The sequence below is a fragment of the Paroedura picta genome, chromosome 13 (assembly GCF_049243985.1).
Source record: "Paroedura picta isolate Pp20150507F chromosome 13, Ppicta_v3.0, whole genome shotgun sequence".
NCBI classification, from domain to species: Eukaryota; Metazoa; Chordata; class Lepidosauria; order Squamata; family Gekkonidae; genus Paroedura; species Paroedura picta.
In genome coordinates, this window is record NC_135381.1 from 25,248,829 (window position 1) to 25,537,186 (window position 288,358).

The 288,358-nt window shown below is 43.0% G+C and overlaps 4 protein-coding genes across 21 annotated transcripts in view; 3 read left to right on the forward strand and 1 right to left on the reverse strand.

Moving 5' to 3' along the window:
• Positions 1-49,631: 49,631 nt before the first annotated feature.
• Positions 49,632-151,418, forward strand: MAMLD1 (mastermind like domain containing 1). Of its 2 annotated transcripts, none has more exons than XM_077307670.1 (5): positions 49,632-49,951; positions 112,638-114,326; positions 145,126-145,278; positions 148,255-148,336; positions 149,452-151,418. In XM_077307670.1, exons 1-5 carry the CDS (start codon positions 49,898-49,900, stop codon positions 150,486-150,488), a joined length of 3,015 nt encoding a protein of 1,004 aa, XP_077163785.1. In that variant the 5' UTR covers positions 49,632-49,897; the 3' UTR covers positions 150,489-151,418. The 2 variants fall into 2 exon arrangements, with proteins under 2 accessions (XP_077163785.1, XP_077163786.1); XM_077307671.1 differs by lacking the exon at positions 49,632-49,951 and adding an exon at positions 50,219-50,369.
• A 7,375-nt stretch (positions 151,419-158,793) lies between these two features.
• MTM1 (myotubularin 1) lies at positions 158,794-198,424 on the forward strand. 8 transcript variants are annotated; one of them, XM_077307722.1, is made up of 15 exons: positions 158,794-158,907; positions 167,736-167,817; positions 168,068-168,140; positions 171,038-171,132; positions 172,992-173,102; positions 173,958-174,059; positions 179,702-179,785; positions 182,049-182,198; positions 183,653-183,841; positions 185,741-185,926; positions 186,083-186,289; positions 188,184-188,276; positions 189,620-189,733; positions 191,597-191,773; positions 196,241-198,424. In XM_077307722.1, exons 2-15 carry the CDS (start codon positions 167,755-167,757, stop codon positions 196,403-196,405), a joined length of 1,809 nt encoding a protein of 602 aa, XP_077163837.1. In that variant the 5' UTR covers positions 158,794-158,907; positions 167,736-167,754; the 3' UTR covers positions 196,406-198,424. The 8 variants fall into 8 exon arrangements, with proteins under 8 accessions (XP_077163837.1, XP_077163839.1, XP_077163836.1 ...); XM_077307724.1 differs by having other exon boundaries at positions 158,873-158,907; positions 167,733-167,817; positions 179,705-179,785; XM_077307721.1 differs by having other exon boundaries at positions 158,877-158,907; positions 167,733-167,817.
• Positions 198,425-204,320: 5,896 nt separating this feature from the next.
• Positions 204,321-256,227, forward strand: MTMR1 (myotubularin related protein 1). 9 transcript variants are annotated; one of them, XR_013226170.1, is made up of 19 exons: positions 204,321-204,658; positions 207,825-207,845; positions 208,343-208,448; positions 212,294-212,317; positions 216,045-216,095; positions 222,197-222,272; positions 226,469-226,563; positions 226,725-226,832; positions 227,353-227,451; positions 228,075-228,158; positions 229,543-229,692; positions 230,635-230,823; positions 232,395-232,580; positions 233,484-233,690; positions 233,938-234,030; positions 237,456-237,569; positions 239,584-239,760; positions 253,691-255,657; positions 255,785-256,227. XR_013226170.1 is itself a non-coding variant. In XM_077307713.1 (18 exons), exons 1-18 carry the CDS (start codon positions 204,465-204,467, stop codon positions 253,847-253,849), a joined length of 2,133 nt encoding a protein of 710 aa, XP_077163828.1. In that variant the 5' UTR covers positions 204,321-204,464; the 3' UTR covers positions 253,850-256,227. The 9 variants fall into 9 exon arrangements, 8 of the variants coding, with proteins under 8 accessions (XP_077163828.1, XP_077163832.1, XP_077163830.1 ...); XM_077307713.1 differs by having other exon boundaries at positions 253,691-256,227; XM_077307717.1 differs by lacking the exon at positions 216,045-216,095 and having other exon boundaries at positions 253,691-256,227.
• CD99L2 (CD99 molecule like 2) overlaps positions 256,024-288,358 on the reverse strand; it is a 59,911-nt gene continuing 27,576 nt past the window's right edge. Inside the window, exons 2-13 of one of the 2 annotated variants that reach the window (XR_013226173.1) lie at positions 285,109-285,165; positions 282,916-282,957; positions 281,554-281,646; positions 279,932-280,012; positions 277,934-278,026; positions 274,735-274,770; positions 272,122-272,187; positions 266,664-266,705; positions 266,028-266,147; positions 264,041-264,106; positions 260,550-263,169; positions 256,024-260,432 (exon numbers count right to left, since the gene is read on the reverse strand). Coding sequence is in view for 1 of the 2 variants with exons in the window: in XM_077307731.1 (XP_077163846.1) it covers positions 263,102-263,169; positions 264,041-264,106; positions 266,028-266,147; positions 266,664-266,705; positions 272,122-272,187; positions 274,735-274,770; positions 277,934-278,026; positions 279,932-280,012; positions 281,554-281,646; positions 282,916-282,957; positions 285,109-285,165 (764 nt within the window). In the remaining variant the exon portion in view is untranslated. Of the gene's footprint in view, positions 263,170-264,040; positions 264,107-266,027; positions 266,148-266,663; positions 266,706-272,121; positions 272,188-274,734; positions 274,771-277,933; positions 278,027-279,931; positions 280,013-281,553; positions 281,647-282,915; positions 282,958-285,108; positions 285,166-288,358 lie in introns of both variants that reach the window. The other variant, XM_077307731.1, reaches the window with a different exon arrangement.

Here is a 288,358-nt window from a genome sequence, read left to right on the forward strand (position 1 = left end):
ATTGAATCATTAGGACAGTATTATCTCCTACACCAGGGGTAGTCAAACTGCGGCCCTCTAGATGTCCATGGACTACAATTCCCAGGAGCCCCTGCCAGCGAATGCTGGCAGGGGCTCCTGGGAATTGTAGTCCATGGACATCTGGAGGGCCGCAGTTTGACTACCCCTGTCCTACACTCTTGTGGGAGCAACATATTGGACAGCTGATTTTACTTATGCTTTTCCTTAGAAATACCAGCAGCTTCAAAAAGGTGACAAGTGGTCTCCCACCCAGGTGTTCATTATTTGTCACCTTGTAACTGTCACATTTTTATCCTACCCTTCTTCCAAGGAGATTAGAGTAGTTTACATATTCTCCCCCTCTACATTCACAAAAATCCCTTAAGAAATATTAGTGCTTCAATTATACATCCCTGGGAATGACATGGGACTTACTTCTGAGTAGATCTGGGTGTAAACTGCACAGAGCTTTTATTCCAATCCCAGGTCGATTCAGTCCCTGCCGTCTACACAGAATGCGATTTCCGTTTTGATTTTGGGTGATTTAAATTTTCCTTCTGCAGCAAGAAGGATTGATCCGGAGTGACCCTACCTTTATTGTGCGATATCTTAGAGTGCTTTTAAACCTCAATATTTTAAGATTCGGATTGAGAAAGCAGGCTGTTTTGAATCAGGGCTCTCTTCCGTGGTAGAGAAGCACTTATTGGCAAAAGGTGGCCATGTGACAAGCTTGCCTTAAAGGAGAAGCCCCTAATTTCTCTCAACTTCTGTCGATCTTGGATTTTTTTCTCCCTCCTCTGCCTTCTTCGATCCTCCCCCCCTCCAAGAAAAGAAAGAAAGCGGCTTGGCTCCTCTCCCCCACCCTTCTGAATTACCCTACCCACGTGCAGAACACTTTCTGTTTCAATGGGGAGGGGGGGAGAGGAAGACCCGAGTTCAAATCGATCTGAATTCAACAGGATCCACAATGGAATAAACAAAGTAAGTGCAGACTCTGCCCTGTTTAGGGTTGCTCCTCAGGTGAGCCTGTATCCAACAGGTTATTTCATGGCTTGGTGGAAATTTTATCACAGAACTTCCAAGCCCTATCCTAGCATAGACTTCATTTGGTTCACCTTCAACAGTGTTGTATCTTGAAGGGTTCCCCAGCTTAAAAGGCTTCCCGGTGAAGAGAGAGCAAGACCTGCCTCCTATACAGGTTGGCCCAAGCTCCTGTCATAGTGAAGAGTTTTAAAAGTTATACTTCATTTCCCTGGGGCTGCCTGATTTACACAAGTCCTTCCTAAATGCACATCAAGTGTTTCCAACTTCAGTTTGGGAAAATCCTAAAGGACTTGGAGTAACATCTGGGGGAGGGTGTGGCTTGGAAAGGGAAAGACATCAGTGGGGCATAATGCCATAGAGCCCACCCTTCGAAGCATCCATTTCCTTCAGAGAAATTGATCAGGGTAGTCAATCTGTGGTCCTCCAGATGTTCATGGACTACAATTCCCATGAATTGGGAATTATAGTTCGTGGACATCTGGAGGACCACAGGTTGACTACCCCTGCTCTAGAGATCAGCTGTAATTCCAGATCTCCAGACACTAGTCATTTCACTATGGACAATAATTAATAACAAACAGTAAAGACATGAAATTCCTGTGGAAAGTCTTTTATGTCCAGTTGGTTTCAGTTGTCTACAGCAGTGGTTCCCAACCTTTTTATCACTGGGGACCACTCAACACTTGACAATTTTACTGAGGCCCGGGGGGGGGGGTAGTTTACTCCTCTACTGTCAACCACTGCCCAAACGCTCTCTGACTCTGGTCGCTATGGTAATGTTTAAACATCCCTTCAAAATAAGATACAGACACGCCACAACAATGAACATAAGGAACATTTTATTTTCATGGAAATTTTAACTCATGACAACGACAAATCAATGGGAACCCTGAGCTTGTTTCTCTGCAACGAGATAGTCCCATCTGGGAGTGATGGGAGACAATGACACCCGAAGTGTGTTGTAAAGGGCCGGGGGGGGGGGGGGGAGAAGGCATCCTTCGCGGCCCACCTCCAATTAGTTTACGGACCACATGTGGTCCGCAGCCCACAGGTTGGGGATCGCTAGTCTACAGGACTGTGTTTTGAATGGGTATGTTAGGAATGTAACACCGGGCTGATAAAGAGTTCAGAGAGCCATAGGAGAAAGTCAAATTTTTGTGGTGGTGGTTGATCTAGTGTTTTAAATGCTAGGTACTATTGGAGTGCCCTTACCTGGAGGGCCGAGACTAGCCCAATCTTAACAGATCTCAGCAGGTAAGCAGGGTCTGCTCTGGTTGGAATTTGGATGGGAGACCACTAAAGAAGTCTATGGTCACTTAGGAAGGCAGTGACAAACTACCACTGAATGTCTTTTTCCTTGAAATTGGTACGGAGTCACCATAAGTCAGTTGTGACCTGATAGCACTTACACAAAGAGACTCTCTCTCTCTCTGTAGATCAGTGCCTAGTACTGAGTAGGGTTCATGTGTGTGTGTAAGTGCTTAAATAGCAAAGTGATTTTTCTTACAGCCTAGGAATTAATAACTACAGCTCTCTTTCAGAAACAGAACAGTATCGTTCATACTGAAAAATATGCTTTTCCCTCCCACAGGGGATGCCTGCGTAGGTGTGGAGCTGTAGTCTGGGAAATTAAAAAATGCAAATTTAAAAATGCAAATTTAAAAGCAAAGCAAAACTGCTTGCCTTGGTGCTCGAAGGGTTTTCTTGAATAGCAGCAAATTAAAGAAATGCTATGTAATCAAAGTTTATATCTAGCCTTAAGACAGAAAAGCACCACTATCGCTAAATATAGTGGTAGTACTGTCTGCCTGCTTTTGACACTGTGTGCCAATTACTAGTGAATTACCAATACCATGCCTCATAGTTTTAACAAGAAAATGCCTCTCTCACATTACTTTAGCTGGTTTAATTAACTAATGACAATTAGTAGGGATATTTAATTTGTAGACTGTAGTCAGAAACAACTTTTCTTGGAAAAATTCCATTAATGCATCATACTTTCTGTAGTATAATTAAATAGGAGTCACCAATACTAAACCCCTTTAACTGTCCTGAGCTCAGCTAAGGGTTTAATGGATTCTCCCTCATTACATTGATGTAGAGCAATGGCTTCCTACACCAAGCCCATCTATGACAGCCCCCATCCACTTCCCTCCCTTTTGATATGGTTCCCCATGATATTCTTGCTGACAAGTTGGTAAAATGTGGCATGGATCCTACTACTGTTAGGCGGATTGATAACTGGCCATCGGATTGCACCCAAAGGGTACTTCTTAATGGTTTGTCAGTTGGAAGTTGGAAACCCTTGATATGCATTTAGGGGAGGAGTGACAAGTGAAGTCTCTCAGGGATCTGTCCTGGGCCCTGTGTTGTTCAATATTTTTATAAATTATTTGAATTTGGCTGAAGGAATAGAGGAGGTGCTTATTAAATTTGCATACGATGCTAAACGGGGAGGGGTAGCAAACACAGCGGAAGACAGAATCAGGGTGATCTTGACATGCTGTAAAACTGGCCTCAAATGCAGTTTTGAGAGCCAGCTTGGTGCAGTGGCAGAGAGTACTGACTTCTAATTTGGCAAGCTGGGTTTGATTTCCCTTTCCTCCACATGCAACGGCTGGGTGAACAGCACTGATAAAGCTGTTCTGACCAAGCAGTAATATCAGGGCTCTCTCAGCCTCACCTACCTCACAGGGTGGGGAGAGGAAAGGGAAGACAATTCTAAGCCACGTTGAGACTCCTTCGGGTCAAGGAAAGCAGCATATAAGCAAATCAACTCTTCTTCATACAATGAATTTCAATAGTGATAAATGTAAAGTTCTGCCTTTAGGGAGGAAAAATCAAATGCATTTTTATAGAATGGGGGAGATCTGTTTTGGCAGTAGTATGTGCAAAAAGGATCTAGGAGTCTTAGTAGACCATACACTGAACTTAAGTCAGCAGTGTGATTTGGTCACTAAAAGGCAAATGGGATTTTGGACTGTATCAAAGAAGTATAGTGTCCAGATCACACAAGGTGATGGTTCTGCTTTACTCTGTTCTGCTTAGACCTCACTTAGGATACTGTGTTCAATTTTGGGTTCCACAACTGAAGAAAGATGTAGATTAACTGGAGCGTGTCCAGAGGAGGGCAATGAAAATGGTGAGGGGTTTGGAGACCAAGATGTATGACCAAAGATTGAGTAAGCTTGGTCTGTTTAGCCTGGAGAAAAGATGACTAAGAGGTCATACAATAGTCATCTTTAACTACCCGAAAAGATGTTATATAGAGGATGGAGAAGAGTTGTTTTCTTTTGCCACAGAGCTTTGGACCAGAACCAACGAGTTGAAATTAATTCAAAATAATGTTCAGTTGCACATTGGGAAGAAGTTTCTGACAGAGTGGTTCCTCAGTTGAACAGGCTTCCTTGGGAGGTGGTAGGTTCTCTTTCTTCAGAAGTTCTTAAGCAGAGACCAGATAGCCATCTCACAGAAACCTAGGCAGATTATGAGTAGATGGGCAGAAGGGATTACCACCATTGGATATTGGTAATGGGGTTCCAATTGGAGACTGGAACCAATATCAATACTTGTGTAAAAAGAAAATTAAGACGCATCTCCATGCTGCTTATTTAAATGAATATTTGAACTGTAATAGGATTCCACGTGGGTTAAATGAATATTTGAACTGTAATAGGATTCCTCTGCTTCTTGGAAATCCTCCCTGTACTTCTGGAAGTTCTCAGCACGTGTTGCTGGAGCCTAGCTTGTAGGATTTTGAGCATAACTTTGCTAGCATGAGAAATGAGTGCAATGGTGCGGTAGTTTGAACATTCTTTGGCATTGCCCAACTTTGGGATTGGAATGTAAACTGACCTTTTCCAATCCTGTGGCCACTGTTGAGTTTTCCAAATTTGCTGGCATATTGAGTGTAGCGCTGTTACTGCATCATCTTTTAAGATTTGGAATAGTTCAACTGGAATGCTGTCACCTCCGCTAGCTTTATTTTTTGCTTAGACTTTCTAAGGCCCATTTGACTTCACATTCCAGGATGTCTGGGTCCAGGTCAGTGACTACCCCCTCGTGGTTATCAGGGATGTTAAGCTTGCTCTTGTATAATTTTGCCACTTTTTAAAAATCTCTTCTGCTTCTGTTAGGTCCCTACCATTTTGGTCCTTTGTCATACCCATCTTTGCATGAAACCTCTTCATATCTCTGGTCCTCCCTATTCTATTGTTTTCTTCTATTTGCACTGTTCATTTAAGAAGGCATTTTTATCCCTTCTAGCTGGAATTCTGCATTCAATTGGGTGTATCTTTTTCTCCCTTGCCTTTCACTTCCCTTCTCTCCTCGGCTATTTGTAAAGCTTCCTCAGACAGCCATTTTGCTTTCTTGCATTTCTTTTTCTTTGGGATGGTTTTAGTTGCTACCTCTTGTACAATATCATGAACCTCTGTCCATAGTTCTTCAGGCACTCTATCACCTTAAATGTATTTATTACCACTTCTGTACATTCATCAGAGATATAGGGCTTTTCCCTACTTTCTTCCATTTAAGCCTAAATTTTGCAACAAGATTACAATCCTTACTTCATTTTAAATAATCAGACAAAGTTTAATCATCATCAAAGGCACAAGTCTTGCAGACAGATTTTTAAAAGATGGACAACCAAATATACAACTAATAAAACAGCATTAATAAAGTTCTCCAAATACCTATACAAGTGAACTATGCTAATGATCATTGTCAAAAACAGTTATTAATATGTATAAATAGCAAATATGTCCCTCTGTCCCTCTGAGAAATGTATGTGCAACAGACTGCACTTCTAAAAGCTTAGAGCTAGATAAACAAAGAAGTGTGAAGGGTTAATTCTTCACAGAGCCATAGAGCATTGAGTGACAGGCTGTTCCAAGAGATCTGATAGATTAGCATCATCTGAGCAGAGATACACTCCAGAGCTGCATGCTGAGGAGACAGTAAGAAATCTGCATTGACAGACTTGAATACTGACAGTCTGATTTCAGCCCTAGTTGAGAAGAGTCAAGTACAGACCATTTTGGAATTCAGTCTTGACAGAGAAAATTTAAACACAGACAGGAGAACTGGGGAAAGTTGGCAAGGACAAGTGGGTAGTTAGGAGACTCCCATTTGTGAATAGATCCAGATAGAGAAGAAGATTCCCTACCCAGTCAAATGGAGTTAGCTCTGAAGAGTGCAGAGATCCCTGGTTTACTGTGGTTGGAATTGCCTCTGATGACCTTAAGAGACAGTTAAAAACTCAAGACAGGTACTGGTGTTTCAAGCTAAGAGGTTTGGGTATTAGGAAGAGGGTACCAGCCTTTTGGAAAATACTAGAGTTGGAGAAAGTATAGTGTTTGGGAAAATACTATAACCAAAACCTCTCAAAATAAAGATCTAAGTAACTGTGAATAGCTTAAGAAACTCTCATTAATCTGAAAAATAAGAACTAAAGTCTGTGCATGTACTGATTTTTCCTCAGATTGTTTAACCTGTCTCATATATATTAAATAAAATATTTTGTTATTTTTGAATTTCAAAACACTTTGAGTGCCATTTATGTTTAAGTTAAAGCAGGCTCTTGATCCTTCCCTCAGGTTCTTGTGCTGAGCTGAGAGCCAAAATTTTGTCCTGTGATAGGATGGGACAGCCAGAGTTCTTCAGCAAAAAAGAAAACACATTACCAGAGTGGTTGAATCAGTAAAGGAAAAGAGAAACTGAGAGAAAATCTTGCCTCTGAGGGCGGGAAGTAAACAGGGCCATCATAGCATGTATGAGACCAATTTACCACATAGCTGTCCCTTTGGATGGCTTTGTGCTCTATTGATTGTGACAACTATCTCTGAAGAGATATCAGTTGGGGCAAATGATTTTTCTTAAAATAATCCTATTTCTTCCAGTCACTTCTGCCAAGAGATCTTAAAGCTGTCTCAGATAATTAATAAGGTCAGCCACATTTATACGGAGAGTGCTTCAGAGTGTTCAAAGCATTTTATGCAGATTAGCTCTGTAGGATTTACAAGAATACTATAAATTAAGATCAGAGATTATTCCCATGCTATAGATATATGGAGTGATCCTGAAAGATGGTGAGTTGCCTAACTCCATATGGCAGAAGTGAGATTTGAAATGGGGATTTCTTGGTTGATATCTAGGATGCAGAAGGAAGACTACTAAAAGGTGGGTCAAGAGATGATGGCAGCCATAATGGTGCAGTGCATTGAGTTGAAAACATGTAGAAGATGGGCAAGACATCCAAAACTGATTCTCACCTGCATGTAACTGTACTGATTATCATCTTGGAAATTCTTGGAGATTTGGGGATGGTACAAAGGAAGGGTAGAGTTTGGGTAAGGCAAAGGAATTCATTGGGGACATGATGCTTTCAAGTCAGCTCTCTTCTGTAGTCTGAAGTTTGGGTGCAATTCCAGTAGCACGCCAAGCCCACCTTGAGGTCGGTAACTCTACTTTTGCATGCCCATGCTCTTTCCCCTTTCTCTTGGCTTCAGGTGCATGAGGTCAAAGGAGATTGCTTGTCAATGGCTGCCAAGCAACTTCGATCTGCTATTGAGAACTCGTGTGTGTGGGGGAGGGGGAGCCAGGGTATCACTGTGCATTAATAAAACTAGATTTAAAAAAGCAAGAAGGGTTCTAGCCTAACATTTCCTAGACATGCCAGTTTTCTACCCATTGGGAAGTTATTTGTACAGAGGAACAGGAACTCGTATGAGCTTCAAATGGTACAGTCAGAAATAGATTATCACCTCTTTGTGTTCAAATTCTACATTTCTTATCTGTGGGATTGCTTTTTTCCAAACAAAAGTGAAAATCTGACTGGGCAGCTCCCTCTCTTTTCCTCTGCAGATGAAAAGGCAATTTGGGTGCTTTTTATTTGAAGGGGTGAAGGTTTAGCTGCCTCTTTCTACCTGCTTTTCTCTGCTTAGACTTGTAGCTGATTTTGGTTATATAAAATCTCTCTCTCTCTAATAGAGTTTGAGCCAGGGATTTAAGCTTACTTCAGTTTGGGCAGATTAACAGTGCTATCCTAAACAGAGTTAACTTCCTTTGAAGTTAGTGGCTTTTGAAGGATGTATCTCTATTTGGGATTGCACTATGAAATTATTTCCTCGCCTTGGGGGAGGCTTTAGAAAATGTGAGGACCCCTACCTTTTGATTCAAAGAGCCCTTCAAGCATCACATTCAGTATTCTAGACACTTCTTGTCCTCCTACTTATGTAAAACTCTGGTCTAAGTCTCCTTTGACATTTTAATAACTAAATGGAGAAGGACACTAGTGTTTTTATGATAGCTCAGTATCTCCCCCTCCCTCTCCCTTCTTCCCTCCCCCCTCCTTCCCCCCACTTCTCTCTGATGTACACTCTGCAGACTTGAAACAGGTCCAAATTGTCTACCCTTAAAAAGCTTGCTACGCGATTCCATTATTCTTAACTTCAAATGCTGTCATAAAAAGAAATTGTAGCCACTTACAAACCCACCACCATCATCTACAAAAAAAAAATACCCTTTAGGTTACTTAGACACTGTCTTGGCCTGTGATTTCTAAATCCAGTGTCAGTTTTCAGTTCATCTTAAAAACCAGGGAAGGGAGGGAGGAAAGCAGATTGGGTGTCTTGGTAATTTTATTAATTGAATGCCTCTCCCCTGAAGGCTATATTACAGTACAGAAACATACTGCAAAAGGAAGTTATCACAGCCTTCCCAGGGAAAAAGCGTAACTTTCCCCCACCTTTATAATGCTAATTATGACAGTGATTCAAATGTTGCAAAATATGCCTTTCTTGTTGCCTCCCTCTCAGCTAAGAAGAAGAAGAAGAAGAGTTGGTTCTTATATGCCGCTTTTCCCTACCCGATGGAGGCTCAGAGCGGCTTACAGTCACCTTCCCTTTCCTCTCCCCACAACAGACACCCTGTGGAGTGGGTGAGGCTGAGAGAGCCCTGATATCACTGCTTGGTCAGAACAATTTTATCAGTGCCGTGGTGAGCCCAAGGTCACCCAGCTGGCTGCATGTGGGGGAGCGCAGAATCAAACCCGGCATGCCAGATTAGAAATCCACACTCCTAACCACTAGAAAGCTGGGTTGTCTGCTTTTAATTTTTCACAGTATAATAGGAATGCCCCTTCAGTTGAATGTGCATTTGAGACTTTAGGAAAGAAAAAACATCTTTTTAGATGTTGGCAAACTACTCTGAGTAATGTGGGGATGGCCAGCCAGTCAGCACTGTGCCCTGCCTGTTCCAGTAACAACTAGGAGGCTTTCACTTCCCTCTAAAGCACTGGCCGGATGTATCCCTCTGGGGAACAGGTAGTTTGGGTGCGCATTTAAATTTGTTACGCATGGAGTGTGAGGACCGTTTTCCCCCTTAAAATAAGGTGCCCAGATTGTCCCACTTTTGGAGGGACATCTTGGGGGTTCCTGGCAAATTATACTTACATTGAAATTAAAATATATATATATTACAATACTATTTTTGTGTTCTATGAAACTTTTTGTTGCTCCATATAGACCAAAGTTTTACTCAAGAACACCCCCCCCCCCGGTCAATGATATCCCTCTTTACCAATGTTAAAATCTGGTCGCCTTACCTTAAAAGAAGAAAGGGGACAGGTTATAAATTCAAAGAAACAAATTAAATCTGCTTTTCATTGGTTGAAGGAAACAGCTATTTTTTTTTCTTTTTTGGTATTAATAGCAGCCTTCAAAATTCTTTAAGCAGTAACCAGCTAGAACTGTTTTTAGTGTGTGGTTGTGGAGTAATTTGTATAATGTATGTCAGGGGTAGTCAACCTGTGGTCCTCCAGATGTTCATGGACTACAATTCCCATGATCCCCTGCCAGCGTTTGCTGGCAGGGGATCATGGGAATTGTAGTCCATGAACATCTGGAGGACCACAGGTCGACTACCCCTGATGTATGTGATGAAACAGCACCGTCATTAAGTAAACCCTATTAATTTGATTCTTGTTCCAACTTGGGACTCTACATATAGTTTTCCAGTTACTCGGGCAATAGTTCCTGCTGACGCTGCTTGTCTGCCTGAGTTCTAAAGATGTGCTTCTCAATTAATAACAGTGGTAGGCATTGTGCAGTGGGATCCGTGTGAATGTAGTGCTTAGCCACCCTGGTGGTCTTGATTGGGTAGAAAGGGAGCATGCAGATTTTGTAAATAACATTTTAAAGACCAGTTCGGGATTACCTATATGCTAATGAAAACAGTGATCTGATCAGTAGCAGAGTGATGTGGTGGAAAATAGGCTATGGCATTATACCTTCCCTTCCCCACTGCACTACTTTCCCCAGGCTCTATCCCCAAATCCCCAGGAATTCCCCAACCAGGAGCTGGCAACCAAAGGAGGAGGAGGAGGAGCTGGTTCTTATATGAGAGATTTTCTCTATGAGAAGGTTTACAATCGTCTTCCTTTCCCTCTCTCCACAACAGATACTCTGTGAAGTAGGTAAGGCTGAGAAAGAGGGAATATGGCAAGAACAGGCATCTGTCTCCTCTTTCTCAAACACTATTTCCTGGGAGAAGCTGAGTGGGGTGATTCAGCCAGTGGTGCTTGGACCAGAGGATCTGTATGGGGCTGCAATGGTCCTGGAAGGTATTTTTTGGTGCTTTCTGGCAATCTAAGTAACTGCCTGCTTTCTGGCAGTCTAGGCATCCCCTGCTTTCTGGCAGTCTAGGCAACTGCCTGTCCTGCCTCTGATTCACATGGAAGTTAAACTGTTGGCTCACTTGGGAGCATATCAGTATGCTCCAATCAAGGTACTGTTTTTGACTTTTCAGGTCCTATGTGATCGTTAGCCCAGCTAATAAGTTGTGCAAATCTTGCTCTGCGCGCTTTGAAACTGTCATCAGTGAAGACTGGAATCAGGGACTGTTTTAGAACTCATGCTTTGTTGAACACCTTTCTTTCTACATATATATATATATATATATCTTTTGGGGAGATTTTAGAAAACTAGTGTAAATTGGAGGTCATGGGATTTGCCATCTTACAAATAAGTTAGGGCTTTATGTCTTTTCTGATTGGCTTTTTTCTTCTTTATTTTGTGTTAGGCTTTCAAACATCACAGAGAAAGCAAAAATACTGGACTCAAGATCTCCAAGAGTAGTATAAGTTTCCCTTACCGCTCCCAAAGGACATTGTACAAGTCCCCCCCGTGGGCTTTGATACTAGTCAATAAATAAATTTGCTGGAGAATCCATGGCATGCATCAGAATTATGACTGCATAAGACTGCATGCCTAAGTACACTTCCTGGGAGTAAACCCCTTTGAATAGAACGGTTCCTCCCCCTTTAACTAGACCTGCTACTAGCAGAAGCCAAGGACATCCATCACTTCGAAAAGCTGTACCCCATAATAGTCAAATAAGGCAGGGAGGGAAGATAATAAGTGAATCTCAAAAGGAGAAGGAACGAAGGCTTTTGCCAATTATAAAATAATCAGACAATCGCAAGAAGAGCTAAGATGACAGTGTATAACCTTCTTCAAATGTGAATTGAAATCTTTCCAAATATCAATTAATCCTTAATCTAACATGCATTTCTTAGTTGCTTCCTGTGCATTATTAATGGGCTGGTCACCCTGAGACAAAGGTAGGGAGTGAAAAGCAATTAAATCCCTCTACCACCCCTGCAGATATGACTGACCTAGAGAATTCAACTAAAAGAGGGAAAATGATAAAAGGACACAAAATTAATAAACATAGCTCTCACACACTATGGCTGTTGAAAAAGAGATAGCAAATCTATGCTTCTTTGGATCGTAACACTGTTGCCTTTAGATGTGCAACTGATAAAGGAAAATCCAGATGTAATTCCCCCCCCCCTTTAAGTAAGAGTTCCCTGGAGCAAAACTAAAGGCAGTGGCTTTAGTTTTGCCAAAGTGGCAGGAAGTATTCTGCTATCTCTTGGGAGGCCTGAGCCCCTTCACAAACTCAGGTATCATTTTATCCTGATGTCAGTTACCAGATTGTACTTGGTTTCCGGAATGCTCTGCAGGACCCAATGCCTCCTGACATCTCGTTGGCGGCTCTGACAGGAGGACTGACAGTTCTGCCTGACAGCTGCTATTGAAGAGATTGCTCCTAGATGCCCTCTCTGACCTCGACTCAAACAGGTGTCCTGGTACACCATGGCACTCCGGGAGAAGAAGAAGGAAGTGAGATAGCCAGAGCGAGTGTGGCAGACGTTTTGCAACGAAGCTACAAGAACATCTTATAGTACGCTTATGAGGGTGTATGAGATGGCAGTGAAAGTGGCAAAAAGAGGCTTTTTTTCCTGCGGAAATTGCATCCGCAAGCTCTCGCCCAGCCCAATTGTTCAGGGTAGTTCGGTCTCTCACTGCCCTCGAGGAAGGGCGTCAAAACATTATACAATTGGAACTTGGCTGTGAGGCATTAGCGAGCTATTTTGTGGATAAGGTCTTGTCATTCCGCCATGACCTTCCCACTACAATTGATACACTAAAGGAACTGGAGGCCTGTTGGCCACCATTGGGGGTGACGTTTGATGGCTTCAGGCAGGTCTCTTTACCCAAAGTGGACAGTTTGCTAGGGAAGATGAGAGCTACCACTTGCCCTCTTGATCTTTGTCCATCCGGCTCCTTAAAGGAGGTGGTGAACGGATAAGTGATCAGCTCAGGGATATTATCAACTGCTCCCTGCAGACCAGGGAGTTCCCTGGCAATAAATTAAATAATAATAATAATAATAATAATAATAATAATAATAATAATAATAATAATAATAATAATAATAATAATCCAAAAATGTTTTAAAGGACTTTCTAAAGTACATGTAAACCACGTTTCTTTATTTCACCTTGTACAGAAACCATTTTGTAATATTTACAACAAAAGCCCCCCCAAAGAACCAAACTGGAATAAAAGGTAAAGGTAAAGGTATCCCCTGTGCAAGCACCGAGTCATGTCTGACCCTTGGGGTGACGCCCTCTAGCGTTTTCATGGCAGACTCAATACGGGGTGGTTTGCCAGTGCCTTCCCCAGTCATTACCGCTTACCCCCCAGCAAGCTGGGTACTCATTTTACCGACCTCGGAAGGATGGAAGGCTGAGTCGACCTTGAGCCGGCTGCTGGGATCGAACTCCCAACCTCATGGGCAGACAGTTCCAGACAGCATATCGCTGCCTTACCACTCTGCGCCACAAGAGGCTCATACTGGAATATTAAACCCTTATAGTGTAACTACAGTACACAGCTAATTATGGCTTGACTATAACATTTTTAAAAATCTCAAAACTTAGTTTATAAGAGAAGTACTGACACAGCCTTAACTATTCCCTTGTGAATGGAGCCACTGTGATACTGCTTGGAAATACTCCTCTAAAAGGGAATCTTTTATGAAAAAGAGGTGCCAGCTGCTCCCTTTGGTAACATTTATTTCACTGGCTTACAGTAAACTGGCTGTGTAAGAAATTCAACAACCCTTTCAGCTTATTAAAATCTGAAATCACCACACAGGCTAAGACATGTGAGAAGTTCAAGAAAGGTTTATGATTGTGGGATTTGAATTCTGCTATACTTAGAGTTTAGCAGAATTCATACAGTGTTTTTTTTAAAAAGGGGAGTTAACATTGATAATAACTATCTAAAAGCACAGTGAGACGAAATGTGAGTGATTTGAGATGGGATTTTTTTTTTACATTTGGTTTAATTATTAAAAAGCAACTGCTGTATCTCCCACATCCCTTACCTTAATCATTCCTGCAAGCAGAAAAAGTATATAGCATGTAGATTATTTGGAAGAAAAGTTCTCTCTAAGAAGTGCTACTCTTTTCCCTTAGAGGAACATTTTAAAGAGGGAGCATTACAAGATATCGCCAGAAGTGGTACAGCCTATTCTACCTCTTCACTGTTGCTATAGATCAGGCGCCAGTCTACAGGCAGGTCTCCTAGAAGTCTTGCATGCACCATTCTGAGAATTCCTGGATTATATTCAAGTACACCATTTTCACTGGCCTATCACTCAGTGTCTATATCTAATTTCCTTACTATCTATGTTGCATTTAGGCTCAGCCCTCCCCCAGTTGCTACATTGGCCGGTTTTGCTTAATTATATTGAATCTATAATCTCTGTCTTTTGCCTTGGCATTGAACTTTCATTGCCTCTGGATTCATTAGCGATCATTGTTTTGGTGGGGAAAAATTAAATCTTACACTGCACATTATGGGATGACCCGAGGCCATTCTGTAACTGAATGTTCCCTTATGGGTATTCTGTCTATCAACCTGCTGAGAAAATATCCTTTGTCCTAGGTCATGTAAGCAACGTGGCTGTTAAATGTTTTAAAAGCAGTTATATAACTGGCATTTAAAATGTTTTATTGAAAAACCTTAATGTTGCTATAACTGAAGTGACCTTAAAACCTGTAAAAGGTATCCTACTTTAAAATAGAACTTGATGAAAAAAAATATCATACTAGGATATTATGTTCCTTTTCTCTGCTTGCACCCACCATTGTCAGGGCTGGATCAACAGAGGATTGGAGCTCTTCAACTCAGTGCTGGAATTCACTTTGTCTGTAAAATTTCTAGGATGCCAGGCTATGTTGAAATTAATAGACTTGGCATGGCTTTCTCTGTTGTGGCTCCTCATTTGCCCACAGTGGGGATGGATTTGTCAGAAACACATGGTCCTAGACTCAATGGGGCCTGTTGGAACTGAGAACAATTCTCTATGAGAGCAATTAGTTACCCTCAATTCCTTTTCAGCTCTTCTACACTGGAAAGTGGTCCATGGTGATGTTTTACATCAACAAACAAGGAGGCACTACTGCAAATCACACCTTCCCTTGAGCCAGCCGCCGCTCCCTTTGGACCGCAAAGCAGCGCTGCCACGGGAGGCTCCCTTTGGCCCAGCAAACACTCTTGACAGGGCTAAAGGGAAGCTCCCCCCACGCCGATGGCAACAGGGCTTTGCAGCCTGCAGGGAGGCTGCAAACTCCCCCCCCCTCCCTGCTCCCTCCCAGCAGGAGCGTACCTGTGTACTTGGATGGGCAGGGTCCTGGACTGTCTCCTCCCAGGAGGCTGTTTCCCAAATATATAAGGGAGCGAAATAGTGTTAAGGATTACTTTATATTCCTACCGAGCTATTGACCTGATTATTCAGTCTCTAGGCCACTTTTAATGTTCTAAATCTTGATTGTGCTCTCCCAGGTACTGGCACACACTGTTTTTAAAATACTAGTGTATATCTCCATACCAGCTGTTCAGTATTGCATCAGAATTGCTTTAGAACTGGGAAATTATGGGAAACAATAACTAAATATGTGGCATGCTGTAATGTTTGGAGCAGTTTTTGAGGCTCCTTTGGTTTCGCAATCCAGTTAGATTTGTCATAAAGTTAATTTCAGAGGGATAACAGTGTTTGCTGCAGCAAAATAAAGCAGAAGTCCAGTTGCCCCTTCAAGACTAACAAAATTTATTTCTGAATAAGCTTTTGTGAGCATGGGAGTTATATATTCTTACAGCATACATTTGTAGTCCATGGACATCTGTGGCAAGCGACAAAGGTGAGAGTAGAGAGATGTTGCAAAGAGGACCCAGGTAGAAACAAATTTCACAGTGAGGAACTCCAGCTGGTTATATTGTTTTAGACTCTGGTTCCCAGTTGAGCTTGGGTATCTCTTTGATAATGGATTCAGCTGGATGCAGATCCAATCCTTTACTGGAGGTGTAAGTATCTTGTAGCTTTCATTGTTACAGAACTGACACCGCTGGTGTGGGGCTAGACATTGCCACTTTCACATGCTCCAATTTACCATAGCAACCCTTTGCCTCGCATTTAATGCAAGCATAGACTTCTTTACCCATGCCTGTTTAAAGAATTATAACTAAGTGGTTTTGCTGTATTTTGAATGCCAAGATGTCTGAAGAAAGATTGATGGAAGAGCGCACAGTTGTACTCTCGGGGAGTGCCGGGAATCTACCTCATTATATGAGCCAATTAGCAAGCCAGCTCTTTAAACTTGACAATCCGTTATGGCGGCCGTCAGTCAAGCCAGTAGTTTCTTAGCATATGCTTCTTGTGTTCTCCTAGGCATGCTTATTTTTTTTAAGTGTAAATTATTCGTGGAGATATACTTTGGCTTTTCAGATAGATACGTACAGTCAGGCAGTGCCTCTTGGTATTTAACTTTCTGTGGCATGTAACATGTTTCCATCTAGAGCAGGGGTAGTCAACCTGTGGTCCTCCAGATGTCCATGGACCTCAGTTCCCATGAGCCCCTGCCAGCAAATGCTGGCAGGGGCTCATGGGAATTGTAGTCCATGGACATCTGGAGGACCACAGGTTGACTATCCCCCTGATCTAGAGGATTTCATGGGTGGCTTGGGATTCTCAGGCAGGATCAGAGTCAGTTCCTTGGCTGTGGCTTTTAATTTCCAAATCTAGACCTTGAGAAGTGCACTCCCAGTCTAGCATTCCGGAGATCAATTGCTAGGAGCTGGGATGAAATGGGTGGAAAGAACTGCAGCAGACAGAATGAAGAAACCAGGTTCTTAAACTTGTCTGTCTGTCTGTCATCTACATATGGCATATGTGTGTTGTAGCCAGGAGATTCAAGAATTATCTGGCAGCCAAGCAAGAGTTGTTCAGAAGTCGTTTGCTGTTTGCCTGCTTCCACGCCATCACCCTAGTGATCCTTGAAGGTCTCCATCCAAATACTAGCCAGGGTCAGTCTGAGGGTTCTCATTAAGACCGTTTACGCACTGGAGGTTTCATGCCAGGCTGCAGGCTGGAGTTTTAGTCATGGCAGGTTGTCCCACCTCTTCCTGCACCCACGTGGGGGAGCATTTGACCTGGTGCACCTCATCCGCCCCCAATCTGTGCTCCTGACAGGGGGGTGGGGCAGTGAAGTTCCCAGTGCGTAAACGGTCTAAGACTTATGTCATACATCCCAATTCCCTTCTGTGCCTGAAGAGGGCAATGAAATCTGAGCACACTGACTCAGATTAGCTCTTAAACTTCGGGCCATATTACCCCTTTTTCAGCCCCCAAAGTCTCCCATAAATTACTCAATGCAAGTCCATTTTCTCCCCAACAGATTTGCACATGTCCATTCAGTTTTGTGGGTAGTTAAGCACAAGTGAGCCTCTTAAGAGCCTCTTGTGGCGCAGAGTGGTAAGGCAGCCGTCTGAAAGCTTTGCCCATGAGTCTGGGAGTTCAATCCCAGCAGCCGGCTCAAGGTTGACTCAGCCTTCCATCCTTCCGAGGTCGGTAAAATGAGTACCCAGCTTGCTGGGGGGTAAACGGTAATGACTGGGGAAGGCACTGGCAAACCACCCCGTATTGAGTCTGCCATGAAAACGCTAGAGGGCGTCACCCCAAGGGTCAGAAATGACTCGGTGCTTGCACAGGGGAAACCTTTACCTTTACTAAGCACAAGTGAAGATGGAAGCATATCTAGTCCTTGCTGCACACAATAGTCTGTCCCACTTTGTTGCATGTGTTTGTTTTGGCTAGGCTAGATTACAGCGGTGGAGTATTTATCTAAGCACTATACCAGCTGCCCAGATCCCAGTGCCAGATGCCCTTCATATAGACTTATTCAAAGCTGAAACTCTCAATTCCCCAAAACAAATTCAGAAAACGTTGTTCTCTTTTAGCACCACAAGAATTCCTTCATTATTGCTTGCACAGAAAGTGGAGCTTAGGCACAAAGGACTTTTCCCAACTTGTTTCTTTTTTAAGCAATACTAGTTCCCCCTTCCTGCCAAAACTTTCTGCAAGCGCATCCAGGAAAAGAACAGAAATGGCTCAAAAGGGTGCTGTAGCAGACACTTCACAGCCTGACCTGGTAAATAGGACTGATCTTTTTTAAAATTATTCTTTTGTTGGATTTGTTAAACAGAGAAAAGCTAGATAAAGTATAAAATACACAGTGAACCTCCCTTGCGGGGGGTTGAAAATTTCTTTTTTCCCTGGACATCAGGTGACCTGGAATTAAATGGCTATCAATTGGTTAAAGTGAAGGGCACCCCAGGCAAGGGACCAGCCAGACTAAAAGGGGTGCTGGGAATTCTTAGAGCTACCCACTTGAATGGTGAATGCATAGAAACCCAGTCTAGGTCACTCTGCCATGACAATGGTTCTCTGCTGGGACGGGTAAATTACTTATCATAAATGCCTATCCTCCTCCTCACCATAGTAATGTATTGACTAACAGATATTGGCCTGAGCTTGAGAACTATATTATTTCCCTTGCCACAAAATATCCCTATGCCAGGATTTTGTTAATTGTGGATCTAAATGCCTGAAAGGGCCCCAATAATAGTACTCTGGGGGCAAAATACAACAGTCTCCCTAAGGACTTTGATAGGGTTACAGGTAGTTCTTCCCTGCACAGGGTTTTCAAAGACCAGCGTTGCATCCTAGCAGGCTCTTGTTTAGTCAAACTGGCCTATACACATGGTTTGAATATTCTAAATGGCCCCAATACTTGGGAATCACCCGGGGGAATGCACCGTTATGTCTGGCAACAGATCTAGTACAATAGATGATGATGATGATGATGATGATGATGATGATTAAATTTGTTACCCGCCACTCCCGAGAGTCTCGTGGCAGGTTACAGAAAGTCCAGCTAAAACCCCATTAAAACCCATTAAAATGGACAGTCAACAATACAATAACAGCATAGCAACAACTACATGGCAAAACTCCCAACCCCTCCCCCACCCTACTTCAAGAGGGAAGAGGAAGGAGAGACAAGAATCACAGATGGCATTTAACATCAGGGGGACCCCGTTGATTTTTGTATTAGGGGGTTTTAAGTTGTATTGTATATTGTATACTATGTTGTGACCGCCTCGAGCCTCTGGGGAGGGGTGGGATATAAATAAAATAAATAAATAAAATTTTAAAAAATAAATATATAGAAACCAGTTGCAGGTACTACTCGCTACTGCCATATCTTCCCTCTGTTTAAATTTTATTTGCTTTTCAGAGTAATCTAACAGATCTTTATATTTCAGGTAGTCCTTTGAGTGCCATTTTTCTCTACCATATAATGCCTCATGGGGTGACACCCAGTATGGGATTTTTGGCCACAATTGGTTCTTATATTTAGACCAAGCTAAATATAAAAATCATTATACAATGATTTTTAAATGTTTGGTGTATATCTGCTTTCCCAAACCAAAGATATGCATGCCAACCAAATTTTAAGCCTTCTAACTTCAAAATATAATTATTTCTTAACGTTAACCAGCCCTTGATCCAAACAAAACTTGCAGCATAATAATTCAAGTCTAAATTTGGCAAATTCAACCCCCCCCCCCTCTTTCTTTACTGTCAAACAAATTTTTTTAACTTTATCCTTGGTTTCCTTCCCTGCCAAATAAAATTTGATAGTTCATTTTGCCAATCTCTAAATGGTTTCTCGGAGGATATTATGGGAATTAACTGAAATAAAAATAACATCCTGGGAGAAATATTCATTTTGATAGCTGCAATTATAACTAACAGAGACAGTGGTAAATTCCTCTATTTATCCAAATCTTGTTTTATATCACACCAAGTTTTCCTATAATTATCAAACAATGTATTATTTTTGCCAATGTATTATTTACATCAAACAATACATTATTTACGCCTAAATACCTAATTTTCTTCTCTATTTTAAAACTTTTCACCTCATTTGATACTTCTTTTGCATATTAAGTGCCAAAATTTTAAATTTTAAGCACTGATACTAAGCTAAGCTTCTGAAATAATGACAAAACTTTTTGAGAAGATGATATTGGATCTTCTAATAACAAAACTATGTCATCTGCAAAAGCCCAAATTTTAAATTCTTCTCCTTTAATTTTTATCCACTTGACCTCATTATGTTCTCTTATTTTATTCATTAATATTTCCAAAACCAAAATAAATAAAAATGGTGAAAGAGGGCATCCCTGACGTGTACCTTTCTGTATGTGACACATCTGTGAAAACTGTCTATTAATCTTAATATTCGTTACTTGTTCTGAGTATATCACTCTTATACCTGTCAGAAATTTCTTTCCTAATCCCATCTTTTCTAAACATTTTTGCATGAATTTCCAATTAACGTTGTCAAATGCTTTTTCTATATTTAAGAAAATTAAGGCTGCTGGTTTGTCTACATGTAAATTCAAGTATTCTATCACGTTTATTACAATTCTTATATTATCTTTGATTTGACTTTTAGGAGGAAAACCTGATTGTTCTTTCTTAATATAGTCTTTTAAAACATTTTTCAACCTTTGTGCCAATATATATGTGAAAATTTTATAAACATTATTTAACAAAGCAATAGATCTATAGCTTTTAACATCTAATACATCCTGTTCCTCTTTGGGAATTAGGGTTATATATAACTGTTTCCATGATCCAGGGACTTCCATTCCTTCCACTACATCATTCATAGTTATCTGCAGGGGCAGTAGTAACTCATCTATATATGTTTTTAAAAATATTTGAGACTCCATCAGGTCCAGGAACTTTATTCAAATTACTTCTTCTTACATTCTCTGTAATCTCATTTATCATAATAGGTCCATTTAAAAGTCTTCTTTGATCATCTGTAATGGGCATTACATTGTGTTGACTTAAATAACCTTCAATTATTTTTTCATCTATTTTCTGATCCCTATATAAATATGAAAAAAATGTATAAATCTTTCTTGAATATTTTTCTCTCTTGTTAATACTGTCTGTCCATCTTTTTAGAGAGAAAATGGTTAAAATACTGGCTGAATTTATTAATATAACGGAAGAAGCTTTGGAAGTGGAAACAGACAGAGTTTTTAGAGTGAACTCGAGATACTCTAAAATGAAAAATATTGCGAGATATTTTGGTGTTCTTTCTTTGGAAGAATACTAGAAATGACATGCTAAAATTACGTTTTACAAAAAGACTTGTTTATGAAGGAAAGGAAAATACCTATTATGTAAGAAATCCCTCTTAGTATTTTAAAAAAGGAGAGCATATGGCTTCATAATAGATGTTTCGAAAAAGAATGGAATAACTTTCAAATGAGAAGAAATAGAAGGAGTCACTTTCAAATGGATAGATTCAAATGGGTAGCCATGTTGGTCTGAAGTAGCACATTAAAATCAGACTCCAGTAGCACCTTTAAGACCAACAAAGATTTATTCAAGGCGTGAGCTTTCGAGTGCAGGCACTTCCTCAGACTTCAAATGGAAAAAATATATATAGATTGACAATGTTACAACAGGCAAGAGAATATTGGCAGAAATTTGAAAAATACTTTTCAATTATTTATTTATTTGTGTATGTATTAAATTTATTCCTTGCCTCTCCACGGAGGTCCGAGGTGAGTTACAGACATATAAAACCCCAATAAAAACATACAATAAAACATATAAAACATATCATACATAATCTCCAGATAATAGAACAAGATGTGGTAAAAATTCAGTTCATATCTACTCTACCCTGGTAACCTACTATCGAGGGGGAGGGAGGACAGAGAGTGCCAGATGGAATACGCTACTGCTACTGTAGGGGGGGCAGATCTTCCATGCGGCCTGCCTCACCCCACGACCTGGTGGAAGAGCTTCATTTTTTAGGCCCTGCGGAACACTGAGAGCCCCCACAAGGAGAATGAAGAAAAGACAGAAGAGGAAAATCAAGAATCAAGAGAATAAGACTCAAAACGTGTACTTTTGTCATCTTAAATATTGGATGATGAGTTATAAAATTTGGTCTTGGAACATTAATGGTTTAAATATACCACAGAAAAGGAAGAATGTTTTTCATTATTTAAGGAATCTACCAAAGGTAGATGTAGCTTGTTCATTAGAGACACATATTAGGAAAAATAATAATAACTTGTTAATTAATAAATGGCTGGGTAATGAATTTATAGCTTCAAATAGTGTTAAAAAGAATGGCATTGTGATATATATTAATCCATTATCTCCACAAGAAATTATCGAGGATGACAAAGGAAGATATTTAGGGGTGGAAATTAGCTGGCTAGGCAAAAAGACTATGATGATCTTTAAACCCCATGCCCTTTTACCTCTAATTTTAGGTGGCAGCTTTCAATCTAGTTGGTCACTCACTGTAAAATCGAACATCTTGGGTTCTCTCTTCATGGTTTACTTTCTTTAGGCCTGGATTCAGCAAAATAAAAAAAAAATCAAACAAAGGATCAAAGATATTGAATGGCAAGTAGACCTCACCAGTTCTCCAACTTTTAGGTCATCACCTAGCAAAATATATATTCTTTCTCCTGCCTCATATCTCTTCACTCTGGAAAGTAATAGCCATAAAAGAGATATTCAGGTGGGTAGCCATGTTTGTCTGAATTAGCAGAACAAATTTAGAATCCAGTGACACCTTTAAGACCAACATTTTTTAAACTATGAGCTTTCATGTGTAACCGCACTTCCTCAGATACAATTTCATAGAATGGAGGTAATTAGTTCATACTTATAGGCAAAGTGTGAGAATAAATTAACATACAGCAGAATGAAAATGGCTAACAGATTCCAGAGATAAACAGGGACAAATAGTGATTTGGAATTGTTTGTATTCATTTGAAATTGAATCGCATGGGAAACATCTTGAGTTCAATAAATATGGCCACATTAAGAGAATAATGGGTGAGTAGATAATCAATTGGTGACAGCAGCTAGCCGAGACCTTACCCTACTGCCATAAAGGAGCTTTTACTTTGGCAAGGTATATGGGCTTTACCCTCTGCCAAGGAAGAATAAACAGATACCCTTTCATGAAAGATTATGTCCTTGTAATTCAGGACAATTAGAAGATTTAGAGCATGTCCTTTTGAGTTGCCCCTTCTATGTTAAGGCCCATGCCAAGTTTATACTTCCTTTGGTGACACTAATGCCAGGCCCAATAGCTGCAAACAACACAGACATAATTAACAAGTTATTGTCAGATGAATCATCAGGAGTTACTAAATCAGTAGCCAGTTTCTGTCTTACAGTTTTTAGAATTCGTGGAACTAGCTGGGTGCGCCTGTGGACTAAGAATCTATTTTTATCGATTTTAAGATTTATTAAATTGGGCAACATTAATTTTTAGATATTTTCCAAATTTAGATTTCTGTTTTAACTAGCCTTCCTGTGCTAAACTATTAATCAATTTTTAAACAATATCTTTTTCCATTGTATTATGTGGTAAGTCATACCAGGTATTTGTTGTATCCTACTTCTCCTATACTACTTTGGTGTGAACAGGTATATTTTGTATACCAGCCTGGTATAGTGGTTAAGAACATGGACTTCTGATCTGGCAAGCCAGGTTTGATTCCCCACTCGCTCACATGCAGCCAGCTGGGTGACCACAGCACTGAGAAAGCTGTTCTGACCGAGCAGTGATATCAGGGCTCTCTCAGCCTCACCTTCCTCACAGGGTGTCTGTTGTGGGGAGAGGAAAGGGAAGGCAATTGTGAGCCGCTTTTAGACTCCTGGTAGAGAAAAGCAGCATATAAGAACCAACTCTTCTTGTTCTCCTCTATTTTTGTTCTCCTCTATTTTTATTGCTCTGGTGTAATTCTGCAATAAACTTACTCCTACTACCAGTGTCAAATGCCACAGTGAATGTTTCAAAAAGTGTAACTTGCACTTTTTTTTTGATATAGCTGAAACTTTCCAGATAAAAATATATTCATATTGTTGTGCATGAGAGGTAGACAGCTGCCTTGTAAAATGAGTTCTAAAACATGCTTTAATTATTTTAAATATCCTACTTTTCCCTTGATCAATGGAACATGGATTTTAAGGTGAACAGATTTTAACATTGGTAAATGTTGGGGGGGGGGATGTCCTGATTAAAAATTTGGTCTATATGGAGCAACAAAAAGTTTCATAGAACGCAAAAATAGTCTTTTTATATATATATATATTTAATTTCAATGTAAGTACAATTTGTCAGGTGCCCCCAGATGTCCCTCCAAAAGTGGGACAAATCTGGTCACCTTATTTTAAAAGGAAGCTGAGGATCTTAGGGTGCCTCATTGGATATTGGATTCAATATGGTTGCTTGTGGCAGGTACCTGACAACAGCCCACCTTGCAGGGTAGGACATATCCTAGGCTCAGCTGCAAGGCTCACCAGTGGTGCTGAGAACAGCCTCAGCAACAGGGATGAATTGTAATTCTGGGGTTCTCATTGGCCTTTGGAGATCTGATCAGGATGTGCAGATTTTTAAAACATTTCTTTGACAGCAGCTGCAACCACAGTACAAATGTCTTCACTGCATGACTGCAAATAAGCTGTGTATATGCAAAGGAAACCCCAAACTTTATAAATAGTATGCTCCTTTAGAAAGAGCTTCTGCCTGGAATGTTGAAGACTTAGTAGTAGATTTATGCATACATTTACTCCCTGACATTATGTGGTTTACTCTGGTTTGCCTCTTCTATGGTTAGGAGTGCAGACTTCTAATCCGGTGAGCCAGGTTTGGTTCCTGTCCCCCCACATGCAACCCGATAAGTGACTTTGGGCTCTCCACGGTACTGATAAAGCTGTTCTGACCAAGCAGTGATATCAGAGCTCTCTCACCTACCTCATGGGGTGCCTGTTGTGGGGAGAGGAAAGGGAAGGCGATTGTAGGCTGCTTTGAGACTCCTTCGGGGAGAGAAAAGCGGCATATAAGAACCAACTCTTCTTCTTCTTTTATTCAGCAGTTTATTGATGATAAGGTGAAAACAAGGTCAGTGAAAAATACTGGAAGTTGAAACGGGATGCTACAGTTAGAAACAAATGGACTGAGATATGAATGGTATGGCCTTGTGCAAATGCCTGTTACGATGCGTATAATCAGAGTGACTAAAGGGGGAAGGGCTGGATGAATCATTTTCAAAATAATTCCATAGAAATTTTGATATACAGCAATCCAAACAGAAAACCCAGACTTGCAATGAGATAAGAAGTTCTTGAGAGCACATCTGGCTCTCTGACTTCTTTCTTTTTGGGTCTCTTTCTTCCCCTTTTCCCTAGATGCTCCCAGATTCCCCTGGGATGGCATGAAAAACAACACCATGTGCAAAGCTTCCTTACGGGAAGGAGGAGGGGCAGATTTTTTTAGTAAACAGGGAAACTTGAAGTGCTGTTTGAAGGGATGAAAAAAATAAACTGCATTCATATCACCAGAAAACAAACACCAAAACAGAGGAGGCTAATAAGAGAGTATGGTTTTAATACTGAAGCCAAAATATTTATTTATTACTACATTTAGACCTGTTTTTCTCCCCAATGGGAACCTAACGTGGCTTACAACATTCTCCCCCTCTCTATTTGGTGGCAGTGCGATGGCGGTAGCAGAAGCAGTGGTGGCAGTGGCAGGTGGGCTCTCCCTCCTCCCTCCCTGACTGTCCTCAAGGCGGCGGCGGCTCGGAAAGAGCTGCCCGAGCAGGCGGCAGCAGAGCCAGACGGGAAGCCCTGCCCCGGAGCCCAGGCGCCTGCGTGGGGGCCTCCTGAGCCCGGGGTCCTGCGTGGGGGCCTCCTGAGCCTGGGCTGCCGTGCGGTGCGCGTCCAAATTTTTTTTTTAATTTAAAAATTGGAGAACACTGCGGGACAATTAGAAAACGCCACAGGACGTGGGGAAAATGCCCCAAATGCGGGACAGCCCCACCAAAGGTGGAACATCTGGCCACCTTAACTTATGTTGAAATTAAAATATATATATTACAATACTATTTTTGCGTTCTATGTATTCTATGAAACTTTTTGTTGCTCCATATAGACCAAATTTTTAATCAAGACCTCCCCCCCCGGTCAATGGTGTCCCGCTTTACCAATGTTAAAATCTGGTCACCTTATATGCAAATATCACTTGTTGCAAAGTTCTGAATTCTTGCAATCAATGCCTGGAAGAGGTTTTTAAAAAAAACATCTGGGACTTTAACCAAACAGTGAGCTTATTCTGCCATCTTTCCTGATTAGACCCTGAGGTTTAACCTGCTCTCTGATATGTTCCTATAAAGTGACCAAGTCTATGGCAATTCAGAGCAATGGTAGCTGCTTTGTTACTTTTAACAATACTTCACTCAATAAAACAGTTTGATACTGCAGGTGAAGGTTTCTGGAACATTTTAATTAACTTGCAATAGTGCCACTTGCTTTTTTATCTTCCTGGAGGTGGTAGAAACCCCCAGAAGCTTATTTCTTGACTAAAAGCCGCTAAAATACCTGAAACGTTTATACTTACAGAAGACATACATCTACAGCAGAATGTCCATAAGGGTTAATGTAGCTTCTTGTGTCTGCGGAATCTAATATTTCTCATCCTGAAAGCAGGAAAAAAGCAGTTTAGGACTCAGCTGTGCAAATGCTGTTAAAGGCCTTGGGCTGTATTCCCTCCACTTATGCTTCGGGATTAATTAATTGGGGCAAAGATCCCCTATGTTGTTCATCTGGGCAGAATTCCTATTGTGTCTGTGACATCAGGATTCTGAATCTAGGGTGGAAAGCAATCAGAAGATGAAGGGGTGAGACAGTGGAGGAGGAGACCCTAATGAAAGCAGTTTCAGTTAACCTTTTTAAAAAGTTATATAAGAGCTTGCATTTCAATAGGCCTTTGCACAGATGCAATAAGGGGTCTGAGTCATCAAAGAACCTTCATACAATGAAATAATTACCCAACTATTCTTGGCCTGTTTATTTTACTCAGCACAATGCCCTTAAAAACAAGATCTCTGCAAGATCTTTTTGGGCTGAAGGACAGGTAGAACAAGCAGAACTCCAGAAATCTCAAGGGAAAGAACAGGGTGGGGCAATGGGGAGGGGGGGTGGGACAGGCATTAATGACTGGGTAATTTCTCCAGGTTCAAATCAGGCTCATGCTTTTTGAGCCAGTGGCAGCAGTCTTGTGGGGGGGGGGGTAGACCATTTTTTTCCTGGACATTCTACAATCATTTGTAAACTGCTGAGCTTTCTCTGTGAGCTCTATTTTACTTTTGACAGCAATAGCTCCTCCTTGAGGAAGGAGGGACAGCCATTCTGCTTATCTCATTTCCTTTCCTTCTCCCAGGGCTTTGAGGTCCATAACAGTGAGGAAGCAAAGGAAAAGTAATCTTGGTATGTTGTCCTCATTTCTGGTACCACAAATGCTGCAGAGACAGTATTCAAAGCACCATGGAGACAAGGGAATGTAGTTTTCCTACAGGGGACCGGATGTACAGGACCTTCCACATAACTAGGTGGATCCGTCCCAATATAGGGATGGATCCCGAAACGTAAGAGCAAAAGCATAGACAGACGGTGTATTTCCACTTGTACAAGATTTTCTGAATCACCTACTGCTTTCTTTCTTGAATCCTGTTGTGTCCAGAGATCATTGTTATGTACAAGGAGAAAAAAAGAAGTGTGGGGACAAAATATGTATAACTTAGCACAAGCAGCTAACGTGATCTGTCTTTTATGTCTCTGCTTACACAAGAGCACACAGGGAAATCTTCCATTGAACCCAAGACATAAGTTGCTAGGTCAGTAGCATCCATGTGAAGTCGGAGAAGGTACTAAAGTGTACTTTGGCTTAGATATCAGCAATTAATAGGCCAGATTTGACCACTTTTCTTCCCACCCGCATTGTCAACAGAAGAGGCAAAATGAGACTGTGCTTAGGCAACATCTTTTGTCATGAGATTGGGCTTGGATCCACCACTAGTCTATCCATTGTCCAAGTGACTTCCTAGCAAAGTTACACTGCCATCCAATGAACATGTTCCTGGGAGAAGGCCCTATTGCATAGACTACTCTGGCTTTTGAGGAGACTGAATTTCTGGAGACTTTCTGGAGGCCCTATTGCATAGACTACTCTGGCTTTTGAGGAGACTAAATTTCTGACTTGGGCAATGCTTCCTATCATGTGCTGCTTACCTTTGGCAACAGAAAACTAATGTCTGTCTCAAGCCGAAGGAAGACCCATTTTGATTATTTCTAACTAAAAACTAAGAGCCTCTTGTCGTGCAGAGTGGTAAGGCAGCAGACATGCAGTCTGAAAGCTCTGCCCATGAGGCTGGGAGTTCAATCCCAGCAGCCGGCTCAAGGTTGACTCAGCCTTCCGTCCTTCCGAGGTCGGTAAAATGAGTACCCAGCTTGCTGGGGGGTAAACGGTAATGACTGGGGAAGGCACTGGCAAACCACCCCGTATTGAGTCTGCCATGAAAACGCTAGAGGGAGTCACCCCAAGGGTCAGACATGACTCGGTGCTTGCACAGGGGATACCTTTACCTTTAACTAAAAACTATTCAACAAAATTTTAGTCCAGTGGTACCTTTAAGACCAACAAAGTTTTATTCAAGATATATATGAGATTTCATGCGTACGCACATTTCCTCAGATACAGTGTACAAAACTACTCAGATTGTTTAGTCCATCAGTAAGCTCACCACCTCCAATAACATGTCAGTGAGTTTTAGAGATCATTCAGTGTTTAATGGAGAACAAAAAAGGATTTCTTCTCCGTCTGCATGAAACCATGACAAATTTATTCACAGGGCCAACAGAGATTTGCATCATGGACAGCACAGTGGGCCCTTTCTTGGGTCTGTTCTGAATAGTAGCAAATCCTCCCTTCCACTGCTCTTCCTCTGATTCCTGCTATAGCCTTTAAATGACCATTCCAACTAATGCATTTAGCAGATATTTCCGTTCTGGGAGGAGCTGTAATGGATTTCCCTTCCTATCCAACCACCCTTCCTTATTCCCCTGCTGTGCCACACCCAGGGGAGGTCTTGGGTATGGAACCAGTTCTACCAGCTTTTTGTGATCAAAAAATGCCTTTCTGCCAGGGTTTTATTGGGGTGGGGGCAGCATTGCTTATAAGATACAGCATAGCCTCAGTTACCTTCTCCATGCTGGGACTTGGTGGGGGGGGTGTAAAATAAAGCAGCTAGAATGCCATAGGGTATTTAGTAGTGTGGATCCAGGTAACAGCCTTTGACATAGGGAATATGTTCAGCTTTAACCAGTTAAACAACCTAACTTAAGAAAAAACAACTGCAAAACAGCACTTTTCTTAAATGAACACAGGCACCAAGATAACAAGTAAAGGGGGAGGGGAATGCACAAGTCCATGCTTAGAAGGGATTGCGTCAAAAATGAGATCATGTTGAAATATTTTGGTATCAAACTTCAGATTATCTCATGGATCTTCAAAGATGCTATATTGGATCTTCATTTGCACCCAGAGAACTCTGAAATCAATCAGTCTATTCATGCCTCAACATCTGCTTAGCTTGCAGATGAATAAAACTTTGTGTTCTGCTTTGGCAAACAAATTCTCTCTCTCTTTCTCTTTCTCTTTCTCTCTCCCTCCCTCCCTCTCTCTCCCCCCCCTCTCCGCCCCATTATAGGAACAAACACACACACGCGCACACACAGGGACCATGGAGGGGCAGACTGCTGTAGCAGAAGTAGATTAATGCAGTGGAGATAGTTTACCTGCTGCCAATAAAAAAATTGTTATAATTTGTGGGAGATAGAGGAAGAGCTGGTCAGGTAATAGGAACAAAGCCTTAAGGCTGAACACAGAGTTCTGGCTGCTCAGGTGCCTGGCGCTAGTGTTCTTTGGTCTAGTTCCCACTTCTCTGATCTAGTTCCCATAGAGGTGATTGAATGATCAGCTTACCTGAAGACTTGGCAAAGCCCTCCAACATATTAGTCGTAGAGGACATCCTGCATTGACGAAGAAAAACCTGTTTCTGACCTGTACCGCTTCAGACTTCAGCCAGGCAACAACCCTAGTGGTCATGTCAGGGGAAATACCACCATATAGTTTTCTGCATGGCAGAAATTTGTTTTTCTTGGAGGTCATTCCATAGTATTAGATTTCATGTCCAACCCAAAGCAGTTTGTCCTAGATGCTGATTTACCACCTCTGTTTTAGTCCTCTAACAATCACCTCTCTGCTGGTGCTCTCCAGCAGCCGCGATGGCTAGGGCTCCCCCTCGGCATGGCACTGCGCAGCTGCTGCTGGCAGTGCCTCCCAGCGGGCGGCAGGAAGTCAGGGGTGCCAGCTGGAAAGCAAGTGGAGCAGGGGCTGAGGTAGCAACGGCACCATCCCTCGGCAAAAGACTACCCCCCCCCCCAGACCTCAGTAAAATTGTCAGGCGTTGACCGATCCTTGGTGATAAAAAGGTTGGGGACCACTCCTGCTAAATTTCCATTTTCCTCATATGCATCTGGTCTCCCCATTTAGAGATATGGTGCATGGCACTGAACCCAAAGGTACGTTTCCTGCACTTCTCCCAGGAGGGGTTTAAGGTTTTGTGGGGCCCGTAGCACCAGAGCCAGTTTAAGGGTTTGTGGGCCCCTAGCAATCACAGCAGGAGCACTCAGACTGTGGGCAGAGGGGGGACCCCACAGTGGAAAGGGATGTCACTCCAAAGGTCCTTAAGGAGGGAAAAGGAGGGAGGAGACAAGCTAAAGCCTTGACCCATGATGGGGGGGGGGGCACACACACTGTGCAGAGCCCATAGCACGGCCTACGTGGGTGAACTAGCCCTGACCTCTCCTCTCTTTTTTGAAGCCTCCCATTTCCCTTGCCAACTGCAAATTTGATTGTACACAAGTTTAGCTCTGTTCACTTTTAATTCCTGCTGCAATTTTTCTTTAGTTTCCTTGTGCAAATCTTAGTCCAGCCACCACTTGAGCAAAAGCAAAGTGGAGCATGTATCTTGTACTATAGCTCTCTGACAGAATGCAAGATGGGAGGGGAGGGGGTGTCTCTTTAGATTTTATTACTTTTTTGCCTTGTGATGACTGGCTCTGAGCCCATACATTTCTTGAATACACAACAGGGAGTTGGGAAAGACTGCAGAAATAAATTTTATTAACATGCATTCACTGCAGCGGCAGCAGAAGACGGAATAATCTCCTTTAGTCTCCTCTGGCTAGCAGACTCCTCCTCATACTGGGTCAAGTCAATTAGCAGTATAAAGTACGACAGGTTTTGTTTAAAAGGGGCTTTAATTAAAGTTTTGATACAATGCTCATGCAAACCAACAATCTGTCTTTGAGGGATCTGTATTATCTAGAAATTGATTTTAACTTAAGCACTAATTTATAGGCTGTCCCCTTCAATGAGCATGATTCCTCAGGAGATATTAAAATCCCTGTTGCCCTAGATAATTTAGACCCTGTATCAGGATTTGGGAACATGCTCAGCATATAGCAAGTCAGAATTCAGATATTCATTAAGCAGAGAGTTTCAAAGCAGTAACCCAATCCAATGATCATCCTTCATATATGGCCAGAACAGCTGACTCATACACACAGGATCCCTCTGTGAGCAGAAAGAAGAAGAGTTGGGTTTTATACCCTGCTATTCACTACCCAAAAAACAGTCAAAGCAGATTACCATCACATTCCCTTTCTCTCCCCACAACAGACACCCTGTGAGGTAGGTGGGGCTGAGAGAGCTCTGGAAGAACTGTGACTAGCCCAAGATCCCCCATGTGGGTGCATGTGGAGGAAGAGCGGGGAATCAAACCTGATTATCCATATTAGAGGATGCCACTCTTAACCACAAAACCATGCTGGCTCCCAGCAAATCCATTATTCTAGACCAGGGGTAGTTGAACTGCGGCCCTCCAGATGTCCATGGACTACAATTCCCAGGAGCCCCTGCCAGCATTCACTTGCAGGGTTCCTGGGAATTGTAGTCCATGGACATCTGGAGGGCCACAGTTTGACTACCCCTGTTCTAGACAGTACTCTATGGTGGATCCTGTGCAAAAGTCCCATGTTAAATGTTTTTCTGAAACTGATCTTTGGCATAACAGTTCTATTAATAGCAGTTTGTTTCCCTCCTTTTCAGATTGTCAATGACCAAAGAGTTCCATTTCCATCTTTTCCCACCCAAACACACAAAAGTTTATTGTAATTAAATATATTTATTTAAAAGCTCCTGCACATCTCTGACTTTTTTGGCAAAGCCTTCATATGTGTTCACAAATATTTGCACACAAAAAAACCCCCAAATAAACCCCACATATCTTTCTCACAGTTCAGTTGTTGCTCAGGAAAAAAAATAATAAAAGGTCAGTTCAGTAGGGTTTAATGCAGAGCTCTTGGGGTGGGGGACCTGAAGAGTAATTCTGGAAAGCACTTCTGGAAATTGTTTTGTGTGAGTTAAAAAGATAATTCAACTGGTCAGAAGCCTTCAGCTCCCTGAGATTAGCCCAGTTCTAATAAACAGCAATCACTACACATTAAAAATGAGAGCTTGGCACTAGCAGCATCTTTATAAAGGCCAAACAAGCCAGTACTTTCTTCTAAAAACCACAGCACACAACATGATTTGTGGTTCCAGTGGAGGAACCACAAAGCTCAGGTGAATAGCTGAAGGCATAGCCAGCAGTAGCAACTGAGGCGACAGGACAGGGCAGGAGAGTGACTTGGGCAATTAAATATTTTTATGGATTGTAATTCTAAGTAGGAATCCAAGAGGCAGGGTTTTCTCTCCCATCCGCACGCTTGACATTTTAACAAGTACAAAGCATAAATCTATGTATGACCGTGTTGGGAAACTGAATAGGAACATAGCTTGGGAAGTCTGTAGTGACATTTGTGTACATGTAAAGGGAAACACAAATTGCAAGCATTATAGCTGTTTTGTTATGTTTTGTTTTTTCTTTCCTGCAGGGTTTGTGTGTACTCTGGCCACGAAGTCCTTTGACATGTGTAATTAAGAAATAGTGGCATTTGGACCATAATCCAATCTATGCTTAAGTATGTTTAAGTGTCATTAATTTCAATCTGGTCCAGTCCATAAGGTAGTGGAAAAACAGTCATACAAACTAATCTTGCCCAGAACAGACATTATTTTGTTTAAGAGCTGGGTCCAGGGAATGCCTTTCTTCCCTCTGACATACTAATTGTGAGGAACATCAATTTAAAAATAAAGGAGAGTCCAGCTTGGCTCAGAATGCCACTGTGACAGGGAAGGGGCTCCTTCCTCCCCTCTGCAGTTTCCCTGCACTGAGACAACTCTTTCAGTTGCTTTTTGTTGGAATGCAGTGGCAAAGATGGGGAAAGGTTCCCCTTCCTCAATGTCTTCCTCAAGGCCCATTATGCACGGCCGCCGAAACGGCGATTTCGGGTCACATGGAAAACGCGGAGGGGGAAGACGCGACGCACACTGGTTATGCACGGGGTTGGGCGCGACGGCGGCAAAACCCAGAGTAACCGATTATGCACGCGGCGATCCAGGCGCCGCTTCTGGTTGCGCCCCGGTCACCCGGAAGCTGTGCTTTCTTCCGCGTTTCGCGAACGCGACTTTTTCGGCAGCATGCACCGAAGCTGCGGCCGGTTGCAGCCGGCACCGTGCGTTATCGGTGATTTTAGTCGCCGCCATTCCACCCCGAATGTGCGCTAAAACCCCCGTGCATAATGGGTCCAAGACAGCAAAGGGGAAGGGGGGAGGCAGGGACCAGGTGGAAGAGAATCTCATGTAAATTACATTTCTGTCTTTCATCTTTACCAGCAGCACTTGTGGAGGGGGAGAAGCGCAAAATGGCAGCAGGGAAGAGCGAGACAGCAAAAAAGGTTAGGAGGGGCCCGAAAGCGTAATTATATGTAGTGTTATACCACTCATCTGGCGTGACACTATTTTTACCCATATGCAGAAATGCCCAATGATTTCTAGATTCTTTTAATCTGTTTCTGAGAGTTGCTAATTTTCTGCCTGCACATTTTGAAGCTTATTTCTGTAAACATGAGGACCGGTAACTTTTCTTTTCAAATGAAAACTGGGTTCTAAGGAAACTACCAAGAGTCCGTGGACCTCAGAAATGCTGTGTAACTCATAGGTATAGTTTGTGTTTCTCTGGATTAACCCTTTAAGTGTCTTTCTCCCCCCCCCCAAAAAAAAACATTCCCACTCCTTCTTTTGATAAAATGGAAATGGGGCATAAAAATTGGAGTGTTCAGGGGTAGTTGCTTCTATCAATGTAGGATCCTTAGAGCTTTTTGCCAGATGCTTTCAGATGCTCTTTGCTCAGCCAAAGCAATCATGTGGTATTAAAAAAAAAACATTATTGCTGAAGCAAGTGGGGGGAGGGCGCAATAATGATTGCTATGAGAATTGAAATGTTTGTAAATGAATTAAGCTAGTGTCTATCATTCTTTATTAGACTGATCTTTCATGGAATGAAAAATAAGGTCAACTCACAAGATTTCCCCTGCTTCCTTGAATTCTTGCATTTTTTCACTGATAGCATTGTGGGGCGGGGGGGCATGGAGTGTGTGTGAAAACACATGAATACTGGCTGAGAGCTCCCTCCCCCATGCAGTCCTGGGAGAATGCCTAAAGCATGAGCTCAGATGTTCAGGCAGCTCTGTGCATGGTGTCATACATTTCCACAAGCAAATTCACAGTGACATTAAGAATATAAGATCTGGAGCATAATCCATCAGAAAGTGCTTCTGTGTAATTCCCCATCGAAGCACTTGGGAGGTACATAAGAGCTCATCTTAGTAGTGATTTTGCACATCTGTCCATGCATTTTCGTGGAACACACACAGGAAAACCTCCTAGTAGAGACAGCAACCCTAGGGCCCTGTTCTTAAACTATCCAGAATGCTTGGGAGGAAAATTCCTGAAGAAAGGTGGTTTTCCTTATCAGATTACCTAATTGACAGCCCAGGCATATTTATTCAGAAGTCATTTCCACTGAGTTCAGTGGGTCTTATTCCCAAGTAAGTGTACATGGAATTGCAGGCTGATAGGAGAGAGGCTGGTGTTAAACATTTTTTGTACACACATACACAAATTGTTGTCATAAACGGTTTTAGTCACCTGCAAAGCATCTGCACACCCTATACACAAAAAGCAACCAGGGTCAGGGGTAGGAAGGAAGGCCACACTTGTGTGTCTCTCAATTAATCCCCCTTTTTTGTGGTTAAAAAATAAAGGGTGAGCTTAGTCAGAAGACGTGAGCACAAAAGATTGTGCCACTGTGGTATGTATTTCTTAGGAAAAGATCTCAGTGATTTGCATATGGCCACCTAAATATTTAATGTCTGTGCTGTAGAGAAAGACAGGTTTGGAACTTAGCTGCACCCGCAAGTGACAGCCTCCTTTGCTGGCAGAAATTTTGCTGAATGTGGAAGTCCGTCCTAACACTCCATTTGGAACTGAGGGTTTTTGGCCTCTCAGTTTGGATTTTTTTTTTTACCAGCACAGTGACATACTAAGGAGTTTGTTGGGGAGAAAATGGGTCAGCCACCCTGGTGGCAGGAGGAAGATACTTTGGCTGCAAAACCGTTTCCAGTCCTTGGGCTGTGGTGCATTCTAAATTCTCCCCCTCCAAATAGCTGTCCAGTAGTTATTATTTAATAAGGATGCATGGTAGTTTGACATCTGTGCCTGGAGCTATATAACAGGCGCTTGCCCAGGAGAGCAAATCTGTAGCCTGCAGGCCAGATGCAGTCCCAAGACCTACGAGGCCAAGTAGAGCCCAGTTGGTTTGCTTTAAAGGTCCTTCTGATCCAGCATCCTCTTTCTCATCGTGGCCAACCAAGAAGCCTTCATTCCCTGCTTATGGTCAACAGCAAATGTCTTCAAAGCACTTGTATATATACATAATGCTACATCCGAGTGAAAAGAGACTTTGAAATCTGCATCACTATAATGCCAAGTTTAATAATGCCCACTTCCAGTCTTTAAAACACCTAGCAGTGAAGTGAAATTAGAAGAGGTGGCATATTTCCAAAAACGAAAGCAAATAGTTTGTAGGTCTGTACAGGTGTTTGTAGCACACCTGCAGAAAATAAACTTGCTGTTTATTTAAGAAATTCATGTAACTAAAGGCAGATACTACAATTTAAAGTGTTTTCCTCATTTAAAAGAAGGAAAAAGATGCATCGTGCCGGTTTCTTTTGGAAATATTTACCAGAAGAGGGTCAGATCCAGCTGGCTTTCCCAATGGTCAAAAAGGGAGGAGGGTCCTGCTTTGACAAAAGGAATGTGAGATGAGGGCAGCAAGCCCTATCTCCTGATGGGTAGCCACCTCAACTCCCCAATCAACTCCTCAATCCAGCTCCTCAACTCCTCAATCCAACATTTGCTGGATGTTTGGAAGCAGAGAAGGTCTGGCTCAAGGAAAGCCATCAGAAACCAAACCCCTCCAAGATGGAGGTCCTGGGGCTGGGTAGAAAGGGACAGGCTCAGGAAGCATAGGGGCTTCTGTAGGCTATGTCCACAGTCCTCATGCACCATTTTTTGAAATTATGACCCTATGGACTAGGTGATAATTACAGGTTTACTCTTTGAAAGGAATTTATTTACAGACATATTGAAAAATTGCTTCATAGAATATTAAGCCATTGAGGAAGAAACCTTATTCCGAAAACAAAATGTCACTGGCACTCGTTTTGACTAATAAGACTGCTTTTGAAGTCAGCTTGTTCGTCCTTCTTTTGCTCCCTTTCCATGGAGGCACAGGTCACCAGAGTAGCTCAGCTGGCATTCTACCATCTATGGCAGGTAAAGCTATTGCCGCTACACCTATCAACTGGAGAGGCTAGTCACAGTGATCCAAGTGATGGTTATCTCCAGGCTAGACTTCTGTAACTTGTTCTACATTGGCCTGCCCTTGTCTTTGACTCAGAAATTGCAACTAGTGCAGAATGCAGTCGCTATAGTTCTCACTAGAACTCCTTGAAGAGCCCATATCCAGACTGTGCTGAAGCAGCTCCATTGGCTGCCAGGTGAATTCTGGATCCAATTCAAGGTTCTGGTTTTGATCTTTAAGGCCATTCATGGTCTGGGCCTCGCATATCTGAGAGATTGCCTAACTCCTTATGCCCCTCACAGAGCCTTGCACTCTGCGAGTTCTAACAAGCTGATGACCCCTGGCCTGTGAGAAGTACACCTGGCCCTAGCCCCTGCCTGGTGGAATGAGTTCTTGGGATAGCTAAGGGCCCTGATTGAATTTACAGAGTTCCACAGGGCCTGCAAGACGGAGCTCTTCTTCCAGGCATTTGGTTGAGATCAACCCTCTTGTAACAACTTCTGGCACCACCCCAGAAACACATTTATGGAAGGGGTTTTGTGGTGGGTGGGGATTGGTTTTAAGTGTTTTAGATTGCTGTGTTTTAATTTTGTTGTTAATTGCTGCAAGATAGCTGGTTCAGGAGTAAAAAGGTAAAGGTATCCCCTGTGCAAGCACTGGGTCATGTCTGACCCTTGGGGTGATGCCCTCTAGCGTTTTCTTGGCAGACTCAATACGGGGTGGTTTGCCAGTGCCTTCCCCAGTCATTACCCCCCCACCCCGCAAGCTGGGTACTCATTTTACTGACCTCGGAAGGATGGAAGGCTGAGTCAACCTTGTGCCGGCTGCTGGGATCGAACTCCCAACCTCATTGGCAGAGCTTTCAGACTGCATGTCTGCTGCCTTACCACTCTGTGCCACAAGAGGCTCTGGTTCAGGAGTGGTACCCATAAATATGACTATTAATAATAATTTAAACATCTCCAGGACTCTTATTCAGCACTGGGTACACCTCTCTCTCCCTCCCTCTTTCCTCCTCTTAGTAGCACTCAAAATCCTCTACCCAAAGTGGCCACCTCACTTTTTCTGATCACTTCATGATTTAATACTGGTTCTGTGAACCAACCTGTTGCTGTGAGCCACTTTGAGCTTTCTTTGGAAGAACTGGGTACACATGTTTTAAATAATGATGTAGAACTTGTTGTCCAGTAATGATCCGGGGTCAAGAATGCAAGCTGCCTAGCATGGGCACTCATCTGTACACTAAACTGGTTACAATGAATACAGAAGGTTGCTTCTCATTCCTTGTTGCACATTTTCTGCTGTGTACATTTAAAATAATTGATCCCTTTAAGTGGCGATTACATTCCGCCATTGGAGCTCAAATGCTTTTTCAGTGTCTTCTATCAGCTATGGAAAATTGTGACTCTTGTGCTGATGGGATTAGAGATGGTTCCTATTTTCACAGAATTTATTGCAGGGCAGACAAAAGAAATCAGGAGGTAAGCGTCTAGGGAAGTCACGACAACCTTGCTGAGAACAGGAGGTGCCCTGTGAAATAGTTCTGGCCGGCTTGGAGTTCTCTGAAAACTGTGAATGCAACATTCTTGGCGTCTTCTTGTTTTAACAACTAATCATCATGACTTGACAATTATCCTGTAGCTCATCATAGCCATGTTTTGTTAGGAATGGCATTAGAGACTAACAGATATGTTGCAGTTGCCTCTGAAATGCATGACAAACAAAATGTGAACTGAGTCTGAAAGATCTTTAAGTTAAGTATTGACTTTAAAAAAAAGTGTTGGAATCAAAAAGGTTTCCATAAAACATCAAGCAGGTTCCACACGTGGCCTGCTTTGAAATCCTTGTTGCTCAAAACTCAGACTCCGAAAATCATAATTAAACAGTATATTTGCAAACTTATGACAATTATAAAAAGGCACAAAAAATGTCGTTCTCTGTGGAATGTTTGTGCATCTTAATGGTGGCGACAAAGAATTTAGTGGTACATGGGCCAAACTCCACTGAGCCTTCTACAGTTAAACAGCCAAACTTGGGTCAGGTCTGCATGGGGTTTTTTATCCACTCCCAGTGATACACAAGGCAGTTCAGGGGTTCACATCACTTAAAAGTTTGTCTTTTCTTTTGCTGTCAGACCTCAGTACCTCTCTAATATAATTTGTATTGATTTATCATGAACTATATTAAAATGCTCCCTAGTTTTGACCTGATTTCTGAGGCAGGGGCTGAGTAAACCTCTCATAACCAGCCCCTTCCTTCTTCCCATCTTCTCATCACCCATAGATTGCCAACCTCTATGATGTGCCTTCTCATTGAGACTCCTGAAATTTGATTTGCCAAAGCTTTCCTGGCTCATACCTCTTAGATGTCACTAGAGTTCCCAGTCTCCAGATAGGACCAGGATATCTCCCAGAATAACAATGTATATCCAAACTACAGAGGTTAGTTCCTAGGACAATATGGTTGGTTTGGAGGGTAGACTCTGTCATTACACCTGCTTCCTTTGTCTCCCCAAACCCTGCCCTCCCCAGGCTCCACCCTTAAATCTCCAGGAATTTCTAAACCCACAGCTGGTAATCATAGAGAGCCAGTTTGGTGTACTGGTTAGGAGTGCAAATTTCTAATCTGGCAAGCTGGGTTCGATTCTGTACTCCCCCTCATGCAGCCATCTGGGTGACCTTGGGTTTGCCACGGCACTGATAAAACTATTCTGACCAAGCAATTATATCAGGGCTCTCTCAGCCTCACCCACCTCACAGGGTGTCTGTTGTGGGGAGAGGAATGGGAACACGACTGTAAGCCACTTTGAGACTCCTTCAGGTAGAGAAAAGCGGCATATAAGAACCAACTCTTCTTCTTCTTCCATACAGTTAACGGAAAGAGCCTTATATTAGCTGAAGGGTATGCATGTATGAGCCATCAAGTTGCAACTGACTCATTGCAATCCCAGTGAGAAGCAGGAGTGTTTGCCATTGCCTTCCTCTGCAAAGTATTTTTTAGCATACTGCTGTCCAAATATTGTCCCTTCTTAGCTTCCGAGATCTGATGAGACCGGGCTACATCATGCCACCTTCCCTCCCAAAAGGCAGGTAGATCTTTGCAAAAAGTCAGCCCCTAATTGTATTTGATTTCTCACAGATTCTGTGTACCTGCCAGGGAACAAGGGCTGCATATAAAAAAGGTTCAAGCTACTCTGTGTGGGAAGGAAAGTGACATGAAAGCACACATGAGAGTGGAAAGTGCCATCAAGTCACATCTGGATCTAGGGTTTTCAAGGCCAGAGACATTCAGGGGTGGTTTGCTATTGCCTGTCTCCATATCATGACTCTGTTGTTCCTTGGATTCCTGCCATCCAAATACTGACCAGGGGCCCAGGGCTGACTCTTCTTAGCCTCCAAGATGTGACGAGAGTGTGCATGAATCCTGATGTGAGGCAGCTGTGCGGAAGGCGTTGGCATGGAAAAGAGGGGCATTTTGCTCAAGCACTTGCAGCTACACCACCCAACTTCCTTACAGAACGGAGCATTAAATTTCACTGTATGCATCATTAGAGTGGAAATTTGGCAGCTGCAATGGCTAATGCTTTGCTGATTGCTCTTCTCACTGGCTTCTCGCTAATGCAGGAGATAGGAGCTACCCTGTTCTCATGACGTGGGTTGGATTGACAGATGTCCCTGCTTTTAAGAGAATGTCCCTTATTTTGAGTGCCAACATTTTAACAATGAGTCAAATTTCTGCAATTTTTGGATCTGGAAGCCTTTGAGGTTACTCCCACCGACGTATATTTTGCAAAATGCTCTATTCAGCTGACATCTTGAGTCAATTGTTCAGTGATTAAAATGTGGAATTCGCTGCCAGATGATGTAATGATGGCCACAGGAATAAACAGCTTTAAAAGAGGATTAGATAGATTAATGGATAAGTCTATCAGTGGCTGTTAGCCATGGTGACTGAGGGGAACCTCCACATTCAGAGGCACTAATCCTCTGAAGCCCAGAGCCAGGAGGCAACCTCAGGGGAAATCCTTGGACTCCAGGCCTTATTGCAGGCCTTCCAGGGAAACTAGATGGCCACAGTATGAGACAGGATACTGGACTAGATGATCAAACAGAGCACTTCTTAAATAACTGAGTGTAACCTGCTTCAGTTTAGCCAGTATCACAGTGGAAAGACAAAAAGTATGCAGAGATATGCATTTCTTCCTCATGGGCAGGCAAAAGCTTGTAACCCACATTACCCTAGAAATTCTGAGTGTGTTTACGGGTTTAAAATTTTTAAATCCAAAAATAAGTTACCCTAAACATAAATAACTCCCTCCCACACGTATCAACCTACAAACACCTGCCCAAATGGAAAAGTTTCTAATTTCCATAATGTGTCCAGTCTTGCGAATTTAGAGGCAGAGACCAGTTTTCTAGGACGGCCGTTCAGACCTCTCACATTTTTGCCCCAGGCCATCTCTGTAGAGCAGCTTTCTGCTGACCCAATAGAAACAAAGCAAGTGCCTAGGAATTCAGAGTAGGTATAACCTATGATGTCATCAGTTTATAATAGAAGCAACTGGCTTTACCACTTACTTTTGGCTCCTAGAAAGCCGAGCAAAGAGGTTAATTCAACAGCAGACTGTAGCACTCAGACCCTGATTGAGCAGTAGGCTTTCACTTCTTTGGTAACTGATCCATATCTGACAAATCTACATTTTCCAAATGTTTCCTTTGACATGTTGCCGCATATTCTCAAAATGGTTTTGCACCAGATTAAAGAATTTGCCAGGAGACTTACTGAGGTGGCACAGCAGGTTGCATTTACCACACACTTTGGTTTGCTTCACATGTGGATTAACATTGAACTTCACAGTAATTTGCAAAATAGAAGTAATTAGGGCAGCGTGGTTGGGTTTTCCCTGTGAGCAAGTAAGCTCATTCTGAACAGGCTCAGCTTTGCCTCGTACAGCTTTCATAAATCCAGATAGTCTCCCAGTTGCCCTTGTCTGGAGCCAGGGATAGAAAGAAGGCTTCCACCCAGGTTTTTGACAGCTTCCAGAAAGCCAGCTTGGTGTAGTGGTTAGGAGTGGGGCGAGCCGGGTTTGATTCCTCACTCCCCCGCATGCAACCAGCTGGGTGACCTTGGGGTCACCACAGCACTGATAAAGCTGTTCTGACCGAGCAGTGATATCAGCGCTCTCTCAGCCTCACTCACCTCACAGGGTGTCTGTTGTGGGGGGAAGGTGAATGTAAGCCACTTCAGGTAGAGAAAAGCAGCATATAAGAACCACCTCTTCTTCCTTAAATTGTCCTGGAAATAAGACACCTTTTGAGGCCCTTGTAGTGCCTGCTAGAAGCAGCTTGGAAAGTGGGGTATGGCTTTATGTGAAAACATTTGTCCGTCTCACCCAGAGAAGCCTATGCAGCGAAACTTGCAACCAATAGATATGAGATGGGCACATCAGAAAATCAAAAGTTAAGTCATATGTGAATGGTACGTTTTCTCAGACTGACATTGCTAATATCAGTATACTTAAAACATTACATTACCACTCAGAGGTACTGTTTCTGTTGTTTCTGTTGGCTGCAGAGGAGAGGACACGCAGTAATGGGTTTAAACTACAAGTACAACGATATAGGCTAGATATCAGGAAAAAATGTTCACAGTCAGAGTAGTTCAGCAGTGGAATAGGCTGCCTAAGGAGGTGGTAAGCTCCCCCTCACTGGCAGTCTTCAAGCAAAGGTTGGATACACACTTTTCTTGGATGCTTTAGGATGCTTAGGGCTGATCCTGCGTAGAGCAGGGGGTTGGACTAGATGGCCTGTATGGCCCCTTCCAACTCTATGATTCTATGATTCTACTGCCTTTTAAAAATGGAAAAATTTTATTAGCAGCAAAACATGAGGATAACCATCTCCTGTTCCACACATGTTGATTAATGCACTTTCAATGTGCCTTTGCGGGTGGATTTTCCTGTGTGAAACAAGAAAATCTCCAGACAAGGGCAACTGAAAGTACATTATCCAATGAGTGTGGAATATCTCCTTTAGAAACAATGGCCCATTATGCACGGCCACCGAAACGGCGATTTCGGGTCACATGGAAAACGCGGAGGGGGAAGAAGCGAAGCAAACCGCTTATGCACGGGACAGGACGCAAGAGCGGCAAACCCCAGAGTAACCGATTATGCACGCGGCGACCCCGGTCACCCGGAAGCTGCGCTTTCTTCCGCATTTTGCTAACACGGCTTTTTCGGCGGCATGCACCGAAGCTGGGGCCGGTTGAAGCCGGCACCGTGCGTTATCGGTGATTTTAGTCGCTGCCATTCCACCCCGAATGTGAGCTATCCCCCCCCCCCCGTGCATAATGGGCCAATGTGATAATTGTGCAAAGGTGAAAAATGTGAAAAGGCTGCTGTCCATTCTTTCCCTATAACAGTTTGCATTTGAAGAGGACATGCAAAGAATTTAATATTCTTCATAGCACTGTAGCCCATACCATTGATGTAGCCAACTTCAGCCTACGACTTTTTCAAATGATTCAAGAAATGGATAAAGAATGGAGGGGGGAAACCTTAGATTTTATCTTCTTAGGCAAAAAGGGTGAAGACTGGAATGTTCCTGGACTGCCCATTTATACCAGTTAGTGACTGCCAGAGTCCATGATGGGTGGGGATATGATTATTGTTGTCTGTTTACAAATAAGTGAGTGATTTAAGGCAGCGGTAGTCAACCTGTGGTCCTCCAGATGTTCATGGACTACAATTCCCATGAGCTCCTGCCAGCATTTGGAGGCCCACGGGCTGACTACCCCTGATTTAAGGTAATAAATAAGGGTTTAGTTCAAAAGCTGGTGGAAAAGAAAGGAAGAGTCCCCTTGACTACTAAAGAACGCTATGCCAGGGTCCATGTTACTTGCATGTACAAAATCCATGTGGGTCAGGGATTATAATGTATGTGTGTGTGTGGGGGGGGGAATTCAGTTAAAGTCAATAAAAATCACTGCCTAGGACCAACCCATATAGACCTGGAGACAAAAAATTAATATTTTCAAACACTTGAAATTTGACATACACAAAAAAAACCCAAACCCTCTACTTTTGTCATCAAATTCTTAACAAGCAATTTTTAATTTCAAATTTAGATTTGGAATGTGACCTTTTATCCCAATATTTGAGTTATAGGAGGTTTAGCCTTGTTTTGAAATTTGTGCTGAGTTTGGCAGGCATCAAATGGGAACTCTCAAAAACTGTGAAGTGCAGCCAAATACATTGCAGCCCCACTATCAAATCCAGACACATGTCAGCTGCCAAATATTAAAATTGGATCTGAAATGCAGTTCATAAATATTTAGTTAGCACTGGAATATTCTGAGAATATCTGGTGCATAGAGAATTCTGAGGATCATTTTGGGGAGCAAAGTATTACTCACTCTGAATAGAACACAGTTTTCAAAGGAGCAAGACTTCTGACTTTCCTTCCAGTGGGATGGATTCTTGTTGCAACTCTGGCCATCTTGCTGCTTATAGGATACCTGAACTGAAAAAGTAATATTTAGAGATTGATGCATTTTTAATGGCATAAGCTTTCATGAGCCAAAGCCTACTTTATCTGATCTATGATGTGCTATAGTAGAGTGAGATATACCCAGAGCTACACACAGCAGGAGAGTGGGGGTAGATCTAATTCAAAACAGAGACCTGAAGGCCCAGTTTTCTAAATCAGAATGTGTTACATGTGGTGGCAATGTGGTGCTATGGCTAGAGAGACTAGGCTCTGGAAGGCTTTGTTGGATCCCACAAAGATTTCTGTAGTTAGAAGACACTATGATATTTGCCAATGATCCCCTTTTGCTGTAGATCTTCATCCCCCCCCCCCAATGCTATTCCTGAGGGTTCCTTGACCCCAGGAAAAGGATTTCAGAAGGCATTTGGGGCCACTGCAAGAGAAGGAAATCAGAAAGTCACATTCAACTAACAGGAATACCTTCCATCTACAGAAGTCCTCATGGGAACCAACCCTTGGGTTCGAGGCCCTCCTCTGACATGATGTTTGTTGGGTGACACTGAGCTCACTCTCAGCCTTGCTTACCTCATAAGGCTGCTGTGCTGCTCTTATCATTGTGAATTCAAAGAGATGCAGGGAGAGAGAAGTGCAAGCAACAAACTCAGGGTTTCCCAACTACAGTACCAAGATGGGATGGGTTTCAAAATGGCGGCTGGAGTGAGCCATTTCACCCGGGGGGGGGGGGGAGAGAGAGTCAACATATTTTTTAAAATTCTACCCTTATTTGAGCAGACTGATCCATCCCCTCCCAAAGTGGCCAACAATGGACCTGGAGGGGGGTGGGAAGGGGAGCAGCCCTGGCCATTTAAACCTTTGCTGTCCAAGACCAGTTTGGTGTAGTGGTTAGGAGTGTGGACTTCTAATCTGGTGATCTAGGTTCAGTTCTGCACTCCCCCACATGCAGCCATCTGAGTGACCTTGGGCTCGCCACGGCACTGATAAAGCTGTTCTGACTGAGCAATGATAGCAGGGCTCTCTAAGCCTCACCTCCCTCACAGGGTGTCTGTTGTGGGGAGAGGAAAAGGAGGGAGATTGTAAGCCACTTGAGACTCCTTCGGGTAGACAAAAGCAGCATATAAGAACCAACTCTTCTTCTTCTTCTGGGAGGTATAGCAGGAAAGCAAGTCCAGCTGAAATCAATTCCTGGCACTTCAACGCCTGAAAAATATTTCAGCAGTACCTGCATGGTCAAAAGGATGAAAAAGGCTACCCTAGACACTAAATGAGTAGACAAGACACCCTAGAAAAAACAATAACACTAGGTTAAAGTTGAAGTCAGTACGAAAAGAGGAAGGCTCAGCTGGAGATGGACTGACTCAGTAAAGGAAGCCACAGTTTTTTAGTTTGCAAGAGTAAAGCTCTTAATAGGACATTCTGGAGGACTTTATCAATGTGTGTGTAAACTGCCAACAAGTTAACAATGACTTATGGTGAACGCATAGGATTTTCAAGGCAAGAGACTAATAGAGATGATTTGCTGTTGCCTGTCTTGGCATGTGACCCAGAAATTCCTTGGTAGTGTCCCATCCAAATACTAACCAGGGCTGATTCCTAGGGATGTGCGGTTCGGATTCGGAAACGGCCGAATTGGGGCTGATTCGGAAGTTTCCAAATCAAAAACAGTCGAATGGGACCATCACTACTTTTAAAATGGCCAAATCAAATATATTCGGCCAAATTGCCAAGCTGTTGGCAACCTCGTGGCTGCTGCAGCCTCCTGGCTGCTTCTGTTTTGTGTGTGTGTGTGTGTGTTTTTTTTTTGTTCTTTTCCACCTTTCCTGGGGGCTGGGGGGAGGGGGTCTATGTTGCATGCCTTAAACTTCTTGGGGAGCTCAGGGAGGGTCTTCCCTGACTCTCCTGCAAGTTTCAAGAAAATTGGACCAAGGGGTCCAATCCCAGGGGCTCCCAAAGAGGGACCCCTATCTTCTCCATTGGATATAATGGAGAGTTATATTCTTTGGTTTTAACTTGATTCCCCATAGACTTCTATGGGGAATAGTCTTGGAGAGCCCATAGTATGGGACCCCCTAGTGAAATCTTCCTGAAACTTGCAGGGGACTCAGGGAAGACCCTGAGCTCCCCTGCAAGTTTCAAGAAGATTGGGCCAAGGGATCCCATCCTTGTTGTTGTTAGTTGTGAAGTCATGTCCAACCCATCGCGACCCCATGGACAATGATCCTCCAGGCCTTCCTGTCCTCTACCATTCCCCAGAGTCCATTTAAGTTTGCACCTACTGCTTCAGTGACTCCATCCAACCACCTCATTCTCTGTCGTCCCCTTCTTCTTTTGCCCTCGATCACTCCCAGCATTAGGCTCTTCTCCAGGGAGTCCTTCCTTCTCATGAGGTGGCCAAAGTATTTGAGTTTCATCTTCAGGATCTGGCCTTCTAAAGAGCAGTCATGGCTGAACTCCTCTAGGACTGACCGGGTCCCATCCTAGGGGCTCCAAAAGAGGGGATTGTGGGGCCCTCTTTGGGAGCAGGACCCCCTGTTGCAATTTTCCTGAAACTTGTAGGGGACTCAGGGAAGACCCTCCCTGAGCTCCCCAACAAGTTTCAAGAAAATTGGACCAAGGGGTCCCTTCTTAGGGGCTCCAAAAGAGGGTGACACCATTTCCCATAGGCTTTAATGGTGGAAAAAAATAATTTCAGCAGGTTAATCGCCAATTTCCTGGTTAAGTAACTTGCTGAAATTATTTTTCCCACCATTAAAGTCTATGGGAAATGGTGTCACCCTCTTTGGGAGCAGGACCCCCTGGTCCAATCTTCTTGAAACTGGTCATCACTGGAAAAGACTTCATCTGGTTTGATTTGAGGTACTCTGAATCTAATTTGAGGAGAAACTTTTCAAAAGTTGTCTTCTTTTCTTTTACTGTTAGGGGTTGATGGGTAGGTGGGGGGGGGGCTTGGCCAAGGGCCTCATGTCTTCTTTGGTTTACCCCATGCTCTGGTTTGTTTCAGTTCTGGTTATTTCTTATTTATTTATTTTGTTTGGGCCTGCTGCTTGTATGCTTGTTTGTGTGAGGGTGGGGGTGGGAGATTGGTAAAACAGCAGGCCTCAGGCCTCCTTTTTTCCTTTTTTGGCCCTGTTTTATTCAGGGTATCTTCACTTAGGTTCTTTCATCTGATGTTTGTGGCTATCCTTGTGTTCTGTTCTGGGTCACTGCACTCAGGGGTAGTCAACCTATGGTCCTTCAGATGTTCATGGACTACAATTCCCATGAGCCCCTGCCATCAAACTCTGGCAGGGGCTCATGGGAATTGTGGTCCATGAACATCTGGAGGACCACAAGTTGACTACCCCTGACTGCACTGGTGCCACATGGCAATGCTATGTTCTGCTGCTGGCCTAGGTGGCCTAGCACCCTCCTGCTTGTTTGCAGCCCTGTGTTGAGTTGGCATTCACTAAAAAGACAAAAATAATGACCATTGCAAAGAACAGACATGTTACAATAACAATTGACGGTGAAGAGAGCAAATTCATTTTTCTTGGATCACAAATTGATGTGAGTGATGATTGCAGTATGGAAATAAAATGTCAAATTGCTATGGATCACTCAGCAATGATGAGCTTGACCAAATATGGAAAAGCAAGGACATAAGCCTCACTCCCAAATGTAGATGAGTTAGGTCGATCATATTTCCCATAGCCACTTATGGCTGTGAAAGTTGGATGGTGAAAAAAATAGAAGAATCGATTCATTTGAACTCTGGTGTTGAAGAAGGCTTCTGCGGATTCCATGGCCTGCAAAAGTCACAAACCAGGAAATACTACAGTACATAAAGCCTGATTGATCACTGATAGGCAAAGTCACGAAACTCCGGGTCACTTACTTTGGCCAGATCATGAGAGCCAACTCAATAGAAAGAGCAATTCTGCTAGGATTGTTTAGCCAATAAGTCGCAAAAGGGCATTAACATGATTTATTTAAATTATGATTCTTTATAATTTAAACAAGTCGGCTTGGGTGTTGCCCTAAATGTGTCTAGTATAGTCCCCTAGGCTTTCACCTGAAGATACAGGGTATTTCTGAGTCAGAAAGCACTATGGGTGAAAACAAAGCTAGACAGCTCATTGGCTCCTTGTAAGATTCTTGCTTTTGACCAGGAGCAAAACAGGTCAACTTTCATCTGATGCAGCTTTCCTCAGAATTCAGGGCTAATGCTGGTAAGAGCAATACCTGTTGATTTGGTGCCATTTTATGCAACTATTCTAAGGCAGGGGTAGTCAACCTGTGGTCCTCCAGATGTCCATGGACTACAATTCCCATGAGCCCCTGCCAGCAAATGCAACACATTCAGCTGTCGCTGCTCTCCCCCTTTGCAGACGCCAGCCTGCGATTCAGGGGAAAGTTGTGCCTGTTCTAGGGGGTGATTTGAATATCCAGCCCAGTCCCTCCCTCTTCTGCTTCAGCGGCTGCTCCGTCGAGCCTACCATTGAGAAATCACACTCGGTTACAAGCATGCCTTGCTGCCATAACAAGCACCCGGCGGTTTTTTGGCAGCTGCCTGGGTAAATATCCATGCACCGTGGGAGGCAAAAGGAACAGTGTGCCACCCTGGCTTTTTAGTAGCTTAGATTGCCCTAGGCGGGGGGGGGGGGGGGAGACAAATGAAGTTGGATCTGGGATAAGGTGACCAGATTTTAACATTGGTAAAGCGGGACAGCATTGACGGGGAAGCGGGGGGGGGGGGGGGCTTGATTAAAAATTTGGCCTATATGGAGCAACAAAAATGTTCATAGAACGCAAAAATAGTATCGTATATTAATTTCAACATAAGTGCAATTTGCCAGGTACCCCCAGATGTCCCTCCAAAAGTGGGACAATCCGGTCATCTTAGTCTGGTATGTGTTGCATACCGGAGACGCGTGCTAATCGGACTTTCCCAGTTTGGGGGTGGGGGGGGGGGGGCAACGTGGCCCCGTCAGAATGAATGAACTCGCTAGCGGCTGACTGTCGTCAGAATGAATGAACTCGCTAGCGGCTGACTGTCTGCCCATTGGGGGTGGGGCCGATCCCTCCTTCTTTGCGTTTTTAGAAGTGATTTCTGTCCCCGGGTGGCTCGCTGCTGTTCTCCACTCCGCGATGCCAGCGGGACGCTTGCTGCCTTCTTTTGTTCCGTTGCATTTCCCTGCTCGTGAGTCTTGAACAAGTGTTGCAAAAAAAAAAAAAAAAAAAAAGCCCAAGTGAAACTTTCTCGGCATGGGAAAAAAAAAATTGTTTTTAATGCCCGAGGGCGTTGAAAGCACACGAGCAATGTATTTATTTAATTTATTTATTTTAAAGGAAAGCGTTGATCCGAGTTGAAGCTCAGCGTTCTACCCCCGCTACGCGCAACCGTGTCAAAGCCGCCCTTCCCACGTTACAATGACAGCGCGGCGGGGCTCGTTCCGGGTGGCGCTCCTTCCCCTTTAAGGCTGGAGTTTGACCGCGAGTCCGAGGGAGCGAGCGTGTCTCCTCCTCTCCGAGTGACACAGCACTTAGATATGCCCTATCAGTAACTTAAAGCCCACAAACTCCACCTTCGCGCAGAGGAAACCGTGGGCTGAGCGAAACGCAGGGAGCGAATCCAGACAGACAGTGAATCATTCGCAAGCGGCAACGCCAGGATGAACTCGTCGGGGACCTAAAGGGGAAGGGAGGAGGGGGGGAAATACAAACACGCGTAGCAGAGTCCTCCTCTTCTTTCCGTGTCGCCCTTGCTTCGCGTTGGGTTTTGTCCGCGGCGGCGCTCAAACTGGATGTAAAAAGCTGGTGGGTCGCCAGTCCAAGATGCTTCTGGTTTCTCCGCGGGTAGAAGCACCACGCATGGAGCCGCACATTCCGGTCAGTCCGAGTCGCTTCGGGGGGGGGGGATGGACGGGCTGCGAGGGGAAGCGTGAGCCTGGCCCCAGATCAGATTGGGGGCGAGTGCCGCCCGAGGGGTGTTCGCTGGGTTGGGGGGGCCAAGATCCCGCCGACTGGCCCGATCCTCCTCCTCCTCCTCCTCGTTCCCCCTCCCTGGCGCCGTTCCTCCCTGAGTTTAATGGTGCATTTCAAAGATCGGGGGAAGAGAGTGGAGAGAGAGACGGAAGGGTCTTTTGGAGGGGGGGGGGCTTCGTCAAAGGGCTCCCGTTGGCCTCGCCGTGTGTGCGGCGGCTTGTTGTCGGTCGCCGAGCGGCCGGTTTCCTCTCGTTTGGCGGCGTGCGTTTAAAATGGTGGTAGATCAAGGTGATTTCTTGCCGTCGTGGGGCTCGTTAGAAAGGTGTGTCTCCGTGTGTGCGCGGAGGGGACGGACGACAACCGGCGTGCTTGTGGGAACAAGATCCGTTTCGAGGAAGGCAGACAAAAGTGTAGTGTCCCCTCCCCTCCTCCCCCTTTCATTTTGGCTGGGCGTCTGGCTGAGAGGCAGCTGGCGGGGAGGGGGGGGAGAGGAGACTGGCATGGGCTTCGCAAACAACAACCCCCCTTTTCTGTGTGTGTGCTCGCCTGCCACAAACCGAGGCTGCCTCTCGCGTCCCGGAATAGTTTTGTTCCTCCGGCAAGCACACAACTCGACTTGCACATCTCCGCCGTCGCCGACCGCCCTGGCAAGGCCGGCCGTTCGCCCATGAAGACGCTCCCCCCGCGCTTTGCCGCCGCCGCCAAGATCGCCCCTGGCTTACTGGCACAAAGCCGCGATGATACATATAAAATGATGCGGAGGGTAGGGGGAGGATACGCATTACGGTCGCCGTTCCGGCATCGTTAAAAAAATGTGTCTTGAAATCAGGTCTGGAAAGGAAGTCGCTGGTGTCTGATTAAAAAAAAAAAAACCCTAGATAAAATGCTGACTGTACAGAACTGAATAGGATTAGAGCCAGTATGCTCAGTCCTAGGCGCTGTTGTGGTACCCCTGGGTAAGCAGAGGTGTGCAAGAAGGCTTGTTTTAGTTTAATTACTAGTGTGTGTGTGTGTGTGGGGAGGGGGGTTGCCTTTCTTCAAACTTAGACCAGATAGACAGGCATGAAGGGGAGAGTGGATGGTTCTTAAAGGTATCTCCTGGAGAGTGCTGCTAAAGAAACTGCTGATCCGTGGGGAACCTAGAAGGAGTTTGTTCATTCACTGTTCCCCATTTTTTTTTTGTGTGGTGTCAGTTTGTAAAGTGTAAAAAAAACCCTGTGGGGGGGTCACTGTAGGCCCCCATTGTCTGTTCCCCTCCTCCCTCTGTTGCTTTCCTTCCCGAGATTCAGACTGTAAGCTCTTTGGGGCACAGACCTTAGAAAAACTCACATTAATTTCCAATGTGATATCTTGGATGAAAAAGATGGCAAAATGGGGTTCGATTTTGGGAGGAGGATATGTCATAAACCTGTAGCCTGCTGAAGACTTCTGTATGACCCAAAATATTTTTTCCCCCGACCATTTAAATATGAATTGATTCAAAAACACTTGTGAGTGACTTTCTTGTCTGCTGGCAAGGGCCTTTTCTGTTTTTTTAAAAAAATCCAACCATGCTGACTCACTTAAAAAAAAGTATTATGATTTCTCACCCTATGATTAAGAGGTGAGGTGAAGCAGCCACTTTGCGGGGTAAACAAGCAGCTTGTTGTTGACTGGGCTCCTACAGCTGTCTCCCTTGTTAACCCGGAGGAGGAGATGGTGGTGGCAGTGACTGCCACCACTGCTGCGTTTGGTTGATGAATTATTAGGATCTCTCTTCCTTCTCCTTTGGCTGTCGGTTGACCTCTTCTAAATTAACTAAGCACCCCAGTTGCTAGGACCCCCTTCCTTGGAGCCTGCCGGAGTGGGGGGTGGGGAGATGGGAGGTGGATTTGTTTGGGTGGCCTCTGACTGCCACTTACTGTTATATTCCCAGGTTGTGCAGCATGCTTTTGTTATGGGTTTACTAAAGGGGGATGAGATATGAGGGCGGGGGGGGGGGAGAGATTCTGTAACCAGGGAGATTAGGGAAGGGTATTCCTGCTCCAAAGGGTAGAGGAGGCTGGCAGCTCCCCTGCCTCCCCCCCCCCCCAAGAAATTGCCTTGTGCTTTCTTTTCAAACTGCTTCACCTTTTTCCTGGAATAATAAATTTAAAAGCCCCCCCCCCCTCTCTGTGTGTGTTATTCTCCCCCAGCCTGCTGAAGCCAGGAAGGGAGATGGGGAGGAGAGATGGTACAGCATCTGCAAGAGATCCTGGCGTTTGTAACAGGAGATTAATAGGTTGCAGGGGAGTCTCTGTTGCCATCTAGCATCATCTGCTCTCTCTGTGTTTCCTATATCTGCAATTTGCAAAGGCTCTCCCCCCCCCCTTCTCTGCCAGTATAAAGCAAGAGTCTTTTCATTTTTTCAAACTGTGCTGCAGAGGAACCTCCCTTCTAGCAGGAGGGTTTGAGTATGACCTTTGAACTGAGCCCCTCTGTTTTTGGAGTTTAATGCCTCCCTCCCTTGGCATGTTTGTCCGATGTGCTGAGTGTGTGGTGCTGTAGGATAGGTGGATGGGATGGTGCACTTATGCTTGCCCAGCTGGAGTTCCTGGCATAATTGGGTTTAGGCTCATCTCCCTTTTTGTTCCTCCCTTCCTAAATGCCAAGACACTTGTGTATTCCCCAAGAAGTGCCCGGGTTTAGAGCCTACTTGAAAGTCTTTCTTAAAACGGCAGCTCAGAGACACATGGTGCATGACCAAAAGACAAGGCCAAAGGAAATAGACCGAGCTCTGTCCTAGAGGCCTTAACAGCTGAAACTGAAAGCTCAGCCTACTTTTGCTTAGGAGGCTACACTTCAGATGTGAGGTGGCTGGTGGGGCTTACTCTTTGTGGAACAACAGAACTTTGACTGCACTGACTAAAGCCAGTGTCTTTGGTCTACTAGGTTTCTGGAAATCGAGACCTGAGTTGGGAAATGGGCTTGAGCTTTTGGAAGGTGGTTTTTGCTCAAGACACATGCTCAAAGTTTTCTGGAAGGTGGTTTTCATGCTTCATATTGTCCCTCCCAAGATGGACAAAGGTTTTGGTGCTCCAGTTATTTCTCTGCAGAGATGTGTGAGTGGGCAGGAAAGGAACAACTTTTCCTTCCTGCTGGCTCTGTTCGTGGACGCGTGTGTGTCTTGGACAGCAGAATACACTCTGGCCTGAGATTGTCAGCCACATCCCTGTTGAGTAAAACCTTTGCCTGGGAGGAAACTCACCCACAATCATCCTCAAAGTTACTGTTTCGTTCTACGCAGTTCCTTGGCACTGGCTTATTTTCCTATCAAACAGGCTATTCCTCCCCCAGCCCAAAGACTGTGAAAACTGTTCTCAGGAGATCTGTTATGTGCAGAGAGGGTATGTGTGTGTATGGGAGCAATGTTGACAGTTCTCCTCTGCCCCACAAGTAATGAACATTCTTGTGTGTGGGAATAGAAACTACCCAAATTACTTAATCAGACTGTTCCTTTGGAAACCTGGAACATTCAACTAGCAAAGAGTTAAGTAGAGCAACTAGTTGAGAGAAAATACATAATTTACTTATTACATAATTCTCTTCTGTTTCTATATTTAGTCCCTTAATCTCTGGTTAATTCCTAAAGCATTTCAGTTTTGGAGGTCTTATGCTTGCGCATAATTTGACCAATAAAACCCTAAGGGGACTTTGGATGGGAGTGTCTTGATGACTGAGGAAAATTTATGGACCTGGGGTTGTGCATGTGTGCATGGAATGATCTATAATTTACTTGAGCTCTTATAATAAGTATCCAATGTTATCAAATAATGTGTGGGGGCAGCGTATAGTCAAAGGTTCTCTAGAAGTACAGGCAAAGATGTAGAATTTGAACTTGGCTACAGGATTCAGCATCATGGGCACATTACACACACAACCACACACACTCAAATATTTAAAATCCCTTTTTCTTAAAACAACAACAATAACAGTTTTCTAGCTCTGCGGAGGTAGGCCTCAAACTGTGCAGACAATACCTGGTAAAAGGAGGCCATCCTGATGGGGTGCCATGGAAGGGATGCCAGCAAGAAAAGGAACGATTTGAGCAAAAGAAACAATTAATGATGGTCTAGCATTCAGGCATTTTGTCCACTAATTTGTTTATTAAAATGTTTATACCCTGCCTTTCCTCTTGGCTCAATGAAGCTGCAGAGAGGCCACTGTAAGATGACTCCTCTTGAATTGGTGACACTTCCTCCAGGGTGCCTATGGCATGAGTTAGTATGGCAGCTTACCACTTCCTCGAAACTGGATTGAACCAGGTTGGTGTGGTGACAGGGAATGTCCAACTGGATTCTTTACAAATGTCACAGGTATGCTGCAGAGTTTGCAGTAGTTGCTTCATTTAGTAGCCTCGCCATAAGAAATAGTCATGTGTCATGGCAGCCATGTGGAAACCATTGAAAATCACTCCACATGGTGGTGGCTTGCCCTATGATGAGCAATTTGGGTGTAGTATGTTTTGTGGGTCAGGAAGTCTTATTTCAGTTGCTGCAGGTAGCCTTAAGGAAAAGCCTGCAGTGGTATGCAGTTCCCTTACTTGGTCTAGTAGCCTGCCAGACACAAAAGGATTCTTCATACAGCAGCTGACACTTCACCAGTTGCTGCCATGCTTTGCATGTGGTCCCTCAGGCCTGTGGTCCTCAGGTCACAAGATCAATCTACCCATAATAAGGAACTATGCTACAAAACAAAAATGTCCCTGTCCAATTTTCTTCATCTCAGGTTTTTGAAGACATAGACTTTCAGGCAACCGGGAAGGCTGGATAAATAGGAGTATGGCTTTATAGGTGTGGTTCATCTATACAGAACATTTTTATCCCACCCTTCCCCTGAGAATCTCAAGAGTGTACATGGCTCTTCTGTGTTTATTTTATCCCCTCAACAACCCAGCGAGGCTGCTTACACACACAGACTTGCTCCTAAGGTCACCCGAAAGCTTAATGTCAGAGCTGGGGATTTGAACCTGACTCTCCTTGATTCTAGTCCAATACTCTTAACTATACTGGCTCTGCACATAGAGCTGCATTGTTGGCTATCACTTAATGATGATCAAAGGGCACTGAGAGCCCAAAGAGTTGGTAGCTTTCTTAAAGTAGCCCCAAGGAACTCCTGGCTTGTCCAAACTGCTCTAAAGATCTCCAATTTGGTTCAGGGGTGGGGGATGACGCCCATACACGAGTTATGCCTTTTATTATAATGTTCTATTAATAGTACTGAAGGCAGTTCATCACACAAGAAAAGGGGGGATACAAATTCTTAAATATTGAGAGCTTCACAGTGCTCATAGATCTGCAAACTAAAGGCTTCACTTAACCTTCTTATAACTAGTGGGATTTCCAGCGTGTGTCTTCCACAAAGTGCCACTGAGCATAATGTGTGCAAATAACAAATCAAGTGTGGGAAATGAGCTCCCTCCTTTCTCTTCTCCCTCTCTTTGTGCTTCCCTTCTGGAGCAAGATTATTGGAAGCTAAAGCTGCTGATGTGAGAGATGGAACATATGGTGCCTCCCTAAGAGAGAGCTGAAATGGCCTTGAACCTGCCGGACTGACCAGCTGTTTATTGCCAGGAAGAGTAGCTAATCAGCTCTTCCCTTAAAGCAGGGGTAGTCAAACTGCGGCCCTCCAGATGTCCATGGACTACAATTCCCATGAGCCCCTGCCAGCATTTGCTGGCAGGGGCTCATGGGAATTGTAGTCCATGGACATCTGGAGGGCCACAGTTTGACTACCCCTGCCTTCAAGAAACGGCTCTCTTTTCTTCCCTGGGATGCTTCATACTTTGCATGACAAACCACATGTTCACAATAGGAGTAAAAAGTCATGGTGTGGGATATGACTTTGCCGGTGATACATGCCTTTTTCTTGAACATACACGTAGGCTCAGCAGGCACGTGGACATCCTTAAGATTGGCAAATCTTGTGTTATAGGTGGGTCTTGAGGAGCTGGCTACAAGGGTGTCCTAGTGTACAGACTAGCCTTAGATTATATTGTTGTTAGATATTCAGTGCTACCTAGCATAGCCCAGAGGTATGTTGTGCTGACATCTAGGGCATGTGGAAGGCAAGAGGAGGGGGGGGGGAAAGTGACACGGAAATTCCATGTTAGGAAAGCATTAGCAAAGGGTAACTTCTAATGTTTTCCTGCCACTGACGTTGATGGTGACACAGTTGTGTGGGCTGAAATGGGAACGTCACCAAGCTCTTAAACTCAACCAGGAAGTAGTCTGTTGCTCAGGGATGAAAAACAAATATAAAGCAGTATATCTTCTGCTAGCTGAAGTTGACAGCTTCTCTTCAGTGAGGGAAGGTTGTTTCATATGCAGCACAGAGACAATTTTGGTTTTCCTCAACACTCCCCCCCCCCTTCCCCCAGCATGCAGGCTTTAAAAAACGAAACCTTCCCAGTGATGATTTCAGTTTGAAAAGGAAAAGAAACTCCTCGGCATAAGCCGAAGAAAGTACCACATGTCTAGCAAAAACACCCTGATTCTCCTGTAGTTGCAGAAAGAGGAAATGCTGTTATGTGGCCCTTGAGAAATGTAATTGATTTCATTGTAGCAGGAGCTTCCGTAAGCTGCAGCCTATTTTACCAAGTGCAAAAAATCCTTGGAACCTGAGCCTGGCTTATCCAACTGTCTATTTGTTTTTAAAGAAAAAGTGAAGAAATGTGTTGAGAATGGAGTGTATAAGAATGAAGTAATGTAAGAAAGGATGGGGCCCATGTTCACCACCTTTGTCCTGTTGCCCTCCCATTTCGGCCTACTGAGGTGCTCTGGTGATATTGGTCTTACAGACTTTTTAAATCACCCACACCTATTGTTCAAAATTGGTTCTGGTTACAGCTGGCTAAACCAAATCCCCATCTGTACCAGATTGTTTAGTATCGTTCTGGTTGGCATGTTATGTTATGTTATGATTGTTACACTTGTTATAGTTGTCGCAATGTTTTATGTAGTTACCTCATAATGTTATATGTCAACTGTCCAGAGCCGTATGGAAGGGCGGTATAAAAATCTAAATAAATAAACTGGCTTGAGGTGGATAGTTATGTACTGTGCTGACACTTGCCAGGTTCTCCAGTTCAAATTCTTCCTCCACCCCTCATTTTTGCTATGTGAAGGTCACATTTAGTCACTGGCAACTTAAGGGACATCGGTCATGTCCACAGAGTTCAGGTCCTGGTATTTTTCTGAGGTCTGCTTCATGGATGACTGTTCCTCTGTGCTGGAGCCTTGCTGTTGCCAAGATGAAAACACCCACTTGAATTGTACTTCCTGTCTTACAGGATGGAGCTTTCTGAGCTCATCTGAAGGAGAAGGTATTCTAAGATGCAGCCCTAAGTTGAGATGTGGTTGTGTAATTTTCTCAGAAACAGCTCCATTCCAAGACAAAATGAGGCAAACTATTTGGGTAGATAGTGTGGATCAGGGGTAGTCAACCTGTGGTCCTCCAGATGTCCCTGGACTATAATTCCCATGAGCCCCTGCCAGCAAACACTGACAAGGGCTCATAGGAATTGTAGTCCATGGACATCTGGAGGGCCGCAGTTCGACTACCCCTGGTGTAGATGGCTGAGTGGGAGGTAGGTTCTTTTGACCCATGAAATAAGATCTGGTAGGAGTCAAGGGGAGGGTCTGTAAAGGAACTTGCATGTAACCCCCATTCATATGTGGAGAGATGAGTCAGGCTTGATCTGGCTCCAGTCACCATTGAAACAACCCAGGTAATTACTGGGAGTGCTATGGGAGAGTAGACAACACGCATAGCTTGCATCTTCCACTGCCTCTAGGCCTACCTGGCTCCAGTAGGAAGTCTACAGCCCATTCATCTAGGGCATTGTGACTGGGGACAGGTCACATGCTTCCCTTCCATGCCATTGGCATTCTTGTACTACACTTCACTAGGCATCACCTTTTTTGTTCAAGAATCACTGTGGTGCAGCAATAATCAGTTCAATGCACCAAACAGAACTGGTGTGTCTTGTTTATCAGCTCTGTAGAAGAACATTAGGAAATGGCAGTGCTATGGAGAGATGGCTTTTTGGAAGGACCGCTTCTGCAGGTGCTTGAATGGGTCTTGAGTATGTGCTTAGTAATTACTGTTTGCAGAAAGCAATTATAGCCTTGGAAAAGAAAGTTTCTTATATGGGTTGGCTTGAGCCAGAGTTTAAGTTTGTGAACATCTCTTGTGAAATCTACCAAATATAGATTCTGAAACAGAAATATGCAGTTAACTTTAAAGTTCACAAACTGCGTAAAAAATACCAATTTGAAAATTACATGAAACCAGCTCAATGGAATGCTGAAAATGAATCAAGGTTTCCAAAGCCAGTTTTTGTGTCTGAAACCATCAGTGAACTTTGGTTACGAAAACAAGCAGAAATGATCAAAATCCTTCCCTGGACACTAGATATTTATCGGATTTTCACTAGTGTCTACTGATACAGTAATAGATACATATAATGCATACAGTCTGGTTTGAAGCCGATTCTTTCATAGGGAGTTATGAAACAAAGGCTAACAGAGGTCCTGAATAAGAAGGAAAATTAAATTATTGCTCCAGTTTCTTCTCTTGGCCTTTTCAGAGTTGCCAGGAGTGCAAAAGTATGCAGGGCAAGGTGCTTGTAAGTTACAATATATTGCCAAACGGTTTGGTCTCCAAATAGAGAGTTAAATCTGTTCAAATGAGAGGGTGGCATCCTTCCAAGGACTTTGCTTTATACCTGACAGATTTGCCACTCGCTTATTTAAGGAATGATTAATAATGTATGTAGCTAATTTCTTCCTTTGTGCCCCCCCTTTCCCAGTACGACCCACTACTTTGGGGAAAATGTATTTCAAACTGAAGGATTTGTGTGTCCAAGGCTGTGCATCAAACTATTTTATATCAATATTGATTTTTTTAAAGGGGGGTTTATGTTATAAAGAGGGAGCTTTTATCCCCCTGAGCTCTTGGGCAATTATCTCAGTGCCATAAATGTTGATACGCACATAATGGATGTAACTAAAAAATCTCCTTATCCAAGCAGAAAAGCCTGGCTGTTTGTTGAAGCAGACAGAATCCTGAGAGTGTGAATAGACAAACCCATATGTTGTTGGTGAAAGAGATAAATGATGGGCGAACAGAAGCTGGTTACTATGGATCAGCACAATGCAACCAATTCCCATCATACTCCTCTCTTAATAATATACCCGCTCCGGTGCCATTGATGAGTAACCTAGGCAGCACCAGTCAACTGTGAGGCTTTCTAAAAATCTGTTCTTTAAGAAGGGACAGGCTACTGGAAAGTTCTCCTGCAGAACCCCTGTTTGGGCCCGTGTTCAACTTCATTTCCACTAGGCTTATACAGGTAAACGTCCCAAGAATTGTGAAATTGAGCCCAAAAGGCAGGCATCATCGTTCTGCTTGCTGGTAAATTTTGATAGAGGCCTGTTTATAGCGTCTTTGAAAACCATTTGAGAGTATGGAGGAACCTGTCGCAGTAATAGGATGGAGAACTATGTCTTAGTTACCTTTCAGCAAGGAATCTAGCTTGTCTTCAAATAAAACCGCTCAACCCAAAATGTATTTTGATTTTCAGAGGGGGTTAAGAATAATGGGATGATTAAGTAGGAGTTCTAATAACATTGTGTTTGCAAACTGCTGATACGGTGATAAGGGAGGAAACTCTAAAAAGCATTAAGCCTCACATGTGGTTTGAGGACTAGTTCCTTTTTTTTTTAATTCAGGGAAGAACAACAGACTTGGGTTAAGTGCTTTTAAGTGCCAACCAGAGCGAAATTCTTCTAGGCCCCATTGATTTCTGTCTCAGATTTCAAACATCTGTAGTAAAAACTACATAGAATTTATGCGACTTCTAGTTTGTCAATGTAGTTTGTCAATGTAGCTTGGGGAATGTTATGAGATTTATTACTTATATATATATGACACCTTTCTCAAGATATTCCAAGAGGTTTATAATTTAGAATATGGAATGGCAAAATAGTAAATAACAAAAACTGCCTCAGGTCATTGGTTTTCTTTTGGGGAGCTGAAATTAATTCCTCAGCCTGAGTGTCTCTTGACTTCTCAGGGGATGCAGGTCTTTTGCCCTTAAAGAGGCTGCTGCATTACCTGGTTTCTTGAAGCCCGTAGTGGACCCTTTGACAGTTGCAGGATGCTTTCTCCCTCTTTAAAACACCTGTTAATGCAAATGGACTTCATTACATGCAGCCTCACATGAGGGAAGTGGTAAAACCCACCCCAACCCCCAAGCCTTTGCCTTCCCTAATGTAGACGACAAATGCTCTGATTCAAGAACTGGTTGCTGCTGTGTTGGAAATTGTTCCTTATTTGATCTAGAAAGGCCCCTGAGGTTAGAGGAGAAAAGGGAGCTGTGAGTGATTTGGGAAGTCCCGGCTGGCCAAAGTGATGCATCAGCTGGTCCTTCATGCAACAGGGGTTACAAAGGACTCCCCATCTAGTCTGCTGCTTGCCTTCAAGGTATGATAGCATCAAGTGAGGCTACTATCACCCTACCTGTCCCCAGACTATTTGGCCACTGTGATCCATGCAATGGTCACTTCCAAATTAGACTTCTGTAACTCGCGATTGAGGGCAAAAGAAGAAGGGGATGACAGGGAATGAGGTGGCTGGATGGAGTCACTGAAGCAGTAGGTGCAAACTTAAATGGACTCTGGGGAATGGTAGAGGACAGGAAAGCCTGGAGGATCATTGTCCATGGGGTCGCGATGGGTCGGACACGACTTCGCACCTAACAACAACAACAACAACTCGCTCTACGCCAGCCTGCCCTTATCTCTGACCTGGAAATTGCAACTGGTCCAAAATGCAGCTGCTAGGATCCTCACAAGGTCATCCTGAAGGGCCCATATTCAGCCTGGGCTGAGGCAGCTGCACTGGTTACTGGATAGCTTCCGTATCAGTTTAAGGTTTTGGTTCTTACCTTGAAGGCCATCTGTGGCTTAGGTCTGACTTATCTGAGGAACCACTTGTCTCCTCCCTGCAGAGCTCTCTGAGGGTTTGAATCTGTCGGTAGTTCCCGGTCCCCAGGAAGTACGCCTGTCCTTGACGAGGGCCAGGGCCTTTCCAGGCCTGGCCCCAACTTGATAGAATGAGCTCCTGGAAGAGCTGAGGGCCCTGATGGGGCTATCACAGTTCCGCAGGGCCTGCAAGATGGAGCTCTTCCACCAGGCATTTGCTTGAGGCCAGTTCAGCAAGATTGGGTCCCTCCCTGAACAGGCCGTCTGTGCTAAACATGTAGACCGGAGTATCACCTTGGGGTAATGGCTGGGACGGGGGTAGCGGTTGTGCCCAAGTATGGATGGGGGGAGGATGTGAAGGGGATCTTGCTGCTAGTATTATATAGTATTTTTATTGTATTCTGTTGGGTTTTTATAACTGAATGTAAACTGCCCTGAGTTGGTTGACCTGGAACAGGCGATTAATAAAAACTAGTATTAAATAAATAAACTCTGTAGGTCTGCAAAGGTGGTACAGATGTTGATCTATGAAAGCCAGCTTGGCTGAGGGGGCAGTGCATCATTTCTGTAAACAAGCTAAGTTCTTTTTTTATTGGTGTTACCTGTTTTCCTATATATCAAAGGATTTGATTGTCCTTGCTGAACATTATTCCCCCTTTTTCTCCTTGCAAGTTTCACTGCAGTTAGAAATGGCTCGCTGGCCATTTGCCTTGGACAAACTACTGATGTGGCTGTTGTGTGTGAGAATTTTAATTTTTTCCCCAACACTAATGAAGAAGTGAGCCACCTATAAAGCTCAGGGGTCTTCACAGCATTGGCGAAATATGTAGGCCACAACTCTTGCACTGTGTGCAGTGTGACATCTGACAACCAGGAATCCTCTGCTGCATTGGTGTGCATCTCTGAACAGGTGCAGTTGGTTAGGATGGCAAAATGTCATGGATGTAGTAAGGCAGCTGACATGCTGCTGAAGCTCTGCCCATGAGGCTGGGAGTTCAATCCCAGCAGCCGGCTCAAGGTTGAGTCAGCCTTCCATCCTTCCGAGGTCGGTAAAATGAGTACCCAGCTTGCTGCTGGGGGGTAAACGGTAATGACTGGGGAAGGCACTGGCAAACCACCCCGTATTGAGTCTGCCATGAAAACGCTGGAGGGCGTCACCCCAAGGGTCAGACATGACCCGGTGCTTGCACAGGGGATACCTTTACCTTTATCCCAGCTCATTTTCTGATTAAGAAGAGGCTGAAATAAATGTTGCTTAGAATTTGGATGTCTGGCACTTGCATAATAGAACAATATCTAACCAGGGTGCTCTTCCCGCTCTTTCTTTCAAAAAACATTATCTGGCAACAAAACTGCCTTGTCTCAATGGAGCTCTGTACAGCCCTGGAATAATAGGGAGAAATCTTTTCAGGTGAAGTGAGGTCATGAAAGCTTTGCTTGGAGCACTTTATCACAGTGATTGAACTCTTCCAGCTTGTGCACAGCAAACAATGAAAACATGGAGCAGCAAATTAACTAGCTATGTGGCAACGAGATCTAAAAACGCAGCTTCTGACAGAAGTTCAGGATCCTCCATACTGAAAAAATGGATTGCCTGAGTGAGAGATAACTTGCCCAAAGTCCCCCAATGCCCTTCATTACAGAGGGAAATGTACGGGCAGGTTGAATCTACATCTCCAGTTTTTCAGCTCCATCTGCCCACCCAAAGCACAGCCCTGCTGAGGCTATTGGAAAGCTGGGCTATGAATGGTGTTCTTTCCCAATACTCTGGTGTAACTTCTACAGTGATCTCCCAGTAACCTATAGAGATGATTGCTAATCTACACTTCCCCCATATTAAGCCATAGCAGTGACTGATTTTATTTTTAAGGGCACTTGAGATGGTGAACAGGTGCTTCTTAAACAGATTGTCTTGTTCTTCTCCAGTTTCATCGACAAATAGACTTTCTGACACCAATCAATGATTAATCTTGTGAGGGAAGTAGCGCTCAATATGGCAAAAATGTAGCACAACAGAGGGGATGGGAATGGTGGCCTAGGATCACTGTGAGGGCAGACTATAAACACCTAGTTTCTTTAAATGAAACAAAGTCTTCTGGGCCAGAGGAATTGCATCCAAGGATACTAAAATAACTAGCAAATGTCATCTCTGAACCTCTATCCATTCTTTTTGACAGTTCTTGGAGAACAGGTGAGGTGCCAGATGATTAGAGGCAGGCAAATATTGTCCCCATCTTCAAGAAAGGGAAAAAGGAGGGTCTGGGTAACTATCAACCTTGCTGGCAAAATTTTGGAACAAACCATCAAACACTCGGTCCTTGAGCAGCTGGAATTGAGAGCTGTGATTTCTAAGACTCAGCATGGGTTTCGCAAGAACAAGTCATGCCAGGCCAAACTTATCTCTTTTTTTCAAGAAAGTGACTACCTCGCTGGATCAGGGGAATGCTGTGGACATAGTTTATCTGGATTTCAGTAAAGCGTTTGATAAGGCTCCACATGATATTCTTGTTGACAAGCTAGTAAAACGTGGTATAGATCCTAATTCTGTCAGGTGGTTTAATAACTGGTTGCTGATCATACCCAAAGGGTTCTTGTTAATGGTTCAGCATCCACTTGGAAAAGAGTGACAAGTAGAGTGCCGCAGGGATCTGTCCTGGGGCCTGTGTTGTTCAACATATTTATAAATGATATGGATGAGGGATTAGAGGGGATACTCATTAAATTTGCAGATGTTACTAAACTGTGGGAGGGGTAGGAAACACAACCAAAGACAGAATCAGAATACAGAATGATCTTGATAGCCTTGAAAACTGATCTAAACTGAATAAAATGAAATTCAATAGGGACAAATGTAAAGATCTGCATTTAGGTAGGAAAAACTGTATACACCAATATAGGATGGGGGAGACTTGTCTTGGTAGTAGTTTGTGCGAAAAGGATCTAGGAGTCTTAGTAGACCATATATTGAACATGAGTCAGCAGTGTGACTCAGTGGCTAAAAAGGCAAATAGAATTTTGGGCTGTATAAACAGAGTATAATGTCCAGATCACGGGAGGTGATGTACCACTTTGCTTTGTTCTGGTTCGGCCTCAGTTTTGGGCACCAGAATTGAAGAGGGATGTAGACAAACTGGAGCGTGTTCAGAGGAGGGCAACAAAGATGGTGAGGGGTTTGGAGACCAAGACGAAATTAATTCAAAAGAAATTCCATCTAAACATCCCGAGGAAATTCCTGACAATCAGAGTGGTTTCTCAGTGGAAAAGGCTTCCTCGGGGGTGGGGGGGAGGGGTCTCCATCTTTGGAAATTTTCAAACAGAGGTTGGATTGCCATCTGATGAAGATGCTGATTCTGTGAAGATTCAAGGGGGTGGCAGGTTACAGTGGATGAGCAATAGGGTTGTGATTGTCCTTCACAGTGCAGAGGGTTGAACTGGATCGCCCAGGAGGTCCCTCCCAACTCTATGATTCTATGATCTGGGTACTTCTGAGGGTTCCTTGGCTGCTCTAACAGCCAGTACCATTTTAAAAATGCGTCAGCTTTCATTATTAAAGCAATATTTATCCAAATTAATCCTTTCCGTTTATCCTGGAGCATTTAATGATACTTCCGCACTGTGCAGAACCATAAAGGCATGCTGCAATGTCAGACGGAGCTTGTGTTGTACTTGAGTCTACTGAGCCTCATTCTCCTTGATTTATTTTTCTGAAAATCCATTTGCTGATCTCAGCTCTGCTGTCCCTCAAGCTCTTCAGGGTGAGAAGAGACAGCTGGAGGTTCAGTCTGTTGTAGGCATGAGAGAGGATTACCTCCACAGGGGAGGGTGCTTGCCTGTTGTGGGGGCGAACCACAAAGGGGGCAGCTTTTAGCACAGCTAAAGTCTTGGTTGCAGTCTTCCTTACCTTCAGAGGTGATATTCATAGCAAATGAGATGGAAGGAACAGGAGCACTTTTGCCTTCTGTTTTCGTTTTCAACTTCTCAGGGCTTCTGTTGTTCTCTAAGGACTAAATGCTTAACTGTGGGCTGTTCTTACTAATTAGGGTTGAGCGTTGTAGCTAAAACCTAAACCCTTTATCTCTCCTCCTGTACCCTCTCTGCTTTGCAAAATGACAGGCAGATCGTGCCCTTAGTTCCTTAGAGACATGCTAAACCTTGATTCTCTGTATATTTGGGGGCTTAATCAGAGTTGAGGCTTATGTAGGGTTAAGCATTATGTCTGTGCTAGGCCTCCCTTTGAGATCATAACTTCACTTTAATTAGCAGAACAGGGTGTGATGTACTAGTGGTTGTCTGGGCAGCAAAGCATACATTCCCGATATTGGTGTCAGGGTTCTGTTCTATTTTTCTGTGTTTTCTCTTTTCCTCCCCTTGCATGCAAGTGCGCATGTAAACATCGTGTATGAGTAAGTTCTCTTATACCAAGTTAGTCCACTTGCCCATCTCTAAGTTCATTTGCTCATGCGTATCATGGCTCTCCGAAGTCTCCTTTTATCCCTGTGAACTTTCAAAATATAATAAATAAAAAAAAGAGAAACAAGGGATCAAACCTGGGGCTCCATGCACTACTGTTAAGGTGTGATACCCTTTGCTTTTTGGAATCCAGTGGCCTCCTGCTCCTTGCCATGATGAACCAAGCCAGGTGGGCTTCTTTAGGGCCAGGGACCATTAGCTGGTTGGTGGTGGCAGAGCGTAGAGCTCTTTGAGGGGCATAGGTAGGGAGGCGGCCCCTCAGGTACACTGGGCCTTGACCGTGTATGGCTTTGAAGGTAATTACCAGAACCTTTAGCCTCATCCAGAATTCAAATGGGAACCACTGCAGTTAGTGGAGAATGGGCCGGATGTGGGACCTCCATGGTGTTGTTGTGAGGATCCTGGCTGCTGTGGGTCAGCACTAAGGGCAGGCCTGTGTAGAGTGAGTTACAGAAGTCCAGTCTAGAGGTGACCATCACATGGATCACTGTGGCTAGGTGTTCCAGGGCCAGGTAGGGTGCTAGTAGCTTGGCTTGGTGGAGATGGTAAAATGCCAGCCGCGCTACCTTTGCAACCTGGGCTTCCATTGTGAGGGAAGCATCCAGAATCACACCCAGATTCCTGGCGGAGTGAGTCATAGAGAGCTGCACGCCATCCAGGGTGGGCAGACTCATTATCAACAGCAAAACTGTTGTGTGGAAGCTGACTGCTATTATTTCTTCAAGTAGGCCAATAAGCCTCTGTGGGACTCCATAGCATGGTTTGAAAATTAGGGCTTCTAGAGTGATCATTCCTATCTATACTAACAGTGAATTTCAGGATGTTTCAATCTCATTGGTCATTCACATGTTACTGGAAGTTCCTTTGAAACCTACACATCAGGGATTATCAACCTGGTTACAGAGTTGATGCGATCCTGTAGCCCAGGGTGGATCAGAGTTGTGTTGAGATCTTGATTCTCAGCAAAGTCTTTTGACTCTTCCCACTCATCTCAACCTCCATGTCACCTTTTAAACACATGCACAGACTAGAGATTGAAGTGAGTTCAAGCATCATTAACCCCAGATAACTGATTGTGTAGATAGGCCCCTTGTGGCTGTAAGTGTTTATGCAACTTTCGTAGCTTAGTGGGCTGCATAAGAAAACAAGTAAGTGCACTGCTCATCTGCATGTTTAGATGCAGTTAATTGCTGTCACTCTTGTACTGTTATTAAAACTACATGCATTCTGCTGCTTCTGCATTCTGGTTCTGAAACTTCACCTGTCTGTCCTTCCATCTGTAAAATGAAATGAAAATGTGCCTCCTTGATAAATTTTGGTGAAGTGAGACACTAGGAACCCTGTTAATTTTCCTTCTTTGAATTTGCATCCTGGCTTCCATTCCCTAATCAGTACTTGTCATTCTTGTTCCCATTTTATTTCTGTATTGCTAGGAGTATCTTTAAAACAAACAATTGCTGGGCCCCTTGGTAGGCTACCAAGTCATCCCTGCCCAAGGCTGAACCAAAATAACCCAGAAAGGCTGCATATAATTTCTGCCAATGCCATCCTCTGTAGAGTTACACTTTTGTAAGCTCATTTAACTCAATGGATTTTAAAGGCTGTAACTCTGCTTAGAAAGGCACTGCAAGACTCCACCCTCTGCCGTAGCACTGGTTGAAGAACTGACAGGAGTTATTGATCCTGAACAACTTTCTGGGCCTCATGATGGTTGTGCTGTGCTGCAGCTTGAATCGTTAAGGAAGTTTAGATGTTGGTATTGGATGGTTGAAGCCCCCCCCCCCCCCGCTTATATCTTGCCTCTTTTGTGTTAAGATTGGCAAAGTGCATTACAATTGCAGAGGGCTTTTTATCTAATTCTGGAAGACTGGTGAGCTTTGTGCAATGTTTTGTGAAGAGGTCCTGGATTTACTAAGCTGTTTGTCTGTCGGGGATTAATTTAACCTCTAATTACTATGTTTTCTTCACAGTTTGCTACACATGAGCATGTTATAACAAAAGCACAATGAGGGGTGCAGTCTGATTTAGCTGTGGCTCTGGAATTTAATTTAGGGGATACAAAGTCAAATCTGAGATACTTGGTGTTGCTTAACATATTTGCACTGATATTAGAATTCAAGGATATAATCTTGTTTTCTAATGATACACCTTTAGTATAGAGTAAATAAAGCTGTTAGCTGTATCCACAGGCTTGGCATTTTTATCTTGTATTTGTTTGATTTGGCCTGGTTTCAGATTTGATGGAAAAATAGTTTATGAGATGGCATGAGATCTGGTCCCCCCCCCCCCGAGTTCAGATGCAGCATTAGAGTTGCTAACGGCCACTCTGGGTCTTGACCATCAATCACTGGATAACATCTGGACTAATTGCCAGAGGGCCGAAGCATGGGAGGAGTTTTATCTTGTATGGTTTACCTCCATTTTTATGCTGGAGTATTTTGTGGATGTTAATATTGGGGTGTTTTTATGTGAGATCTGTGTTTTATATTATTTTGTGAACTGCCGCGAGCCAGGATGCTGGGAGCAGCGGTCTATAAATCAAATAAATAATTTTAGTTTCTTCTGGTTAACGGTTTAGAACAGTCTTTTTCAACCTTCTTACTGCTGAGAAACCCCTGAAAAATTCTTTAGGCTTTGAGAAACCCCATGAGTGATCTCAGTAGGCCACACCTTCCTGCCATGCCCCCAGAAGTCAAATGTCACCAGAAGTGACATCACCCAGACACTCCTGCTGGATGTGACATCACCAGGCCACTCCCACAGTGTAAGAAGTAACGGTACAGAAATATTTTCAGAAGATTTGTGAACAGAACCATCCCTGAATCCTGAATTGGCTACCAGTTTCACCAAAGGGCTTTCTGTTCTCTGACCTCCCTCTTCAGGAAGCTCTTACCAGGCTTCCAAATGGGTGTGCCAAATGGAACACCATTTGGAAGTCTGGTAAAAAGAAATAGCTGCCTGAACTTGATGGAGTTAATAGAGCTGAGAAATGGAAACATCTTGATTTAATTTTTGCAGGGGACTTTAGGGGGGGTGGTTGTTTAAGTCATTTGCCCCAAGACTGAACTTCAGGGGACTGAGTCGTAATTCCAACTAATTATTTGATTGGGTTTATCATATAAAATTGCTAGCTAAAACTTTGTCAATAATTATTTTAAAATAATTATTTAAAAAAAATTAAAACCTACACAGTCCAGCTGCCTCCATTTGTTGAGTGGAATCTACAGATGTGGAAGATCTGTATAGTCTTAAAAGACTAGTTGGAATACTTAGGATGTATAATTCAAACATAGCCCAAGTATCTGCATCCATATCTGCAGAACATTATAATCTTGTAGGCATTGACAGAGCTGCATCTTGCATGGTGAAGGAAACAGCCTCTACTCATATAGAGAGGGAGAACTAGGAAATGGGCCTGTTTTGAGGCCTGCATTTTAATTCTTGACCTTCAGGTCTAAATTTGCTGCAGGTGACCAAGCTAAGTGAGCCTCCAGTTCCATATCATTCCACTCAACCCCTAAAAGCAATCTCCCAATACTGTTAGATAATTGTTTCCAAAGAGCTATCAGGTACTCATCTGGTACAGTCAGCAGAAGACCACAGAATAGATAGAGGATTTAATTCAATTTTGTTCTTTCCAGCTGCTTTTGCGTTTACTGGAGTGTTCTGAACAGTGTTCTCATATGAAAGCAATTGCTGCATTCTTTTAGGGTTTTTTAAAAAAATGTAACCCAGTAGATCATGATATCCTGAATTATTTATTTTTAAAATTTTCTGCCCCCTCTCTAACTTGTTCCTTTAGGAATCCTTGTATTTTCCTAATTAACTCGGATCTTGAAAAAAAAAGTCACGCGGGCTGCAAAAACAACTTTGTACAATGCCGCAGTCAGAAATGCAGGCCAAAGGGATTGATCCCGGGCTGCCAAGCCATGACTCATTAGAATGGAATTTCTGTTCCTCCCTTGTCAAAAACTGCAACTTACTCCAAAAGAAGCAAGTCTCTCTCTTTGATGCTGCAACTCTGAAATGCCTTGCATTGTTTGGCGTCTCTAACAATATTTAAAGCCACAGGCTGCTGTGCCAAGATCTTGCTTTGCATAAGGAGACAATTTACAAGGTTCTTGTTTGTTTAGCTGAAGTGCACTGAAAGGGGCGAAGCAACAATGCTTGTTGCTTGAAGTGCTAGGGCAAAATCTACCTTCCAGGGAGGCCTTATGGAACTGAAGGGAAGAAGCAGGGGAGGAGGCTGTGGGTCTGGGGCAGAGCACCTGCTTGACATGCAGAATGTCCCAGGTTCAAGCCTCAGTATTTGCCTTTAAAGATCTAGCAGTAGGTGATGTGAAAACCTTTGCCTGAGACCCTAGACTGCCAGTCTGATGGACCTTTGATGGACTTTGATGGACCAAGGATTCAAAATAAGGCAGTTTTGTATGTTTGTGTACCCTCAGACATCTCACCAGTGAAGGTGAGTGCTTTAGTGCTTCTGCCTACCCCTGCCATACTCCCATCACTATTGTGGGTTGCTTAAGGCTCTCTTCTGCATACTGTCAATTTCTATTAATTAACACTGCAGAAGGCAATGCTGTATTAGTTTCTCTAACACAGGGGTAGTCAACCTGTGGTCCTCCAGATGTCCATGAACTACAATTCCTATGAGCCTCTGCCAGCAAACGCTGGCCGGGGCTCATGGGAATTGTAGTCCATGAACATCTGGAGGGCCACAGGTTGACTACCCCTGCTCTAGCAGACGTGTTTCCTTTAAACATGAACCCCGTGTATATTTGAGCATAAGCTGACCCAAATTCTAGCTGAGGCACCTAAGTTTACCACAATATCAACAATAACACATAAGTGGGGGGGATCCTCCCTCCAGTATAAGCCTGGGGGGGCTTTTTCAGCATTAAAAATGTGCTGAAAAGGTAGGTTTATACTCGAGTATATACAGTATCTCTCTTGGCCCTCTTGGAGTTTCAGAAACTTGGTGCCAGTGTGGATTTTCTGGTTGTATTTGTTATGCAATAGCAGCAACTTTATAATACAAAAGTGGAGGAAAATATATTATAGAGCAGGGGTAGTCAAACTGCGGCCCTCCAGATGTCCATGGACTACAATTCCCATGAGCCCCTGCCAGTGTTCGCTGGCAGGGGCTTCAGGGAATTGTAGTCCACGGACATCTGGAGGGCCGCAGTTTGACTACCCCTGTTATAGAGTGATGCAAGAGTGAAGGAAGGAAAGTGCGACATGCCCTACTTTTTTTCTTTTTCATTAAGCAGTCATGCCTCGTCTCTCCCTCCAAGGCAAAATCAAGCAAGTGTAGCAGGAAGTCCTGGGTTCAGATGTTGCTTCTTCCATTTATTTACTTCTGGAATGCTTTTATCCACCATTCTTCCAAGGAACTCACAGTGGTTTTTATATTTCTTGATCTTAATGGATGTAAACCAGTCTAAGACCAGCACTCTATCCACTTTACTACAGGTGCTCTTTGTGCATTTAGTTCAAGAAACTGGGCATGGAAGAAGCATTTGGGTTTTTCTTAAAATTGCCCCTTAGCCCCTTCTTTCCAAAGTGTATTTGTTACTTGAGGGACCATTTTAATGGCTGGGGATCAGCAACAGTTTATTTCAGCAGTATATCTTTTAAGAAGTATGTTTATAATAGATGACTTTCTAAGCACATTGTTTTGTAACTTAGTCACAATGCTTTTTGCAGTTTTGAAGTCTGCTGCCCACCCTGAACCATTGTGACTGAGATGGATTGTAAAGCTGAAGTAAGCAAAACAGATGCATCTTGGTCAACCTTGCAAGCAATTCTGCTAAAGTCACCAGCCCTCTATTATAAGTTAGCATAAAAGAGCGAGGAAATCCAACCATCTGCAAAGCTTTACTACCAAGTTGCCTGGAGGCAATTCTTACTCTCTGCAGGCAGCTGAGCAAGGGCCCATTCACAGTCATCTCTCTTTCTCCTTTTCTTTTTAAGTGTTCTTCCAAGAGTGAACTCTTAGGATGTTTTTTTCCCCCCACAACCCAAGTGAGATCTGATAGGCTTAGTTGTAGCCCTCCCCCTCCCTAAAGTTGGCAGAGTAAATAAGTCATTGAAGTGCACACGCTGAATTAAGAATAGGAAAAAGGATTTATTAAAGAATTACCATGCTTGATAGTGCAGAGGAGATACAGAGACAGAGCCTGACTACATGCCCAGCTGAGAGAGAGAGAGACTGGAAGATGTGCCTTCCAAGAAGGAGGAAATTGCCCCTAAAAGTAGCAATCTGGAGACAAAGAGTGACACTTAACAGGAGAGAAGCTCCTGACCTCACTATCCTATCTAGCACTCTTCTTGCTGCCCCCTGCACGATCTTCTTCTCGTCTTTGTACACCAGACATTGTCTATTCCAACACCCCTTCTCAAGGTCTAGAGCAGGGGTAGTCAACCTGTGGTCCTCCAGATGTCCATGGACTACAATTCCCATGAGCTCCTGCCAGCGCTGGCAGGTACTCATGGGAATTGTAGTCCATGGACATCTGGAGGACCACAGGTTGACTACCCCTGGTCTAGTGTACAAAGTCCACAAGGTTCATCTTCTTACGTAGACTTTGAAACTTTTGTCTGGAGGGTGGCTTGGTGAGCGCATCTGCAATCATTTCGTTTGTAGGACAGTAGTCAAGCTCAACAAGCCCATCTTCCTTAATGTTCCTTACAAGGTGATGCTTCACATCAATGTGTTTAGTTCTTGAGTTGCTCCTCTCTGTTAGTGCAAGCTTTATGCACTAACCCTTGGTTATCTTCAGAAAGTTGCACTGGTTTGGGTTCCTCTAGCCCAAAGTCTTGCAGTAGTTGCAATATCCATTTCAGTTGTCTGCATGCTTCTGCTGTGGATACATATTCAGTTTCAGTTGTGGATACAGCTACACTTTCTTGCTTTCTGCTGCTCCAGCTGATCACTCTGGATGTAGTGAATAATCGTGCAGAAACTGATGCTCGGTTACCAGGTTTGGTGGTGTCAGTCGGCTTGGCTGAGGAGAAGCAGCCTGTTGATGCCGCTCCAAATGCCAGGCATTGTTTCTTGAAAGTGAAATGCCACCCAGGGCACACAATCAAAAGGCACATGCCTTTTATGCCATGGTGCGACAAGTGTGGTATGTCCATCATTCCTGGCATTTGCCTGTCATCCACCACCTGCATGTAGTCATTAGGCAGATGAGATTAATTAAGTGCACATTTGTCACAGTATTATAAGAGTGCTCTGGGTGATTAACACTCTAAGCTATTCTGGGGTAACATTTTAACACTCATGAACAGGAACATTTCTACCAGCTGCCAGGCCTAAGGTTGCTTTTCAGGCAGGTATATATAACGATTGCTGGGAATTCAGCAGTCCAAAGTAAAGCTTCAGTTAGTGCCTGAATTTCTATGTACTCTGTTGTGACAGACTGTGACTCTTTCCGCATGAGCAAAATGTAGCTGGACAGTTTCCGAAAGCTGGTGATATATTCAGCCTCTCCGCATGATGTGGTCTACATCCAGAGGCTTCCCAGCAGCTGGCTCGCCATTTCATCATTTTTAAGTCGCGATGCAGTAAATACAAAAAAGTGGATTTTCCACCCTAAAACACGCCAACTACGAGGGGAAAGAACGTATGCAAGGGGAAAGGCGCAATAATCTCAGCAGCTTTGTTTCTCCCTCGCTCCACCCTCCTCCTCCATTTTGTGCCCAGTGACAGAGGCAGATTCCCACCCCCATGTCAGTTCAACCTCCATTAAATCTCTCTCTAGATGCATCTGAGACGCTTGCTCTACCTTTGAGCTGTGGCCTTTGCTTTCTAGTCCTGTGTCGGCTGGCTGGCTTGCTGGAACATCCTATAGTCCCAAATTGCTGTTTTTCATTGGTTACAGCAGCTTAAGCTTGTCCTTGAAATGGAAAGAGAATGAATGAAAGCTTTCCAGAAACTGTTCTTGATCCCAGAAGGTAGATCAGGGGTAGTCAAACTGTGGCCCTCCAGATGTCCATGGACTACAACTCCCACTAGCCCCTGCCAGCATTTGCTGGCAGGGTCTCATGGGAGTTGTAGTCCATGGACATCTGGAGGGCCGCAGTTTGACTACCCCTGAGGTAGATCAACCATCATTTCAACTGAAAGTTGTATGTCCTTAGATGAATGAATAAACTTTATTGCACTAGGCCATAGGCCATTACAATTTTAAAAGATGTTGTATGTTCTTAGATCAGGGGTAGTTGACCTGTGGTCCTCCAGATGTTCATGGACTACAATTCCCATAAGCCCCTGCCAGCACATTCTGGCAGGGGCTCATGGGAATTGTAGTCCATGCACATCTGGAGGACCACAGGTTGACTATCCCTGCTTAGATAACGTCTCCTATCAATTAAAGTTTAGTGTTTCTACATTTTGTGGAAGGTACTGAAGAGTACAGCAAAATGTAGGTAGTTTTGCCTATTGTTCTCCATCTCCCTGTTTGCCTCTTTCCCTCCAGGTCATCTAAAGCCTTTTGACTTTAGTGGGGTTGTTTAATTACTCCGTAGTGTGAAACTAAGAGGATAAATCTGACTGCCTACAGAGTAGCAAATCAACCCAACAATTTGAAAACAAGTCAGCTAACGAATGGGCATCCTTTCTTCATGAAGAAAGAGTCTGTGAGTGGCTGTGCTTCCCCCCCCCCCCTGGCTTGCCATAATCTGCTTTATCCTTTGGTGTAACTGGAGCAGAATGTGAGAGCTTTTAATGAAAAATAGCAGCCCCAGCTCTAGGGGCCAATCCTTTGTTATGGATTTCTGGCACTTGCCATTTTGTCCCCAAGTGTGGATATTCATTTGTTTGCATCAGGGTTTATTTCATCTACCATTAATGTTATCCATATCCTGTCTGGCTTGCTGGAACACACCTTCCCTGGCCTCTTACTAGTAAGAAGCCTCTTGGCTGATTCCTCAGGGCTGGATGATGGGGATGTGATGATAGGGTCTTATCCTACTTTTAAAGTCTGGGTTCATGGCAGGATGGTGTCATCCAATGGCTTTTTAAACTGGATCTTTTGTAGATGGAGGGAGGGGACTTGAAAGCTTCTAGAGCTGACTCTATGACACTTTTTCTTCAGAATTCCTGGTTTTAAGCATCTCCCACCAGTTCTTTCTAGTATCAATTGTGTTTTCCCCTCCTTTTCCCCATGCCACCTAGATGTACAACATTTGAATGAGTCTCCATAGAGATCGACTGAAATCAAAATTAGGCCACCTTAAATGGTTCTTGATGCCTGCATGCTTCAACTTGCGGGCAGACCAAAGTATTGTAAGGCTGGAAACTGTTCCAAGTGGCAATGAAAAGACAATTCAAGTGGGTGTATAAGGAAAAACCTGCATTTCGTGTCTGAATGGAACTGATTTTGGATTATGAGACTTTCTGGAGCTCTGGCAGGATCAAATGACCTGGATTCTTGAGCAAGCCAGTGATTTGAATCTTATAGATAATCTAAGAAATGACACACAGGAGCAAATGGCACTGTTAACCCTTTAAAACAGGGGTAGTCAATCTGTGGTCCTCCAGATGTTAATGGACTACAAATCCCATGAGCTCCTGCCATCGGTTGCTGGCAGGGACTCCTGGGAATTGTAGTCCATGAACATCTGGAGGACCACAGGTTGACTACCCCTGCTTCAAAATACAGGCTTTTATGAACATGATGAATGGTTACTGATGTATGATTTAAGTATTAAACGTGTCTTAGTTTAATCTGCCCCAAATAATCATACTTTGCTGTTGAGTAGTCCACCCTTTGGTCCACCTCCTTTCGCAATGCAGAACTTTGGCCATAAATACCCTAGAATTTTCCTTAGTAAAAGAGCACTGCTTACTGAAAGCCAAGATAGACATGATGAATATCGAGCATCTTTATCTGCCTAGAAGATATAAATTGTACATGTCTGCAGCAGTGACTTAGATTGAGGTCGCACAAGATAGGCTTTAACCCTTCAACCTTTACTTCATTTCACTGTCTGAACCAGCCTGCCAGTCCGGTTAACACTTCAATGAAAAAATACACGTTTTTAAGGGCATGCTTTTTTTTTTCTTTTACATAGATGGCAATAATATTTCAAGTAGTGAAAGCAAGCAGGGAAGGGATAGCTTTAACCCTTCATTGAGGCCTCATTGTGAATTGCTGCCACACTCAAGCACTGTAGACTTTTTTCAGACCTGTGTAGTTGAAGAACAGCAAAAAGTAGCAAAGTTATCCCTTTGGTCATTCATATGAATAATTTTTTTAAAGTTAATTTCAGTCTTAAGAAATGGAAAAACCAAAGAGTAATTTTATCTTGTATCTTGCTATTCAGGGGCAGGATGTACAACTTCCTGACATTTTCTGTTATCTAAACTGTCACATGTGAATACAGTTTGGAATATGGTTATGAGAAGTTGTAAACAAACCTGAAGAGTTCTGTACTGTTTGGGGAAAATAGCAAGAGATAGATACAAGTTGAAAGAACTTCAAAAAAGCTATTTTACCATACACAAAAGCCTTACCTCGTGGCCAAGAAGTTCTCCTTCTACATCATTGGTGCCGTCGTGAAAGGTTTGGATTCATGCTGTCATGATGAGGCTCTTCTTTTGGAAGATGGTTTGCACCTCACATGGATAGAAGAAGAAGAAGAGTTGGTTCTTATATGCCGCTTTTCCCTACCCGAAGGAAGCTCAAAGCGGCTTACAGTCGCCTTCCCATTCCTCTCCCCACAACAGACACCCTGTGGGGTGGGTGAGGCTGAGAGAGCCCTGATATCACTGCTTGGTCAGAACAGTTTTATCAGTGCCGTGGCTAGCCCAAGGTCACCCAGCTGGCTGCATGTGGGGGAGTGCAGAATCGAACCTGGCATGGCAGATAAGAAGTCTGCACTCCTAACCACTACACCAAACTGGAAAAATTGTGTTTGTGAAGAGCCTTGAAGACTTTGTGAGAAGAGCTTTAAACCAAATTCAATAAGGGAGCAAGACATAAATTCAAATTCTAGTTTGAGAATAACTGTAGATGGAAACCATGCAGATTTACAAGGAATGGCACGTATGCAGAGAAACATTAATTTAGAGGTAAATTCAAAAACTAAATCCCTGGAACACACAAATGAAGGATTACGATGTCTCTACACTAATGCACAGAGTATGGGGAACAAGCAGGAAAAACTGGAAGTCCTAACCGAGGAAGGGAACCATGATCTAATAGGCATTACAGAAACCTGGTGGGATAACACTCACAACTAGAATATTAGGACTGAAGGTACAGCTTATTTAAAAGGGACAGACAAATAAAGGAGGGAGGGATAGTAGGATGTGTTAAGAATATGTACACTTGTGTGGAGATGCATGTATCTGAGCATGGAAGTTCAGTTGAGTCTTTGGGTAAAAATAAAAGGAGTAAGAAATAACAATGGTATTATTGTAGGAAGTCTGCTATAGACCACCAAGCCAGGCAGAGGACTTGAATGAGATGCTTCTAGACCAGATTATACAGTTCTCAAAGAGGCGGGACTCAGTGGTTGGAAAACCACCTCTGCTAAAAATGAAAAATCCAATAAATTATTGATCTGTCTTGCTGACAACTTGTCAGGCTAACCTTATCCCTTTTTTTGAGAAAGTGACTACCTTGCTGCATCAGGGGAATGCTGTGGACATAGTTATCTGGATATCAGTAAAGCTTTTGATAAGGTTCCACATGATATTCTTGTTGACAAGTTGGTAAAATGTGGTATGGATCCTATTATTGTTAGGTGGATTGGATAACTGGTTGACAGATCACACCCAAAGGGTGCTTGTTAATGGTTTGTCATCCTCATCGAGGGGAGTGACAGGTGGAGTGCCTCAGGGATCTGTCCTGGGCCCTGTATTGCTTAACATATTTATAAATGGTTTCAGTGAAGGAATAGAGGGGTGCTTATTAAATGTACAGATGATACTAAACTGGGAGGGGTAGCAAACACAGCAGAAGATAGAATCAGATGATCTTGACAGGCTGGAAAATGAGCTAAAATGAATAAAATGAATTTCAGTAGTGATAAATGTAAAGTTCTACCCTTAGATAGGAAAAATCGAGTGCATCATTATAGGATGGGGAAAACCTGGATTGCCAGTAGTATGTGTGAAAAGGGTCTAGAGGTCTTAGTAGACCATACACTGAACATGAGTCAGCAGTATGACTCGGTGACTAAAAAGGCAAATGAGATTTTTGGCTGTATTACAAGATGTATAGTATCCAGATCACACGAGGTGATTACAACTTTATTTTGCTCTGGTTAGGCCTCACTTAGAGTCTTGTGTTCAGTTTTGGGCACCACAGTCGAAGAAGGATGTAGACCAGGGGTAGTCAAACTGCGGCCCTCCAGATGTCCATGGACTACAATTTCCAGGAGCCCTTGCCAGCATTCGCTGGCGAATGCTGGCAAGGGCTCCTGGGAATTGTAGTCCATGGACATCTGGAGGGCCGCAGTTTGACTACCCCTGATGTAGACAAACTGGAATGCATCCAGAGGAGGACAATGAAAATGGTGAGGGGTTTGGAGACCAAGATGTATGAGGAAAGGTTGAGGGAGTTTGCCCTGTAGGGAAGATGACTAAGAAGTGATATGATAGCTTGAGGGGCTGTCACATAAAGCAGTGGTCCGCAACCTTTTTCAGGCTGCGGACCTGCGGCGGCGGGGAGGATGATCATCTCGGCATGTGATTGGGGTCACTATGGGAGGGCAGGTAGGTGCGAATGTCCTGTAATTCTGCATGCTGTTGAACTGGATGACCCTATAAGTCCATTCCAACTCTATGCTTCATATCTAGAGGATTGAGCTATGATGGTGGTTGATCTCTTTTTTTCTTTGTAATTTTCAGAGATGCCTTTTAATCGTGTCACTTTTCAGGTGTAAAACCCTAGCAGGTTTCTTGGCTGAGCTCAGGGTAGGTCCCATTGGGGGCTGATGGGAAGGAAGCTGAATCCATTCCTTGGCTTTAAATAAATAAATGAAGTTTGCTTTGGAAGGCTTGGGCTTGATCAAATTCTGAATTGAGGGGAAATGTCCCCAACTGTCCCCAACTTAGAATTCATATACATTATTAGCACTGTGGACTCCTTTCATCCTATCATATAACCACAGTCTCTAGATTAGCTGCCTTAATTTTCCTTTCTTTCTGTTAAGGTGACACCCTTTGCAGTATGTTTCCCTTTATTATTGTTCCATTGCTGACCTATATGTAGTCTGGCGGCATAGATTACACCCTCCTTGAGAAATTTGGTAGGACTCCCCAAATAAAAGCAATTATGTGGCATGTAACTGATTTAGTTACCGGAGCTAGTCTTTAAAATGTCTTTCTCTTTCTCATCCTTTCGTTAGGGGCATTGTTCCGTGCTTCTGCTGGTAGGGTTGCGCTACAAATATTCAAAACTTTGCAAAAGTCTGCCACTCTAAAAACAGCTCTTAAATGATTCTTTGAGAAGGACTGTAGATAATAGGAACAAAAATAATGGCTTTGTAATAGCATTATTAATAGGGAAAGAATTTAGAGGCGATTAAGGAAGAGCAATTTTTTTATTGTGTGAAGTGGATCTAGAAGAATAGACTGATTACCTTCTGCTCTAGGCTGTATGAGCAATCAATTGTCCTTTCTCATCTTCTGTTGCGAGCTAATTGCATTGATTTTTATCAAATATGTGTACAAATCAATTCTGTAAGTCCTGTTAAAAGCTTCCTTCCTTCCTTACAGGCATAGGTGATATAATCATCCTAATCATAATCATTCTCTTTTTCCAGTTTAATTGTTACTATAACTGGCCAGTTGTTAAGCTTGCGACCTTATGGGGGTCTGATCTGTGTTGAATCACACCTTTGTTGGAGATAGGGTTTTATCAACCAGAGTCTAGCTGGAATTGCCAATGTCAAAATGGAAGGGCCAGCTTTTGTTGATAAACAATACCAGCAAGGAGAAGTTAAAAAGGTAAAGGTATCCCCTGGGCAAGCATTGGGTCATGTCTGACCCTTGGGGTGATGCCCTCCAGCATTTTCTTGGCAGACTCAATATGGGGTGGTTTGCCAGTGCTTTCCCCAGTCATTACCGTTTACCCTCCAGCAAGCTGGGTACTCATTTTACTGACCTCAGAAGGTTGGAAGGCTGAGTCAACCTTGAGCTGGCTGCTGGGATTGAACTCCCCGCCTCATGGGCAGAGCTTTCAGACTGCATGTCTGCTGCCTTACCACTCTGTGCCATAAGGAGAAGTTAGCAGGATGCAAAAAGTATGGTACTGTCATTTGCTGGAATGAGTAAAACTCCAGCACTCTGCTCTGAAAGAAGATAATTGTACACATTAACCTCCATGGATTAATGCCCTATAATCCACACTAGGAGAAAATCTATGTGAGCAGAAAGAGCACATTGTAACCTTGAGATTGTGCTACTTCCGGAACCAGGTAGAGGAACAGAATGTTTAAATTCCACCCCCACCCCCATCACAGACTGTCAGGTCCCGGCATGCTGACACATTGGGATAAAACTTATTTTCTTAGACAAGGTAGCTTTCCATTAGCCTGATATGTGGGAGCATTCACATACATGGTTTTTCCAAAACTACTTCTGACATGGCTTGTTTCTTGGGGATGGTATACCATTTGATTTTTCCGAATGTCCTGAAGGGCAGACTGAAAACAGCAAGCAAGCATGCAGAAGCTCCTGAAGTGAACCAAACCTTAAATGTTTCTCTGAGAGATTACCTGTTCTTCCCGGCATGACAGAGACCTTCCCTCCAAAACAGAAACCAGATGTCTTCAATGACACATTTTATTGGGACAGAACAGAGAATTGTACTCCTTGAATTGCAAAAAAGGTTGATTTAAGGGGTAGTCAAACCGTGGCCCTCCAGAGGTCCATGGACTACAATTCTCATGAGATCCTGCCAGCGAACGCTGGCAGGGGCTCTTGGGATTTGTAGTCCATGGACCTCTGGAGGGCTGCAGTTTGACTACCCCTGATAAACATTCCCACTCCCTCCCCTCCCCACCAAGATGGAAAATATCAAGCATGCACCTTCTTCTTTCAGCATCTCATTTTGGAATGTCCATTATGTCAGTATAATTTTAATAAGGAAATGGCGTTCACTTCCTTCAAAATCCACTTTTTCCATTCAGCATCTCTGCCTGCTGGAATTCGTGGGATTTCATTTGTGTGTATTCATGTTTGTCTCTCATACGACATTTATCATGTTCTCATCCCACTGCCGAGCCTCTTGTGGCGCAGAGTGGTAAGGCAGCCGTCTGAAAGCTTTGCCCATGAGGCGGGGAGTTCAATCCCAGCAGCCGGCTCAAGGTTGACTCAGCCTTCCATCCCTCCGAGGTCGGTAAAATGAGTACCCAGCTTGCTGGGGGCTAAACGGTAATGACTGGGGAAGGCACTGGCAAACCACCCTGTATTGAGTCTGCCATGAAAACACTAGAGGGCGTCACCCCAAGGGTCAGACATGACTCGGTGCTTGCACAGGGGATACCTTTACCTTTACCATCCCACTGCCAAAGTGATCTCCAGTGTGGTAGCTGTGGCTGTTATGGAACTCCTGAGCACCATGTCTGCCTTGGGTTTTCCTGCTACTCATTTGCTGCTTTAACAAAACAAGGAAAGCACCAGTCCTGGTTTTCCGCCAGCTTTCTAAGGAAGATGATACTTCACAAAAGCCCTGGAGGCAACACTTGTGTGTCTGCAGAGAGCTACTATTCTGAAACAGCTGCCCTCCATCATACCAGGGTGTTTTGTTTGTAACTTCCCAACTAGTTGTGATTAGCCCCAGCTATGTGCTTCAGTGGCACTGCATTACTGCATAAACCCTTGAATGCCTCTTATGGCTAAATATATATGTAAATTAAGTTGCAGGATATATCCTCTCTCAAACAATGCTAGTGAATTTATATGGGTAGCTTTCCTTTTTCAAAGAATTCAACTGATCAAGCCTTTAAACCGCGGTTGCCGTCTCTGTGTCCGGAAAATCTACAGAGTGTAAAGCAAAAACCAAACAGCTTTATCCATTTGGGTTTGTTTATGCCCATGGCAGTTTAAATTGTTCATGTCAAATGTACCTCTTTTCCAAGGTACACATTCTTTTAAGTGTAAGCTTACCCACCTTTTGTGCTTGGGAAACTGTCTAGATACTGTTCGGTAATTGAAACCGAGAAGCAGATTTCTGAAGCTGACAGCAAGACTTCCTGTTTTTCAGATCAATCTGCCTGGTAATATTTCTTATAGTTTGAACTTTAACAGTAGTACTCACAAATAGGCTTGCTATTACTTCCTTAAAAATGAAATTTTGTGCTATTTTGACACTTGTCCTTTTTGCAAAATAAATCTGAAGCAGAAGAGGAAACATGCTTAAAATTGAAGACATTTCATACAATGATATCAAAGGAGTAAATGCTGGATTTTTTAAAAAAAAGATGTTATTGCTGCTAATTGCCCTTAAACCATTTCAGCAAGAGCTGACCTGGTAGGAAGCTCTCAAGCCTCTCATAATCTTGTGTACAGATCCAGTTCCAATCTGGATTGTTTTATAATTATTTTATCTAAGAAGTGAATAGTTTCCAAAACGCCACCTTCATAAACAATAGCATCAGGTAATTTAGCATGATGAGACTTTGCTATAACTCAGCACTTACCGTACCATCTTACCAACACAACTCTCTGCTTTTCTGCTAAACATCTTAGTTCCGACCAGGGGTAGTCACACTGCGGCCCTCCAGATGTCCAAGGACTACAATTCCCATGAGCCCCTGCCAGCAAATGCTGGCAGGGGCTCATGGGAATTGTAGTCCATGGACATCTGGAGGGCCGCAGTTTGACTACCCGTGGTGTAGGGCATTGCACTCATGTGGAATTTGTGTGCTGCTTTGATGGTGCTGGCTCAGCCTGGAATGGACTGTTCCATCTAAGATAAATAGTGACTCTTTGCTAGATTTGGTTGAGTCAATGGGGTCTAGTATTTAGTATGGGAAACCATAGACCACAACTGCTTTAAAGTCTAGCTCAGGTATGATCAGTGTCATGAGTTCTATTTTGCAGAGCATCATTATGCATAGCTCTGCATAAGCAAAAGACATACACTAGCCAAAGGTGATTTATACCTCACTTCCTCCCCAGTAGGGACCCAAATTGGCTTACCTTGTTTTCAAACATGAAAAAACATTAAGGTTTGCATGTGCTCCAGTGTCTTTCGTATGTTGTAGTCCTACTATTTCACAATAAATCAGCTCATGCCTTTGTGAAGTGGCATTCCATTGCTTTTTAAAAAAATGACCTTGTGCTCTCTGAATTTTACCCTACTTAGAGCATAAATGGAATTATCTTTTTTGGAAGGGGGTGGGTTTCCTCTGGAAATCAGTTTAAAAGTTTTTGCGTGTCCGTATGCTCATGCACTCAGGCATTCCTTTTAAAATCTGATTACGAGATTGTCATTATTTATTTTCTGGGCATGGGCAAAGCTGAATGATGTCGCTTACTTTTGTGGACTCCCCCAAGAACAGGCATATTCTCTTTGATCAGTGAAATATCTGTAGAAGCTGGCATTCCTCTCCCCTTCCCCCCTCACACTGGTGCTCTGGGAGAAAAGAGCCACTGCACGTCATGCAGGCCTGGTTTTGCATAATCTCAGTACATCGTTACTGTGTGTCTTGTATAGCACTCCCAAACCAGATAAGCTTTTTTTTTGGGGGGGGGGGGTGTTACAATAACACAGAGAAGATAAATGTACCGACTGTGCTGGAGGCTGTCCTCGGGCTGTTTGTTATGTGTCTCCAACACTGTTGCTACATCACACACTTCCTCGATCTCCCGATTACCCTATAAGCTTGTCTAATGGGATCCTCTGTTGCCGATTCCGGCTCCCTCTGACCTACTTCTCTTCTTATGTCCCAGCAAGCTGTCAAGAACTATCAGAGCATTGGGAACTGAAATAAAAACTCACAGAGGGGAAAAGCATGCCATTCTCTAGTGAATTTAACTAGCTGTGTGCTAACTGGTTGTTTGTTTGCTCAGAAAATGGCATCCTTTTAATCTGTTCAAATGTTAACGTTTTACAAAAAAAAATAGCAATTAAAATTAACTGAAATAAATGATAAAGGGTCTTAACCTGAGATTTATGTATTAAACCCTGAATATTTTACACCAGGGTCTTGGCATCTTCATTGTGAGTTTTCCTTTTGGATTTGTGAATTCATTCATGCTAGTGATTCATAACATACAATGTACCTGGTATTGCACCACTGCTAAATAAGTTCAGAATTATAAACAACTCCCCTCGTTCAAGGTTGCCTAATGGCTGATAACCTGCTATTGTAATAGCATGCGGTATGCAGTTTGGCATATTTCCATATTTCCTGTCCAACATTCCATTTTAATACAATAGGCATCATAGTGGAAATGAAAGACTCTGACCCTCCAATCCTTGCTCCTAATAACCCATGTGAGAGTGCTGTTTGTGACTACTTGGATGATGGAAGATGAGCTTTCTGTGATGCCAAAAGACAAATTCATCTTATGATGATTATTAAGCATCTCCTGTGGAATAGTAGGGGCCATATTATTAAGCGGGTTGCCGAATTCTGTGGGCATGTGCTTAGCACACGGGAAAGACAACTTAAGCTTAAATAAAGATTTTTAGAGGAATTTTTCTAAGCATTTTTATAATGTACCCATCAATTATACAATTTTATATATTTTAAATTTTGTACCGGCTCCCCGATTATGCAATTTTCTGCTGTGAAATGTTTTTTTCTTTCTTGCTATCTGTTTTATCTGGCCGCAGTGCTGTATTAAAATAAATTTGAAATTTGATTATTAAGCATATTCAAGGGGTGCAGCTTAACTTTGAAAACTTGCCCTGTGCCTATGGAGTCTGGCTAGTTCATGGTTTGGTTTAGCATTCTGTTGACCTTTTCTCATCAATGAATTCTCATCATTATATGGCTAATCCAATCTCATCAGATCTTGGAATTTAAACAGAATGAATCCTGATTAGTATTTGGATGGGAGACCCTCAAGGAAGTTGAGGATTGCTAAGCAAAAGCAGGCAATGGTAAATCACCTCTGCATATTTCTGGCCTTGGAAATCCCATGCAGCTGCCATAATACAGAAAATAAATAAGGCAACACCTTCCTATTCTGCCAGATTTTTGTAGGTAAAAGAAAGGCATGAAAGGCATTTGGATGTCCCCTTGGATTGATTCGTTGCTCAGGGACACTGCTTGGTTAGTGCAATAAGACTTACATGCTAAAATAAATATGCATTTATGTTAGTTGCTGCTTAGTGCTGATTCTGGCTGCCCAAGGCTGTCAGTCTGTAAGATTCTAGTCCTCATGATTATCAAGAAAAGCTTGTTAACGTGCAGGAATGCTATCTGACATATCAGAGGCCAAAGACTCTCTTTAATAGAATTTCTAGGGCCTAGAGAGAGGCAGGCCATCTAGTCCAAACCTCTGCTCAGTGCAGGATCAGCCTAAATCAGGCCCTGCAGTTCTCTCGACTTACACCCATGCCCTCTGCTGTCTGCTTTTGCAGAACTCAGCATGGCATATATATTTTCAGTGCATTCATTCTGTACAACATGGACTTTTCCCTGGCATAAATGTGGGATGTGTCTGGCATCAGGGCATTCCCAGTCCTATTGATAATAGAATTTGGCTGGCCTTATTTTGTTAACCTGTTTACTTAGAGGGTACAAGGGTGGAATAGTCATGGAAGCTCTCAGCATTTCACATAAATCAATCACCTCCTACCCATTATTGATACATTTTGAGAACCAATGAGGCATGTTTAATTGCACATGTGCGCAGATGGCAGCAGGCTCTCTCTCTCTCGTTGTTTGTGTGTGTATGAATGTTGTAAGAATACCTTGGATGCTGTGAGAGGTCGCATTAGCTTTAATGTGAGCAAGTTTGCCATTTCTAAAATTTAAGTGGAAGGGTTTTCACTTCTAGGTCAAGCAAATTTAATTGGATGCTTTGGCATTAGAGGGACACCAGACTGATCTCTCTCTCTCTCCCTCCCCCCCCCCTCCCCGCTTGAAATGAGAGCCAGAAGGAAGACTTGCTGTGTGCTAAATGGGTGAATTTTATTTGCAAAGCAGGTAAAATGGGATCCTGACATGTAAAGTGTGTGTGTGTGTGTGTCTAATTAACATTTTATTGTTGGTTTCTATTTCTTGGAAGCTGTAAGTCAAAAGCTTTTATTACCTTCTTACACCTGATGAAGCAGAGTGCGATTTATTAAATCATATTCATATTTCATTCCCCCACCCTCTTCTTTTCACTGATCGTGTTCTTCAAGTGCAGTTCTGCCCCTTTCCCTTTGCATGTCCGTTTCATTGCTGGAATCTTGCTACTGTATGGAACACCCTAGAATTGCATTGTGTCTGTGTGTGGGGGGTGTATGTGCATGTGCATGTGCGTGCGCAAAACTGCAATATTAAATTCTGCTTACCATTTGTTTGGGTGTTTTTTAATTACAAAGTAAAAAGGGAATGGCTCTGATTTTTAAGATTTCCCTATTTTTTTTATTTTGTATTAGAAGATGGTCATTCTGCTGTTATACTTTCTGTGTGTAAGGGGTGTGGGGAGCTTTGCAATGGACTTCTCCACGTGTTTTCCTGGAGGCAAGCTGTGCTGAATAGACCTGAATAGATCTTAGTCTTTGTCTTTTGATACAGTATGAAGCAGGGGTAGTCAAACTGCGGCCCTCCAGATGTCCATGAACTACAATTCCCAGAAGCCCCTGCCAGCGAATGCTGGCAGGGGCTTCTGAGAATTGTAGTCCATGGACATCTGGAGGGCCGCAGTTTGACTACCCCTGGTATGAAGGCTTCCACAACAAAAGTCAACAAGAAAAACAGTCTGTGTTTTTATAGGGCAGTGGTTCTCAACTGGCGGCAGCAGGGGCAGTGTGCGCAGGTGAGTGGGCGTGCAGGCACAGAACAATTCTGGAGGTCACGTGGAGGAGGCCAGTGCCATGGTTCCTCTACTGCCACCCTCCCCCGCTGTCTGGCACTGCTGCCAGCCACCGCTGGCCACCTGCCACCACCACCATCTGCTACCACCGCCAGCTGCCACCTGCCATGGCGGCGGTCACCAACCTGGCGACCCCACTTGGGGTTGAGAACCACTGTTATAGGGGAAAGGTTAAGAGATCTGCCTTTAACCACCCCACCCTCCATCCCACTTTGTGTTCCAGTAAGGAAACTGAAGTAACTAGAGGGAAATACATGTGAAGCAGTATGCTTGTCATTATATGACCAGACCACCTAACAAATAACTATTGTTCATAGCATTTCTAAAGTACTACTTGAGTATCCCCAGACATCTTTAAACTTTGCCAGGTGAGTCAGTATTGCAGTCTTGGTATTGCAAATGAGACAAAAACAGCCTGCTTTCTCAATTCGATTTTTAAAATATTGAGGTTTAAAAGCACTCTAAGATATTGCACAATAAAGGTAGGGTCACTCCGGATCAATCCTTCTTGTTGCAGAAGGAAAATGTAAATCGCCCATAACCAAAACGAAAATCGCATTCTGTGTCGAGGGCAGGGACTGAATCGACCTGGGGTTGGAATAAAAGCTCTGTGCGGTTTACACCTAGGTCTCTCCTTTAGGTCAAAATGCAGGTCTTGGTTCCCAGCAAAGCTATAAACTGGTCTCTTTCCTCCACATTTTCTCCCTCCCCACTCTGATAGTTTTCTCTCCATAGTGTTGTATTCAAACTGAGCGGAGCATATGCACGAGTCACTTGCACATCTATTTTTAGCTACCCTCTAATCATTTTCACTTCTAATTCTCATCCCTTAAGCTCAGTACATGAGCAGTAAACACTGAAAAAGAAATGATATTTTTTCTTAATTGTATGTGTTGTTTTTTTGGTTTGGGGTTTAGATTTTGGCAATAATGTCCACAGTTGGACATGGACCAAAAAGTAAAATAGTGCTTGTATCTTATCTCCTCACTATATAATACCAATCTTTGACTGTAGTGTTGTTCAAACATTGATATAGCACCGCATTTATAGAAGAAAAGTAAAATAAACAGCAAAACTTCCACATGGAAAGCTGAGATTCCTTTTCATTATTGACTCTCTGTGTTTACTTAAGTACTAAGAGTTACCTTGCTCTTTCAACTCCATTTAATGCAGCCCTCTTGTCTCCCCCAAAGCCTGATGCTTCCAGATGCTGTGCCTTCATTCTGCGAGCAGAGGCCACACACCTCTGAGCTTCGGATACTGGGAAGTTTCATTCATTTTTCATAAGAGTTTAAAGCCTTGTTGAGTAGATCTGTCCTGCATTCATTCAAATGAATAGCCATGTTGGTCTGAAGTAGCACAATAGAATCAGAGTCCAGTAGCACCTTTAAGACCAACAAAGATGTATTCAAGGCGTGAGCTTTCGAGTGCAAGCACTCTTCATTAGACTAAGAACTGACTATCATAACAGTAGGAATATATAAGCAAAAGTTAATTCTGTTACATAAGTAAACCGTGTCACACATCCAAATACAGCCAATGATAATTCTTTGCCAAAACAGGCAATCAATCCCGTTGAAATTCTATTGTTATTCACACAAACATGGGAGAAATAAAACTGTTTGGGAGAAAACTTTGATCACTTTCACAGACAGTTTTATTTTTCCCATGTTTGTGTGAATAAGAACTGAATTTCGAGGGGATTGATTGGCTGTTTTGGCAAAGAATTATCATTCAGTTCTCTTGTTTCAATGGTCATCAACATGGTCACAAGGTGGAGTGAGAGAAAATGAGAATGAATGTAGTCAGGTGGTCCTCAGTGTCTGAAATACCAAACCAAAATATTTCTGTTATCTTATGTGATCAGTGGAATGGGCTCTGCCTGCCAGCAACTCACACCAAATGCTGGCTTCACTCACTCTTAAAATTGTTACTTTTCCTCCTCTCAGTTTTTTACACTAATATCTGGCATGAGAAAGAATTCTGTTGACCTCAAAAGCTTGCATACTGTTATGAGTTAATGGGTTATAATGATTATTATATGTGTTTTATTCTTGACTTCTGTGTTTTCCTTTCGATACCACATGGCTGTCAAGAATGTAAATGTATATGTTACCAAGCTATAAATAACTATAGCACAAACATAACTGCTTGGTAAGCAAGTCTTATGCATCCTTCCTCCTGCCAAGGAGTGAAAAGAATTTTGCCAGTTCTCTGGATTCACATACTATTGATTCCTGCTCCCGATTGTATAGGGCAGGGGTAGTCAAACTGCGGCCCTCCAGATGCCCATGGACTACAATTCCCAGGAGCCCCCTGCCAGCATTTGCTGGCAGGGGGCTCCTGGGAATTGTAGTCCATGGACATCTGGAGGGCCGCAGTTTGACTACCCCTGGTATAGGGTACTTAAGGACCCAGGTGAAGAATTCTTTGCTCCCTGATAGTCATGCTTGAAAAATCAGCTTTTGAGACAAATAATAGGATACCGTGAAAGCCCTTAAACAGATCAGATGTTCAGTTTAGAGCACAACTTCATAAAAGACCTCATTGTACGTCATGGAGCCTCCTTGTAGCAAGGAGCCTCAGAGTGTTCTTTAGGAATTGTAATATAAAGGACACACTTTAAAGCATATACCATTGATCAAGTTGGGTTCTTTGGGCTAGGATTTCATACAACTGGGGTTGCCAGTTGGTAGGGGGGTGGGGTGGGCTGGAGGTCTCCTGAAATTACAACTCCCCTCCAGACAACGGAGGTTAGATCCTCTGGAAGAAATGGCAGCTGATGATGGCAAACTCGCTGACAATTTACGCACTGGAGGTTTCATGCAGGGCTGCAGACTGGAGTTTTAGTTGTGGCAGGTTGCTCCACCTCTTCCTGCACCCACATGGAAGAGTATTTGGCCCAGTGCACCTCATCCTTCCCCGATCTGTGTTCCTGCACGGGAGATGGGGCAGTAAAGTTCCCAGTGCATAAACGGTTTATGACAGTAGTCCCAACCATTTTGGCACAGTGGCCCACTTAACAAAGGATTCCCAAACTAGTAAAACTGTAGAGGAAGAGGAAGAAGGAAGAAGAAGAGTTGGTTCTTATATGCCGCTTTTCTCTACCCGAAGGAGGCTCAGAGTGGCTTACAGTCGCCTTCCCTTTCCTCTCCCCACAACAGACACCCTGTGAGGTGGGTGAGGCTGAGAGAGCCCTGATATCACTGCTCGGTCAGAACAATTTTATCAGTGCTGTGGCGAGCCCAAGGTCACCCAGTTGGCTGCATGTGGGGGAGCAAGGAATCAAACCCAGATTAGAAGTCCGCACTCCTAACCACTACACCAAACTGGCCCAAAGAAGCTTTGGGACCCTTGTGGACAAGCTTTGCAACCCACTTTTGGATCAGGCACCATGGACTGGGAAATGCTGCTTGAAGGCATCATAACTTTTCCAAACTCCCTCCAGGAATCCTCCAGCCTGGAGGTGGCAACACAGAGGGGCACTTGTATTCCAAAACAAAATGTTTTGTTGACTAGATGTAGAACACTGGGGAAGGGTGGGGGGGGGTTGATCTAAAGACTTTACTAAATCTCATCCTTCAAGTGTTGGGAGAGAGAGGCTAAGAAAACAAATTGGTACATAGGAAAACAATAGCTGGGGAAAACACTAAAAAAGAAAGTCAAAACACTGCATGGAATTATTTCTATTCAAATAGGCTGTAGTGTTTATTGACTGTGCAGGTCATTGGTGAAAGGCTGACATCTCTGCTATGTCAGCAAACAAAGACAGAAAAAGACCCCTTTAAAGTTACATTGCAGCAGAATTCAGTTGTGCTAAAGAAGGTACATTTGTGTTCTTTATTTGCTTGAAATGGGGAGGGGCCTGAGTCATTAAATCTGCACATTTACAATCCTTGCCTACTGAGGATCTTAACTGATCACAAATATGTTCCATTCTTCCAGCTTTTTTTCTTTCCTTTAATAAGATCTTTTTAGAGCTTAAGTATTTAATCACTGACGATTACTTACCAGCCTTTTTGTTTCTGCAGAGTGATTTGGCCATTTATTATAAATTATTAAATTTTGGACATTAGTGTGATCTGCCCTATTTATCAGCATCCCTCCCCCCCACACACACACAAACATACTTCATTTCTTTCATAATACTCTTTAAGGAACACTATGAAGTTACACAAAATGTTCTTATTTACTATAAGCACTGAGCCCCTAGCCTAGATGCAGCAGAACTGGCATGGTTGAATGCTGTTCTTCTTCTTCCTCTTCTTCTTCTTCTTCTTCTTCCTCCTCTCTTTTTTCATTGTGCTTTTGGGTCCCAGGAGGAAAGGTTTTTCTGTGGAGGCACTTAGAACCTTTGCTAAGTAAGACCAATTTTGGCACATGCTTAAAGTAGAAATGTAAGCTTTAATTAATTAGTTTCCTGAATGGGAAGCTAATTTGCTCTTTACTTGAACTGTCATGGAACAACCAAGTTAATCTAATGTCAGAAATCATCCTGAGGCTGACGTCCTTTTGGATTCCATTTCCTGTATGCTGCTCTACCCCTGTTAGCACCAGCAGTGAACATCATCTGCTGATAGGGAGTCCCCTACCCCAGGGGTAGTCAACCTGTGGTCCTCCAGATCTTTCTCTTCAGTTCCTGCTTTGTCCCTCTGCCTTCCTCTCATACTGTCCTGTGAAGAGCTTCATCTATTGTCAGTGACCTTCAGTCTTGTCATGTTTGAAGAGTAAGGAAGAGGAGGGGGAGAGAGTTAGTCTAGGAATTATTTACTGGTTTGTCCAGCTTCCCTCACCCCACCCCACCATTTCCTCCGTCATTTGAGTGCTTTATAAAAGCCCTTCTCTGCTCTTTGCTTGTAGTGTAGCAAATCAAGAGAGAGTTCAAACTGTGCACAGTCAGCAGCTGAATGATGGAAAGAGAATTTTAAAACGGATACCTCTAGCAAATACCATCTTAGAGCGGTATAACTGAGGATTTTTTTAAGTAGAGGCAGTCTCATCTTCAGTGTTTACATACTGCTCATTTGCAAGTGATACCCACCTACTCCATGGCTGTGGAAAAGGGACTTAACCTGAAAATTGCTGGGGTAACATAGGGTCCCATTTGCAAGATCATTATGGGAGAAAACTGTTTTGTGGCAAGCTATTTTGTCTGAGGTGGGTTAAAAGATTCTGCAGTGCTTCCCACTCCAAACAGATGAATACCAAGCCATTGTTCTTAACAAGAGGCTCATGTCTTGCTGTGTTATGCCGCGAAGGAGTGGCTTGCTTGACTCCAGAATTAATAGAGCAGAGAGGAAACAGCTCTTAAAGAGATGTGTGCCGGTTTCCTTCCTGTTCAGAGAATTGGAAAGCCTAGGGCAGTGAGGTAATGTCATTTCACATAACTTAGAATGCTGTTCTTATAAAGGACACTTGCAGTAAATGAAGTGAGCCTGGGATTTTTCTCTTAAGAACTGAATAAATAGAAAAGGTCTTTTAAAAACAGCAAAAAAATTGAAAACATCTTCCAGCTCACATGGTGCTATTGAGAAAATAAATGTCCAATAAGCAGTCTATTGAATTCAGGGGTAATTTAGCAAAGGTGGGAAGATTCCAGGCACCCTCCAAAATTTGAGGAGCATGCTTAAGAAATGCAGCAAGTCTAGCCCTTCTCCCACAATGTGAGAGGTATGAGAGAACTGGGAATGGGCCACAGTCACCCAGCAGGCCTCAGGTGTCTCAAAGCAGTTTCCAGTCACCTTCCATTCCTCTCTCCATAGTAGACTTCCCGTGAGGGAGGTGGGTTGGAGAACCTCACTTGGAAGATGGCAACCCTAAGAGGCGGTTTCTCTGTGCACAGTAGTCTTGACCTTAGTCAGGTTTATGCACACCTAGGTAGTGTGGAATTCCAGAACATACTTACAGCAATCTGGCAACCCTACCTCCTCTCTGCAATGTTTTCTTGACCTGAAATAGGTCAGGGGGTGCTAGGTGGCCCCACTTCCAGACTTCAAGGAATATAGAATCATAGAATCACAGAATCATAGGGTTGGAAGGGGCCATACAGGTCATCTAGTCCAACCCCTTGCTCAACGCAGGATCAGCCCTAAGCATCCTAAAGAAAAGTGTGTATCCAACCTTTGAAGGGAGGGAGCGCACTCACCAGCCATCTGTGCGGTCCTTCAGTCGTCTGAGGCAAAGTGAGGGAAGTTGTTGCATATGACAGTTAGGAAAGCCCTGGGGTGAAAAGGCTGGCGTGGACTTCATGCCTTCCAATTGGTCCAAAGATCAGACTGGCCCCACCCAGTCTCCGCCCACCTAGGCCTTAGCTTTTTAATATACAGCGACGCTGTTCCAGATCTGAACTGTTCCACTCGGTGGGGGGGGGGCTTAGATGAAACAGTGGTGGAGCCCTACAATATTTGTAAAATATGTTAACAACCCCTCCTGCCCTGTTGCATTATATATTGAATTGCCCTGTTTTTCAGCAGGTACAAGAGATTTAAATTTATTTTCTCCCCTGTTTTCAAATCCTACCTCCAGGGCTGTCCTAAGCATAGTTATGCCCTTCTAAACCCATTTTAGTTGGTGAAGATTGTGCTGCTTGTGTAGGGACACTGATTGGCGAGTTGTACTGTAATCTGCACTGGTATGTTTGTCATTCCTTTTGTCTGGCTTGTTAAAAAGTCCCAGAACTGCCCACTCAGGCAGAACTAAAAAGATTAATACATATTCAAAGGTCTCTCCAACCCCCACCCATTCTACTTAATACTCAAGCACCTGGTCCTGAGCTGTCCAGTGCTTACTATACAACTTAGAACTGCTCGGCTGTGAAAACAGAATGTTGCTAGGTCTTCGTGTATCATAATCTTGAGATCACATCATATTGGGCTCATTGTTCAGCACCCTGACTCATCAGCATTGTGGTTTCTAGTTCCCTAAACTGGCACCAATAAGGATGGAAGTATATGAAAACAAAGAGCAGGAATGGGGGGGGAGATCCTCAGTGTCCCTCATGGGGTCCCTTCCATCAACTCCTGCCTCTTCTGCTGAATGGCAGGAGCTCCTTCTGAAGAGCAGCGTCTTTGGATGGGCGCACATTAAGCTGAATCCATGTAGTATTTTTTGTGTGTGTGTTTGTTTTGTGAGTCATCCATTCGGGCAAACCATTAATAAAATACTTCTCTATCAGTGAAATGCAAGAGCAATTTTTTCCTGAACAGGAGTGTGACGGTGTACTTTACATATTGAACAATAGCGCAATGCTTTACAGAAAATGTGTTCTTGATATAAAGATTATGCCACCCCCGCCTCCCACATTTATTATCTGATTCATCATAGCACAATCACAGGCCTACAAGGGCTGTTTTCCAGCATTCATTCATCCGCATGATCTGTAATGACGGTTGTAATCCGGTGAAAAGAGGAAGTTTAAATTTTGAGCAGTTGTGCATCTCTCTGCAGTTAACGAGGCATCTAATTTCAGGGCAAATTCAATCCAGCCTCCCCTTCATCCTGGATCCTGCAGATGTTGCCTTTTTCAAATGATTTTTTCCATATCCTTTGCCACTGATTTGTATGCCTGTGCCAAGATCAGTCTATTTCTTTCTTTCTATGAAGACTAAAGACCTGTGGTGGCCTCTGGATGGCTCTGTAAGAACTGCAAAGGACTTTCCAGCTCTTCTCACTTCCCAGTTTTAAAATTGCTTGTGTGTTTATAAAGGAAGACATTTAATGCAGTTCAGTCTATGGCTTCAGCTGTATCTCAGCATGGCCTTTTAAATCTAGTGATTAAGAATACGAATTATGTCCCTTCCAGTTAACACTTTCCAGCAGTTTAGGAGAGCAAAGGCCTTTTTATGGCCTTTTGTGGGAGGTCAATAACCCAGTTTTCCAGCTAATGGTATGGTGCATTAGAAGTGCACCAAACCATTAGCTCGTCTGGTAAGTAGAATGTGTCGTGTGTTGGTGGTGTATGTCCCTTTAAGAAGAGGAGTGAGGGGGTTCCCACACATGGAAAATATGTGGCAGGAAAATGTCTCTATAAGGCTGAAGCAGGGGGTTCACTTTTGCTAGTTACTAGTTGCTATCGGTCTGAGTTGGTTGAATAAAGGTGTTAAAGAACATCAGAGTAATCTCCATTTTTTATGGATAGATTCAAATGAGTAGCCGTGTTGGTCTGAAGTAGCACCTTTAAGACCAACATAGATTTATTCAAGGCGTGAGCTTTCGAGTGCTTGCACTTGAAAGCTCACACCTTGAATAAATCTTTGTTGGTCTTAAAGGTGCTACTCAACTCTGATTTTATTGTCCATTTTTTAATATACCATACTGGCAATGAAGATTAGATGGCAACTTAGGGTCACGTGGAGCGGTTTGACCTATCCAGTCCCAGCAAGTGGGAGAACTGCATGGCGTGCTTTGAGTTCTGTACAACCACAAATGGAATTGCTGATCCAGGTTGGGAAAAGGCGGCATCGTTGAGTATTTGCGAGGCACAAACATTTGATCTGGCACAGGCACCGCTAGTCCCAGCACAGTTGTCTACGTTGCCCATTGTAGACATTTTGGTGAACCTGTTGAACCACTTAACACCGGAGCTGTTGGAGATCGCAAGGCAGCATGCTTTTTACATGCGGAGCTGGGGACAAGGAAAGAGTGTTGCCACATTTGTTGGAGAGCTACGACAATTGGCACAACACTGCAGCTTTCCTAACCTGGAAGACATGCTGCAAGAAACTGTGGGTGAGGCAGCAACTTACCTTCAAGGTTGCACTGGAAAAGGCATTGGTGGCAGAAGTTGAGGTACACGCAAGCAGTGCACACAAGCAGTGCAGCATCTGCGGAGCCTGCAAAGCACAATGACAAATGGCCCAGAATTGTGAGGGGATAAGGTAGAAGGCACATCCAGCTGACCCCTAGAGAAGTGGTTCTGGGTTGTGCAAGTTATGGGGGGGGGGTCAACATGCGAGGCAAACCTGCCATTTCAAGGAGGTGCAGTGCAGAGGCTGCATGAGATGAGGGCACACTGAGTGTGTGCATTTAACTATATGCGCACTGTAAATAAGGTGCCCCAACAGCACACTTTTCTTGTTTGGGTCATTAGCTATCTGTTGGCTTTCCTGCCTGGTGGACAGGTGTTCGGCAAACTTGACGTAGTGTGTGCTTATCAGTAACTTGCGGTAGATGCAGTGTTGGCTGAAGCACAGACCATAATGACCCATCACGGGGCATTTTAAGTTGAAGCGCTTGCAGTTTGGAGTGAGCATCATGCCTGGCATTTTTCAAAGTTTAATAGAGGACATTTGAAAGGGCATCCCCAGGGTGGTGCCTATTTTGATGACATGTTGGTGATGAGGGAGTAACCTCAGCTCATGTTGAGAACATCAGAGATCCTGCACTGTTGTGACGCAGCTGACCTGAACTAAAAAAAAAAAAAAAAAGGAAAAGTCTGATTTTGGAGTTTCCCAGGCGAGTTCCTGAGATTCATAATAGACACTGCAGGTATTCAGCCATAGTTTTCTTGGAACAGAAATATGGCAGTTGGGTTGCCGATTCCAAGTTGAGAAATCCCTGGAGATTTGGAGGCAGAGTATGGATATGGAGGAGTTTGAGTAGAGAAGGAAATTCAGCAAGAATGTGTTGCCATATGGTTCACTCTGTGAAGATGCCAATTTCTCCAGGGAAACTGATATATGTAGTCTGGAAATCAGCTGTAATGCTTTGAGAACTCCAGGCCTCACTACCTATGTGGTAGTGAAAATATTTAAGTATAACATGGGGGCCTTTTTTATGTTCTTAAGGATTACTTTGATTGTCCATGACAAGGCTCTGCCTTAGAAGGAAAAGATCAAAAAGAGTTTTCTTATCTTAAAAACCCTTTTTATAGTGCATGCTAGGCTAAAATCTCCCAAAGTGAGCTGCAAAACTGAAAGTGATAACCTTAGCAATAGAAATAAAAACAGCACAATAAAATCAACATCTTACGGACCACAGTCAAGCAGTATTGTAACACTGTAACACTCATAGCCCTGTTTTTTTTTAAAAGGCTTTAATACAGCCATTTCCAGAATCCAGCATCATAAATGAAGGCAAGTGTCCTTGTGGTGTAATTGCAATAAGAAAATAATCAGCCACAGCCTACCTCCAGCGACTTCCAAATCGGGGCAAATATCTGTGGGAAAGAGTAGTCCAGAGGCAAGATATCCAAACTAAAAAGGCCCAGCTCTCACATCTGAAGAGTATTACCTAGGCTTCAGATGAGAAACATCCCAAATCCTACTGTGCATATGCTTTAGCAGGGCCTCTAAGGCAGAGGTGGTCAACCTGTGGTCCTCCAGATGTCCATGGACTACAATTCCCCTGAGTCCATGCTGGCAAGGGCTCATGGGAATTGTAGTCCATGGACATCTGGAGGACCACAGGTTGACTACCCCTGATCTAAGGAAATCAGGTACATGTGAGGACACACCACTTATCCCCGGCCCCTTGAAACTTTAAAGGCAAGCACCAGTATACGAAATTCTCCCTGGAAACAAGACAGACAACCAGTGGAACTCTTTCAGTGCTGCCAGAGTGACTTCCTTACTATCTGCATCAACCCCTTCTGCTGGCAACCCCTTTTGCTGCCAGCATTTGGCATTTGGCATTTTATGTGGGCCTTACGTTTTACTGTTTTTACTGTAAAACTGCCACAAACCAGCAGGGATTGGGAGTGGCGGTCAACAAATGTAAAAGGAGGAAAGAAAGAGCGAGCGAGCGAGCGAGCTGTGGGGTGTCATGTCCTTCTCATACTTTTCTCCAGTAAAAGCTATTGCTTTTGTTATGGAAATGAGGTCTATGATGCATGCCAATCTTGAAAATCTTGGAGCAGTGCTGTTGTTTACATTTCTAGATGTAACTATGCTGGGTAGAGAAAAGGCAGCATTTTGAAGTGATGGAGTTTGGAACTGTCATATATTATGCTGAAATTGGATAGAGAGGAGTGGGGGAGTTTATTTTCCTTCCTTCCTTCCTCCCTCCCTCCCTCCCTCCCTTCCCTCTGTTTTGTCCTCCCAACAACCCTGTGAGGTAAGTTAAGCTGATACTGCATGATTAGGCTAAGGTCACCCAGCAAGCTTCTGTGGGAGAGTGGGGATCTGAACCTAGTTGTCCCAGGCCCCAGCCTGACACTCTAACCACTACGAATAAGATGGGAGTTTGTGATATCATGGGGGGCATGATCTGTTATTTGATCTGTGCGTGCAATCCTTGGACATGCCCATTTATTTTAGTCATTATTTGTATAGTACTGTGTCAGCAGCAGATGTTTCAGAATAACTCTCTAGGTCCTCACCTACCTTTGTTGGGGTGGAGGTTATGTTTTTGTTTTAAATAGTGATCGTTAGTACACTCTGAGGGAACATTAAAAGAAATCTTAAGTGCACTTTAAAATTTTCTGCCCCACTTTCCGTTTGAGTTTGATCTAGATTAGATATATCTTATTGAAAAATGAATAAGGAAGCTGCATGGAAGTGGCTTGACACTTCCCATTGAATTGCTTTCCCACTGCACAATGGTTTTGCAACAATGAAACAATATGAATTACTGAAAAGGAAACTTCCTTCAACCTGGTCTTCTGTGATGTCATCATAGTTCCTCCCCAACACAGACACACATTCACACACAAACACACTTTCTTGCTAGAACCAAAGGCTGTTGCAGAAAAATTTCAGAGGATGAGCAAGGGAACGTCAGGAGTTGGAAAGAAACAACTAGATTTTGGGTGGAGCTGCTGTGTCCGTTTTGTAGCGGTGGTATTTCAAGCCTGCTGCTGATCAGGGAGAGAACATCTGCTTTGCATCCCAGCAGGGTCCCAGTTTCAATTCCAGCATCTGCAGTTAACAAAAGCAAGTGAAAGATCCCAAGTGGAGGCCATGGGACAGCTGCTGCCCATCAGACAATACTAACCAGGACTGTGGTCTGACTTGTAAAGGCCGTTTCATGTGTTCAGCAAGGTGTCTGATTGATCCCAACACTCCTGTTGGAGGACAGCCCAAAACTTCAAGTTCTGTGGCTGAGGTTAAATTGGTGAGTTACAGTGGACTACATTTCATCAGGCATCAGCTGTCTTTAGCAGCAGACAGAAAGAGAGGTGAAATTTGCTGCTCACTACCCCTGGCTGGCAATGTCGAGCTTCTGGATTAACCTAGTCTGGTGCAAATGGTGGGGGTTTGGCTGTCTGTCCTTGACCAATCAGAACACCTTTGCATTGCTGCATTAAGGCCTCAGTTTCCATTCCAGATTGCCTGCTGCCCTTGATGTCAAGGGCTTGTATTGAGTGCAGTTGGCCTTGGTTGTAGTCTGGCCCTGCAACCAGGCTATGCAACTTCATAGAGATTAGAGAATGGAGCCAAAAGTAATTTTGTCTCAGGATTCCCAGCTGCATTGAAGTCTTTGCACCTGCAATCCTACTGTGGGCCAATTGGTGCTAAACAGCATGTCCAAACATGAGTAGAGAGCAGACACTTGGCAAGTAAGTCCAAGTGAGCTATCCCCCAGCAGCAGTATCCCTCAATATATTTTGAACTGGAGAAGGGGAGAGCTCGGTCTTGTCTCTTCCACATTCCAGTTATCTGTTTGGCAGACAAAAATACTGCAGTTCTGTGTGCACAGAGTACAAACACTGGAGCCCTTCCACTGCTGCTGTCAGACTACCCCTGATCTTCTTCTGGAGACCTGGTCTACCTGTCCACTTGAGGCCTTAGCATAAAGGATAGGTTTCCAGCTGTATCCTTAGGGCAGGGGTAGTCAAACTGCGGCCCTCCAGATGTCCATGGACCACAATTCCCAGAAGCCCCTGCCAGCGAATGCTGGCAGGGGCTTCTGGGAATTGTGGTCCATGGACATCTGGAGGGCCGCAGTTTGACTACCCCTGCCTTAGGGTGTCTGGGGAGAAGGAAAGACTTTTTCCATTGCTTGCATTGCTCAGCAGTTGATAACTTCCAGGACCTCAGAACTCTCTATCTCTCATATGCACCCTCCCTAGTCAAGTTTGTGTAGAGAAAAAGACTTCTTGATTCTCTGACTGAGAAGCAAAAAAAGAATTGAGAACGTGTGTGTTTACTGCATGCCTCTGACCAGCTTTGATGTCGGGGCCTATCCCTGGCGATAGAAGCAGTGGCAATTGCCGGGGTAGGAAAGGTGAACCCAGAAGGAGCTTGCTGCCAGCACATTTATAGGGAACTGTTAGAAGGGAGGATTGGGTGAGCCATAGTCAGTAGCGGAGATTCAGCAAGTCCCCTTAACAGCCATTTCTCTGTTTACCTCTCTCCCCTGGGTTGACAAAACTACTAGGTCAGCTGTTCCTTGGGCAGTGGGTTAGTTTTGGGCCTTGTAGTTTCCAGCCCCTGTCCCTTACTCTCATGTAACTTAGGGTTTCTCAGACTGTAGTATTGTAGACTACAAAAAAGAAAGAGCCACCACCATGACAAAATCAGCTGCTTTTTCACCACTTTAATGCTTTAACACATGCAATTGAGCATTCAGCTCACTTTTCACTTGCAGTCATGGGGAGAATTGAATTGGTGCTATAAATGCATTATGCACAAATAGAGAGATGTAAATAGGAGCTATTACATTTCATATTCTTGCATGTTGTGTATGTACGCTTCCACACTGTGGCATGGCACTCAGGAAATCCCCCTTTTTGAATGGGTCTCTTAATTTTTGCCGCCCACCCAAAGGATCTAAGGCAGGGGTAGTCAAACTGCGGCCCTCCAGATGTCTATGGACTACAATTCCCATGAGTCCCTGCCAGCGTTTGTTGGCAGGGGCTCCTGGGAATTGTAGTCCATGGACATCTGGAGGGCTGCAGTTTGACTACCCCTGATCTAAGGCACATTTCCTCCCCCCTCAGCACCTTTTGATGGTAGCATGCCTTTCTGCCTTCCTTGATATATCTGCAGCCTGGTTGTTAGCTGTGAAAAGTTAATGTACATATGGAAAACTGTATTAAAGAGAGTCACTTTCATTGTTTTGTACCTCTTAAGCATGATGTTTGGCTTCCTAAATGTGTCCAAGGGATACAAAGGCATTCCTGTGGGGGAAAAGAAGAAATGTCATAACTAAGAGTCGACAGCAGTTCTGTCATCCTAAACTAAGTATGTGGAGCTTAAATAGCCTGACCTTTTCGTAGTGTGTTTGCTTAGCTCCAGGCATAATCTCTGCATTAGAAATGGAAGGGTAACTTCCTAGTCTTGCACATGAAGATTCAGAAAACACGTCTGAAGTCAACAATGGCAGGGAAAAATGGCTTGTAAAGTTTGCAGAATAAAAATGCTATTTGGAAACCTGATGAGAGTGGTTTGGGTTTCTTCAGATGTTCTTGCTTGATTTTGTCTGTTGGGGAGAATTTTGGGTGGCTGCTTTTATTACTTTACCTGCAACAAAGTTCTGCATAAGCTTTTGTTGGTTTTCAGTGGGACTAGAGTTTCACAGTAATAAACAGTCAGAAGGCTGCAAAATAATCCACCATAAGACCATGCAGCATTGACTTTCCAAGAGCAATCAAGGTTATAGCTATTTTCTTTTCCATAGACCAGTGTGTCTATTCCAGGCCAAGATCCAAGAATGCTTTGTTCTCTACATTTTGGTGCCAGAACTCTGGGCTGGAAGCACCAAGGACTGGCAGAAATCTTGGGAGTAACTGTTTCCAGGATATTAAGTTCTCAGCCCCCAGAGACCTGGTACTGTGCGCTGAGTTAAATGGTCTGGTGTGCTGACTGATTGGCACACATGCCAGGGTCACTCACCCTTCTAACTTCTTTATTCATGTTACTTGTGGACTTAAAGCCGTAATGATGGCCACTGACTTACTTTGTTTACAAGAGGGTCAAATTCATGGTGGATAGGTCTATCTGTAAGACTAAGTCTTCAGCTGTGATTTGTCAGCGTGTTTTCACGCATTGGATTCTCGATGTATACACCGAATTTGCACCTGGCATTCTGTATCAGTGGTTTTCTCCCATTACTAGTCAGAAATTTAATCATGGCATGTGTTTTGCATTTTTGTAGGGAGAGCAGGTGGTCCCACCTCCCATCATGCCTATTTTTTTTGGGGGGGGGGGGGAGCCGAGCATGCGCAATAATACACCCGCCCTGTAATGCAATAAAAGTAAAGAAAACTTACACACCCTATCTGTTAATACCTGTAGCACTCAAATCACCCAAGCAAGAGGGAAGAGGGTTCTTGTATTGACGTGTGCGAAATCAGCATGTATACATGAAGACAAAGCATGTTGTCTGCCATTGCACAACTGCTTATCTGCACGAAAGCTACAAAGTGACCCATTGCACCTTATATCATGAAAGTAAAGCACGTTTAGATGCTGGAGGGGGAAATGAAGGAGGTGGGAGGTGGAGCCCTTGTTTGTTGACTTTTAACTTTCGGGAGCATTCCCAGAAAGTGGGCCCAGTCGTTATTGCAAATCACATGGTAATTCAATCATGTTCAAAATGTAAAAAAAAAACATAGAGAGGAGAGGATAGCAGGGCAAGAGGAGATGCAGATAGTAGGTGGAATTGATGTATTATCATTTGAGGCAGAAATGGAAGAGGAAGCAGACTTGAATCCCGAGTTTCCTCATTGAGTAACTGCTAATTGCCTTCTAAGGAAAGAGGGAGAAATTGCATGTTCTGAGGATTCGCCACAAGCAGGGATTGATTTGGATCTTTTCCTTAAGAGCCTGATTTTTGTGTAAAAGGTTTGTTCTTCCACAGGACTTTGGGTTTTTTTTTTGGGGGGGGGGGGCAGCTGTGGAAACAGCCTGTCAGCCAAAACAGCTATAGAGGGAGTTCCCACATTTAGAAGTAGCTGACAGCCAAAAAGATCATCATGCCTACTGATGATACCTAGCTGGCCACTGTGGGAAGAAGGATCTTTAATGGACCAGGCAGATTTTTGACGTGATCTAGGGAGTCATTCTTAAATTTTAAAACTTTGATAGGTAATGTGATATGGTGGGATGTTTGAGTCATGTAGCAACTACGCAGTCAAGCCACACTGGAAGATCAAGCCCTACCCTTTGTTGAGAACTTCTCATGCTCCCAGATCACTAAAGGAAAATAAATTAGTATTTGATTCCATAAATTATATGTATTTTTGAGTATTGAAAGCCAGCATGGTGTAGTGATGGGACAAGGACCAGTATGAACTTGGTTCATACCCCAGTCTCATGGAATAGACATTGACCAGCTGTTATTTCTCTTTAACCTACCACACACAAGATTGTTAGTGTGTACAAAATGAGAGCAGAGATAGGTACTATCTTGAGTTCTTTCGAAGAAAGGATGGGATAATAAAAATATAATAAATGTGGAAGATGAAACATGTTCTGTGCATTGCGAATGCAAGTCTACCCTGTGCTCTCTTCAGAAGCCCCAGTAGCATTCCCCTGTGACTGTAGTATCAAGTCAGCAGAATTACTAAAAGGAAAGAGCATAATCTAGAAATCCCACTTGATCTCTTAAAAAACAACCCACACTGCAAAAATCTATCCTTTCTTTTTATTTCTCAACGGAGGAGGTTCAATATTCACCATCCTTGTGACATCACAAGAAATTAATGTAGTCTGAGAAACTACTGTAAAGGGATTCAGAGGACTTTGAAATTAATGGGCTATAAAAGAAAGGGACATAAAATGATACTGTGAACATTAGAAGTGGGGATAGATTCAAATGGGTAGCCATGTTGGTCTGAAGTAGCACAATAAAATCAGAGTCCAGTAGCACAGTTCTCTTTCTCAAGCACTGGGGGGTAAACCTTTTCTTTCACACAGGCAGCCCCCCCCCCCAAACTTAAACAACTTCTCACCCGCAACAATGCAGCATCGAATGTGAACATGGACACTGGTACTAGAGCTTGCAACAAACCCAGATGCAAACTTTGCTGCCACATAAACTCCAATGACACGATTATTGGACCTAACAACGTCACCTACACTAGCGATCCCCAACCTGTGGGCCGCGGACCACATGTGGTCCTTCGACTAATTGGAGGTGGGCCCCGAAGGACCTCCCCCCGGCCCTTTACTTCATTCCCCCCCCCCAGCCCTTTACAACACACTTCATTGTTGTGGTGTGTCTGTATCTTATTTTGAAGGGATGTTTAAACATTACCACAGCGATCAGAGAGCGCTAAGGCAGTGGTTGAGAGTAGAGGAGTAAACTACCCCCCCCCACTGGGCCTCAGTAAAAGGCATTGAGTGGTCCCCGGCGTTGAGTGGTCCCCGGTGATAAAAAGGTTGGGGACCACTGACCTACACCACCAAAGGCTTATACAATTGCTCATCTTCTAACATTGTACTCTAACATCAAGTGCCAACAATGCCCCTCTGTTCTCTACATGGGGCAAACAGGTCACACCCTCCACCTCCACCAAAGGATTAATGGACACAGGTCTGACATCAAAAACCACAGAACTGAAAAACCTGTTGGGGAACGCTTCAACCTTCCAGGACATTCTGTAAGGGACCTGAGGGGACCTGTTTTATTGCAAGGGAACTTCAAGAACAGGCTAGAAAGGGAGATTGCAGAAATGCAAGTTATTACAACACTCAAAACTATGATATGCCCTGGACTCAACAAGGACTTAATTTTTTTATTTCAATATGCACGCTAACCTTGTTTAACTCATGTATCCACATTCCTCACAATTTATTTTATTTGGGACAATGTGACAGTAAGGTGAGGTTAGGGATATGTAGTGGAATTTTGAGTTTAACTCCCTGGTCTCGGGATGAGAGAGTTGCCAGTGCAGCAATTCACTTGCAGGGATCTTTCACACCTTTATGGAGACAGATGGGGCCAGCAGCAAATGGTGGGGTAGGAGCCATTGATCACTGACAGACAGTTTTATTTCTCCTATGTTTTTGTGAACTACAACTGAATTTGAGGGAACCGATTGGTTGTTCTGGCAAAGAATTATCATATGGCTCTATTTGGATGTGTGACACAGTTTACTAATTTAACATAATTAACTTTTGCTTTATATTCCCACTGTCATGATGGAAGTTCAGAGTCTGACGAAGAGTGCTTGCACTCGAAAGCTCCTACCTTGAATAAATCTTTGTTGGTCTTAAAGGTGCTCCTGGACTCTGAGGCAGTAGTAATGGAGAAGCATCGAGTAGGAGATTGATCTTGATTTATAGCCAGAAATGAAAGAATTGTGCTGTGCAGCGACAGAAAATGGGAGATGCAAAAAACCAAAAAAAGCCCTGTTTCTTTCTTCAGCTGTCAAGTTAATAACACTTGTCAGTAAATGAAATGTGAAAGTTACAGCCAAACAATATGCCCAGTGTGACTGTTGTTAAATCTTTAGATGACTTTGGATGAGAGCCAGTTTGGTTATAGTGGTTAGGAGTGCGGACTGCAGCCAGCTGGATGACCTTGGGTTCGCCACGGTGCTGATAAAGCTGTTCTAACCGAGCAGTGATATCAGGGCTCTCTCAGCCTCACTCACTTCATAGCGTGTGTGTTGTGGGGAGAGGAAAGGGAAGGTGACTGTAAGCCGCTTTGTGACTCCTTTGGGTAGAGAAAAGTGGTATCATCATCAGCTTCATCTTCATCATCTTCATCTTCTGCTAGGGTGATCATAGGGAGGAAACACTATTGTGTGGTTCTTTGTAACTGCATTGATCAAATCCTGGGTCTTTTTTTTTGGGGGGGGGCAGAGTTGCTATGCAAGATTCTGTTTAATAACCATGACCTAAGGCCTGGTTATTGTACATGTGAGAACTGAATACAGTCAGTGATTCAGTCTTGACTACAAGCAGATCTTCTTTATAGTTCCCCCCTTCATTTCAATAATTTTCTAAAGCCCCTCCCCCCCCCACACACACACTCCCACTAATTTATTGAAGTACCAGGTTTTTATATTTGCGAATGCTGGCAGGGGCTCCTGGGAATTGTAGTCCATGGACATCTGGAGGGCCGCAGTTTGACTACCCCTGGCCTAAAGTGTGCAAGCCAGTCAACGTTGAGTGTTGTTTCTGAGGTTTACAGTTTTGAAACTGGAAGCAGTAAAGTATTTAATTTGATGTCACTTTGCTGGTTTTGTATTCCTTCCAAATACATAGGTTTGGTTAGGAGTTCTGTTGGCAGCCTATTTTTAAGGAACATAAGGATACACATGCATTCAATATCGGTAGGGCCCCCTTTCCTATGCTTCCCTGTCTATTCTGCAATGACTCTCCTCTCCTCTGTACATGGGTCATTTAGCTTGGAGGCTTTCCCAGCCAGCATTGCATACCATGTTGCTGTCCTCTCCTCTCTCTTTTTTCATTTTGTAGAAGTTAACGCAAAGCAGGATATGAATTAGACCGGAGGAAGTGACACGACCTGAGGTCATAATTTTAGAAGGCATCTATCATTAACAGTTTTGAAAGATGAGCTTCAAAAACTATGCAGCAGCACATGTCAGGAGAGAGGTGGTGATCATCCTGTCAGATACTGAGGAGGGAATGTTTTCAGCACAGTCAACCTGCCTGCCATGGGTTTTCCAAGTACAGACTTCATCTTGCTGTCATGTCAGCCCAAATTGAAGTAATGCTGACAGGCAGGTCTGATTAAGCATTCCTTGTTAAGTGAGGGGTGTGGGGGAGTTGTCTTCGTTTTATTGTAGTACAAACATAAAAACAACAAAAACGGTGGCAATACTATAGCGTCTCATAAGAGCTGAGAGAGGGAGACAGAGTAGATAGCAGTGTCTGTGTATTTTTTCAGATTTCTGCCTAGTTAGACAAAAATTGAACTGTGAGCCTGTGTGTGGAAGCGTTAATAAAATGTCAAGCATTAAAAAGGCCAGGATTGGGATTGGACCTGGAGATTTCGGGAGGGTGTGACTGAAGAGGGCAGAGTTTGGGGAGGTGAGGGACTTCAGTGGGCTATAATGCCCTAGATTTCACCTTCAAAACAGTCATTTTCTCCATGTGCATTAATCTATGTTGCCTGGAGATTAGTTACAAGGGTTCAGCACATGATTATGAAAATGCCTGTGAATTTGGGCCAGTTGCTGTTTCCTGTCCTGGCTATCTCACAGGGCTGGTGGAATAACATTGAGGAGGGGGGGGATAAAACCATGTATGTTGTTCTGAGCAACCAGAGACCTGTGAGAAATTCCCATGAGTGAAGGTGATGCGGCAGAGATTGAAAGATTAATTCCCCCTTCTTCCTCTACATGCCTTGAAGAACACTTCTTCCCAGTTCCGGTTCTGGACAGAACCCTTAAGTCGTCGAATGCAATTTTGAAAGTACAGATCTGTCTCTGATTCATATCCATTTTTGGAAGTAATTGTACTCAGTCATAAAAGAAAAAAATAACATGACTCCAGAGGAATTTTACTTGTTTTACTCCTGGTATGGCTTCAGGAGTGAATAGTTAGCTAAAATGACCAGAAATTTGAAAACTGTTACTGAGTTACTGCCCACTCCTGATTTAGGATTGTGCTTTATTTCGTTTACAAGTTAAAGGATGATTTTTTGACATCTGTGCAGGGGTAAAAATTGCTGGTTAGCTACGTTTTCTTGTGATGGTAGAAAATGGTCACACTTGTTCTTTGAACAAGCAGCAGTTGTTCAGTTTAGCAACAGCCTCAGCAGTGAAGTGCTGTACTTCTCATCTGGACCATCTACGTAATCAGTGCCCTGGGAGATAAACGCCCCTTGTTTGCTTTTCATCTTCCCTGTGCAGATGAAACATTATGATTGATATTGGTAGACTTGCTGCTGTTTGAGAGAGCGAAAAGAAAGAGGCAGACACAAATAGACAACTAAAACAAATCTGGGCCAGTACAGCTCTGTCAAGCTGACTCTGACAGATCGGAGGTTGTGAGTCATGGTCCAAAGGACCAAGACCTCCTCTCTCTGGTGCCTCTGCCCCCCCCCAGGTTAAATAGGAGAGACAGGAGACTTTTTGCAGGCTTTCTTGACAGTCCAAATCATATCTGCTATGCCACTAGGGATTCTTCATGCAGCTGGCTGTGTAGTTACACTGATTGTTTACAAGCAAATGTGAACTACCCTCAAAAGATTGGTGCCTTCCCACAATAATAACAAGGATGCTGTCCTGGGAAACTGTTGTTCCGCATTTATAGCACATGGTTGTCTGGTAGCTGGCACGGGCAAATGAGGAACTTCTTTTTTAAATAAAAGTTTTATTTATTTTGATTCATAGAAAAGAAGAAATCAGAAGCAGTAATCTTATGGTCTCCAGACTATAAATCTACAAGTCTCAAGAAAAAGCCCTAGCGCTCATGATATTCTTCAGGTGATCTTCTGTTGGTGAGACTCACCATTATGGTGTATTCTCTTAGCTTGTCTGACCATCCGTCCAAATCTGCCCATTCTTGTTGCTTCCATCTCGAGGAGTCTAGCTGTTCCATCCACTCCAACAGATTGGTGATCCCTAGCCCTAAAGATGTTCGCCTAGCCTCAACAAGAGCCAGGGCCTTTTCAACCGTAGCCCCAGCCTGGTGGAATAGCTCCCCAATGAGATCAAGGCCCTATCGAAGGTTATGTAGTTCCACAGGGCCTCCAAAATGGAATTCTTCCACTAGGAGTTTGGTTGGCCAGCGATAGGAGGCCTTCCTGCAGCCTGGACCCATCCCTGCTAGGCAATTCTGCTGTTCCATACGTCCCCAAGCTCATGGTCTTCTCCTCTCGTAATTGTTGCAATTAAAATGTACAATGCTCCTGAATTATGATTGACATTGACTGTTTTTATAACTGTTCTGATTAGTTCACACTGTTAAAAATATTTTCAATGTACGCTCTTGTTTCTACTGAGACGTCATAGTGGGAAGCGATATACAAAATGAATGAATGAAGAACTGCCTAGCAAACATAGGCATATTCACACGAAAAATACCTAGTAACATACATTCTGGTTCTAATGGAAACTGGATTTTAAGTGTTCTCTACAATTTCTCTTGAATTTTTATCCAGAATGTTTTAACTTTCCAACAAGACCACCATGTATAGAAAAAGAGCCTATAGCATCATAACATCCCATCAAATTGGTTAGACATTTTGCTTATATCTTTGGGTGACAAATACCACCTGTTAAAACATTTTATACCAATTATCCCTCAATAGTTGGCATTTAGTTAGTTTAATATCCCTAGACCAAAGCTCTTGCCACACATCAAAGGATATCTCTTCTGCAAAATTTTGCATCCACTTAATCATGCAAGTCTTAAACTGCTCTGTTTCCATATCTAGTTTTAGCAAATGTTTGTAAACTCTTCCCAACAGGTAGGATTTATTCAAGATAACTTCTTATTCAAACTCAGATCTCTTAAGTTCCCATCACAGATGTTTAAGTGTTCTTTCATCCTTGAAACTAATTGTGTATTGCTGAACCAATCTACAATCTTGCCTTCTTGCTTTACATCTTCCCAGTCTTTTATAGAACCAGATATGTCAGCCAAATCTTGGTATTTTTAAAAAAATCTATTTTCTTTTGTAACATCCTATCAAAATACGCTTCAGTTGGGGACTTTAAAGGAGGAACGTTAGCCCTAAATTTTGTCCATATCTTTAAAAGACTGCTTCTCAGCATATGGAGGTCCTGCTGTGCTTGCACCTTATCACTTGACCAAAGTAGATTATACAACCCAGTCCCAAGACCTCCCTTTTCTGTCTTTTATCAATCTCCCTAGTGGTTCTTTCATCCAACCAGAAATCCTAACAAGTTCCGCTGCATGATAATACAGCTTGATGTTAGGGACATTTAAGCCCCCCCCCCTTCTTTGATTGTCCTGCAGTATCTTAAATCCAATCCTGGATATTTTATAATTCCAGATAAACTTGTTTGGTTGCTATTGCCATTCTTGCAAGTCTTTGTCCCTTAGTTCAATTGGAAACATTTGAAAAGTTCTGTTTGGACAACACATTCATTTTAATTATTGCTGCCCTGGCTGACCAAGACAAATTCACATTAGTCCATCTTTGAAGGTCTTTCTAGATCTTCTGCCATAAAATTTTTTACTTATTTTGATACAGTTGTTTTAGAGCTTTGTCTATGTTAACTCCCAATCTTCTCAGGATTCACTTCATAACCAGTCAAGTAAGCCAGTGCAACAATCTCCAAGGGATCCACTCCTTCAATAAAGATTTTAGTCTTTTTCTTATTTATTTTATTGCTGGTCTCTTGTCCAAATTAGTTTAAACAATTCATCAATTTTGGAATTGACATTCCTGGTTCTTTTATAGTGAGGATCACACCATCTGCATAGATTCTGATCTTATATTCTTCTTCGCCGTTGTTTTATACCAGGTAAGTCATTATTTTGGCTTACTCTAATCACCCATGCTTCTAGGATCACGTTAACCAGTAGGGTGAGAGTGGACATCCTTGTCTTGTTCCTTTACCTCTTTCAGTCCTATGTTCAGCAATCATACCATTCACCAAAACGTTGGCTTCCTGCTTACAATAGATCTGCTGAACCCATCTTAGATAATTTTTTCCATAGTCCATTACTTGCAACATATTCATGAGGAAACACCAAGAAACGTTGTCGAAGGCTTTCTCCTTATCTAAAAATATAAATGCTGTTTTCCTCCCAAATGTCTTTGCAAATTCATGGAACCATTTTGTAAGCTGTATTATAACAGAACAGAAATCTGGAGAAGCTTTGAGTGCTATGGCAGAAAAGTGGCATAGAAATATTTTAAGTAAAGCAAGAGAACAATAAAATGTATTTGTGAGTTAACAAGCAGCCAGAGAATCCCTTTCCTCTTCTGCTTCCCCAGTTCTCTTATCTGGGATTCAAGAGCAGTGACATTGTCTTCACTGCTTTGCAAGATAATACATCTTCCCATATAGCTGCTCTGAATACATGGCAAAGTCACCATTTGGCCAAATAAATCTTGAGCACCCATGTTGCCAATGGTTGGCAAATTCAGCTTGGGGAGTTCACTTAGCTGACTAGATAGTTACCTGCAGGCTGTGGCATGTTAAAATGGCAGGGTGCATTCATCTTATGATGTGGCAGAATGTGAGATCTCTACCGGAGAAAAAAATGAATGGAGATAGCACCTAGCATTCTGACTTCTTCAATGCCCCAGGCTGAGTAAAATGGATACATCTAACTTTGCAGCTGCTTGTAGGAGAGGATTAACTTTTTACCCATTAATGAGTTTCTTTTTGATATGTGCAATTAGAAGAGGTCCATTTGTGTGTAAGAGCCAGGTTTGCTGAAAGTGAAACTTGACTTTGAAGAGGTGAATAAACAACAAGCAGTAACAGAAGAGGCTAAATTCTCCCTACTATTTGTTCCTGGTAACCCAGAGAAAATGATCGGCATTTTCTCCTCTTTATAAACTGATTGTACATTTGGAAATTATCTCATTCTTGGTAAATAAGAGGAGAGTTTTAATGCATTTAGCTCGAGGCATCAGAATTAATGACTGCTTAATCCTGTTGGCACCTCATTCTGGTTATTAAAATGAGGGCCACAGATAATTGCCTTTTGAAAAGACTGGCAAGCCATCTCAAGGGGCCATGGGAGAGCCATTGTCTGCTGCTCAGAATCTTTAGAGAGCGTAGAAAATGCAACTTCTCTTTTTCTTTTTTGGATGTGATTTCTAGTTTCTAAATGAATTTTATTAGAGAGGATTGTCTTTATTTGGGAGAGTTATTGCAGTCTAACAACGCCTTTTCTTTCTTTCTTTTTCTTTTATTTACAAGCCCCCTTTATGAACAACAGGTTGACTGACATGGATTACAAAGGATTGCAACATATTAAGACTTAGCCTGTCAGCTGCTGCTTTTGCTCTGTCTGAGACATCTTTGGTTTAGGTAGCTGGGAAGATTATAGTCTGTTCAGATAGTCAAGATTTTTTTTTGTTTTGCTTCATTTAGAAAGTATGCAGATCATTTCAAATGCTCTGCCTGAAAGGAATGTAAAATAATGGAGCTGTCTCTGTATGAGCTTTAATGCCTCTTGTTGGGTGACTGTGGCCAGCCTTCATTTGCAGTTCCATCCAAACTTACTATTGTTCAGAGGAAAAATCATCTCTATAGAATAAATTTTGGCATGTTTACCAGGAGTTCAGAGTACAATGCCATAATTGAAATATCATTCTGCTCTTTTTTTAGGGTAGGAATGGAATCTGTTGTTCATGTTGGAAATTTCAGGTATTTGGAAAGATTCTTATATGTAGAATAAGGCCAACATCAGGATTTGGTACTGTTGGATATTTGCTCTTATCCTTTTGTAGAGGACCCAATTTCTATCAAAGATGGCCAGAGACCCACCTTCTCATCTCAGAAATAGAAGTACCACTCCCTCTAGTACTCCTTCCAACAGGAAATGGGAACTCTCCCTACAACCTGCAGGTGCCTCTGGAGTAATCTCCAACTTTGTGTACTGGGGAGTGAAACACAACTCTTGCAGGCTCTCAATTCCACCAGTAGCCAAGAAAGCATAAGACAATAGTACTCTGGTACCCACACATGAAGCTATCATAAACTCTTAGCCTTGCCCAAAGTGCTTAAAAGGATATGAGAATTGTACAGTACTCTCTCATCCAGAAGGTTGCATATGTACAAAGGAACAGCATAGTTAGTTGGGTGGGCACTTGAAGGCATCAACACCTCAAACTGATCTGTACAAAGCCATCAGTTTATATTGCTCTATAACAGAAGCAACAGAGATGGGGCTCTTCCTCCAAAGACTTCATAGCCTCTAAAGTGAGATGGAGGAAGGTGGAAGAGAATGAGAGTGAGAGAAGCATATGGGATGAATCCAAGTGTGGTTCCACATGAAGAACTGGGTGCTGGAGTGAGTTCAGTTTAGTTCAGTTCTAGGCCAATGTCCATAATATGCAACGCAAAAATCATAGATCTTGGACAATAAACAAAAAATACCATCTTACATAGACTTGAACCTTTGTAACTACACAAACAGAATAGAGCTGACAGTAGATTTTGTGGAGGCATTTTATCCATTTTAAATGCAGCTTTGCTACAGTGCCGTCAATAAATTCAAAATAAGGTTTGTTTGGGGTTTTTTGCTTAATGTATTCATTAATTTGCTTTGTATGTTTAGAGATTCCAGTAAGATTAATATTGTTTTCTTTGCAGTTACAGGGATCCATTAAGAGAAAGCTGGAAGATGACAGTTCCCCAGCCTCCCAAACCATGCCTGATGTCATTTTCCCAAGCGACAACAAAAGACTCTGCCTTGATGATGTCACTCTTTCAATGGGACAAGTAGCCAATTCTGTTTCCTGTCCAGATATGCAGCACTCGCCCTTCTCTACCAACCATGGTACATCTTCTATAGGTCATGCCATGCTGCTGGAGAATAGTCATATGAATGGTAGCAGTTTAGGGTCACCATTTTCAGTACCACCTAACACTGAAGTAGGACAAAAGGGGTCCATCGATAGCCAAAACAGTATGGGGCATTATGATGAGAAAGGCAGCAACATACAGTCTGTTGACCAGGAACTGCAAGACTTGTTAGAAGAACTGACTAAAATGCCTGAACCTTCTCCCAATGAATTAGACCTTGAGAAGATCTTGGGAAGCAAACCTGAAGAATCTCTTGGAAATCTTGGCCACACACAGCCAAGCATCAACAACAATCCAAAGTCTTCTCCACAGACACCGCACTTGGAGAACCATGTGTCCAGCAAAGATTTTTCTCCAGGGTGTAACCCTACAAGTATAGGGTCACCCCAAATGAGACCCTCCTCAGCGGGAGCAATCTATCCCGCGCCACATCAAAACAAACCTGTTGCATCACCCATTCCATCAACTGCACCAAGTAAGAACCAGGCTCAGTCTATGCTCTCAGTGCATGTCTCCAACATGACTGGCTCTAATTGGCATGCACAGCAGCTAAAACAACTGGCAGCAAGCAAACAGGTCCCTACTACCAAGCATCAAGCTCCTAACTGGTCTAATATATCTTCCCAAGGTCTATCTCCTCCTTATCGGCAGGGATCTTCCCCTCACCATCAGCCATTCAGTCCCCAAAATGTCATGGTGTCTAGCATGAGTTCTAACGGTCTGCCAGGAAGCAATGTCCAAAGTCCCCAGAGTTCCTTGCTTTCAAGCATGACACCCAACAGCAACCCATCCAGTGGTCCATCTCCTCCTTTTGGTTCTGAGAAGCTTTCCAGCCCGGTTCTCAACCAGCAACCCTTCAGCCCTCCAAATCCTATCCTTTCCAACATCTCTACGACCAGCATTCCGGCCAACAGCATTAAAAGCCCACAAAACAACTTGGTGTCTACAAATACTGGGCCCTCCCCACCATACAGGCCCGAGAAGCTTTCAAGCCCTGCTCTGCACCAGCCCCCATTTAGCCCTCAGAGCTCTTTGATCCCAAACATAACTCCTGCCAGTAATCCAACCAGCATGCAGAGTTCTCTCTTCAAGCCCATGTCAACAGTCCAGTCTAAAAACATGAACCTCCTCATGCAGCAGTCCTCTGGTGGCTTGCAGCCAGGCTTGGGGACTGAAGGGCCCGTTGGGCAAGACCAGTTTTCCTTCAATAATACAAAGCCGCTGTCCCATTTCACTTCGGAATCTACCGATCCTCAGAAGATGTCACCCATGACTCCAGCACCCGGGCAGCAGTCACTTATTCACTATCTCCAGCAGCAGCAGCAGCAGCAGCAGCAGCAGCAGCAGCAGCAGCAAGTGGCCCCTTCACAGCAGTCCCAGCAGGTCAACAACAGCCAGTTTATTCAGCAGCAGTTGCGACAGCTGATGCAGCCTACGCGGATGCAGCGACACGTGCAACCATCGCAAAACCGGCAGGTAAAAATAACTTTTCTTCCGCCATATAGGTGCTTCGGGTTCTTTGGTCATGCACCCTCTGTCCATAGCTACACGTGATACTCTTGATCAAACAAACCTCTTTCTAACCAGCATGATCTAGCATTGGATGTGGAGGCAGGAGATCCAGGTTCAAAGTCTTCACTCTGCCATGGAAGCTCACTGGGTAACGTCTGACAAGAGACCTGAGCTTCTGGGTGGAAGGGTGGGATAAACATGTACCAAATAAATATATGAAAAGTGAGAGGGGATCAGACTGGAACCAAGTAATGCTGAGTGTCAAAATGTTTAAGGGGATTGTTTGGTGCCAGGTGGATCGGACGCTTGCGGTTTTCATTCAGATTTTTTTTTTAATTGAAATCGGGCAGTTGTCTTTCGATGATATGTCTTGGTGACAAACAAGAACAAAAACCTGAAGACAACGGCAACGTCAAGATTGTAGCTCAAAAATAATAGTTCTTCCCTCTTTTTAAAGATAATACTGGGGGGAGGGGGGAGACTTTCATGGTCTTTTCAAAATATGGCAGGCATCTTCATTTAGCATTCCTTGGGGAAAGCACTTTCACTGATCTGACCTGGGCCTAAACGATCCCAAGCTCTAATTTCTTGAGAAGAAAGGACTGCCACTCTAAATACATCCTTCATAGAGCTCTTCAATCGAGCAGTGCCAATCTGCTAAGGATCTCTGACCCTAAGGAAATACGGTTGCCCTTGACCAGAGTCAGGGCCTTTTTGTCCCTGTCTGGTGGAATAAGCACTTGTGCTCTGCCCAAACTTTCTGAGTTCTGCAAGGCCTGTAACTTTCTGAGTTCCGCTGGACCCATGGATAAGGCCAATTATATCTAAATCTCAGGCTTTCCCCCATCTCTTCTGCTCTCCCTTCCTCTTCCAACACCTTCTAGTACCTAACAATCAGCAGGTTATAAATAATCAATCCAGTAATCCTGGCTGGTGCTATTGTGTCCAATTGTGGTTCAAAATGTTTAATCTGTTATAAAACACACACACACTGGTTTTACTGAGTTTTAGATTCTGCAAACTGTTTCACACAGTATGTCTGAGAGGGGCAGTATACAAGTCCCTAATTTAAATCAAATCAAATTATGGATGGATGCATGGATGGACAGCTCTAGGTCTTTCCTGGATTGTAGCCCTATGGTTTGGCATGAGAGAACCTCTGTGTGTATGAAAGAAACTGTGTGCATTTGGAACATGGGTTTATGGAAAGAGGAATTCAGCACTGGATATTTATTACTTTCCCTGAATTTTCTATGGTAGAATTCACGCTAGAGTTGCCAACCTCCAGGTGAGGCTTGGTGATCTTCCATTCTTACAACTGATTTCCAAATGTCAAGCAGTAATTTCCCATGGAGAAAATAGAAGTTTCAGAGGGTGGATTCTATGGCCTTATACCTTGCTGGAGTCTCTCCCCTCCCTAAACCGTGCCCCCCTCAGACTCCACCCCCAAAATCTCCAAGTATTTTTCAACTCAGTGTTGGCAATCCGGTCAAACCCTGATTTCACATTGAGCGGCCTTAACATCAGCATAAGCTGTGAAGAGAATCCAAGTTGTTGAAAATAGTTTGTGTTGCAACAAGCAGATCTTGAAATACTTGAAACACCTCTCCCAGAATGACTTGCTTTTGACAAGCAGCAATCTGGTTACAAAACAGTAACCAGGTAGGTTAGCTTCAGGGAGTCTCAGACCAAGGAGCTCTCTTGTGCCCAGGTGACGAGGGAGTTCTTCAGAGCTGGCATCTGTTCTAAACTTCTTGTGACAAAGAAATGGACATCTTGTGAGAGATACGCTGGTATTTTGTTTGGGGAGCAAACCAGTTTTAACTACAGACATTTCCAAAATCAGCTCCTGCTAGCAGAACTGTAAAATCTGTTTCCAGGTCCAAGGGACAGTAGTGGGGCTACCAAACAGGTCTAGTAGAGACATAAGCTCTGATGTTGGCTATATATTGAGCACACCTGCAACTAGAGAAATGGTTAATTAAATATGTATAGAGGAAATGCTTTCTGTTTCATAGCCACATGGGGAATGCTCTGAGACAGGGCCAGCATCAGTGTAGGCTGCGGTGGGGCATCTGCCAGGGCCCACTGCTATCAACCCCTGCCTGTGACCCTTCCTCTTCCCACTGGCTTGCTTGTAAGCATTATCTCTCCTGTGCCCCTGGCTGCCCAGCAATACCAGGGAAGAGTGTGCTGCATTTCTGATAGTCACAGCGATAGCATCCCCATCCACACATAATACCCAGTGCTCTTGAGGAAAGGGCATACAGGTGAATGTGGGCTGGTAGCAGGCATGCGAAGGGATCACAGGCAGGTGGGAGCAGGAGGGGAGGTGTGAGTGGGGGTCCTGGTGGTGGGCAGAGGGGGGGGGGCACTGAACACTCTGTCCAGAACCCCACAAAACCTGGAACTAGCTGTGCTATGAGATGGTGGAGGGGTTTCCTCTGGCAAAGTCATTCGATCTCTGAGCTATCAGGCATCTACATGTATCTGGCTGTGCCCTTCTTCTACACAGGAAGCAGTGGCTGGGCTCAGTTCACAGACAATAAGGTGCAATGCTCTTGTGTGAAAAACCTGAATTCATATTGCTCACCAAGGCTAAGCCCTGCAACATATGTTAATTGGCAAGGCTGACATTTGGGACAAAGAAGGCAGTTTTAAGAAGAAAGCACTTTTCAGTGTGACTTTCTTGTACCTATAAACAACCTTCATACATACTGCCGGGAGGGGCATGCTGGCGTACTTGACTTCCTACCAGTTGGATTTCAGAAATAAAGCATCTATTTGGTTCCGGTCTGTCTTATTTTCCTCCTTGGGCTCCTTTCCTGTTTCTAAGAATGTGTCTGAAATTACCCACCTGGGACTACATGGGAATCTCCTGTACTGATGAGCCGTAAGAATTCACTTCTGTTGTGACAATAACTGTGAGCAAAGAAAATTTCACATTTTCAGATTGGTTAGGTAAGCTCATGATGCCTGACCGGTTTTACTAGGAAGAGACTTAGAACATTAATTATGTACTAAACGACAGCTCTGTTCTGGATTTTATATAGCTTGTTAAGCTGCTTCTGAATAACAAGTGAGTAGAGGATCAGGGCATTTCTTTTTATGAGCTTAATGGCTTTTATCACAAACCGTGGATTCTGACTGCAAACCTACGAACAGCCTGTAGAGACTTAAATGGATTATTGCTATTCTAGTATTGCTCATCAAGGTTTTTCTTTTCTTTTTTTTTTCATTGTGGTATTTCTGTTTCTATTAAGCTGAGGATGGAAGTGTCAATTGATTATTCTGTACTGTTAATCAACTAATTAATCACATTGATGTGCATTTCTAATAGCGTTTTAAGAAGAATCCGAAATGCAGTTGTGCACAGAGTGGGTGACATTTACAGAAAACCGTTAGATTCTGACAATGGGGCTTGGGTGAATAGGTTTCAAAACAATAAATGATTTTTCTATCTTGTTTAGTCCAAGAAAGTGGGTGTCTTAATTAAATGTCTATTTACATTGATTATAACAATCCAGTTCACAATAATAGCAAGGACAAGGATTCTTGTTTCTTAGATGAAATATCTTCATATCTTGTCCTCAGGCCAAAACAAAACTGTTTTAGGTGCATATGTGAATTTAACAACCTGTCTGATCCAGGAATCTGACCTGTCTACAGATGTGGAAATACTGGCTAGAATGATAAATTCAACTATTTGATTTTAGTTATAAATGGTTATTCCTCTATCTGTCCCTTTTTAAATTTTAAGGCAAATTTCAAAAGGAAGTCTGTGATTTTTAAAAAGTTATAACACAGCCAGTGATACGTCAGCCATGCTGAAGTTAAGAAGATCTCGGTGTCCGTTCAGTGACAGGATATTAGGAGATCTTCTGGAAACTCTGCTTTAAGATCTGTAGTAGAAGAAAAGTAGGGGAAATAATAAATCTATACGTGGGATATAAGATCTTATTTTAGAAATGTAAATGCCTTCAATTCAATTTTCACAGACATTCATGAAACACGTTTTCCAAAAGGAATCACTAAATGACATCCGATCTGCTTCTTTTTTGTGTATTTTTAAGCCATTTTAAATCAAAACAAGTTTTATTTTAAAATAATTCAAAGCAGGAAAGCAACAGTTTCTAGGCCTTGTCTTTCCTGCCCCATCCCCCCCCCCCCCCTTTGAGCAAAATGGTTGAGCCACTCAATCCCTAGAGTTGTTTGTCACAGGCCTCCATTGTATTAGCTTGGGCAACATAAAAATAGGAAGTTTTGTGCTTGTCACAGAATCTTCAGAAGATTGTTGGCTGGACATGCAGTTGACAAATCTGAGCCTGAGTAAAATGTAAAATTATGTGTGATTGTTATTGGAAGTCTGTGGGCTCCTGGCTTGAAAACATGGGTTATTCCACCCCGTTCTCCCAGGAGGGTGAGGTAGGACATCAAGATACTGGTTCCACTGCTCTGCAGAAATTTGTTTGACCATATGTAATTTCCATATCATCACTTTGGGTAGATGGGAATGGATTCCATCATCCTCTAAGCCAGGCTTTCTTAACCAGGGTTTTGTGAAACCCTAGGGTTTCTTGACAGCCCTGGAAGGGTTTCTCAAATGGGTTACAATTCCTTTTGAAAATCTAGGGTCCGCGCATGGGCATTTGCGCAGGGCTGCTATGCATGCGTGGGGCCCCGGGTCACCCTCTCCCTCCACCCCTTGGCAGCAGTCCGCAACCTGAAAAAGGTTGCAGACCGCTGCTGTAAGGGACCCAAGTGAAGCTCCTCCCTCATCCATACTACACCTTGGGCAAGCAGGCAGCACTCAGAGCTGTGGGTCCTCCAGGCACAGAATAAATCAGACCTTTTGTAAAGTAGATATTTTAAATATTCAATGGCAAAAAAACACAAATTCTGGAAAACCCAAAAGAACAGCAAAACTCTGCTAAGAGATTCTAAGGAGAAATTACAGGACTTTGCTTTCCCCCTCTTTATGTTGTTGTAATGTTCTGCTTCAGAAAAATATTTCCAGAATATGTTTGGTTTTCTAGTGTAATACTTCAAAATGACTTATTTAGTAAAATTAAGTTTCTTTTGCTTTGTATCCTCCCCTTTTTTGGGTCAGGGCATTTTGGAAAAATTTCAGCATGTGTCTGTGAACAGGAACTGGCATTGTCTCTCTTTCTGAATGAGGAGGGAAGACTGAACTAGTTTCATTTGGTTCTTTCGCACATCTGCAACTCTACGAACAGAGAGATGATTCACAGTTTGTCCACTGACAGGAGAGCAAGCCAAAGGCCTTGAATTCATGGCCATTCAGGGTTTGTGTCAAAAATTTGCTGCGAGGAATGAAATCAACATTCTTTGCAAATTGTTTTAAATAATAGCAATAAAAAGAGCATGAAATGCAAATTAAGGATACCTTCAAACCTAAGTTTGCAAGCACAATATATTTGTAAGCAGTTTTCTGCCTGTAAAGAAATATATCAACCAGTGGTGTGGATCTCAGCCTTAATTTGGTTCCTCGGACAACTATTCTGTCTCTGTAATGGACTTTGAAGAGCCTCTTGTGGCACAGAGTGGTACGGCAGCGACATGCTGTCTGAATCTCTGCCCATGAGGCTGGGAGTTCGATCCCAGCAGCCAGCTCAAGGTTGACTCAGCCTTTCATCCTTCCGAGGTCGGTAAAATGAGTACCCAGCTTGCTGGGGGGTAAACGATAATGACTGGGGAAGGGAATGGCAAACCACCCCGTATTGAGTCTGCCATGAAAACACTGGAGGGCGTCACCCCAAGGGTCAGACATGACTCGGTGCTTGCACAGGGGATACCTTTACCTTTAATGGATTTTGTAGCCCTGTATTATGTTGCTTCAAAACTAATTATGGCTTAACAAGCTGCTAAAATAGAATATTGCTCTTTTGATAATGCTTGGGTGTTCTTAAATCTTTTTTGTTGCGCGATTTCTAAAATCTGTGGATATATTTTGGTGCGATTTTTCAGTATGACAATGTATTAACAGACTAATGGTCTAAGGAGTCTGAGCTACATTTTTCTTTCTCATTGCACTCCCAAGAGATGCCCTGTGACTTCCTCTATTAGTCCATTAATCACTGCAACTCAGAAATAATTCTGATCAAAGAAGCAGAATGAGGTTGAAGAGGTACAGAGTCTGGCAATTGACTTGGCTGTTTGGATTCCCTGCTGAGCTCATTTATATCTGGAATTAAGCTGTTCCTGCAGTATTTTTCCTCTCTGGCTCACTGGCAGCCGTTCTGTAGCCAGCATCTTCCTCACCTTGGAGGGTAGGAAGGGAAAGCTACCGTTGAACTAAACTCTGCTGATTTACCTGCTCATCCTCTCAGAGCTGATAGGAGGTATAAAAACACGTCTTGCTCCAGTTTAAAAGGAGAACAAAAATCTGCATGTGATTGGTCCCATTGGATTGGTCCCGTTGCCCCCTTTAAATCTTATTTTGCTACACTAGGAAATTGGGAGAGTGAATAGTGTTTCAGATGCTCAGAAATCAAAAGTGTGTCAAATACCATTGTACTTAACAGAGCAATCTTATGAACACTTTCCTGGGGAGTAAGCCTCATTATATACACCAGAGATAGACCAAAGGAAGCTACTGTGTTTAGGAATGTTCTTAGTGGTCCCCAACCTTTTTATCACTGGTCAACGCTTGACAATTTTACTGAGGCCCGGGAGGGGGGGTAGCCTTTTGCTGAGGGACGTTGCTGCTGCAGCCTGAGCCCCTGCTCCACTTGCTTTCCCACCGGCGCCCCTGACTTCCCGCTGCCCGCTGGGTGGCACTGCCAACAGCAGCTGCTCAGTGCCATGCTGAGGGGGCGCCCCAGCCATGGCGGCCGCCAGAGAGCACCAAAGGTGAGCCGGCACAGTGGCAGGGCAGCCCCCGAGGCAGCAGCCGGAGAGGAGGATGAGGAAGAACTGTGGCCCGGTACCGACTGATCCACAGACCGGTCCCGGTCCCTGAACCGGGGGGGTTGGGACCACTGCTCTAAAGGGCTTATTTGAGATGAAAATCATAGGTTTCCTCCTCCAAGATACATTCAAGTGGGTAGCCATGTTGGTCTGAAGTAGTGCAACCAAAGTCCAGTGGCGCTTTCAAGACCGACAAAGATTTATTCAAGGCGTGAACTTTCGTGTGCATGCACATTCCCTCAGACAATGGAACAGGGATCATAAGAGTTTTGTTCTAATGAATTTTGTTCCATTGTCTGAGGAAGGGTGCAGGCACACGAAAGCTCACGTCTTGAATAAATCTTTGTTGGTCTTAAAGGTTCTTCCTCCAAGATTTGTGATACTTGGTGAAAAGCATGAAAATATTAAGAAGGAAAAATAATTTTAGCTTCTGGGGGTGGGGGAGAGTCTTTGAAGTCTTGAGGAGAATCTGAAAGGTTTTTATGCTGAGTAGATTGACTTGGTTGAAGAATTTAGTTGGCTTTTATTACCTGTTTCTTTTTGAAATTATTACAGCCTGATCCCATTACAAAGAGAGCAAGGTGCACCTAAAACCTGTTGATTTCATGAGGTTTAGGCATGCCTGACTTTGTATAGGTTTGTGATGTTAAAAGCTATTTAACACCTTGAATATATTTTGGATTTGCCGGTGAAGAACTTGGCAAGAACTAGTACAGCATGTTCTCCAAAAGCTGGCCTTTAAAAACCAAGTTGCTGTTGTTTGTTTACTGTTTCTCATTAGCAGTGCTTAAGTCAGAGGTAGTCAAACTGCGGCCCTCCAGATGTCCATGCACTACAATTCCCATGAGAGTCATGGGAATTGTAGTCCATGGATGCCTGGAGGGCCGCAGTTTGACTACCCCTGAATGGTTAAAACAAAAAAGAGGATCTGAGACTAGGCTGGTGGGGGTAGCCACATCCTCTGACTGGAAGTCTAGCTACCTAATCCCAGCATATGAAAATGATATGTACTGAGTCAGGCAGCTGGACTGTTTGGCTCAGCTGTGTTACTGGCCATAGTTCTGCAAAGCCCCTAGCAAAGAGAAAGCTTGTCCAGACCCAATGTCACTACCAACTGGAGCCATAAGGAACTGGACCTGGGATGCTATGCACTGAAACTATGCATGCTCAGTTTGACCGTTTATGCACTGGAGGTTTCATGCCAGGCTGCAGGCTGGAGTTTTAGTCGTGGCAGGTTGCCCCACCTCTTCCCACATGGGGAAGCATTTGGTCCGGTGTGCCTCATCCACCCCCGATTCGTGGTCCTGCACAAGAGCTGGGGCAGTGAAGTTCTCAGTGCATAAACGGTCTTTGTGAGCAAACAGCTCCCCATCCATATGAACAGAGGGACGGCTTTTCCTTAGTCCTCAGAAATGGGAAAGAACTTTGCACGTGGCAATCACCACTTTTTTCTTCAAAAAGGAGTTGGGTTGTTGTGCCTGCAACCACAAACCATCTAACTTCCTTAATTCTATTATGTGGCTGGAGTCCTCTGTTTAGAACCTCTCTCAAAAATAAAGTTTTGCACATGTTGATTCATTTTAAGGTGTGTTTCATTTTAGAAGTTCCTGTATAGTATTAGGAGCTGAACTATCAAATGAAAATAAACCCCCAAATCCAGCAGGGTGATAAATGCACCCAGCCTGATTAAATGGTATTTTAAATTGCTAGCCACTGAGACTGGATGAGATGGAAGGGAGAAGCAAGTGTTCCCATCTTATCCCTCTCCAATTAGGGGTGTGCACTCGGATCGACCCAAACAGAAAATATACCTGGAAAATAACTTATCTGCATTTTTCTGGTGTATTTTGGCTTACTGAATGTATGTGAGTTTCACAAGAAAACCGGGGGGAGGGGGATCCCCCAAGAAAATCCCAGATACATGTGGGAATTACTGCTAGATCAGAAAACAGTAGAGAGGCAGGAGTGAATCGCTGAGTAGACTTCTGCTTCAGTCCCTTTAAAGTTTACAGTTTAAAGGGACTGCAGAAGACAACCCAAGGATCAGTTGTGCTGGGGGGGAGCAGATTCTTCCTGCTGGCTTGACTTGGGGCTGCCTTCTTGTACAGCCCAATTTAAACCAGGCTGTAGGAGAAGCCAGCCCCAAAAGCTGCTGTACTGCAGGGAACAATCTGCTTGCCATGGCAGAACAGATCTGCTGCACAGCTTAAACCTCTCTGCGGGAGAAGCCAAGCCAGCCCCAGGATCTATCTTTCTTTCTTTCTTTCTTTCTTTCTTTCTTTCTTTCTTTCTTTCTTTCTTTCTTTCTTTCTTTCTTTCTTTCTTTCTTTCTTTCTTTCTTCCTTCCTTCCTTCCTTCCTTCCTTCCTTCCTTCCTTCCTTCCTTCCTTCCTTCCTTCCTTCCTTCCTTCCTTCCTTCCTTCCTTCCTTCCTTCTTGGGTCTATTGTACCCTGAAAAATCCATAATTAAAAAAAAAAGAATCCCGAATCCAAATGCCATGCCAGAATTTTTGGAAATATAGAGGGCCATTCTGCACAGCGCTAATGTTGCTGAAGTCTAACTGTTGTGTAACACTATTTTTTTAACATTATGCACGACATCGTACACAATCCACAACACTCCTGCAACACTCTCGCAAAAATCCCTTAGATGTAGCGCTTTTCAAAGAATCGTAAAAAGTGGATTCCCCCTAAACGTTTTTTTTAATGGAAACGCGTGTTAACGAATACACACGAACACGGCATGTTTTGTCCTATAAAGGAATGTTTTGGGAAGAGAAACCCAAAGACGGCCCTCTATGGAGCAATGAGTAAATATATATTCGTTGCCACTTGTATTTTCGAGTTTAAAAATATTTTTTTAAGGGAAAAGGGTTTTTTGGTGACACTAGGATATTGATTTCATTGGCTCTTCAGTTTGATTGATGGCCAGAGGCTGGCAGAAACGCCACAAATTTGTAGCGATTCAGGCAAGACCGGAAACTTATGAGTAACGAAAACAGTGCTAGTAGGAGAGCCTTTTTTCCGCTAGAAACGGCTGTGTGCATTATCAAGACCTGCCGCTATCAATAGTAGCACTTTACAATAGCACTTACATTTGGCTACATTGGTGGTTGTGCGGAATGGCCCAGAATTCTTTTAGTCTAATAGCCCTGAACCACCCCCCCAAAAAAAGGTTTTTAAAAAATTGCACACCCTTGTCGGCAAGCTTGTTCACAAAACTGTACTGCTGCCTCGAAGCTCAAATACCAACTGATTCAATATGATGTGCATTGGGAGCTGTTAGAGATGTTGTTTTCCTTTTAGATACATTTAGTTGTAAGGGCAGAGAGATTTGTGGTTCTTTCTTCTACCCAACCCCCCAAGCCCTAGAAAGACAATCTGCCAAGTTTTCCTTTTCCTTTTTGAATGCCAGAGTGGGGAAGGCTTCCTCTGTCTTGGGAGACAAAGTGGGCAGTCAGACAGCCCTTTTCCTGAAATCCCAGTCAGGCACCAGACGGCTAAAGGAAGAGAGGCACCAGGCTGAATTAGATTGACTGCTTTGGACAGTGAAGAGTTGGGCTTAATTGGCTCACAGCTTTGTTCTCTGACTCTCTCACACACACTTCCCCCCCTATTTTCTTTTTTACTCTTTAAACCTTTATCTGGTTGCACCCTCTTCTCCAACCAACTGGGTTCCAGCCAAAGGAAACCTGCAAAGTCACAGATTTTCTTAATTTAAAGTCCTTTATGCCTTTCTCTCAAGAGTGACAGCAATGAAGAAGAAACATATATAAAATCATCAAGGTTAAAACAAATATTTTACAGGTTGCCAATGTTTTGTATTATGTTTTCTGTATTTATAAATACAAATGTTTTGCCCTATACTTCTGATTCTGTAGTGCACAATCTCAGGAGGATTCATAGCTTTCCAAGATCTTTTTCTGTTTTAAAGCTAGATTCAAATGAGTAGCCGTGTTAGAAACACGACATGTCATGTAAGAAGATCATAGTCTAACGAAGAGTGCTTGCACTCGAAAGCTCACGCCCTGAATAAATCCTTGTTGGTCTTAAAGGTGCTACTGGACTCTGGTTTTATTGTTTGAAAGCTAGTGATTTCAATTTAAAAGTTGCACATATAATACTGGCTTTCCCTGCTGTCCTTGGATTCCTTCTCCTCTACTCAAGCATGAGTCTGCTGCTGCTGCTGCACTTAGAGCTAGGATCCCAGTTCATGTTTTTTCATTGTATTGTTGCATATTCCTCATTTTCCTGAGGATGAGGGAGTTCCTGAAGATGGGGAAGGTCTTATAGGATTGGTTTCTTTGTGAGAAGTTGGTAGTTTTCTGTTTTTCCTTTTAAAAAAAGAGTCAGGGACAGTCTTCCAAGCAGTGGCTTCTTCTGCAGGTAGAAGTGGCAAAACTGAAGCTATGTTTGTGATGTTCTTAGAGAAAAATAATTGTGATCATGGTTTCTGAACCTAATTAATTTCCTAGGGGATACTTCAGCTGCTGTCCTGTAAAGAGAAACTTCTGTGTAGCTGAAATGGCTTTCTAGGCCAGGCAACAGGTTACATGTACTAAAAAAAAAATCTGAGGAAGAAACAGAAATTATGAGTCAACCTAAAATTTGGTGATGGAGCCCCAGTGCCAGATGGTGGGGTTCTATGCTTGCTGATCATTGTACATTACACTAGCAGTGAATTTCTAAAAAACAGTCATGCGTTTCTAAGTCCATTGACTGTAACGGACTTAGAAAGGGGTAACTCGGCTCAGGATAACACTGTTAGTCCTGCCCATGGTTTGCCATTTGCAGATGCTCCCCATCCCTCTTACTGAAGAAAACTTAAATGCGCTTTTGAGCTAGGGCAGCAGGTCACAGAAAAATGTGATATGCCCCTTCTCAAATGGCCAGCCCTCCCACTCTTTCTGTTGACTCAACCCTACAAGAGCTCCCTGCTGAACCCACAGAGTTGTGACACTGGGCTGAGTGTGAGGCTCAGGACTGGACTATCTTTGAAGCACAGTCACTCACAGAATCACTCTCGTTGTGCCAGCTTATCCACCTCTCTCTGATCCACACAACGGCATTGTAAAATAGATCACCAGTGTCCCATCGGAACCCAAAGCAATAGCGGCTCTCCATTCAAGTTATAGCGGCTCTTATATGAAATGCTGAGGGGTTTCAAAGAAAAGAGGCAAATGAAGGGAGGTAGAAATATCCATGTATTTTATCCGTTATCAAAGTGAAAGCTGGAAGGAGGGGATTCTAGGCGGCGGCTGGATCCAGTCATGATAAAGAAAGGGTACTTGACTGCTCCATGGTTGCCCTCTAATAGCCTGTAGGTCTAGTATCACCGCTCAGTGATAAGTATAACTCCAGAGAGGAGGATTGAGATTAGTGAGGAAGTTGTTTTTCCACTGTATCATCTTCTTTTTTGATTAATGAATTGTGGGGTTTTTTATGTCTGGAGTTTTAATGGGGAGTTTTATTCAGACATATATGTAACCCACTATGAGCCATCTGGGAATGGCAGGTAATAAATTGAATTAACAATAGCAATAACCATAACAATAACAAGTCAGCTTCCCTCCATATTCGTTCATGTGCCCATACCTTCATTTCCTCCTTTCCGATTCTTTGGCTTTTCAGTTTTATTCCTTGGATACTTGGGACACCTGTGTATTGTTTGGAGGAGGAAAGAAAAATCCCAAGTTTTCAGAGGCCTGTTTTCAAAGGAAAATTAGTCTTTGTGGGTATGCTAATCTGCTTGTGCAAAAAAGAACTGGCTGGATGTTTATTTGCAGAATGGCTGTGCCAGTGCAAATCAGATCTTGGTGAAGCACAAATGGATGCAATTCAAATTGATGTGTGGGCTTTAATAGATCTTGATTGCAGTTGTGCATGTGGTCCAGTGACCTCACCTAGTGTTCTGGCAAATTTCTGGACATGTCACAGAGTAAAGACACAGTTTATTTTGGGAGGAGTGGCTGTCAGAACATTGCTATGCTGGTTCTTTTTGCCCTCCAGCTTCATGACCAGGATTCTGTTAGAGTCATCCTGGTTCTGGGCTTCCTAGAATAATCTGGGAGGGCACTGTATGAATAGACTACTCTACTGGACTTGATAGGCTTTTGGTCTGATGCAGCCTGGCTTTTCTTCTTTGCAGAGGGTGCTACAGGCTGCATAACTGGGCTTGTTGGTCCCTGTGTGAATGTACTTACCTTTGGGCATACTGCAGAAGTGTTCTTTGGCTTCTGTGAAGTCAGCAAGTGCAGGTAGGGCCACTGGTTTTTCATTTCAAGAATCCCCCCGTGGGCAGTTCTCAGAGGAACCGGCGAAGACCGGATGGAATCTGTTTAGGTCAGGGTGGAACGTGCTTGGGAGTCTGATGTTTTTCAGATCTCAGCACTGAGGACCTGAAAGAGTATGGATTTCTTGATCAAATGAATAACGTATTGTCCAGCTGGTAGCACTAATTGTCTATGGTCAGAGTACACTACACTGCAGCCTGTGAAAAAGTTATGTGTTGGTGAGAGCATGAAGGGCTGTGAGAAATATCTTTGAGGCCAGAAAAGGATACTTTAAAGCAGTGGTTCTCAGCCTAGGGGTCGGGACCCCTTTGGGGGTTGAACAATCCTTTCACAGGGGTCGTGGCAGGGCGAGCAGCTTAGCCAGGGTAGATTGAGATAGAGCATTCGTCTGTCTGGAGCAGCGGCATGGTGGGACGAGAGGCCGAACTGAACTGAGAAACCCCAGGAAAAAAAACCCAATTTATATACAATCATGAACAATGGATCTTCACGCCATTGGTCAGTTTTGGTTTAATCTCTGTGAAAGAACTCTTGCACAATTTTATGGTCAGGGGTCACCACAACATGAGGGGCTGTATTAAAGGGTCACAGCAATAGGAAGGTGGAGAACCATTGATTTAAAGCCTTCACTACCGCCAAAGGTTTATACACATCACCCGTTTTATTAGTCATTGTCAGACACATGGCTCACTTAGTACATGCTTGCCCAAATTCTGAAGGCTACTGGTTTTTGAATTCTACCAGTTCTAATTTCAGTTTTTATAAGCAGCCAAGCCCTTAAAGCTGAGGGCAAGTAGCAGTGTTTTCTAATAAGCTTTTACTTCCTTAATTTTAAATTGTCTAACCCATGTAACCAAAAAAGCTTGCCAATAATTACTGGCTTTTATCTGACAACCTTGTTAAAATTGGTTCTTCTGTGACACACTCTGTACTTGGCATGCTCTCTAAGCCTTATAACAGCCCTTCTACCAGTTGAGGAGAGAGAAAGGTTCTATTTTGTCCTAAAATGATTGTGAATTTCTAGTTGAAAGATAATCCTGTAATTAAAACAAGAAGTCAAACTATTGAAGTTTGGCACTGTGATATTACATCTTGGCTGTATTAGCTCGCTCCTGTAACATTCTGAAAATAAGCACTGTTAAAAAACAAAACGATTTTCTGTTCCAGCAAAATAAAATCTATAGCTTTAATTCTTACAGATCTTGGTGATGAGGAGGGCCTTTCTAAGGTCTTTAGTAGGTCTGGTAGGCAGGTAGGGGTAAATGACGAGATGAGGAAAGGTGTAGAATTAGAAGGTCCAGTTACTATTCTTTCACAAATGCAATAATTTTAGGAGAAATGAGTAAGAGAACTTCTGGAATGATGCTCAGCTTCGGGGGTGGGGGTGTTAGCTAGAGACTCTAGGGTTGCCAGCCTTCAGGAGAGGGCTGGAGTTCTCCTGAAATTGTAACTAATCTTCAGACTTCAGGGATTCGTTCCCCTGGAGAAAAAGGCAGCTTCAAGGGGTGGGGTATATGGAAAACCACCCCTGCTGAGGTTCCTCCCCTGTCCAGGCTCCACCCTCCCCAGCCTTCACCCCAGATCTCCAGAAATTTCCCCAACCTGGGGTTGGTAACTATAGTCAGAGTTAAAAGACCAGCAAATGTTCCACTAGACCTCCAGTAGTATCATATTATCCTCTTTTTGAACAAAATATTCAAAATTATATACCTTGCCTATTGCAGGTTAAGGAGGGCTACTGAGTATGTCTTATCCAAGAGTCCTTCAGATCCTGGAATCTGCACTGCCTGGGAAGCAAGCCACAAGTTGCCCAAACAACTTTTGCATTAGAAGTTGTTGGAATGTTGTCCAATAACAGCCATCCCATGTTGGGCCGATTGCCTTCTTTTGCATTGCTACAAAAGACATCTGTCACTGAGAGCAGCTCAGCAGCAACTAAAAGTGGCCAGGCATATCAGTTTGTCAAAATGTATACTACAGACCTGCGCATCTGACCTCAAGGCTTTCAGACAGCCTAAGTCCAAACTATGTATGAAAGGGAGAAGGTAGCTCAAAGAAATTTCCACAACCAGTGTTCCATCATCAGGGGCATTCCAGATGGTCATCTCTTGTGAGAGGTATGTAACCAAGAGGCCAACAGAGATGGCAGAGAACTAGACACTGGGTTGGATTCAAACAGCTTTTCCACTCATTCTTGCCCAGTTCTCTTCCTTAATATTACCCCAATTCCATATAGTTTTTCAATGCAAGACCTATAATCTCCAGCATAGACATTCTGAGTAGTCATAGGGGTTCTCTCTCCCTTCTCCAACAGTAGCTGGTTGGATCAGCATGAAAATCGGAGAAAATCAGCATGCTGTCAAAGCCTAGTCAGGTGTTTTTGCTTCTGGCTGTATTAAGGTGTTTGCAATTACTACATTTTAGTTGCAGGGGGTTGGATTTTCTGATTGCCAGTAATTTCTTTCAGTACAGTAATCTTACACTAGCAAAAAATAAATGCACACTAATTGATTCATGAACGGAGAAAACACAGTACAAAAGTCCAGTATGTAATTGTTTAATGAAAGCAAACAAGAATGCTGGTGCCATTAGTTAATATTGGTTTGTGTTTATTATTCTGGAACCTGGCTGTCTGGCTTAGTTCAAGAAAGTCAGAGGGAGGGGGAGAAGGCAGGGGTAATTACATTTTCTTTGGGCTAAAGTGATCTTTCACAGATGACAATTGTGCTGATAGGTCTTTGTGTTTACCAGCCATCAGCGATTCAGAGAGATGAGCAATTGGTCCTGTTTGCAGCTCTGTGCTTGGAACTCATATTTGGACAAAGTTATTTTTTCCCCCCATGCTCCCTTGTCCCTAAGGTTAATCTGCCCCATTGGATAGAGAGGTCAGGGTGGTGGCTTTTCCAACTGCTGCTCCAATGACTTGTGCCCACAAAACCTGCCCTGCAGAAGCTGTGAGGTCCCTGAGGTTGGCTGCAGTGTTCTTGTGGTAGAGCTGCTAAATTCTTTCATTTGCTGCTTCAAGGAACAGGATGCTGTGCTCCTCCTCCCCACCCCTACCCCAGCTGTAATTAACTGCTTGTGGGGGTGGCGAAGCACTGATGTAAAGGGTTCCAGCAAGACTATCTCCTTGTCCACGGTGCCTTATTGAACTGGGGTTTCTGGGTCGGTCTTTTGGAGATCTATTCTCTCAGATGGACCAAGCATTTTTATCAGGAAAAGTATGGATAGCCAGAGAAGAACATTGAAACAGATTCGTAGCCTGCTGAACCCTTCTGTGGCTGTTAAAACTCAAGCCCCCCCCTTTCCGTGGCTGCCGAACTGCAAGCCTCTCATTCTGCCGTAGTAACTCTGCCTGCTAAAAGCCTACCCCTGCCCCCTCAAACTCTGCCTGTTTACTTGGGTTGCCAAAATCTGCCTCCGCTCACTGTTAAAGTGAGAGGTTTAATTGCCTATCATATTGGAGCCCTTCCCACCCCCTCTCTTTTAAAATTCAGCGGGGATGATCCCTTGGGTGACTGATACAGGCCCTGAAAATTTCCCCTCAGTTGGATGAAAAACAAAAGTTAAATATAACCGTGTTTCCTGTTGATACGTTTCCCTTTTTAAAATCAGTTGAAAACTGAATAGTGTCAACAAGAAATAAAACGAGAATGAATAAACATAGAGAAATGAAAACACATTTTTGTGCACTTGTCGTTAAATCTGCTTCTAAAACTCAGTGTGGCTGTTTCTGCTTCCAAATACTTGCAAACTGTTTTTTTTTTTCCCTGCCCGTGTTTCAGATTAGTCACAGGGGTGAAACCAAGTGACTTTGTCCCTTTTAAGGACTAAGCAGATCGATTCTGGTTTATTTATTCATTTAGCAACAGGCCAGAGTTCGGAAATGATTCTCAGTCTTTCTCTGCTCTTTGTTTCCCTATCTGTAGGGGTGTCTTTTTTCTTGCTTCCTATATGTCCCTCCTTCATCAGTAAGTGCAGTGTTTGCTTGCTGCCATTTGTGTCTGCACATGTGTATGTGGTTGGGAACTATCAAAAGAATGGAATGGATTTAATGATTTGTTAGCTGCAGTGCCCGGTATGATTTAAGTCAATAAAGCTGCAAACAGTGCAGTCGCTGGAGACGTAACATTGTTTAATACAACCTTGCTTCCTCCTTGTCCACTGCATCACCATGCCTTGCATAAAGAAAACCTTGACCAGGCTTTAACCCATTAAATAATTCATAAAGAGAGAGCAGACATCAGCCCCCTTGCAAAGCGGATTGGTAGCCCTGGGGTCAGCAGTAAACTTCGCCGCCGCCCCCCCATCATCTCCAGAGTGCTTAAACCACAGGGGTGTCTCTGAACAGACATGCTAACCTTAATTTGTTTTGTTCAGGGAGACAGAGAAGTTAACTGTTGACATGCTGAGTCTCTGTAGAATCAACAGTTTTCACAACGGATAGGACTAAAAATGTTTCCCTTCCTGCTGCAATTGTCCCTTAGCTGTGAGTGTACTATCAGAGTGGAAGAAAGAGGTATCAAGCACTTTTTACACAATTGTCTTCCTCTTTGCTTGGGTGGCAAGGATGAAAAATGGTGTTAGGCTATGCATGATGTCCCTTCCATCTAAAGCAGGGGTAGTCAACTTGTGAACCTCCAAATGTCCATGGACTACAATTCCCATGAGCCCCTGCCAGCATTTGCTGGCAGGGCTCATGGGAATTGTAGTCCATGGACATCTGGAGGACCACAGGTTGACTACCCCTGATCTAAAGAACAGAAGAGATGTCACTGCAATGCAGAGATATCAATTCATTTGTCATCCAATGCTATTTTCCCTTCTTCTGCTGCTCATTCAAGCGGTGATGTGGAACTTGGGAACAAATGGCAGAAGCCTTCTCCCTTGAAGCAGATCAGTGGAATCTCTAACCAAAATGCCCCAAACCAGCACTGTGGGCAGCAATGCTACGCAAGAGCAGTAACGGCCATTGACAACTCTTACCAACTGGTGGTCTGGGATGTGGCCGTTAGTCAGCTGACTGCTGACCAAGTGACCCCTGAGTCACTTACAGACTTTCTGGGGCTTGGGAGGAAGATGGGAAATGAATTTGACACTGAAAACTCAAGAGCCCAGACCTTTAAGTCACAGTTCAGATCCAAGCTGTCATAATTACCATGCAACTAAGCTACAGAAGCAAACACAGTTTACAGTGGGATTGATCAGGGTTTTGCTGTGATCCAGCAAACTCAGGTCTTCAAGTAGGTATGAAACCACCTTTGAAAATGAAACTTGCCAGAACATAGGCAAAATGAGGCAATTTCTTTTCAAAAGCAGGAAGAGCATAGGCTAACTTCATCAACTAGTGTGCTAATTTGTAAATCGAGTGCCAGGACATGCTAGTGTGCGGCAAGAGCACTGCCAGTGTGTAGCAAGAAATCAATAAACTGAATTAAAGACTATTGTGAGCTGGAAGTATACGCCCAGAGAGGAAGAAGTTACAAAAACTAGTCATGTGGAACCAAAAGGGCATGGGCTCCAGACCCTACAATGTAGAATATGGGTGTGATTCTTGGCACTGAATACTTTAAATACAATAAATATCTTCATAAAAGAAAGAAAAGTGTCCTTTTTTGTAGTTTTCCTTATTTCTTTATTCTGCACGTCAAAACGTAATCCAAGTAATATCCATTTTCAGTGAGATTCTTTCATCAGTGACAAGTCCTGAACATTAAATAAGAATTATTATTACAATATCAAAAGAAATTATTACAATAAATCCAATAAGTAAAGAGAGCTCCCAGCCTTGTGGGGTAGGACACTTTTCTTTCTTTTATGAAGATATTTATTGTATTGCCAGTGGATAGGTCTGTTTCTCTCTGTTTGGTTTAATTATTAGACCGTCCTTCTTATACTCTTGTATGATACTGAATGCTTTAAAAGCAGGCCCTCTTAAGATGAAATAGTGAAGTGTGATTCCAATTTTTATTTAGAGAAGAAAAATTTCTGCTGCCTGAGATGTTGAGAATGCTGATGCAGTGTTCCATGTCCAGCAAAAACAAAGTGGTGGCAAACATGAAGAACTGTGAATTTTGTACAACCAAGCGGTACATGTATAGCAGCTAATTTATGAGCCATTACTGCTATTGTAGAAGTTATAAGCAGTTCTCTAGGATTTGTGGCCTACAGTTTTGGAAATGCTTCACTTAACTTCAAATAAACACTGTTAATTGCTTTATAGAGTGTCTTATCATGCAATGGTTAAATAATGAGTTTCTTGCTAATGTATTTGTGTCAAGTGTCTGTAGGCTCTTTTTAATTTGAAAGAATATATCAGTGGTTTTCAGTCTGGGGGTCGGGACCCCTTTGGGGGTCGAATGACCCTTTCACATGGGTTGCAACAGGGCAAGCAGCTTGGCCAGGGGGGCACCATCCACACAACAGCCTTGCAGGGTAGATCGAGATAGAGCGTTCGTCTGTCTGGAGCAACAGAAAAGACCGAGATCAACATGGTGGGACAAGAGGTAGAACTGAACTGAGAAACCCCAGGGAAAAAACCAGTTTATATACAATTCTCAACAATGGATTTTCACACCATTGGACAGTTTGTTTAATTTCTGTGAAAGAGCACTTCCATAATTTTATGGTTGGGGGTCACCACAACATGGGGAACTGTATTAAAGGGTCGCGCCATTAGGAAGGTTGAGAACCACAGACAGACAGACAGATGCACACAGTAATGTATGTGTGGGGTGGAAGGATATTTACAGTAAGGCATAAAGAACTGCCAGTGGTGGAAAGCAGCTTTTTTTTTAATGTTCTTGTTCCAGATGACATTGCTACAAGGACAAATCGGAGCTTGATGAAATGAAGCTGCAGATGGCTAGTGATCTCAACTCTGTAATAATGAAATGACACAAGGAAAAAAAAATGAGCCGGCTACAGTTTGTAAATACAATTTCCATGGAGGAAGAGGGGAGGGAGCTGCTTTCTCTTTTTTTAGCAGCCCCTTACCCTTCCTGTTGGTGCTAATAGTGCCTGCCTTGACTCAGCAATGGCATTTCCCTTTTTAGAGGGCAGTCCATTTTCCCTGCTGTCTTTGGAAGTGGTCTTTGCATAAAAAAAAAGTATGTACATAAACTATCAGCTCAAATCCCCTCCTCCACTCTGCAGGGGATTTGAGCTGATAATTTACTGGCAAATGGCAGACCCAATGGAACGTACTTGGGACTCTTGGAAAGCAGTAAGCAGTATTTGTTTGGGTCAGGCATAATTTTAGGGTACTGACATGGTAGAAGAGAACGGAGAAGGAAATTAGTCATTTTTTGCACTGAGGATACTGTCGCGATTTCCTGTTTGTGAGCAATTTCTGTGTGCGCAGATTTAGACAAGAGGTATTGGGATGTTTGCCCTTTTGTGCAAAGCACTTCTGACCTCTGGGATTCGTTGCTTCAGTTTGAGGGTATTGTGAAAAAAATATGAGATTTTGTTACAGCAGTTTGAATTTACATCCACTGATTAATTCCCACGTTTTTATTTTATTTTTATTTTGTTTCTTACATTTTTGCACCACCCTTCCTTGCAGCTCAGGGCGGTTTACGGGGAACATGAACTCCGATATGATAGAAGAAGAAGAAGAGTTGGTTCTTATATGCCGCTTTTCCCTACCCGAAGGAGGCTCAAAGCAGCTTACAGCCGCCTTCCCATTCCTCTCCCCACAACAGACACCCTGTGGGGTGGGTGAGGTTGAGAGAGCACTGATATCACTGCTCGGTCAGAACAGTTTTATCAGTGCCGTGGCAAGCCCAAGGTCACCCAGCTGGCTGCATGTGGAGGAGCGCAGAATCGAACCTGGCATGCCAGATTAGAAGTCCGCACTCCTAACCACTACACCAAACTGGCTCTCTGATACATACTGATAGGTATGTATTAACTAAGTAACTGCATCAGTATCAATAACAACAACAATGAAACATTTAATTATTCTACTAAATTATTCTACATACTAAAAAAAGAGATCTGCCATTGTGCTGTTTATCTGCATTTAAGTTAGGCCCTATGGCACATCAAAAGGTAGCCCGTTTCTTGCCGCATACGCTTCTCTAAACCTGGGCCTCTTTCAGCAGATTCATTAGATACCATATATGAAGATGATATATATACCATACATGGGAGGGAAAACCAACTGAGGCTAACCAGATTCACTTCATAGAACTTTATGGAGCCATAAACGTTAGATCCAGCCAACCATATCTCAATGGAGGCTTAGAAGACTATAAGTTACATTGATGTGGGATAGACCCAATTGATGCTATGCCTTAGCAGTTTTACATGTGCTAATTTATATTGGTCTGTAGCCTTATACTGCAGGTGTTTTTAAAAGGCTGAATATCCATTGAAGTCAGATCAATGGACACGGGGGTAGTCAACCTGTGGTCCTCCAGATGTCCATGGACTACAATTCCCATGAGCCCCTGCCAGCATTGTGCTTTTGCTGACAGGGGCTCATGGGAATTGTAGTCCATGGACATCTGGAGGACCACAAGTTGACTACCCCTGAATGGACACATTGACAGGGATCTCCACGGGGTACAATGCCATAGAGTCCAATCTCCAGGAGATGAGCTGGAATTCTGCAGGCTGGCCTCTATTTCCCTAAATAACAGCCTTGCTGGATCTAACCAGCTTTCTTTGCAAGCATTTCAGCACCTGGCAGGCCCTGGGTGTTCCACCAGCGGACTGCTGTCTGTTTTGTGCACACCCTGATTTATGTCAACTAGTGGTCTCAAGTCTCAAGCCTTTGTTGGAAGAGGCTTCAAGTGAAGAAACAGATGGCTGTAACTATCACTGTAAGTGATGGCTTGCCCAGAGGATAATTCAGTGCCCTCCTCTATGTGTGGTGATACTGTGGGTTTCAGCAGGTTGAAGAGCAAGAAGCATTCTTTGAACAGATCCTAAGGCAAGACTGTTTGGAGTTTGGAAGGACATTTCCCAAAAGGGCAAATTTGGCCAAGGGCTCATGCGTTTTATGTGGCTGTGTTTCTGTTAACTGCCTTGTCTTCTTGAAGTGATTGGTGGAGTTCATTTGTTTGAGCTTTCTGGAGTGGTCAGCTCTGCTTTCCCCTATTCTACAGCTATTCTTAGGGTAATGAGGACTGATAATGTAGATATTTGTTTTACTTGGTGTGGAAAACTGATGATGATGTCATCCGTTCAGTCGTGTCCGACCTTCAGTGATTCTATAGGGAAGTTTCTGCCACACATCTCTGTCTCTGACTGCTTTTTTTAGTTGGTTCATGGTCATCCCTGTATCGGCTTTAATTGTGTCGAGCCAGAGGATACTTTGGTGACCATGTTTCCTTTTGCTGCTGATCGTGCCGAGCATTAATGATTTTTCTAACGAATTTGATCTCATGATGTGTCCAAAGTAAGTGAGCTTTAGCCGTAATATCTTCCCTTCTAATGACATAGTTGGTTTGCTCCTCTCTAAAACTGTCTTGTTGGTAACTTTGGCTGTACATGTTATTCGCAGCATTCATCTCCAACACCATAATTCAAAAGCACTATTCTCCACCTGTCTAATTTTGGTGATAAGATATACCCTTGTCTCACTCCTTGGATGACTTTGAACCAGCCAATGTCTCCATATATTGTTCGTACTTTGGCCTCCTGGTTGGTGTACAATGAACTGATGCGGTGGGTTAAGTGGGATGACACTCCCAATTCATGTAAGGCATCCCATAGCTTCTTGTGATCAACACAATCAAACACATTAGAATAATCAGTAAAGCATAGATAGATGACCTTTTGATATTCATGGGGTTTTTCAAGGTTCCAGCACAAATTTGCAATGTGGTCTCAGGTGTCGCGACCATGTCGAAAACCAGCCTGGACATCTGGTAGCTGAGCATCAATGGCTGATTTGAGATGGTTCTGAATGATCTTCAATAAGATTTCACTTGTATGGGAGATCAGGGCTATAGTTCAATGATTTGAGCAGATACGAGCATCACCTTTCTTTAGTAAAGGGATAGAAATGGACCTTTCCCAGCCTATTGGCCATGTGACAGCTTCCCAGACTTTTTGGCATAATGCTATGATTGCTGCTGGTGGAACAGACCTGAGTAGTTCCACTGGAATGGTATCTATGTCAGGAGCCTTATTATTTAGGTGCTGTTTCGGGGCCCCATAACTTCTTCGAGTATAGATGGTTCCAATTTGTGTCAGGTGTTTTTGGCTTGTGACTGAGGCACCTTGGTGTTTTCATATAATTCTTCTGCATACTGTCTCCATCGATCCTTGATGTTGGCTTGGTCGGTCAAGTCTTTTCTATCCTTGTCTTTGATGGTCACTTTACGAAAAACTAGATGAGATTTATTTTGTAGTTCCTTCCAACTATATGAATCTGTAGAAATTATTATCCATATATAATCCAGCAAGATCATTCGCCCCACAAGCTAGTTCAGTCTTGTGGATGAAGAATTAACCACAGAGAGTGTCATGACCTCTGGCCCTTTGCTGTGCTAGCAGATTACCGGAACATTTATGACAATTCTACTAGAAATTTGAGACCAGGTCGGTCCTGGACACACAGAAAAGAGTGATAACTTTTTACTGACAGTGTGAAATGTAAGAACTTCTAATAGACTTGATACTTCCTGGGGGGATTATTGGGCCCCAGCTCTCTCATTTTGATTGGTTTGGGAGCAGAGTTCAATTTCAAATGCTGTGGTTAGACAGCTTCCTAAATGGGTACACCAAGTGGGTCAGTGTGGGTGGCTGGCAGCTTGTGCATCATTTACATAGATGTTTCATATTCTGAGCAGGAGAGGTGCAAGATAATGAATAAAACAAACTAGTCAGCATGTTTTTGGTCATCCTTGTCATCAGTTGGGCTAGAGACTGAGCTCTATGCCCATCCTATTCAGTTGATTATTTGTTTGTTTGTTTGTTTGTTTATTTGCTTTAGCAGAATGGAGACAGAGACTTGCTGCTTAGTCTGTAAACTGCAATACAGCCAAGATGCCTTTACCATAAAATCTACCCAGCCCATTAGAAACTTAGATAACTTTGAAGATACCACTGTACTAGATTTTTCTCTAGCTGTCTTTTGAATGGGACAGAATATAATGGTAGTTTTATGGCGATTAGTGTCTCTTTATTTAAAAAGAGGGTGAAGTGAAACAGCCCTTGATACAGATGCCAACCAGGTGTTGTGCTCCTGTTGCTGTTTCCATCAAAGAAGGCAGTTAGCTTTGTGTGAGGCACATCAGACCAGTGCTTGTAAGGAGGTAAGAAAGGAGAACTTGAAAGCACTCCCTTCTAACAAAACTGTCTGCCCCGTCAGATCGCTTGCAGACTTCAAACAAAGCCTTCCCTTGACTGGCAGCCTCAGAGATAAGCTCAGAATACCTGAGCCTGACAGTATTTCACCTGGTTATATATCATGTAAATGGGTGGGAGACGTGGGGGCCCCTGCTGAGCTTACACAGTTTTTATCAATACTAGTGTTTAAAACACACACAAAGCACCAAGAGAAGCTTCAAGAGATATCAGAACAAAGAAGACTCAGTTTTGTCTTTAAAAATGTTTCTGAACTGGAGGTGAAGGCAAATAAAGAAGGAAATCTCTAGCAAACAAGGCGGCCAGTCACCTTTCTCCGTGTTTTAAAGGTCCTGCAATGCACTTTTTAAAAAAAAGTCAAACTTCTCCATTGCTATGACTAATCCCAAATCTCCTGATGATTTCTCCCTGTGGCTTTACATAGATGTTGAAAATCATGAGAGACAAAACAGAACCTTGGGAAAACTGGGAGGCTAAGGGGGCAAACAGCAGACCTCCAGCGCCACACTCTAAAACCTACTCTCGAGACAGGACCAGAAACATTGCAGAATGGTGCCTCCGAGTCCCGAAAGTCAATCCAGAAGGAGACCATGATCCATTACATCAAAAACTGTGAAGAAGTGCAAGAGAATTAACAGAGTCGCATTCCGCTGTCCATCTTGGGGTGCATGCCAGCCTCCACTCGTGTGCTCACTAATGTTTGCTCTTAGCTTAACAACTCCTTTAATCTGATATTTTTGAATTGAATTATGGAAGGGGATAGATGTTGTACTATGGAAGGGACTGATGGGAAAAGGGAAGAAAAAGCCCACAGCTTTTTTGCATGATCTGCATTCATCCTATGTTTACCTGTCACTCCATTTCCAGGATTTTAGGGTTCTTCACTTTGGGTTGGGAAATTTGTGGAGATTTGGGGTCAATGATTGGGGAAGGGCAGAGAGTGGGCAGGGATGAAGGAGCTCAGCAGATACGTAATGCTGTAGAGCAGGGGTAGTCAACCTGTGATCCTCCAGATGTTCATGGACTACAATTCCCATGAGCCCCTGCCAGCGTTTGAATCATAGAGTTGGAAGGGGCCACACAGGCCATCTAGTCCAACCCCCTGCTCTACGCAGGATCAGCCCAAAGCATCCTAAAGCATCCAAGAAAAGTGTATATCCAACCTTTGCTTGAAGACTGCCAGTGCGGGGGAGCTCACCACCTCCTTAGGCAGCCTATTCCACTGCTGAACTACTCTTGCTGGCAGGGGCTCATGAGAATTGTAGTCCATGAACATCTGGAGGTCCACAGGTTGACTACCCCTGCTGTAGAGTCAAAACTCTTATCATTCAAGTTATCTTCCTATGACTGCAGTGTGGGATGGTTCAGATCGTGGCTGCAAGCTTGACTGATCAAATGGATTTAGATGATGGAGACATATTATATTAAAAGAGGAAATTGAAATCAGAACTTAAGAAGCAAGTGACAGAAGACTTGTTAATGGCAAATTATTTGACTCTCAGTATAGGTATTATGATTTGGCTTGTGTGGCTTGGATGTTGAGTGAGAAGGCAAACAAATTTTCTTGGGAGTGATAAAAAGGGAGAAAATCAGGTTCATTAACCTTTGATGCAGATAGCAATGTCTCTTTGGTCATGTGTAAGAGCTATTCTTAGTCCTCTCACTTTCATGCCTTTTTTCCCCTTCCCTGGAAAGGAGTACTATAGTTCCCACTAGTGGTGAAATAAATAACTTTTTATTGTTCGTTTATCCTGAATGGAATTTTGCAGAATGCAAATGGCCAAATTTCATCTCCTCCTATGTTTTTTTGTTCACATTTCTCCCACAAGATTAAAAAAAACAAAACCAACTCAAAGAAACCTCCTAGGTTTGGGGAGCTAATTCAATCCCTGTATCAAACTTCACTTTGAACCATTGCTAGTTATCCCACATACTTGCAAGCAAATGAATCCAATTGCCTTTATTGCAGGGGAGTAAGTACAAGAACACCTTACATAATTAAAGCCATTGTATTACTGCAATTAGCATTGGGCTTTACACTTTCTTCCCTCTAATAATACAGTCAGGTAGGGGGAAAATTAGTATTGTCTTTCCAATGAAGTTGGACAAGATTGCAGCGGAAAAGGGGCACGCATGCTATCAGTGAGGAGATAACTTCATGATGGGATTCATTAATGTCATTGCCCTGAGCAAGAAAATCCCAGAGATTGTGGTAGTGATAAACCTGTTTGCTTCAGTGAGTACACAGCCAGGCAGGTTGGGGGGGAATCGGCAGGAACGCTTTGGAGGCTTTCAAGTGTAGGATAAGCAAATTGACTCCCTGCTTCTTTTGCAGATCGTTTTCCCCCTGAAGGGAACCCAGCATAGAGCTCTGTGGCCGCACTGTAACATTTGACAAGTGAAATGGGCAGAAGTTTTAAGGGAACGTTTTGCTTATTAAAGTATTCCCTGTTTGCTTCTGGCTCCACCATTCACAAATGCCTTAAAGAAAGCATGCTCAGCAGGCCTATTAACCTCTAGGAGACCGGAGTGTACTCTTTTGATGGAGTCACTGCTGCTGGGCAGTGGTCCCTCTGCTGAGCTTGGGGCCATGGCAAATGCCTGGCCTTCCCACCCTCTGGAGCAGCCAGGTTTTAGCATACGTGAGAGAGTGGAGAGTGAAGAAAAAGGAGCCAGAGAAGCAGGGATGAATGGTGTCATGAATAAAGCTGGTGCTAATAATATATCGGCACTTGAGAGCACCTGCAAACAAAGATGAGAATGGGACACAGTGTGAAGTACAGGTTCACATCTTCTGGTAAACTGTCTTGTGAGCATTTGTGTTCCAGCCATCATAGTTTTGTGGAAAGATAAGTGCTGTGTCCAAGAGTAAGGCACCATAACAGTGAGTGATTTCAGTGGCCTTCTTTTGGCTGTGGCTTCTATAAAGAAAGAGGAAAAAATTCCCCCAAGTGATGCAGTGATTTTTCTTCCCGTGATGCAGCCTGCCTCCTCTTCTGAATCTCTTCCACCCGCACCCCACCTCTTCCACCCGGCTTTGCTCTCCATAAACACAGTACAAAGTTTCCTTGCTGGCTTCCTGTTTTCTTCATTATGGCATGGTCCTAATTGTCAGATGTCAAAAGGTACCTACCCTTTTCTTGGTTGCTTATCTTCTGATAACACTGACACTTGAACAAAGGATATGGGCTTCCATTTGGCAAACAAAGGAAGCGTAGCCCAGTTTTTGAGTGTGCCAACTGTATAATGTGCAGGGCCCTCTCTGCCAATAATAACAAAGTGCCATCAATAATGTAAAACTGTACTAGAAGCTGAAGTGGTTTATGAGGCAGATGGTAGCAGACAATACAATTTTTTCCTCCCTTGTTCAACTGTTCCCTGTTTTGTCACTTTAGTTACCTAACAGTTCCCCTCCCCAATAGAAATGGTTTTAAGGATCCATCCTTTTGTGCTCTTGAACTCTGGCCCTTGTTTATTTGTTTAAATGTACCTTGTTCTTCTCTCCAACTGGAGACCTGAAACGGATAATTATAACATTCTCTCCTCCTCCATTTTGTCCTAACAGGAACAACCGTGTGAGGTAGTTAGGCTGAGAGTAGGCTACCCAACAACTTCCATGGTGGATTTGGGATTTGAACCTGGGTCTCCCTGATCCTGATCCACACTTTAACTACTACAGTACAATATCTCTTCAGGCCAGGTCCCGGATTTTGGAGTACCCTCAAACACAAGAACCTCAGTCCTCTCCAGGTGGTATCTGGAGATTACAACTGATCTCCAGGTGACAGATCCATTCACCTGGAGCAAATGGCTGCCTTGGAAGGTGTTATACAATGGCATTATACTCCCCCTCCCCAAACCCTGCCTTCCTCAGGCTCCACCCCAAAAATTTCCAGGTAACTCTAGCCCTCTACATGCTGCAATTCTTACAGACTATCTGAGAATTCTCTCATACTGCCTCTGAATATTTTAGTGTTCTTTTGTAATTAAGAATAATGGTTCTGTTTGGTCAGTGAGCCTTTGCAAAGAATGAAGCCCTAGCAAACACCTGAGCATGGCACCCTCTGGCCAGCCTTGTAGTAATTCTCAGCTACATTACCTGCTAACCTAATCTAACCTTCCCAGTTACCAACTGCCATCAGCAAGACCAGGCATCCTTCTGTTGTGCCTAGTTCATGTTGTAGCTGAGCTCTCCCCTCCATATCTGAGTACCAAGCCAGAGAGAGAGAGAGAGAGAGAGAGAGAGAGAGAGAGAGAGATAAAAACTTCATTAAGAAACCGACTCCACGGATCTTTTCATTATACTTTAATAGATATTTTATTGCTTTTAATTTTTGGACACTGCTTGAGGAGTAAACTTTTGGCAGAAAACCATGTTAAAAATATCATAAATTCAATACAACTATGTTGCTTGCTGCAGATGAAATAATTAAAAGGGTCCATTGAGCTTCCCATGGCCTCCCCTTTCTCCACCCTCTGTAAGATTCAGGGATGCTTCTTCCTCTGTATGAATTAGTTGGAGGATGACACCGACATGCTATGTAAGCTGTGATGCTAAATTCTTGTGTTAATAAATAATCCTTATGAACTGGCTACACGGGCATCGTCCCAAAGAAATGGCTATAGTTTGTATACTCCTTACCAGCGGTCTTTTAGTCTATTGAAGTACAGAGGATATTAGCTGACTTAAGTGATTACAAATCACATTCTTTTTTTGCTGGTGTTTGGAAGGAGACAGATATAATCAGTTATAAGGGTAAAGGTAAAGGTATCCCCTGTGCAAGCACCGAGTCATATCTGACCCTTGGGGTGACGCCCTCTAGCGTTTTCATGGCAGACTCAATACGGGGTGGTTTGCCAGTGCCTTCCCCAGTCATTACCGTTTACCCCCCAGCAAGCTGGGTACTCATTTTACCGACCTCGGAAGGATGGAAGGCTGAGTCAACCTTGAGCCGGCTGCTGGGATAGAACTCCCAGCCTCATGGACAGACAGCTTCAGACAGCATTTCTGCCGCTTACCACTCTGCGCCACAAGAGGCTCTAATTATATGATATACTAGCTGCAAAGCCCGTTCCTAAGAATGGGCTTTGAAAGCCCCCCCCCCAGCCCCCTATGGCTGCTTCCCTGGGGGCTGCAAAGTGCTGTTTCTTCCTCTACAAGGAGGCGAGAGTGATTTGTAGGCCAGGGAAAGAAGGAGGATGAGAGATGGAGAGGGAGGGCCAATCAAGGTGCTTCGCTGGCCGCACCCTGATTGGCCCTATTCCACCTCGGACTGCCAGGACAGTCTCCATCCCCAGGCCTGTTTCACAAATATATAAAGAGAAACAATGGATAAGGATAGGTATAAAAGATATAAATGATACAGACAGTCTTGAACTTTAACAGGGGAGACACAGTGAGCATTAAATCCCCTAAGGATAGAATGAGAGTACAGTATTTTATGCCCAGCTCCTAAAGGATCAAAGAGAAGGGATTTTGGAGCAAGGATTTCTTTGAATACCTCCCCACAGGTGATACTGAATAAAAGCATTAAGCTGCCTAGGATCTTATTAATATTTCCTGTTTGGATTGGGCATATTTGAATCTATTGGAAGGGCATGTTTATTTTTTGGCAGTCCTGATGCATATATGAATGTTTGTAGGGGATTTTAGAGACCTGGATTTTAATCCCTATTTTTGCCAAAACTTACTGACTGACATAAAGCTTGCTGGCTCAGAAATAAAATGAAAGCAAAACCAGCTTTCTAAACCATGGCATGCTTGTAAATTCAGAAATTCAAAGCATGGTATCCATTCTAAATTCCACTTAATGCATGCCATGGTTTGAAGAGAGAAGAAGAGCTGGAGTTTTGCACCTTTTTTTTACTACCCGAAGGCATCTCAAAGTGGCTCACAATCACCTACCCTTCCTTTCCCTACAACAGACACTCCATGAGGTAGGTGAGGCTGAGAGGGCTCTGAGAGGACTGTGACTGGCCCAAGGTCACCCAGCTGGCTGCATGTGGAGGAGAAGTGGGGAATCCAACCTGGTTCTCCAGACTTGAGGCTACTAAACCACATTACTACACCATGCTGGCTCGAAGGGGTGGAGGTCTGAGCTATTTTGTTGGCCATGGCTCTGGTTAGAAATGTTGAGGGCAGGTGCATCAGATGTCTCAGGAGTGTTTGTGGCAGTCAGATTCCAATTAATTTGTTTCTCTTTTTTTAAACGACAGGACCAGAACCCTGGGATTGTCGCTTCACTCCAGGAGCCAACAGCTGTCCCAAATGCTGGCCCGGGGCCTACACTGGCTCGGCCAATGGTGAATGGCTATACCATGAGGAACCACTTATTAAAGCAGCAGATAATAAGACGCCAGCAGCTGCAGGTTGGTCTTGGCCTTTCCCTGAAAATCTATGTGATGGCTTATGGGGCTGCTCTTCAAGTGTTGGGGTCTTTCAGATACTGGTAGCATTGTAGCCCACCTTTCTCAAGGCAGCATGCATGGGTCTTGCCTCCTCATTTCTCCCCTTGCAGCAACCTTGTGAGGTAAGGTCAGGCTGAAAGAGTGCGAACAGCCCAAGCCCTCCCAGTAAGCATCACAGCTGAATAGGGATTTAGTCGTGTGTCACTGTTAAGCACTCCAACTACAATACCGCTCTATAGAACTTATTTACCTTTAAGTCCTCCTTTTCTCTTGCAGGGGCCCAATGTGGCTTACAATAAAAAAGAAAGAAAATACAACATAAATCAGACAAACAAACAAAGCAATATATTCCAGGATATTTAGAATTCAATACATGGTACCTCCAAGAGCACAGGCTGCAAACTGTGAGCCTTTTGCCTCCTGTATTTCAGCTTGTGCCTCTGGCCATGTCCACACTTCATACCTGCAGGGAAGGAAAGACAAACTTGGCCCAGGTGGAATTGGGCAAGGTCTTCCTCTCTCTCTTACACACACCCCATTACCACATAGAGCAATGTATCTGGAACTGTAAGTAGATATTCCTGGACTCATTCCAGCTGTTGTCCGGTAGTATTTGATTAAACCTTAAAGTGGAATTCATCCTTCCCCCCCACTTGACCTACAATCCTTCCTTTGCTGCCCCTACCCCATGGGCAATCCTGATTCTGTAAAGTCTTATTTCAAGTAGTCAGTTATAGTGGAATACAGAAGGAAATGACAGCAGCAGTCTAAGGCAGGGGCAAGAGGATGTTATATGGGCCCAGATAATGTATGTAATAAGGAAAACACTTGTTGGGTGTATATACATTGCATATGCTTCTGAAATTGGAGATTCATGCTGATTGATTGTATGTCTTGATATTTTTATGTCTTGATACATTTATGCCTCATCATTTCGGTCAGCTTGGTCTTCAAGGCTGCTTAAAAAACATGAAATCACACAATAAAAGCACAACAGCAATAAATAATCAAGCATACCTAGTCAACAGAAGTGTTATAGTATCCATCCTGCTATAAATAAACTTACCTAAATTCACAAGCCCTCCAGAACAGTATGCCTTATACCTTCTTCTAATAGTCATCAATGAAGAAGCCATTCAGCCCTCATACAGTACAGTATTCAATAACTTTAGTGACACCACTGAAGAGGCCTCACCTCCAGTACAAGGAGGCAAAATCAGAGGGAGGCCTTGGGCAGTGGGCCCTATTTATTAGTGTACCAGAGTAACTGGTTGGCCACCAAGTGAAATAGGGATCTGGACTAGATGACCCACTGGTCCAATTCAGTAGAGCATCTTACATTCTTATTAGCACATTGTTAAAAGCTAGATCCTTATTTTCTTTTATGTTCAACCCATGTGCTACCTTGATTGAGGCCAGCAACTCCTTCTTTCTGTGCTGTCCAGGCATTGATCATGTATTGGCATAGAAAAAAAACAGCATTTTTAGTTGGTGCTTCTGCCCTGTGGATTGGGTTTCCAGAATTAACCCAGAAGGGCCTGCCCCTCCCAGATGTTCAGGTCTATTAGCTTGTTTACGAAAACTGTGAAAATAACATACAATTTGCTGCACATTTTTGTCTGATATCATTCATGTATAGGTATGGTAGTTTGCTGCACAAACATTTTAATTATTCTATTGTAATCATCCCTCGAGCCTCTTGTGGTGCAGAGTGGTAAGGCAGTTGTCTGAAAGCTTTGCCCATGAGGCTGGGAGTTCAATCCCAGCAGCCGGCTCAAGGTTGACTCAGCCTTCCATCCTTCCGAGGTCGGTAAAATGAGTACCCAGCTTGCTGGGGGGTAAACGGTAATGACTGGGGAAGGCACTGGCAAACCACCCCCTATTGAGTCTGCCATGAAAACGCTAGAGGGCGTCACCCCAAGGGTCAGACATGACTCGGTGCTTGCACAGGGGATACCTTTACCTTTACCTTTAATCATCCCTCAGCGTCATGGAAACATGGGGTATGAAAGTCTGAAAATGTACTTCTGGCCCAGTACAATTTTTCTGAGGCCTAATAAAGCCAGTCCTATAGGCAAATGTATAGTATGGGTGATTGTTTTATACCATGAGCATTTTGCTCCAAAGCTTGCTCTCGAGTTGGCTACAATTAATTAGGGGCATTAGAGTGGACCCTTAGACATAGTAATAAATTTTAATGCCACTCTCGAAATCTCTGTGCTTCCCCTTGTTCAAATATATGAACCAAGGGTGATAAGCAAGGAAGCATTCTTCCATTGTTTGTAGGGTTTCCAGCTACATGTTGGCTAACCTGGAGATTCTGGAAGAGGGCTACAAGGAAGATAGGTTTTGGCAAGGAAATGGACTTCAGTGGAGTGTAAAACCATAAATTCCACCTTCTAAAGTTGCCATTTACTCCAGGTGGACTGATCTCTGTTGGTTGGAGATCAGTTGTAATCACAAGAGATCTCCAGCGGCAGCATGGAAGTTTGCATTCTCAATTATTTGGATGTAAGGTGGGGTTATGGTAGCTATAGGACTGCCAAGACTGGCTCAGAAAATTTCAGATCTTGCGGTGGTACCTGGAGGAAGAGTGAATTTGTGGGTTGGGAGCTCAGTGGGATGTGATATCACTGAAGTACTTCAGTGTCTTCTAGACTTTATGGTAAACCATATCATCTGTCCTTTAAAGTTACCATTTCCTCGAGGAGAACCTGAACTATCTCCATAGTCTGGAGACCTGTTTTAATTCTGGGCAAAATCTCAATATCACCTTGAATTTGACAACTGCAATTAGCTAAAGGGAGAATGTGTGGCTTTTTACAACCACTCTTCATCACATACACAGTATGCTCTGCTCTGCCCAGTGATTTGACCATGCTTAGTAGTGACACATTCCATTGATGTGACCTTCCCCCCTCTGTTTTTGTTTCCTAGGAAAAACAAAGACATGGCATGATGGGAGTGACGTCTGAGCAGAGGAGTGCTTTTGTGAGCCAGCAGATGAATCAGTTTCCTGGTAAGAAGTGAGAGAGCATACTCTCAGAAGTTTGAACATTTCTGTCCCATGTCGTCAACCTGTGGTCCTCCAGATGCATTTGCTGGCAGGGGCTCATGGGAATGGTAGTCCATGAACATCTGGAGGACCACAGGTTGACTACCCCTTTCCTATGTAATTCATGGATTCCCAGGAAACAGAGAAATAAAGAAGTACCGTCTTGCAATGAGTTGTAGCATGTCAAAAGGGCTTGCTAAGTCTTACCCTGACAAGCTTGATTTTTTGTCATATGGGGAAGGGTTCAACCACTGATTTTTCCAACCAGAAGTGGTACACTGTCAGGGAGCAGCAAGTGGTACAGTGGAAGAGCATCTGCTTTTCATCCAGATTCAGTTTGCAGCATCTCTAGCTTTTAACAAGGATCAAGTAGTAGGTGATGTGAAAACCAAATGTCTAAGATCCTGGAAGCTGCTGCCAGTCAGAGTAGGCAATACTGACTTTGATAGGTGACTGGACTGACTGACTGAGTATAAGGCAGCTTCATGAGTACTCCAGCAAGAGTTGATTTGGCTGATCATTTAACTTGGCTGCAAAGCAATTCTACACTGCTAGGCTAAGAGCATATTGGCATTGTTCTGCCTTTAGCAGGGTGGTAAAGTAGCTTAGACCAGCTCTAGAAAGAGCATATAGTGCATGTTTATTTTATATAATAATAATGCAGCCTTTCTCAACTTTTTTACCATTGAGAACCCCCTGAAATATTCTTCAGGCTTTGAGAAACCCCAGAAGTGGTGCAATCATGCAACATATGGTTGGGAAGCAGAGCTGTGTACATGTCCACCTGGGGCCTCTCCCCTTCCCACCCCCTCCAGGCCATTTGGGGGGTCGACATGACCATATGTGGTCATATTATCCAATAAATACTTAACAGATTTTTAAAATATATAAAAAATTAACTCCCACCCATTCAGTATACCCTTCCAGGACCATGAATAAACCCCAGCATTTCACAAAACTCTGGTTGGGAAAATCTGATATAATGTATTATGCTTAGAAAATGTAAATGGGTGGGAACATTATCCCCGAGTCACTCAGAAGTCTGTATGCTTGCTAACTTGCTCCTCCTTTCTACACAGCTGTCTCCCAGCCCATGCCAACTGATTGCAGCCAATCCATGCAGTCTCCTCCTCCAAACCACCGCATCATGCCCTCTGCTCAGGGGATCTTGCAGAATGCCTTGGGCTCTGGGATGTCTCCTGCCGTTATGAACCAAAACAGTAGAGCAATGGTGGTGATGCCTCATAACCCCAGCAAACAGCCAGGAATTTTCCCACCCAGTTCTGATTTCAATCTCGCTCTTCGGCCAAGCCAGAACTCTCTAGGCATGAATTCAGGATGCCAAACGGTTCACAGCCATCCTGTGGCTCGGCCAGACCTGGCATTGTCTGGCTTCAGTGCTGGCTCCTTAGGGAGTCCTCCTCCTGCCCAACAGCACTTGAGACAACCATCTATGCCAAGAATCCCTACTGTCTATTCCAACTCATCCACACAGATGTGGACGCCAACAGGGGTACCGAGGGCGCCAAGTCAAAGCCAAATGGATGCCAGCATGCAGCAATTCACCGGCAGCCCTCTCTTCTCAAAACAGAACACGAGGCCAAACATCCCAGGGCAACCATTCTCCCATCAGGCCGTGGTACCACCCAATCAGATTGCCCCTGGAGTCCAGGCCAGGCAAATGCAAAAGATCAATATTGGACAGTCTGGCCCCAACATGGCCATCTTGAACAATCAGAACTTGAGGCATAACTTAACCAGAGGACCTTTGCCAACGGCAATGAATGTTATGAAATCAATGCCACAAGGTGTATCTGGTTTTAATCAGCTGAGTCCTGCTCAAGCAGTTGGCTCATCAAGCTATCCTGGTTCCGCTGGCCAGCCAACGGGAACATTCAGCCGACTGAGTACCGCCTCCGAGCTGCCACCACAGTATGACTTTGTGGCCCAGCCAAACAATTCCATTTTGCCTGGAAATTGCAGCGAGGCAGACTTCATTGACTCTCTGATGAAGAACAGCAGCGGCGGCAACAGCTCTGATGAAGACTGGTTAAATAACTTGACAATGATAGAGGACATTTTGGGACAACATGTTCAAAGCTCTGGCCATGTGTAGCTTTTTGGGGAAGTGGAAGGCAATGTAAATAGTTTGTGCAGGAACTTTCAACGGAAAGTAACATTAAAAGAAATGCTCTCCCCACCCCATCATTCATGGATGGAAGAATAAACTTGGCCAACTAACTCTTCACCTGCTTCCCAGGTTTTTCAGATAACTGTACATATATTTGAATATTTTGTAAATTATGTTTTCCTAAACATTAAATATGGAAGTATTTATACTTCTCTGCTGGATTCTTTGTAAATACCCTAAATACTCTTCTTTGTTATATTATATGGAATGAATTACACTTTGTTCTAAATATGCAAATATTATTGTTAGTTTCAGTAATACTGTGTATTACAGCATCAAATATTTTATGTTTTTGACATAACACATGAACTAGGAGTGTCGTGGCAAACTGAATTGCACAGAAAGCAAGCATGGTAAGATTCCATATTTCACTTTTCCCTTAGCACAGATTGATGTGACTGGTCAACTGAATGACAAATCCTTTTGATCATGCAAATGAGGATTGATCCCCTCTGTTCCCAGAAACTTACCCACACAAATGAGTTAATAAATTGTCTTGTTGTGGCAAGCTACTATCTATGCCCAGTGGAAGGCTCTTGTTGCAATTGGCCTACGACTGGTTCACACCTGCACGTCCGGGACAATGGAAGCCATGGCGTGCAAGTGCGACTGAGTCATTGAATTCCAAGTACAACTGATGGAATATGAGAATGGCAGGTTTGTTTTCCAAGAAGTGTCCATGCTCATACATTGATCTACAAGTTGATAGATGTGTCTGCCAGAAATGGCCCCCTGGGTCATAAGGCTGGTGAGCTGGGAGAGCAAAACAAAGAAGTTCAATTGTGCAAAATCCTTAACATCTGAAGAGCACAAACGTCTGCCTAGACCAGGGGTAGTCAAACTGCAGCCCTCCAGATGTCCATGGACTACAATTCCCAGAAGCCCCTGCCAGCGAATGCTGGCAGGGGCTTCTGGGAATTGTAGTCCATGGACATCTGGAGGGCCACAGTTTGACTACCCCTGGCCTAGACAACTCTTATCATTCAGTGGATGGCCGTTCCTGGGTTGCCTTCCTCAACAATGTATATTTGTAGTGTACAGGTGATTTGTTCCTGGTTTTAAACAATTTTCGTATTTTCTTCTCTGTTTTTAATAGGAGGCTCTTCTTTTCTCCGCCCACAGAACAGAAAGCCTATAAATGCAAACAGCTTAACTTTGGATGTTTTTTCTGTCAGATGTATATTTAAGAGTCTGTTTATAAAAGAAATCCGTTGTACTGTAAACTTCTTCGGAAACATTCATACTTTGTGTAATCATATTTTAACAGCCACGTCATACTCCATTTGTAAAATAATGTCCACTTCAAGCACACCAAACTGTTTTTTTTTTCCTTCATATAATAAACTGCCAGGGAAAAATTGCTCTCATTACATGTGTACATTTGTTTTGGTAGATGCAGCGTTCGTAAAAAATAGAATGCCTGCAGCGTTGACTGGAATGAATGTAAGGAACTTTACAGGCATCTGCTATTTTTGAATGAGAGCTGGATCACATACTCTTGGCAACTATTTGGGGGAAATCAAATCCTTGTTGCTAGAAAAATACAAAAGAGCAATCCCATTGTAACATCTTTATTTGCATTTGTGCATTTATTTTGAGAAGGTATTGTGAGCACATGTGCTCAAGGGACTTCCATCAGAATATCTGCAGAATTCCCGCCCCCTCCCCAAGGAGCAAGAATTTTGGGCTACAAGGTTTCCTTCCATTGCAAGTCTCCACATTCTTGGTTCTAAGTTTCCAGTTTTTCAGAGAACCTCTTTGGTTGTACTTAAGGTCAGCTTCAGCCATGGACACTAATATTTCTAATTATCTTCACATTATAGTAAAACTGTGGTCCTTCAGATGTCCATGGACTACAATCCCCATGGGAATTGTAGTCCATGGACATCTGGAGGGCCGCAGTTTGATTACCCCTGCATTATAGAAAGCATTGCCTGCTGATTTCCTTTCAGATTTTAATAAAGGTACAGGAGCAGGTCATGGCAGTCTCCCTCTGCCGCTGATCAGTTGGTACCTCTTTGCTTTTGCATTAAGAGAGCCAGTTTGGCAGTTTGGTTAGGAGTGCGGACTTCTAATCTGGCATGCCGGGTTCGATTCTGCGCTCCCCCACATGCAACCAGCTGGGTGACCTTGGGCTCGCCACGGCACTGATAAAACTGTTCTGACCGGGCAGTGATATCAACGCTCTCTCAGCCTCACCCACCTCACAGGGTGTCTGTTGTGGGGAGAGGAATGGGAAGGCGACTGTAAGCCGCTTTGAGCCTCCTTCGGGTAGGGAAAAGCGGCATATAAGAACCAACTCTTCTTCTTCTTCTTCTTCTTCTTAAGGCTAATGAGACTTGATTTGTACATTAGCATGCACTTAACAGTATTTAAGTTTTTACAATGGCTCAGGTTCCCCCCCCCCACCCCCGCCATGTGGATCTGAAGCATTTTACAGCATTTCTGAGAGTGTCTGTGGCAAAATACGAATTTGGACAGTAATACTCTACCCAATATCCCTTGCTGCCATAAGTGTGATATGCACTAAAAGTTTGAGGAGAACTGTCAAAGTGTTTTCCACTTCCCTGTTCCTCAGACAGAGCTGCCGCAGCCTGTCCCTTCAGAAATCCTTGCTAGGGAAGTGAGCATAGGATAAATCATTGCCCTTCCAGTGCCAGTTTTCTGGCCCTGGTCAGGAATGAGGAGGCAGCTGAAGGATTTGCCAGCTAAGGTGCCAGTAAGGAGAAGGTGGACTCCTTTATATGAGTGCTGTGGCAGGAAGAGGGGTTTTAAATGAGTTAAAACTCATTTAAGTTAGTGCTTTGTCCCTTTTCTTTGGCGACTGTGGGTACCTACAGGTTCTCTCTTGGTTCTGCCTGTGCTCCCTTTCACTGCAATAGTCTTGTCAGCTGCAGTGATCTCATGGTTACCTCCCAGGATGAGCATCAGACCTTCAAAAAGCCAGTGTGGAATTAGCCCTGCAATCTGAGCAACAGGGATGCCTATGACTGGCATGCATTATAGCTACGCTGCAAAGTCCCATTGTGTAGGAGCAGCAACCATGTGATTGTGGTAACAGACTGAATGAGCTCTGTTCCTCCACCCATAAATATTATTTTAGATCTATGACTGTCCTGCTTCTCTCCCTTTTAGGGACTCAAAGTGGTTTCAGCATCATTCCCCACAACAACAACCACCCTATAAAGATATGCTAGGCTGAGAGGGTGACCAGCCCAAGTCAGCCAATGAGCTTCTGGGGCAGAGAGGGTCTCCCTAACCAGAAACTCCCAACTATTTCAACATGTTTGCTGACTGGTGAGTGGCAGGGAAAGGCTGTAGGACTAAGGACCCGGAAGGAGCGGTTTTATATAGGGTAGTGAAATTAATTCCTCTGGAAGTTTTGCTTGGGTTTGGATTTTGCCAGCAGCAAGTCTGCATATTCCCCTCTGCCAAGTTTTTCTCCATAGCCCTTTATGGCTAGAAATGTGCTTCCGTTCAAAATTAAAGCTGGTTCTTAAGAGGCAGATGGTCCTGTGATATGGTTCCATGTTTGCATCGTCAGTCATCTCTGCCCATTCCACAATGTGAACTTTTCTTACTCTTCTGTTGCTCTTGGTGTCAATGGTAGCTGGCGGTAAGATAGTTCTGGGAAGATTATCATAAGTATTCTGGTTTCCTGAACCCCAAAGAGAGGTCACTTTGGGATAATAAACTGCATTAAAATATAAATGAAGTGAAATCATGTCATTTTTTTTTTCCTAGCAAGAATTATCCCGTAAAGAGCTCCAGGGAAGAAAAAAATGGGTATAAGTACAGTAAAAATGGATAATTCTCAGAGGTGACTGCCCAGAGCTTTGCTAATTGATGGGAGAATCCTATTTTGTGAGGCTGGGGGGGATACATCAGGCTTCTGAAAAGACCCATTGATCTTGGGGATTAGTGCAGTTGAAAGGGCTGTCCAATAGAACGAGCATTCTGTGTTTTATCCCACTGCACGACATGCTTGGGAGAGTAAATTTCAAAGCCAGTATTTTGTTTTAGTTAACATTTGTGATTCTGTTTGTTTCTTCTAATAGAAGAAAACTTGTAAGTACACTGTATTGGACCACTTGAGTGTTCTCAGGTACCTGTGAGACCAGAAAACAAACAGAGCAAACGGCTGCAAATGTTTGCCAGAGCAAACGTTAATGGCTGGGTGTTAAAATGCAGCTCCTTCTGCATGACACTGCAGTTCTACTAAATGCACAGGATAAAAGGGGGGAATTGCCAGGCGGTGGGGTAGGGCTTAAGTTGGCTTATGCTTTGAGCCATGAAGTGTCTGCCTTCTTGTTATTTTCCTGCATTTGTACCTTGCCTTTTCCCCTAGTCAGGGACCTAAAGCATTCTCTCCTCCATTTTATCCTCACAACACCCCTGTGGAGAACGTTAGGAATGTGACCAGCCCATAGTTACTCAGCGAGCTCCATGGCACTGTGGGGCATTTGAACCTAGGCCTTCCACATCTCAGCCTGATGCTCTAACCCAGGGGTAGTCAAACTGCGGCCCTCCAGATGTCCATGGACTACAATTCCCAGGAGCCATGGACATTGTAGTCCATGGACATCTGGAGGGCCGCAGTTTGATTACCCCTGCTCTAACCACTACACGATGGTAGTGTAACAAATGACACTCATCTGTTTCCCTATGTTACAGCACAGAAGTTCTGGTCTAATTAAAAAATGTTACAATCCGTTTCCCAGATCACACAGGAGAGGGTGGAGATCCTGCTGAGAGCCAGGGAGCTGGAAACCTGGCATACAAATATACAGATAATTAAAAAAAAACTCCTCTGCGGATGATTTGGCCCTAATATAGCAAAGAACAAGAGTAGTTTTTTTATACCCTACTTTACACGACTCAAGGGAGCCCCAAAGAGGCTTACAATCACTGTCCCTTCCTCTCCCCACAACAGACAACTCAGTAAGGTAGGTGGGCTGAAAGGGCTGGCAGAACAGCCCTAAGAGGAAAGGGAAGGCGACTGTAAGCCGCTTTGAGCCTCCTTCGGGTAGGGAAAAGCGGCATATAAGAACCAACTCTTCTTCTTCTTCTTCTAAGAGAACTGTAACTGGCCCAAGGTTACTCAGCTGGCTGCATGTTAGGGGAGTGGAGAATCAAACCTGTCTCACCAGATTAGAGACTACTGCTCTTAACCAGCTGGCTCTCCACCGTTGTGTGTGTTTTAAGCTCCATCAAATGACTTCTGGCTCATGGCAACCCAATGAATTAATAACCTCCAACATGTTCTATCTTTAACAGCCTCGCTCAGGTCTTGCAAAGTGAGGGCCATGGCTTCCTTGGCTGAGTCAATCCATCTCATATTGGGTCTTCTCTTTTCCTGCTGCTTTCAAATTTTTCTAGACTTACTATCTTTTCCAGAGATGGAAAAGATTGGCTTCTTTTGGCTTCTCGTGGACCGTTCATGCACTGGAAGTTTCATGCTGGGCTGCAGGCTGGATTTTTAGTCAAGCCGTGTTAGCGAGATGCGGAAGAAAGTGGAGCTTCCCGGGACCAGGGCGCAACCAGAAGCGGCTCCAGAGTAGCCGCGTGCATAATTGAATACTCTGGGTTTTGCCGCTGTTGTGTTCCGTCCCATGCGTAAGCGGTTTGCTTCGCATCTTCCTCCTCCGCGTTCTCGATGCTGCCGTTTCAGCAGCCGTGCATAATAGGTCTCAGTTCTGCCTCCAACAGGAGCTAAACAGCAGCTGCTGGGAAACCAGGCAGGGAGATCTATGCAGGTTGCTTGTTCCAGTCAATTTCCTTGTTGGGCTGTTGTAGCAAAACAAAATAGAAGTCTAGCAGCACTTTAAAATTGAATAGTATTAATTCCAGCTGGGCTTTGTCAGAGATCCACTAGCACTTTAAAGAGGGTTTTGTTTGCTTGACTCTGATGCCAGCAATTTGAGGTACTTTGTGTCTCCCAGCCCAGGGAACTTTCCTGTCATGCCAAAGCTGTTGGCAGATCTATCTCATGTGAATCCTTGAAACACCAGCCACAAGCCTCCCACATCTCCTGAATATTGAATTTGTATCGTCTGTATTTTCGACCAGTTGGAAAATGTCACTATGTTTACAGTGCAGCTGAGGCCAATCAGATGCAAGCAAACTATTGCTTCGAGTTATCATTCGTCTTCCTTGCCCGTGTGTAGATTTCTGGCATTTTTGCTTGTTTTGGCTGAGCCTCGACCAGGGGCTCATTTAACTGCAGGGCAATGCTGCCTTCAGCTATGCAGCTTTGAATTCGGCCTGTTCTGCAAAGGGGCAAGAAGGGGAAGTGGACTTTAAATAGGACAAAGCCAGCAGCTGAGGAATTGAGGTCAGCACATCCTGGAACTTCAGAAAGAGAGAAGAACAGCAGTAGAAGGAAAGAGCATGCCCCACTTGGCTCCCCAAATGTTGCTTTGCAAATGCCCCTCAGGCAGTCCTGGTTTATCCATGCAGCACTTTTAGTATGTTTTACGGGCCCCACTGATCAAGGGGCCCCTCCCCTGCTTTGCCGGCAAGGCCCTTGAATTGAGTGCAGGTGTGGCGGGCGAGTCAGCGGGCCAGATCGAGGGCAGTTTTTTGATTCCATGCCCTTAAACACTTTGAAGGGATTTGTTCATTGCACTGTTGTGGATGGGCTTCGCAGGCTTCCTTTTGCAAGAAGTCCACCCCCACCCCTATCCTTAGGTGCTCCCCTTTTGCCTCAGGCCCACAGAAAAGCCTGGTTTCAGCTAAGATCCCAGAAGAATGCCAGAGGGGGGGCACTTTTGTAAGGGGGGCAATAAATCTATGTATTCACGGAAGCTGCAGAGCACAGCTTCTTTATTACAACCCATAGGAACTGAAAGCTGAGGGAAAAGAATGAGTTTGGATGCAAAACCCTGAAGATCCATGAGTATTGGTGCTTGGGAACCATGTTTTTGCTCTGCAGCATGGCCATGAAGGCATGGAACTGTGATTTTTTGTGGTGTATCCATAGGCAATCTTAAGATGAGGTTGAGCTGCTAGATGCAAAATCCCTGAGGATCTGTGAGGATCTGTGTTTTGGAGCTGTTTTTGTTCCAGGGCAACGAACGTAACGAAGGCGTGAATCTGATTTTTGTGGTGCGTGCTGTGGCTATCAATAGAATAAGTGATGTCATGGTGTGTGTGGGATGATCTAGTGCAGGGGTAGTCAACCTGTGGTCCTCCAGATGTTCATGGAGTACAATTCCCATGAGCCCCTGCCAGCAAATGATCTTTGCAAATGCTGGCAGGGGCTCATGGGAATTGTAGTCTATGGACATCTGGAGGACCACAGGTTGGCTACCCCTGATCTAGTGCAAAAATCATGAGGGCCCATGAAGATCCCTATTTTTCAACCACATTTTTGCCCCATTATGGGGCCATGACACCGTGGATGCATATTTTTTGGGTTGCTACCTATGAAACTGAAAGGTGATTCAGTTTCAAAGTAAAAAATCTTATGAATTAATGCGGATCTGATCCTTGGATCCGCGTTTTGTGGCTCCTGTAGTGGCTGCAAATTTTGTATTCTTTTGTATTCTTTTTTTTGGGGTGGTCCAGTATAGAGTCCTGTCTTCCACATGCAATTCGATACTACAAAGAATTGGTTCTTATATGCCGTTTCTCTTTACCGGAAGGAGTCTCAAAGCGACTTACATTCGCCTCCTCTTTCCTCTCCCCACAACAGACACCCTGCGAGGTGGGTGAGGCTGAGAGAGCCCCGATATGACTGCTTGGTCAGAACAGCTCAATCTGTACTGTCCCGAGCCCAAGGTCACCCAGATGGCTGCATGTGGGGCAGTGCGGAATCAAACCCGGCTCCCCAGATTAGACGTCTGCGTTCCTAACCAGTATACCAAGCTGGCTACATTTGTTAAGAGTTCAGTTTCTAAAAGTGGATGATCCTTGTAGATCGGGCTTTTCCTTTCTTCCCTGTTACTGCATTTAAGGACAGCATCTCGCAATGGTTGTAACCTGTGTGTGATCCGTCATTTTCACGCATACTGGGCAACTCAGCCTCCCTGCAAACTGCTTTCCCAAAATTCCTCGCCGGCCCTATTAATTTCTTCTCCTCCGCCACTGACGTCAGCAAAAAATCCCAGAAAAGACAGACTACGACTCCCAAGTAACATCGCGGTGCTGTGAGCCATAAATTCCGTCCTGAGGCTACGTGGACTACATCCCCCAGCATGCACTGCTTCCCGATACTTCTGACCGCTGCTCTCTTCCCATCCGCTTTCTCCATAAGAAAAAAAAAAAAACAAGCCTCTGCGGCTGAACGGCGAAAGCGGCGGCTGTTTCCTGTCAGCTGCCGTCACGTGACAAGAAGGCTGAGGTAAGGGGCGGGGGAGGGAGCAAAAAGGTTCGGAGGCCGGGAGGGGAGGAGGGCGAAGAAGAAAAAGAAAGCAGCGGCAAGGCGGCAGCGACCACGACCAGCGGCGGGTGAGTGCGGGGTGGTCGGCTGGCCGCTCCAGGGCCCGTGTCCTGAGAGGGGAGGTTGGGCTGGGGCAAAGATAGGTGGTCGACTTGAATTGGGTTGCTTTAAAGAGGGGAGGAGGATCGACGTAACTCCTTTCCCCCCGCTAGTTTATTTTTTTAATTTCCCTGCATGTAGAAAGCTAGTTGATCAGGGTTACAGGTGGCTCTCGACCATGTTCCTTTACCTTTGGCCCCTCCCCAGAGAGGTATGCATCTGTGCTGTCAGTAGGGTTGTTAATCCTAAATACAGAAATCCCGTTTACTTAAACTTTGTATAAATGCTTTAAAGCAGGGGTAGTCAAACGGCAGCCCTCCAGATGTCCATGGACTACAATTCCCATGAGCCCCTGACAGCCAACGCTGGCAGGGGCTCATGGGAATTGTAGTCCATGGACATCTGGAAGGCCGCAGTTTGACTACCCCTGCTTTAAATGGTATTTATCCTCCCCATTCCTCAGCTGGAGAAAGCGTAGTTCATTTTCAGATTTCAGGTACATGTACTGAGGAAGCCGAGGATCGTGTGTCAGTGAGCTCCTGAGGAGTTGGGTTTGGGGTATACTAAAATGAGTGGTAAGAATGCTCGCTGGAAGCAAGGACAGATGCTTGAAGGCTTATTGGAAAATATGAAAGCCAAGAATGCCAATTGACTTGCATGGGCTCCATTGGAGTACATTTTGCAACAAAAATGAAACAGGGGTGAGACTTCAAGTGGACCTGGAATGACAGTTCCCAAAGTGGAAGAATGGGACCAGGTAGTGTACTCTTGCTGAAAGGATGGCCCCCAGAGTGGAATGATGGTCCCTGGGATTGGAATGATTTCTCTCAGAATGGAATGAACCACCTCAGCAAACAGAAGTCATATGTTGTTCCAGTTTCAGATTGCTCCTTCTGCGCCTAGGGACTGTCATTCTAGTCGGAAGGCTTTTATTGTAGTCCTGGGACCGTTTATCTGGGCCCAGGCTTGTCATTCTAGTTGCAGAGCACTGATCAGCCATGGGGACCATCATTCCACTCTATGATCTGTCATTCCTATTCCAGAGCACTGAGTCTAGTTAGAGGGGCTGTTATTCCACTATGAGGTTTTCATTCTATCCTCAGTGCAGTTTATTTTGTTCCATGGATCAGTTTTCCCACCCTACGGCTTGTTAGACCAGTTACCGAACATTTTTTTTCCTTCCAGGAACTGGCATTGCATTATCAACAACAACAAGCCTTTAATAGCATATAAAAGTACAATATAAGAAGGGAAAGTGCAAAAGGATCCACTGCTAGTGAGAACATAGGCAAAGATCATGCTTTAGGGTAGGACAATGCATTCACGATTTCTCATGGCAAGATATAAAAACTTTGCAACTGGTTCAATTATATCAGGGTTCTGGGATGTCAAAAGAAACTGAGTCTTACGTTCATCCGAATACAGTTCTCTTTTACACAGCAGTGAGTTAAGAAATTTAGCTCGGATCGAGGAATAAAATGGACAATGGAAGAAGAAGTCATTGCATTATAGGGGATGACACTGCAGTCTTAGAAACCAACAACCATCATACCACTCTGTGGGTGGTCCTTCCTGTCCTAAAACAATGTTATTGCACTCCTGGGAACCATCATTTGATTCAGGGGACTTTTGTTCTAGGCTCTGAGCAGCCTAGAGACCATCATTCCACTGTGCAGGCAGTCACTCTAGGCCTTGAAAATCCATACAACATCTTTGTTGCAACTTTTGTGTGTGGTTTAGTGGAACCCATGCAAAGCAATTGACATTCATGGCTTCCAGTATATCCAGTGGGCTCTCAGACATCTCCCAGTGTTTCCAGTGGGCATTCTTGTCATTTGTTTTATTACATTCCTGTGCCCATACCCAACTCTGTCATGCATATCTGCACATATTCCATTGGCTAAGAATAGCAACCCTAGACACCCCCCCCTTGTTCAGTTCTGTGTCATGCCAATTTTGCCCACAGAACATGTCAGCATCTTCTAGTACCTAAAATGTAGCTTTCCCTGAATGCCTGTGCCACCTATCTAATATGGACACAACATGATTCCCCCATATACGTTTTTTGAACCTTAAGATGTTCTTTTCACCCATCCCAAGCCTCTGTGTGTGTGTATGCAGGGTTTTGTGTGTAGGGCCTTAGTATGAGGTGGGGAATGGGTGTACTTTACTGGGGCCCAGTCCAAGCTATAAGTATATTTGTTACCTTGATAGTAGTTTATTTCTATCATTTTAGAAATACCTAGATTTCTTAGGGGTAGTCAACCTGTGGTCCTCCAGATGTCCATGGACTACAATTCCCATGAGCCCCTGCTTGCAAATGCTGCCAGCAAACCATTTACCCATTCCTTATGGAAACTGTGGACCCGCTTACTTTCTCTCCAGGATTCAGTTGTATAGCAACTGTCTTAATGTCGCTCTCAAAGGCAGATCATTGGCTTGTTCTTGCAGCTAAAATGTTTGTAGAAATGAAGGCTTTGTTATTATTAGTGGAAGAACAGCAGGTATTGACAGTGATTCCTAAATGGTGGCTTGGAAGTCAGCTGTAGTTGAAGAGGAATTGCACCTGTGTCGCTGTTGCCTTGAGAAGAACAGTGTAGCTTGGTGGACTGGAGGCTTTTCAACTGAATCTGGGCTATGGACAGAACCAAAGCAGTTCAGAGGGTTCCAGTGGAAACAAACAAGCACAGAACCCCATTTTTGAGCTAGATTTTCCAGTCCAGGATGAAGAACTCCCCAGGACTGCTGTGACATTGCCATCTGGTCTGAGCCAGCTAGTCTGAGCAGGCATTTTCTTAGAAATGTTAAGAGACGTAGTGACTCTTCTGAAGAATAGATTCAAGTGGGTGGCCGTGTTGGTCTGAAGCAGCACAACAACACAAAATCAGAGCCCAGTGGAACATTTACGACCAACAAAGATTTATTCAAGGTGTGACCTTTCAAGTGCAAGCACTCTTGCTCAGACTGTCATGATGGTAGTTCATAGTCTGAGGAAGAGTGCTTACACCCAAAAACTCAAGCCTTTAATAAATCTTTGTGGGTCTTAAGGGTGCGACTGGACTCTGATTTCGTTTTGTTTTTCTGAAGAATGTTAACACCCATCCTCCGTCTGAAAAAGGCTAGTTGTAGGAATCTGGAGAGGGCTTCCTTTTTTTCTTTTCTTGCTGTCAGTTTAGTTTCAGCTTCAGTGTACAGCGAGAATCCAAGAAATGTGAACTGAGATAATGCAAGCCCTACAGTAACTGGAGCATTAAAATGCACGGCCTTGGTGTGCTTGTACTGATTCTGACAAAGGCAGCTGCTGATAGGATCTGAAGCTGAAAGAGGAAGCATTTGTTTACCTACCTCAGGCTATTTGACATCTCTGCATCCTATGATTTCTGAGCAAAAAGGTTTGTAGGAATTACACAGAGACTTAAGAGAGCTGCAGCCATTCCCAGCAGAGTGAATGTGCAGTTAGATGTTGTACCTCAGGTCATTCAGCTCCTGGCTCAAGGTCCCAAAGTGAATTGTTTTTTTGGAGGCATTAGTGCACTGTCATGCTAAAATGATGCAGACGAATTGGTGAAGTAAATAGAGCAGTCTTCACATACTTCTTTTGCCTTTAGGAGCAGAAAAGCTTTTTGAAAGGTGCTTTATTCAGGGGTAGTCAACCTGTGGTCCTCCAGATGTCCATGGACTACAATTCCCATGAGCCCCTGCCAGCATTCAATCTAATAGATAAATAAATAATAAAGTTTGGCTTGTTCAGGATCAACTTCTTGTTCTGTTTGTGATCGCAGGATATTGTCTTGGAGTCCCTCTGTGTTGCAGAGCACACAGGTTCCCCATATCCTGTCCCTCCTTTCTAGGAGCTCCTCTTTCTCACTGGTTGGTCTTTGTAGTCAGCACTTTCATTTCCTGATTTTGTAATCCACTCTTTAGTTTGCTGTTGACCTCTATCAGTGACTTTGATTCCCTGGAAACGCAGAGGTTGCTTCACTGGAAATAGCTGGGGTTTGCACGTGAGTGAACCCCAGTATATTGAGAGCAGTTAGCCTAAGTTATACTCTAAGACAGATAGTCATGCTTTGCTCAATGCTTTGCCATAATTGAAGAAGTAATCACTGAGGAAGGTTTCCTGTTGAAAACAAATGTTTTACCTGGGACCCCATTTTGATTACTTCTGATTACCCTTGAACACTTGTCAGATGACAGGTTTCCTTTTTTGATTAACTGGAAATAGCAGCAGTGACCAGCAAGCATCTTAAAAAGATGCCGCTGTTTATTGATTACATTTATATCCTGCCTTTCCTTCATCATGAAACTCATCGTGTGGTAGAGTCTGGCCTCCCCTCTAAGCCAGGGGTAGTCCTGTGGTCCTCCAGATGTTCGTGGACTACAATTCCAATGAGTCCCTGCCAGCAAACATTGGCAGGCCCTCATGGGAATTGTAGTCCATGGACATCTGGAGGACCACAGGTTGACTACCCCTGCTCTAAGCAATGACCAGCTTCAAACCTTCCTAGCTTTTACCAGGCTGCCATTACCATGTGTTCTCCAGCCATTCCACTGGCACTACTGATCTTCTTATAATATATTGCCATGGAAAGGATGGATGTGTGTATATGCTCTATCTAAGGTGACGTCTCAGGTTACATTGGTTGGATACCAATAGGCCTCATACCTAATATGCCTTGATCTCTTGGAAAATTCTTCAGACAGGCTATAATGGAAAGGATTTTGTGAAATTGGGGTACTGATAACTATTCGTCTAGATCAGTAAAAATCAATAGGTCTTGATGTCTCTGTGGAGCTTCCTGTGAGCATCATGTTTTATTTATCAGGGCAAAAACATTAGTGAATAGGTTTTGGGGGTATTTTGTTATTTTAACATTTTAACATCCATGGGAAAGAGAAAACTCAATAATTCAAATATTTATCTCTCCCTTTGCCAGAATAACCTCTGTTCAGAGAAGCTTGCCACAACTAGAAACATTTAGATTAAAATTACAGCTAGATGAACAAACTACCATCAGCAAGCTCTTTGCCAGCACATAAGGGTGATAGGTTATGGCGGAGCCTAGCAAGAATAAACCAGCAGCTGAAAAAGTAATCACACATGATTTATTTTTTCATGACTAGTTTGTGTAATAAAATGCATTTTGTGAGATGGTGGGCTGGAGCCCCAAATATTATTAATAGGGACTTGCAGCTGGATGCTACCAGTTCAGACAATAGATATCTGTAGGTTAAATATGAAATCGCTGTGACTACTGTTCAATAATTAGAGAGCTTCAGCTATTTTGAGACACTTATAAAGTACCATTTTGGATTCTGCCGCAGTATCATATCTGGCAGCTTTCCAGGATCAACTCTCACAATCTGTGCTACAGCATCTTATTTGGTAACTAGGGATAAAGACCCTATGTTCATGAGTAGATCGGCAGTTGCTTCAGTGATCACTTTCCCTCCCAATGGGGCTCTTGTCTACTTGCTGCATTATTATGGGTTTATCCAGGGGAACTTTCCCCACTCCCAGGGCTTTATTACCAAAGTGGAACAGCCCAAGTCAACACACACCTGCATTTCCATTTGCGACCCATCCTCCTTGTTTAGAAACTTCACGGGGAGGAGGATGGGTGGGAGGATGCGGCATGGAGGGGCCAGGGTGCCTCTCAGGACCATGTGGGGAATGGCCCATGGCTTTGTGGTAAATGAGGATGAAGTCTGTCCCAAGATTATTTTGGGGTGCATCCTTGCCTCAGTTTCCTCATGGTTATTCTAGGGCAGGGGTGGCCAAACAGTGGCTCTCCAGATGTCCATGTACTACAGTTCCCTCATGGGCCCCTGCCAGCCCCTGACAACAGTTAAGGAATGGTGGCTTCTAAACTGGAGAGCTCTCTCAGCCCCACCTCCCTCACATTGTGTCTGTTATGGGGAGAGGAAGACCTTTCTCCCCTCTCCATCCACTCCCCCTAGAAACCAACCCGCCTCCCACTTGCATTCCCCCAAAAAACATTCCCCAACCAAGCTCACCTGCAACACAGCTAATGCAGCCAGGCTGCTTCCTTCCATTTCCTAAATTATTATTTTATTATTCTTCAGAATCAAGTCTAAAATGGCAGAGCCCCTGGTTCCCCTCTCTACTTTCTGGGAAATGAAGCTGTTGGCAAGACAAGTTAAGAATTTAACAGAGTTTGTATTTTTAGCAGAGTTGGTCCTCCAACAGATATCTGGGTAATTGAAGTCACCCATAACCACTGTTTCCCCCTTTTTTGAAAATTGTGTAATTTGGTCTTGCAGTATCTCATTCAAGTCCTCTGACTGGCTTGGTGGTCTATAGCAGACCCCCACAAGAATACTACTCTAATTTCCTACTCCTTTTATATTTACTCAAATACACTCAACTGAACTTTCATGGGTACCTGTATTTCTTCACAAGTATAAAGATTCTTAACATAAATTGCTATACCTCCCCCTTTCTTTTCTTGTCTATCACTTTTGAATAGATTATACGCCTTGATTCTAGTATTCCAGTTGTGAGTATTATCCCACCAAGTTTCTGTGATTCCTATTAGGTCATAGCCTCTATTAGGACTACTAGTTCCTCCTGCTTGTTTCCCATACTGTGTGCATTAGTGTAGAGACATCGTAATCCATCCTTGGTGTGCCTCATGGTTTTGGTTTTTGTACTTCCTTGTAAGCTAGTAGTTCCCTGCTTATGTAACATTCTCTGTAGATTTGCAATCTTCTCATCTTCAGTTCTTGCCATCACACCAGATTCTGAATTTACATCTCGCTCCCTCTTTGTGTTTAGTTTAAAGCCCTCTTCACCAGGTGTGCAAGGGTTCTCCCAAAAATAATTTTTCCATCCCTTGTGAGGTGCGCGCCATCTCCTGATAATAACCTCTCATATTGACATCGTTACCATGATCCAGAAATCCAAACTGTTCCCGTTGACACCATTGACGTAGCCAGTCATTTACTTGCATATTTTTTCTCTCTCTTCCTATTCCTCGGCCACTCACAGGAAGGACTGATGAAAACACAACCTGTGCTCCCAGGTCTTTTACCTTTCCCCCAAGATCCACAAAGTCTTTCTTAAATTGTTCCATGTTCTGCTGGACAGTATTATTTGTTCCTACATGGATGAGAAGGAAGGGCTAATGATCTGTGAGCCTGATAAGCCTGTCCAGCCCTTCTGTGCACGCATCTTCGTTGATGTGTGCACCAGGTAGGCAGCAGACCCCTCGAGACAACAAGTCTGGTCTAGACACTTCGGCCTCTATGCCTCTTAGCAGAGAATCCCCAGGGAATTACTAGTACCTGTTTCTTTGTACCCTTGGGAGCAGACCTAAAACTCTCACCTGTGGGGGCCTGTGAAGTGTTTCCTGAGCTTCGTGGGGTTGGCAGGGGAGAAGACCTAGAACTCTCACCTGTTGTGGCCTGTGACTCTTTTCCTGGTCTCTGTTGGGGCTGGCTCTTCATGAGGAATTGAACATGCTCCTTTGCTCCTGAATCAACCTCTTCAGGCAGATTACCTTTGATATTCTAATTTATTTTCCATATATAAATGTAGGATAAAAACTTGTGAAATCTTTAGAAGCTTTCCAGTTCTGTGACTATAATGAGTAAACTCCCTAGAAATGCTAGAGTGGAGGGTAGGGTAGTTAACCTAGCTCTGACACTGATGTTGCGCAATGCCAGGTCAATCAACAACAAAACCTGAACTCTGTGAAGTTATTTTGCTGAACATGAGGTTGACCTGGCATGTCAGGGAGGGCAAAACTATCGCCCTGAAAGAACTTGCCCCTCCCAGGTTTCTGGTCTTTCATCAGTCCCAGATCTTGGTTGGGGGGAGGGGTGGCAATCTTGGTCTGGGTGGGTTTCACTTTCAGGGCTCTTCTGGTGCCGTTGATTTTGGGGATTGGGTGTGTTGGTCCTAGTTGGGATGCATTCGAGGGCTTGGCCATCTGATTGGTGTACCACCAGCTGCCCTGCTGAGCTTACTGGAGGCAGTGACTGCCTGGGTATTGCATTCCCCCAGGCTTTTGATCCCCCAGGCATTGACTCCAACGTTCATGCTGATTCATCATCCCTAGGACTTGGCTTCGACCTGAAGTTGGCCATGGCAGCATTAGGGTTCTCTCAATTATCTATCTGTCCCTGGAGCACCTTGCCACAGGATATCTTGGGAGAGCCCACATTCAGCCTGTGCTCAGGCAGCTGCACTGGTTGCCGGTTGAATCTGGTTCAAGATATTGGTTTTGACCTTTAAGACCATATGCAGTCTGGGTCCAGCTTTTATGAGGGACTGCCTGTCTGCCTATGCTCCCCAGAGAGCTCTTCTCTCTACTAACACCAATGGACTGGTTGCCCCCATCCCAAGAGAAGTCTGCATGGCCTCGACTAGTGCCTTTTTGGCCTTTTTGGTCTTCATCCCTGCCTGGTAGAATGGGCTCCCGGAAGACCTGAGGGCCCTGATGAAACTAACTCAGTTCCGCAGGGCCTGCAAGATGGAACTCTTCCATCAGGTGTTTGGTTGGGGTCAGGATAGCGATACATTCTATCCTGGGGGCCCTGAAACCTCAAAATCTGGATGCTTCATGCTGCTGGAAGATCACTGTTGTCTTAATTGCTCATATGGTTGTATTATACTCTGTATTATGTTGCTGTTGGGTTATTCTCTGTTCCTGATTTCTTAGCAGATCCCTCCCCTGCTCCAGTATGGCCTCATCCTCTACACCTAGGTGTAATTCAAGCTCTTTGGAGAACTCCTCAATTAAAAAGGTTAGTATGTCTTATACTAAAAATAAGTAGTCATAGTTTTGTACTGGAGAATCTGAGTTAGTAATGTCTTTAATTTTGCCATTCATTCTTTTAAGCTGAGTCCCAGATGTAGAATGAAGCTATGCTACAAGCCCATGTAACTTCTTGACTCCTGGTTCTAATAGGAGTTTGATGGTTACATATTTGTGATTTTGCCAAACTGTACATTGTAGTAGGAGTTCATGTTTTGCTATCATTATTTCTCCTTTAGCCGATGAAAGATGGAACTAACTGGGAACACACTGAAGAAATACCTCGAATACCAGGGGAAATGAGAGTTACAGGTAAAAAGATGACTAAAGAACCTAACCAGAACTTCCAGGAGCCAGCTCAAATGTCCAAGGTGAAAGTTTACACCTTGGATGGCAGAAGGGGATGTTACACATGAGTGCTCCCACATCTTAAAAGCAGAAGGAATTCTAGTATAAAGAATGTTAAGAGCTTTCCACTGACAAAGAAGCTGGTATGATCTTATGCAACCGCTTTCAACATGAGCAAAAGAGCCATAAAAATTATTTCCACTTTTGAGGGAGTGTGATGTATTTCAGGTAGGAGATGGGTATGAGCAGTATTTTGTAGTACTTCTGCTGTGATGATGGTATCAGATCTATGGAAGACACAAGTAAGGGCTAAATAGAATTACTTGACAAAACCTATTCTGTATATGGGGCAGGAGGGGGCTTGGGCTAGGACTTTTAACTGTAGGATGTTTTAAAATCTGATTAAATATTATGAACAGTGGACACTATATGAAGAAAATTTTACAAAACAAAGAAAATGAAGCAGTAGATAATTCTAACTAATTTCTCTTAGCGTGGGAGGAAGGTTCACTTGTTTAGTTGGGTAAGCTGGGAGGGAAGTCAAATTTTAGGTTGCGATTGTGATGTTTGTGTTATTTCTGTATGTGTTTTATGATGCTTTTTTGTTCAGTGGTGATGTTGTTATTTGTAGATGTAGATATAAGCATAATAAAATGTGATCTGATTGAATGTTTTAATTATGTTGCAAACCACCCTGAGTCCGCTTGCAGGGAGGGGCGGTCTATAAATATAATAATTGTCTAGAGTAGGCAATTGGACAGGCTATTATAGATTGGAAATTTCAGCTGTCTTTGACTAAGTTGGACTTCCTTCTGTTAATGAGAACCAACTTGACATAATGGCTTTATTGTCAGAAAGATTCTGGAAGACCCCACTTTGCAGTGGAAGCTTGCAGAGTGACCTTGGGCTAGTTGCCCTCTCAGCCTAATTCACCTCTTAGGGTTCTTTGTAGAATGAACTAGAAGAAGGGAAAATGTTGTAAGCCACTTTCTATTGGGGAGAAGGCAGGGTATAAATAGCTAAATACAATAACTGGAAAAGCAGTGGGATGACTAGTTCCAATTTAAAGACTGGAATATTTCATGAATGGGTTTTCAGTTTGATGTGGAATGTACCCCCCCCCCCATGTTTACAAATGATCCTGCCTTGTTCATGAATAAAATTAAATGTAAAAATCAGGTATGTGGCACATAAACCAAAGTGAATTTGATCAAAACTAAAGGAACAAATTTTGAGTCCAATTACACCAGCAGTTCTCAACCCGGAGGTTGCGACCCCCCCCCCCGAGGAGTCATTTGGCCTTTCCTGGAGGGTTGTGGCAGCATGGCGCTGGCCTCCTCCACGCCGCCTCAGAGCTCACCGAGGAGTGCGGGGGAGGCCAGTGCCATGCTGCCGCCACTCTGGCCACCCGCACTCCACGACCCCTACTGCCGCGAGAGCGCGCACGTACACATGTGAGCACACATGCCGCTGCCGCCCCTATCGGAGGGGTCACGGAACAGTGGTGGTTGAGAACCGCTGAATTACACCTTTAAGACCGACAAAGATTTATTCAAGGTGTGAGCTTTTGTGTGCATATGCACTTCCACAGCCAAAGTGTGCCTGCACATGAAAGCTCACACCTTGAATAAAACTTTGTTGGTCTTAATGGTTCCATTGAACTCAGATTTTGTTCTGTAGACCAACACAGCCACTCACCCGAATCAAACCAAACGAAGTTTCTGTTCAGTGCCGATATAATCAGTGGAATACTATGTCAGGGTATGTGCATGGATCCCTTGATTTTTAACTATATGCTTGAATTGCTTCTGTTGAAAAGTATGCTTATATTTTAATTACATGTTTATATGAATTCCACCCAACTTTAGTGGGAGGGTTAAGAATTCTCTTAAGAGATCTGTAGCATCCCTTACAGACCAACACGGAGTTCCCAAATAAGAGGAAATGATTGCTAGGCTGGTTTTTAACCCTGTAATTATATGCATGGGCTTACATTGGGTGCTAAGGAAGCTCTGTCAGCCAGATGACTTTTTCAATCTTGTAATTTTATCACCTGACACTGCTTTAAAGCTTATGAGCATTCTTTGGTGAAATGAATGTAAGAGAGGTTCCTATCATTCTTATATGGGAGTGCAAGCAAGGAAATTTTAAAAGGCAAATGAAAATAGGCTGGTGGCCCAAGAACTGCTTTAGAGGCACCAAGGAACTTGGAATATTCCTGTGATTTTTGAAAAATTAATTTGCAGGTTCCACTTTTGACAGTCCATTGAATTTTAAGGTAGTTTGCCATGTTGTACCAAGGGTAGGAAGGAGCCTCTTGTGGCACAGAGTGGAAAGCAGCAGAAATGCTGTCTGAAGCGATGTCCATGAGGTTGGGAGTTTGATCCCAGCAGCTGGCTCAAGGTTGACTCAGCCTTCCATCCTTCCGAGGTTGGTAAAATGAGGACCCAGCTTGCTGGGGGGTAAACGGTAATGACTGGGGAAGGCACTGGCAAACCACCCCGTATTGAGTCTGCCATAAAAACGCTGGAGGGCGTCACTCCAAGGGTCAGACATGACCCAGTGCTTGCACAGGGGATACCTTTACCTTTTTACCAAGGGTAGGGGCTGCTATGCAGGAAACACCTATACAAAGCTCTGTGTTGGGCACATGAAACTGTTTGTGTGGGTCTCTGCTTTATGCCTTCAGTTCTGTACTTAAATTGACAGGGCATTAATGCCTTCCGGCATTATAAGTGATTCTCTTGTTCTGTTGTTTATTTCTATTGAAGGCAGTTGCTTGCCACTTATTTCTTAAGATGGAAAAGCTCTACTGAATGTACTTGGTCATCTTAAATGTACAACTGTGGTTTCTTCCACAGACAAGGAAGTCATTTATATGTGTCCATTTAACGGCCCTATTAAAGGAAGAGTGTACATAACAAATTATAGGCTGTACTTGAGAAGCGTGGAATCGGTAAGTACTCTCTAGTAGCATGCTGTACCTGTGATGGAAATAATTGGGTGGCGTATACTAAAACTATGAGCATATACTTGTAATAAAAACCCAGCTGCCAGCCAGTGACCAACCTGTAACTCTGTTCTTAACCACATCCTAAAACCAGTATCGGTTAAAACCACCATCATCAAAACTTCCTATCAGTCCAGTTGTTACAAATCAATAATATCGCCTTGTAAAAAGTATAATTTGCATCATGTGATGGGAATGGCAGTAAGGACGAGGCAAGGTAGTGGGATTTCTAAGTGTTTTTCCACTTACCGGGTATCTCATGTCCTTTGGGCAGAAATTCTAAACTCTACCTCTTGTAAGTGGTTTCCTTTAAAATTCCGTGGAGTATTGATTCAGTTGACCTTCGCCTTTGGTGAATGCCAAGGGCAACACAGAAAACAATTTGAATGAAAAATAAACATTTCGCTTGAATTGTGTTGGGGATATTATTTTATTTACTTTATATTTATAGGCCGCCTTTCTTGCCAAGACTGAAGGCAGGTTACAGAAGTAATGCACCCGTACAGTAAAAGACATCTAATACACAATGCAGTAGTACAGAATTAAGACAATGTGAACAGCAAGCCACGTAAGGCAAGGTATACTATAAAAATGGTAGTAAATGAAATTGCAAAGGTTGAAAACAATGTAGTAGAAACAGAATAATAACTAGAATGATCAACGCAGTAGACTACAATCCTATTCGGAATCGGAAGACCTTTACTGGCATATATTCCATTATAAAAGCACCCCCCTGGGCTGCTTCTTTCTGCTGCAGAAGCTACATTTTAAAGTAGAGATCCCCAAACCTTTGGAGCCTGTGTGCATATTCGTAATCCTGACATAGTATGGTGGGTACAGAACCAGAAAGGCTGGCTGCCGCAAAATGGTTGCCATAGCTTAACCCCAGCAACGCATTGTAGATTCTTGTGCTGTGGTGGTAGCTGCTGCCAAAGCAACATTTAATTCCCCCCCCACACAACAATCATTCTTGCTGGGCAAAAGCCCTACCTGGCCCCACCCACTTCCTAAAAACACTGGAGGGGAACCAGAGAAGGTATCAGTAGGTGCCACGGCACAAATGGGCGCCACCTTGGGGAACTCTGTTTCGAGGTGTTAATAGAGTGTTGCCTCATGATATATTTATTTTATTTATTTCTGTGCTACCTCTTTAGAGTCCTGCTTAATGTGGCTTACAGTAAAAAAAAAAACACAAGCAGCATAAAAACCTGTCCACTAAACAAGAGCAAGGCATTATAAAGCTAATAAGATAAAAATCCCTCACTAAAAGCCTGAGTAAAAAGATGTATTTCGGCTTGGAGCCTGGAAGAAGGCAAAGTAGTTTCCAGGCACGGCTCTGGGGGGGTGGGCGTGGGGGGCTGGGGGGGGGGTGGGCGTGGCATTCCAAAGGCCAAATCTCACTACAAACAATTCCTGTCTCTGGTTGCCATCTACGTCACCTCTGAAGTTTGGGCCTCAGAGAGTTAAGAGTTGAGAGACAGATCTTAAACGGCTGGTTGGAAAGTATGAGATTTGAGGTATAGGAGTGAGGTATTTTTCTAGCAACTATTCTATAAATGTACAGATGTGAAATTGTACCACAAACCCAAATGTTGAAATGCCACTTTTTCAAGCACTATATTTTCTGCATATGCAAATAATTATTTATGTGATTGTGAAGCCTACTCTTTATAACAGGGAGCCAGTTTCCATTAAATTTATCATAATGTGCATGTTGCAGGGCAAAATTTCAAAGAAATATGTTTTTTTCTCAAAAATGTAGAAATGTGAATTTTTAGAAGTCACTTTATCTATTGCCTATTTAGGATCCTGCTGTGGTGTTGGATGTTCCTTTGGGTGTAATTTCCAGGATTGAGAAAATGGGAGGAGCTTCAAGTAGAGGGGAAAACTCATATGGATTAGATATTACTTGTAAGGTAAGATTTAAAATAATACTTTCTAGAAAAATATGCTGTGTTGCAGAGGATGATCTGTACAATAGATAAAGAAAGCACAAGCAGATAGAAGGGAAGTTCAGGCAGGGCCTTGATCCCTTCGGGGAGCTCGTTCCACCAGGTGGGGGCTGAGACTGAAAAGGTCCTGGTCCTTGTCGAGACCTGATGTGCCTCTTTAGGGCCAGGGATCTGCAGCCAGTTGGAGGTGACAGAGCGTAGAGCTCTTCTGGGGGCATAGGCAGGGAGGCGTTCTCTCAAATACACTGGGCCCAGACTTGAAGGTGATGACCAAAACCTTAAACTTAATCCGGAATTCACCTGGGAGCCAACTGAGTTGTTAAAGTACAGGCCAGATGTGGGATCTCCATGATGTCTTAGTGAGGATCCTGGACGCGGTGTTCTTCACCAGTTATAGTTTCCGGATCAAGGGTAAGGGTAGGCCTGCATAGAGCGAGTTGCAGAAGTCCATTCTAGAGGTGACCGTCACATGGATCACTGTGGCTAGGTGTTCCGGGGCCAGATAGAGCGCTAGGAGTTTGGCTTGGCAGAGATGATAAAATGCCAGCCGTGCTACCTTTGTGACCTGGGCTTCCATTGTAAGGGAAGCATCCAGAATCATGCCCAGGTTCCTGGCGGAGTGAGTTGCTAGGAGCTACACACCATCCGGATTTCATATGCAAAGTACATTTTTGCTTTTGACCTGCTGCACAGAGTAGTAAAAGGAGAATATATCAGTTTAACATCAGTCAGTTTAGTCCTTCATATATTCCAAATTTACTTAGATAATTGATTTATGGATCAGTTTGCTGATTTTAACTCTGTGGTTTAAAATTTTAGGATATGAGAAATTTACGCTTTGCATTGAAACAAGAAGGTCATAGCAGGAGAGATATATTTGAAGTCTTGACCAAATATGCTTTTCCACAGTCACATAACTTGGTAAGGTGGTTTTTTGCTGTATATCTCTCTGTTTTAAAAGAACAAAAGCTAACTGATGTCTAGCTCACTGCTTGGACGAATAACTATGATCTCCCTGAGACTTATCACTTACTCTTAATTGCATTTACTCAGAAATAAATCCTGGTGAATTCAGTGGAAATCACAGTCAAGAATCATTGAAATATTAATATTACATCATGGACCTAATACATCAGAATTCACTGTTTTAGACTAAAACATTTGTGGTCTTTTATGTCTCCCATCCGAGAAGAATGTTTTTTCTTAATCCATTTCAACATTATTTTCTGTTTTGCTTCAGTTTTGATATGCAAGCTAGAGATTTTTTTTAGAGCTGAGAATTGAGTATATCTTCCTTTGCAACATGTAGACTTGATAGCTTTTTCTTAATGGCTCTAGGAGAGTTTCCTGAATGTATGGGAGTTAATTTTTATCAGATTATACGTTTATCAGATGATATGACCATATATGGTTATGTCGATCCCCCAAATAGCCTGGAGGGGGTGGGAAGGGGAGGGTCCCTGGATGGGCGTGTACACAGCTATGCTTCCCAACCATATTCTGTGCAATTGCACCACTTCTGGGTTGGGAGAAAGGCTACCCTAGATGCTAAAAGTGCACTGAACTATCAAGCCTTCACAATAGTTAGATCAGCCTTTCTCAACGTGTTTACCATTAAGAAACCCCTGAAACATACTTCAGGCTTCAAGAAACCCCAGAAGTGGCATTAAGCATTGCTGTATATGTGCCCACCCAGGGCCCCTCGCCCTCCCACCCCTTCCAGGCCCATTATTGCCCATTGTGGGGGACGGATCAACATTGATATATATGGTCACAGTCATATCGCCCAATGAATGTTTAACACATTTAAAAAATATATTAAAAAATTAATCAATTCCCACCCATTCAAGTAACCCCTCCAGAGCCTTCAAAAAAACTCCAGGGTTTCATGAAATGCGGCTTGAGAAAGCCTGTGCTATGTGTTTACCTGTTGTTGACAGTGCATGTCGAAATGCTGTTGGAAATGACCAGGCTTTCTCAACCAGGGTTTCATGAAACCTTGGTGTTTCTTGATAGTCTTTGAAGGGTTTCCTGAATGGGTGGGAATTAATGTTTTATATATTTTTTAAATTTGTTAAACATTTATTGGGTGATATATTCATATATGGTCACGTCAACCTGTTTCTCCCCCCCCCTCCCAAAATGCCAAATGATGGGCCTAGAGGGGGTGGGAATGGGAGGGGCTTTACGTGAGCATGTATGCAGCTAGTTTGGTGTAGAGCCAGTTTGGTGTAGTGGTTAGGAGTGTGGACTTCTAATCTGGCATGCCGGGTTCGACTCTGCACTCCCCCACATGCAGCCAGCTGGGTGACCTTGGGCTTGCCACGGCACTGATAAAACTGTTCTGACTGGGCAGTGATATCAGCGCTCTCTCAGACTCACCCACCTCACAGGGTGTCTGTTGTGGGGAGAGGAATGGGAAGGCGACTGTAAGCCGCTTTGAGCCTCCTTCGGGTAGAGAAAAGTGGCATGTAAGAAACAACTCTTCTCAACCATATTCTTTTGTTCCCCCCCCCCAATTTATTTATTGAGAACAACATTCAATCAAAATTAAAATAACCAGAGGTTATCCATACAAGATTACAAAAACAACAAAAATAAAATAATGATTTAAAAGCATATTTAACAAGCTCAGCCCTAATTAGATATATTCCTATCAACAAAATCTAGTGCATTTAATGCCTTCTCCATTCTTAACATAGTGGGTCCCCAGATACTCTCAAATCTCTGTTTTTATTCTTCTGATATAATGCCAATTTAATGAAAGTTTCTTTAAGCTTCTTAAACCTCTTCTACATGATTGTGCCACTTTTGGATTTTCTCAAAACCTGAGAAATGTTTCATGGGCTTTTTAATGGTTAAAAAGTTGAGTGAGGCTGAAATAGACAGTACAGACTTGTAGAAACAAAGTGAATAGCTCACTGTTACTGTGCACCTTGGAAAAACAGCTTGTTTGGACTGTAATGTCCCATAGTGAATGATGATGTTAATTTCTGTGCTCATCTGATCTCTGTTGGTACAGGAAAAACAGAATGCTTCTGTTTCTATCTCAATTACAATCTTTCCAACCCTGAACTGAATGTCTACCTTAATGGCGCTCGATTTACACACAACTGTAAACCTGCATACTTCGGCACTACAGACCTTGATCTGTAAACACTGTCTTACCAATGTAGCAGTAAAATACACACTGAAAACAACATTCTGCAAAAATTATGTGGTACAACTTGGGGTGCATCTGCTACAACACTTAGATGCTTGGCTTTGCGGTTGGAGTATAGTACTGCTGAATATTGATTTATCTATTTATCTATTTATTTCTTAGATTTTTATACTGCCCTCTCATATGGCTCAGGGCAGGTTACATGGAACATCTCGGGGGTATTACATAGAACATCATAGATATAAGAATAGTTGTAACATAACATATTGGCAACAGTTTCAACAGTGGTTATAAGATGAAGAGAAAATTACAACTGGTTCAATTGAACAACAATTTTGATAGCAACAACAGCTTTAACAGAACCCCAAGGGCGGTCAGATTCATTCAGGTCATGGGGGGTTTCTGGAGGGGGGATCCACAGATGTTGTTGGGTCGGATTATCCTCAATCAAATGCCTGGTGGAGGAAATCCCTTTTGCAGATAATTTGTCTAGATAAGGGCACCTGCAGAAGACATGCTTCAAGGTGGAGTGCTGTGACTTTGTTAGCGTAAGCATATATTTTAAGTTATTTTTTAATGGAGAGATCTTTATTTTCTCTCCCTCATGGGCATTCATTGTTCCTTTGTTCACTGAGAGTCTCAATGTTGTTCCGATTCTTTCATATTGAAACCATCTTGGTCTTCCAAATATGTGTGCATTTTTATTACTTTTTAAACTTTTTCCTTGGAGTTTCCCCACTCGTCCCCAGTACTGTAGCATAAATAGCAACAACAAAAACTAGGGGAGGAAAACAGTTTATGAAGGCAATATAAAGGCCCAATTACTTCAAGTTTGCCATATTTTAACATCGTGCTTTTCAGTAGCAGCAGGAGATCTGTCTAGTAACATCTGCCAAGATTTCCTATACCTCATGGGATATTCTTCATTTTCAGTTCACCTCATTTTCACCCTTGGTTGCCAATTCTCATACTAACTAAAAACCTTTTAAAGGTTGTGAATTGGGGCAGAGAGAGCTCTCGCATTTGTGACAAGGATTCAGGAGCAAGAAGTTTACTCTGTAGTAGCTTCAGACACAAACAGATGTACTTCGACACACATTTCAGTTTGATAAATGTTGGCAGTAGTTCGATTTAGAACCAAATCTAGGTTATTAGAGTTGGTGTAACATAGTATGTGAGAATGAGTTAAAAGTCCATGTGGATAGGTCAAATATCACCACTGCCTGCAAGTCATCAACTATAAAACCATCGGTTTTCTGGCCGTAGTGGGTTCTCAAAAGGTTAATGGACTGATGGCAAGTTTATTTTATGTATTGGTTTATTTATTACAGTTGTGTTTCGCCCTCCCCTGAGGCTCAGGGTGGTTCACATGGAACGTAAGAACAATACATTGAACTCGGTTTTTGTGACAAATAGAATACAACAATGGCAATAACAATAAAAATAACAACAGAAGATAACAGTTTAAACAGGATAAACAATCAAACAGGTCCATGGTTCAGTTCAGGTGCATGGATTTCTAGGAGGGAGGTTCAGGGACTGGTTCCGGTCGACATCAACCAAATTCCTGGTGAAAGAGCTCCCATTGAAGGCCCAGTGAAACTGTTTTAGTTCCATCAGGGGCCTGATTTCCCCCAGGAGCTCATTCCACCAGGTAGGGTCCAGGACACAGAAGGCTCTAGTCAAGTGAGCTTCTTTTGGGCCAGGGATCACTAGCCTGTTTGAGGTGCTTAAGTGCTATATGGATGCTAAAAACTAGGTGTACTGAAGTGTACTAATGTGTGTGTCTGTGTTTAAATGGCTTAAACTGGTGCTCAGCAAGTAGAATTCCTAGACTGCTTTCTATCTGAAAGAACAAAACAATATCAGTGAAATACACAGTGTCTCCACTGGCCCTGTGCCCTTATCCATTGTCTTGGGTGGGTGTCCACTGCATGGCACATTCCTCTGGCATTAGGTGTTTCTGCTCACTTGAGCCCCAAATATTTCAGTGTCCAGTGCTTGAGGAATGTGCTGCACAGTGGATAAAGAGCACTGCAAGTAGAAGCAATAAAACAGCAACAGGGTCAATTTTAAGAAGAGGAGTAACCATATAAATAGCCAAAGGAAATGTTTTCTATTGCCACCCAGGATGCCATAATTTTGGTGACTGGCAAAGACCTGCAAGGAAGGAGTTCCAGTGTCAAGGTGCTTCAACAGAAAAGGCCTGGCCTCCGAAGTAGGAAAACAGAGCAGGATTGTTGTAGACTTGTAGGCAGATTTCTGTGGGAGCTGGTGGTACTTCAGGTACCCTGGTCCCAGATTAGTTAGGCCTTCAGAAGTAATGGCCAGCACTTCAAACTATGCCTGAAAGTAGGTTGGTAGCCAGTACTTTGTGGTACAGCTGCTGCTTAAATTACTAGTGTTTGATAAATTAGACCTGCAGCTGAAACCGGAGGTTAGGGATCTGGATTGCATTGAGCTTGCCTTGCTCAGTCAGCTGGCACTTTCTTTTTACCAAACTGAGAGAAACAGACCTATCCAATGGCAATACAATAAATATATTCATAAAAGAAAGTAAAGTGTCCTTTTTTGTAGTTTTCATTATCTCTTTATTCTGCAGGACTTCTGTCAAAAGGTAATGTCCGTTTTCAGTGAGATTCTTTCATCAGTTCAAGTCCTCTGAGTCTTTTTTATCTGAGTCTTTTATATTTATCAGTTTTATAAGTATTGAGAATTTAAACCTTATATATAGTAATAATATAATATAATACTGGCCACAGACTCTCATAGGTATGGGGTCTGCATTGACATGTTTTTTTTTTTACCCCAACTCTAATCAGTAATGTCTGCCCAATTCTTAACTGTTGCTAAAACCAGCCAGCAGTTGCTCTTAAACCAGGATTTATAGGCAGAGTTTTGTTAGGTAAAAGTTACTGTGGTGGGGATCTCATGCAAGTGAGGGAGGGAAGGGAATATACAATGCTGACCTTTTAACTTTTGCTTATGGGTGGGCAATAAAGTTTGCCTCATCTTAGTGTGGAAGTAGCATTGTTTCGGGCATCTTTCTTCTCCAGTTGAGCAGTTAGTTGCTTCCCTACAGGATTGCAGTTGTTAAACATGACTGAATAATCTTTGGTGTACTGTTTAATGGAACAGGAGGATGCTTGCAACTCTGTTTTAAAGACAAGCACTCTTCTGCCTCTGTGCTTTTCCCCTTGCTAGTGAAAATGAAAGCAGGGTGTGGGAATCCTTGCATTTTAGCGAGCTGCTTTCAGATGTGTACTGAGCACAACAGAGACGGGAACAAAGCCATTTCTGTCTATTCATGGGGCATGATGGGAGATGGCTCCATCTCTGCAAGCTGTTTTCTCCTGTTGAAATGCCAGCCTAGTAATCTCCCTCTCTTTCTTTTTTATAGCAGTTTTTTGCATTTTTGAATGAAGAAAAGTTTCCTGAAAATGGTTGGCTGGTTTACAATCCTATGGTTGAATACAGGAGACAAGTAAGTTGGTTTGTGGGCTTTTTTGTTGTTGTTGTTGTTTGATTGGTATGTTGCCTGATTCTGTGTGGGTTTTGAATGCTCAGCAGAGTAACCTTGTGGAAGGAGGCTTGGTTGTTCTGAATAGAGTTAAACAGATTGAAAAATAAGAGACTGGAGGTTTTTGTTTTTATGATCCCTGCAATGCAGAGGCTAGGGACATGGGCTCCTGTGATGCGAAACCAGAGTAAGGATCACTGGCTCTGACAGTTTTATTTCTGATATGTCTTGGTGAAGTACAAATGGGTTCGAGGGGTCTGATTGGCTGGTTTGGCAGGGAGTTATCATGTAGCTGTGTGTGGATGCTGTGACACTAATGTAACAGGATTAACTTTTGCTTTTATATTCCTACTGTTATGATGGTCAGTTCTTAGTCTGAGGAAGAGTGCTTGCACTCGAAAGCTCACGCCTTGAATAAATCTTTGTTGGTCTTAAAGATGCTACTGGACTCTGATTTTACAGTGTTTATCAGTTGAGTCTTACCTACACGCAGATTTAGTCTGGAACTGCAGGTTCGTTTGTTTTAAAAGTTCACTGTCTGGATGTGTTCTTTTTCTCCAAGTGTTTGGTCTTTAGCTCTTGGAAGAGAACATTAGGGATACCTGATTTATCATGTACCTAAATTATACAAATATTGTCATTGGTTTTGTTTCCTAAGATTCAAGAATTACATGGATGCTTTAGGGCAGAGGTAGTCAACCTGTGGTCCTCCAGATGTTCATGGACTGCAATTCCCATGAGCCCCTGCCAGCTAACGCTGGCAGGGGCTCATGGGAATTGCAGTCCATGAACATCTGGAGGACCACAGGTTGACTACTCCTGCTTTAGGGGCCTTATCCGTGTTTGTTGTAGCAAACCGGTATACTTTAGAATGAGTTATGAAAATGACCAGAGGAAAGATGGGGAGGGGGGGTGCACCCAGGCATACCCCAGAACTCTTCCAGGCTTTCATTTCATAAACCTATAAAAGTCACATATGGTTTTATTCAAGTTCATTGATCCTCTTGGTTTTTTCTGTGTGTAATTTTTCTGGTAGAGTAAGGAGCATCTGAATTCAATCATCAAGTGTCCAGAGGAGGGCAACAAAGATGGTGAGGGGTTTGGAGACCAAGACGTATGAAGAAAGGTTGGGGGTGCTTGGTCTGTTTAGCCTGAAGAGGAGACGACTGAGAGGGGATCTGATAACCATTTTCAAGTATTTAAAAGGGTGCCATATGGAGGATGGAGCAGAATTGTTCTCTCTTGCCCCAGAGGGACAGAGGAGAATGAATGGGATGAAATTAATTCAAAAGACATTCCATCTAAACATCCGGAAGAAGTTCCTGACACTTAGAGTGGTTTCTCAGTGGAATAGGCTTCCTCAGGAGGTGGTACATTCTCCATCTTTGGAGATTTTTAAACAGAGGCTAGATAGCCATCTGATGGAGAGGCTCATTCTGTGAAGGCAAAGGGGTGGCAGGTTACAGTAGATGAGTGATTGGGATGTGAGTGTCCTGCATAGTGCAGGGGGTTGGACTAGATGACTCATGAGGTCCCTTCCAACTCTATTATTCTATGATTCTGTGTGGTCTGAGCCTGGACCTTAAGAAAAGATGGTGGTGGTGGTGGCAGTAGGAATAAAAAAAATCGAGCACTGGATCCAAAATTGACTGGATGTGGAATGAGGTATCCCTTCTCAGTGAGCTTTTGGAGGAGAGTCTCCTCTAGCGTTGCATTAGGTCAGCATTTCACTCAGCTGAAAAGGAGTAGTGTTGAGCAGAACAGTAAATGGAGGCTGTAGAATAAAAAAAGAAAGAGTGAGGCTTTCTAGAGAGAGAGCGCCTTCAATTTTTGAGTCCCCTTTCCAGCCAGCTGATTTTTCCATAGCAAGGTGGAGGAAAGGAGAGAATGTTCGTTCTTCTAACTTTGTTTCTGAACAGATCAAACAGTGGTATTGCCTTATACACAATTCTTTATTGATGACAGTTTGTAGGAAATAGGTGTTCATGTTGCTGAGCTGGGCTTTGAAACTGATTGGCAGCATCTTATCTCCTGTGATACTTAATCTTCTTGGATGCCCACTGCTCTAGAGCCTTATATCTGTGAATATCTGTGGTAAATTGGTAGGTTATTGCCACCCTGTGGCCATAATGGCACATACAAGAATAAACAACACAAACTTTATCTCAACAGATATGAAATGGTGACATGTAAATTGTTGGTCCCACTCCCACTTTTTCTCTTTAAGGGTCTGCCAAATGAACAGTGGAGGGTGACGTTTCTCAATGAGCATTATGCACTGTGTGACACATATCCTTCTCTTTTGGTGGTGCCATATAATGCTACAGATGAGGATCTCAAGAAAGTTTCTGCTTTTAGATCCCGATGCAGAATTCCAGTAAGTAACATTAAATTTTACAACATTTGCACTGTGTGGCCAAGAATTATTAACTTTGCCTGTAAAGCAAAAATGTTTTTTATTAATCCAGTGCAGAGGCTAACTAGAACCTAAAATAAGCCATAGAAATAGAAAACCTTGATCATTGAATTGAACGTGCTACCAGTTGCCAAGAAGAAAACTTGACACTTTTGCTATGCAGGAATAAAACACCAGCAAAATATACCTAGGGAGAAAGTATGGAAACAAATATAGCTTTCTTCTACTTTTACTGCAATGTATTATTTGTTTTAACCCTATTTGTTCATATATTTTTGTTACCCACCATGAGCTGATTACAGGAATGGCAGGCTATAAATTAAATTATAAACAAACAAATAATATTCTGTTTGTCAACATGACAACAGCACTGCCAGGACATACAAAGCAAAGTAAAAATGTTCCTGGGAGAGGCATGAAACACAACTGCAGTTTTGGCTGGGGAATGTAGGCAGTTGTAGGAGACAGGGGGAAAAAATTAAAATGTTGGTTTCAATTTCTCCAGGTCGGTTTGATCCCACTTCTCAGGTGCAAATTTAAGCAAATGACTGTTGAACCTTGCTGTGTATTCCATTGTGCATGAACATGAGAGCTCACATCTAAGATGGGAAGTGATCTCTCATAAAACCCATTAAAGTTCTGGATGTTCTTCTCTTATGTACTTCCATCTTCGTCTCTAGAATGGCATGCTCTCTCTCTCTCTTAGTTATAGTGAAATGATTAAAAAGCTGGATGGCACAAGCTTGCAGTATCCTGGGAAGAACTATTTAACGGCCTAGGGTTGGAAACTGGCAAACTTTCACTTACCTCAGATTATTGTTGGAGGCACTATTAACTGGAAGTATCACCAAAATTATTAACTGGAGCTATTAACAAAATGTTGCCATTTTCAGGCCCCTTTGAAGCATTGTGTTACTGCTGTGATATGTGTGTGCGTTTTCGTAAAGCATGGGAAAGGAACATACAGTCAGCTTCACCCACATCATTTCATGTTTTTCATGACTATACCAATACCATTTTTGGTACTCCTAAAGCAAACGTATGAGGCTCTTGTGGCGCAGGGTGGTAAGACAGCCAACATGCTGTTTGAAGCTCTGACCATGAGGCTAGGAGTTTGATCCCAGCAGCCGGCTCAAGGTAGACTCAGCCTTCCATCCTTCCGAGGTCGGTAAAATGAGTACCCAGCTTGCTGGGGGGTAAATGGTAATGACTGGGGAAGGCAATGGCAAACCACCCTTTATTGAGTCTGCTGAGAAAACGCTAGAGGGCGTCACCCCAAGGGTCAGACATGACTCGGTGCTTGCAAAGGGGATACCTTTACCTTTAAAGCAAACCTACTGCCAATGAAGCATCTTCAGGGCAATTTGTGAGAAACTGCTAGACTCTTAACTGAACATTTTACCTGGTATAATTAGGTTTTGTCATGGATACATCCAGAGAACCAGGCAGTCATCACACGTTCCAGCCAACCACTTGTTGGTATGAGTGGCAAAAGAAACAAAGATGATGAAAGGTATCTGGAAATCATAAGGGAAACTAATGGCCAGATCTCAAAACTGACTATCTATGATGCAAGGCCCAGTGTGAACGCTGTAGCCAATAAGGTAAGCAGGCATCTTTGCAGAATCTTTGACAATCACACCACAAGGCTTGTTTATTTGTTTCTCTCAATAATCTTGTAGAAGTTCTTGCTACTTTGGAATTTTGCTTCTGTTTTTGATCCGGAAATCGTGTTCTGTTGTGCAGTCAGTCTTGAATGGCTGGCCAAAATGTTGTCATATTTGTCACTGCCACTAGATCTGCTCCACGTAGGCCCTGCGTTAGAAATGCAAATTCTTGATGATTTAGTCATCTCTTGATGCCTGTGACATTATCTCAGATTGTATTTATCTTAAATATTTCCACTTTCCTTACATTGCCACAATTCCATTAGACTTAAAGAACTCTTGCAAAATCTCTATAGAACAATAAAATACAATCTGAATTAATGCTGAAATTCCAATAAAGCCAAAGAAAACAACAGTAAAATAAACAGGCTATTTCTCTTCCTGTCCATACTTCTTCTCCCAACTTCTTCTCCTAAACTTCCCTTCTTCTCCCACCTCCGCCCGAGGTGGGCAAACAGCTCGTGGGGATGGTGGGCAAGAGAAAGAGGAAGGGCGACAGGGCTGCTGCAGTTTCCTGCGCGCCACGGAGGGAGCGAGTGGCACAGGTGTGGCTGCCATGTGCCCTTCCTGCCCGGCCCTGCAGAAGAGAGCGGGAAGTCTCAGTGGCCCTAATGCGGGGCCAGCCTCAGAGCTTGAAGCACATTGTAGCAGCGAAAGCAGCACCATGAACCAACGGTGCTCTCCTGGTCTGCTTGCGCCGTTGCTGCTGCTTTTGCTCTGCCCGCAGCTGCCCGCCACAGTTGCCCGCCACCACAGCAACCTGGTGACCCTGAGGAAGGGCTAGGCGACCCCAGTTTGGGTCCCGACTCCAAGGTTGAGAATCACTGCCTTAAATGGTGAAAAAGCTGAAGAATTTAGCTGTTGTTTATGAGTGGTTTAGTGACTGCATTCCTTTCGTCCTGCAATGTGGCCTACTCCCTTTGCTTTGTTATTTCTTGATCCACGCCCCAGGATTTCAGAACCACTCCCACAGCTACAATTAACTGTCTCTTTTTGCTCCAGACAGACAGCTAGATGGCTTTCTGTAATAAGCTGCTCTATATGGCATAGACAGGCAGGAGCACTTGCATGAGTTTTACAGTCAGCAGAACTTGGCTCACTTTTACTCCAGTGTGGGAAACAGGATGATAGCAAATGCCTTGAGAAGTATATTCAGAGTTTCCGTAACTCCTCAGGGCTGTGTACATTTTGTCTCTTATTCTGAAGTACTAGTGGTAGAGCAGACTTTTACAACTCCATTTCCCAAGAAATTATGGAAACTGTGTCTGTTTTTCTTTGTAGTGCCTTTAATTGTTTTTATATGTTCATGGCAGAAAGAAGGATAACATTTGGAAGCGAAAGCGTTTGAATGATTAAAAAATTATTGGGAGAAATTGACATTTATAGTGGAATTGGATTGGATGGCCCTGAAGCCCCTTAATTTAGCTAGTGATTTTTAAATCCTCTGTTGTCAAATAATAGTCATTGTGGACCATCGTGGTGTGAACTTGCATTGATGCCAACTTTTCACTTAAGCTGTAAGAAAATAGATTTCTGGTCATGTTATCTTGACGAGATCCCTGTTAGTTCCTTCCCTTCTCTTCTGGGTATTTATTTATTTTATAGTTATCAGCCACCATTCCCAGGCCTGGCATCTCATGGCTGCTATTGATTCACTCTCTTCAGTAGGAAAACATTGTGGAAGGCATCTGAATACATTCCTTCCCGTCTGAATCCGATTACTTATTTTTTTCCATATGTAAAAGCATGGCGTTGAATAACTGTTCTGTGCTTCCAGTCTTAAGCAACCTGTCTCATCCTACTTTGGAAGGTCTTACCTGCTACTTTTACCCCCAGGCAACAGGTGGGGGATATGAAAGTGACGATGCCTATCCCAATGCAGAGCTGTTCTTCCTCGATATCCACAATATCCATGTCATGCGGGAATCCTTAAAAAAGTTGAAGGACATTGTTTACCCCCATGTAGAAGAATCTCATTGGCTATCCAGTCTGGAGTCCACTCATTGGCTTGAGCATATCAAAGTAAGAATGAATCAAAATAACATTTATTTATTTGTTTGCTCGCCTCTCTCAAAGGCAGACTTGAATTGTGTTCTAAGTTCTCATGATGACAACCTTGATGATATTGCAGCAAAATAATAATTTCCCCCTAATATTTTTGTTCTTCTAAATTTTCAGCTAGTTTTGACTGGTGCCATCCAGGTAGCAGACAAAGTGTCCTCTGGGAAGAGCTCTGTCTTGGTTCATTGCAGTGATGGTTGGGACCGTACTGCTCAACTGACCTCTCTGGCCATGCTGATGTTGGACAGTTACTACAGAACCATTGCCGGCTTTGAAGTCTTGATACAAAAGGAATGGATAAGTTTCGGACACAAGTTTGCATCGGTGAGAGTAAAACCAAGTCTGTGAGCATTGGTGTACAGAGCTGCTGTCTTAGAATTATTCCCCTAACCACAGTATGGAGATGGTGATGCCTTAGACCAGGGGTAGTGAAACTGCAGCCCTCCAGATGCCCATGGACTACAAGTCCCATAAACCCCTGCCAGTGAATGCTGGCAGGGGCTCATGGGAATTGTAGTTCATGGACATCTGGAGGGCCAGTTTCACTACCCCTCCTTAGAGGGCATTTGTGTTTGTCTTTAGGAATGTTTTGGTGGTGACATTTTATATGTCCTTTAGATGTTGTATTTCTGTGTTGATAATATGGCCCCAGAAAAAGCATTACCCTGCTTCTTCTCATTTTTAAATTTTAAGACGTGCGTATATTTCAAGCCTCTTGTGGCGCAGAGTGGTAAGGCAGCTGTCTGAAAGCTTTGCTCATAAGGCTGGAAGTTCAATCCCAGCAGCCGGCTCAAGGTTGACTCAGCCTTCCATCCTTCCGAGGTCGGTAAAATGAGTACCCAGCTTGCTGGGGGGTAAACGGTAATGACTGGGGAAGGCACTGGCAAACCACCCTGTATTGAGTCTGCCATGAAAACGCTAGAGGGCGTCACCCCAAGGGTCAGACATGACTCGGTGCTTGCACAGGGGATACCTTTACCTTTATATTTCAAGCTTTAAAATAGTAAAAGATAAAAGGTATTGTAACGTGCTAAAAGGATTAAAGCCATATTTATCAGAGTCAGACTGTTCTGTTACCCTTGCTCTGTTATCAACAACGCTGATCCAAGGAATAGTGTTCTGTATCTAGCTATCAAGTACATAAAAATGATTTATCTGTGCTAGTTTCCCAGACCATTAAAGCAAACTTGGACTGTCAAAGCTTGTTCTTGAGCAGCTTTTCCCAGACCAAAGAGACATGGCTGTTAAATCCTTGCCTTAAGCAAAACCACATTGGTGTGTAGAAGGATAAATCTGAAAAATTGGCAGCTAACCACTGCTTAAATAATAAACTGGCATGTCCTTTGAAAATAGCTCTCATTTAAAAACCCCGGTTTGTGTCTTTTAGTTTCAAATTGTTTAGGCCATAGGGTTGCTTTAGAACAAAGGAGCCCTCCTATTTGGTAAATTAAGTCTGACATTACCAGAATGGTGCTAAACTGTTAAGAAGAACTTTTTCTTGGAGCAGGGTGACAACGATGGTAGGACCATAAGAATTATAGTTGGTACTTCATTCAGAACATGGTATGGCTGAGGGAGGCAGTGTTGGACCCAGGATTGTGGCAGCGGCTCTGCTATGGGATTGCCAAGAGTCAGACCCAACTGAGTGGTTGACAACAACAACAACAACTTCATTCCATGTTTTCCTTATGGCCTTAAAATGCATTTTCTTAAATGCAATACTTTCACCATTTCTTTGTGAAATTCCTTTGCATGTTAGACAAGGAAGAAAAGCTGAAATTATGCAATCAAAGGAAAGTGTACGTGGAACTCTGTCCCCTTGTACACTGTTGGATTTAAAAGTCCAGCATCTCTTAACTGAGAAAAACAAAGTGCATAAATGAACCACAGTGAGACAGTTGTAAAGTTCCATTGATTGATTTCACTAAGGAGGGAAGTGCTGCTCCCAGTTTACCTAATAGATCATCTCTGCCTTCAGGATGGCACAAGGCTTCATCCTGGATTGTGCATTCTCTATAAATTCATTAAGAAAGACCTTTGCTTACCTTTGGCCTCTTGCCATCATTCAGTTTAAAGAAATCATGATTTGTTGCATCTACACTATTCCTGTTCAGTATAAGGGGGCTTAAAAGTCATCCTTAACATTCAGGGGAACAATTAATTATTCCCAAGGACAGAGTTAATTGATGCAAGTGGGGTTTTCTTGATTGCATTCCAGAGAATCGGTCATGGAGACAAAAATCATGCTGATGCTGACAGATCACCCATTTTCCTCCAGTTTATTGACTGTGTGTGGCAGATGTCTAAGCAAGTAAGTTATCTTCCCAGAAAACAGTGTGGTACTATCAGTTACAAAATAGTAATCTTATTTACATCCCTCTGATTAGGCCCCTGTAAATTGTTTGCAAATTTTCTTTTTCTTCTTCTTATTGGATTGGATTTGTTACTCGCCTCTCCCTATGAGTCTTGAAGTGAGTCACAACAATAAAAACCCCAATAAAACCCCATCATTAAAATCACAACGACAGTAAAAGCATAATTAACACAATAACCAAGATGCGGCAAAACACATAGCATAAACTAACCCACCCCCAATCCCCATCCTGGGGGGGGAGGGGAGATAAGGGTGCAAAACGATCTAACTACTGCTGCTAAAGCTGCTGTAGGTGCCACAGGTGCTAGGTGCTATAGGGCTACAGGGGGGCCAGATCTACCTTGCGGCCCAGCCTCAACCAACAACCTGGTGGAAGAGCTCCATTTTGCAGGCCCTGCAGAATGTTGAAAGCTCCCACAGGGCCCGCAGCTCCTTCGGGAGCTCATTCCACCAGGTCAGGGCCAGGACTGAAAAAGCCCTGGCCCTGGTTGATGCCAGGCATGCTTCTCTGGGGCCGGGAATGACCAATAGATTCCTACCCGCAGAGCGAAGAGCCCTGCGGGGGCATAGAGCAACAGGCGGTCTCTCAACTATGCCAGGCCCAGACCATGTAAAGCCTTGAAGGTCAAAACCAAAACCTTGAACCGGATCTGGAAAATAACCGGTAACCAGTGAAGCTGCCTCAGCACAGGCTGGATATGGGCCCTCCAAGATGTACCTGTGAAGACACTAGCAGCCGCATTCTGCACCAGTTGAAGCTTCCAGATCAGGCACAAGGGCAGGCCAGAGTAGAGCGAGTTACAGAAATCTATTCTGGAGGTGACCGTCACATGGATCACTGTGGCCAGGTGTTCGGATGACAGGTAGGGCGCTAGTAGCCGAGCTTGGTGCAGATGGAAAAAAGCCTGGCTGGCTACCTTCTTGAGTGTTAAGGAGGCATCAGTGGTCACCCCCAAATTTCTGGCTTGGAGCGTGATCTTAAGTTGCGTCTCTGCCAGAGGGGGTAAACGCACTTCTTAGATAATGCATTAATTTTGCAAAGTAAGCCAAACCAAAGTTGTCTTGCCTGATCAAGCAACTAACAGAGGTTTGCTCAAGCCATTTGAATATTCTAGTAAGTGCTTTCCAGTAAAACAAATTATTACTAAATAACAAGAATTAGCACAGTTTCTCATTTTTAATGTATTTATAATCCACCCTTCTACAAAGGATTTAGGGCAATATTCTTTGATGCACATGTTTACATGAATTTCATTGCTTTGAACTTTTTCTTTCCATAGTTTCCTACGGCTTTTGAATTCAATGAGCAATTTTTGATTACTATTCTGGATCACTTGTACAGCTGTCGCTTCGGTACATTTTTATATAGTTGTGATTCTATGAGAGAAAGAGAGGTAAGTGTGATGTGGTGTGAAACAATAGCTGCATGCCTTTCACCTCCAATATATCTAAATCTGAACATGGCAAAATCTATGGATACTTACATTTGGAGATTGGAGCCATGAATAGACAAAGAACTTCTTACAACCCCAAGGAAAGCGTCAGGCTTGAGCTGAAAAGTTTGAAATTGAGATGAGGGATGTTTTGGCCTTTGGAGGGAGGACCAGGCATGGCAGCACCTATTGAGCAACCTGACTTGCACAACTCACTCAAACGAGAGGATGCTTGTTGCTGTTGAACAACAGCCATCTCATAAAAAATCCCATGTGGTATAGTAGTTAAGAGTTTTAGACTAGGATTTAGGAGACCTGGTTTGAATTCCCAGTCAGCCATGCAAACTCACCTGATGGCTTTGGGTCAGTTACACTAGGGGTAGTCAACCTGTGGTCCTCCAGATGTTCATGGACTACAATTCCCATGAGCCCCTGCCAGTGTTTGCTGGAGGGCTGGCTTCCTTTCCCGGCCTGTGGCCACATGCGGCAATACCACTTACTCCTCAGGCTGCCTGGTGGGTTCTGCTCAACGCTATTGTAGAAGGCTGCACCCTGCTTTCCAGTGGCGGTTGCCCGGCAGTGACCAGTTGGGCCAGGATTGTCAAGCGCAGACAAAACTCACAAACTTCTATAGGAAGAAAGCTTTAATTGGAAGTAGATCTGAACACTCTAACATTCGAAGTCAAGACTGTTCGATATCGGAAAAGCAGGCAGTTATCAATACAATTCTCCCGCCGAAACCCAAGTGTTCCCAAGGGAGGGGGCTACCCTCTCACCCAGGTGCCATCCCGGGCTTCCTGCCAAGGTGTTGAAGTTAGCGCGGCCTTGGTCAGGCCGACGCCCCGGGCTAGCCGATAAGATGTTTACAGGAACACCAATAACAATGTTTCACAGCAGGGAGACTATGCAGTGTGAAAATGCAAAGATCAAAGAAGGGGGGGGAATTAAAGGAAAACTACAGGCATAAGCTTTCTGGTTACATGGGAACGTTTTAGCAAAGACACAGCACACCAAGATGGAGTCTCTCAGGTTCACTGAAACTCAAGCATGGCAGAGAGCAGGGACTGATCCTGACAAGGATCTGGCTAGTGCGGGCGACTTCAACAGCTCCTCTCTGGAGGAGGGCAGGGGGCGACAAAGCTGCCCAGGCCCAGAGGTCGGGAGCTCTGCAGGAGCCCTCCTGCCTGCCACCCCTTTCAAAGCCCATTTTTACAATGGGCTTTGATACTAGTAATAAATAATAAATAAAATAAATAACTACTTTATTGATTAGTCAGCTCTTCCTCCAAGAAAGTATATGTGGTTCCCTCTTTCCCATTTTATCCTTGTGACAACCCTGTTAGGTTAGGCTGGAGGACTGTATCGGGATCATATTTTTCTCTTTATTAAAGTGTATTCTTATGTCTGCTACTTTTTAATTATACTAGATAATCACTGTTTGGGAGACGTGCAGAAGTTAAGTTCTTACTAAATGGGAGCCTGTCACCCATGTTTATAAGGAACACATAGTTCCTGTGATGCACCCAGTAGGTGCAGTTGCTGTGGTGTGTGAATTTGATGATGCATGGATTTACCCTATGTGGACCGTAGTGTGTATGGCAGAACGCCTATGGAGAATTCCCTGTGTTGCTCTTGACACAATACAGTGATTGTATGTGTTGAGTGCTTGGTAGGGACCGATTGCTTCTGATATGCTTGTCGGTAGGCTCCCATTTTGCATGACTCTAAAATCTGTATAAGCGTTGAAATGTAAACACTACCAAGACAAATTGTAGTATTTTGTGTAAAAATTAGAAATTAATGCTGATTTTTTTTTTTTGGCAGAAGTTGAGTGAAAAAACTGCATCTCTGTGGTCAGTGATCAACAGTGCAAAATCAAAGTATACCAATCCCTTTTATACTAAAGAATTGAATCGTGCCCTTTATCCTGTTGCAAGCATGCGCCATTTGGAACTCTGGGTCAATTATTATATTCGGTGGAATCCAAGGATTAGACAACAGGTAAGCGACCATAAAAGAAGTGGGAAGGTTATATTACAGGGCTGATATATTTTTGCATGGAACTTTATAGACCTGTAAACTGTTTCTTTAGAAACCAAGACTAACTGACAGATATGAAGGCGGCTGGTAGAGCTGTTGATAGTAGCCTGGTGGAATGGCTGCTGGTGGGAACTGATCCGTGAGAGGAAGAGCCCAGATGGCAGCTGATTCTATATATGCCGCTGGAGAATGGCCTTTGTTTCATCTTTCCTTTAATACAGCCAGGAAGAATGGCTGATGGTAAAGGGAGCTGGCTTGAGTTGAATCTCTGTACGAAGTGTACTTGAAAATGTGTTAGACCCATGAAATGCAAAATATGAAGCAGGCTGCAGTGCAAAATACTGAAATTTTTAATATTAAGGATTATCAGTTGAAATTATATTAAATGCATGACAGACTGGCTTGGGTCCTAAGCCTTGTTTCTGCTCGTGATGAAGAAGCAATCAGTCGTCTGCTATGGAGGATGTTCCTGCAGCACACTGAGGCTTCTACTCAAGTAAGACCAGCATCTTAGTGCCAGAAGAAAGTGCTGCTTAGTGGGGACTGCTTTCTAAGGTAAAGGTAAAGGTATCCCCTGTGCAAGCACCGAGTCATGTATGACCCTTGGGGTGATGCCCTCCAGCGTTTTCATGGCAGACTCAATACGGGGTGGTTTGCCAGTGCCTTCCCCAGTCATGACCATTTACCCCCCAGCAAGCTGGGTACTCATTTTACCGACCTCGGAAGGATGGAAGGCTGAGTCAACCTTGAGCCGGCTGCTGGGATTGAACTCCCAGCCTTATGGGCAAAGCTTTCAGACGGCTGCCTTACCACTCTGCGCCACAAGAGGCTCTTTAAAATGCATGCAAACAATGCATGCAAAAATGCATGCAAACAAAAGCAAATCTTAGGTTCCATTCCTAGTTCTGCAAGATGCTAATAATTCTGATAAAGATAAAAATCTTGTTGAAATCATGAAATGGAATCTGTACATTATTAAAAATTAAATGGTGGTAGAAAGGGCCTTTAAGCTGCAGCTGACTTATGGTGACCCCATAGGGTTTTCGAGGCAAGAGACATCCAGAGGGGCTTTGATGTTGCCATGTACTTTGGTGGTCTCAGATCCAAATATTAACCAGGGCCAAACCTGCTTAACTTCTGAGATCTGGCTAGCCTGGGCCCTCCAGGTCAGAGATAGGAGTAAACAGGGGTCATAATTTAAAACAAGAAGTCTTGACTACTAGAGCTTAACTAAATATAAAAATCTCCATTGCCACCCAAAAAAGCCTAAGTAGTTCTGCTAGGAAGGAGTAGTTCTGATGGGATGCAATTCCACATATGCCAAACCACCTACTACAACAGATTCCTTGTATTGGGAATACGGACGCTTGTAGTTTGTATTGATCTACATAGTCCTAGCCTAGATAATCTTATTTGGCTCTATGATGCAGGGAATTGCTGACTTCAGGTATGTACAAACACACAACACAGTTGCCAGTGTGAGAAACTCCAGACCCTCTTAATAACCAAACTCAATTCAGAAAAAGAAAGTAGTTTATTGGAAAGGAGCAATTAGTTCATCATAGATTAGCTGTGACAGAACACTTGCATAATTTTATGGTTGGGGGTCACTACAACAGGAGGAACTGCATTAGGAAGGTTGAGAACCACTGTTTTAATGCTTAGTGTTAATATTAATTTTAATGGGTTTTAATGGGGTTATACTGGTTTTTATCATTTTATTGTGAACCACCCTGAGTCCGAATGGAATGCGGCAGTATATAAATACAAAAATAAAGAATGTGGAAGCTGCTGGTTGAATAATTTTCCATTCATGATTATACACAAACAAGCTGTGGATTACTCTGTGGATAACTGTGTGTAAAGTTTGACCAACTATACTGCAACTTTAATTAAAAAGTTAAAGCCCTCAGCAAATCGAGATTCCAACCTGCTTAACAATATACTGTTTCTTTAGATCTGGAGTAATACCAGACGCAGCCATTGTTGTTCCTGCATTATCTGGAAATTCTTTTCCTGTGGTTTAAAGGCCATATTAAATGGCTACATGGTTATATAGTAACAATGAAATGTAGATGAATATTTCTAAGAGGATTTATCCACTGCCTTACATACTGCTCTGTATTTTATTATAGTAACATTTCATAGAATCATAGAATAATAGAGTTGGAAGGGATCTCTTGGGTCATTTAGTCCAACCCCCTGCACAATGCAGGACACTCACAACCCTATCGTTCATCCACTGTAACCTGTCACCCCCTTGAACCTTCACAGAATCAGCCTCTCCAGCCTCTGTTTAAAAATGTCCAAAGATGGAGAACCTACCACCTCGTGAGGAAGCCTGTTCCATTGAGAAACCGCTCTGTCAGGAACATCTTCTGGATGTTTAGATGAAATTCCGTTGGTTCTGGTCCGTCCCTCCAGGGCAAGGGAGAATCCTGTTTCAGAATCAGGATCAGTGTGAAAATCAAATTTCAAGTGTAAAAATCAATGAGCAGGCCTTGGAGCAGCTTGGGATATTGTACTTATGCAAGGAAAGCATATGTCTAAGTCATTTGTGTGCTTTCAGTAAATGTCCATGGGAGGAAGGTGCTTCTCAGGACAAGATGAGCAAACATTTCCCATGTCTGGTGTTTTCGTGTTCCTGTATGGGGTGATGTATAGCTCCACTGCCCTTCAGGGTTAAACAGAAGTGAGCTAACTAATTTATGATTTACTGACCATCCGTGTTCTTGCTTTGGAGGAACTTCTGAAGCCATACATAGGCATGCTTGTTTCACAAAAAAAGTGCTTAGGAGCAAGTTTTTTTAGAAATATTACAGTGTTAAATGTCACCCATCCCTTTTTCTGCATCTCCATTTTGCCCTGTGGTTTGAGGGAGCTTTCTACTTTTCTGTTGCTGGGTAGCTGTTTTCAGAGCAGATCCTCTAGGCAGAACAATATGGTGCACACTTGGTGCTGCTTATCCTTGAGATTTGAAAGAACAGCTGGGAGTAAAAAGCGAAGAGAGTGTCTCTGTTTGACAAACAGGCTCTATCAATGAGCCACTAGAAAGAAACAGCAGCCTTAAGACAGCACTTCCCTGTAGTGGTTCCAATATTATTTACAGGGTTTTAAGGGTTGGAAGAAGGCCAGATAAGTGTTCTAGACATCTTTCAGAGAGTTGTGGCCACTGTAGATCTTGTCTGTTTATTTTAGAAGAAGATCTTTGTGAATAAGAATATTTTAGAAGAGCGAAAGTACAAATTAATTTACTGGTGAAATTAGTAACATTTTATTTGTTTTAGCCACAGGCCATAGCAAAGGGATACAACCATAATTCAAAAACCAGGGGAACTAAATCTTTTACAGCAGATGCTCCCCAGTTGCAGCTATCACAGAGATGGATTGTTTACCTGACTGCATTTGCTTTTATTTGGCTTGGTGATGGGTGGGTTGAAAACGGAGATGGAGAAAAGGCACGTGGGATTCATGTCTGCCTTCTAGGACAAAAAACACAAAAGATACTAGCAAACAATCAGAAATCTTCCAATTTTTCTTCCTCATCCTCATCCTCACAGATGATGTCCCATGTGCAAACTCAATTTTGAAGGAGAGCCAGCTTGGTGTAATGGTTAGGAGTGTGGATTTCTAAGCTCCCCCACGTGCAACCAGCTGGGTGACCTTGGGCTCGCCACAGCACTGATAAAGCTGTTCTGACAGAACAGTAATATCAGGGCTCTCCCAGGGTGTCTGTTGTGGGAAGAGGAAAGGGAAGGCAACTGTAAGTCGCTTTGAGACTCCTTCAGGTGGAGAAAAGCGGCATATAAGAACCAACTCTTCTTCAGAATGAAGGCTTTGGAAATGGTTTCACACTTTAGGAATTATAAAATTGGAAGACTGTTTGTCCTGTTGTATACATTAATATAGCTATGCTCTTCCTCAGGGAAAAAGATTGCTTAATGTGGTTGTATACAGTGTCACAAGTATAAGAAATTGCCAAACATTTATGGGTAAACTCCAAACTGACTTGTGCAAAGACTTGCTCAATAGATGTCATTTTTAAATACTGAGGGTGTATACATTATTAGGCTGATTTTTAATGACATGATGGAGTCACGTGATTTTTAAAAGACAAGATCGGGATTTGATGTGTCATTTCTGCTTGTTCTGATTTTTGGTTAAGATCATTATATGTTTGAGATGGATGTGATAAAAAATAGCAGCATTGTTGTTATCTTAGAAGTGTCTTCGAAAAGAGAGTTCAGGATGCATAACTTCAGTTAAGTGGGATTTCTTTGGGATTCACTTTTTCCCCAAAATAAGTTTGTGAATACATAGACTTGCAGATGGAGGTTTCCATTATGTGGAAATTCAGATGTAGGCTTGGGGTATGGTTGTCAACACATCTTTCTTTTTATATTAAAAAGCTCTTTGTACTTTGTCTAGCAGCAGAATCCTGTGGAACAGCGTTACATGGAGCTATTGGCATTGCGTGACGATTACATGAGGCGGCTAGAAGAACTGCAAATAACAAACAATCAGAAGCTTTCCAATTCGTCTTCCTCATCCTCTTCCTCACAGATGATGTCCCATATGCAAACTCAATTTTGAGGGAGAATGGCTGGCTTTTCTTCTTGGAAGCTCGTCATCATAAGTGGTGCTTATTCTGCTGTAATGGACAAGAGAAAACATTGATGCCTTATGTATAGCTTCTTCCTGAGCTCTTTGTCCGGTCAAAGCAGGCTTTTCAAATGGATTTATGTGCCTTTAAAAACCTGTGGCCTGGGAACATTGTTATCTAACTAGCAGACAGAATATTTTTAAAAGTTGGAATTTCTCCCCTCGCCTCCCCTTGTCCTGCAGAAAATCCAAATCTATTTAGCTAAATCGCTTTCATTAATATCATCATGTTAGAGGAGCATGAATTCAGTTTCCTCTAGGGGCTTTTTCCTGCACCAATTTAAAATGCATGTTTAATTCCATATATTGAGTGAAGTGCCATTGATGCTGTTGGGAGCTTTGAAAAACCATATGCACACAGCTTTGGAGCAGCAGCATCTTAGTGAAGTTTGGAGAAGAAAGTTAACTGCAAGGTTGCCTTGTGTTGTCATAAAAGGAGCAATTACTGCATGAATTATATATTTTATTACACACAGTTGTTGCAATGCTGGCAATAAGCTATTGCAACTAAAATTTCCTAAAAATGTGTGCCTATTCAGAGCAGCAGCCTTATTTCCAAAGTAGTTTAAAATTTGAGATGAGACATAGTGACCTCTGTGTATTTATGTGTGCCCTCGTCCCTTTATGGAGTAGTCTTTTATGAAGTATATTAAATCTATTTATGGAAAATAGCGCACTGAAAAAGAAATTTTGTCAATCTTTAGTTTGCTGTCTTCATGAAATTCTGGTAAATTTTATAGTTTGTTCCCTTCAGGAATCTTTTACAAATATTAAAAGCACTTGTGAAGCCAGCACAACCCTTGCAACTTGATATTTTAATTCATATTTTGCATAGGATTGAACATTTCAAATGGTATTTGGCCCATTCAAAGGACTGTTCATAGTTAATGTGATTTATTTTTAAAGTATTTTGACTCCTTGAGGCTGTTTGGTATTTGTAAATTATTGTACATGCAACCTACAAAATATGAGGTGGCTCAAGGCCACTATAGGATAATATGTAAATTAAATATAAATGTATGAAACATATAGTCATTTTTGTAATGTGTAAATATTTTGGGTTTGAAGTTTAAAGCCAGTCCATAAAATGCTATAAATTTCTTAATTTTAGAGGACATTGGAATATTTTAGAAATAGTATTTTTTCATTGCAAAAAAAATGGAGCACATTAATACAGTAAATAGTATATTAAGAAATTTGCACTACCTTCTTCAGGAATAGACTGAAGTAGTTACTAGTAACAAGTTCAGCCTGCTAATGCATGCTTTTATTTCTACTTGGGTTTTGTCCTCTAAATTTCACTCTTGTGACTCTTACCTCTTCTGTATCTCAGTGCACATATAGATGGTTTATTTTTAAAGGAGACAAATCTGAAATATTAACTATGTAACTTGAATTACAAGGAAATTCACATTTATCCCATCAACTGGTTTTAAATGTCAGAGTATAACTCTGCAGCTGAGAAACTATGCAGACTCTCATATAATTGCCTTTTGTTTGCTTTCTATTTTAAATATGCTATTTATCATCACAACCCTAAAATATTGTGCTGGTTATATACCCATGAGAAATGTGCGTGCATTTTCTTTTCATTCTGTGAAGTATGGACAAATTGATATTGTGCTTGCTTTTTACTAAGTAAAACACTACGTGCTTAACTGGCATGTGCTTGCACGCACGTGGACAAATATCGTAAAACCAATTTAATTCATTTGCCTTCTCATTACCTGTACGCTATTGATTTATGTTGCCACCATTACAAGTGATACTGCAATTTGATTTTTGTAAAGTGAATATTTGGGAAAGTGTAACTCGATGAGAGTTTACTTGTGTGTATGTTTTTTTAAAAGTATCTACTTAAGTCATATGAAATAATTTAAAAACTCACTCCTCCTTTATGCCTTTCTGGGTAATTACAGACACAATTAAACACTACAGGTGTGTTTTGAAGAGTCTGCTGTGTTTTAATTCTGTTGAACAGGTAATTTGGAGATGCTCTGGTTTAGTTGTGTCTATTATGGAGAATAGGTGAGAGCTCTGACAAAAGGTGATCCACTGGAGAAGGCAATGGCAAACCACTCCAGTATCTTTGCCATGAAAACTCTATGGACAGTTCCAAAAGGCAAAACGTTATGACGCCGGAAGATGAGCCCCTCAGGTCGGAAGGTGTCCAATATGCTACTGGGGATGAGCAGACGGCTAGTACGAGTAGCGCCAGAATGAATGAAGCGGCTGGGCCAAAGCCGAAAGGACGCTCAGTTGTGGAAGTAACTGGTGGCGAAAAGACAGTCCGATGCTGTAAAGATTTTTATTCCATAGGAACCTGGAACGTCAGATCCATGAATCAAGGCAAGCTGGACGTGGTTAAACAAGAAATGACAAGACTGAACATCGACATTTTAGGAATCAGTGAACTAAAATGGACAGGAATGGGTGAATTTAATTCAGATGACCATCAGGTATACTACTGTGGACAAGAATCTCGCAGAAGAAATGGAGTAGCCTTCATAATCAATAAGAGAGTAGGAAAAGCAGTCTTGGGATACAGTCCCCAAAATGACAGAATGATCTCAGTTCGAATCCAAGGCAAACCATTCAACATCACAGTGATCCAGGTCTACGCCCCAACCACTGCTGCTGAAGAGGATGAAGTTGATCAGTTCTATGAAGCCCTACAACACCTTCTAGAAGCAACGCCCAAAAATGATGTGCTTATCATCATGGGGGATTGGAATGCTAAAGTAGGAAGCCAAAAGGTAACTGGGATAACAGGCAAGTTTGGCCTTGGAGTACAAAATGAAGCAGGGCACAGGCTGGTAGAATTTTGTCAAGAGAATACAATGGTCATAGCAAACACTCTTTTCCAACAACCCAAGAGACGACTCTACACATGGACATCACCAGACGGTCAACACAGAAATCAGATTGACTATGTACTCTGCAGCCAAAGATGGAAAAGTTCTATACAGGCAATAAAAACAAGACCAGGAGCTGATTGTGGTTCAGATCATGAGCTTCTTGTTGCAAAATTTAGGCTTAAATTGAAGAAAGTAGGGAAAAGCACTAGGCCACTCAGGTACGAACTAAATCATATCCCCGATGAATATACAGTAGAGGTGACAAATAGATTTAAGGAATTAGATCTGATAGACAGAGTGCCTGAAGAACTATGGACGGAGGTTCGCGACATTGTACAAGCGGTAGCAACTAAAACCATCCCAAAGAAAAAGAAATGCAAGAAATCAAAATGGCTGTCTGAGGAAGCTTTACAAATAGCTAAGGGGAGAAGGGAAGTGAAAGGCAAGGGAGAAAGAGAAAGATACACCCAATTGAATGCAGAATTCCAGAGAAAAGCTAGAAGAGATAAGAATGCCTTCTTAAATGAACAGTGCAAACAAATAGAAGAAAACAATAGAATGGGGAGGACCAGAGATCTTTTCAAGAAAATTGGAGATATGAAGAGAACGTTTCATGCAAAGATGGGTATGATAAGGGACCAAAATGGTAGGGACCTCACAGAAGCAGAAGAGATTAAGCAAAGGTGGCAAAATTATACAGAAGAACTATACAAGAGCGAGCTTAACATCCCTGATGACCACAGTGGGGTAGTTACTGACCTGGAGCCAGACATCCTGGAATGTGAAGTCAAATGGGCCTTAGGAAGTCTGAGCAACAATAAAGCTAGTGGTAGTGACAGCATTCCAGTTGAACTATTCAAAATCTTAAAGGGCGATGCAGTAAAAGTGCTACACTCAATATGCCAGCAAATTTGGAAAACTCAGCAATGGCCACAGGATTGGAAAAGGTCAGTTTACATTCCAATCCCAAAGAAGGGCAATGCCAAAGAATGTTCAAACTACCGCACCATTGCACTCATTTCTCATGCTAGCAAAGTTATGCTCAAAATCCTACAAGCTAGGCTCCAGCAATATGTGGACCGAGAACTTCCAGAAATACAGGCAGGATTTCGAAGAGGTAGAGGAACTAGAGATCAAATTGCCAACATACGCTGGATCATGGAAAAAGCTAGGGAGTTCCAGAAGAACTTCTACTTCTGCTTCATTGACTATGCTAAAGCCTTTGATTGTGTGGAGCACAACAAATTGTGGCAAGTTCTTAAAGAGATGGGAATACCAGAGCATCTTATTTGTCTCTTGAGAAATTTATATGCAGGTCAAGAAGCAACAGTGAGAACTGAACATGGAATCACGGATTGGTTCAAAATTGAGAAAGGAGTTCGGCAAGGCTGTATACTGTCGCCTTGCCTATTTAACTTGTATGCGGAGCACATCATGAGAAAGGCGGGATTAGAGGAGTCACAAATTGGGATCAAGATTGCAGGGAGAAATATCAACAACCTCAGATATGCAGATGATACCACTCTAATGGCAGAAAGTGAAGAGGAACTAAAGAGCCTGTTGATGCGGGTGAAGGAGGAGAGTGCAAAAGTTGGCTTGAAACTCAACATCAAGAAAACAAAGATCATGGCAGCCGGCCCTCTCAATTCCTGGCAAATAGATGGGGAAGAAATGGAGATAGTGACAGATTTTATTTTCCTCGGCTCCAAGATCACTGCAGATGGGGACTGCAGCAAAGAAATTAAAAGACGCTTGCTCCTAGGGAGGAAAGCTATGGCAAATCTAGACAGCATCCTAAAAAGCAGAGACATCACCCTGCCAACAAAAGTGCGTTTAGTCAAGGCTATGGTCTTCCCAGTTGCAATGTATGGCTGCGAAAGTTGGACCATAAGGAAGGCCGAGCGTCAAAGAATTGAGGCTTTTGAACTCTGGTGCTGGAGAAGACTCTTGCGAGTCCCTTGGACTGCAAGGCGAACAAACCGGTCAGTCCTAGAGGAGATCAGCCCTGACTGCTCTTTAGAAGGCCAGATCCTGAAGATGAAACTCAAATACTTTGGCCACCTCATGAGAAGGAAGGACTCCCTGGAGAAGAGCCTAATGCTGGGAGTGATCGAGGGCAAAAGAAGAAGGGGACGACAGAGAATGAGGTGGATGGATGGAGTCACTGAAGCAGTAGGTGCAAACTTAAATGGACTCCGGAGAATGGTAGAGGACAGGAAGGCCTGGAGGATCATTGTCCATGGGGTCGCGATGGGTCGGACACGACTTCGCACTTAACAACAAAAATGGAGAAACCTCTTAAAGCAGGTAAAATACCCCACAAGTGAAATGGTTCAGGGCTTGCTTGATTTTACCTTGTATGTCTACTAGTTTTCTTCCAAAATACTTGACAACATTACTTATCTAAAATTGCTTAATTAGGAAAGTAGCAGAGGTTGTTTAAATCAGACGTTTGAGACTGCTTGGAAAGAGGCTCTTCACACTGGTTTGGTTTTGTTTTGCAACCAGTATCCTGGGTTAGTTATTTGTTAACAGAATGCTAACTGGTAGGTGACTGCTTCCTGCAAAGTGTCTTCAGCAACCCAGAGACCCCCCATTTATTTACATTTTTGTAGGCCCCAAAGCCTTCTACCTTACCAAAGCCTTCTACCTTACCTGTGCTGTAACCTTTAAAGGGTACAGTAAGCCACTTCTCCCCTATGGTGAGCCTTCACCCCCTAGGGTCCTTATACTACAGTGAAACCACATATGCTCTGCTTTAAAAGTGAGTAAAGGTAAAGGTAAAGGTATCCCCTGTGCAAGCACCAGGTCATGTCTGACCCTTGGGGTGACGCCCTCCAGCGTTTTCATGGCAGACTCAATACGGGGTGGTTTGCCAGTGCCTTCCCCAGTCATTACCGTTTACCCCCCAGCAAGCTGGGTACTCATTTTAGCGACCTCGGAAGGATGGAAGGCTGAGTCAACCTTGAGCCGGCTGCTGGGATCGAACTCCCAGCCTCATGGGCAGAGATTTCAGACAACATTTCTGCTGCCTTACCACTCTGCGCCACAAGAGGCTCTTAAAAGTGAGTAAAATATTTAAATTGTCTGTATTTGGCATACAAGATCAGGGCCTTGAAAGGTAGCTGATTTCCAGAAGGGCACAACTTAAAAGGCCTTGACTCAAATTTGAATCAAGCTCACCCCTTCGTTGGAAGGGCCTTTGTTGCTGGAGACAGCAAGACATTTTTTTAGATGGTTAATCATTGGGAAGGGGGGAGGACTGGAATTTCTGTTATAGAAACAGAACAAACAGTCTCACATGGAAACTGAACTTCTGGTATTCCACTGAAAGTTGCTTTAGCTATTATTGCCAATTTGTCCTTGGAATTGGAAATTAGAATGTAAATAGTTTAGATTTATACCTGAAGTGACAATGGTGATGGTATAAGGACTCCTTGGTGCCATTCAGGCAATTCCTAGGGCTAATCTGTTGGATTCTGGCAACTAATTCTGTGAGGTGCTTTACAGTGGATTGATAAGAGTTCCTACAATCCACAAGCAAACACAGCAGAGTGTCACCATAATGTTTATGGGTACCAAGTCCTGGAAGCTGAAACAGAAGCTGAGGGCTGTCAGTCCTGTTATCTGCTCATTCAGGACTGTGCAGTGGTTATAAGGGGAATGGGATATAGAGCGATTGAAGCGCCCACATGTTTGAAAATGAAAGTCAGTCACCCATCTCCTCCTATGGTAAAACTGAGCACTTTTTGCTTGTCATCTAACAAGCTAACTTGACTTTTAGCAATTTTAAGTATTTCTCTCTTAAATGTAAAAGAGGTTGCACTGTATGGTTGCCAAGCCTAAGTGGGACCTGAAGATCTCCCAGAATTACATCTGCTCTCCAGACTACAAGAGCAGTTCCCTTGGAGAAAATGGCAGCTTTGAAGTATGGATTCAGTAGCATTACACCTTAATAATGTTTCCGCCTTCGCCATGTCCCATCCCACAAATCTCCAGGAATTTCTTAACTTGGATCTGGCAACTTTTAAGTTACAAAAGGAAGCATATTCATGAGCACCGTGAGGATTTATTGGCTTTTGCCAGAGATATTGTGTGATTTTTGCTCGCTTGGGATCGGGGCCGCCGGTGGCGAAGCGCCCCTCACCGCGTCAGGCCGACGGCCAAGGGAGCCCCCGGCAGCCGCACTCCGCCCGACTGCCGGGGGCTCCCTAACCTAGCGCCCGCTGTATTCGTTGCAGCGGGCTTAATTACTAGTCATAAATAACAATGCAGTTCCAGTAGATTGAAACTGATGGGCAAGATAAACGTGTACCGTAACATATGTCATATTAGAGAAGAAAAAATGAATAAGTTGTTGCATGACAAATGGGAAGGCCAGCCCGGCCAAGTGACCCGTGGTTTGTGCTGCCTTTGACCTAAAAGACCCACATGTATTGGTTATATAACCCAAAAGCGATTTTTCCCTGCTTGAGAAGATGGTCACTATAGGCTAAAGTGACCAGATTTCAACACTGGTAAAGTGGGACACTATTGACCGGGATGGGTGGTGGTGGTTCTTGATTAAAAAATTGGTCTATATGGAGCAACAAAAGGTTTTATAGAATGCATAGAACGCAAAAATAGTATTGTAATATATATATATATATTAATTTCAAGTTAAGTACAATTTGCCAGGTGCCCCCAGATGTCCCTCCCAAAGTGGGACAATCTGGTCACCTTACTATAGGCTATAAAAGTTAATGCCGTATTGTCACTGGCCGGGTCACCTCTTAGTGCAGCAAAAGTGCCGCTCTGCTTAAAGGGAATCTCCGCCGTGCCGTGAGAGGAGGTAAGGCACGCCACGGCCCCGGCCCCGTCCCCTCGGACTCCCGAACGGCGGTGCGAGGAGACCCATCTGGCGGCTCGCCCTGCCTCTCCCCGGCGGGCCCCAGGACAAGCCTCCCCCTGGCGGAGATTCCGGAGTTGGGCCTGGCCCGCCTCCCCCACCCCCCCTCAGCCGGCGCCGCCACCGCGGAGGCCTCTGGGTAAGCTTTCCGAGCGCTGCTTTCGCAGCCAGGTGACAGTTGGTTACCCGGCTGTGGCGGCCACTGCAGGAACGAGGCCGGCGAGAAGCGCGCGCCCCTCGGAACATGGACGGCAGGGCGGCTGCGGCGGCCGGGCCAGGGCAAGGCGCGGTGGAGAGTGGGGCTGCACCCGGGCCGGCCCGGAGACCTGCTCGCTTGGGGTCGGGGCCGCCGGTGGCCAGCGCTGCGGCGGCGCCGGCTGGAGGCACGCTGACGAGCGTCGCCGGGTCTCGGCAGCCCAGCATGGAGACGTTGGACAGGTGGGGAGAGGTCGCGGGGAGGGAGGGAGGGAGGGGGTCGGCCTCCCTGCGAAAATGGGGCGTCCTTGTCGCTTCAGGGAAATGTGCGCGGTGGGGGGGGGGGGGGACGGGCGGAGGACCCAGAGGCGGCGGGGAGGGACCCTCGGGGCTGGGTCGGGGGGCAAATGCCGCAGTCGCCTTGCGGAAGGGGGCTGAGTTGAACTGGGTCGCGGGACCCCTGAGCGGACCCTTTCCCCGCAGGGTCGCTCAGTGGCTCCCAGGAGGGAGGAAGAGGCACGCAGAGACATGAACTTTTGGATACAGATTCAAATGGGTCGCCGTGTGGGTCAGAAGTAGCACAATAGCACCTTTAAGACCAACAGGGATTTATTCAAGGTGTGAGCTTTTGAGTGCCAGTCTGAGGAAGAGTGCTTCCACTCGAAAGCTCACGCCTTGAATAAATCTTTGTTGGTCTTAAAGGTGCCACTGGACTCTGATTTTATTTTGTATACAGAGATGCACACACGGATTGCAAGGTTCCCACAGACACGGATTATGGACACGAGTTCTGATTCCACTCTGCACACTGGCCTGTGCACAAAGATTTCTGCTATAGTCAGTTTAATATCAAAGTGTCATGACTCTGGTTTTGGTTTCAGCACACCAATATGGCTATCTTTCTGCAGCACAGAGACGTCTACACTTGTGTATATATAAAGAGAAGATATGTATGATTTACCCACACGCACATACCATGTTATATATGGTGTGTGCATGTACGCATAGGTAAAAATACAAATGCCACTTGATGTGAAACTTGTTGGGTGACCTCTATTAGCATAACTGTCAGCATAATTAAATGGAGAACCATGTATTCTTCTTTATGAAAATGCAGGGTAAAAAATGTGCTAAATAGCTTCTGTGCAAGTGTGACTCACTTCTTAGGGTACTTTCAAATGAGTACTCGAAAGCTCACACCTTGAATAAATCTTTGTTGGTCTTAAAGGTGCTACTGGACTCTGATTTTATTGTTCTTAGGGTACTTGCACAGGTGAATTTCCAAGTGCAACTGTGTCTAATATGAAATAATCTAGCATAATCTTTATTTAGATTTGAGAATAAATCTTAATGTCACATAGTATTATAACAAAACAATAAATAATAGTTTGTGTTACTTTAAAGAATAAGTTTAATGCGACTTAAGCTTTCATTCATTTCCGTTTGATAGCACAGGAGAACTTCTAGTTGGGATTGTTCCTTGCTATTATAAATATAATGCTAATTAGATTAATAATAATAATGCAGTTTTCCCCCACTGTCACCATTCATTTATGCAAGAGAACATCCAAGCAAGAACATGTCTAGCATGATTATATACAACATTTGGGAATTTAATATAAATGTATCACACAGTGCATTTGCACAGTATTGTTATGTATGAAGATATTCATAGAATATTTAAAGAGCTTAAACCAGCCTTTCTTAACTTCAGACTTGGACAAATACCAGAAGTTATATGATTGTGCCAGATATGATATAGAAGCATAGCTGTATACGTGACCGCCTGGAGCCCCTCCCCTTCCCATCCCCTCTAGGCCCATCATTGGGTATTTTGGGAGGTGGGGAGGTCAACATTATATGACCATTCATATCACCCGACAAATGTTTAACACATTTTTTTAAATATATTAAAAATTAACTAACTCCCACCTATTTAGGAGACCCTTCCAGGGCTGTCAAGAAGCCCCAGGGATTTCATGAAACAGCATTTAAGAAAGCCCCCATTGTGAATATTGCCTCTGCTATGGACATGTTGGGAAGTATTAGCAAAGCCATGATCAGTCTCCCAGTTCAGCACTTCTGGGAATAAAATGGGCCTATCTTGGAAGGCTGCTGTTAAGTACTGCTGATATGAGAGTGTGAAATACTTTGTATGCTAAAGTGCTGTGTGAATGAAAAGTACTGTACTTGTGCAAGGATTGTGGATCTTTCCTGTGCTACACACCACCTCCTCTTTTCTACAAGAAGCAGCTCCATCGATGCAAAAGGCGGAAAGATAATTTGTCTCCCCCCGCTCTCCTTTATGTAGCACCAGCATAGCTACTAGTCCACATGGATCTCTTTTCCCTGGGAATTAACTTCCCTAGAATCAGAAGAGACTTAATATGGGAAAGATCTGTGGTCATCAGCACCTTTTACTGATGGATTGCTGGATCCCACCCATTATTTTTATTAATACATAGTACATAAATGAAACATACATGAATTAAAATGTAATAAATATTGAGTATATACTAGAAATAAAACAGAGAGGGGAAACAGAAGCTGTTTAAAGTGCGTGTTGTTGTTAGGTGTGAAGTCGTGTCTGACCCATCGCGACCCCATGGACAATGATCCTCCAGGCCTACCATTCCCTGGAGTCTGTTTAAGCTAGCACCGGCTGCTTCAGTGACTCCATCCAGCCACCTCATTCTCTGTTGTCCCCTTCTTCTTTTGCCCTCAATCGCTCCCAGCATTAGGCTCTTCTCCAGGGAGTCCTTCCTTCTCATGAGGTAGCCAAAGTATTTGAGTTTCATCTTCAGGATCTGGCCTAAGGAGTAGTCAGGGCTGATCTCCTCTAGGACTGACCGGTTTGTTCGCCTTGCAGTCCAATGGACTCGCAAGAGTCTTCTCCAGCACCAGAGTTCAAAAGCCTCAATTCTTTGACGCTCAGTCTTCCTTATGGCCTTCCTCGGCCACCCACTTCCTTAAAGTGGGTGGAAGTTGGTAATTAACAAGTTGTGACCAGTGACTTAAGCTCACTTTTGAACCTTACCAAAAATATATTATTAAATTGAAATCTGTGGGGCTCATTTCCAAGTAGTACTAAAGTACAACTGGGTTAATCTGATGGGAAACAATTGATATTACCTTGAGCCCAGTTCTGTTGGGAAAAGTAATATATAATTTTTATACATTAAAATTAATAACTAATAGGAATATGCACTTGGATCCTACTCCTTGCTCCTGTTTGTGCATTTATATGTTGTGAACCCAGACCGGGCCGGAGACTTGTTCCTAGTGTTGAGGAAAAGACAATCCTTGTTGCTGGAAGACCATCCCCACAGCACAAAAAGAAGCAAGGCTTTTTATCCAAGCCATGATTCCTAAGTCCTGCTCTCATATTTATTTTTATTCTTCTTCCCAGGAGTTCTAGGTTGCATAAACGGTAAGGCTAAACAGCATTTGTTTTCTAATCCTTCTCTAATCCCTGTTGCATTTATGATTAGTTCCTTTAACATCTTGCAACAGCATTTGGATTTGAGTTTTGTCAGTTTTTTAGATGATTTTCTAAACTGATAATTTTGCAGATTTGCATTCCCCCTATGCATTGTTGCATATTCTTTTTTTTTTCCTGGTTGTAGTAACAGTAGTTTGCCATGATGTCTGAATCAAGCAAAATTTAATTAGCACTAACTGAAGTCATGATTTGAACTGTGTTTGAAATCTTATGGTTTTGAGATTTGTTTTGCAAGCTATTGTTTTCTGTTTTCAGATGTTGTAGCAGGCTAAAGTAGGAGGGAATATGTGCATGAAATGGGTTGAGAGGGGAAGTAATTCTCTGATAGTATGCTCCAGTTCTTTGGATTGTGCTATTAGAAAATAAAGAAAATAGCCGTGATGTGGGAAGCTTCAGGAATAAGGAATTTGGTTTTGTTCTTGCAGCCCCACAGGATCCCATGTTGAATGGTGTAAGCAACTCATTGCAGCTACAATTTCTAGTCAGATTTCAGGTTCTACTCCTGCGGACACTGTATCCAGAGAGTACCGGGTAAGTCTTATTTTTTATTATTTTAATATAGGTATTTTGCCAAAAAAGATAGAAAAGGAACTGCAGAATAAAAATGTGGCATTAAATGAAAAAAGTATTGTTTTGCCTTTTTACAGAAGGGTCAAACAATAAAGTACAATAAAAGAAGGATGATTGGGCATATAGTTAGGGAAAAGATAAATATAACTATAGCATAAAATAAAATGGTATTTCAAAATAATGCAAAATCTGTTTCAGCAACCGTACAATAGGATATGACTAATAATTTTAATCATTATAATTTGATTTATTATCTCTTCTCCAATTTCATTGTATGTATTTTTCTGTCTTTTAATATTACAGTGTGTAATAATGTAATTTTTCTTTGAGTATCTTGACGCTTGTGCAAATAAATTAATTCTCATAGTTTAAACAAGTATTTTATTTTAATCTGCCAGTCGCCAACTCATAGTCTGTGATTTGACTTCCATGATTTTGCAAAGACAAGTCTCACAGTCATCAGTTGATGTAAAGCAATAATCTGGTATTGTTTAGGAATTGAGACTACATAGTTCATTATGTTCAATTGTATATTATCTTGTATTGAAAAGCTACTGTCAAAAATTTAATTACCCTGTTCCACAACACTTGTTCTTTGTCACTGTGTCACCACATATGAAGGAAGTCTGCTCCTGACTTCTTAGAAAACAACAGTTATGCAGCTCATTGTTACAGAGAATTAAAAAAAAATCTAAGTTAACAGAAGAAAGAAGAGTAAAGACAATAATACTTTATATTTAAAAATCTTACATCATCATCTACTAAATATGATTTTTGGGTGCCCTTTAATATATAAAATTGCTGTTTAATTTGTGATAAATGCAAGAAAAGAATTCATTCTCCCTCTGAAGAAAGGTCATCTCTGTCAGGTTGTTTTCACCTGTTGCTAGGGAGGCAGGAGGCAAAACTTTTTTCTCCAAATTCCTGCCTCCTGGAAGGAATTGCCTTCTTTTTCCAGTTTTCCCTCCTGTCTTAGAGGGAAAGCAGTTGGCTAGACAGCTCTGTGTGTGTTTATCTGTCCTTGCTCCTTTTACTTTGTGCTTACCCATTCTGGCAGGGTCGCAACTGAACACTGCGGCCCAGGCCAGAAACTTAGTAGTGATTCTGGATGTCTCACTGACCATGGAGGCACAGGTCATGACGGTAGCCCTCTGAGCGTATTACCATCTTCATCAGGCGAGGCTACTAGCGCCCTACCTATCTTCAGAACACTTAGCCATGGTGATCCATGCAATGGTCACCTCCAGAATTGATTTCTGTAACTCGCTCTACGTGAGCCTGCCCTTGTCTCTGACCCGGAAATTACAGCTGGCACAAAATGCAGCTGCAAGGGTCCTCACAGCCCCTTTAGCAGCAGGGGAAGAGGCTTTTGGAAATACGGTGAGATATCCCGGACTACCCAAAGGCAGGGGATTTGAGTCAGCAAAGACTCTGGTTGGAAATAGCCAGAAATTTCTCAAGAAACTTTGTTTGTTCATGAGTAGAGAAGGAAGCCTTTCCAATCCGAAGGTAACTATTACTCTTCTGTGAAAAGAGGCCCTTGGCAGCCAATGAAGGTCTATGATATCGATATCAGTAAGCTTGCAGTTCAAGATCTGGGAAAAAGAGCTTGATTGATCTTCTAGAGCAGGGATAGTCAAACTGTGGTCCTCCAGATGTTCATGGACTACAATTCCCACGAGCCCCTGCCAGCATTTGCTGGCAGAGGCTCTTGGGAATTGTAGTCCATGAGCATCCGGAGGACCACAGGTTGACTACCCCTTTTCTAGAGTTCCATTTGTTATGATTGAACCTTACATTTCCTATTAAAATGGCCAGCTTCTTTGGTTGGAAGCAGCGGCTAATTGTGCGAGAAGCTCCATTTGACAGGCAGGGCGACGTGTGGAATGGATTTGGTAGAAAGTGTCTTGGTAGCATTTACTAGGCTGGGAGCGTGTGGCTGCTCCCAGAACACCCAGTTAGCTTCTAGGGCAAACTGGGGCTTCGGGTGTTACAGATCCTAATGAATCTTGAGAAGTCCTGCTCCCCCCCCCAGCTGTTTCCCACAACAAAACTGCTATAGAGTAGCTATATAGTCCCCACCCCCCACCCCTTGCTTTGGCATGGGAAACAGTTGGCCAGGGAGGCAGGAGCCCTGTGGTGGTGTTCAGAGCCCAAACAGGCGCTGTTTCATTTCTTTTGTCACTGCCTCTGTAGGGAACCCAACTTGAGTGCAGTCCCAGCTCTTTGAAAAAGGTCTGGTTTGACCTGGATTCAGAGGATCATACGATTTAGGACTGATTCATATCTGACTTTATATGGCTGTCAAACAAATCAGACCTGTGCAAGTTGGATGCAGGCTATTTGTGTGGCTAGCGCAGCCTTCTAAGTCCCTAACAGTCAATGGTTTTAAGGCAGCATTGTTCAGAGATCTGACCAAAGATGATCCCACTTCCTGTTTCCATTGGTAAATTGGATGTCTCTTCACCATTGTATTGCCCCTATGAAAGGAAGTCCCACATAACTATCCTACCCAATACTCACGAATCTGGAGAACATTATTTTGGGAAGATAACGTTGCTTCCCCTGTTCCCTACACCCGCCCCCATTTAGATCATTGTGATTCTTTCTCAAAAGCATCTATATTTTGTTCCAGCCCCTGGAGATTACTAGAGTAGATCTGTTCCTCCCCCCCACCCCCAAAAAAGAAAGCACCAGGGACCTTCCGAGACAGCGCACTCCACTTTCTCTTTCTACATCTCTCCTTCTAGCGCTCTCTTTGTCTTTCTCTCTCTTTCTATTGCTTTCTCTCCCTTTGTTTATGTCTCTATCTTTTACTTTTTATTTCTCTCTGTCTTTTTCTCTTTTTCTTACTCTAATTGTTTATTTATCTATATCTTTTTCCTTCTCTTTCTCTGTCATTGTCTCTTTCTCTCCCTCTCTTTTTGTCTCTGTTCTTTTTTCTCTCTCTCTTCCTTTCTTTCAGTCTTATATTTTTTTCTATCCCTCCCTCCTTCCTTCCTTCCTTCCTTCCTTCCTTCCTTCCTTCCTTCCTTCCTTCCTTCCTTCCTTCCTTCCTTCCTTCCTTCCTTCCTTCCTTCCTTCCTTCCTTCCTTCCTTCCCATATTCTTCTTTCGGATCTGTCTTGCCATGTATGGGTATAAAATATGCACTCCAAGTTCAAATGGCTGTTTTTTTATTAGAATGACTTGAATAAGAGGCTGCTCTTTTGATTTAAAATATGGCAAAAATGAAGAAGCTATCACTTGCAGTTTCATACTGGTTAACTATTAGAAAGTATCATGACTAAATTTCTTACCAGATTAATTTACCAACAAGAATTAGAGGAACTCATTTAAGCCCTGTTTACTTCAATGGAACTGATGCATTTATTTTCACAGTGCTTTATGTATGCTGAATAAGATGGCTGTTATTTGCTCAGGTTGCCTGAATATTACAGATTGGCTTCCTATGGTTAGCATCAACCCTTTGTGCAGAAGAAATGAAAATAGTTGCATTCCTGATACTATTCTTCCTATCAGAAATTCAGATAAATAATAGCACAGTCATAATTATACTGACAAAGAGATTCATCCTTAGCCCACTTTAGTGCCTGATTGACTTTGCCCATCAATGAATTAGTGAGGGAGGAAGAAGAATGTTAAAAGCTTATGGGCCTTTGACTTCCTCCACTTTAGTCTTGAGAAATGCATTCATAAAATACTAATAGAACATGGGGTGGTAAAGCACCAGGCAGTGGGTGGTACTGCCTGATTTCAGATTTGAATACATGATTTGTTGGATAATATCTGTATTTTAACTAACAGGTATACAGGAGGCCTACTATAAGGGTAAGACTAAATGTGGCTCCTGGCAAGCCAGCCTCTTACCTGTTTGTGTTTTTGTGCTGTGTTGAGAACTCAGTGTGCCTCAGTGTTCTTCTCTACTTTGTTAATGGTTGCTTTACATGAGTTGGGCCACTTTGCTATTCAGTGCAGCAGCTTGTTTGCCATAGAAATGTTTTGTGTACATTACATTTTCATGAGCATTAAAGCTAGTGTGTGAAGGAACAGTAAGTTATGCTAGAAATGCTTGGTACTAACTTAAGTTTTATTACATTAATTTGGACAAAATGGGCCTCTCAGCTGATGCTTACATGTGTTGGACTGCAGAGTACTATATTAGCAACTTTAATGCATTCTTTGTGCGAAAGATACTAGAAGGAGAAGCTGGAGAAAAAAGTGAGACTCAAGTAAATAAGATTTCAATTCATGCATTTGCTTATGCACACGCTACCATAATTGCTTAGACGCTTAATGCAAAATTCAAATCTGGGCTTCAAGCTACATACCACTGCAGTGACCTTTATATTTGTTCTCAATTTGTTAAAATGTTTCTTCCAGTGTTCATTCTGGTTATGAAAGCTATGTGCACAGTATTTGATGCCATCAATTTCAAATCAGCAAAGAGTATATAAGGATGGATGGCTTTTAAAAAATGGTTCCAATGACAACTGTGTGCACATATTTTCTCTATGCTAAAATTTTACTCCCTTTCCCCAGTGTACCAAAACTGAGCCTAGATGAAAAAGAAAGTAAATGGCTATTGGCCTAGTTACCTGAGATGTGAAGCTGAAGTTCATCTTAATTCAGAAAGACAGGCTATAGATGTGACAATCTCCCCCCTCCCCCTCCTTTTCTGGCCATCATATCACAAATGACTAACCGGTGGTCTGCTAAGAATTCTTGAATTAGCAGCTTCTGATAATTTCCTTGGAAGGCTAACATACGTTTTTGACATATGATGATGACACTGAACATTTTTGTAGCACTTACAAATATTCAGAGCATTTCATATATTTTATCTTGTAAGCTTTGCAACTACTCTGTATTATTATCCCCATCTTACAGTTGGAGTGTATCTTGAGGCTACAAGAGGCATGGCTAAAGCCACATAAAAGTTTGTAGCAGTTGTGATAATTGAGCCAAGGACTCTTCTTAGCTCAGGATCACTCTGCTTTCGCGCTGAAGCTTCAGTTTAGTCATCTTGTTTGTTATTATTTTGTCTGTTCCACAAGGTGAGCCTATTCCTCTTGCCTCTATCTCCTTTTAATATTTTTTGGGGGGAAAGACATATCAAGCTGTTATGTTTCCAAAGGTCTGTGGAACTCTGAACAGTAAAGAAATACTGTATCCCCCATGTTGTATGTAAACCGCCCTGAGCCATATGGAAGGACAGTATAGAAATCAAATACATACATACATACATACATACATACATACATACATACATACATACATACATACATACACAAACAAACAAACAAACAAACAAACAAACAAACAAACAAACTTGCCTCCAGCTACTGTACAGTGCTAGCAAACTGAAAGGCAAGTCCTGAGTTAAGCTCTTCCACAAAAAGGAAAACTGATTATGATCTGGTCTGCCTTCTTTTTACCGAGGGATTTTTATCTGTTTAATAATGGTGATGCACAAAGCATTATACATTAGCAGATCTCAAAATGGGCAAAATTAAAAACTTTTCCAATACACAGAAGGGCTACTGTCAGGAGAAGCTGATGATGATCATGGATCTTTTCTGTTTTTCTTGACCCAGATGTGTATCTTGAATTTCTTACTAATAAGTTTCCAACATAGTTCCAACATAGTTCTTTTACAGTTTGCACAGCTTCAGCCTTCTCTTCCGCATCTCTGCATCTGATTCCTCAAAATTTGTATTTTCTTTCTTGCCTGGGAATCTCTTTCATATCTGTTTTCTTGAGCTGCAGTCCCTGTGGGGAAGACGTGTTTTGAAGACCTATCTTTTATGAAAGTAAAAATGTGAGAAATATATATATAAGCTGAAATCTTAGCTGTTGGCTTTTTTAAGGTCAGTTGAATTCTACTTTGTTGAGTAATAGGAATTATTGGGGTAGAAAGCTATATAGAACAAGATGACCCATTAAGAAACAACCTTGCAAGCTGGGTATTATATTGTGTCTGCACATTGGTAGCAAACTAGAATCAGAAATGGCACATTTCATAGGTGCATTATAGCCTCCTTCTAAGTATACCTTGGTGTACCTTCATTAAGAACAGTGGAAATATTTTTTCAGAGAATCCTGGGGTCAAAACGAAATAGTAAGAATCTACAACATAAATTTTCTGGATCTGTATAAGCCAGGGGTAGTCAAACTGTGGCCCTCCAGATCTCCATGGACTACAATTCCCATGAGCCCCTACCAGCGAACGCTGGAGGGCCGCAGTTTGACTACCCCTGGTATAAGACCATTAATGTATGTACATTGTCTGGATGGTGGAGAGCAGTGTTGTGATGAAAATATTTCAACATAAATAAGCTCTGCAAAAAGAAGGGTCCCCAGTTGTGTGAAAAAGCCTACATGCCTGCACTTTGCATATACAAAGAGACTTTTTTTAGTCTGTTGCATTGTAGACCTACTCACATGGATTTACTCTCTTCTTTCCTGCTCCCTCCTATGCGTTCAGTGCATATACAAAGAGACTTTTTTTAGTCTGTTGCATTGTAGACCTACTCACATGGATTTACTCTCTTCTTTCCTGCTCCCTCCTATGCGTTCAGTGTACACACATTGTCTGAAAAAGGATGTCCCAAGAAAGCTGTTTCTATGACACAATCAGCTTTCATTTTTCAGCCTGAGCAATATGCAGTATTGTTTTTTATTTCATTTATAGTTCCTCCTCTTTCACATTTGTTACCTGGCACTTACCTGGGAGGAAGAAACCCTTGTGATAGAAGCTGTTATCCAGCTGACTCCCACCCAGCAGAAGAATCCTCTCATGAGTCCCAGTGATCTTTCACTTTGTTGCAGAGACTTCAGAGGATTCTTTGTAAATTGGATGAGGATTGGATTGAAACCGGATGAGTGCACAGAAATCAATCTTTGGATATTGTAGCAAATGGCATTTTTGGTGATCCAGCTGACACTTATGGGAAAATATATTTCAAACCACAGAAGCATAATAACAGAAATGGTTTACAACGTAACCCTGAAGTATTTTGCTGATTTGTGATATTGTGTCCATGGGGATGAGACAGTCTTCTGATGAGACAATTAAACTTTGGGGATGGAAACTATGTAACTGTTTTATGCAAGTAATTGCATGGTTTTCTCTCTTTCTCTCCCTCTCTGTCTGTTTCTCCCTGTGCTACCATAGTACACTATAATCAGTTTCAGTTTCTGCTATTTCAAGCATGTGGCCTACTTTATATTCTACATTTTGTCTTTGCTGATTTAAAAATTGCTTGATTTATAAAGACAGTACATACTTCATGCTCTTTGGTATCTGGACTTAATGTAGACAGAATTGGGGGGCATGTGCTCTAGTTAATTTCAAATATATATATATTTAAAAACCTGGCTCTTACAGGTGTGGAATATGTGCTTGACGTATTTGATATATTCAGGATGCAAAAAGTACATTTATGTTAAAGTATCTACTGTCTCTTAAAAAGAAGAAATTCTGTCCTTTCACCTGTTATGTGCATGTTTTTTCCCTATTGTTTCTGCTTGCCCTCTGCTGCATCATGCTATTCAGGAGATTCAGGATGGACCCAATGGCTATCCTTCTGACGCAGGAGTTGATCAGGTGGCAAGTTTTACTTATATTTTGTTCCATAACTAAATAGTATGTCACTGTGTTAGTGGAGATGTGAAAACTGTTATTTTCTCCTAAAAGATCCAGAAGTGTCTTTAAAATATTTTTCAGGTCATGTAAAAATACATGACATTTTTCTAGGATTTCCTTTTCAGGATTTATGACACATAATTGCAACTAAACATCTATTAAAGCTAATGTGTAGTTTAAAGCAGTGCTTTTTGGTATTGTGCATTGAGGTATATTTCAGACAGTTTGCATATCAAGGGCATCAGTAAATTCTTTGTCTTCTTTAGAAAATACGAACTGAAAGTGCTAACCACAGTCTTGCCACTTCCAGTGGTATATAGCCATCAGTTTGCTGAACCTCATGTTGTACCCTGACCTGGCAAACATTCTTTCTTTAATGTAGTGCCTGATTTCCCTGACTTAGGTGGCTCTGACTAGCCTGATCTCATCACATCTCAGAAGCTAAGCATGGTTGGCCCTGGTTAATACTTGGATGGGAGGCCATCAAGGAAGTTAAGGGTTGCTAAAGGTAAAGGTATCCCCTGTGCAAGCACCGGGTCATGTCTGACCCTTGGGGTGATGCCCTCTAGCATTTTCATGGCGGACTCAATATAGGGTGTTTTGCCAGTGCCTTCCCCAGTCATTACCGTTTACCCCCCAGCAATCTGGGAAGGATGGAAGGCTGAGTCAAACTTGAGCTGGCTGCTGGGATTGTACTCCCAGCCTCATGGGCAGAGCTTCAGACTGCATGTCTGCTGCCTTAACACTCCCTGCCACAACACTCTGCTACAGAAAGGCAAACAATGGCAAACCATTTCTGTTTGTCTCTTGCTTTGAAAAGCGTACAGAGTTGCCATATCAGCTATGACTTGATAGCACTTTCCACCATCCGCTCAAGTTAAAGTCACCAGCATCTCCCAAGGCTTTTTCTCCAGAGTATCTCAGTCATCTGGTGATGCAGCCAGCATATACCCTCCTCTCCCAATATAGGTTACTCATAGCAGGGGCATGAGTACAGAGCAGAAGACTGTGCCATTGCCTGGCAGGAATCGGTCCAGAGCCTTGGGCATTCATAACCCATGTTAGATCACACTCCTGTCACCGAACCTGGAATGGGGGATGATGTGAACACTCCAGCAGTGCACTTGTTTCCAGAACCGCAGCTAACTGACTGATTGAGGCCACTTCAGCTGTAGCTCATCTGTACTGTAGACTATAGTTTATCTTTCCTTCCTGTGCTGTTACATGGAATCTAGCAAGATCATGTTTGTAGTGTAGACTTCTCATGCAGGTGGTTCATCTGTGTTTTCCATCTCTTCAAACGGTGCAGTCACAATTTTAATGCTTTTAGTATTAACCTACTTGTGTAACAACTATTTCTGTGTCAACAAACTCTATAGTCCAACAATTTTAAACATATAAGGCATTATCCAAAGAGCTACCCTTGGCACATTCAGTTGTGTTTTTGCTATTTCACTATCTACTTTTGAGAGTCTCTTTTGTTTCAGTGCTCAAGTCAGGCTACAAAATATATATGATTAAAAACATAATTACATACATGAATTAAAATATCAAGTTAAAACGAGGGCTGAATGTCTGGATTCTAATTTGTCCCAATAGCTGAATAATAACCAGAAGGTAACATATACAAATTTGATTAAAATGAATTAAATTATTTACTCGACACAGTTTAAATCATAAACGAACAAAATAAACATAAGAACAAAAAAACAGTACAGTAGGGCAGACAAATTTAACATGAACAGTGAATAGGAATCATTAAGGCAGATAGCAAATGGTTACATAGCAATTTGACACGTAGTAGTCAGTCACCTCTGACCCATCAAGTTAAAAGCTAAACTGTACACGAAGTTATTCTTAAATTTCAAATTATTCTTAGCAATCATTTCAGGAGTCCATAGCCTTGGAGAGGCAGGGTGATCATGGAAAAGGAACAAAAGCATAATTAAAGAGGGCCATTGTTGAGAAGAAAACAGAAGAGAAGCTGCAGCTAAGACACAAGAAGCTGCTGATAAATAACAGAGAGAGAAATGAGAGAAGAGAATTCTTATAATAGAACTATTTTCCACCTGGGATTTTTTGGTCAGCTTTGGTCCCATACTGCTTTGGTTTATGACGTGATTTCCACACACAATTTTATTCCATTAGTTTTCATTTTGGTTTTTTGTTTCCCCCGTTTTTTTCTGGTACTTTAGAGATGATTTTTACCCTAATGGAGTTGGTGTTTTCCTTGTGCATAATGTTTCTGTTGGTATTCTTTGCCCTACCTATTCCTCCCACAACCTCCAGTCCACTGTTCAATGACTGCACTGTTGTGGTCAAACGACTCCCTCTCCTCAACGCAACACTGAAGATGAGTGATTTCTTTGACTTTTTCTAGGGCACAAAAATATCGATGTATTTATGGAGCATAGTTACAGTAGGCCTAGCATGTTCTCTGAATCCTTAGCTTTTATTACAAAAAATAAAATAAGGAAAAAGGCATATTCTGTGAAAGGAACGGCTAGAGCAGTGTTTATCAACCTTGTGACCATGGACCCCCAGACGAGATGCCAGCTGACCACACTAGAAGTGACATCACCCAGCCACTCGCACCAGATGTGACTTAAAAAGACCACTCCCATATCACAGAAAGTGAGGTTGTGAGGTCTCTTCCTGTGTCACCAGTATTGACGTATCTATTAGACGCACATTACCCCTACCTACATTTGACTTTCACACATTGCTTAGAGATACCAACCTCCAAGGGGGAATCTGGCAATCTCAGTGAAGTACAAACTTATCTCCTTTACTTCATCAAAAGAACAATACCTGCACTCTTGAGTATATTGGCTGTTTGCTTTTCTTCTCTTATAGACCACTCAGGGACCCCCTGGGGTCCACAGACCCCTGGTTGGGAATCACTGGGCGAGAGATTTACTTTACTTAAAATAAAAGCTGGGAATTCAGAGAACATGCTAAGCCTGTGGTTACAACTTTCCAGCTATATATCGATATTGGAGTACATTTTTTTAAAAAAAGGATTGTCCACTGTGATGCCACCCACGATACCACTGATGTCATTATTGAAGGTAGATATAGAATAAAATAAACTTACTCCACAACTGTGAACATCCACAGAGAGGACAGATGTGCAGAAGATTTGTACCAAACCTAATTTGGCATATGTTGGAATGTGTGTACAGAAAAGCCTTCAAGCACCAATTTTTTGTTGTTGTTTTTTTTGCAGAGGGTGAAAAGGCTTCTCCCTAATGCTGTGTCTTGTTCTGTACTTTTGGTGTCTTTTTATTTTTTAGAGACACACCTTCCATTCTTAGCAGAGTTTTTCATGCCTATCTAGTTACAAACACTTATTTTTTGTGGATCAACATAATCAGTATTTCCCAAGGAAACACCTTTATTTGTCCATCAGATTGGAACCTTCTTCATCCCCAAGCATAGGTGCATGAAAGGCTTGGTTGTACAGAGAATCAGTTCTGCTGTTATTCAGGTTATTATAATTATGTCATCAATTCTGCAACAAGAATTTGTCTTCTCATCAGGCACTCTGCTGAATTACAGTCTTCACATTAATCTTCATCATGTATGTGAGATCATGAGACCATATAGTTAAGCTGTTTTTACTTATCATCATAGCTGAGCCAAGCTCAGGATTTTTCAAAATAGTCAGACTGGACTAGAGTTCAGAGACCAGGCTTGCTGACCAGATTAATATGGGTTTACTTTTAAAAAATCCTCAGAGTCCTCTTGGGGATGTGGTTCACAGCTTTGATGTTTGAATAGTGAAATGATAATATAATATATATATAACGTAATTCACTCCAACTTATATAATTCTATTTATAAAATAATATCACTAATGTTGAATAAGAACAGTTTGATTAGCTACCATTCAACCAGTTGTTGGACTCGTTAATAAATGTAATCATTATAATACCAGTACTAGTGATATTTGAAGATACTCCACTGTCTGATTATTTTAAAAATCATGTGTAGTTTTGAAAATAATGTTAAATTGTTTGAGTCAAATGCTGCACAGATTTGCAATAAAGTTTGTGAAACTGAATACTATTTAGCGGGGTGGGTATATCATTAAAATCCTATTAGTCTTCATTTTAAATATCCCATTAATGAATCAGTAATTTAATTGCATCACTTACGAAGGATAAGTAGTGTAAATTATATATTGGATGTAGTATTAGTAATTTCGTGTCTGACATCAAAGTGATACATTGCTGATCTCTTCAAAAAAATCAAGGGAACAGATCTTTACTAAGAGAAACATATAGATATATATAATAAAGATATCGATCTATATAGATATATATCCCATCAAAATCAGAATATACAGGATGGTAACGCTGAAAAAAAAAGTAGAATAAATCCTTGCTTTAAATCATAATTGCACCACAAATTGTGGAGAGTGTTTGTGAGTATCTGTAAACTGCTCCTGCGGAGCAGTAAAAATAAAACAGTAAGGGGTAGGTGGGAGGAGAAAGGGGCGGGGTGAGTCCATGATAAAAACTTATCATGCAGGGGCCAATTGGGAGCTGCAAAGGGGCCAATTGGGAGCTGCAAAGAGGCTCCCGATTGGCCTGTCCGAGTGTCACTCCGGGGCCAAGTGTCCAATTTAAGAATACAATGGGCTTTGCCCCTAGTTTCTTATAAAACTAACTGGATTTTACTTATGTCAGCATGTATAATGTTGCAAAATTCACTCTGAAATGCTACAGTGAATTATTGTGCATTCTCTCTCTTTTTCTCTAAAACTAAACAAACTTCTCGGGGTTTTGTTTCCCTAAAAATATGACCTGTCTTTCCAGATTTTTAAGGTAAATTCAGGACATGGCTAAAAGACTGAACCTGGAATTAGTGCAGAGTTGTAATCCCATTGAAGCATCAAGAAAAGAGAGGTCACAACAAGTTCTGCGTGTGTGTGTGTGGAGGGGGAATATTCCCTCCTCCCTTGTTCTACTTATTTTTGATCAGACGTCACCAGAATGAATTAGCAATTTAATAATCTCTCTTAATGTACTCAGTTATTGTTCTTTGTGAGCTTGTGTTCAAAGTGAAAAAAATGGCAGTCTTTGCCTAATAATTTGACAATGTAATTTGAACCCTTTCGAAAACCTGTTTTAAAACTAGTCCTAAATCTCTCAAACAAACATCAGTGAGTGGCTAAAAAGATTAAAAAACAAACTTTCTTCCTGATCAGCCATTTTTGTAAAACACAACATCATAACATGCTCTAGGAGACACATGGAAAAGGTCCCTGCTGTTCATAACATCTGAAGAATATTTGCTTGCTCTTTGTAGGTGCTGTATAAACCTGGAATACTTATGGTATCTTTTAATAAATGCTTTGCTACTAATACGTGTTTTATGTCTCTGTGTTAATACAATAAATGCATAATAAGCTACAAATCTGGACTCTATAGTCACTGAGGCTTCATAGAGTCTATGTAAGTGTGTGCTTAACCACAGAGAAGACATTAGGAGAGGCCACAGGACTGCACATTCTTTGCATCTCCCTTGTACTTTAACTGTGGTTTTGTGGGTGCAATGCTAATAGAACATGTGCTTAAAAGCTGACCACGATTCATGCTTAACTAGGGTTTCAAGTTGCTTACAAACCCAAGTTTGCCTTCTGCTGTGGCCAGACAAAAGCTCTTTAAGTTCAGTTAAAACAGGAAGGAGAAATTTGTTCCAGGTGGCAGCAGTGCACAATTGCATGGCTTGTTCCTGATCTCTTAGCTGTAATTAAATGTGCACCAGGGGTAGTCAATCTGTGGTCCTCCAGATGTCCATGGACTACAATTCCCATGAGCCCCTGCCAGCGTTTGCTGGCAGGGGCTCATGGGAATTGTTGTCCGTGAAATTTCTACAGGTTGACTACCCCTGCACTAGCCCATGGTGTTAAGACATCATACTTTGAAGAGGGGGGCAAGGCTACGATTTGTTTACCTCCTGTAACTTCCCAGCAAGCGCACCTTCTCGTAATTGTGTACTGAAACTGCGCAGATAGAATGTGAGATTTACTCCTAGCTTTGGCTTTCTGCCAGGCACTGAGGGATGGAAACAAACTCGCTCAGATGGAAGAGGCTCCGCTTTTTCCTGGAGAAACAATCAAAGCTATTGGTAAGTGAAGTACTGAGTGACTGAAGTGGCATTATTATTCCTAGTTATTATACATCAAAAGAAAACTATCTATTTGGTTTTATATATATTTTAGAAGTTTTATATAAGGTTGTCAGATTTTATTCTGGAATCCTAATCATTTATACCCAAGTGGGCCATTGGAGATATGGAACAGAAAAGGCAAGTAGATCTGAGAAGAATTTTAAATTACAAATTAGTGCAGAAATCAGTGAGGCATGAGATTGACATGCTCAGTATAATCCTTAGGTGCTTGTGTTTTCTGTACAGCTTTAAGTATGTTCCCTTCCACGGCTTTTTTCAGTAAGATAGTATTGAGAGTAGTTTGGAATAAAATGCTGGCAATACAGACTGGGTGTACATGGACAGCATCCCCTGAATGAAAGGGTGCATGAGTGAGGATGTGTTAGGACAGTTGAAAGGGGAAAACAGCCTATTATCCATGTAAGCTTATATAAGCCCCATGCAAGCACTGTTCATTAGGACTGGAGGGGGGGGAAATCACTGTGTGGCATGATGGTTTGGCATGTGAGTTTTGAGCAAGGAAGACCTCAAAATCTCACCTCTGTTGCAAACTAGCTACATGATCTTGGCACATGCATTACAGTGGTGACAATATGTATTTCTAATATTTATTCCCCATACTCCTAATTAAGGCAATAAAATATATTGATAGTGACAATAAGACCAGTAGCAACTACAGTGCAATAATAGATAAGCAACTGCATTTAGATTGCTATAAAAGGGGTCTGTAACTGCAGAAATTACACTCTGCATCAGTATATTATTGATGTAAATGTGAGAGGCACATTAAACAACCAGGAGGAGAGGAGGAATCTGTGAAAGGCATTGTAGGGAAGAAAGAAATATCTTTACCCATATCAGAAACTTTGTAAAGCATAGTGCTGGGCAGTTGAGACAACACAGCAGGGAAGGCCTTATTATTTTGTATTTTCCCTCAGCAGATAGTGCCTAGCTTGTCAACAGGAAAGGGATAACTGAAAGAATATGTGTAGTTTGCTTAAAGCACTGAAATTGCAGTGTAAATCCAAGTGTGTACTATTATTTAAGCAGTAAGAGGGACCTGTACAGATAACGTCTTCCAGCTAGAACAGTGTTTAGAGAGTGGGAAAACTTCATCTTAATGGCTTCTGTGCAATCTCACATGAGACTGCAGTTATGCAGGCCTGCCATGGAGAGGAGAGGAGCTAGCGAGAGGAGCTAGCGAGCTATAGATCTACAGGAAAACTCCCAGGAGTACGGCTCCTCCCAACCAGCGAGATGAGCATGACTTTCCCGCCTAAAGTGAGTTGATCTGGGAGGGGCCAGCACTCCGCCCTCAGTTCTTTTCTTGCCGCCTTGGTGAGAGGACATCTTGTTACCGAGCTCTAAAGATGTACCTCAGAGAAAGTGTGTGGTTCATAGTGGATAGTTTGTTATAGTTCATATTTAGTCATTAATTATTATTTTTAAAAATACAGATATTTGTTAATCTTGGGCAGCTAATGCCACGTTTTAAGAAGTGTGTGGACTGTGGGGCTAAGATGGCTCAAAATGATGGCCATTCGAGTTGCCTGTTATGTTTAAGAGAGGGGCATGTTACGGGATTGTGACCTGCTTGTCGCAGAATGACTCCTAAAACCAGAGATGGTTGAGCTTCAGGGTTAAAAGCAGCCCTTTATGAAAATGTCCTGTCAGGGAGAACAGATGTGCTTTCTCCTCCCTCGGACTGCCCTCTGACATCTTCTCTGCCTCCCCCATCTAAGTCTGTGAATGAAGGGTTACAAGAGATGAGGGCATCCTCTGAGCTGCCAAGAAAGAAACTGAAAAAGAAATCTAAATTGGTTGATAGAGTCCCCGAAGGTTTCAGTCGTCTCTCGGCGTCGGCAATTGCTTACCTCCTTAACGTCAAACGCCTTTGGTGTCTACAGTAGCGTCGACATCGGCTGACCATCGGGAGCGAGGTCGCATTCGGCGTCAATAACCTGCGTCACGTCCCAGTGACACCGGGTCGCCATTACACTCAGTGTCGATACTTGCCTCCCCATTACAACCTGCTGCTGGCTATGATTCTGAGGATGATATCCTACTAATGTCAGGGAGTCCTTCTTCCAAAAGGCACTTTCAGGAGTCTGATGCACTGTCTGTGGATCGTTCTCCATCTTGGGTCTCTGTGCCGATGATGTTGCCTCCTGACTGGGAGAGTTGGAATAAGCACCGAGAGAGGGCTAGATGGAGCATCTCATCTCAGCCATCTGTGTCGGCATCTTATCCCACTCACCATCGACTCAACACCAACAGCCTCTCGGTGCCAATGGACCAGCATGGGGCTGTGGAAGGTGACTCTGACAAAGATTCTGGTGTTGTAGATGTTGAGTCTCCTGATGATATGGTGGTGGAGCCGGCATCCATTTCCCTGCTGGATTATCTCGCATGTACTCAGAGCAGCTGATCCGGATGGCAAAATCCCTAAAGTTAGACTACCTTACCTTGGTGATCCTATAATGGATATATTATATAACCCGGGCTCTAGGCCTGTCGCTTTACCTTTCATTAAAGGGATTCAGCGGGTAATTCTTCCATTGTGGGAGAACCCTGCAACCATCCCTGCTTCGCATAAAATAGAGGCAATGTATAAAGTGCAGGAGCAGGACTGCACTTTCCTATCACATCATCCTAAAGCTAATTCTATCATTTCTGCAGTACTCCCCTCCAGAAGCCGGGCAGATCTGCATTCTTATCCCCTTAATAGGGAGAGAAGAAAAATTGATGTTATGGCTGGAAAATTTTATTCTTCCTCTTCAGTGGGGATTAGGGTTTCTAACTATGAAGCAATTATGGGTCGATATCAGACCTCCTTATGGGAGAAATGGCCCCCGATGCTAGATTACCTGGATCCTACACATCACCCTCAGGCTAAGGCTGTGATTGCAGAGGGCATTAAATTGACAAAACAACAAATAAATGCAGCTAGGCATCTGGCAGATTGCCATTGTAGGGCAATGGTGACAGCCCAAGGCACTCATTGGCATACTTTTTTGGGGGGGGAAACAGGCTTAATATGAGGAAATGCTCCCATCACTAAGGCTGCTGTGTGATCATCCTTTTTTAAAAACCTGGTTGCCTGTTAATTTTCACATATGATCAGCTGATGTTTCCTCAGTAGAAGCTACTGGCTGAATGGGTAATGGCCTTGCAGATAAATTGTGGAGTCTGACAAAAGTGCTTTGTAGTTATTTGGGGGTGGGAGGGAAGGTTGTGTGAGAGAGAGAGTGCTAATTGGTGAGAGTTTTTGATTTTTGAGAACTGGGTAGAGATAGCTATAAGCTTGGTTGGACAGGAAGCAGCCTGGTAGGATGTGGGTACACACTATCGCTCACTGTGATTCTTTATGTAGCATGCACTGTTTTCCACTGGTTTCAGAAGTCAGAAATAGTCTTTACTTATAAACAATGATAGTGTAAGTCTCCAGTAATCTGTCATCCAGAAGAAGCAAAGCCCTGGACTTCTCACTGCTTGTAGAAGTGGGCAGCACTTAACAGTGTATTTTTGCCTCCTTAGCTCAGACAAGGCTTGTTTGCTATAACACTTAGAAGTGCCTTATTGCTAAATGAAATTGTTGGGTCATATTTTATTCAAAAAGTGCTGTCATGAATCTGTATCTGGATTGTGAAGCACTGCTTGTTCTACTCCTAATGTTCTGGAAACTGAAATTATTTATTAAATAGATTGCAACAAGGGAAAGAAGGGTTTGGTGATGTCTGCTCACTGCCTGCAGCATGAACTCTTCCATATGATTAATGCATGAAGTTTTGAGAGCTGTCGTTGAATATAGTCATTGTTGGGAAGAATGATCTAAGCATACTTTGGGATGGAGACCAGTATCCTTAACTTTCAAATAGCTGAGATTCAGTTAGAATTGTTGTGGAAATTGTCATCACCAGAGCTCTTAATTTCAGCAAGCTCCATCAGGTTCTGTCCTGTAATTTCAGGGACATCCGGAATGGTTATTTCATATCTTGTGAAGTAATTTGTCACCTGAAACCAGTTATTCCATGTTGATGCCATACTAAAAAAGGCATTTGAAAGTTCCACAATTTCCTTGCATGAAATATTATTTACGTGTTTCCATGTGTATATATAAGAATGTAGAATTAATAAATCCTTATTTTTACCAGCTAAAGATGTTATGTATATCTGTCCATTTATTGGAGCCATCAGTGGTACACTGACAGTGACAGATTTCAAAATGTATTTCAAGAATGTTGAAAGGGTGAGTCCTTTTTTTCCTTTTTGCATATCTTAAAGCAACATATTTTTCTTGTTATATTTGTGTTGTTCCTCTCTTAAATGTATAGTTTGTTCTCATGTTGATTATATTAAATGTTTCTACCCACTAAATTCTAAACGTGTTTACTGTTCTTCAAATTCCAGGATCCCCATTTTGTTCTTGATGTTCCTCTTGGAGTGATAACTAGGGTTGAAAAGATTGGAGTGCAGAGCCATGGAGATAACTCTTGTGGTATAGAAATTGTTTGCAAGGTATTGATTTAATCTTAGGAGCATACGCTGTTACTCCTTAGTGTTTAATTCTTTTTTGATGTTTGTGTTTCAGAAGGCATTGTTTGTTTGTTTCTTGTCAGCCTACCAGTTTTCTGTCTTAGCTGATGTCATGCCATGGAATATGGATGTGAAACACAATACATGTGATTAGAGATTTTTGTATGTGTGAAGTGAACTTTCAGAGTTTAGGTAGGCAATGAGGCATCCATTTGCCCTGTCATACATATATCATGAATCACTGTTTCCCCCTCCAGTGATTTAATGTGTGCTTTCATGACACAATCCTTTTTTAATTGAATTGACTGTTGTATCTGCTGCAGGTGATAAGTTTCATTCAACTCTTTACTGAATGTAATGTTGCATCTTGTTCACACTGGGTATATTCTTAGTAGTTGTTGTTTAGAATGGGATTTTGGTGGATTAAGCAGAGAGGCTCCTTAGTACAAGCAGCCACTGCAAATTCTTTCATTTTGATGTAACTTAACTGCCTATTTGACAGGATATGAGAAATTTGCGGTTTGCATATAAACAGGAAGAGCATAGACTGGAGATTTTTCAAAACCTTATTACACGAGCATTTCCTCTTTCTCATGGACTGGTAAGTATTCTTTTCTGGAGTTCTTCATGATGTAAAAGAAGAGACAAAAAAATCAACCAGTTTGCACCAAATTATTGATTACTGTCACTGTTGTAGCTGAACAAGCTTTCTCAGAAAGGTAGATAAATGAACTAAGGCTACCGTCCTAAGCATTAAATTGAAATTCCATTGATATCTGTATGATGAATTCTAAATAACCAACATTAGATGGGTGTTATCTCTTGCTTTGGTCATTAACAAATACAGAAAATTGTAAGCTGTGCTTGAAATTACTGAACACAGTCTGAATACTATTATAGTCCTTTTAATGGGGTTTCAATGGGGTTTTTAGTGGGACATATGTAAACCGACACAAGCCTTTTGGAGTGGCAGTCAATAATTTGAATAAATAAATAAATAAATAAATAAACTAAAATTGCTTGAAATTCATGATAAGTTGCTCCCTGATTTTTACGGCCATTTAAATGGTGTCTTGACTTTTTCTATGTTTTAGTAATCTGTTTAGAACTAATAAGTTAAGAAGCAGTATGAGGTTGATAGATAGATAGATATAATGCTCCCATGAATTCTGTTGTGAAATGAAATATGTTTAGTAATGTGTACTTTTGTTTTATGGCATGCAGCCATTGTTTGCATTCAGCTATAAAGAAAAATTTCCTGTTAATGGCTGGAAAGTTTATGACCCAATGGCAGAATATAAGAGGCAGGTAGGTAATTAATGTATTCAGATTTTGTATTTATTCTTCCTCTGAATATCCACAAACATTAGGAGACATGAAACATGAAATTTGCCAGAATATGGCTGCCATAAGTCCAGGTGAATAATCCAGTTTCTGATTTTTTAATCTATGAACTTAGTATCGTTTGGTGGAGGGGTGAGAAGGGGTGAGCTGATTGAATACAGCGTTGCCATTGTCTCCTTGCTCTCTCAAACGGTTTGCTCTAGAGTTACTCCTGGGACTGATGCTTGCATGTTTAAATTTTAGATGATAGGTCCTGTCCATGTGGTTTGTCTTTCTCGTTTTTTGAAGTCCATGGGACATGACTATTCACATTCACAGGAAGCATCCTTATGTGTGCATTGTTGTACAAGCCCGAGAAGTCATCAACCCTCCCTACCAGGTGTCCTTATTTTATTTACTAACTACATGAATGCCATGAAGGTGGTTTAAATTTTTAAAAATGATGGCTTACAAACCACTTGTCATCATTCAAAAAGGATTTTGTGAAATCCTTCATGAGAGGAAGCAGGGGATTTAAATCGACCTCTTTGGTTACCTAGTTTGTTCTGGGTTGAACCTCTTCCTTTTTGTTCATTATCATTCAAAAAAGACACAGGGAAGAGGAAAACAAGCAAATTCAGATGTCATTGTTTTGATACGTTACATCAGTGGTTCTCAACCTGGGGGTCTGGACCCCTTTGGGTGTCAAATGACCCTTTCACAGGGGTCGCAGCAGGGCAAGCAGCTTGGCCAGGAGAGCACCAACCACACAACAGCCTTGTGGGGTAGATTGAGATAGAGTGTTTGTCTGACTGGAGCAGTGGAAAAGAGCGAGATCGGCATGGTGGGACAAGAGGCAGAACTGAACTGAGAAACCCCAAGAAAAAAAAAACAATTTATATACAATCATGAACAATGGATCTTCACACCATTGGTCAATTTCAGTTTAATTTCTGTGAAAGAGCACTTGCATAATTCTATGGTTGGGGGTCACCACAACATGGGGAACTGTATTAAAGGGTCGCGGCATTAGGAAGATTGAGAACCACTGCTCTACATAATCACCCAATATGCAAGAGTGTACAAATGTCCTTATTGAAGATAGGCGCCCTAACTAGCTAGCTGTCCTTATGACCAACTGGTGTTTCTAATCTGGTCAAGCTTAAAACTTTATATCTGCTCATAAGCTATTTGTAAACAATATGTTTGTGTTATTTTCAGAATCCCTATACAAAAAAATGACAGGGTAACATATATATGTATACAATTTTTAAAAGTTCAGTAGATTATTCTTTAAGGGCTCCAAACAAAGCTCTAAAATATCAGGTTTCTTTAAATAAAACACTAACAAAAATTTGTTTCTGTGCAGGGACTACCTAATGAGAGCTGGAAAATATCTAAAATTAATAGTATGTATGAACTTTGTGATACGTATCCTGCCATTCTGGTTGTGCCAACTAGTGTAAAAGATGATGACCTCTCCAGAGTAGCAGCATTCAGGGCAAAAGGCCGAGTTCCAGTAAGTAAAATACTTGGCTTAAAGGGGTGGGGGGAGATGTCGCTGAGTAGGGTCGTGATGCAATATATGACGTCCAGTTGTTTCTACATAGGATTTTTTCTCTTAATACACAACAGCATCCCCACACATTTTTGGGATGCCTCCCCATGAAATTGTTCTTATTCCAAGCACAACCTCTAGGGCTCTCTGGTTTAATCAAATTTTTAAAAAATCCTTTGATCTGAATTGAACAGGGAATATGGTATGGCTGTGGGCAGAGTTTCCACATGGAAGCTCTGCCTGTAGCCAATCTGCAGAAGGGGGAAGGGAAGGACCCACTTGGCCGCAGCATAATCTAATGGCCTGCCACTGTGGCCTCACCTGGATGGGTGAAGGCTACCCCCGCCCTCCTAGCCTCCAGGGAGTGGCAGGGGAGGGGAGAGGGAAAGAGACCAGTCCTGCTCAAATGCCCTATGGTGGTGAGCTCAGCCTCTGCTCTTGCCCGAGGCTGGGGAGTGGGGGAGCCACATGCCCCATGCCTTCTGCCCCCCAAAGAGTGGGAAAAGGAAGGTTGGGCCAACTCTGGGGCACCGCAGGAGCTGGCCCTGCTTACTGGTAGGGCCGCCCCGTGGTCACTGCTAGCACCTGTTGCATTTCTGCTGGCTTTTTACACATGACCAAGATTTGAACAGGCATCATAGAATTTCTAATTTTTTAGAGTCCATCCCCTTGACAGGTCTCATTTTCAAAAGAAGGCAGCTAATTATCTAGCAATTATCTTTGTGTGTGCAGAATTAAATGCTTGGTTATATCCCAAATCTGTATTCATTTTCCATTTAAGTTGCATGAAACTTCTCCCACAATTGCCTTTTCTCTGTCCTAACTATTTCAGATCTGCTTTTAATTTGACAAATGAGGTCTTTCAGAGACTTTTGTGCTTTTGTTTTGCTTTTCTTAACTAAGGTGTTATCCTGGATCCACCCTGAGAGTCAGGCTACCATCACACGTTGTAGCCAGCCTTTAGTAGGCCCAAATGACAAACGCTGCAAAGAAGATGAGAAATATTTGCAAACAATCATGGATGCCAATGCTCAGTCCCACAAGCTTTTTATCTTTGATGCCAGACAGAACAGTGTTGCAGATACAAACAAGGTAAAATGTTTATGAAAAGGTAGTATCGGGGGCAAGATAGGCGGGGTGACATGTAACAGATTATGTAATTAGTTAAGTGATTACTCTGAGTTGAACCACATGGAAACTTAAGCTTCTTTCTGACTGAATATAAAACAGTAAAACTTTTACAATTAGTTGTGTTAGGCACTCTGTGAGAAGAGTTTTAATTTAACAGTACTGTATAATTAACAAGGTCCCGGGCATTGAAACCATCAGCCGACCAAACATAAAATGTTTTTTGTAAATTTTCTTTATTAAAACTTGTTAGCTAAGGAGACACTCAAAAATACTGAAACAAGGAATAAGTATACAGAACCAGTAAATATAAAATTAATTAGAAATTAGTTTTCATATTGTATTGTTATCTACAAGTAATTGATCCCACTACAAGTAAATGATCCCACTAATTATACACAAGTCAAAGAAATAAGGGGGTCATAAATTTGCTATGTCTCTTAACAAGCGCAAGTCATGAAGTCATATAAGAAGCATTTCTTAACAAGCTTGCACTTAACACTACCTTTAAGAATGCACTCTGATAATTGCTTAAAATATCATGACAGATAGTGGTCCTGATTTCGGTCATCTGTGCTTTCTAGGCCAAATTCCCTGCCAAACTGAGCTGCCTTCTCTGACCCCCTTGAAGGACCTTAAAACACAAATCCATGTGCCACCACCACTTCTACTTTTCAAGGTCTAACCTTAAAACATGACCACTATGATAATTTAAGAGACTTCTAGAGTGTCCAAAACTCCTAAAAAACAACCCCTTCCCCAAATATTTACAAGGCATTTAAAAAGTTTGAAAGTAGAAGAAAATGACCAACAGTGTGGGGGAAAAAAAGTAGTTCTTCACTAACCTGTGCCAAACAAATGCAGGCAAATTTCTAAACATACTTACAGGTACATTCCTTTGTTTTCAGATTATTTCCAAGAAGTTCTCAACCCCTGGGCTTTGTCCAGTTTGGAGAAGAACTAGGAAGTTCAGCCACATTGTCTGGGTTCCTTAAGGAGCACATCCAGACAAAACAGAACTACTATCCAACTCTGGCCCTCTTAAGTAACAAGAGAGCCAATCTTGTGCTTTCAAGTAGATTGAAATTTACTTTTTGAATTGTCTGGCATATGAATATTTTGGGAGACTAACTAATCACATAGTAAAGCAGGCATGTGACAGTAATCCAAGCCATGTTCCTATGCAAGAACATAACATCAATTTTATGGGCAGATATTATTGGCTATTCAGATCTAAGCGTAGCCTAGTAGGAAAGGAAAGCTATACAATTGACCTATCATCTATAGGTTACCACTCAGATGAAGAAGCATGTTTCACTTTGCAGTAACCAAGTAACTTGACAAATGAGGGGAAAGGCCTTTTGGGTGTAGTTTGCAAGCAGCAATTCAGGAAAGCATACAAAATATTACAAAGACGTTTGTAGCTTAAGTTAATATTAATGATGCACTTCTGCAAGTAACAATTAGTAGTTATTTACTACTGAGGTACTGAAAAATGATTTAAATAATTTATGTGAGGCAATTTGTGATTGCAGGCAAAAGGTGGTGGATATGAAAGTGAAAGTGCCTACCCAAATGTTGAGCTGATTTTCTTGGAGATCCCAAATATCCATGTGATGAGAGAATCACTGCGTAAGCTGAAAGAAATAGTTTACCCTACAATTGATGAGTCTCGATGGCTATCCAATGTGGAGAGTACTCACTGGCTAGAATATATACGGGTAATTGACTTGATGAAAATATCTTCTGCCTTAGTTTTGAAGAGTTAATTGTATTTTTTATTTCTGGACTCTATTCTTACATTATCTTTCCAAGATCTGAAAAGAGGTGAACTCTTGCTGGATTAAAATATGGTTTTCTCCTACTGCTGTATTTTCATGCTATGTCAGTCTAGCACAGTGGTTGGAATAGGGACTGGGGAGGGATTTCAGCTGATGAAAATGAGGTGGTGCTTACCAGTAAGTGTTGTTCTTTGAGTAGTCTTTTGTGCAGACATACATCCCCTCCCTCCTTTTTCCTCTGTGGGCTGCTCTACTGGTATCTCTCTGCAGCTCCTCATGGAAGGAAGAACCAAGGGGAGAGCCTCTGTCATGTAACCCATGGGTAGGAAAGGAGATACTTGGAGACTGAGGGGAGGGGGAGCACTCTCAGGCTCTGAAAAATTCTACTAAAGCTTTGAAATTCTCTGTAACTGGCCTACAATTGCAGTCCACATGTGTGCCCTCACAGCAGACCACTCAGTGAACAATGGTAAGAGACCACTGTTTAAATTGTGCACATTGAATCATGGATGTCTTGTCAAGTCAAACGTGCTAATGGAGTCTGTTAGCAGTAGAGAATTCCGCACACTAGTCTGTATAGCATTTATGGATGATAGGCCTATAAGCCACAATAGTTTTTAAAAACATGTTTAGAGTTGGCACACCTCTGAACACCTATCTGACGTTGGAGACTGTCAGGCAGTAAAGGACTGTGATGTGTCACTCTTGTGAACTGCCTGACACATCCAGCTTTTAATGGATGAAAACAGAAGAGTAGATTAGTGACCTCTTTTGACACATTAAATATATATTATTTAAAGAAATAGTCAGTGTCTCCATCTGGGACTTTGCTTCTTTCTAAAGATGCTGCTTGCTGGGGCAGTGAGAATCGCTGACAAAATCGAATCTGGTAAAACGTCCGTGGTGGTACACTGCAGTGATGGCTGGGACCGGACCACTCAGCTTACCTGCTTAGCCATGCTCATGTTGGACAGCCATTATAGAACCATCAAAGGCTTCCAGGTCCTCCTGGAGAAGGAGTGGATGAGCTTCGGCCATCGGTTTGCATTGGTAAGTTTGAAAGACTTCCTCCTTCTGTATCAGTCCACTTTTCTTCATTCTGTCTGTGTCAAGACCTGCTTTTTGACTGTGACAAAAGCCATGACGTCCTCTTTGGCTTTATTTTAATGTAGACTACTCTGTGCAGTATTCAACTGCTCTTTGAAGAAATTTAACTTTTCTAATGCGCTGCTTTAATAAAGCAATATTTTAAAGAGGAAAACGTTGGTCAGAGGAATTTTTGTTCCCCCTTCTCCAGCGAGTGGGCCATGGTGACGACGATCATGCTGATGCCGACAGGTCACCAATCTTCCTTCAGTTCATTGACTGTGTATGGCAAATGACAAAGCAGGTAAGAGAGAGTGCAGCATGTTTATGACAATTCTTCAGTGTTTTTCATTCAAGTAGGAGGTCATATTGTCTTTAGAAGAATTGAATAATTTTTAACTGAATTATGGGAGTTCATAGTATAGGAACACTAAAACCTATCTTTAGTTAAGAAACATGAAATCTAGATAGGATGCAAATGCACTAATTTAGAAATGCTTATGCATATCTTAATTATTCAAAGCATTTATATTTTTGGGGATATTAACAGCTTCCTGTGGCAGGCAACTGAGTAAATAACCAGAGGCGGGCATAGATTTTATCTGCCCAATCATATTAAAATAGAGGAGGCTTTTTCAACCAAGGTTTCATGAAACCCTGGGGTTTCTTGATGGCCCTGGAAGGTCTCCTGAATGGGTAGGAGTTAGTTAATTTTTATATTTTAAAATTTTTAAAACATTTATTGGCTAATATGACCATACATGATCATGTTAACCCACCCCTCCATCTCTAAAATGGCCAATGATTGGCCTAGTTTCATTCAAAGTGGATCCCCCCCTTCCTGAAAGTTTTCCCTTCAAGGGTGTTTCTGTATTCCAATTGGCGGTTTTTGCCTAAGATAGTTTCCCAATTTCACCTGTCCCAGAAGGTGCCTTTGCCCTCTTTCTTTCCTGACCCCCAGTCTCTTGGAGAAAAGACATTATACTTGCTAGATGTCAAATGATCAGTCCTTTATTACCTAGACAGAACCAGAGAATTTAGGAAATCTCTGTTTGTGTGTTATTGGGGATCTAAGAAGAGTGCAAAGGCATCTTCACAGTCTATTTCCAGATGGCTGATGTCAACAATTTGAGCTGTGTATAGGGTTGCATGAGCCTCTTGTTGCGCAGAGTGATAAGGCAGCAGACATGCAGTCTGAAGCTCTGCCCATGAGGCTGGGAGATCAGTCCCAGCAGCTAGCTCAAGGTTGACTCAGTCTTCCATCCTTCCAAGGTCGGTAAAATGTGTACCCAGCTTGCTGGGGGGTAAACGGTAATGACTGGGGAAGGCACTGGCAAACCACCCTGTATTGAGTCTGCCATGAAAACGCTAGAGGGCGTCACCCCAAGGGTCAGACATGACCCAGTGCTTGCACAGGGAATACCTTTACCTTTATAGGGTTGCATTCCTCCCATGTCCCCTGTACCTGAGGGCACATTTATTGAGAGCACAAGCTTCTTCGGCAGCGTTCCTGCGACACTTACCCCTTCAAGACATCTGTAAAAGTGACATGGTCGAATGAGAGCACATTCATTAGGCATTATGCGATTGATCTTACAGCCAGAGCCAAAGCTTGTTTCAGGACTGCTGTTCTACACTGTCTCTTCTCCTGATGGTCTCACACTCCACCTAAGGTATTAAGCTCATTAAGGTCCTAATGTAGGACTGCACAACAAGACGGGTGATGAAAACAGAGTTGCTTGCCTGTAACAGTTGTTCACCAATGTCTTGTGCGTAGGCAGACATTCCCTCCCACCTACCCCGCTGAGTCCTTGGGACATCTGTTTTTTGAGCAGCGGCTAGGGACTGAGGTGGGTGGGCACTCAGCCCTGGAGTCACGTGAACGGCAGGTGGGATAGCCCGCGCATGCATGGTCTCCTGGGCCAGCAACCTCTTTGGAGATTTTTAGCTAGCGAAGTACCGAGTGGCAGGCCTGTGCGTGCGCTGTCCCAATATGTGCCTGCACGCAAGACGTCGATGAACAATAGTTAAAGGTAAGCAACTCTGTTTTCTGTTCTCATCTTTTACACTGGATGGAGAGCAACAAAGGAGCTTAAGAGTAGATAGGCTCAGCTTGTACATGGCAGGGACAACCCCCAGTGGCATCTACAGAGTTTTCAGCACAAACTTGTTATAGGCTGAAAGGGAGGACAGTATATAAATATAATAAATAAATAATAAATAAATCATGAAACTCATCAATGGACTCGAAGCACAGGCAGGTATTTTTGCTAGCTGGGTTATAAAATCCAGATTTCCCTTCAGTGGAATTGAATTCATACTCCAACAGATGCAAGCACAGCTGAGATGTACCTCAGAATGGCCAGTTTTGTAGCACAGGCATAGAAGAGGGTTGAAGGACTGGCAGAACAGCCAGAGAAGGACCACAATGGCTGGTACCACATAATCTGGGGGCCACGCTGGTCAAGCAGTGATGTAGAGACCAGCCAAGCTATTTAAAATGTGCTGATTGAGTGCTCCTGGAGCATGTTTTTTTTTTCCTGTGGATCCACCCTCCCCTTTATTCAGGGCCTTAGTTTATATATGCTTATTGGTCATAGCTGGCAGTTTTGCACTTTGGGGCAGGAAGGACGGGCCTATGTGTCCCTCTCTTCCCCCCTTTTAGGGGACTTCCTTATGAGGTCTAGGGGTTTTGAGCCACCCTGTAGAATTCCCAGATGGGGGTTGTGCTTGGACTCACCCCTGGTGTCAAATGAGACCATGTAGCGGCAGCCACTCTTGCGATACCCATCATATTTGTCATGCCCAGGTTTCCCCCAACAGGCAGATTGTGAGACATGCATCAAACGGCAGGCAGGTTGCTCGATTTCCAGGATCTGACCCCATGCTTCACCAATGTTCTGTAATCAATAAAAACTGTGGCCTATCTTCATTCCAAAAACTGGTGTCTGGTGCGTTGGTGATTCTGTAAGACCTCTTCTTACTAAGCTCTGATACTGTAAAACATTTCAAATGGAGCCACTGCAATTTCCTTCAGAACATTAAGGTGATAACTACACATAACTACGAAATGTTGTGGAATGGAACCCCTTTATAAGAAATGCCTCACTTCACCAGTGCCATTAAGAATCTCTGTGTGCTTGCAGAATCTCGGCACGGACATGTGTGGTTTATGTACTTGATGTGCTGCAACTGTGAATCCCCATTGCCTCTACGGTGTATGTAAAAGCAGCGTGCTGTCAATGTGGTATAATGAAAACAGTTCTTTGGGGTTGGAAGGCCATCTTCCCCTCCTGATTTTTTTTCTATTATTGAGATTAAGCTACAATGGCTTAATAGTGAATTCTGCTGGCACATGTTTGTTCCACCATGCCTACTTTCCTTTGTTTAAAAAGCAAAGAGAGGAGAACCTCAGGTGGGGAAATGGAAGCCCTTGTGCAAGCACCTGATCTGTCTTTAATTCACAGATGTAATAATAAGGATCTGTTGGGGAATCTTGATAAGAAGTCCTCTTTCAACAGAAGGCTGAATGTAAAGTGACAAGGGCCACCAAGTCCCTCCTCCTCCTGTCAACCTTTGCAGTTTTGTTATTTCTTGGAGACCTCATAAACTTTAGCACTGTATTTTCCATTCAAAGTTTCTTCTCTTGTTAGAGGGGAAATATTTAAATGGAAGCAAAACTGTTTTCTCCTAACAAAACCTTGACAAAACATTTTATTGTTTCTTTAGTTTTCAGCTGCCTTTGAGTTCAATGAACTGTTCTTGATCACCATTTTGGATCATCTTTACAGCTGTCTCTTTGGCACCTTTTTATGCAACTCTGAACATCAGCGAATAAAAGAGGTAAACCAACTGTTTAATGGTTTTATATACAGAAATAAGAAAGTCAGATGTTTTTGTTTTGTAGAGCTAAAAGTACTTAAGTACAACCTAGAAATGAATTTTTGGGATTCTTTTTATGAGCAGAATAGCCTCCAAATGCCACAGATAACATTTTGGAGTTAGCGCTGATCAAAACTTATTCCCGCTCTTTAAATGTTAAAAATGTCTAGTCAAAATTTCCAGCCAAGTTTGTGCCAGTTTGTATTGATTGGAACTGTCCCTACTAATGTATTTCCTACCCAGGAAGAAGTAGGAGGAAGTCCAGGCCTCTCCCATTATGTCTCACAAAGAGCACTGAGGTCAGCTGATCAAAATATGTTTAGGATTCTCAGCCCAAAAAAAGGTTAGACGGGCCTTGACCTGACCAGGGTCAGGGCCTTTTCAGCCTTGGTCCCAGCCTAGTGGAATGCACTGCTGAAGGAGATTAGGGCCCTGTGGCACCTTAATCAGTTCCATGGGACCTGTAAGACAGAGCTGTTTCACCAGACCTACGGTTGAGTCCAGACAAAACATCAGACAAATCACCAGATACAGCATCAAGAAAAACTGGCCTCAGTGCCAGAAAAATAGAAGACAGACCCTCTCTCCCTCCCCCAAAGAAAAAACTGGAATCCCCAAATTGTATTGAAATGAGGCTGTATGTAGACTATAGAATGATTTAATACTTAATAATATTTATATTGGGTTTTAGAATGGATCATTTCAGTATATTGTAACTCACCCTGACCTACCAGAAAGGGTGGGATATAAGAATAAAGGTGGTTGTTTTTGTTGTTGTTATACTACTATTAATCCATTTTACACCTCAGCAAGAAAAGAGGGCTATAAGTTAAGTAAATAACTGAAATTTAAAAAAGTTATCTTGTACACAGAATGAACAGAGTAATGGCATGCTTTACCCAGAAGCTCACTCCCCCTTGATCCCAACAAGGAAAAATATTTGTGGAAATGGAGACTGTGGGTTCAATCTGATATAAATCTGGTTTAAGTGGCTGATTTAGCGCTGCCAGTTGCATGATCACACCACAAGATGGAGCTGAATTATACATTCTGACTAAGTATGTGCTTACCAGACTTCTCCCTCTCATGAATGTATAATCTAATGCAGCTCCCCCTTTTTAAAAAAAAAATTCAATTTAAGAGACAACTGTAGTGGAAACAGATGCTTTATAGCATCAAAGGAGTATAAAATTGCATGATGATGCTGATAAGAATTCAGATTCTGAAACCTTGATTTAATAACAATTTTATGGTGGTGTTTGTATTTGGTTATAGAATTTAAGGATCCCTCTGAATAAAGCTAAACATGGACATTTAATTAAGAACACAGTATTTGGGATACATGTAGGGAGACTCTGCTTTATTTTGCTATTTCCATTGTTGTTTTTTTGCTTGAGAGTGATAGTGTTCACTGCTAAAAGCACACCTTTGTTCCTCCAGGCCCAGTATGTCTTCGTGTTATCACTATTACCCCAAGGAAATAAACTTCAGCATTTTCAAATGCCTAATACTTGAAATACAATCAATAACAACTTTTACATCAACATATGGCTTTTGATTTAGTTTTTCTTAAAATAACCATATCTGAAAACTATTCCAGGACCAGCAAGTTTCTTAATGCAGGCATTTTTTCTACATTAATAGCTTTTCTGTTTCGTCTTAGAGACAAAGTTTACAAGCATGTTATTAGGGGGCCTGGCATTCCACGAGAGCTTATCAGGGATTCCTTTAGTGAGAAGAGCTATACTGATAGCCAGGCTTCTTTAAAAGACTACCTGTCCATTTGTACTGACATTGTATACCTGCAGGGACTTATTTGGTGTGTTCCTTCCAGTGTGTGTAAGTGCTGCAAGCCATTATAAGGTATCTTCTTAAAGGTAAAACATTGTCTTTTGAATAGTATGTTTTAACAATGACTGCATTCGAAGAGCATTCCTTGCAAATGCGCTTGACAAAAATATGTTTGTACCTTTAGGAAATCCCTACAAGGACCCTCTCTTTATGGTCATACATTAATAGCCAGCTAGATGAATTCAGTAACCCTTTCTATGTAAACTATGAAAACCATGTCCTCTATCCAGTTGCCAGTCTAAGCCATTTGGAACTATGGGTAAACTATTATGTGCGATGGAATCCACGAATGAGGTCTCAGGTATGCTTTTCCCCCCTTTTCTTCCTTTTATTGTGTTTTTTGCAGTTTTTAATGAAAATTTAACACCAGACAGTTATAAGCCAGGTATTGTGTACAGAGCTCAGATTGCATGAAGCACTACTCAAGGGTGGGGACTTAATTGGAATCGCAGTCATTGGGACTCACTACCTCCTACTTCTCTCTGATTAAAATATCACACGCAGCAGCTACTGTAAACAATGAAATCCACAAATTTTGGATGATCTTACCTTGGAGGGCAAATATTATTTGTGGTTGCCACTGTCTTTATCCCTCTCCTGAGTTCTGTGGCAGAGACACAGAATTCAAGTGCAGTAATATTTCACTACACCCAGTGCAAGATATTATTGTAACATCTGAATTAAACAGAGATCTGGTGACACTTTAAGACTAACAAGATTAATTCCAGCATATGCCTTCATGAATACTACCTTCATCAGATAGAATCAGAGTTGGAAGTGGCTGTACAGGCCATCTAATCCAACCTCTTGTTCAATGCAGGAGTAGCCTAAGCATCCAGGATAAGTATTTGTCAATGCTGTTTGAAGACTGCCAGTGAAGGGGAGCTCACCACCTCCTTAGTTAGTCGATTACACTGCCGAACTACTCTGACCGTGAAACATTTTTTTCCTGATATCTAGCTGGTACTATTCTACATATAGTTTAAACCCATTACTGCAGGTTGTATCCTCTGCTTTCCCTGCCCTCCTCTGACAGCCTTTCATATACTTAAAGGCAGCAATGATATCCCCTCTCAACTGCCTCTTCTCCAGCCTGAACATCCTCCAGTTCCTCAGCCTTTCCTGCTAGGGCTTGGTCCCCAGGCCCTGTATCATTCTTGTCTCTCTCCTCTGCAGCCTCTCAATTTTGTCCATGTCTTTTTTGAAATGAGGCCTCCAGAACTGCACACTGAACACCATGTGGGGTCTAGCCAATGGGGTATACAGTAGGACTATGACATCTTGTGATTTTGTAGTGATGCCTCTGTTGATACAGCCCAAGACTGCATTGGCCGTTTTTACCACTGCATCACACTATCTGCTCAAATTGCTTACAGTCCACAAGTACTTGAAGATCATGTTCACACACTGCTCCCCAGAAGTGTATCTCCCATCCAGTATGCAGGCTTATCATTTTTGTGACCCAAATGTAGAACTCTGCACTTCTCATTAAATAGTATCTTGTTCTCATTTGTTCAATCTCATTGAACTCTCTATCTTCTGTGGTGTTCGCCATTCCTCCCAATTTGGTGTCATCCACAAATTTAATGAATCCCTCTACCCTCTCCTCCAGATCCTTGATAAGGATGTTGAAAATACAGGGATGTACAGGCTAACATGATTACCCCTCAGGGTATCTCCAAAAATTGATTTAAAGAAAGGCTAAATCTTCTAACCAGTTCTCTGCATGTGCCAGAAAATTTAGGACATGGAATGCTTCTATTCTATTCAGGATGAAATACGAGACTTCCTTCATCCTGTCCCATCCCCATCCACCCACCCCCCACCCACCCACCCCCCACACACAGAGGCTGTGCAATTTGTGGAGGTAAGTGCTGGCACAAGGTTGAAAACATCTAGGAATGGGCAGTTGCCAGAAATATTTATGGTTGCTGGAGACAGTAACTCTCTTAACAGCCACCATGCATATAATCCTCTCCCCTCCCCTCCTAATGTCTGGGATAACTTAGCTGTGTGGCTCTGCATAATGTGAAGTGACAGGGGAGCACATAAAGCTGAGATTCTCATGTAGTGTACAATTCTGCACGAAAAATGAGAACTGTATAAACGTGTAGCTCATTTAATTTTTGATTGCTGCTTGGCATTGAATTTCATTGTGTTTGAGGTGACATGGAAATTCTGTAGCTCATTCTTACACACTTACATTCATCGTTGATTGTTGGAGTGATTAACATGTATTTGTGACCCGTTCTACAGTTTTCTGTGGAGTGTACATTTCTAAATGGATTGTTGTTACTGGGTAATGTGATCTTTAATACTTTTATGTGTATGTTCTTTGAAACATGTATTATTAGTTCAATGTATTTTTGATTTCATAATCTCTGCTGTACAATGATTGTGTAACACTTCTGCTATTAGATTAGTTGAGGACACAGTTGTCTATGACAGGGCAACAGGTGTTGGAAGAAGGGACCCAGGGGTAGCATCATTCAAATACCTTGTGGCAAAGTACAAGGCACTTAGACAAGCTCTTGGTTAAACCCTTTGGTAAGCAGTGATTTGATAAGGTAACCACAAATTAAAACTAATTGCTATATTCCTCAGGTGCCCCACTTGTTAGTCACAAGGGCAGTCTTAACCAATGGGCTCTAGGGGAAATTGCCCATGCCCCATGCGGGGCAAAGGGGGGCACTGACCACCAATGCCAATGAAGGGAGGCAGTTGGCTTGGTGGCAGCAGGTGCTTGGGCAACCAGCTTCCCCAGGTAGCAGTAGCTCTGCCCACCTCACATGGGGCAATAGCTGCCGCTTGCTTGGACCATGGTGGCAGAAGACACGTGCAGTGGAGAAGCCAGTAAGGGGGTATTGGTCATTCTTAGCCACCAATTTCAATTTTGGGCCAGGACCTCACAATTACTAAGACTTTCCATGTCTAGCCATGGACAAAGTGGACAGCAGACTATTTCTGGGATTATGCATGCTTGAATAAAATAAGAATGCATTTACAACAGGAAATAAGGATGGTTCAATATCAAATGCTATCAGATAAACCTCTCCAAGGCTATATGGTAAACCAGTGTTACAAGATTTATTTTATACAAAAAGACCAACCAAAACGGTGTCAAGATATTTTGCCGTTTTTAAGTTCCTTTCCTCAGTGGTTGTGTCCTAAATTCAAAAAGTACAATTAGTTTCAATATTATATAAATTACCTTATTTAAACAAAAATACCTCTTGTGGCGCAGGGTGGTAAGGCAGCAGAAATACTGTCTGAAGCAGTCTGCCCAAGAGGCTGGGAGTTCAATCCCAGCAGCCGGCTCAAGGTTGACTCAGCCTTCCATCCTTCGGAGGTCGGTAAAATGAGTACCCAGCTTGCTGGGGGGTAAACGGTAATGACTGGGGAAGGCACTGGCAAACCACCCCATATTGAGTCTGCCATGAAAATACTGGAGGGCGTCACCCCAAGGGTCAGACATGACCCGGTGCTTGCATAGGGGGTACCTTTACCTTACCTTATTTAAGCAATAATCAAAACATTAAAAAAATTGTTGCAAGTACCTATTACAGCAGTATTCCTTACAGCAATACCTGTCAGTGTGCAAAATAATTCCTACACTAGTACCTAGAGAAGTAACAAAAGCATAATTAATCATCATCTCACAGAATGAAGAAAAAAAACTGTAAACTGTTACTTTCTTACCTTATATTACAGTTAATAATATTACTAGGCCACCAGGTCACAGGTTTTGGGAAACAGCAAAAGACAAGTGTTCCTAAAGGCTACCTGTTCCTTACAACATATAAACCACCCTCTTGCCAAGGCTCAATCACATACAGCAGGGGTCGTCAACCCCCGGGCAGCGGCCCGCTACCAGGCCATGAAAGCCTCGTTACTGAGCCGCAGGGGGGGAGGGAGGTGCCTCGGCCACCGAAGCTGCTTAAAATACAATCAGTTGGGTTGTCTGGAGTTGCCCCCCCCCCATGCTGAAGCCATATATAAAACAGCTGGGAGCGATTTTCTTCCGGCATTCACAAACCGGGAAAGTGGTGCTTTATAAGGGGGGGGGTAGGGAGAGGGGCTCACCCCAGCCTTCATGCTTTGCAGCAGCAGAATCACTGTAATTAAACCTTCCCGAGGTTGATTCACAGCCAGGATTGCGGGGGGGGGGGGGGGACCATGAAGGAAAGAGGGCAGCCCATAATAATCGCGGGGCAGGTTTTGAAGCTCTTTTGATTCCGCCGGATGGCCAAGTGTCGCTTTCTCTGGCAGCTTTCTCTGGCAGTGGCAGAAGCCAAAAGAGTGCAGGGGATTTTGTTTTGTTTTTTGTTTTTTAGCTGGGCTTAGAAGAGGAGGAGCCGCCATTTCCCTGCTTTGCTTCTTGCCTCCCGTTTCACTTCAGCAGTGACTTTGCAACTTTGCAACCTGCGGCTGCTTCCCGCCATTAGTCCGACACATGGACCATGTGCCCCACTACGCCCCCAGACCTGTTATTCCTGAGGAGCCAATCAGTTCAGCCCCAGTGCTCATGGCTGTTCCCAAGGAAGCTCCACCATCACCAGTTCCTTCTCCAGCATAGCCAGCACAGCCAATCGCTGCAAACTAGACACCCATCCCACGGCTGGGGACAGTAATGCACCAGCCTCAGTTCCAGAGATCCACCAGTCATCAAGGACTCATACCGCACCCCAGTACTTGCAGCACTTTGTTCATCACCTGTTTAGTGACTTCCTGAGGCGAGAGGGGTGTTGTGTTTGTGATTCTGCTGAGGACCAAGCTTGAAGTCCAGGGCAGGATCAAAGCAGGCAATGTAGTTGACCAATGCATGACTAGATCCTGTCTCCTGGATCTAATCAGTTTTAATCAAAACTGACCAATAGCGTACACTGGCAGGAAAATCCATTGTTTGCTACTGTATATAAGTTGGAGTTTTCTTGGGGGTTCTCGGTTCAGTTTTGCCTCCTGTAAGACCATGCTGAGATCCTTAGCCGATTGAACTCCCAGTGGTCCCAGCTTCCTTTGAACCCACAGATTTAGCAGATATAGTTGCAAGTTTCTGTGCTGCTGCCAGAGCCTACCGGGCCACAGGTCTGACATAGTGAATTATGTTTTATTGTAAATATGCATCATCTTAGAATTAATTTAAACTTTGTCTGTTTTACTGGTCTTTGACCATATTAAATAGATCTATCTATCTTTCTAGAAAGCCCGCATGGTTTAGTGATTAAAGAGCAAAGGACTCTAATCTCGAGAACTGGGTCTGATTTCCCACTCCTCCACATGCAAGCAGTTGGATGACCTTGGGCTAGCCACAGTTCTATTAGAACTGTTCTTACAGAACAGGTCTCTTAGAGTTCTCTCAGCCTTACCTACCTCACAAGGTGTTTGTTGTAGAGAGAAGAAGGGAAAGGTGCTTATAAGCCATTTTTCGATTCCTTCAGGTAGTGAAAAATGGGGTATAAAAACTGGCTTGTCTGTCTAAATAAGGGCGTTGGACTTGGATTGGGGAGGCCTGGCTTCAGATCACCACTTTGGGCATGAATCTCAGCAGATCACCTTGGACCAGCTACACCTTGTCAGCCTCAAACCTGCTTCACAAGGTAGTTGTGTGTATTTGGGGGGGAAGGTTTATTTATGCAACCTCAAGCTTCTTGAAGGAAAGGTAGAATAACTATGAGGAATGAAAGAATGAATCATTAATAGATTTCTTCCTTGAGAAGCCTGAGTAGTCAGATCTCTTTTAGAAACAACATTTCAAGGCTTGAGCCATGATTATTTAGGGCTAAAACTTTTTTACTTTTAGGTTTTGTGTTGCTGTACAAGAAGGAAATTTTGGACCTGAAAGCTGCATAATCACTGATTGCCTATTAGGACCTATTAGAAAGTCTCATTTTGCTGCTTGCTTGGATTATCCATTGGTGTTGACTTTTCTTTCCCTTTCTGAAGTCAGACTTTGTTTTTATGACTGCTAGTAAAGGTACCTAATCCCTCTCTCTGGACTATCTTAACACCTTCTGTGATGGTGCATTTTTCTGCTGCTTTTTCCCTCAATGTGGATTTCTTTCAGAAAATCACTTGGTTTTAAAAAATGCAAAATTGCAGGAAGATTGGAATTTTTTAAGACTGTTCAGCCACAGACATGGAGGTTTTGCCATGTTGATGTGCAATAGCGTCTTGAGTCCTTCTCAAAGCTCTCCCTGTCTGTTTTGTCCGTCTTACATTTGATAGAAGAACGTACTTAGTTCTTACCAAAGCTTCTGGTAGGAAAATGTTGTATCAAGGTGATTTGAACTGCCATGTAGAAAATGCTTCCATATAGGAAGGGCCATGCATATTGTGGTTGTATCCTTGTGGCAAAATATGGTGAGTTTTCATACCGTTTCCTACACATAAATGCTTTGTGTTGTTTGAATCAAGCTTCCTTATAAGGCTTTGCACAATAATACTTTGCATTCCCTCTCAAACATTTCAGTGATAAACCAGAGAATGAGCCCTGGAAATATTGTGGTATTAGGGGACTATCATGCCAATAATGATGCCTGGGTAATGCAGCCTAAAATGCCATCACAGGCCTGTGGTTTTGGCTTAACATGAAGAAAGGCAGCTGCATTCCTGAGGAAGTGACCCCATCAAAGTATGATTTCTGCCTTTTAAATAAGAGTTCTGTACCCTTTCTGATCATGATACATTCCTGACATCCAATCAGCATGAGACAGCTATCCCTGCCTTCTTTATTCTGGACTACCAGGTCTATGTCTGGAACTACAGGGTTGGACCCAATTGGGTTTCTACAACTGTCACCTACGCAACAGGACCCATATCCTACCAGGTTGAGACATCAGATGAACTTACTCTCTGCTTACACGAGCTTACATGGACTAGGTGCACTACAATGACTCCAGACCTGTTATTCCCTTTCTTTTATAGAGGGATTCAGAACATTTTAAAGAGTGGTAGCCACTTGACAATTAGGAGTATTAAGCTGTTTTAACAGTATTGAGAACTTGATGAGAAAGGATTGGCTGTGTCTCTTGTCCCCCTGTTCACAAAAGGAGCAGCAGTGGGGTGGAAACAGTTGAAACATCACTTCAAACTGGGCTGGTATAAAAGAAGAAGTCGCAGGCTGTCATTCGACAGATCAGAGGGTGGTGGGTTTTGTTGTTGTTGTCTTCTGTATCTAACAGAGAATGGGTTAGACTTCGAAGGCACAAAGCTTACAAGTTTTATTATGCTGTATTTTCATGACATGCCCATGCATTCTAGCTTCTAGTGTTCTGACTTTTCAGACTGACTTCACGTGAACAGCCTCTGTCAATTTTCAGGCAGTTTGATCTAAATCTGCCAGGCTTGTTTTCTTGTCTTCTCTTTAATCTTGAAATGTTTTTTTATTTCCTGAAGTGAGGGTAGACTGTATTGAGTCCTAGTACCGATTCATTCCTGTGTTATGTCTCTTTTATTCAGACTCCGTTCTTTTATTCCTATGTAGCGTGCTTTCTCCATACTGCACAATCAAATTCTGGCACTTGCTTTTGCTGTTTAAGTGTATATTTCCAGTACATTTCAGAAACAGAAGCCGCCTAAGGGTGCTTCTTGGAAAAAATGCAGCTTTCATCTCTTGTATTGGACTGTTTGTGGCAATGGCTTTATTTTAGGAATTAAAAGCAATTCTGCCAGACTGACTTCTTGTTGAAAGGGAGTTAAACAGCAACAACAGTTATTGTAGCACATTGTCCTGCTGAACAATTCATGTTCTCAGGCTCTGATTCTTTAGAACAGAGCCTGATACTCTGCTTTCCCGCACCACATTAGTTCCCTCTGGTTTTGTATTGCTTCCAACCTCCGCACTCAAAGCCCCAGTTTTTTGAGGTCAGGTGACCCATGGAGTCTGCAGAATGCACCAACAGTTCCTGTTGTGGGAACCACCTTGTCACAGCTGGGATATATATGAAGGATTTCCCTGGTATTTTGGGGACTGAAGTTTTCAGTTTTTCAGATTTGAGAGGAGTACAATAGTTATCATGGTACATACCAGCACTACACTCGCTCTCTGCTGTGTGTTATGGTCTACCAGGTGTTTGACAGCTGGCCCGTGTTCCTTTTATGAGGAGTAACCACAGGAAGTTTATAAAACCCCTGATGCACCGTGTTCAAGTTTATCACAAATTCTGCTGGCCTGGTACATGTGTTCTTTTTTGTGGAGGGGGGGGTGATCCCTCTGTTCTTGTAGTGCTTTGAAAACCTTCCTCACCCATTTGACCAGGGCAATGGTCCTGCCATATCCCTTTCAGCTCTGCCTTGTTTCAAGCCGTTCAGGGGAGGAAGCAAATTGGAGCTCTTCCTGCAGCACAGTAGGTTCAATAGTTCAGTGGTAGGCTCAGACCGCAAAGGAATCAATGGATTAAAAAAATTATCTGCATCCGTCTCTTTTATCTCCCATCGCTAAAGCTGTTTTTTAAAATGCCTTCAGAAGAAGATACGCATTCACTGCTGAACCATTTTCATTTGAATGACTGTCCTTGATCTAGCAAAGGAAAGTGCAAGAACACACAGTCACCATCCATCCAATTAAAAGCCGATAGCATGTAAAAGAGTCACTATTATGCTGCCTTTTATGCTTATCCTTGTCAGTACTGCTTATCCTTTCACTAAGATTCACAATGCTGAAAGCAGGGAAGAAAAGAGTGTTCTACACTTGCCAGCATTTAGATTCTGTTTAGCAGGCCTTATGTGGCTGTGTTGATTTGTGGCAGGTTTACCTGTGAGCCAGAAGCCACACTGGCTATATGTTGCCTCTTATGTGTGTGTTTGTTATATCAGTGTTACCCATTACACCAGCAGGAGTGTCTGATCCCATGCTTCCTAATCAACAGAATATATTTATAATTAGCAACACAGTAAAAACAGAACAAGAGCTTTATTAAACATAAAATAATGAGTAGTTAGTTGTAATCTTATGGGGTTTTTTTTACGAGAACATAAGGAAGAAAAATAATGGCTAGGGGCTAACAAATTGTTCCAAAATAGTTGAGCATTATCTCTCTTACATAGGATATTAGACACTAGGGAACCTGAGAAGTCATTTGAGGAATAAAACAGTTTCTAATATTCCTTGAGCAGCTATTGGCAGATATTTTTGCTAGTCTGGATGGTGGGTCCCCTCCCCACCACACAAAGAAAATAAGTCTTTTTAAAATTTTGTTGCTGTACTGGTATAAACACCATAATAGAGTTACCTTTAGTAGCAATTTAATTCATGGCACCAATGTAGAGATTAATCTTACCACCTCAGGTATTTATTGGTACTAAAGACTTTAAACGTATTTGTAGCTCAATTAAGTTAGTTAAGAAAAAAGTGCAAGTACTGGTGAGAGAATGAATGGCTAATCAATTTTACAGCAAGATTAGATCATTAATTTTTTTTTCTTCCTGAAATTATCAGTGGATGGTTAAATTCTTCCCAGGGTTCTTGTCCACCTCAGTGGTAACATTTCCATGCTGAAGACTGCAAAGGTGGAGTTGCCTTTCTTGTCTGGCATGTTCAGCTCCAGTTTAAAATATGTTAGAAAATGTGGTTGCAAAGCGTTGCCTGGCAGCAGACAGCAAGCCCTCCACAGTGACACTCAGAATTCACAGAAGGATAAGAGACCTGCACCTCCTTCAACAACCCAGCACTGCATAAGCTACTTGAATGCTAACCAGAATGATTTCAAGTTTGTTCTCCCCCAGAGGATGAAGACATCTTTGGGTTTTCTACCCCTTGGTTCAGGGAGGCAGGAACTTTTTCTCCTTGCTTCCTGTTGTGGGCATGCCTCTCTGTCTCAGTTCTTCCCTGCCTCTGCCAGGGAAAGCAGCCCTTTCGTTGCTCTGCTAACAGGCTTTCTCTTTTTCTATTTTATTCTAACTTCTACTCTTCCTATTCTTCCTACCTATTCTTTGTTTCCCTTGGCACTTCTGTTTGGAGTAGTTAGCCTCTGTTTTTGGAGAAAGAGTTTGTGGTTTTCCACTGTAACTTGGACCTCCCCCTCAACCCTCGTTCTTACTGATGAGGGACAGGGGATCATGGCTTCTAGGACAGTGGATGAGTTCCTCTCCAAAGATGATGTGGTGACATCTATAGTAGAAGGGAACCAGCAGTCCCTGGGGCTGGCAGGCACATCTTCTCAGGCTGGTCAGCATCTGATTATAATAGGTGATGGCATATATAAGGTGAAGAGCACTGAGGGAAAATGCGCTGAGACAAAATGTGCCAAAAAGACAGCCACAGCTGTGGCTGACCACCATTTGATGGAGAAGGCCAGATCGTCCAGCAGCTATCTTGCCTCAGGAGGAATCAGCGATCCATCCGCCGGGAACAATGAAATGGAGACCAATGCTGCTGACACAATGCAGGCTTTCCACTCTGCCATAGGAAGGTCCAATATGCAATCTCTTTGCACTGAAGAGCTTTTAAATATGATTAACAATTCTATAGCAATACAAATACAACTAGTATGGCATATTCTAGGGCACAGGTACAGTGTGGGGGAGGCATTCTGATTCCTCCCCCTGCTCCCCTCCTTCTAGGGGTTATAAGTCTGATGGTTAACAAGGGAAGCTAGGAAAAGAAGCTACAATCCTGAGAGAGGGAGAGATCAGTCCTCTGATAGCGATTCTAATACAAAGACTGATCCTGAATTCCTCACTGAAAAGGAAATAAAAGTTGAGTTACCTGAACCATCTAAGAGTTTAAAAAAAAAACAGAAGAGTACTGCTCCTTATTGGATAGAATGTTAGCTGCCCTGAATTTAAAACATACAATAATGGAAAATTCTGAGGAGGGCCCCAGCAAAGCAAAATGGCCCAGGGGGAGATTAGAATTCTTCCCACCTGAGGAATCATGTCCTAGAGTTTTCCCTCTTCCATATTACTTTGAGAGACAGTTTACAAAGGAATGGGTGAAGCCTATGGCTAATAAACAGTTCCCTTCTTATGCAAAAAAGCTTTATACCTTACCTAAGTATGTTTGTATGGGTTCTGGCAGTCAATACTTCTGTGGTGGCTTTACAGTTTCCAGGACTTCTGTCAGAAGATAGAGAAGGTTCTGTGAAGAACATCTTAGACAGAAAAGCAGACTTTGCACTCCATAAGCCACACAAGACTTCAGCTGTGGCCCTGCATGCCTCGTCCATTGCCTCCATTTTTCACGTGCAAGTATAGTATGGACTAGAAAAATGGTTCAACTTATTGGTGACAAGGATAAGAGAGTGGCTGGGGGTTCAGGGTCCCTCCTTTTGGTCTGTCATCAACTCCCAGGGTCTTCTCCAAGATCCTTATCAACCCGGTGATTGCCCTGAGAGAGCAAAGATGCATATCCATCTCTACTTGGACAACTTGTTGATACGGTCCCCATCTCATTCACAGATAGTGGCCAGCATCTGCAAAGTCATAAAGACCTCGCAAGAATTTTTAATAAACTTTCAGAAGAATTCATAGAACCCCTCACAATCCCTAGAACACCTCAAGGTAATCATTGACACCAGGAAGGATATGTTGTTTATGATGGACAACAAGGCCCAAAGGACAGCAGAGATGGCTCTTCGGGTGATCAAGAGCAAAACATTGTTCCTGATGTTTGTTGCAAGCCTAATGGGTCTATTGTGCTTGGAGACAGTCCAGTGGGTGAGGTTGCAGTCCAGGCATCTTCAAACTTTCTTATGGCCTCATCATCAATTGAGCATAATTTCCAAGAAGGATGGATCCTTGATTGTCACGCCCAAGGTGAAGAAGAGTCTCCAGTGGTGGCAAAAACATCCAGTCTCAAAGCTGAGAAGAAATTACTGGTTCTTCAGGAAGTAGAAGTCTTCCCAGATGTCAGCCTCCTTGGATGAGGAGCTCCATCACAAGGCCAGATGGTCCAAGGAATTTGGTCTGTTTCAGAGAAGCTATTACTGATAAATCTACTCAAAATGCGGGCCATATTTCTGTGTCTAACACGGCATAAGGCATTAGTTGCAGGCTGATGGGTTCTCATGAGAACCAACAACTGCCCTGAGCCTCAGGGGAGGGCAGTATATAGCTATAAATTTGTTCCTCTTCATAATTCAAAGCTTGTTCTTACGGACGGGCTTTGAAGCCTAGTAAATAAATAAAATGGTAACACAAGCCTACATAAACAACGAAGGAGGCTCCCGATCATGTCTATATGCAAGAAGTGCTGAAGGTCCTTCATTGGGCAGAGATTCATCTTCAGTCACTACGTGCAGAACATATTCAAGGGGACAGAATTGGACTGGCTAAGCAGATAGAAGATCTTGGGGGGGGGAGTGGTCACTCAAGAAGTCTTCCAGGAGTTTTCAGGGTACCGTCAGCAGACCTATTTGCTTCCAATCAGAACTACCAAGTTTGAAAGTTCTTCTCAAGATTCTTCCAGCTGGAGGCAGAAGCTACATATGTCCTCTTCTCCAACTGACCGGGGGGTCTTTTTTACACCTCCCAAAAGTGTTAAGGAGAGTCATATCCCTCAAGGAGCAAGTCATTCTAGTGGCACCCCATTGGCAAAGGAGGCTATTGTTCTCCATGATCCTCCAAATGGCTCAAGCAAACCATTATGCCTCCCAACTGATGCCTGCAAGATGTTTGGCCTTCTTCCAAATGTGTAGGAGGGTTGGTAAGTAACTCACAGAAAAAGAAAAGCCCCAATTTCCATTCTTATTTATTCTGCGGGTCTCAAGGACACAGGTCTCAACAACAGGTTTGTAAGCCCAGTTTGCCAAATATCAGGAACTGGCCCCCACTTGTTCCTGGGGCCAACTAAACAGTATTTTGCTGCCCCTTCTCTAACTGAAGCTTCCTAGAACTCCCCCATTAGCATCAAATTTCTTTGGAGGATATAGTGTATTAGTAATCTGTTTAATTCACAGCAACACTGGCCCTCTGCATTCTGAAATTCAAAAGCTCTTACAATTTTGTTAGATTAAAACTGCTTCTTTGAGGCGGTGTTGTTTATGTACCCATTTCCTTCATTTGTCTAGAAATATCCCCAAATATAGAGCCTCTTGTGGCACAGAGTGGTAAGGCAGCAGACATGCAGTCTGAAAGCTCTGCCCATGAGGCTGGGAGTTCAATCCCAGCAGCCGCCTCAAGGTTGACTCAGCCTTCCATCCTTCCGAGATCAGTAAAATGAGTACCCAGCAACGGTAATGACTGGGGAAGGCACTGGCAAACCACCACATATTGAGTCTGCCATGAAAATGCTAGAGGGCATCACCCCAAGGGTCAGACATGACCCGGTGCTTGCACCTTTATCCCCAAATATAGAACTAGAGAACTGTTAGAATAATAGTTTTATTATACTTGAGGCAAATGATCAAAATGTTTTCATGAAATATATGGAGATATGGACACATTCTATATATTTTCATGATAGCCTTTAATGTTTAGCAAATTTGGGAAGCCACGTTCATCTCACTACAATCATGATTGAGAAAATAGAATACTAGTAGCATGTATTGTGTCATCCTTTCTTCTTTTATGAGCCTTTACTAGTTAGTTTGCCAGTTGACAGTGCAATCCTATTTGGGTGCTCGCTAGTTCTAAGCCCACTGAAATCAGTATGTCTAAGCTGAAAGAACTGTGTCGCTGTATTGCTGCATTAAAACAATACCTCTGACACTCCTCGGCCTTTGTGGTCTCAAGTCAACTGGAAGATATTGTATACTATATTCTACATTGTTCCTTCTGTGGGTTTATTTGAAACAAACAGCTGAATTAACCTCATGCAAATTTTTCCAGCTTAGAGGAATGTATTAATTTTTTATTGGCTGATGTTATTTCTTTTGTTACCTTTAAAATGGCTACTTTTACCTTTTTATCAATAAATATAAAGAAGAAATTAATACCTGCTAATTCTGCAAGCATTCTAGCTAAACTCCATGTTATTGTATGGGTTTTTTGGCTGCACTTGTTTCTTACTATCCTATTTTTAAACTTTTAGTTTTATCCTGTTATGTAAAAAAAAAATTAACCCTTCTGTTGTGGTACACAGTTATGTGTTGGGGTATATGCTTGGAAGTTATGGCCAATGGCTACAACAATAAGTATTAACTGTATGAAGGAGAATTATATTCCAATTGTGAACATGGAGGAGAAAACTACAGTGTGTTCATTTAATCTAGAGAGCCATTTAAAACTTTGTCTTGCATTTCATGTGGTGCAATACAGAGAATACTGATTTATTTTGTTAAATGTATTAACAGATGCCAATTCACCAGAATATGAAGGAGCTCCTTGCCATCAGAACTGAGCTCCAGAAGCGGGTAGAAGAATTGCAGCGGGAAGCAGCCACACGCTCCATTTCTTCATCATCAGATAGGGGGTCATCACCTGTAGCCACACCGGTACACACCTCTGTCTGATGCATGACTGGAATCAAGGCGCAGTTGTTGCAAATCATGCATTCCGGCCTGCAGAAGACTTCTGTACCCATCAAGGATTTGGGGTTGTCACCTGATCCTGCTGTCTGTTATGCTGAGGCCAACAAGCGTTTCCCTGCGTGAGCACTGTAGAGAAGGGTATAGTGGTTGCTAGTATCCCTGTGTGTCTCTTTGATGTGTTTAACTGAATTTACAATTGGAAGGTTGTCTTTCTCTTAAGCAACCTACAACAGAATTGTCGGAAGCTAGGAATCCATCTAGGAATCCAAACATTGCAGACAGCACTTTGCTTTCTTTTCCTGTGAGAAGCCTCAACGGGATGGCCAAGCTTGCCATGAACCAGAACAAACAGTGATCACTTCCAACAAGGGAACCCATCTGGTCCCCTGGTACCTAATGTAATTGATGGGTGGTTTTAACAATCCGTAACAGATACGTTTCTTGGGACAATTGATGCACTTTGAAATGAGGTTAATTTTTAATACTACAGCCAGTGCTATATTTTGAATAAACATGACATTTAAGATGAACAGGTTTTGCCAATTATGAGAAACTTGATAACTGTAATGTTATATTGGAAATCTGGATTATTGAATACTTTTTATCACAAATTATGTGTAGTTATTGTAGTTTCCTTCACATAAGTGAGATACTGAATTTGTCTCAATCATGCCATTGGCTTATCAATACAAAATAACTTCGGTCTAACTTGACAGTGTACAAACTGCAGGTGCAGATGTTGTTTACCGTAACATGCCAAAAGTTGTACACACAAAGGACTCCTCTTTGTACAAGTTTAGGCCCCTGTAGTGGCATCTGAAGAAACTCATATCTCTTTAAACATTTTTCAGTGAGGAAGATAGTGATTTGTAATTATTATACTTTTTTCCAGCTAATCTTTAACTGGCTTCTTTGAGACAATAAAAGCTGTTGTGTTCTTCCAGTTGCTTTTGATACATTTTGCAGAAACCTCAAATCCCAGCAATAAAGATGGGCTGTAAATGAAGAGATTCATTATACCTGCATTTCCTGTAAAAATGTCAGGCCAGATGAAGCCATAGGGACCATAACTGTGGTGTTTGTGGCACTACTGAGTAGGGTGACCTACAGGCTATGTGGCATGCCCAGACTTGCCCTCCTGCCGCCCCCTTTCTTGTTGCACTGTGGCTATTCTTTAGCTCTGAAAAGTGGGGAAGGGCAAAAACAGAGGGAGAAGGCTCTTTGTATGGAGAATCTCACATTTACACTTCACCTGTGGCAACAGGCAACAAAGTTGGCTGCCACACAGCTTTGCTTCTTTTTGGCCACTATTTTCATACCTGCTTTGTTTGACCAAACTTGGTTTTTTTTCTTTTCTACATTTGACAGATTTAACAGTCTTCCCTTGATTGAGCACTGGAGATGGTACAATTCCTTATGAGTATTGATTCTGTTTGAGAAATCTTGATTTTTTTTATTTGAGCAGCAAAAACAGCACTGCCACAGCTGATGTAGTTTTGCTTATGACTCCCTATGGGGGAGCTGGGGAGAGTTGCGACATAGTCTTCATTCAGTCACTTTTTGACAATGGGGCATTCTATTGGGGGTGGAGATCCTATAAAATTTTGTAGGCTGGAAATGATTCTGTGTTGCAATGCAGAGATCCATGCATGTAGTTCAGCACAAATCTACTTGGGGATTTGTATGTAATTTGTCTTTTGGGGTTGTAGCCTGGTTTTTGCAATATTGTTTTGTAACTGCTGCAGAGATTTGAGAGTGTCCCAAGTGCTTCCACTGGAGTCCTGCCGTTTGTTGGTCCTCTAAGGCAGGGGTAGTCAACCTGTGGTCTTCCAAATGTCCAAGGACTACAATTCCCATGAGCCCCTGCCAGCATCTGCTCATGGGAATTGTAGTCCATGGGCATCTGGAGGACCACAGGTTGACTACCCCTGCTCTAAGGCAACATCACGTCAATGAAGAAGTCAGCAGTCATTTCCCTCCCCCTATGATTCAGCTTTGAATTTCTCACTGTGATGTATGGACTGAAAAAGAAGAATCTCAAGTCCTTCATCATTCCAGGGAGTCCTTTGTCTGCACTGTCAGAAAAAAAACTTTTGAAGACTTTTTTGTATAAGAAACCAGTTCTGTGGCATTGTGCAAGACACATACAGACAACGTTGTTGTATAAGTCAGTCTTCAGTTTATTGTTTTCCAGTTTGTAGTTCAGCAATCAAGTTCAGATTTCTTTCCCCCATAATTCTTATATGCACTTTAGCAAAATGTGTCTGCCTTTTGACAGAATATACAATTCTCATCTGGGAAAAATCTATTCTGTATTAGTAAAGGTATGTATTGCCTAAATAAAAATTTGGTTATTTTAAGCAGAGTTTACTCTTTCAAATCTGCTCTGCATTTTTCTCATTTCTTAACAAGTTTATCTTTTCCACCTGAGTTTCCTTTTCCGTTAGTAAAGGTTGTGATCTTTTGGATCAACTCCAATTTATGTAATAAGAGCAAATAATCCCAGTGGCATTAAGGATAGAGTGATTAGGCAACTGACAAAAACTACTGATCAAGGCTGTGGCCTTAAACCTTTTGCCAAATGAAGATGTTAAGAGCAAAAGGTGAAAAGCAAGCCAGCACTCAAGCAAGTTAATGTTTCTACACCCCAACCAATTTATAAAATACCACAACCATATTATTTTTCTCTTGTTCCCCCCCACACACATACACATTGTTGTATATAAATTCAGGGCAGAAGAGGGAGGATGGTTCTTACATGCATCTTTGGCCCAGTGGAAGACATCACTGCATGTTAGTTGACCTAGTCTGGAACAGCTGGCCGAGTGTATGTGGCATTTCAGAGCACAGGTAGTTTTAATTAAAAAAATACAAAACAGAGTAGAAAAACAGAAATGGATTCCTCCTGGAGGTACAGCACTACAGAGCTAGCACAGCTAGAGAGACTTTGGCCAGTACATTGCTGCTTATAGAAAATATGGGGAAAGTCCCAGGCAGAGAAGCATACATCATTGGAGTGCACATGCCTTGCATGCAGAAGGTCCTAAGTTCTGTCTCCAACTTCTCTGGAGTCTTAGGCAAAAATACCTCTAGCTGAGGTCTTCCGAGAGCTACTGGACCCATAATTATCCTGTGTCACTCTTTGTGCATCATGCCACACTGAAGATAATCATGTTTTTTTAATGTACTTTTATGTTAAGTCCCTGCATACAAAATATGAGCAAAGCCAGCTCTTTCCCAGAAGGGCAAGTTTTATGCTTGCCTGGAGTTTTAAAAACAAAGATGCATTCAAAGCTAAGATTTTCCCCCTGCAGGTAAAAGGGCTACAGTCCATATGACCACTTTAGTCGTTATTAAAATAGCCCGTAGGGAGTGTTATGCACGGCAGGATACCTCGCAAAAAAGTTGCCCTAAAAGACATCTTTTTAAAATTGCTGCATGTGGCACCATTTTCGCCATGGAAAACCCAGCATAGCATTTTTGATTCTGCATGGCATTCCCCCATCATAGCAGCAACTTGAAACTAGCTTTACAACTTTTATTTTACAATGGTACCGAGGGCACCTGTTTTCGCATGCATAAATGTTGGTGTGTTTTTAGTCTCCTCCCCTGTGTCACCATATACCGATGGGTCCTCTAGTCCAGGGGTAGTCAACCTGTGGTCTTCCAGATGTCCATGGACTACAATTCCCATGAGGCCCTTCCAGCAAATGCTGGCAGGGGCTCATAGGAATTGTAGTCCATGGACATATGGAGGACCACAGGCTGACTACCCCTGCTCTAGTCCCTTGTCCACCAATGGGAGCTTGAGGTGCCCCTTGTTTGGCACAGACCTTCCCACCTATGTTATGAAAACATTGCACCAGCAGAAATTAATTCATTCCCTAAGAGGCATTTCAATCCACTCTCTATGAGGAACAGCATACCTCTTAGGGGAAAAGGTTGCAGTATTTTAGAAAGGCTGTGTGTCCCCACCGAAATGTCTTGTGGTCTCCATGTCCATGAACCATCAATCATGTGCCAGAATGGCAATCAGGTGACATTGCAGCTGACCATGACCTGCCAATGAACAGATGGAGGATGTGCCCCGACTTGAGGATTTGCCATCGTATGTCTTGTAGATGCATAATCGTTTCCAGAAAAAAACAACAACACAGTATCAGCACATGCATAAACACAACCTCTTTAAAAATGATAATTTAAAAGGGTCAGTGTACTGACTTTGGTGAAAACCTGTACGTGCATAATAGTCCTAGAACCTGGATCAGGCTGCTTTGACAATGGACCCAAACACCACGCAGAGCCTGCCAGCAACTCCAACAGGTCTTTTACCTGTTTTAGAAGCAGTAGGAGAGGGGAGAGCATGTATTTCTTCTCAAGGGCCCAGCCTCACCTCAGCAGCCTTCAGTTGCTGAGGTAGATACATAGTTGCTCCATGGACATTTGTGTGGAGAATACTTGACAGCCAGCTTGAGGTGGGGTGTGCTTTGGGGACAGGATTAGCTAGCATTTTAAAATCCCACATTAGTCAATTGGTTCCCATCAGTAATCATAATTGCTCTGTATGCCTAGTACTGAATTCTGCTACAACAAATGCTGTGCATTTTCTATACTCTTGACTTTTTAATATTCTACCTAAAATTTACATTAAGGCATAAACATTTACCAAATTCATATAAAAAGGCTTTGGGGAAGGAAGTAGTTTAAAGGGTAATGTATTGCCATGTCATGAAAATCTGGTGTGTACGTGTGTATTCTTTTCCTTAGCAGAACCATTAATTTTTTAAAAATTGTTATTACATATACATATTTCAAATGTCTAAGTTGGGTAGTCAAACTGCAGCCCTCCGGATGTCCATGGACTACAATTCCCATGAACCCCTGCCAGCATTTGCTGGCAGGGGCTCATGGGAATTGTAGTCCATGGACATCTGGAGGACCACAGTTTGACTACCCCTGGTCTAAGTGGTTAGTGGGTTATTTTTAACACTCAGATGCGCTGTATTTCTAGATTCAGATCAGCGGCTGGACAGTGCAATAACAGAAATACAACAAAATAGACAACTTACATCTACAGAAATATGTCCCATCATTGGCAATAAGGAATTATATTCATTTATCCAAGAAAATGACAACTAGTGCAGCTACTAGTGCCATAGCAACACATTTCCTCACTATTCATCTAAAGATGCACTATCTTATGCCACTCTTTTTTTTTTAATTTACTTGACTAAATTTTTTTTTTTTAAAAATGCTATACTAGTTGGAAATGTATCATGTAAAAATTCAGCTGTATGGTCTTGTTAGCATTGGGCTTATCTGTGCTCCATAAAATTTGCAAACCACAACCTTCCTTTAAAAATCTAGGCTACCGAATTGAAAGTCAATGTCAAATATGAAAGCCACCAAAAAACAACCGACATGGCCTAATGCTCCACGTGATGGTCACAATGGGCATGTACTGTTTTCTTGGCTCCTCTGAAGACCGTTTGTGTTACAGCATAGTGCCATGCATAAGTGATTACATTGGCCTCCATTCTGGTTATTGTACTGTGTGAAATGCCCTTCAAAAAGCAACTAAACTGCATTCCTTCTTTGATGTCCCTGTTTTAGTCCCATAGAAGCCAACAGTAAAGTGAGACCTGCGGAAAGAAGCTTATCATGGCATTGTTAGGAAAGCTCAATACATTCAAAAGATGTGTATTTCTTCCTTGCTTTAAAGCTACTGTAAGGCTTTTGAAACACACACAATGAAACAAAAACAGAGCAGAAGGAATTTGCAAAGCTGTTAAAAAATCTAGGCTACGATTTTAAGCACCCTTACACAGAAGTGAATCCCACCGACATTACTGGGAATTACTTCTAAGTAAATACATATATGACTGGAGTTCCAGCATTTCGTCTTCTGATTACGCCCCTAGGCCCTGATCCCACTTCAGTTATGGGTCACCCACTAGAGGTAACAATTGATACAATGCTCCCTTTATATAACCCAGTTCAATGGGCCCAATATGCATTCACATCAGCCTGCGTGTGAATCTTCCTAGTTGGAGCAGGGTGCTAATGTTCCCAGAATCCTGTACATATAAGAAAAGGACCCTTATAAAAGCTATGTTTCCCCAAAGGTGAGCTAGTAAACAGACGAAAAGGTGAGCATGTATTAAGTGATTGTCTTACGTTCTATTTAACAGAGCAGGGTTACTTTGTGAAAAGACTGGGTGACTCAGTGTCCAATTTGTACTCCGATTTAAAGGTTCAGTTCACAGAGATGGGCCAGAGGTGTCATCTGAACAAATTATTTTTTAACATCTCCAGTTGACTAGGGAAATGGACATGATTTGTTTTTATTTAAAGCTCACCCTTCCTGCTGACTCACTAACAACATGGACAATTCGTTATCATTCTAGGATATAAAAATGTATACACCTTGCTACAATAGTAGCCTGTCTTGGTTACTTCACAGTTCAGTGATAGAATGCATGCCTTCCAGTGAAAAGGCTCCAGGTTCTCTCAGGGATCACTCTGCAAAGGTCTCAGGTAGTGGGCTTGGGCAGGGGTAGTCAACCTGTGGTCCTCCAGATGTCCATGGACTACAATTCCCATGAGCCCCTGCCAGCATTTGCTGGCAGGGGCTCATGGGAATTGTAGTCCATGGACATCTGGAGGACCACAGGTTGACTACCCCTGGGCTTGGGCATAAAGAGAGTGTTAGTCTTCATGTGGCTTAGTACTGGGGTGCTTCTAATAATAAAAGACGAGGATCTCAGGGAGACAAGCAAGAGAGACAGTATTCCCCCTCTGCCAGGACTGACAGATTGGCTACTCTTCCTCAAAGTGCTGCTTGAAGGACTGAATCACACAGGGGGGGTCTCATTGCAAAAGAATTAAGTCATGTCCTTACTAAGGCTTAGCTCCATTATTCTCATATTGGCCACAATGCCCTTTTGCACTAGGCTGTTTTGCTGCTAGAGAGGCAGGAGTGGACACTGCATCTTTTAAAGTGAATCAAATGTCCAACTGGCTTAGTTTGGTACCGAGGCCACCTGTAAAGAGATTATTGGGATAGAATTGGTCATGGACTGTCACTTCTCATTTTTCCCCCTCTGCACTACCCCTCAACTCCAGTGTGTAGCCAGTGAAGCATAGTGGTCAGTGTTGTACTAGTGACCTGGGTTCAGATTGCCATAGTGCAACAAAGCGTGTGTCACTAACCAACCTTAGTGGGTTATTGTGAGGATAAAATGTGGAAGGGAGAATCTTGTCCAGTGCCCAAACTCCTTGGAAGACTAGTTCAATAAAATGTATTAGACTGATCCCAATGTGAAAGGAGTTTTTCATAGCACAGGAGAGTTAGGCATTTAGCCAGGTGGTACATGCATAGCAATGCCTTCTGCAGGCTGATGTAGTACATAATCCGAGAACAATTTTATTGGACAATATTGGACTCAACTAGGCCTAGAAGTGGAAAATCCAACGGATATCCAGTAAACTATGGACCAGGAATTCTATGAAAAATATTGTGCAGAGAGTGTTTTGAAATCCTTTTTATCTTCTTGAAACAAAAACTACTGAGCTTTTGATAAGGTAAAGGTAAAGGCATCCCCTGTGCAAGCACCGAGTCATGTCTGACCTTTGGGGTGACGCTCGCTAGCGTTTTCATGGCAGACTCAATACGGGGTGGTTTGCCAGTGCCTTCCCCAGTCATTACCGTTTACCCCCCAGCAAGCTGGGTACTCATTTTACCGACCTCGGAAGGATGGAAGGCTGAGTCAACCTTGAGCCGGCTGCTGGGATCGAACTCCCAACCTCATAGGCAGACAGCTTCAGACAGCATTTATGCCGCTTAACACTCTGCACCACCAGAGGTGCAGAGAACATTACATTTTGTGGCTTAATTCCCCTACCCTAAAATATCCTCAGCTAGAAACAGGTATTCAGATTCCGAAAATCTACTTTTATCTGGAACCTGGTTGCAATAGTTTTTGCCATCCTGGCTATTCTGACACTTTAGCTAGCCTTGAAGCTGCAAAAAGCAAAAACAGAACCTGGCATCCATGTCTATAGGATTCACACTTTGGAAAGCATGCAAAACTGGAAACAATTTGTTTGCCCTATGGTTAGGTACAAGCTGGACACAGCTATAACCTCTGACACGTCCTTCAGTTGTTAACAGAAACACTGCACACTGAACAAATACTTGTACAGAGTTCTGGTAGCAAAAAGGATCAGCACTATTGATACAGGCAATTAGGGATGGGCACAAACTGGCCAACGAACATTTGTTATGAATTTTGGCTGGTTCACAAAGCAATGTTCACAAACTGAAGAACTGTCATGAACTTTCACAAATTTTAATGCCATCTGTGGCTTTTCATGAAAATCAGCTGAGCTGGGGGAGGGGGGGAGTTCCCTGCTAACTCAGCTTAAACCCCTAATTTCTGCTCCCCATAAAAGGCTGCAGGGAGCAGCAAACGGGTCTAATCTTTAAATAAACCGGTTTAGTTTGCAAATCAACCTCCCAATTCACATGGGCTTGTGGTTCAGTTCATGGTTCAAAAAACCATGAAAATGCAGTTTGTGCCCATTCCTAACAGCGATATTGAAGGCTAATTGGATGGGGGTACTGTTTACTTGCTGTCTTCTGCCAACAGGTTGAGTTTTCAAATGTAGACCAACCCCACAGGCACTTATATTTCTTGTTGTGTAACTACCCAGAAGGCTAAGCTCTGCCTTCCAATGCCCATGTACTACCACTAGGGTCAGTGGAAGACACACACTCATAGCCGCCAGCTAATTTGCTGAAAGACATTTCTACAAAGTTTTTTTTTTTTACATGGTTTGCTTTGGATTGTTAATTTACAGGCACTTTATTGTTCTCACACCTGTAGTTCTTATCTCCAGCTGCTTTCCCCCCCCTCATTAATGAAAATCCCTACATCTAATGTGAAACATCACTTTGAAGCACCCTTGTAGTTTGAATTTAACCTGACAAAACTCCTACATGATCAAGTCAATGTAAACCTACAACTCTTCACAAAGAACAGAAACGGTGAAAAAAGAAACAAACATTTCAACCTGCCTAGTCTACCACGATAAGAAGCCTGTTCTAGTCAGAACACACATTTAAATAGCTTTGGATTCAAATCAAATGTTTGTAAAAAGCTAAATTACAAGCATGTTTGAAGTGTGTATGTGGTTGCCGTTGACCATTTCTTCCCATCCAAGCCTGACAGTTTAGACCTTTGCGTTCTCTTGCGGTGGAGGTGGTTCTGCTGACTGCGGCTCTAGGACAGAATATTTAACTAGGTAAAAAGGAGAAGGTAAGTCATGAGTCCACCACAGCGTAAGCGTTACAAATGCAACTGCTGCCCAAGATGGTAAGGTCCCATTTCTGCTTGCCTCAGTATCTTAAGGGATGAAACCAAGGAAACAGGCCTCCCTTTACAGCTCCCACCTCAACTGGATTAGTGACTGTTCATTCATACAACCAGTGGCCCCTCATTTAGGGGCCTCCAGGAAACCACCTACTTGGAGTCATTTGGAGGTGACAACCAGGGCCGGATTTTCCTATAGGCTAACTAAGCTTCAGCCTAGGGCCTCAAGATCAAGAGGGACCTATATTCCACATTTTTTATAAAGGTTAGTACCAATCACAACATGTTTCATTTAACATATTGATATATATCACAGTAATGATGTATTTTATTATCTCTCATGTAATTTACAAACTTAAAAATGGCAGGTGAAAGGGCCACATAAGTGGAATAGCCTAGGGCCTCTTTTCATGTAAATCCGGCCCTGGTGACAACTGTATAAGCTGTGAGGGCAGCAAGGGAATGGGAGAGAGGTGTCAATTCATACAAGCATTGTCTCCCAGCTGGGTCAGGTCACCTGTGCAATCCTAGATATCTGCAGCTGCATGCTTTCATCCTAAACGGTTTGGATTTCTCCCACTTTCTCCCTTGAATGCTTTTAGGAGAGGGATAATACTTGAATTATGGCAGAAATGTTGGCCTGGCCAATATAATACAACCTGAGTTTTCTGAATGCCAGAGGCATAGCTACAAGCTGGAGTCATATGTAAGCCAGCCTCCGCTCTGCTATCATTCTGTGTTCGCTGGGGGTGAGAGAGTTGACCCCCTGTAGAAACAAAAGACTGTAAAGGTGTCTCACCTTGTGGCTCTTCAGTCACCACTGCTTCCATGTTTTCTCCTTTCACATACTCTGCATTCAGACCCTCTGAAAGTGACAAAGAATGGAAAGCAGTGATCCGCAAAAGATCAACGCAAAGGTTTTCGGAACATAGCATCCAAAAGCTGCACATAACAAGCACAGTTATAACACCCCAACAGCACCAGCTAAGCCTGAACCATGATGCCTCCCGTAGAATTCCTGGAGGCAGACCTGTCAATTCCTTGATTTAGCATCGCAAGGACTTTTAAACTGAAACGACCAGAGCCACCTGTGTTCATTGCTGACTGCATCCATGGAGTGACCTAAGTCGGTGGTCCCAAACCACTGGGCTGGGGCCCGGTGCTGGGCTGCGAAGGCCCTGGCACTGGGCCGTGGTTCCCTCTCCCCGCCCCCCCCCCAGTAAGAAACTTCCCAGGCTGCAAGCAAATCGGCCCGGCAAACTTCTTTTTGTGGGAGGGGGGGATAGGGAAGCAGGGCCGTGCATGTGCAATGCGCATGCGCGGCCACAAACGCGCATGTGAGGCATTTGCAGTCATGCAGGGCGCAAACGTGCATGCGCAACCCGGCCACGCATGCGCGGCATATATTACCAGGCAATCGCCCTCCCCACCGCCGCCAGTCCACAGCCTGAAGAAGGTTGCGGACCACTGACCTAAGTGATTATAACACATCTAGACTATCTGCCTGCTGCCTTTTCTGGAAAGAAAGGGTGAATTGTTTGCTACAGTAACACGGTAGCAGTTCTAGAATATGTACTTAAGGACACTGACCTGCTCTAGTATGGGTGAAACACAGCAACACTCAAGAGGCAACTCATTGTGGTTTCTTGTAGGGCAGGTAGATCACCCCACTTGTGTGAAATTTTTGCTCAGTTTATAATCATCCAGTTATTTTTGTGACTGAACAAAGATTTGAGCCTGAGTTCTCCCACTCAAAACCTAAACACACCATCAACTACACCAGGGGTAGTCAACCTGTGGTTCTCCAGATGTCCATTGACTACAATTCCCATGAGCAAACGCTGGCAGGGGCTCATGGGAATTGTAGTCCATGGACATCTGGAGGACCACAGGTTGACTACCCCTGAACTACACCACACAGTTAAACTTTGCTGGTCTTAAAGGTGCCACTGGACAAACTTTATTCTGTTGCTTCAGACCAACACGGGTACCCACCTGAATCTAAGCACACAGACATTTTCATCAAAGACCAAGGTTGGGAGAAATGTTACAGAGAACAAAAAACAAAAAGCCAAACTGGAATAGCTATAACCTAAAAACTTCAATGCCTTTGTGAACTAGACAAAATATTTATTTTGTGCAATTTAAAAAAAAACTTTAAAGTTGAAAACACAATGTTAAAGTTAAAAATACAAGGCCCATATGCCATTGTTGGTTATCCTGTGCACTGTACAATCTTAGATCTGATGTCTTTGGGCCCTCCCTGGGTCTTCCTCAGAGGTCTAATTATAGTACACCTACAATGCTAAATAAAATATATAATACATAAAGCAGCCTTTTAAAAAATAAAGAAAGAATAAATAGCTTATTTTTTAGGGTGACAAAACCAATGGATCTGATGAGAAATGTTCATTTATTAGTTAATAGTTCTCTTCTTTCAGGTTGCCAAGAAATTTTATTGCGTGCCCATGAAATCAGTACATGTACCAAGACAGGTGAGGTCACTGTGATTTCCAGAAGTGATTTCCTAATGTGAAGGAAGTCATTCAAGTAATACTTTTTAAGAAATATAATTAAATATTTTTAATATTCTTTATCTTTTATAGATTAAGAGGGGTGGTTACCCCAATGCATTCCAGTCCTGAAATTGAGGGAGACCCATTGAGGGAGACCCATCCATCCCCCCACAAGCAAGACCACAGGAAACATGCACTTGAGGATTCACACATAGACGCTATCAAGCCCGTGCATGACCCCGGGGAGTAGGAGGCATCCCAGATACTTACGCTGTATGCTGAAACAGAACTTCTTTTGCTGGTAGGAGATGTAGCTGCTCACCGCACCGATCAGAGCCATAGCAAGACCGCTGACTATGCCAGCAATCGTCCCTGTCTCTACTAGGGCACCTGCAAAAGTGAGGGGGGAAACATGTAGATGCTGTAGGCCATGGAAGACGTTTTAATGCAGGGTTGTAATTGACATTCTGCTACAGCTGTACCCCATCTGCCTTGGCATTACCTAAGCCAGGGGTAGTCAACCTGTGGCCCTCCAGATGTTCATGGGCTACAATTCCCATGAGCCCCTGCCAGCGTTTGCAAATGCTGGCAGGGGCTCATGGGATTTGTAGTCCATGGACATCTGGAGGACCGCAGGTTGACTACCCCTGACCTAAGCTATGGCTTCACATCCTCCTTACACTGTGCAGAATATATGTGTGGGGGGGGATTTCTTGCAACGGTAAAATGAAGATACTTCAAGGTCCATTGGCCTTCTAGTAAAGGAGGACAAGGTGGCTTCTGGGGTCATGATGTATACAGTTGCCTCAGGGATGCATAAGAGGAAAACATGTTTTGTCAGGTGCTCATGATGCATCTCAGCCACTGAAATGGGAAGGTCAAACAGAAAAGGTATTTCCAGCTTACCATCATTATAATTGCTGTCACTGCCACCGCCGCCACTGGCCCCTAAAAATAATGGTGATAGTATTTATAGTGCACTTCCTCAGATGTTAAAAGCACTACACATGCCATTTAAAACAACTGTCCTGTAAGGTAGGCCATAATGATTATTCTCATGTTGCAGAGTAGAGAAAGGGCAGGCCTGAGTCAGGGCAGGCGCCTCACGGTTTGTGGGGAAAAGATGTACTAAAGTACATCACTCAGGACAAGAATATGGGGGTTATGACAATTTAACCAGTCCCGAATTCACTGTAGAGAAACTTCCACAAGCCTGGCCCACAAAGCTACCTATTTACAGTCAAGGTGGCCTGTACACTGAGATTCCACAGGCAAAAGAGCAGTAGGTGGGAGCTGAGCAGAGGATTACACTTTCTGAGAAATACTGTTATGTTTTTTGTGTCTAGCCCACAGTGATGCAAAGATATTCCTAAACATGTGCTGACAATGCCTGATTGTATTTCAAAGGCCAGAGAAGTGGCTGAGAAAGCGTTCCAGTAGTTGTGCATAGGGCCCTGCCCACAATGTCCCACCCACAACCAGCAAGCAAGGATAAATTACATACAATTGTGAGAATCTCCAATTACTCCAAATAATCAGGTTTCATTTGGAGGAAGAAAACTCTTTATTGAAGACATAACAATTAGATTATTATGGGATCCTTGCTAAGACTGGGTATTGAAAACTGACAGCTATAGCAGCATCATAAGAAATTATGTAAATGGGCTCAATTTGCACAGAATCCAGTTTTGTTTACACTGCTTACACACTGTTTCCTCTAGACCCAAACTCTGCTCTGACTGATAACAGGTCTTTCAGGTTGGCCCCTGTAGCTCTGAGTTCCAATCATACACCATATAGAAGCATTCTAAGGCTCTCAGCCCACTTGCCAATCGCCACACCAGCCTGAAATCACTGCGGTACTGGCTGCCAACAATTTTCAACACAACGTTTGCCCTCCATGAGAGAATTTGGAATGATTTCTTCAGAAACACAAACACAAAAAACGATTGACCCAGCGTAAGTCTGAAAGCAGAATGCTAGTTTCCTGCCAAGTTCCTATTCAAAGTGTTTTCCTGAAGGAGACACCTGAATTTGAAGCCAAGGTCCTGTTTTGCCCTGTATTCGTCTTCAGGCAATCATCCTGTCCAAAGAGGCTCACCTAAGCATTGTAGTGGATGGCAAGGACAAGTTATGGGAGAGGATTCTGCCCTCTGCTTTTCTCACCCTGGGCCCAATTCCTAGACGTAGAGGGAATCAGAGCTCGGAGGACTACTTTACTGGCCCCCTTTCATTGGGGAAGAAGTCCTAGGTAAGGATTGGAGCTACGCAAAAGCACTCCTTCACATCCAATGGTAGCCCTCGTATTAATTAGCCAGCTGCTGCCTCACTAGCACTGCACTGAGCAATAAATGAGATTGATTATAAATTTAGCGCTCTGCGCAGTCAAAGGGTGGGTGGGGTTTGCAGAGACTGGAGGCTTTGTCTGCAAATTTCTGCACTCCGCAGCATAAGCAGCAGCAGCGGCAGCGGCTTCTCTTCCCCCTCGGACAAAAATGCTGGCGTGGTGTTAAATAAAGGCTCTTTTGTGGCAGGCTGCGAGTCAGTGACAGGAGATCATGTGAGGCATCCAAAGTAGAAATAAACACCAGCTAAAGGCCCTGCTGACACTTAAGGGGTAAGAGTTGCTCACAGTTGCTCACTCCTTTGCTCTGACCAGTCAGTCCCCCACTGTGGGCTAGGAGACTGAGACTAGCACACAATGAGAGAATTAATTAAAAGGTTCCAAGTAATGTACCAAGAGGAGATTGCCTGCTGCATCTCTGAATGATTTACTGCTGTGGCAAACCACATTTCATGAAACAGAACAAAGCCAAGGCTGCTCTCTCAGTCCGCTAGGCTCGCATGGTTTATTCAATCATTCTCAATGGAGAGGTACAGCAGAATCAGACCGGTAGCTGCTTCTCCTGTCTATGCATGAGTCACTGCAAGAAACAGAGACTCACACAGGGACATAGAAGGTGAAGGATGTGTTTATTCTCTCCGGTTCTTCTCTGCTGCAGCTGCCCTGGTTCACTTATGCATACAAAGGCCAATCTGGGCTACCTTTACTTAGCCAATCAGGCCCACCAGCCTTGAAAGATGCTGCTTTTTCTCGCCTCTTGTTTATTTTTATTATGTTTATATTTATATACTGCCACTCCCAAATGTCTCGCAGCAGTTTACAAAGTCAATAAAATACAATAAAATCCCCTAAAATACCCCTTAATACAATTAGGATAGCAAAATAAGAGCATAACAAGATGGTGAACTATTAAATTCCAGCCATTCCTCCGTTCAGCAAGGGTAAATAACTCACTCTCTTCCTGGGAGTGAGGAACCTGCCTGACCTCAACTTAAAGATCCTCTCGTCGTAACATCAGGTACCGCTCTGGCCACAGCCATACGCCTGGTGGAAGAGCTCCGTCTTGCAGGCCCTGCGGAAAGCTGACAACTCCAACAGAGCCCTTAGCTCTTCCGGGAGCTCATTCCACCAGGTTGGGGCCAGGACTAAAAATGTCCTGGCCGAGGTCAAGGCCAGGCTTATATACTGGGGTGATAGCTGGCAGGGTCCTGTGGATCCAGCAACATTTTTTCCAGTAGGTGGCACACCACTGCCTCCTTAAGTCCCTAGGAGAATTCTCCCGATGTGAGGGAGAGGTTCACAATTTCCCTCAAGGGGCTTCCTAATCCGCTGGTCGCCCGACCTGAGCAACCAAGGCAGGCAGGGATCTAAGGGGCAAGTGGTGGCCCTCAGTGATCCTAGCAACTTGTCCACTTTGATTAAAGAGAGCCAGATGAAGCCATCAAACAACAATTCCTGCGACGGCCATGGAGCTTCCAGTTCAAGAACTGCATCAATAGTGGCGGGAAGGCTGCGGTGGAGCGATAGAACTTTGTCCGCAAACTAGCTCGATAAAGCCACACAGCTCAAATCCAATTCCCTTATCCTTTGACGTCCCTCCTCGAGGGTGGTCAGAGATGGACGAGAACTTGCAGATGCGATTTCCACGGCATAGAAGTCTTGTTTTGCTGCTTTCACCGCATTTTCATAGGCCTTCATAAGCGTGCGATGAGAAGCCATAGCAGCTTCATTGCGAGTGTTTCGCCACACTCGCTCTAGCCATCTCACTTCCTTCTTCTCCCAAAGCTTCTGGGAATAGCAGTGTGCCTATTTGAGGAGAGGACACCTAGGAGCTATGTCATCGATAGAAGCTGATAGGCAGGCCTGCCAGTCCTCCACAAAGGCCGTCAACGAGGTGCCGGGCATCGGGTCCCACAGAGCAGGGGTAGTCAACCTGTGGTCCTCCAGATGTTCATGGACTACAATTCCCAGGAGCCCCTGCCAGCAAACGCTGGCAGGGGCTCATGGGAAATGTAGTCTATGAACATCTGGAGGACTACAGGTTGACTACCCCTGCCACAGAGCATTCAGGAATCTCTGGGAATCTAAAAGTGGGCCAGTCTCCTTTCGCCTAACTGACCTTCACAGGGTTATTGTGAGGATAAAAGGGAAGAAAAATGGAGAAAGGTGTAATATGAATGAAGTCAAAAAATAATAAATATAGCTGAACATGGGAAGCAGATAAAAGGTAAGTTGGTGAATGGCTGAGAAGGAGAGAAAGCTGGAATAATGACCCAGTGGCCATCACTACAGAAACACGTCATAGTTTTCCTAGGGAGAAAAGAAGCTGGACCTATCCAGTGTTAGGTTTAAATGGCTGCAAGCCATTTTAGCGATCCATTTCATTTCCCTCTGTTTGGAAGGGGAAAACTAAATGGACTGGCCCAGACTGGTTTCATTTTGGAGCTTTTGGTTTAATTCGGTGGGTTCAGTTCAAGAATTGAACTTTTGAAAATTGAAATTTTCCAGGTCATGCCCGTCCCTGTAGCCTCATGCTGCAGACTCTTTTACATAGACGTCTTCAAGCTACCATGTTCTTAGAATTTTGAGCAAAGACAACCTGTTTTCAAAATTTATTTACTGAGATATTTATACACTGTTTTTCTTCCTAATGGGAACCAGAAGAAGCTTACATGAGTGTTCTTCCCACCTCATTTTTATGAAGAGCCTTTCAAAAAAGTATTTCACTTGTTAAAAACAAGAAAATATTACATATGTGTTTTTAAAGTATTCCTCAAAATTGAAACAAAAAGTCCTTTGGTAGGGAGGACAGAGGGACCCCAAAGGGAATCCCTTTTAATTCCAAGTGCTCCACTATTTTATCTATTGTTCCATCTGCTAGGAACCTCTGATGCAGAAGCAAATGTCAAATGCATAAGATCTCTGACCTCAACACATCTTTTGGGAAACCGAGTCACCATTTTTATGATTGTGGAAGCAAGTTATGTTCTTACAAAGTACTATCTCTGGGGATTGGGCTGCTCTCCGTGCATATCCATAAAGTCCACTCACTTCCAACTCAAGGCATCAAAGAAACCACAAGGGGGCCAAACGGTAAAAAAAACACAGCAAATTCTGTTGGTTGGCTTTTCCCACTTACAAAGCGAATACACTCACTTTAAGGTCATCCACCTCTAAGCAGATTTTTGTATACTTCTCAGAAAGCAAGCAGTGAAAGAAGATATGAAGGCCCAGCCAATCCAGCCCTTTCACTCTCCTCCAGATGGAGAGTCATTTTAGTTGATAGTGGCAAATCACAACAGGAATCCAGTGGCACCTAACAAAATTTATTCCATGAAAATTTCTGCTGGACTGCGATTTGTTGGTCTTTAATGTGCCAATGAACTCCTGTTTTATTTTGTGGCTTTTAACTGTGCTTAAAACAGCTTCTGACAATCCATAAAACCCTTCTGACAATCCATAAATATATATATCCTTACCACAGGATCTCTAATATTTATGAAAGGACCATCTGGGCGGCGCTGTCTGGGACTGGAACCCACGGTCTTGCCCGGACTTCCCCTAGAGGGTGCGCCTCCGATCGGCGCTCGTGAGCCGCTTGCCCAGCCTTGCCAACCGGATGGTCCCTGAACGGCGAGGAGGGCGGGTCTGCGGCTCGCACCCACCCTCCACGGCGGGCCCGACCACCATGGGGCGGCCTGCCTGCTACCTCGCGCCTGGACGTGCGCTATGGGTAAATATACATATGAAATATATTCATACAGGTAAATATGAATCCCTGGGAGTCTATGTGCCACAAGAACCACCATAATTTTGGTGAACACCTGGGGAGCCGAGGAGAGGCCGAATGGAAGAGTCGTGTATTGGAAACGGCAAAACTGTCATAACCCAAGAACGAACCAGGCATATTCTCATCACAAACAAATCATAGTTTCCTGGTGATGTCTGAATACGGCTGACATGTTCAAGATGAGATAGCTGAACATCCTGGAGGCTTTTAAGCTAAGTGATCGGCCATACCTTTCTTCTTGTCCGGTTGGTAACCTCCATCACCCAGAATTCCAGCCAGATCTTCATCTGATAAACCTGAAAAGTTGTAATGAATAAAATGGTCCTCAAATAAAAGGTCAAAAAGCACTTGTGTTTGATTGGTTAGCAAAATAATTATGTTTTCTAGTAAGGCATCCAATAGAGAGAAGTGTTTTAGCAAGATTGGTGCTCGTTAGATGCCAACTACGGAGTAAAAACAACCACTACTTATGTGGAGGTGGAAAAAACTGTTACAAGAAGTACAAGGCTAGAGCCAAAGCACAGCAGTTCCACAACACATTTTACTCACACGTTATATCCGTGGGAGGTATGAGTATGTTGGGGCATTTGTATGTTTCTCCATCCCTGCTCTACATCAGTGGCTATCAGTGGCAGGGGAACAAATATGTATTAGGCCTCAGTCCACAATGCCCTTCTAACAATATTAATTTTTGCTGCAGTTTTTTTAAAGGATCCACAAGTGCCTAGCTGCCACAATCTAATTCACACACCCTAAGCAATGGGCTTACAGACCTCTAACTCTAGGCTGGACTGCAGTTAATGTGTTCCACTTTTTAATAGTCTTTATGGCAAGGAAGCACAGGGGGAAATATATTATGGAGACAATCTTGAGAACAGGAAGCTCAGAGGCCTGTTTCCATTTTCAGTGCTTCAGGTACTTGAATCCTTGGTGTGCAAGTTTTTCTGCCAGCGGCAATTTGCCATATCTCGTGACTCTTTGGTAGACCAGCAAATAGAATTAAGTCCCCATGATAGGAACTGGTTCCAGGGCTTTATTCAAGAATGGCAACCAGTGAAGGTCAACCTCAGTGTTTTGGTGAACATTATAAGAGAGTTTCAGATGGTTAAAAGGGAGTGGAGGTGTGGGGAAACATGCTTTGGCTATGAACAGCCATGGAAACAATGATTTCATCTAGGATTGATCCCATGCAGGGAAAACAAAGCAATTTGGTTTGCTTGATTGTGAGTCGGGGCAGCAAGCGCTTCTTGTATGAATCACTCTCAGGCTACTGCAGGGAGGAGAAAGCAGACAAGCAACACACACCCCAGCAAGTAACAATGGAAAGCAGGAGATCAGGCAAGAGGAGAAGGGATCCAGTAAAGGAGAAACAGATGAGAAGGAGAAACTAAGATGAAATGCAGGTTTCCACAGATACTTCTGTCCTTTTGGACCTCAGATTACTTGGCAGAGATGCCACAGACCAACCCAACCACAAAGGAAAACCCTGAGGGAAGAGCTTACAGGCCTCTTCCTCCCTTAGCATTGCCTCCATTCCATAAGAGCAGGGGTAGTCAACCTGTGGTCCTCCAGATGTCCATGGACTACAATTCCCATGAGCCCCTGCCAGCGTTAGCCCCTCATGGGAATTGTAGTCCATGGACATCTGGAGGACTACCCCTGCATAAGAGAATACTTCTGGTTACCCCCCTTTTTAAAAAGAGGGGGCAGAACTTTATATCCTTTTTGAATTAGGGCATTTCCTATGAACATTCTTTCAGGTGCCCTGAGGTGAAAAAGCAGCATATATATATTTAAATAAAACTAAATAAGTTTCCCAAGTGGCAACTTCAACATTGCTTTGTTAGTAAAAGCACCGCCACACTGCCCTCCAGAGAATTTCTGAGCTCTAGCTTAGCGATCCCCAACCTGTGGGCCGCAGACCATATGTGGTCCTTCGACTAATTGGAGGTGGGCCCCGAAGGACGCCTTCTTCCCCCCCCCCCTGGCCCTTTACTTCATCCCCCCCAGCCCTTTACAACACACTTCATTGTTGTGGCGTGTCTGTATCTTATTTTGAAGGGATGTTTAAACATTACCATAGCGATCAGAGAGCACTAGGGCAGTGGTTGAGAGTAGAGGAGTAAACTACCCCCCCCCCCGGCCTCAGTAAAAGGCGTTGAGTGGTCCCCGGCGTTGAGTGGTCCCCGGTGATAAAAAGGTTGGGGACCACTGCTCTAGCTTACCCCTGCAAAACAAGCCGGTCTTTTTATGTTCCTGAGGGGATGAACAATATAGGGAATGCGGAGTCAAAGTAATGCCCAACCAGGCTAGTACTGTTCTCAATTGGCAGCAGCTCTCTGAGGTGCCTGGTAAACAGCTCGGAAGAACTACTTGAATTGAAGAACAGGCTGGAGAAGAGGAGGTCAGAAATGTGGATCCCTCAATATTTCATTGCTACACCTTCAGTGAAGGACAGCACCTGGCCCCAAACCTCTTAATGGGTGTAATAATGACCTGCTTTTGAATTCACAATGGCTGCTTTCTTTGAATATCTCTGAGTTGAGGAGTGGTGTTTATATAATGTGACTGGTTATTCTGGTGGTTGACACAAGATCTGATACTGAGCCAGTGTTAAAAGTAGAAACAATCAAAGAAAGAAATGGGAGGAGCTCCTGATTAATAGGGGAAATTACTAGAGGCATTCAGCATCTAAAGTTCCCCAGTGCATTGTGCAGATAAGTAATAAGATGCTTTTGGGGACTTAGAAAAAGCGGATGGCAAAGAAAGGACAGAGATTTGTCATCAGTAAAAAAAAACACAAACAGGCAGTAGTAACCGGGAGCCAATTCAAGACTCCTTACCAGGTTTTCCACCTCTTCCACCTCTACCTTTGGAGCCTGGAACAGGATTCTTTATTCATTAACTGATCACAGAAAATAGCAGTTGTTGGTTCAGGTTTTGCAATACCACAAAGTAAAGGCAAACTTAAAAGCATTCAAACAGGGCAAGCTGTTGGGACCATTCAAACAAATATCCTGCTTTGCTTGCTTTTCTTAGCATCACCATTACTATATCAGAGCCTGGGTCAAAACAGATGCCTTTTTTACTATCTTTTTTTTTTAATGAGTGTGGTAGCAACAACCAGGAAGCTGGGGGTGGGGAAGAGAGAGAATAAAGATCACAACATACTTTGTGGGGCAGGGTAACAAAAGCCAACGTTAGACAGTATCAAGCAAAAGAATCTATGGCAGGGGTAGTCAAACTGCGGCCCTCCAGATGTCCATGGACTACAATTCCCAGGAGACCCCTGCCAGCAAACGCTGGCAGGGGGCTCTTGGGAATTGTAGTCCATGGACATCTGGAGGGCCGCAGTTTGACTACCCCTGATCTATGGGTACAAATTTGCTATCAAGCCTGGCAGTGCTCAAAAAGCCACTCTTGCTGCTGATCTGGGAATCACTATTTTTCAACAACACAATTTGCAAGGGAGGTGGTTCCAGGAGAAATACCTGAAATAAACAATTGGAGCTCAGTCACAATTATGGGTTCCTTTCATGCTACAAGTGTTAAGTCAGCTTAACAGGACTAACAAGAGTTCAACTTTGCACAGACATGATATACTCTGTACCTCTAACAATTCACTGAATTTTGCACCCTTGTTCATTTTTTTTCTCTCTGTGCCAATGTATGTCTACCAACCGAGAATACGTCAGGAACATAGTCCAGGGCACAAACGTCTGATGTTGGAAAGTGCCATCACTTACTGCTAGCTTACCGACTCTGTAGGGCAGTGGTGTCTGACCATTGCCTGCCTCTGCATACTGACTCTGGACTCCGGGCTTCATCAAAGGACTAACCAGGGGCAGCCCTGCTTGGCTCAGAGATCTGATGAGAGTCGGATACCTCAGGCTACCCAGGGAAGGCCTCTGCCACAATTAATCTATTGGTCCTGGAGGTACCATAAAACTCTATTTTGTTTTTATGCAGATACTTTTGCTAAAGTTGGAGTCTGTATCTAGTCTAGCATGCATTAGCTTCAGGAAGAAAAACCTGTGAGCTGCTGGTAAGATTTGTGCATTTTACAAAATAGCAATGTTAAAATTTAGCAAATTGCCTCATGCTAGATTCTGAATGACTTTCAGGAACATTATACGGACTTTCCATTAAGATTGACCGTTCGGGGGGGGGGGGATTCCTGTCAAGTTGGAAGGGCTGGTAAAGTTCCAATGAATGACACGAAGCTCTCCTTTATTGTACTGACACTTGCTTCTCCTTACCTACCCCAAGACTTCAGCCAGATCTAAAGAAATGATTCCATTTTTTTGTTATTTCTCTGTTTGCCTTCAAAATCAGCGGCGTAAGATGCAGGCTTTATAGTACACTCCCAAGTGATCAACAAAGTGGCACAATGAGCGGGGTTGGGGTAAAAGTTAAGAGTGAGGGCCTCTAATCAGGAGAGCCAGGCTTGATTCCCCACTTCTCTGCAAACAGCCAGCTGGGTGATCTTAGGCCAGTCAAAGTCCTCTCAGAGCTCTCTCAGCATAAGACAGGGGTAGTCAAACTGCGGCCCTCCAGATGTCCATGGACTACAATTCCCAGGAGCCCTTGCCAGCATTTGCTGGCAAATGCTGGCAAGGGCTCCTGGGAATTGTAGTCCATGGACATCTGGAGGGCCGCAGTTTGACTACCCCTGGCATAAGATGTCTATTGTGGAGAGAGGAAGGGAAGGCGATTGTAAGCTACTTTAAGATTCCTTCGGGTAGTGAAAAAGCAAGGTATACAAAACAACTCTTCTTCCTAAGAAGACAGTTGTTCTTCTGTTTCACCTGGAGGCAAGAGCCCCACCCTGCTGGACAGAATCGGCCCTAAATAAGCAGAGTTTTTTGGCTCTTCTCTTTCCAGAGATATCTCCCCTACAGCCCAATCCCCAGCAGCAACAAAGGAAGAGGTAGGGCAGGGTTGTCTGATCTCCTGGGGCAAGCAGAAAGCACCTCCAGGCAACAATGCTACAAATTACTAGCCCAGGACAGCAACTTCTATGAGGAGTGCAAGATTGGGCTAGACTTGCAATTGACTGGTTCCAGTCTGCTGAGTTTCCCAATAGCTTTTTCTAGGATTTCAATCTATTTTCTAGTGTTTTTGAAGAATTAAATGCTGATGGCAGCTTCCTGTAGTTGCAACCCGTTTAACTGCTCCTATAACCACTTGTTTGCAGCCAGACAAAAAGAAATCAGAATTCTGGTCTTTAAGACAGATTCCAATAACGCATGGGGCATACATAATTCAGGGTGCACTTGGTTTTCTCCAGAAGCATACAGCTTCTTCTCTAAAAGGGCCAGGCTGGTTTGTTTATGAGTTAGCACCATTCTTCAAAAGCTTAAAGTAGCTTATAAATGCAGAGGCCTTGTTCCGATAGAATTTGCCCTTGTGGTCTTAATAGAACTGATACATCTTTTCATGTTTTGCTTGAATGAAGGTTTTTTGAGGATATAAGGGATCATTATATCAAGCCACTAATTGATCAGTCATACCCTGGAAACTCTTGTCTCCTTTGCTTGGTGATAGGGATTCTAAGATCACTTCTGCAAGAGCAAAATTTGTTTAAACCCTTTTAGCCCTAGGATCAAAACAACGAGGAATGAGAATCTGCCGCTCAATAGTTAATTGACGAGCTTCTGTAGGGGTAGTCAAACTGCGGCCCTCCAGATGTCCATGGACTACAATTCCCATGAGCCGCTGTCAGCAAATGCTGGGAGGGGGTCATGGGAATTGTATTCCATGGACATTTGGAGGGCCGCAATTTGACTACCCCTGAAGGGAACAAAAGGAAAGGAGCAGCTTACAAATGCAAAAATCAAAAAAAACAAATTTTGTCACAAAAAAGAACAGTAAAATAAGCAGCAAAGCAAAACTAGTAGAATAAATATCAGAAATATGCAATACAGACAGTCCAACACAGGATAACTGTATCTACAAATTGAGCAATCTAAGATGGCCGACTCCAAAAAGGTGATTGAAAAAAAATGATTTCTTTTTTAAAAAAATAATTAATGAACATACCTCCACCAGGATTGACAGTTGGCATCCCACGACCACGCCCATCATTTTGGTCATCCAAGGCATCACTTAAGTCAAAATCCATGGGGTCTTTAGCTATAAAATAGCACACTGGTTACATGTAGGGCTCTAATGATCAGCAGGTATTCATCATCACTGAATAATTTAAACTGCCCATGTTCTTTAACATTAAAAAGAAGCTGCCTGTTAGAAGAGGAGCTGGAAGGTTTCATGTTTTCATGCAACATACTAGAACAGGGGTAGTCAACCTGTGGTCCTCCAGATGTTCATGGACTACAATTCCCATGAGCCCCTGCCAGTGTTTGCTCATGGGAATTGTAGTCCATGAACATCTGGAGGACCACAGGTTGACTACCCCTGTACTAGAAGACATTTCTGATTCATTCACCTAGGTCCTCACCTAGCTGTGGTCAGTATGAATGTCACTTTACACAAAAGGAGTCCGTCATAGCATATCAAATACTGGAATATCATTTAACCACCCCCAAAAAGGAAGGGGGAAATCTGTTAACTAGTGTCCTGTTTTATTGTGAGCAGAAAGTAACAAAAGCATTTGGATGAAGTTCAGCTTGCAGCCTTTTATGAAGGCACATGCCATGTAACATGAGAATCCTCATCCATGTTACTCTGTTCAGTTTCTTAAGGCTTACAGGTACAACATTATTATGCTGGAGATGAAGATGAAAAAGAATGGGTTCTTATATGCCTCTTTTCTCTACCCGAAGGAGTCTCAAAGCGGCTTACAGTCGCCTTCCCTTTCCTCTCCCCACAACAGGCACCCTGTGAGGTGGGTGAGGCTAAGAGAGCCCTGATATCACTGCTCAGTCAGAACAGTTTTATCAGTGCTGTGGCGAGCCCAAGGTCACCCAGCTGGCTGCATGTGGGGGAGCAAGGAATCAAACCCAGCTCACCAGATTAGAAGTCTACACTCCTAACCACTACACCAAGCTGGCTCTGGCTCTGGCTCTGATAAGCTGCTTTTAAACCTAAAGAGTTTATCCAAGCTGCAAAAGGAGGGCATTTTTAAAATCTGGGTATCTGACTATAAATTCTTAATCCATGATATACAAATAGTTGTTACATTTGCAGAAGAAGTGACCCCTTTACTGAAGAGCTATTGACTATGTGATATCCTGTACCTGTAATACTGGTGATGTTATATGATGTTATATTAAGACTCCAATTGCAACCACTGAAGAAGCAATAGAAAGCAGGATTGAATGCCTGGGACCCCGTTCTGGTTGCAAAATTATTTAGGATTTAATAAATCTCAAGAAGACACAACCTTTTGTCTATTGGTTTTATTTGTTTTGGAAGTATTTCTTTAAGCCAGGGGTAGTCAAATTGCGGCACTCCAGATGTCCATGGACTACAATTCCCATGAGCCCCTACCAATGCTGGCAGGGGCTCCTGGGAATTGTAGTCCATGGACATCTGGAGGGCCGCAGTTTGACTACCCCTGCTTTAAGCAATGGGCAAATCCCTTGGTTTCAGTATATAGATCAGGCTTTCTCAACTTTTTTACCATTGAGAAACCCCTGAAACATTCTTCAGACTTCAAAAAACCCCAGAAGCAGCAAACTCCTCCAGGCTTATCATTGGCCATTTTGGGAGTAGGAGCTGGGTCAACATGACCATATATGGTCTGATATTAGGTGATATCCCAATAAAAATTTAACAATTAAAAAAAAAATTATATATATAAATTATTAACTCCCATCCATTTGGAAAACACTAGGGTTTCATGAAACCCTAGCTGAGAAAGCCTGAGATTAAAAGTCTTCTACAAACATTTATTATTATTTTTTCGGTCCTGGCCCTCATCTGGTGGAATGAGCTCCCTGAAGAGTTGCAGGCCCTGCAGGATCTTTCAGTGTTCTGCTGGGCTTGCAAGATGGAGCTCTTCTGCCAGGTCTGCAGTTGAGGCCAGGGCATGGAAGATTTTGAAGCCTTACATGACCCCACAAGGTTAGAACTTACCTGGGTGTTTTTTGGGTGGTGCCTTGGTCGTTTTCGGCTGCTTGGTGGTGGTGGTGTACTGTACATTCCAGCGGATATCATCTGAAGCAAGGCAACACAAGGACAAATTACCTTGAAGCCAGAATGCCAGACAGAGAAGATTCTAAAAGGTTATTTAGTTACAGCACCTCCACTTCTGATGATTATGGGACACGTGTTCCCCAGAGAGCATTGCACTATGCAAACTCCAACCAGTTGGTGGTGGTCCCTGGCCCTAAAGATGTCTGCCTGGCCTCAAGCAAAGCTAAGGCCTTTTTGGCCCCTGGGCCAACCTGTTGGGATGGGCTGCCTGTCGAAACTCAAACCCTGACACATCTATCGAAGTTCCACACAGCCTGCAAGTCAACACTCTACCACCAGGGATATGGCTGAGGCAATAGCAATAGTCAGAAATGATATAGGCCTCCCTCCTCACTTTTTGGCTCCTTCCCCTATGATTAGTCTGATTAATCTGGCCTGAAACAGAAAAGCAGAATCTGTTTTAATGATGTTTTTATTTTTTACTATTGTGAATCACCCCAAGGCCACTTACAACCATCACTGCAGACTCACCCACCCCACTGGGCCATCAGTAAGCGTTGAGCTATTGTTCTCCCCAATGTTGTATTGTTCATAATATTATAGTCATTATTGTGTTACTATATACCGAGTTATTTGTACAGTTACTTCTGTTTGATGTAAACCACCCTGAGCCTTCGGAGAGGGCGGTATATAAATGTAATTGGATGGATGGATGGATGGATGGATGGATGGATGGATGGATGGATGGATGGATGGATGGATGGATGGATGGATGGATGGATGGATGGGAAAGACACAGGCTGTGTCACATCTGGAGTGGCTTTAAACTCACACACACACACACACACCAGAACAAGTTTTCAAGAGATTTGGAATCCATTCCCATAGGACAGGCTCATGCATCAAAGAATGCAACATGAAATGAGGGCTTGCACATAAGCAGCAACCACCACACACTGAGGACTAGAAGTGAAGCATCCACTGCATACAAAAACTCTTGCAAATATTTCACAGAGGAAACTGCCAAGTTCAGCTGTGAACGAGTCCTGAAGTGATGTTCATATGACATGTGAGTCAGCACATGTGCACACACCCACCACATTATTTAAATATGTAGTCAAGCAACCTAAATATTTGGCCACTACCATTTTATCAGTACTGAAACAGGGAGCAATCACAAAGAAGTAGTTAAGCAAATTAAGCCCCACAGGCCTCCAGGACTGTGTCCTGAACACTTCCTGTTGTATCTGTCCACATTTTTTGCCCACCGTACTATACAAAATAATCTGTTTCTGCTTCCGTGCAACAGGACAGGAAAAGCTGGAGCACTTACACAATTTATACTGAAAAAATTAGAGTATGTCACTTATTTCACTTCCATCTACACACAAGGGCCAAAGGACTTTAGGGACAGGTGGCAAAGCAAATAGAAAGTTGTGGGGAGAAGGAAATGGGGAAGGAAATGTTAAAGACAACAAAATGTAGCAGGAATTCTTGGTTCTGTCAAAGTCTTGAATGTAGCTTCAGCAGTTATAAAACACAACAAGGAATGGAATCACTACCTGGTTTCTTTGGATAAGGGCCAGCGGTCACCTTTGCTGGCTTTGTCGTCTTCTCCAGAGGGTCATCAAAGTAGTCAAGCAGATCAAAACCACCTGTTCCAACAAGGATACACAAAAACTTGGAGTGCAAACACACATCGGAAACAATTCCTTTGTGGTTGTTCACAATATGTGTTGATTTATCTCTGAGCTCAGAGATGGTGGTTTGCAATGTTACACTTCTCAGCAATGATATTTTTGACAATCTACCCTTTTCTGCTTCTTTAGAACCCCAATGGCTACCATAAAACACAACACATCCAACATAACTTGAGAATAAGGTCCAGATGCTCCAAAACAGAGAACACAAACAATATTTGTATAATAAAGTCTCTTCCTGGGGGTGGGAGCAGCAGAAGCACTAAAGATAAATGGTAGAACACCAGAGTTGCATGCAGAAGAGGAGCTGGGTTTTTTTTTATTTCCCACTTTTCACTACCCAAAGGGGTCCCAAAGCAACTTACGAACACTCTTTCCTTCCTCTCCCCACAACAAACACCCTGTGAGGTAGGAGCGGCTGAGAGAGCTCTATAAGAGCTGCTCTAAGAGAATGGTGACTGGGCTAAGGTCACCCAAGTTGGCTGCATGCAGCTGCAAATACAGTTCTTCGGATTAGAGTCCTCCACTCTTTAACCACTATGCCACATCGGCCCACATTCAGGTCCTACATTCTGTCCCAAGGCTTCTCTGTTGAAAGCTCTCAGGCAGAAGGTGGGGGAAACACCTTTCTCTTCCCAAGGCTTTGGAGAGACGCTTACATTATTAAGCTAGATCAGAGGTGGGCAAACTGTGGCCCTCCAGATGTCCATGGACTACAATTCCCATCAGCCCCTGTCAGCATTTGCTGGCAGGGGCTGATGGGAATTGTAGTCCATGGACATCTGGAGGGCCACAGTTTGCCCACCCCTGAGCTAGACAGACAAACAGTATGACAGACCAAATATGAGGCAGACTCAGCTTCTTTCCTCCCCTGTTATTCCATTGTTCAGTTTTTCAATCTGCAGTGGAGTGTGTCAATCAAACGGAGGAATTCACCAAGGCCATGACAGTGCAGTGGTTAAAGTGGCACAACCCGCACTGTAACTGCAGTGGTACCGAGGGAGTCACAAGTCACAAAGTTCATTGCCAGCATATGCAGCAAGAACAGCCAAGATTTATGTGTGGGAGGGAGGCAGGCGATTGGTTTTGCTTTCGGCAGAAATCCATTACACCCACCAGTATGATCGTTCTGAAGTTGCCACTCTCTATCACCCAAAACAAGTGCTAAAACATCCAGAGGTCTATATTACAGCACTGATCAAGGATATATTGCAAACTTCTCACCTGTTCCACCAGAAGAAGGCTTTCGGGGTGGCTTATGAGTAGCTGTGAAAAGACAAAAACGGTAGAACAGAAATTGTAATTGTATTGAACAAAAAAGTGTATAATGTATTGAATCTTAAACAATATTATAAGACTGTGGGGAAAAAATATACTCCCCTGGAAAAGAAAGTGCAGGATATAGTAGTGAGCATAGAACTTACTATCCAGACAATTTCAGTTTTCATTTAAAAGAGAAGAGAAGCAGTTTCTTCTCCTTGCGCTGTCAAAACAGCATGGAAAGTCCAACTGGAAAGCATCTGGTGAGCCGATTTCTGAAGAACCATGCTGAATTAAGCAAATACTTAGGCAAAATCTGACTCCACACGGAAATGATTCTCTGTATAGTTCTTGCAAGTGCAAGAGAACAGACGCACGCGAGTTTTTGCCACACTTTTCTCGCATGAGCTTTTCATGGACACCATTCCCCTGCCCCAACAAGAGGTAACCCATTGAATTGTAGTTCTTCAGATTCCCACATCAACAAGTCAGCAAGCAAGAAGCTCGTGATCTACCATATCAAATACTGCTGTGAGGTCAAGCAACACCAGTAGCACTGACCCACCTCAGTCCAGCTGTCATCAGAGATCATCCATCAGGGTGACCAGAGCCATCTTGACCGCATGACCAGGGTGGAAACCTGACTGGAATTGATCCAGAACCAATCCTTCATCCAGGGAAGTTAACAGTTGGTCCATGGCAGCCCTTTCATGCACCTTCCCCAGGAAAACAAGGTGTGAAATGGGGTGGTAACTGGCTGGGTCCCATGGATCAAATGATAAGTGTTTTTCAATAGAGGGCAAACCACTGCTTCCTTTGGACCATCTGGAAAAGTCCTTGTAGGTAGGGGCAAATGTATAATCTCCTGAAGTGGTTCTCCCACCTTTTCAAAACCCACATTTTCAAAACCCACAAGGGGTCTAAAGCAGGGCTTCTTAAACTTTTTCCACCCAGGATACCTTCTTGGCAGAGAAATTTTTACATGACTCCAAGTCATGTCTATCTACCGTGTTTCCCCCAAAAATAAGACCTACTCCAAAAGTAAGACGTAGCGGTACTTTTTCATGCACCACTAGTATAAGCCCTCCCCCAAAAGTAAGACCTACCTCTAATTGGTCCTTAGAGCCAGGGCGGGCTTTAGGGGTGTTCTTGTAGAGGTGTTCACGGTCATACAGGGCGCTTGCAGCCAAAAGGAGAAGGGGGGGGGGAGTTCCAACTTCAAATGGGAAGCTGATGGGCCAGTCCTTCCGCTCCCACACTGTCCCACCACACTCTCCCACTCTCACCGCTGCTGCTTGCCGACTTCATGGGCAGTCCTGCCCATTGTGCGCAGTTCTGCCCCTCAGCCCTGCCACCCGTCCCTCCTGCCTTTGTGCATCCTTCAGCGCACCAGCTCCACGGATCCCCCCTTCCATGCTTCCTGCCCTCCAGGTATTTGATGCAGCCAGTGGCAGACCAAGCCCGCTTTAAATGTGGGCTACGAGCTGGTGGCCCCCCCCTTGCCATGGGAAGATGGGGATAGCAGCCTGGAGGACACCGGTGAAAAGCCCCCTGTAAAAGTGTGCCTCACTGCCACCAGCACCCTCACTCCCATCTGGCCTGGCCATGGGGTCTTCAGGAAACCAACCAGTTGGCTGTTCTCCCATCTGGCATCAGCCAGAGTCTAAGTCTTTTCCACTCCATGATACTTTGTGGAATTCCCTTCTACAGGATTTTAGGGAGCTGCTGCCTGTTTGCCTTGGACTACAAACAACAGGCAACTTTTACTGGGGGAAATTTGTGTTTGGGGTTGCTTTGCATTTAACATGTAATGTTTATTAATATTGTAAGTCACATTTAGGGAGGGAGGGAGGGAGGGAGGGAGGGAGGGAGGGAGGGAGGAAGGAAGGAAGGAAGGAAGGAAGGAAGGAAGGAAGGAAGGAAGGAAGGAAGGAAGGAAGGAAGGAAGGAAGGAAGGAAGGAAGGAAGGAAGGAAGAGCTTGCAAGTTGGCATACGCAGTTCACAAGTTGTCTGACTTTGACACACAAGATGTGTATTGATTTGAGCTACTGACAGCTGCACAGATAGTCACTGTCTATACAAATATTAAGATAGAACCCAAGTCAATCAGCCCAGTCTATAACCCATTTGCTCTCCCTGCAAAAAGGTTGACTTACGTCGCTTTGTCGGCTGGTCACTGAGTGCATCTTCTAAACTGAAGTCATCAGCATATCCTAGAAACAAAGAATTAGCACAGGATTTACATAGATGGGAAGATGGTATGTTAACACAATTTGAAACGGAAGACAACAGGCTGTGCTGTCCCAAATTGCTTCAATGTGTGACATTTTCAACACTGACCCCTTTCCCACTGGCTCAGCTGCTTTCTTGGAATCCTGTGACTGCCAAATGGCAAGGCAGGCGGCTGTTCAACTTCCCATTTGCCTCTCTTAATGGATGTGGTATAAATACACCTGCTATGCTTGCATTTTGTCAAGTGGAGCATGCCGATTCATCTCCTAACTGTCAGTCATCGGTGGATGTTCTCCTGATTATTATATGTTTGGAAAAAAGCCCTTTAAAATATTGCCACAGCATTTTGACACAAAAAATAAAACACACACACACACACACACCAAGAAAAAGGAAGAAAATAACAAAGCAACCCACCCTAACGCATCTTCTAGCAAACACACTCTGAGATCAGGGACAGTCATTTTATATTTGTAGCTGGGGGAAGAAAAGATGGAAAGAAATTGCTACAGATTCCTAGAATCGGGTTCTTCACAATATTAAATGATCAAAAGTCCTGTTGAATAAACTGAATAGGCAAACATTATCTATTAGCAGTAAAAATTGCTTTGAATCTTACATATTTCCCAGCCCATTCTGCATTCATCCTGAACTACAAGCAACTGTAATGGGAAAAGACCACTTTCAGCCTTCATTTGGGTGTCCTGTGTTATTTCCCCCTACTCCTTTTTAATTACTGTTGACATAAGATTCATCCTCAATGCATTCCTCCCGATAAATTCTGGATTTTACACCTGCAAGCAAACAGAGTAATTAATAATCTCTGGATGCACTAAGTAATGCAGTGGCCATACAAGAAAATTCAAATGGCTTTCTTGTCCTTCAGACCGCTAAATAGATTTAGCTGCCACCACCTGAGCTTCAGCAGCCAGCAACAATAGGAGATGGCACCCGGCCACTGGGAAGCAAGAATCAGCATTTAAATGGACACAGAAATGTGGAAGGTGCAGAGAAATACCCCCAAATTTCTATACATCATGCCCTTTAAGTAAAGGCAATGCATTCAGCTTCAATTCTGGTGGTTTAACTCATCGTATCCTGTTCCACCTGGGACTGAGAAACAACAGAGCAATTCTGGAAGCAGCTGGAATGGGACTTGCCTCCCCTTCAAACGCTGAGCGGCTGATATCTTCCTTAGCTCAATGGCTATACAATTTATTAACCGCCCCTCTTGGCATCCAGGCTCGGGGCGGTGTACAACCTTCACCAACAGTGATCAAAGCTTTACAATGGACATATCAAACTGTATAGCTATGGTAATAAATGAAAAAATTCTGACCCAATGCTCCATCTCTAATTTTAGGTGGCAGTGGTTCCTCGGGGGGTGGGGGTGGGGGTGGGGCACAGTTCATCTGTACATCCTGGCCTACATAAGCAGCGCTGTTGTATCAGGGGGCCTGAAAACTGCTCTCCCACACATGCTCAAAGGTGGCATGCACTTCTGAATCCTAAGGGGATAGCAGTCTGGGTTTCTTGCATTTCAGCGTGCTCCACGACCAGTGTATAAGCAAAGAAGCTTGGCCCAGAATAAGACACCCTTACATGATCCACTAATAGGACCCAGGCAAGGGAAACTGTGACCATGGGAGAGGGAAGTGGTTGAAAAAGAGTGGTGAGTACTGAAAAGGTTATGCGTGTGTAGGCGTACCTCTTATCCAGTGCAGATCCCGCCTGCCACAGGGCATAACAGCGGCAAACACTCGTTTCAGAATCTCAAGTCTGCCACTGAACACCCTGTGCTACCCTTAAATTAGGCAGAGAGATTGCCAGGTTCAGCAGGAATTCTCAATCCAAGTCTAGCTCTGTCTGCTACTCCCCATTGGATCTCACTGTCATCAAACACAGGACACAGAACAGGAGGAAAAAAGAGCAAATTCCTCTTTTTGGGAATGCAAAACAAATATCCCCCTATTGTTCCTTTCATAATCCTTGCAGAGGGGAAGGACACAGAAGAAGAACTAAGTCCATACTTGTATTCAAGAAACGACTTCTTAATTTTTCTCTCTTATTTAACTATGATGATTAAGTAAGTATTAAGGAAACTGATTCATCACATGCCCAAAATGATACAATTAATAGCATTGCTTCGAACCCAGAATAATACAGCTGTTGACATAACCTACTGGAGAGAAAGGTACATAAAAACTAATAGGAGATTTTGACTCCTTACAATGTGGAGGCAGTTTGGTTGTTTGTGTGTGGTTTTTTAAACAACTGCACAAGAGAATAATATATAGCAGGGGTGGTCAAACTGTGGCCCTCGAGATGTCATGGTAATTGTAGTCTAGAACTTCCTACTCTGAAACATCTGTATAGGACTGGCTGTTCTCATAAGAACTTGCCCAGCAATTAAGATAAGGTGACCAGATTGTCCCACTTTTGGAGGAACATCTGGGGGCACCTGGCAAATTATGCATATGTTGAAATTAATATATATATATATATATATATATATATATATATATATATATATATATATATATATATATATATATATATATATATATATATATTACAATACTATTTTTGCGTTCTATACGTTCTATGAAATTTTTTGTTGCTCCATACAGACCAAATCTTTAATCAAGAACCCCCCTAGTCAATGGTGTCCCGCTTTACCAATGTTAAAATCTGGTCACCTTACATTAAGATCACTTTTAGATGGATTAGCGACCACTAGAGGCAGGGCCTGTGCCATTGTGGCACATTGTTTCCTAACTACCTATTTCCACTCTGGAGATGTTCCGTTCCCTTCTTCCAAGAATAGTACTTAATATAAACCCCCAAGTTGTGATAAAATAGCCATTCCACAAAAAGTGACTTTACCCCCAGTTTCAGAGGTGCACTGTTGTGAGGATGACTAAGAGCAAATTGTCCTTTTCTATACCACTTGTCCTTTTCTATACCACCTTAGGGGCTTGGTGGGGCAACAAGGACCAGGAATCTGATAAGGTGGTGGATCTGGTCAGAGTCCGAACAGGAGGCTTCCTAGGAAAACCCAAAATACAGCTTAGAATGCCATAATGGATGAAAAAAGGGATATGAATGAAATTGAGCTGCGTAGGAGCAAAAGTCACACCCACCAACATCCCCTTTGAACACGACTATTAAAAG

Excerpts from the sequence above, each read along its gene's own strand:
- MAMLD1 (XM_077307670.1), top strand. The coding sequence starts at position 49,898 with ATGCTTCTGGTTTCTCCGCGGGTAGAAGCACCACGCATGGAGCCGCAC. Across the intron at positions 145,279-148,254 it reads TAAGACGCCAGCAGCTGCAG|GAAAAACAAAGACATGGCAT; the intron begins GTTGGTCTTGGC and ends TTTGTTTCCTAG. Across the intron at positions 148,337-149,451 it reads GCAGATGAATCAGTTTCCTG|CTGTCTCCCAGCCCATGCCA; the intron begins GTAAGAAGTGAG and ends CTTTCTACACAG.
- MTM1 (XM_077307722.1), top strand. The coding sequence starts at position 167,755 with ATGGCCTCATCCTCTACACCTAGGTGTAATTCAAGCTCTTTGGAGAAC. Across the intron at positions 171,133-172,991 it reads ACTTGAGAAGCGTGGAATCG|GATCCTGCTGTGGTGTTGGA; the intron begins GTAAGTACTCTC and ends TTGCCTATTTAG. Across the intron at positions 185,927-186,082 it reads ATTGGCTTGAGCATATCAAA|CTAGTTTTGACTGGTGCCAT; the intron begins GTAAGAATGAAT and ends CTAAATTTTCAG.
- MTMR1 (XM_077307713.1), top strand. The coding sequence starts at position 204,465 with ATGGACGGCAGGGCGGCTGCGGCGGCCGGGCCAGGGCAAGGCGCGGTG. Across the intron at positions 216,096-222,196 it reads CTGACGCAGGAGTTGATCAG|GCACTGAGGGATGGAAACAA; the intron begins GTGGCAAGTTTT and ends GCTTTCTGCCAG. Across the intron at positions 229,693-230,634 it reads GGGCAAAAGGCCGAGTTCCA|GTGTTATCCTGGATCCACCC; the intron begins GTAAGTAAAATA and ends TTCTTAACTAAG.